At 33.8% G+C, this 288358-nt stretch overlaps 19 protein-coding genes, 4 long non-coding RNA genes and 5 pseudogenes across 34 annotated transcripts; 11 read left to right on the top strand and 17 right to left on the bottom strand.

Moving 5' to 3' along the window:
- The first annotated feature begins 1779 nt into the window (after window positions 1-1779).
- On the top strand, window positions 1780-7116 carry LOC146949727 (proton pump-interactor 1-like). 2 transcript variants are annotated; one of them, XM_085745668.1, is made up of 8 exons: window positions 1780-1986; window positions 2875-3257; window positions 3885-4070; window positions 4189-4368; window positions 4485-4679; window positions 5298-5396; window positions 5550-6038; window positions 6457-7116. In XM_085745668.1, exons 2-8 carry the CDS (start codon window positions 2883-2885, stop codon window positions 6760-6762), a joined length of 1830 nt encoding a protein of 609 aa, XP_085601794.1. In that variant the 5' UTR covers window positions 1780-1986; window positions 2875-2882; the 3' UTR covers window positions 6763-7116. The 2 variants fall into 2 exon arrangements, with proteins under 2 accessions (XP_085601794.1, XP_085601793.1); XM_085745667.1 differs by having other exon boundaries at window positions 2857-3257.
- Window positions 7117-61700: 54584 nt separating this feature from the next.
- Window positions 61701-68411, top strand: LOC146949726 (RNA-binding S4 domain-containing protein). The gene is made up of 10 exons (XM_085745661.1): window positions 61701-61920; window positions 63827-63936; window positions 64149-64280; window positions 64375-64448; window positions 64546-64651; window positions 65441-65509; window positions 66841-66905; window positions 66999-67097; window positions 67791-67890; window positions 67999-68411. Exons 1-10 carry the CDS (start codon window positions 61761-61763, stop codon window positions 68059-68061), a joined length of 978 nt encoding a protein of 325 aa, XP_085601787.1. The 5' UTR covers window positions 61701-61760; the 3' UTR covers window positions 68062-68411.
- A 2662-nt stretch (window positions 68412-71073) lies between these two features.
- Window positions 71074-71710, bottom strand: LOC146949725 (stigma-specific STIG1-like protein 2). Its single transcript, XM_085745660.1, has one exon. The coding sequence runs from the start codon at window positions 71644-71646 to the stop codon at window positions 71215-71217; it is 432 nt and encodes a 143-aa protein (XP_085601786.1). The 5' UTR covers window positions 71647-71710; the 3' UTR covers window positions 71074-71214.
- Window positions 71711-75035: 3325 nt separating this feature from the next.
- GRI (Stigma-specific Stig1 family protein) lies at window positions 75036-76049 on the bottom strand. The gene has a single exon (XM_085745659.1). The coding sequence runs from the start codon at window positions 75973-75975 to the stop codon at window positions 75517-75519; it is 459 nt and encodes a 152-aa protein (XP_085601785.1). The 5' UTR covers window positions 75976-76049; the 3' UTR covers window positions 75036-75516.
- Window positions 76050-81749: 5700 nt separating this feature from the next.
- Window positions 81750-82471, bottom strand: LOC146949723 (uncharacterized). Its single transcript, XR_015027367.1, has 2 exons — window positions 82222-82471; window positions 81750-82118 (listed from the first exon to the last, which is right to left on the bottom strand). It is a non-coding gene; the product is annotated as an uncharacterized LOC146949723 (long non-coding RNA).
- Window positions 82472-86734: 4263 nt separating this feature from the next.
- Window positions 86735-89083, top strand: LOC146949722 (uncharacterized). The gene is made up of 3 exons (XM_085748557.1): window positions 86735-86762; window positions 87852-88210; window positions 88643-89083. Exons 1-3 carry the CDS (start codon window positions 86735-86737, stop codon window positions 89081-89083), a joined length of 828 nt encoding a protein of 275 aa, XP_085604683.1.
- An 8582-nt stretch (window positions 89084-97665) lies between these two features.
- LOC146949721 (uncharacterized) lies at window positions 97666-98782 on the top strand. Its single transcript, XM_085748556.1, has 2 exons — window positions 97666-97675; window positions 98355-98782. Exons 1-2 carry the CDS (start codon window positions 97666-97668, stop codon window positions 98780-98782), a joined length of 438 nt encoding a protein of 145 aa, XP_085604682.1.
- Window positions 98783-116706: 17924 nt separating this feature from the next.
- Window positions 116707-117746, top strand: LOC146949720 (VQ motif-containing protein 4 pseudogene; annotated as a pseudogene). The gene has a single exon (XR_015027366.1). The product of XR_015027366.1 is annotated as a VQ motif-containing protein 4 pseudogene (transcript).
- A 4059-nt stretch (window positions 117747-121805) lies between these two features.
- LOC146949719 (haloacid dehalogenase-like hydrolase family protein) lies at window positions 121806-130774 on the bottom strand. Its single transcript, XM_085745658.1, has 12 exons — window positions 130504-130774; window positions 128531-128667; window positions 127722-127817; window positions 126542-126661; window positions 126326-126415; window positions 125978-126154; window positions 125614-125769; window positions 124188-124337; window positions 124008-124109; window positions 123040-123149; window positions 122848-122966; window positions 121806-122103 (listed from the first exon to the last, which is right to left on the bottom strand). The coding sequence occupies exons 1-12, from the start codon at window positions 130724-130726 to the stop codon at window positions 122012-122014; spliced, it is 1572 nt and encodes a 523-aa protein (XP_085601784.1). The 5' UTR covers window positions 130727-130774; the 3' UTR covers window positions 121806-122011.
- A 3140-nt stretch (window positions 130775-133914) lies between these two features.
- Window positions 133915-136190, bottom strand: LOC146949718 (putative F-box protein PP2-B12). The gene is made up of 3 exons (XM_085741527.1): window positions 135877-136190; window positions 135149-135267; window positions 133915-134484 (listed from the first exon to the last, which is right to left on the bottom strand). The coding sequence occupies exons 1-3, from the start codon at window positions 136156-136158 to the stop codon at window positions 134064-134066; spliced, it is 822 nt and encodes a 273-aa protein (XP_085597653.1). The 5' UTR covers window positions 136159-136190; the 3' UTR covers window positions 133915-134063.
- A 9048-nt stretch (window positions 136191-145238) lies between these two features.
- LOC146949717 (GDSL esterase/lipase At5g45910-like) lies at window positions 145239-152567 on the top strand. Its single transcript, XM_085745657.1, has 5 exons — window positions 145239-151011; window positions 151272-151493; window positions 151597-151742; window positions 151867-152140; window positions 152273-152567. The coding sequence occupies exons 1-5, from the start codon at window positions 150774-150776 to the stop codon at window positions 152473-152475; spliced, it is 1083 nt and encodes a 360-aa protein (XP_085601783.1). The 5' UTR covers window positions 145239-150773; the 3' UTR covers window positions 152476-152567.
- A 3591-nt stretch (window positions 152568-156158) lies between these two features.
- Window positions 156159-157352, bottom strand: LOC146949716 (uncharacterized). Its single transcript, XR_015027365.1, has 3 exons — window positions 157121-157352; window positions 156871-156971; window positions 156159-156494 (listed from the first exon to the last, which is right to left on the bottom strand). It is a non-coding gene; the product is annotated as an uncharacterized LOC146949716 (long non-coding RNA).
- Window positions 157353-159223: 1871 nt separating this feature from the next.
- LOC146949715 (large ribosomal subunit protein bL21m-like) lies at window positions 159224-166149 on the bottom strand. Its single transcript, XM_085745656.1, has 6 exons — window positions 165912-166149; window positions 164019-164514; window positions 163850-163930; window positions 163146-163247; window positions 159755-159829; window positions 159224-159665 (listed from the first exon to the last, which is right to left on the bottom strand). The coding sequence occupies exons 2-6, from the start codon at window positions 164496-164498 to the stop codon at window positions 159546-159548; spliced, it is 858 nt and encodes a 285-aa protein (XP_085601782.1). The 5' UTR covers window positions 164499-164514; window positions 165912-166149; the 3' UTR covers window positions 159224-159545.
- Window positions 166150-169701: 3552 nt separating this feature from the next.
- Window positions 169702-179386, top strand: EMB2737 (embryo defective 2737). The gene is made up of 12 exons (XM_085745654.1): window positions 169702-169984; window positions 170842-170906; window positions 171049-171147; window positions 171608-171743; window positions 171845-171904; window positions 172047-172106; window positions 173783-173905; window positions 174828-174896; window positions 175207-175344; window positions 177571-177726; window positions 178001-178102; window positions 178801-179386. The coding sequence occupies exons 1-12, from the start codon at window positions 169760-169762 to the stop codon at window positions 178831-178833; spliced, it is 1266 nt and encodes a 421-aa protein (XP_085601780.1). The 5' UTR covers window positions 169702-169759; the 3' UTR covers window positions 178834-179386.
- Window positions 179387-180607: 1221 nt separating this feature from the next.
- On the bottom strand, window positions 180608-183624 carry LOC146949713 (uncharacterized). Its single transcript, XM_085745653.1, has 2 exons — window positions 183216-183624; window positions 180608-183129 (listed from the first exon to the last, which is right to left on the bottom strand). The coding sequence occupies exons 1-2, from the start codon at window positions 183382-183384 to the stop codon at window positions 180791-180793; spliced, it is 2508 nt and encodes an 835-aa protein (XP_085601779.1). The 5' UTR covers window positions 183385-183624; the 3' UTR covers window positions 180608-180790.
- A 1080-nt stretch (window positions 183625-184704) lies between these two features.
- LOC146949712 (small nucleolar RNA Z221/R21b) lies at window positions 184705-184785 on the bottom strand (annotated as a pseudogene).
- Window positions 184786-185772: 987 nt separating this feature from the next.
- LOC146949711 (uncharacterized) lies at window positions 185773-187123 on the bottom strand. The gene is made up of 2 exons (XR_015027364.1): window positions 186776-187123; window positions 185773-186613 (listed from the first exon to the last, which is right to left on the bottom strand). It is a non-coding gene; the product is annotated as an uncharacterized LOC146949711 (long non-coding RNA).
- Window positions 187124-196928: 9805 nt separating this feature from the next.
- LOC146949710 (uncharacterized) lies at window positions 196929-199591 on the top strand. Its single transcript, XM_085745652.1, has 2 exons — window positions 196929-197038; window positions 198269-199591. Exon 2 carries the CDS (start codon window positions 198284-198286, stop codon window positions 199280-199282), a length of 999 nt encoding a protein of 332 aa, XP_085601778.1. The 5' UTR covers window positions 196929-197038; window positions 198269-198283; the 3' UTR covers window positions 199283-199591.
- A 234-nt stretch (window positions 199592-199825) lies between these two features.
- Window positions 199826-204088, bottom strand: LOC146949709 (protein DETOXIFICATION 18-like). 2 transcript variants are annotated; one of them, XM_085745651.1, is made up of 8 exons: window positions 203489-204059; window positions 202515-202579; window positions 202035-202340; window positions 201361-201447; window positions 201219-201275; window positions 200534-200772; window positions 200316-200434; window positions 199826-200221 (listed from the first exon to the last, which is right to left on the bottom strand). In XM_085745651.1, exons 1-8 carry the CDS (start codon window positions 203933-203935, stop codon window positions 200042-200044), a joined length of 1500 nt encoding a protein of 499 aa, XP_085601777.1. In that variant the 5' UTR covers window positions 203936-204059; the 3' UTR covers window positions 199826-200041. The 2 variants fall into 2 exon arrangements, with proteins under 2 accessions (XP_085601777.1, XP_085601776.1); XM_085745650.1 differs by having other exon boundaries at window positions 202035-202579; window positions 203489-204088.
- A 19653-nt stretch (window positions 204089-223741) lies between these two features.
- On the top strand, window positions 223742-224549 carry LOC146949708 (uncharacterized; annotated as a pseudogene).
- A 182-nt stretch (window positions 224550-224731) lies between these two features.
- On the bottom strand, window positions 224732-229990 carry LOC146949707 (protein DETOXIFICATION 18-like). Of its 4 annotated transcripts, none has more exons than XM_085745648.1 (8): window positions 229699-229990; window positions 228364-228724; window positions 226601-226784; window positions 226111-226197; window positions 225955-226011; window positions 225440-225678; window positions 225228-225346; window positions 224732-225113 (listed from the first exon to the last, which is right to left on the bottom strand). In XM_085745648.1, exons 1-8 carry the CDS (start codon window positions 229957-229959, stop codon window positions 224949-224951), a joined length of 1473 nt encoding a protein of 490 aa, XP_085601774.1. In that variant the 5' UTR covers window positions 229960-229990; the 3' UTR covers window positions 224732-224948. The 4 variants fall into 4 exon arrangements, with proteins under 4 accessions (XP_085601774.1, XP_085601773.1, XP_085601772.1 ...); XM_085745647.1 differs by having other exon boundaries at window positions 226601-226885; window positions 228465-228724; XM_085745646.1 differs by lacking the exon at window positions 229699-229990 and having other exon boundaries at window positions 226601-227145; window positions 228135-228515.
- A 441-nt stretch (window positions 229991-230431) lies between these two features.
- Window positions 230432-232570, top strand: LOC146949706 (uncharacterized; annotated as a pseudogene). Its single transcript, XR_015027363.1, has 3 exons — window positions 230432-230586; window positions 231111-231217; window positions 231473-232570. The product of XR_015027363.1 is annotated as an uncharacterized LOC146949706 (transcript).
- A 111-nt stretch (window positions 232571-232681) lies between these two features.
- LOC146949705 (protein DETOXIFICATION 18-like) lies at window positions 232682-236633 on the bottom strand. The gene is made up of 7 exons (XM_085745645.1): window positions 236341-236633; window positions 234822-235366; window positions 234047-234133; window positions 233904-233960; window positions 233391-233629; window positions 233179-233297; window positions 232682-233064 (listed from the first exon to the last, which is right to left on the bottom strand). The coding sequence occupies exons 1-7, from the start codon at window positions 236599-236601 to the stop codon at window positions 232900-232902; spliced, it is 1473 nt and encodes a 490-aa protein (XP_085601771.1). The 5' UTR covers window positions 236602-236633; the 3' UTR covers window positions 232682-232899.
- Window positions 236634-245324: 8691 nt separating this feature from the next.
- Window positions 245325-245924, top strand: LOC146949704 (uncharacterized). Its single transcript, XR_015027362.1, has 2 exons — window positions 245325-245539; window positions 245642-245924. It is a non-coding gene; the product is annotated as an uncharacterized LOC146949704 (long non-coding RNA).
- A 371-nt stretch (window positions 245925-246295) lies between these two features.
- On the bottom strand, window positions 246296-250614 carry LOC146949703 (protein DETOXIFICATION 19-like). Its single transcript, XM_085745642.1, has 7 exons — window positions 250280-250614; window positions 248843-249387; window positions 248297-248383; window positions 248154-248210; window positions 247654-247892; window positions 247433-247551; window positions 246296-246792 (listed from the first exon to the last, which is right to left on the bottom strand). Exons 1-7 carry the CDS (start codon window positions 250562-250564, stop codon window positions 246661-246663), a joined length of 1464 nt encoding a protein of 487 aa, XP_085601768.1. The 5' UTR covers window positions 250565-250614; the 3' UTR covers window positions 246296-246660.
- An 8031-nt stretch (window positions 250615-258645) lies between these two features.
- LOC146949702 (protein FORGETTER 1-like) lies at window positions 258646-263735 on the bottom strand. 4 transcript variants are annotated; one of them, XM_085745643.1, is made up of 9 exons: window positions 263217-263699; window positions 262580-262779; window positions 261602-261723; window positions 261330-261425; window positions 261096-261202; window positions 260295-260388; window positions 260111-260198; window positions 259016-259072; window positions 258646-258922 (listed from the first exon to the last, which is right to left on the bottom strand). In XM_085745643.1, exons 4-7 carry the CDS (start codon window positions 261378-261380, stop codon window positions 260172-260174), a joined length of 279 nt encoding a protein of 92 aa, XP_085601769.1. In that variant the 5' UTR covers window positions 261381-261425; window positions 261602-261723; window positions 262580-262779; window positions 263217-263699; the 3' UTR covers window positions 258646-258922; window positions 259016-259072; window positions 260111-260171. The 4 variants fall into 4 exon arrangements, 2 of the variants coding, with proteins under 2 accessions (XP_085601769.1, XP_085601770.1); XM_085745644.1 differs by lacking the exon at window positions 259016-259072 and having other exon boundaries at window positions 258646-258964; window positions 261096-261425; window positions 262025-262779; window positions 263217-263735; XR_015027360.1 differs by lacking the exons at window positions 262580-262779; window positions 263217-263699 and adding an exon at window positions 262025-262567 and having other exon boundaries at window positions 258646-259089; window positions 261096-261425; window positions 261602-261782.
- A 5762-nt stretch (window positions 263736-269497) lies between these two features.
- LOC146949701 (protein DETOXIFICATION 18-like) lies at window positions 269498-274612 on the bottom strand (annotated as a pseudogene). Its single transcript, XR_015027359.1, has 7 exons — window positions 274246-274612; window positions 271517-272061; window positions 270866-270952; window positions 270727-270783; window positions 270349-270587; window positions 270133-270251; window positions 269498-269781 (listed from the first exon to the last, which is right to left on the bottom strand). The product of XR_015027359.1 is annotated as a protein DETOXIFICATION 18-like (transcript).
- A 10841-nt stretch (window positions 274613-285453) lies between these two features.
- On the bottom strand, window positions 285454-285888 carry LOC146949700 (uncharacterized). The gene has a single exon (XM_085745641.1). The coding sequence runs from the start codon at window positions 285753-285755 to the stop codon at window positions 285576-285578; it is 180 nt and encodes a 59-aa protein (XP_085601767.1). The 5' UTR covers window positions 285756-285888; the 3' UTR covers window positions 285454-285575.
- Between the last annotated feature and the right edge of the window lie 2470 nt (window positions 285889-288358).

The following is a 288358-nucleotide window of genomic DNA, read 5'->3' as shown; positions in this document are numbered from 1 at the left end:
AACAACACTATGATATAACGAGTAATCAAGTTGGATATAATATCGGGCAGTTTAAACTATAATGACCAGTTTGTTTTCATTAAATTTATTTCTTTTTTTGTTGCATTTATGATGTCGGTCAAATGATGAAGTGCAAGTCTAAGTATAGTTCAACACGTCTTGTGCAAATAAACCCTACACCCAAGGGTTTTGAGATGGCCAATAAGGCCAACGAATCAAACCACTGATAACCAACATAAAAGGAGCAGTGACAACTACACCAACACATAACAACCTGCATAGATTCACTAAACTTGTCGTGTCCAACCTTTATCAATATCAGATCAAATAATCATATCGGTTAAACCTATGATTACCTAATTGAGCTCATCGTCTCCAACCTTCATAAATAGCAGACATGATAATCAGATCTCTATAGCCTTATAATAACCAACCAAAAACATGTATATGTCTTCTAACCCCTTTTGTAGGAGCACTATGATTTATCGAGTAATCGAGTTGGACAAAATATTGGGCGATTTAGACAATAATGACCAACCTGTTACCATTAAATTTCTTTCTTTTTTGTTGCATTTATTGTGTTGGCCAAACAATGAACTACGAGTCTATGTACAATTTAACACACATCAGTCTTCATCTTATCCACATAAACCCTACAACCAAGGGTGTTCAAATTGGCAACAAGGTCACAAATCAAACCATCGATAACCAACATAAAATTAGCAACGACACCAACACATAGCAACATGCACAGACTCAACAAAGTCATTGTCTTCGATCTTTCTCAATATCATATCAGATAATCGTATATGTCAAATCCATATGATTACCTAATTGAACTCATCGTCTCCGACCATTCTCAATATCATATCAAATAATCATATCTGTCAAACTGTATAATTACCTAATCGAACTCATCATCTTCAACCTTTTTGAGTATCAAATCGGATAATCGAATCTTTGCAACCACATAACTAACTACCTAAAAATCCACATAATACTTCCAAAAGTAACAAAAACTCATTCTTATTTTCAAACAAACCTTGTACAGACCCACTGAACTTATCGTCTCTGACATTTCTCTCTGTCATATCAGATATGATTAGATCTGTCAAACCCTACAATTATCTAATCAAATCCATCGTCTTCAACCCTATAACCACCTACCTAAAAATTCACCTAAAAATGTTTCCAAAAACAACCACAAAATCCTTCTCATTTTCAAACACAACCTTATATAGACTCACTGAACTCGTCGTCTCTGACCTTTCTCTGTATAATACCAGATAATCGGATCTGTCAAACCCTACAATTATCTAATCGAACCCATCGTCTTCAATCCCATAACTACCTACCTAAAAATGTTTCCAAATACAACAACAAAATCATTCTCATTTTCAAACACAACCTTGTACATTTTAGTAAGTGAATATTCTTCCATTGCCAAAAGTCAATACAATACCTAAAATTCCATTAACTGCAAATTTCTACTAAAAGAAACAAACCTTCCATTCAACCTAAAAATGAAGAAAACACAAAGGTAAAGAATATCATCATAGATAGAACCACCCAAAATTGCAAAACCCAAAACCTCATTTATTCATTTCATTTTACCTTTTTACCCAAATGAAGAAAATCCACAAAGACAAGAGAAAACAACCTTAGCCTTACGTTTTTACTGTTTCGAAGAAATCGAGGTAGCGAAATCCACTGTCGAACCTGAAAAAATCATTATCCTTTTTTTGTTCATATATAAATATAGAGACACTGTAAAATGATGTCTCTTTCTCATTCTCTCTCTCTCTATATCTCTCTCTCTCTAAACGGGTTCTTGAGTAAACCTGCACGTGGAGGAAGAAGAAGAAAACAGAGCGAGATCTGACCCATTTTTCAATTTTGGGTTTTTACATAAACTCTTTTTTTGATTTGGAGACCCTTTTTCAAAAGGGGTCTTCTCTTTACAAATCTTCTTAGCTCTATACACTGGTATTGTTCATTTCTCTCTGTTTTTCATTTCTCAAGTTTGTTTTTTTTTTGAATTCAAACTACTTACTTGTTTTTTGTTTTTGTTAATCATTGATGGGTTTGATTCAGTTTTCAATATTCAGATCATACCCTTTATAAAGTTTTTAATTTTGCTTTGTTTGGTTATTTTTTCTGAGATTTGGATTTTGCATGTTGGGTTTGATCACAATTGAATAAGGTGTGTGTATTTTTTATTTATTTATAGTACTTATCTTTTGTTTTTGTGTATGTATCAATGATGTAGTGATTGATTATTCAGATCATGCCCTTATGAAGTTTTTTATTTTGTTGTCTTTGCTTATTTATTTGAGATTTGGATTTTGCATGTTGAGTTTGATCGTAATTGAATAAGGTTTGGTTTTAAGTTTTTTAACCTAAAAATTTGATTTTTATTTATTTGTTAATAAATTATTTATCTGAATTGTGATTTTTTTTTGGTTTGCATGTTTGAGATTAAGATGGTAAAGTTTAGATCTCTTTTTTTGATGTCATGTGATATGGCTGGATTGGTTGTTTGTGATCAATTTGATGCAATTGTTTTATTGATTGAAGTGTTCATTGTTCATGTTGATTTGTTGTATATATGGTGTGTTTTTTTTTTTTTTTTTTTTTTTTTTTTTTTTTTTTTACTTTTTGAATTTTCTGCATGTGTATTTGTTTGTTTGACAATGATAATACACTATTAATGTTACTGAAAATTTAATCTGTGATTCATGATTTAGTATCTGTTTATTGAGCATGTGGATCAAATATTGAATTATACATACTACTGAATTTTTCATACTTTGATATGATTTAAATATTTATTTATTTATTTTTATTTGGATTCAGGTATCTTCGATTTTGTAGTTGGAGCTATGTCGGTTGAGGTTGTGGGATTCGAGATGGTTCAAGGACCAATGGATAACGGTGTTGAAGGAGACAAACCTGTTACTCTTGAAAAGGAGAATGGAAAGCCGGAGAAAGATCTGGGAGCTGGTGAGACCATCAAGTTTGGCTCACATGGAGATGAATCTGCGAAAGCGGAAGTCAACGATGTTGCTGATTCCAATACCCCGAAAGATGTTGCTGAAGAATGGCCTGCACCTAAGCAGATTCATTCTTTTTACTTTGTCCGATGCAGGCCTTATGACGATCCATCCATCAAAGCTAAGATTGATCTGCTTGATAAGGAGATCAGCAAGAAAAATCAAGCTCGGTTTCAGATCACTGAAGCGCTGAAGGCAAAGAGGGTGAGTTGGTGATAATTCACTATTGTTGATTGTCGTGTTTGTTACTGTACAAAACCCTAAATATCAAACTATTTTACTTGTTATTACTGTGGTGCCATCTAGTTAATGTAGATATAAGATAATCAGAATGTTTTAAAACCGTAGCAATTTAATATTTTATTTGAGCTATTAGTGCTATGCTTGAGTTGTCAATTAATATTGAAAATTAATGCAAAGGGTCAAATACTTTATTTTCCGGTCTTGAAGGGATTCGTGTCTTGGTGTCTCTTGACTCAAGGCGTTGAGCCGCAAACTGTAAAAGGCACATTTTGTCGTATTACCTTGAGATGTAACCTGTAAAATTAGTTCAAAGGAGTCAAATCATTTATTTTCTGATGTCAAGACATCCATGTTTTGGTGCCTCGGCATTGAACAATAAAACCCTTAAAGGCACGTTTTTGTCTACTGGCGAAGTTATTTCTCAAAATCATTTGATATGTAATAAAAAATTAATGTGTGTTGCACATGACTTGACAACGGGAAGTTTTTTCTCCTTTTAAAAAAAAGGAACTTTTTTCTATGAAAGTTTTATAATCTCAATATACATCTTATTATAATTGCATATTTGGTCTTTACTCTTCCCTGCAGTCGGAAAAATCTGAGTTGATTTCTCAGATTAAGATTCTAAGAGAGGACAACAGGCAATATCAGAGTCTTTTTGATGAGAAAATGAAGGAGATTGAGCCTCTGCAGCAGGCACTGGGAAAGCTGCGCAATTCAAATAATGCTGGTCGGGGCGGGATCTTCTCATCTGAGGAGGAACTTGACCATTTCGTATGTTATGAATCTCTTAGTTGCTTTTTAATCCAAAGCCCTCACTTTACTTGTGTTTTAGTTAATTCGAACATGTATTCTTCATTCACTCACCACTGATATGCTTTTATGGATACAGATATATGGCTTACAGTACCGCATTCAGCACGAGAGCATTCCATTGACTGAAGAAAAGCAAATCCTCCGTGAAATCAAACAGCTTGAGGGGACAAGGGAGAAAGTCATTGCCAATTCTGCAATGAGGACCAAGTTGCATGATACTATTGGGCCGAAAGATACCATCCAAGACCAGGTTAAGGTAAGATATACTTTTTTGTAAGTTTTGCTATTGGTTTTTTTTCAAGAGTTTTGAATTTTTTTCATTATGTTTTATTATTAGTTAAATAGTCCTTTACATGTTCAATTTTCTTGCAGCTTATAGGTGGGGATTTGGATGGAGTGAAGAAAGAGAGACAGGCGATTCGGTCCAAAATCAAGCAAATTGATGATGTGCTGAAAGCCATTGACATTGATATCCAGTCTCTGCAGGCAGAACTGCAAGCTGTCACTCAGAAGAGGGAACAAGCTTTTGAGAGCATTCAGAAGCTGAGGAAACAGCGTGATGAGGGGGTATGTTTTGCTATAATTATGAGCATTGTCTACTCTATTGTCTAGTCTCAAAGGAATATTGTTAAAATTAAAAACGGTTTTGTTTGAACCCAAGGGTGCATTTGATTGTGAATTTTTTCTGGTAACGTTTTCTATATTCAGTATTAACTACAAAAATGTCTTCTTTTTTTCAAATTTATGTATAGGATGTGGTGAAACCCTTATTTTTACATTTTCATCTCAGTTTACATGAATAAACTTTTGAAAGATGGAATACAAAATGTGGAAGATGTCACTTCTATTCATCTGAAAATGTGGCATTCAATGACTCTCAGTCTGTTTTTAAATCTTCCGATTTTGATCCAGTATCATACCACATTTAATCTGACTAATAGTGAAGTTTGCACCTAAAATTTTCTGTTTGATTTTTAGTTGAAATTGCGATAAGAATCTGATGATTGTTTAGCATATCTATTGTCATGAACCCGTCAATGTGTAATTCTTGATGCTGTTGCTAATGTAACTATCTAGTAATTTTTGTCGTTATTTCATAACTTGTTTTTCTTTCTTTCTTTCCTAGCGTCATGATCTAACTCTCCAAATTAATTTCTGAATATGACTTCGTATTTTCTTTTTCAGAACACCTATTTCTACCAAAGTCGTACACTTCTGACCAAGGCACGTGAGCTGGCTGCTAAGAAAGATGTTGCTGCTATTGATGAACTTTCAGAGACAGAGGTTAGTTAGCCCACATAAATATTCATTCTTCGGAGCTGTCAAATAGGCAACGATGGGATTACACAGCAACCATCTCTTTTTGCTGATTTCTCTGACCGTGATATTGGTTGTGGTTGAATCTTGCTTTTTTCTAATTTTCCCCTCTGATTGTAGGGTGAGAAATTCATGTCACTTTGGAACGGCGGCAAAGCTTTTAGGGCTGATTATGAGAAAAGAATTTTGTCATCGTTGGATATGAGGCAGCTGAGTAGGGACGGGCGCATGAGGAACTGGGATGAAAAGCCACTGCTGGAAGAACCGAAACCTGCTGCTGAACCTGAGGCATTACCAAAAGCTGTCGCAAAACAGCCAAAGGAAGCGCCTAAGCCTTCTCCAGTTGAAACTTTGCCAGCTCAAAAGGAAACCAAATCCAAAGGGAGGGATTTGGCAGCAGTTGATGATGATTATGAATTTGAAAATCCTCACAAGGACACTCCTGCTGCAAAAGAGCCTGAAATTGATCCAGCAAAGTTGAAAGAGATGAAAAGAGAAGAGGAAATTGCAAAAGCAAAGCTTGCTGCTGAAAGGAAGAAGAAGATGGCAGAGAAAGCTGCAGCAAAAGCAGCTCTCAAAGCACAAAAGGAAGCTGAGAAGAAACTTAAGGTAATTTAATTCTTGATTTGGTTCTTTTTTTATTTAGATTCTCTCGTGCTAGTTTATATCATGCTATAGAGATTTTTTTTTTTTTTTTTTTTTTAAAAATAAACTATCTTTCGACTCATCATTATTTGTGTCGGGTCTATTAATTTTACCGTAATATCTTTATGGATTTAGATTCTCTCGTGCTAGTTTTTGTCATGCCATAGGGAAAAAAGGTAACAAATTAGGTCCTTCAACTATTTGAAGATTTTTAAGTAGGTCCCTAAACTAAAAATGTTTGTAATTGGATCTCTGAATTAGTGTAATTTGTAATGAGGCCTTGAATAAATTGTTTATCCAAATAAGGCCTTACTAGTGGGATCTAAATCCATTTTCCTATTCCATTGAGATATAATTTCCAAAATCTGGAATTGTTTTGTAGGTCCTCGAAAAGAAAGCAAAGAAGAAGTCTGGAGCTGCTGCCACTCCCCAGGAGGAACAGGAAGCTGCAGAACTCGAGGCAACTGAACAAGAAAAGGTGGATGATGTTGTTGAGGCCGCTGCCCCAGTGAAGGAAAAGGTCACAAAGGAAAGCAGTGTCAGGTCCAGAAGCCGAGCAAAAGCACCAGAGGCAATTCCAAAAGCTATCCTGAAGCGGAAAAAGTCCAACAATGACTTGCTTTGGACTGGTATTGCTGTCTTGCTAATCCTGATGCTGTTGGGGCTTGCATACATCTATTTTGTCTAAAGAAGTTGTTTAGTCCTAGAAGGAGGCTGTGAAACCAATCTTCCTAATGGATGGCTAGGTTTATGAGGTAGCTTAAGTTATTTCTGTTCTTATACATCCTTAGGGGAATTGAGTTGAGAAACACATATACTCCTGATGTGCTTTTGCTCCTGTCTTTGGAAAAAAAGCTATATACACTAGTTTGGATACTTAATTTTCAAGTTTTGTTCAGATTTCATGTTACTGGAAGGTTTGGTGTTGTTGTGATATAGTTAAATTTTCGGCGGAGGGAATAGTAGCCATGATATACTTTACAGAATTCAATTGTTGGTTAGTTTTGATGGTAGACAATAAAATCTATGAGAAGTTGAATCATATGGCTTGAAAATTTAATCATGTGGTAGGTTTGATGGTATAATTGAGCCCGTCTGTATTTCGCGTTTGTTCAGTTTTGCATTAACAATTGGTGCAAAATTTTAACCTACCAATAGCACTATAATTTGATTGCAGAAGTGTCCGGGCGAAAAAAAAATATTGTGATTTTATCGTGAAGTACACATCTAGACGACACAATTTTTTTCGTCGGATGTTTACTTCTGAGGTGACTTTGGGGGCAGGTAAAGTTTCTACCCTATAATTTATGCATCAAGTTGTTTGAAATGATTTTTTGTTTATTTAGTTTGTTTTAAATAAATCTTTTCATTTGTTATTATTTTTAAAAATAAATGTCTCTTTTGCATTTTAAAAACACATTTTGAATGAAAATTGTAAATTGAAGGATCTACCTCAATTTAGGATCTGCTTTTAGTTTTGATAGTGAATTTTACATAGTTTTGATTGATTATTTGAATGGACAATAATTTGTCTAAATGGAACCACTGCTTTTAAATTATTATTTTTTGGTTAGAACCACTGCATTTAAATTTGTTGGCAGCAAAGTTGTTCCTTTAATCATGTAATGTGATTTTAGACAGGGAGATGAGAATGGAGCACAAACTCTTTTGATCTTTGAATCTAGAAGTAGTTTGTCTTGCTTGGTTTATATTTGGATTCACTTTTGAAAGATTCAAAAGTGATTTTGAATATGTTTTTCTCACATCTCCTTTATGTCACTCTCCCAACAATAAGGGAACATCAATTCTCATAAAAAAAAAAAAATCTCAAACATATACTAAAGTCTGAACAATAAGCAACCTTATGACTTCCAACTTTAGTATGTTTGAGGATTATTTATTAGAATTGATGTTGCCTTTATAATCGATTCTAACTTTTTTTTGCTTTTTTTTTTTTTTTTTTTCTCGAGGGACAATCGATTCTTACTTGAAGCTTAACATTTGTAATCTTTTTATTTCATATGTGATTCTTACATTCAAATTTTTTATTTAACTCACTTTTATGCAATCAAATTTAAATATAAATTATCGTTCATTTTTACAAAATTAATTTAGGGTTAAATATGTTTTTTGGTCCCTATAAAATTGGGACCTTCTAAGTTTAGTAATTACTAAATTTTAATAGTGTTTTTAGTCCCTGTAAAAAATTTCTGTACTCAATTTTAGTCCCTACTAAATCTAAATTTGTTCAATTATGCTTAAACTTTTAAGATTTTGAACAATTTTTTGTAGAAGTATTAAGAACATTACTAAAAGTTCATATGTAAAAAATTATCTCAATTTTATTTCTACATCCAGATTTTTGTTACTTTTATCTTGAACTTTTGTCTTTTAAAAATATTCATATTTAATTCATTTAATGTTAAAAAATTTTAAATTTTAGTTAACAAACCTTATGTAATGTTCTAAACCTGTCTAAAAAACATCGTTAAAAAATTTAAGAGTTTAAGAATAATCAAGAGAAACTTTGTTTTACTAGGGACGAAAACTACATGTAAATTATTTTTATAGGGACTAAAAAAGCTATTAAAATTAAGTAAGGACTAAATTTAGAAGTTCCAAATTTTATAGGGGCCAAAAATATATTTAACCCATTAATTTAAGAGCCTCTGTTTAAAGATAGTCATTTTAGGGTTAAATAAGTTTTTCGTCTATAAATATATCAAATTTTGATTTCAGCCTCTAAAAAATAATATGAGATGTTTTCATCATTGCAAAACATTTTGTTTTACTTTTGGTCCCCAATCGATATAATTTTGACATGTTTTTGACATTTTTTGAACATAAGATGAATATATAAAAGTTGAACATAATAAACGGACATAACATGGATACAATTTGAACATAAAAGAGTTATAATATTGACATTCATAATAATTTATTTTTTTTTTGTGAGGAAGAAAACCTTCAGTTTAATTTTCTAGGGACTAAAATCGAAATTCGTTATATTTATAGGGACGAAAAACTTATTTAACCCGTCATTTTAATATTTTAGTTATGTTTGTGTGTAGGCATTTTTCAAAGCTCATTTTGTCATAAAAAAAAATGATTTTTACGCTAAAAAAAAACTATCGGTTTAGTTTTAGATTTGTTTTTTTAATATAGTAACTAAGTCTTATCTCATTAATTGTGATCGGTTATACAAAGAATACCATTTCTAATATAAGAGAGAAATAAATCAAATGATTGGACCTAAGTTGTTAATAAGTTCCATAAAAAAACAAATAATTTAGAAGAATATGAATTCAAGTTTTAGATGAAATTTGTTTTGACTAAATTTTAGTATTATTAAGACCCATTTCCTAAAAAACCAAGGGTAACAAAAAAAAAGATTTAAAAAAAATTCAGAAAAACATTTTTAATAGAAGAAAACTCATCTAGAACTCCCAATACAAGTAGATCCACGAGTTTGGTACTTTAGTGGAAAACTTTGACAAATGTGGATGAAGTTAGTTATTGGTATTTAATGTACCATACCATTGACATTGTCAATATTAGGACAGTACGGGGCATCAATATCCTTATCACCGCCAACGTCTTTGACTTTGTATTATTCACAAAACTTCAACTTGTACTATATCTTGTCTTATTTGTTAAAGTGAGGTTGAGTTTAAGGTCTTGTGTTAGTTAAAGCTATTCATATGAACTCAGAATGCAAGCTAATTTAACAGTTTCTAATTTACTAACTTAAGTGACTTCATCTATATTTAAATACAATAAATTTAGTTGCTTGTACATTACAAGAAAGTTATGAGTACTAAATAGATGAGTCACCTTTCCACAAAGAACAAGAATGTACTCCATTTCAATGAGATAAAATTAAGAACCCTTATTGCAACAAAAATGTGACGCATGTAGAGGACAGATATTAATATGCATGTATATGTTCTTCTAGGGAAACTTTTCTTAACACATGACACTTCAATTTTAACATATTCAAACATACAAAATTATTATAAAAACACAAACAAATAAATGAGTATTTAGTCTATAAAAATTAGCAGATCAATATCATCGTAGTATCTTTTTAAGAAGTCAAACTAACTCATCAAAATTAACATTAGCACCGAACCTGAGACCTTGAGATTAATTAAAAACTATGGTATTGGAGCTTTTAAGTTTTAAGAACCCGAACAAAAGGATCAAAGGCGATTCCAAAAGCTATGGTATTGGGGTTTTTAAGAAGCGGAAAAAGAGATTTTGACATTGATTATGAGCCCGTTTGTAATTGCTTTTTTAAGAAAAAAAATTAGTTTTAAGAGTTTTGCATCCGTTTGTTACAACTTTTAAAAAAAAATCAGAATCTAAAAAAATCTAGAAACAACTTCAAATGAGAAGCTGTTAAGAGCAACTTCTCAAATTTTTTTTTTTTAGAGGAGTGAGAAAATATGGTTTAAAAGATTGAACTAATTTTGTAACAAAAAGTCTCATTTATATAGTTGTATCCAAACAAACTAAATTATTTGTTTAAAAAAATGATTTTTATTACGGTAAACAAACGCAAAATAGATTCTAATTTTTCATAAAATCTCTAAAATATAATTTCTAAATTATTTTATGTCAAAATTACTTTTATTTTAATCCGTAACAGAGCCCTATATTTACAAAAATGATTTTTATGAGAAGCTGTTTGAAATAACATCCTATTTTAGAGAATTTTTTTAAAAATTTTACCATCTATTTTTTTTTAAACTTAGAATGATCTTTTAAGAGAAGTTATTTAAACGAGTTTTTTTTATTTCAAGCTTACTTTAAAAAATTCTTGGTTGATAAAATTATAGCAAAAAGATGTTACACTATAAAAATATATTTTAAAAAAAGTTATAACTAATTGGCCCTAAACATGACTTTGAAGTAATGCATTTCATTCACAAACTACATGTATATGAACCACCAATATATCTAGTAAATAATACATACATGACACATTTCTTTTACCAAATATGACTTTTGATGTCATTTATTTTAACCACAAACAACCACACCAACTACATGCATGAACCACCAACACATCTTTCAAATAATACATATTTTCCTCATTCTTCATGTAGTCAATAAGTCTCTTTCAGTCATGCATGTCATGTGAGAATAAATTATATATGTTAAAAATTTAAAGATATTCTCAATTTTAACCCGTTTATGTATTATGTTTCTATTTTCTATCCAATAACTAATTTGGTAAAAAAGAACTATTTTTATTTTATTTATAAATAATCACATAAGATTTAGTAAGGTTATAATATTTTATAGAAGAATTATAAATTACATCAATTACCACTTTGAAATTAGATGGAGAATATCAACAAAATTATTTTTTTACGGGAAAGTTAATTATTTATTTGTTATCTCTTTTGTATTCATATATTATTTTATTATTTATTTTTTTCCTTATTTTTCCACAAATGCGTAAAATAAAAAACACTTTTGCAAACACACAACACAAGTATAAAAAATTGTTATCCTCTAATTATTTAAATTTTAACATATAATATTAAAAACAATTAGTGCACATCTAAATATTTATACTATATCCTCTAATTATTTAACAAATGTATTTATCAATTGATATGGACAATGCATAATATATGCAAGGTCTTTTTATTGCGCTAACGAGTGTAGATTATCAATGATATTTTATAGAAATTTTACGTGTAAATTAAAAACAATATTTCATATAGAATTTTTGATATAAATAAAAAATTTCAGTATAAATGTTTGCGATTTTCAAATGTAACAAACCCAACAAACCATAATTTATCTTTTTCAATGACAACAACAATATAATAAATATAACAAAAATTCTTATCCTTTTAATAACACCAACTATATAACATTATTATATCCTTAAAAAAAATTAACATTATTATAGAAAAAAATTGTTTAAGAGTATAAGTGGAATACAGAAAGTCAGCCCAAAATCTTTCCAAAATCCCCTCTATTCTCTTTATATATAGTATAGATGTACTGCCATTTAGATGGACACTCTGTGCTATCTGTCATATTTTTTATTGCGCTAATGCGTATAAATTACGAACAATAGTTTTTATGAAATTTTGATTTTGTTAAAATTATAATAATGATATTTTCTACTTTCATATTGTAACAAACTATAGTTATATTTTTCAATGATACCAACAATATAACAAATATAATATAAATTCTTATCTTTTTGAATGACAAATTTGCTAAAGGGTATAATTGGAAGAGAAAAAATCATTCAAACCATGCATTCACCTTATATATAGTATAGATGTAACAAACTATATTTAAAGCCTAGTTGCTTAGATGAGGGATATATCTTTGAGGATTTTGATTTTTTTGTATGATTAATTAGGAAATTTGGTGGTGAGGATTTTGTTAAGGACTGAGGTTATGGTTTCCGTTCAGCTGCTGAAAATGTATCAATTGTGCTGGTTGGTTGGTCTTCGCAAAGTATTAGAGTAGCGAATCATACGCTTTATATCATATACATTCCTTCGATAGCAAAATGGAACGAATCCACGCCATAAATGGCGTTACAAAAGAAGTCAACATCCTAACGATGAAGCATATCAATTGAATCTTTGTTGTAGCGGTTCCTTCTCATGTTAAAGTCGCGGAAATTGAATTCCTAATGCATCAATTGTTTTAAAAATGAGGGAGGTTAGCGTTGGCATCGGTTAAAATGAGAACAATCTGAATGATGTTAACAATACCGTTGACCTATGCCGGGAAATTTGATTTCCTTAGTTATTTATATCTTTAGCCAACATTGAGTTTATCGATCACAAATAATTCAATAAGATGTTTTGTTTGTTACTTTAATTATTTGATTTGTTTCGATCGATTTCTAACTTTTTGCTCAATCTTTTTCTTCTTTAAATTTATAACAATTCTATTCTCTCACATGAAAACAAATAATAATTTTTTTTAGAAATTCTTAATATTGAGAAATGGTGCATAAGAATAAAATTAGGCTAGCCATGTATGACACATCATCAAAATTATGAGTAAAAATTCTAAGAGACCTTATTAAGTTAATATTAGTTATAATATTTTTGTTACAACATTTTTAAAAGATAAAAAAAAACTTAAACTAATTTGTTGAGATGAACTGCTTGATTGTTGAAATTTGAAAGGACACTTTTTGGTGAACTAAAAAAACCAAATAGACTAACAATATTAAACAAAAGGCTTAAATACATTTGTGAACCTTTAACTTTTAAAAAATTGTAATTTTGGCTACCAAATAAAAAAAATTAACCCTTTTTTAGAAAAATAAAAATTAACCCTTAATTCACAAAACGTTGCAAAACTGTTGAGAAAACATCACGTGTCTCAAAATAGGGGGCCAAAATCACATTTGTAAAGGCAAAGGGCCAAAAGAGCTTATTCCCTAAAGATAGAGGGCCAAAAGAGCATATTTCCCTAAAGTTAGAGGGTCAAAAGAGCATATTTCCCAAAAGATAAAGGGCAAAATTTTTATTTTTTTATTAGGGGGCCAAAATCGCAACATTTTAAAACGTAAGGGGGGAACTACATTTAAATGAACTCGACGGTCAGCTATGACTTAATTCGGATAAGAATGAACGTTGAACTAGAATTTCGACAAATTGAATCCGTTAGATAGGATCTAATTGGACAAAGAATGAAATATAAACTACAATTTCCACCATCAGGATCTTTCGTAAAAGTCAATTCGACAAACTATCCCTTCAAAAATCTTGTCGACAAGAAAAGAAACTTCTTCGTCGTCGACTGAAACAAGCTCAAACAACACCAAATAAAATCAATCCAACGGTTAGATAGGACATAGTAAAATTAAGAATGAAACATGAACTCGAATTTCAACGATCAAAATGTGTTCGGTATAAGTCGATCTCACAAACTATGCTTCAAAAATAAATCTCTTTATTATGATGAATTGAGAACTAATTTATCTTACGTATAAAAATGTTAAGGACTAAATCATTATTTTTATTAGAGACTAAATTGGACATAAAAAAATTGTCAAGGACCAAATTAGATTTTCACTCGTCCAAATAAGACTTAAATATAGCAAAACATGTTAAAAACTAGTATTTATTAAACCTAAGTCTAGCAAACATTTAAAAAAGCAAAGTAAGAGCTCAATTTATATACATGATGTAATTTCTTTTTACATGTCATAAATCTATATATACGTTAGTATAGTATATGATCGTTTCCACAGGGAGTTACGTTAATCATAAGCATTTTCACAATAGTTCACATTAAGGGTTTGGATATAAATTGTTTGTTTGTAACACTATATCCACAGATGACATAAAAGTAAAAACGAGAGGAGATCGAACTATTTCGCTTGCGGTATAAGATAACGAGCAAGCATAACAGCAGCAATCTCTCGATCGATTAACAGACTCTAGCTTTATAACCAATATTATTACAATCATTTCTACAACATCCTTCGTGTCCAAAGCGACATCGTTATTTCTAAGTTAGCGTTTAAACATTCGTGTCCAAATCCCTTAAACCATAACAAAGTCGATCAGATAACTTAATCGACCGTGTCCAGCCTGATTAAGTATCCGAAAGCATTAAAATCTTGATTAAAAGTAATTATCAAAGGTTTGCAAACTTGTCAAGAGTGCTATAACATAAGATAGATCGTTATCCTAGTTCTAGATTCAAGAGTTCGTGTCCAAATCATCTTGAATCTCATTGAAAGCATTAAACTTAAGAATAACAACAATATTGAATCATTAAGCTAGAACCTTATATATTAAAAGATCAAAAGATTACATAATAGCTTGTTTGTTACCTCAATACTACAAAGAAGATGATAGCTACACATAGACATGTATACTATGCAAAGGATGAAGGAAAGATGAAGATTCTATGTCAAGATCCTTCGTGTCCAAAGCGATCTTGAGTTGAATCTACTCCTAAACCACTTGCTTTGTGTTTCTCTCTTGGAAATAGCTCTGACCTCTCTCTTAAAATGTATAAAATTTAACAATGGAATAGTGAATAGTTCAAAAGAGAGTTAAACTTCTATTTAAATGGGCTAAGTTCGTGTAATCTCGCTCAAGCGAGAAGCCTAAATATCCAGCAATGGCCAATGAAGTCTTGCCACGTAGCCCTGATCCTTGATGAAGTTGCATATCGCGTAAGCGAGTTGGAAGCGAGCCAGAAGCGAGTTCTTGAAGATGTTCCCTGGAGAAATCTCGCGTAAGCGAGTTAGAACTCGCGTAAGCGAGGTTGCTTCAAACATAAACCGCCTTTGAATCCTGCTTGAGCGACTTTGAAGCGAGATGGAAGCGAAATTTACATTTGTTCCCTGGAGAAATCTTGCGTAAGCGAGATGATCTCGCGTAAGCGAGATTCTGAATTCCACAAGCGACCCTGGAAGCGAGATGTAATTGAATGTTGAGCTGCTCCCTGGAGAAATCTCGCGTAAGCGAGATGATCTCGCGTAAGCGGGATTTGCTTGGTTCACACACTTGAGTTTTGGTCCTTGCTTGTCATTTCCTGCATAAATTGGGTAGAATTAGGCATATAAAGCATAAATGGTATAATTACAACAATTGATTGCTTTTCCGTAGATAACTTGCATAACAAGTCACTAAAAATGCCTCTTTTAACACATGAAATATATTACTTTTGAGCACTTATCAAACTCTCCCCAACTTAGCTTTTTGTTTGTCCTCAAACAAAAGAATCAAAAGGAAACTCACAAGGCTTTGGACAAGCTTTCTAGCACAGTACCAAACAATTCAAATCAATTAAAAATTTTCAAGTGGTGATTCAAATGTGAATGCACCGGTAAGCATGAAGTTCTCCATTATTCCTGGCACAGCTATAAATGTGAAACAAGTCCTAAGCACAAAATATACATCATAAACTTCAAAACATAAACATAACTATCTATGAACCACACCTAACACACTTCTTTAAAAGTAAATGTAATACTATGATAACAATAAGTGAGGTAATGAACACACATCCAACAATCATGCTAACATCCTATTTAAGTTAGGTGTCCATCCAAATATCGTCTCAAAAAGCATAAAAGCATGGATCAAAAGGTCTTGCAAAAGTTATAACTTGGCCGGGCTACAAAAGAAATGTCATATGTGGGGCAATTGATCAGAAAGCCTATCAAAGAGGAACATTCTTTGTAATACAACTTGAAATCCAATATCTTCCCTACCAATAATTACAACCTTTGGTGATTAACAATCAAACCAATAACCTTGACAACTTATTCTATTTTTGATTTTTTTCTTTCTTTCTCTTCTTTTTCTTTTCTTTTCTTTTCTTATTCAAATGTACAACTTTTTCTTTGATTCAATGTTGTCAGGTTATTTTAACAATTTCACCAGAACTTGACATATAATGCCTCCTTATTCTCCCTAACTTGAATACAACAAAACTCTAATTGAATGTTCCCCTATCCTAAGGCAAGGGACAAAGTACAAAAAGGTTAAGGGTTCAACAAAGTAAAAATATCAAAGTCCTATAAGAATCAACCATGAACTAGATTTTTGAAAAATTTCAGGCAAATTCAATGAGCATTGTGCTTATGAATATTGACAGTTCATGTTTGAGGACTTGATTCATTTGGCTCAGATTGGGGTATCAGATACTCGCTCTTCTCACAGGTAGGCTTTATGTGGTCAAGTAGGTTACTCTCAATTCAAAAAGTGCCTTGATCCTTTCCATGCTTTCAAACAATTCAAAATAATTATCAGATTTAACATAACTAAAACAAGTTAGACGGTGATTATCGGTCTCCAGCATATATACAACACATTGAAGCTACCTCACATTTATGTTAAATACTAAGTGGTTCAAAATTATTTATGTTTATGAAAAGAATTAAATGAGATACATTTTGTGCGAAGTACAAATTTCACATTCATAGTAACACCTAAAACAACAGGAAACCAATACCTTGGCATTGCGCTTTCTCACAATTCATATCATTATCACTCACCTGCTTTTGCTCAATAATTGGCTCCATGGAGCACTTTAAACTTTGATGTTCATGAGCAATTTTTCTTTTGACGAAACACAAGCAAGATTAAACAAAAATTTCCAGAGGATCGTTTTACATGTCATAATGATATGACATAAATCTATATATACGTTAGTATAGTATAGGATCGTTTCCACAGGGAGTTACGTTAATCATAAGCATTTTCACAATAGTTCACATTAAGGGTTTGGATATAAATTGTTTGTTTGTAACACTATATCCACAGATGACATAAAAGTAAAAACGAGAGGAGATCGAACTATTTCACTTGCGGTATAAGATAACGAGCAAGCATAACAGCAGCAATCTCTCGATCGATTAACAGACTCTAGCTTTATAACCAATATTATTACAATCTAAAATTAAAAGTAATTTAACCCAAAGCAATAAGTTAAAGCAATAAGTAAAAGTACAAAAGCAATAAAAGTACAAAAAACCAAACAACAAGCAATAAGTTATTTAACCCAAAATGAAATTAAAATTAAACCAAAATGTTGAACACCCAAAACCGTGCTCAAGAAGTAAAAGTACAACAAGCATAAAAATTGTTCCAAAATAAAAACATGAAATAAAGAGTCAAAGCAGAAGTCAAAAAAAATAAACATCACTAAAAATCCAAAAGATGCGGTCAGTGTGCCGCATCATCATCAACCATGTCATCAGATGGATGGAAACTGGCTGTCCTCTCTGGATCATCATCAGCACCATGATCAGCACCTGCTCCACTGCCCCCTCCTGGGTAAATTGGCCTGTCCCCAGGCCACATGCAAGAGTCAGTGAACTGTGTAGGAGTGAATGCAAAACACCTCGAATCCTGGTGAGCATCGTAGAGATGCGAATAGATCCCCTGGTTGCTGCGGAAAACAGCATCCATCTGGCTCATCATGTGCATATCTCTCTGCTCCTGTGCTTGAGCTAACTGAAAGGCTTGCTGCTGCTGTGCCTGAGCTCTCTCAACTGCTCGCTGCTCATACTGAGCCATATATGCCTGAAAAGATGTAAAATCAAAAGTACCGAACTGCTGAGGTGTATCCTGCTGTGGCATGCTCTGATGAGGATCATCCTGCTCTGGATAGTCCTGGTGAGGATCATCCTCAGGTGGAGGTATAGGTGGAGGAACAGTAGAGGAGGAAGGTAATGGCTTAGTTGCAGCTTTCTTGATGTAGCCCCTAATGTATCGGTCATCAATAGGAGAAACCAGCTCTTCTAAAAAAGGTTCGGTGACTGGCACCTCATGATGCTTAAGCAATCCCATAATAAATCTGGGAAAAGCAAGTCTGGTCTCTGGTCCTGCTACACCACCGAGAGCTACATGCTTCAGCTCTCTTGAAATAATCGAAGCCAGATCCACCGGCCTTCTTTTGCAAATATGCCAGATCAGAGGAGGCATCACTCTCTTTGGAGTTGTGGTGACATGGCTTTTTGGCCAGACATTATGAACCAAGAACTTAAAAATAATCCCAGCTTTTGGTTTCATATCAGTGAAGGCTGCCAAATTACGGTTACCCGCTTTGGACTCAATGTATGTCCTTCTCGGTAGCAAAATCTCCCTCTCAATCTTACCAAGATTCCAATCAGCAGCCTTCTCTCTTTTCCCATAAGGACACAAGGAAGGCGTGTCAGGGTCATCAGACTCAGGTAGGGTGTAAGGCTTGCCTAGGTAATCATTAATCGCATCCCTATCGAAGCGGATGGTCTTTCCTCTCACCATGGTGGTGTAAGAAAACGCAGCGTGCATTTCCTTAGCATCACAATCTGGTAAAGAATTGGCATAGAACTCACACAAGAGGTCCATGTTGATTTTTGGGTAGGGGTTAAGGAGTTTCTCCCACTTTCTCTCAGTAAAAACGGCTGCAATGTCTGCATACTCACCCTCAGGGTCAATCCGGAAAATTTTGTCATGCCAAGTTTTCTCTTTTTTTCAGCTCGAGAAACCTGGCATAGGTTTTGTTTGATGTGTAAATGGTACGGTCCGGGTTTTTGGGTAAGGGTGCAGGACGGTCTACAACACCGGATGAGGAAGCAGTGGTTTTTCGTTTCTTGGTTTGTTGATTTTTGGGTGCCATCTGCAAAACAACCAGGAAAAACCATATACAGTATAGAACAATGATTAGCACAAGTATGGAATCAAATGGGTTAAGGCAAATAGACTTTAAAAACATAGGTACAGACAATCTCGCTTGTGCCTCGCTTGAGCGAGTTGCAAGCGAGATTTTTCCAGAATTTCACTTGAAGACTCGCTTGCGCGAGATTTTTGCTAAAGAAACTCGCTTGCGCGAGATTGGTCTTCACCTGCGAAAATTGACCCATTTCCAGCATAACACAAAAACCACAAAATTTTCAACAGAATTCAACCTCAATCCTCTAATTAATCAAACCAATTCATGAAAAGGAACCAAAATCAAGACTTGTGTTCAACATTCAATCAAAACCCTTATTTTTCAAAGATTCCAAAATGGGTTAAAATGTACAAAATTGAATGTTGAAAGAAATCAGTGATGATTTTGATTCATTTGCATTGTTATGAACCTAAAGAAACAGTCTCTAATCACACCAAAGTCACTAACCCTAAGCCTAACCAATTCTACACATGTTCAAGAACATGAAATTTTTAACATAAAAACAGAGTAATGGCATGGATTCAAACCTGTTAGTGATGATGAATGCTGTAAGATGAATGGAATTGATGCAATGAAATGCTTGAATTGAAGTTTTTGTTTGTGTGTGTGAGAGAAGAGAGAAAAAGAAATTTGATGGGAAGAGAGAAAGAAAACCGTGAGAAAGGAAATGAGTGGGTGGGGGTGTGGTTAAGGGGAGTTATGGCAAATGTTGGGAACCGTTTTTAAACTATCTCGCTTGAGCGAGTTTACCTCGCTTGCGCGAGATTTGTCCCGTAACCAAAATTCAAAAATACACCAATCTCGCTTAAGCGAGATTAACTTCGCTTGAAGCGAGATTTACCCAGATTTAACTGAAAAATTGCTTCTTGCTTTGCTTTGCAATGCTCATGATATTATTCCTAAATGCATTAAAACATAAAAATACTTACAAAACTGGGTGTGACTCCCAGTAAGAGCTTGTTTTACGTCATGAGCTCGACACATTTGTCTTGAAGAAATTATGGTTCGATTAGTGAAATTGTCGACAAACTCCGATCAATTTCACCACCAAAATAGGGCTTAAGTCTTTGCCCATTAACTGTCCAGTTGGCTTTTGTGACTGGATCCTCAAGCTCAACAGCTCCATATGGTTTGACCTCTTTAACCATGAAAGGTCCGAACCACTTAGACTTCAATTTGCCTGGAAACAGTCTTAGTCTTGAATTGAAAAGTAACACCATTTGCCCCGGCATGAATTGTCTCTTGGTGATCTTCTTATCATGATATTTCTTGGTCCTTTCTTTGTAGAGCTTTGAAGATTCATAAGCTTGATTTCTCAATTCTTCAAGCTCATGCATTTGAACTCTTCTTCTTTCACCGGTCTTCTCTTGATCAAAGTTTAGGAACTTCAATGCCCAAAAGGCTTTATGTTCGAGCTCGACCGGTAAGTGACAAGATTTGCCATAGACCATTTGGAAAGGAGTGAGGCCTATAGGAGACTTGTAAGCAGTCCTATATGCCCACAAAGCTTCATCAAGTTTAGCCGACCAATCCTTCCGAGATGTAGAAACCGTCTTCTCAAGTATTCGTTTGACCTCCCGGTTGGAAACTTTGGCTTGTCCATTCGTTTGCGGATGATACGGTGATGCTACCTTGTGCTTGACTCCATAATGATCTAGGGCTTTGGCAAGTTGTGCATTGCAAAAGTGTGACCCTCCATCACTAATAAGAACTCTTGGTGTACCAAACCGGGTGAAAATATTCTTCTTTAGGAACTTCACTACCGTCTTGCTATCGGCTTTAGGCGATGCTACGGCTTCCACCCACTTTGAAACATAATCAACAGCTACCAAGATGTACTCATTGGAATATGATGAAGGAAAAGGGCCAACATAATCTATACCCCAACAATCGAACACTTCCACTTCAAGGATGAGTTGTAGAGGCATCTCATTTCTCTTTGACATTGATCCGGTTCTTTGGCATTCATCACAATGCTGGCAATGTGTATTGGCATCTTTGAAAAGAGTTGGCCAATAGAACCCTGTTTTATCTTGGTTTTCGGGTGTCAAACATTGATTAAGTTTGAACCTTTTAAACCGGTGATATCTTATTTTTTCTTGGGAAGGGAAAAAGTAAGCAAAACCCTTGAGAATCGAGGTCCGGGAGTTGTTTTCGCTACGGGAAGGTGTTAGGCACCCATAACGACTATAGTAACCTATAGGAACCGTCTTTAATTTCTACGCGAGCGCTTTATTTTTAAATGCTATTTTGAAAATGATTATTAAACCTAAGAATGTTCTAAGTGAAGAATTGGAGGGAGAAGAATGTTTTTGGATTTTTATTTTAGTTGAATTGAAGGAATTTTGTTCCTTGCCTACGTACCCGATTAAGGGATCAAATCCACCGTAGTTCTCTTTCAAAAATGTTTTTGTTTTTGTTGGTTGATTTTAAGTTTGAAAATTGAATTTGAAGAATAGAAAGAGGCCTCGAGGGCATGAGATTAGGAAAAAAGTGAGGTTGAATTAGTGAATTGCAAAAGAAGTCAAAGTTTGATTATTTTCATTGAAATTTGATTAAGAAAATGGAAAAGAAAATACAATGGGATATTGGATCCCAAGGTTTGTTTGGAAAAGATTTGTGTGAAGTCGTTCACATTTGTTTGGAAAATTGGTTTTTTCTAAGCATACGTCCTAGGCATTCATCTAAACATACAATCCTAAACATACATCTAAACATGCATATTCTAGCTACTTAGTGATGTGTGTGCATGTGTCGGTGCTTGTGTCGGTGTACATCATTAGAGTCCATTGTCCTTTACATCATACCCTAGATACATTCTATGGCCTCTTTGCCAAGAAATTAAAAGCATGAAAGAATATTACAAAATTTCCTAAGTGTTTACATTCTAACTTTTGGTACAAATTAATTTGCAAGAAAGAAATGGAGATGAATATGGGATGAAATGGAAATGCTTATGGAGAATATGAAACAATGAACAAATGGTTAGTAGCACAAGATGTAAAGCAAGGCAAAGCTATCATGACAAAAGTAAGAAAATTAACATAAAAACAAGCAAAAATAATGCAAAATAGGCCTAAAGATTCACCAATAATGCAAGGCTTGAACAAGACCTATAATCCTCATATTTTAACAAGTTCCCAAAGAGTTTTATTTCAGTCCCAACACAAAGATTAATAGGACCTATCAAGCCATGCCTCCTAGCATATTTTTAGGCATATTTTCCACTTTATTTCCACAAACAATTATTTACATGACTTGTAAAACAAGGAACTAACAAACCAAACTCCAAAACAGTAAAGAACAGCACCAAATCATAGGCATACACATTGTAAATTCTCATATCAAGGGTCAATATACCATAGCAAGATTTTGGGATCAAGAACATGCAAGAATTTCACAAAAAATTAACAAAAAAGCAACATAAAATCACAAGAAAATTCCACACATATTTTTATCAACTTCAACATGCAACAATTATCACAAAAATACCACAAAACTATTAAGAAATATGCATGAATTTTTTAGGAATTTTTTTAAAGGTTTTTTGGACTAAAAATGCAAGAAAATTATTAATTCTAACAAAAATAAGGGAAAAAATGCTATACATATTCTTTTCAAGCTTTAACACGAAAAATGTCACAAAAATGTTAGAAAAAATGTCAAGAACACATAGGAAAAGATTTAGAAATTTTTGTGAAGAAATTTGGACAGGGAAGGGTGCAAATAGCAAAATTACAGCAAGAAACATGCAGGACAGGGGGTGTGTATAGCAAACAGGCATAGCAATTGGTAGCTGGGCCTTAAGAGGCCACTGGAGCGGGTATGGAGCGGGTCAACCGCATCCATGGGTCTTGGACACATATATAATGGTTTTTGCCTCTTTTCTTTCATTTCCATCCACCAATTCTCTCTCTAACTTTCAAACAACTTCACAAAGCTCTCTCCTCTCTCTAAACAAAGCCTCGCCGGAGAAGATGAAGGGAAGGCGGTCCGACGCGGTGGTTGGCCGGCCAAAGTGGCGGCGCCACCGCGTCGGAAGTTTATACTTCTTTTTTTTCAAAAATTTTTAAGCCAAAACGTTCCTCTTCATCTTCTCTTCCTACATCCGTGATTAGTTCCTTCAAGAACGTACCAAAACGGCCTAGATCTACACTTCAAGTTCCGAAAATTTTCAAAGAGAAGTGAACTATGTCAAATACGCGACGGTTAAGAGAACGGAAACGAGTACCTTCGCTCAAATCGGAGAGGGAACGCCTTGGGAGAGTAAACGCCGGCGCACAAACTCGAAACTCGTTCGGATATGTTCCGATCTGGACTGTTCTTGCTTCGCGAAACTGATTTTGACGCTCTTTTTCTTGATTTGAAACCGTTCCGATTCTTTGAGGCCGATCTGTTACGGATCTGCGTTGAACACGAACTGTTTCGGTAGAAACGGTGCGTTTTTGGTGTTTAGCGCGTTGTTGTGGATCGAGACAGTGGTGATTTCGTGTTTGATGTGGATTTGCGTTGAATGTGATGTTTCTGGAAAATTTGATGTGCTATGGTTCAAGGATGAAGATGAATCTTCATCTTTGTTCTTGAAGAATTTTCAGTTTTGATTCTGTTTTGAGGAGAGAGAAATTGTGAAAGTGTTTTTTGAGACTTTTTGGGGAATGTGCAGAAAATGATTGGTGAATTTGACCTTTGACCATTGAGTCAGCTTTTATAGCTGACTGTGTAACTGCCTGGACCAATAACAAACTGCCATGTGGCGCTGGACCTTGTAACAAACTTTTGGACAGATGGACAAATGAGAAACTGACACGTGTACAGACCTGATGACTTGGACAAAAGGACTAAAATACAATTTTTAGGAATTTTAGGACTAAAAATAAAAATAAAAATGAATTAAAATTGGTAATTGGAAAATAACGTAAAGTGAAACGTCTAAAATTTGACAAAACGGACTAAAACGAACCAATGGCCTAAATGAGGTACTTTAAAGTACCTCTCTGCCGAAATTTCGTGTGAAATGACCAAAATGCCCCTGGAGGCTAAAACGACTAAATGACTCAGATGCAAATTTAAAATGGATTTTTAACAGGAAAATGAAACAAGGACTTATACAAGCAAAATTAATAGACTCAGAGGCAATTTTTAGGATTTAAACAGTGACTTGACACTTGAAATGACCAAAATGCCCCTGGGGGCAAAACTGACTCAAAATGACTTCAAGTGCAAATTTTTTGAAATGGATTTTGACATAGAATGAAATGAAGACTTATTCACACTATTTGAAAGGACTCAAACAAATTTTTGAAAGACTGAGAGAAATTTGACATAGGAAATGACTAAAATGCCCTTACATGTGAATTTTGCAAATGAAATTGAAATAAAATGCAGAGAAAGATGCAATTGATCAGAGACAATTCAAATGACTTGAAATGCAAGAAAGGAAAGATTGGTTAGTATTTTTAGGTCCAAAATTAGGGTATAACAGCTGCCCCTATTTAAGTTTCTTTGTCCGGAGAGTCAAGAGACGAAGTCTTAGAGTTGACAGGACGAAGATACTTAAATATTAACATTTGCACTGCTTTTGGACGTAAAAATACGCTTTCAGATTTTCAAAATTATGAATGCTATGCAATATTTGATTATGAATGTAAGACGAACGACTGGAGTCTATGGAACCTATCATGTCACTGGGGATTCAGGTGGACATTGACAGGGTAGACAAACCAGGGAGTGGAAGATAAGGTGCAAGTTGTTCTTTGGGTCGAACTAGTCACTTGACCAAGGAATACAAAACAAAAGATAGGTGCAAGCTGTTCGTGGAATTGAACTTGGCACTTGACCGGAAACATAGACATATAGGCAGATACAAGCGGTTCTTTTGGATCGAACTTGACACTTGATTGGAGATACAAACAGATGGGCAGACACAAACTGTTCTTTTGGATTGAACTGGCTGTTTGGCTGGAGACATAGACAAAAGAGTTGATACAAGCCGTTTCTTTGGATCGAACTTGCTTGTTGGATTATCACCACATCATGTGGGAAAGTGCAGACTGTTCTCTTAGATCGAACTTGTCGTTTGACTGATAACAAAGCGTAAGCTAGGTACAAACTGTTCCTCAGATTGAACTTGCCGTCTGACTGATAACGAAGCATAAGCTGGGTACAAACTGTTCTATCGAACTTGCCGTTTGACCGAAAGCATAGGTTGGGTACAAACTGTTCTTCAAATCGAACTTGCCGTTTGTCCGGAAGCATAGGTACATAAGCAGGTACAAGTGGTTCTTTTTTGGATCGAACCTGGCACTTGACCAGTAACAAGATACAAATTGAAAGTCTGGTTTAACAAGATACCAATTGAGGGTAAATTGTCATTGACTTGATTTGAAAATAGACATGACCATTTTGGTTGGCCCAAGAGTAATTTGAGAGTAAATTGACATTGATTTGAGTTGAAAATTGACATTTGAAAGTTGAGATTGAAAGTTGAGATTGGACAGAGACATAGACATAGACATTGGAAATTGGAATTGGATTGAGACATAGACATTGACATTGGATTGGAGAGTTGCAATTGACATTGAAATTGGATTGGAATTGGATTGAAAATTGACATTGATATTGGATATTGACATTGACATTGAAATTGGAATTGAAATTGGAAATTGACATTGGAATTGGATTGAAATTGGAATTTGACATTGAAATTGACATTGGAGTTGGAAATTGGCATTGGAATTGGAATTGGAAATTGACATTGACATTGTCATTGGATGTCAACATTGGAATTGGAGATTGACATTGGCATTGTCATTGGATGTCAACACTGGAATTGGAGATTGACATTGACATTGTCATTGGATGTCAACATTGGAATTGGAGATTGACATTGACATTGTCATTGGATGTCAATATTGACATTGTCATTGAAGTTGAGATTGCTATTGTTATTGGAGTTGAGATTGCTTCGAATTTGACAATTGGAATTGAGTTGAATTTGACAGTTTGACATTGAAATTGAGATTAGAATTGACATTGGAGATTGGAAATTGCTTCGAATTTGACAGCTGACATGATTGGAATTGAAGTTGGAGAGTGGAAACTTGCATTGAATTTGGCAGTTGAAAGTTGGATATGCAACATGTATGTATGATATAGCAAGATTATTGGATGTATGAGCACACGAAATGCATGATTATGCATGTATGAATGCTTGAAATGCATGATTGATTGGCAGTTTGACAGAGAAGTTTCACAAAGATAGACAAAACATTGGAAGATTGGGCACGTAGTGGCTCGTGCTGCAACATATTCACAGGGGAAAAACCTCTTTGGAGAGACCGTCGTTGAGAGACGTATCAAAAACCATGGCTGAGGGCAATAAAACTTGTAAAGGAGGGAACCTCTGGAAGATCCTTGGATACAGGTCGCCATTGTTAGGCGTGTCAGTGCTGGGTAAAACATTGGATGTTCGCATCTGTGGTCAATGCTTTTCAATATTTCATTCTTTCATTTTTCATTTTCAAGCCCCATTTTTGCTTGAACCGCCCTTTCGGGTTTTCGATTCACCGGGGAATAATATTCTTTTCACTGCCCCATTTTTGCCTGAATTGCCTTCATAGGTTGTCAATCAGCGGGGTGCTCATTTTTGCCTAAGCCGCCCTTCCGGGTTTTCAACTTAGCGAGCTTTTCATTTGCATTTTTCATTTTGTCATTTTGTTTTTTCATTCTTGCCATTGACCACAGATCATCCTGGGGAGTAACCTGCTTGTAACATGTATTGAAATAGACATTGATATTCATTCATTCATGCATGTTTCATTGAAATGTACCCTGTTGCTCAGGCTTGCTTTCAAAATAGACAGAAAAAGGTTTTTCAATTTTCAAATATGTTTGTTTCAGACATTAACATTATCAAAATAGAAAGAAAATGTTTTGTATAAAGCATTGAAAGTAGAAGGGAAAATAGAATTGCAAACAGTAGAAAGGCTCAAATTGATGTAGAAGAGTGAAAGTCAGCCAAAGGCGTGACTTCACGGATTTACAAAGCTTGGAACATGGTAATTTTATTGGTTGGTGGTACATTGAACACGATGACCGCTACATTTCATAGAAATTTTGAATTCACAAGTACAGAAGCCTCTGATGAAGAAGATCATTGACAGTTGCAGATGCCCCAAGGGGTGATGGTAATTTGCCAGATATAGTTACTTGTCTTTTATTGTCAACCTCATTTTTGCATGAACCGCCCTTCCGGGTTTTCGGCTCATCGAGGCGCTCATTCTTGCCTGAGTTGCGTACAATCTCAGCGAGCTCTTTCATATTCATTTTTTGTCCCTAACTTTTGCCTGGATCGCCCTTTCGGGTTTTCGATCCACCGGGAAGCGCATTTTTGCCTAGGCCGCCCTTTCGGGTTTTCGACCTACCACGCTGTTCTTTTCTTTTTAGACAAAGTATTTCTTGACTATATCGGCATTAACAGGATTTGGAAGCTCAACACCATCCATGTGTGTGAGAATCAAAGCACCACCGGAGAAGGCCTTCTTGACAACATAAGGACCTTCATAGTTAGGTGTCCATTTGCCCCTTGGGTCGGGTTGCTGACTTATCCTTCTTTTCAATACAAGTTCGCCTTCCTTAAATTCTCGAGGTCGGACTTTCTTGTCAAAAGCATTCTTCATTCGCACTTGATACAACTGTCCACGAGTCATAGCATCCATACGTTTCTCTTCAATCAGATTCAATTGATCGTACCGACTTTGACACCATTCAGCCTCAGTTAACTTTGCTTCCATGATCACACGAAGAGATGGAATCTCCACTTCCAGGGGGAGAACTGCTTCCATACCATATACCAGAGAGAAAGGGGTTGCCCCGGTTGAGCTGCGCACTGTAGTACGGTAACCATGCAAGGCAAAAGGTAGCATTTCATGCCAGTCTTTGTAAGTAGTGACCATCTTCTGAACAATCTTCTTGATGTTCTTGTTAGCGGCCTCAACTGCACCATTCATCTGAGGTCTGTAAGGAGAAGAGTTGTGATGTTCAATTTTGAATTCTTCACATAAAGCTTGCATCATGCTATTGTTCAGATTGGAACCATTGTCAGTGATGATTTTGTTGGGAACACCATATCGACAGATGATGTTATTCTTGATAAACTTAACAACCACTTGCTTGGTCACATTTGCATAGGAAGCAGCTTCAACCCACTTGGTGAAATAATCAATTGCCACTAGGATGAAACGATGTCCATTGGAAGCCTTTGGTTCAATCCTTCCGATCATGTCAATGCCCCACATAGAGAAAGGCCATGGGGAAGAGATAACATTGAGAGCATGTGGAGGCACATGAATCTTATCAGCATAAACTTGACATTTGTGGCATCTTTTGGCATGTCTGTTGCAGTCACGTTCCATAGTTATCCAGTAATAGCCGGCTCTTAACAATTTTCTTGACATAGTGTGGCCCGAAGCATGGGTCCCAAAGGTACCGTCATGTACATCATGCATCAACTTCTCAGCTTCTTGTTTGTCAACACATCTCAACAAGACCATATCATAGTTCCTCTTGTATAGGATTTCTCCGTCTAGAAGGAATTTGCTAGCCCATCGTCTCAGAGTCTTTTTATCCCTGTTGGAAGCACCAGGTGGATATTCACGGTTCTGCAAGAATCGCTTGATGTTGTAATACCAAGGCTTTTTATCATTCACAACCTCATTAGCTTGATCTGGCATATTTTCAATAGTAAACACATGAGCGGGTCTATCGAGACGTTGTACTTTGATCACAGGCACATCATTCCAGTGATTGACACGAAACATGGAAGACAAAGTTGCGAGAGCATCAGCCATCTGATTTTCATCCCGAGGGATATGGTGCAGCTCAACCTTGGTAAAGTATGTCAACAGACGTCTTGCATAGTCACGGTATGGGATCAGCTTCTCATGATGAGTCTCCCATTCACCCTTTATCTGGTTAATAACAAGTGCAGAATCTCCATAGATGTCAAGGTGTTTGATTCTCAGGTCAAGGGCTTCTTCAATGCCCAAGATACATGCTTCATATTCAGCTATGTTGTTCGTGCATTCAAAAGTTATTCGAGCGGTGAAAGGAATGTGGTGCCCCTGTGGAGTTACAACGATGGCTCCAATTCCTTTACCATAAGCATTTACAGCACCATCAAACACCAACCCCCAATTGCTATTGGGATCCGGCCCTTCATTGATCAGTGGCTCTTCACAATCTTTTGCTTTCAGATACATAATCTCTTCATCAGGGAAATCAAACTTAATTGGCTGGTAATCATCAAGAGGCTGACAAGCAAGATGCTCAGCAAGGACACTTCCTTTGATTGCTTTCTGAGCTTTGTACACAATATCATATTCAGACAACAACATTTGCCAACGTGCGATCTTTCCAGTAACAGCAGGCTTTTCAAAGATGTACTTGATTGGATCCATTCGGGATATCAACCAAGTTGTATGATTCACCATATAATGACGCAGGCGTTTGGCAGCCCAGGCTAAAGCACAACAAGTCTTTTCAAGCATTGTATACCGAGTCTCACAGTCGGTGAACTTCTTGCTCAGATAGTAGATAGCATGCTCTTTCTTGCCAGTCTCATCTTGTTGACCGAGAACACAACCAACCGAATCATCTAACACTGACAGATACATGATCAAAGGCCTTCCTTCCACTGGCGGGACAAGGATAGGTGGTTCCAACAGGTATTCTTTAATGCTATCGAAAGCTTCCTGACATTCATCATTCCATACAACAGGCTGACTCTTTCTGAGCAATTTGAAAATTGATCCACAAGTAGTAGTCATGTGAGATATGAATCTTGAAATATAGTTCAGACGTCCGAGAAAACCTCGGACTTGCTTCTCAGTTTGAGGGGCCGGCATCTCTCTGATGGCTCGGACTTTGTCAGGGTCAACTTCAATGCCTCTCTGGCTGACAATGAAGCCTAGCAACTTTCCAGATCGTACACCGAATGTGCACTTGTTAGGATTCAACCGCAGCTTGTACTTTCTCAGTCTTTCAAACATCTTTTTCAAATACACGACATGCTGCTCTTCATCACTTGACTTCACAATCATATCATCAACATACACTTCAATCTCTTTGTGAATCATATCGTGAAACAGAGTTGTCATACCCCTTTGATAGGTAGCACCAGCATTTATCAGGCCAAATGGCATAACTTTATAACAGAACGTTCCCCACGGAGTGATGAAGGACGTCTTTTCTCTATCTTCAGGAGACATTCGTATCTGATTATAACCAGAGAAACCATCCATGAAAGAGAACACTTTGGATTGAGCAGTACTGTCAACAAGCACATCAATATGAGGCAATGGGAAGTTATCTTTTGGACTAGCTTTATTCAGATCTCTGTAATCAACACACATTCGAACTTTCCCATCTTTCTTTGGCACTGGTACGATGTTGGCAATCCACTCAGGGTATTCAGCTGTCATGAGGAAACCCGCATCAATTTGCTTCTGCACTTCAGCCTTGATTTTAAGAGCCATGTCTGGACGAGACCTTCTCAATTTCTGTTTGACAGGAGGACATTCAGGTCTTGTCGGTATCCGATGTTCCACAATCTTGGGATCTAGCCCCGGCATATCTTCATAGGACCATGCAAAGACATCTGGATAATCATGGAGAAGCTGAATGATCTTCTTTTTCACCTCTGGCTCAAGTGCAGCACCAATCTTGATCTCTCGCTTGTTCTCTTCAGTACCCAGGTTGATAAGCTCAATCTCTTCCTGGTGAGGCTGAATGGCTCTTCTTTCTTGCTCAAGCAGTCGAGTGATCTCATACGGTATCTCTTCATAATCATCCTCATCTTCAGCTTCATATACAGGGAATTCAAAATTTGGAGGAACCATAGGGTCACTGTGTTCAACGGGTTTATTATGGTTCAATCTGCATAATATGATTGGGATGATTTTAGAAAAAGTTTTTCATGCAGATTTTTGAAATTAATAAGAAAAATACAGATGTTTTGGTTTTTTCTGGCATTACCATTATTTCCAAGAAAAAGGCACTAAAAAGTAAAAAACAAAGAGTCGTGGGAAAAACGACAACTTTTATTGATAACGGCAATGCCGAAACAAACACGCCCTTACAATGATATCACTTTCGCCTTGGGCAGAGCGAAAGGATTGTTATTTTGAAAACAAAAAACATGAGCAACAAGACACATTACATGGAAGCATGCATGACTAAAGGAACATCAATGGCTTCCCAATTTCTCACAGTGCCTCCTGGTATAACAAATGCAGGCACGTGGCTTCCTTCAGTGGCATTTTCAGTAATAGCATTGATGAACCCAGCACTGTAGAAAGTTCCCTTTGAAACAGCAGATGTCGGGGAGAATCCAAGGCCTTCTTTACGCTTGTTTTCCAAGATCTGAATCACCTTGCCCCAGCCAGCAGCTTGCCCTGCTTGAACAGCCTTCTGGGCATCTTTCAGTGAGGCCATGCTAGCACCAGCCCTCCGGGGCTCTGCGCCCTCAACAGTCAAGCCTTGGAATGACGTCCCTTCTGCGGACCCTGCTTCAACACAAGAGAATGATGATATTTGGCTAACCAGAAATGCCTCCTCACCATATACGGTGACAAACTTACCGTTCCTCATGAACTTGAGCTTCTGATGCAAAGTGGATGTGACTGCTCCAGCGTCGTGGATCCATGGTCTTCCGAGGAGACAGCTGTAAGAGGCGTTGATATCCATGACTTGGAAAGTAATTTGAAAGGTCTCAGGACCAATGGTAATGGGCAAGTCCACCTCCCCGAGAACATCTTTGCGGGATCCATCAAAAGCTTTAACCAGATAACTGCTACCCCTCAGAGAAATTCCATGATGGCTCAATTGCCTCAGCGTGGATTCGGGCATTACATTCAGAGACGATCCAGTGTCTACCAATACGTTGGATATCAGGTCAGATCCACAATGTACTGAGATATGCAGAGCCAAGTTGTGGCGTTTCCCTACTTCGGGGAGCTCATCATCACCAAAACCCAAGTTGTTGCAGGCAGTAATATTGCTCACTATCCCATCAAACTGATCCACAGAGACTTCGTGGTCGACATAAGCTTGCTCCAGTATCTTCATTAACACCTTCCTGTGAGCTTCTGAGCTCATGAGCAGAGACAAGATGGATATCTTTGATGGGGTTTGTAGCAGCTGGTCAACAATCTTATAGTCACTTTTCTTGATAAGCCTCAGGATTTCGTCCAGATTGGACTCTTCAATAGATTGGCCTGCTGGGCCGGTGTTCTTGTCAACAGGAGGAGCAACTGGTGGAGTTACCGTAGCAATGGGTGTGACCACCTGTCTTTGAAACAAGGGTGGACGGACCTTTCCGCTTCTCAGAGTTGTGATTTCACTAGCAACATTATCAACTGTAGCTGGGGATACGAGAGGCACCTCCACTCCATTCTCAATCATGGTTGCATTGTATTTGTAGGGAATTGCTTTGGTAGAGGTATACGATACCGGACCAGGTAGCCTGATCACCAAAGGCTCAACATTCTTTGCCTGAGATACACTTTCAACAGGAGAGTCATGGAACACTGGCACAATCACACATACATCACTGGCAATCAGGTACTTGTCATCCATCAGGCTCTGGATATCATTTTGCACAACACAACAGCCCATAGAATTCTGCAGACATTCTGAACAAGAATCATGATCATGATTGAACAGAAAAGCCTGGCAAAGTTTGACATGTAACGGCACCAAGGGAGTAACGACATTGCGGACATCCAGCCGGGGATCCTCTTGATGGACAGGAACCCTTTCAAAAGCCTCAATCATATTGACAGCAGCATGGTTCGGAAGCGGATTGTCAAGGACATGAGGAACACTGTTCTCAAAAGTCAACCGTCCCTTTTCTATCAGATCTTTCACAATATATTTCAGAGCAAAGCAACCTTCGACATCATGGCCTTGAGCACCCTGATGGAATTCACATGTTAGGTCCTGACGGAACCTGGGAGGCAATGGATTAGGCGGAGGCTTGCCTGGTCTGGTGACACAGTGCCCCTTAGCAAGTAGAGTTGGGAGCAGCTCACCATAAAGCATTGGTATTGTTGGAAAAGAAGGTTTGGGCCGGGGACCCTGTTGTTGCTGCCGTTGCTGTTGAGCAGGAGGTTGTTGTTGTGCTGGCTGAGGAATAGCATTGACGGGCATTGGTGGTTGACCCGGTGGCAGAGGATATTGTTGGTAGAATGGTGGGAAGAAAGGATGCTGAGAGTATTGCATGTAGTGATAGGGCAAAGGTAGTTGCATGGCTGCTGCAGACGGGTTACCAGACACCATTCCTACGTCAGATTCTTTCCTCTTGTGATGACCGTTACCGTACTTCTTTGGTGCACTGTTTGAAGATTCACCCTTCTCAAGGACAATAATACCATCTCGGACAGCCTCTTCTAGGCGAGTTCCCATTGTAACCATATCAGAGAAGTTGTTTGGGGCAGAGACTATCATTCTCTCCTTGTATTCCTTCTTCAGAGTTTTCAGGAATGTTTGTGTTAACTCTTCCTCATCAAGTCGAGGAGAAACACGAGCAGCTGCCCCTCTCCACCTTTGAGCGTATTCACGGAAGGTCTCATCTGATTTCTGAGATAGGGCTTTAAGAGAGTCCCTGTTTGGCCTCAGACGGGTGTTGAACTCATATTGACCTTCGAAAGCAGCAGCGAGTTCTTCAAAAGTATGAATGTTGTCTTTGCTCAGACTAGTGTACCAATCTGCTGCATCATCTGTCAAGCTACTCTGAAAGCAGTGGATCATCAGTGCATCATTGTCGGCATAGTTAGCCATCTTTCGGACATACCGGATAACATGGTTGTGTGGGCAAGAAGTCCCATTGTACTTGTCAAATTCTGGCTCTTTGAATTTCTTAGGAACCTCAAATCGGGACACCAAGCACAGATCACGAGCTTTAGCAGGAGCACCATTGTTTCCTCGGCTAGCCTTGACCTCACGGAGTTCTCCAGCCAACTCCCTCAACTGTTTCTTCATAGCTTCCATTGCGGGATCTTGTCCACGCGGAGTATCAACATCAATCACCTGTTGCACAGTGTGTACAATAGGGTCGGTAACAACAGTGGTTACTTGAGGCATAGCAGTAGACACAGGGATCTCAGCAATAACTGGAATAGAAGTGGCTGGTTGTTCCTGTGAAGCCATCATAGCGGACATAGCGTCATGAGTCTTAGCCAAGTCTTCTTTCATAGCAGCCAATTCGGCACGGAGCTGAGCATTTTCTTCTTCAAAATTAGCCATCATCCTTCTCTTGTGAAATCTTGTCTGATGAATTCTATCTGGTTGGTAGACTTTGCGAACACGAGCCACTTTTCAGACTGCGGCGGACAAAACCAGGAGGCAATGAGCACGAGAGAAGTTTTTTGTGGTCAATGAATGCATATGATGCATGAAATGTGTAAATGCATGCAAAAAAGACTCTTTTTACGTTATCGAAGGGTTTTAGACAAATTATAAACTCGTAAACATTACTAAACAACAATTAACATAAACGGGAAACACACAATCAACATATGGTTTTACAAGACAACTTCAACGTGAACGAATGGAAATAACAACAGAAAATGGCAATCCTCAAGCATAGGAAGTGGAATCATCGTCCTCAGAGTCGGACTCATAGCTGCAGTATCGTGCATAGAAGTCACGGGCCCCCCTAGCTCTCTTGGGGTCCCTCATAAGCAGTCTATCTTTCTCCTCAATCTCTCTCTTAGCCTTAGCTAACTCTTTCTTCAGTGTCACGACCTCATGAGTCTGCTGCTCACCCTTTCCATCCAAAGTCATGATCAGGTTCTCAGCCTCATAGTATCTAGATCTCCACTGATGCTTCTCCCGACTCTCCATAGCTAGATGCTCCTGATACATCTCCTGGGTAGGTGGGAGTAGAGGCAAAGGCATGGTAGGAACAGTTGCAGACACATATCTCATAGAGGGGTAAGGCATACCAATCTCCTCAGCTCGGCTTATCACCCACTGTGTATAGGCCTCATGAGCAATACCGGACCTTACACCCATATGCTTCACCTCTTTCTTCCGAAGCTTGGTCCAAGCTTGCATGAAATCCTCTCTAATTCCCGTGGGAGCATTGGAGTAGTGAAAGAAGTAAGGAGCTGTAGCAAGATTGATAGGTTTATCTTTCATCGGAAAACCAAATTGTCGCAAAGCAAGCTCCGGGTTGTAGTTGATTCCACCCCGGGTACCAAGAAGAGGTACATTAAGAAACTTTCCACCACCAAAGATAATTTCCTTAACCCTAGAAGCGGGAGTGAGCCAAACCACTTCATTAGGAGTGAGAGCCATAATCCTCTGTGAAATAGACCAATTCCTCGGATTGTCGTGGAAAGACTGCGGAAGGTGCGAAGTAAACCACCTATAGAGGAGAGGCACACAACAAAGAATGTATCCACGACCCTTGCCAGAACGATCATGAATAGCATGGTAAGTGTCAGCTAGCAAAGTAGGAACCGGATTCTTGGAGTGGAAGATCATAATAGCATTCATGTCCACGAAGCCATCAAGATTCGGAAAGAGAATAAGCCCATAGATAAGAAGTGCAAGAATAGCCTCGAGAGTGTCCTGACAAGTGGTATTGAGGTTGGCTTTCCAAAGAAGATACTCTGAAGTGAACCCTCGGATATGTGCCTTAGTGACAAGATTCTTGGAGACGTCGGTGGTCTTGAGATAGAGATCCTTAGCAATAACCAATGGAGGAAGAGGATCTTCAGGTCCTGAGAAAGGTATCCCCTTAGCAATAGACAAACCCATCAAGGAAGAATAAGCCTCTAGAGTAGGCACCAACTGAAAGTCTGGAAAAGTGAAGCACCGATACCCCGGATCATAGAATTGCACTAGAGTGTGCACAAGCTTCTCATCCACATTAGTATGGAGAATAGGAAGTAAAGCCCCGTAACGGCGTCGGAAACCAGTCGGATCCTCAATCTTGAGTGCCAAATCCCTCAAACTTGCCAAATCCACTTCCTTGAACTTGTAGGATTTAGTCATCTTCATCCCTACAATGTTTACAAATTCAACTTGTCTAAGCCCTTCGATAACAATGCATGACAAAAAGTTTATGCATGTATGCATGTATGCATGAATGCATGATTATGTTCAAGTTCGGAGAAAACATGGTGGGTTTGAAGTTCAAAGTCGAGGAGTCATGGGTGGACACGGTGTCCGGTGAAACTAGGGTTTTAGGATAATAGTAACCGGGTTCTAAAAAGGTTCCCAAGTTGCAACCTCTCCGACGTATCTCATGGTGTCACGAGACAACTCTCGCTCCATGATTATACGTGGAAGGTCTAACTTGAGTGTAGTATCGCGTGACGACTAAAACTCGAGACGACACTCGGTTTAGCCTCCGCACTACGTCCTAGAAAATGGCCATGGATGGGTTTGGTTATCTACGGTCCATAGCGTCATAGAACAATTAGAAGCAAAGTGCCTAAACGCGACAACTCGCGCCGACAACATCACCTCCAAAATGCCTCAGCTATGTGGGATTGATCGCATAATCCAAAAACACGAGGCAACCCCCGGAATGAATTGTCGATTATATCCCTCCTAAATCCTAAGTTCACTCAGCCCGGGTGCAGGACTTTTGATATTCTCACCCCACACGTTTGCAAGAAATTAAACATTTATTCATATAGGAAAGCAAGTAAAAGAAGCAAGTAAAAATACAAGCGCAAGCGTGGAAATAAAGACTAGGCGTAACTCTCGAATCTCCCCAGTGAAGTCGCCAGCTGTTTTATCTTGGTTTTCGGGTGTCAAACATTGATTAAGTTTGAACCTTTTAAACCGGTGATATCTTATTTTTTCTTGGGAAGGGAAAAAGTAAGCAAAACCCTTGAGAATCGAGGTCCGGGAGTTGTTTTCGCTACGGGAAGGTGTTAGGCACCCATAACGACTATAGTAACCTATAGGAACCGTCTTTAATTTCTACGCGAGCGCTTTATTTTTAAATGCTATTTTGAAAATGATTATTAAACCTAAGAATGTTCTAAGTGAAGAATTGGAGGGAGAAGAATGTTTTTGGATTTTTATTTTAGTTGAATTGAAGGAATTTTGTTCCTTGCCTACGTACCCGATTAAGGGATCAAATCCACCGTAGTTCTCTTTCAAAAATGTTTTTGTTTTTGTTGGTTGATTTTAAGTTTGAAAATTGAATTTGAAGAATAGAAAGAGGCCTCGAGGGCATGAGATTAGGAAAAAAGTGAGGTTGAATTAGTGAATTGCAAAAGAAGTCAAAGTTTGATTATTTTCATTGAAATTTGATTAAGAAAATGGAAAAGAAAATACAATGGGATATTGGATCCCAAGGTTTGTTTGGAAAAGATTTGTGTGAAGTCGTTCACATTTGTTTGGAAAATTGGTTTTTTCTAAGCATACGTCCTAGGCATTCATCTAAACATACAATCCTAAACATACATCTAAACATGCATATTCTAGCTACTTAGTGATGTGTGTGCATGTGTCGGTGCTTGTGTCGGTGTACATCATTAGAGTCCATTGTCCTTTACATCATACCCTAGATACATTCTATGGCCTCTTTGCCAAGAAATTAAAAGCATGAAAGAATATTACAAAATTTCCTAAGTGTTTACATTCTAACTTTTGGTACAAATTAATTTGCAAGAAAGAAATGGAGATGAATATGGGATGAAATGGAAATGCTTATGGAGAATATGAAACAATGAACAAATGGTTAGTAGCACAAGATGTAAAGCAAGGCAAAGCTATCATGACAAAAGTAAGAAAATTAACATAAAAACAAGCAAAAATAATGCAAAATAGGCCTAAAGATTCACCAATAATGCAAGGCTTGAACAAGACCTATAATCCTCATATTTTAACAAGTTCCCAAAGAGTTTTATTTCAGTCCCAACACAAAGATTAATAGGACCTATCAAGCCATGCCTCCTAGCATATTTTTAGGCATATTTTCCACTTTATTTCCACAAACAATTATTTACATGACTTGTAAAACAAGGAACTAACAAACCAAACTCCAAAACAGTAAAGAACAGCACCAAATCATAGGCATACACATTGTAAATTCTCATATCAAGGGTCAATATACCATAGCAAGATTTTGGGATCAAGAACATGCAAGAATTTCACAAAAAATTAACAAAAAAGCAACATAAAATCACAAGAAAATTCCACACATATTTTTATCAACTTCAACATGCAACAATTATCACAAAAATACCACAAAACTATTAAGAAATATGCATGAATTTTTTAGGAATTTTTTTAAAGGTTTTTTGGACTAAAAATGCAAGAAAATTATTAATTCTAACAAAAATAAGGGAAAAAATGCTATACATATTCTTTTCAAGCTTTAACACGAAAAATGTCACAAAAATGTTAGAAAAAATGTCAAGAACACATAGGAAAAGATTTAGAAATTTTTGTGAAGAAATTTGGACAGGGAAGGGTGCAAATAGCAAAATTACAGCAAGAAACATGCAGGACAGGGGGTGTGTATAGCAAACAGGCATAGCAATTGGTAGCTGGGCCTTAAGAGGCCACTGGAGCGGGTATGGAGCGGGTCAACCGCATCCATGGGTCTTGGACACATATATAATGGTTTTTGCCTCTTTTCTTTCATTTCCATCCACCAATTCTCTCTCTAACTTTCAAACAACTTCACAAAGCTCTCTCCTCTCTCTAAACAAAGCCTCGCCGGAGAAGATGAAGGGAAGGCGGTCCGACGCGGTGGTTGGCCGGCCAAAGTGGCGGCGCCACCGCGTCGGAAGTTTATACTTCTTTTTTTTCAAAAATTTTTAAGCCAAAACGTTCCTCTTCATCTTCTCTTCCTACATCCGTGATTAGTTCCTTCAAGAACGTACCAAAACGGCCTAGATCTACACTTCAAGTTCCGAAAATTTTCAAAGAGAAGTGAACTATGTCAAATACGCGACGGTTAAGAGAACGGAAACGAGTACCTTCGCTCAAATCGGAGAGGGAACGCCTTGGGAGAGTAAACGCCGGCGCACAAACTCGAAACTCGTTCGGATATGTTCCGATCTGGACTGTTCTTGCTTCGCGAAACTGATTTTGACGCTCTTTTTCTTGATTTGAAACCGTTCCGATTCTTTGAGGCCGATCTGTTACGGATCTGCGTTGAACACGAACTGTTTCGGTAGAAACGGTGCGTTTTTGGTGTTTAGCGCGTTGTTGTGGATCGAGACAGTGGTGATTTCGTGTTTGATGTGGATTTGCGTTGAATGTGATGTTTCTGGAAAATTTGATGTGCTATGGTTCAAGGATGAAGATGAATCTTCATCTTTGTTCTTGAAGAATTTTCAGTTTTGATTCTGTTTTGAGGAGAGAGAAATTGTGAAAGTGTTTTTTGAGACTTTTTGGGGAATGTGCAGAAAATGATTGGTGAATTTGACCTTTGACCATTGAGTCAGCTTTTATAGCTGACTGTGTAACTGCCTGGACCAATAACAAACTGCCATGTGGCGCTGGACCTTGTAACAAACTTTTGGACAGATGGACAAATGAGAAACTGACACGTGTACAGACCTGATGACTTGGACAAAAGGACTAAAATACAATTTTTAGGAATTTTAGGACTAAAAATAAAAATAAAAATGAATTAAAATTGGTAATTGGAAAATAACGTAAAGTGAAACGTCTAAAATTTGACAAAACGGACTAAAACGAACCAATGGCCTAAATGAGGTACTTTAAAGTACCTCTCTGCCGAAATTTCGTGTGAAATGACCAAAATGCCCCTGGAGGCTAAAACGACTAAATGACTCAGATGCAAATTTAAAATGGATTTTTAACAGGAAAATGAAACAAGGACTTATACAAGCAAAATTAATAGACTCAGAGGCAATTTTTAGGATTTAAACAGTGACTTGACACTTGAAATGACCAAAATGCCCCTGGGGGCAAAACTGACTCAAAATGACTTCAAGTGCAAATTTTTTGAAATGGATTTTGACATAGAATGAAATGAAGACTTATTCACACTATTTGAAAGGACTCAAACAAATTTTTGAAAGACTGAGAGAAATTTGACATAGGAAATGACTAAAATGCCCTTACATGTGAATTTTGCAAATGAAATTGAAATAAAATGCAGAGAAAGATGCAATTGATCAGAGACAATTCAAATGACTTGAAATGCAAGAAAGGAAAGATTGGTTAGTATTTTTAGGTCCAAAATTAGGGTATAACAAACCCGGATTGAAGTACCTTTGTGGCGGTTCTTTCCCCGTTGAAGTGACCTCCATAAGGTGAATTGTGACAACGCCATTGGATCTTCTTTGCCTCTTCATCATCCACACACCTACGCAAGAGATTGTCCGCTCCAATTTTGAACAAGTAAGGCTCATCCCACACATAGTGGTTAGCATCATGGAGGAACTTCTTGCGTTGTTGCCATTCAAAATCTTCCGGAATGAACCCAGTTGCTTTGTAGTTCACCATGTCGGCAAACCACGGTCTCACATTGATTGCAAGCAACCTTTCATCGGGAAATTCTTCACGAACTTCCGGTTCATTCTTGGTTACCTCATTGTTTGTCAACCTTGAAAGGTGATCAGCTACAAGATTCTCCGTGCCTTTCTTATCTTTGATCTCTAAGTCAAACTCTTGAAGCAACAACATCCATCGGATGAGCCTTGGCTTTGAGTCAGACTTAGTAAGGAGATACTTGATAGCTGCATGGTCAGTATAGACAACAATTTTGAAACCAACAAGGTAAGAACGAAATTTCTCCATTGCATAAACTATTGCAAGTAACTCTTTTTCAGTTGTGGCATAATTAATTTGTGCCTCATTTAAAACCTTACTTGCATAGTGAATAACATGAAAAATTTTGTCCTTACGTTGACCCAAGACCGCACCAACAGCATAATCACTTGCATCGCACATTAATTCAAAATTTAAATTCCAATTAGGAGCAATGATTATTGGTGCAGTGGTCAATCTTTCTTTCAAAGTTTCAAATGCTAAAAGACATTCATTATCAAAAATAAAAGACTTATCTTTGTTGAGCAAGTTGCTCATAGGCTTTGCTATCTTTGAGAAGTCTTTAATGAATCTCCGGTAAAAACCGGCATGACCAAGAAAACTCCGAACACCTTTGACATTCACCGGTGGTGGAAGCTTTCCAATAACATCGACCTTTGCTTGGTTTACCTCGATACCCTTTGAAGAAATCTTATGACCAAGGACAATACCCTCGGTAACCATGAAGTGACATCCCAAGCTAGTTTCAATACACCGCTTCAGCACGGTATCCAAGCTATTCAAACACATATCAAATGACGAACCGAAAACTGAGAAATCATCCATGAACACCTCCATGCATTTACCAATTAAGTTGGAGAAGATTGCTTGAACACACCGTTGAAAAGTTGCGGGTGCATTGCACAAGCCAAATGGCATTCTTCGATAAGCAAAAATACCAAAGGGGCAAGTGAAAGCCGTCTTCTCGTGATCATTTGGGTTCACGGCGATTTGGTTGTAACCGGAGTAACCATCTAGGAAGCAATAAAAGGATTGACCGGAGAGTCTTTCAAGCATTTGATCCATGAAGGGCAAGGGGAAGTGATCCTTCCTTGTTGCTTGATTGAGTCTTCTATAATCTATGCACATCCCTCATCCGGTGACGGTTCTAGTTGGGATCAACTCATCTTTATCATTAGTGATCATCGTCATTCCTCCTTTTCTTGGGGACTACTTGAACCGGGCTTACCCAAGCACTATCCGAGATAGGATAGATCATGCCAGCTTCAAGCAACTTCACTACTTCCTTTCGTACCACCTCTTTCATGTTTGGATTCAAGCGGCGTTGCGGTTGTGCTACCGGCTTATAGTTTTCTTCCATCATAATCTTGTGCATACAATAAGATGGACTTATCCCTTTCAAGTCGGATAACTTCCACCCTATCGCTTCCTTGTTGGCTTTGAGGACCTCTACCAACTTTGTTTCATCATTGATGGACAAGGAGCTACTAATGATCACCGGCTTTGTACCATCTTTCTCAAGAAAATCATATTTCAAATTAGATGGTAAAACATTTGATTCTACCTTGGTGTCATCAACTTTTGCTTCTTCCTCGGATTCTTCTTTCAAATCTTCAAGTATGGCTTGATTAGGAAGAATCTCCTTCAAGGAATCTAGCTCCTTCAAACACTCTTCAATGGCTCTTGCTTCGTCTTCATCAATAGCATTGAGTGCGTCCACCAAAGCACTCTCAAGGGGTGTTCTATTGTGCCATTGCTTCCGAGTAGTCAAGATGACTTCTTCGGTTGCATCCATTTTGAAACATGAACCCTTGTCTTTTGAGTACTTCAAAGCTTCCCGGATGTTGAAAGTAACCTTTTCATCATTTACCTTGACCTTCATGATGTTATCATCAAGATCAATCATCATCCGAGCCGTTTGCATGAAATTCCTGTTGGAACAAAATGTGTTTAACAATAAACCTTAAAGAGTTTTGATGATAACAAGGTATTAAAAATTGTAAATTGGATTAGCTAATATTTGTTCAAGTGTACAGGACCATAATTATAAAGTTACATCATCATTGGTTCTGAATGAGCAAATAAAGAGCTATGGAAACAACAAAAATTTGAAGCTTGGACGCTCCTGAAGGCAACTTGCTCCTGAAGAAAAAGCGCTCCTGAAGTCAAGCTGCTCCTGAAGAAATAGCGCTCCTGAAGTAAGCTGCTCCTGAAGAATAGTGCTCCTGAAGACAAGAGGTCCAGAAGTCACATCATCAGAAGCTGCATCATCAGAAGCTGCAGAAGTCATCTCATCAGAAGCTGCATCATCAGAAGCTGCATCATCAGAAGCTGCCTCATCAGAAGCCATTTCACCAGAAGCTGAATATCAACTGGATTTGCAAAGAATCAAGAATTGAAGAATCATCAATGCAAAAGCTGTCTATTGGATTCGAAAACACAAACAAAGGATTAGTGGAGCTTGCAACGGTCATTTCAAAGGTGTTTGAAGGTGTGTGTTTGCAATTTGGACGAAAGCGTTGACATTGTACTTTGTACGAATTGTACAACCACGTTCTCCACTACTCTGTTTTGTGTCTGCACTTCAAGACAAGAAAACAGCTCCAGAATACGGTCTCGCCTGCATAGATGTTCCTTTGGATAAGGAATGGATTTCAAATTTGTTCTTCATAGGACAACAACCAAATCAGGCAAAAGATCATTGGTGAAAGATCAAGCTTCAACAACGACTCTTTGGTGTGCTGGCAATTTCACAACGTCTCTTTCACACCTCTATATAAAGGAGTGAAGACCTAGAGAATTGGTAATGCAAGAACGCTGAACGAAAGACTCACAAGATTTTCACAAGTACCAAACCTCTGCTGAAATTGTTCTGCATTCACTTAGAATTTCTGTGTCTCAAAGTCATATCTTAGAAATTCTTAAGTCCATTGAGTCTGTATCTGATTTGTATTGTGAGCACCTCTGATTGTATATCAAGTGTTCAACCTTAAACAATTTTCTGTGTAATTTTGTTTAGTTAGGAAGTCTCTTGCAGTTGTGCTTGAGCAGGAAGTCTCTTGATTGTGTTCTTGAGCAAAGGAAGTCTCTTGCTTGTGTGCTTGAGCATTGGAAGTCTCTTGCTTGTGTGCTTGAGCATTTGTAATCAGATATTACTCATAGTGAAATCTCCTTGGAAGTGCAAGGGGGACTGGACTACTTCCGGATTGTGGAAGGAACCAGTATAATTGCTTTGTGTCGTTCTTCTTCTCTCTCTCTGTTTTATTCCGCTGCATTTAGATTCTGATCATCACTTCAGAAGCTGTCTCACTTAGCTTCTGATCAGTGTATTCAGTTATTTAGAGAAACGAAGAATTTTTCAAAACACAATTCAACCCCCCTTCTTGTGTTTTTCTCACCTTCAATTGGTATCTAGAGCCTTGGTCTGTTGTGTATCACTTAACCGTGCAACAGTCAAAGATCTGAGAAAAACATGACTACTCCTCCTCCTGATGGTGATACTAGCTATAAAAATGTCTCACATGATTATAGTGATAGTAAGAAAACCAGTGTTGGAAAAGTTCCAAAGTTCAATGGAGATGCTGAAGAGTTCTCTTGGTGGAAGACCAATTTTTACAGTTACATCATGAGTCTAGATGAAGAATTGTGGGATATTCTGGAAGACGGCGTTGGTGGTTTAGTCCTTGATGAAGAAGGAGCTGCTGTGGATAGAAAGAAACATACTCCAGAACTGAGGAAACTTTACAAGAAGCATCATATTATTAGAGGAGCTCTTGTCACTGCCATACCCAAAGCAGAATACATGAAGATGAGTGACAAATCCACTGCTAAAGCTATGTTTGCTTCTCTCTGTTCAAATTATGAAGGGAGCAAGAAGGTCAAAGAAGCAAAGGCTCTCCTGCTTGTACATCAGTATGAGTTATTCAAAATGAAAGATGATGAAACTATTGAGGAGATGTACTCAAGGTTTCAAACCTTAGTTTCTGGTCTACAGATTCTAAAGAAGAGCTATGTTGCTTCTGATCATGTAAGCAAGATTCTCAGAAGCTTACCTGCCAGATGGAGACCGAAGGTGACTGCCATTGAGGAAGCTAAAGATTTAAACACTTTAAGTGTCGAAGATCTTGTTAGTTCTCTCAAAGTTCATGAGTTAAGTCTTAATGAACATGAGTCTACTAAGAAGAGTAAATCAATAGCTCTTCCATCCAAAGGCAAGTCATCAAAAGCTCTCAAAGTGGTTGAATCTGAAGAGGAAGAACAGTCAAGTTCAGATTCTGAACCAGATGCTGCAGAAATGGCCATGCTCTCAAACAGACTTCAATATCTGGCCAAGAAGAACAGAAAGTTTCTCTCCAGAAGGGGTAACTCCAGAAGCTCAAGGAAAGAAGATCAGAAGGGATGCTTCAACTGTAAGAAGCCAGGTCACTTCATTGCTGAATGCCCTGATCTTCAAAGAGAAAAGTCAAAGGACAAGTCAAAGAGGTCTACATTCAAACCAAGCAAATTCAAGAAGCAGATTAAGCAGAGTTTAATGGCAACCTGGGATGATTTGGGTAGTGAATCTGGATCTGATAAAGAGGAAGCTGATGAAGATGCAAAGGTAGCTGTTGGGTTGGTAGCAACAGCAACTTCAGAAGCTGGATCAGATTCAGACTCAGAAGATGAAAATGAGGTATATTCCAAAATTCCCAGAGATGAACTTGTTGAGTCACTTAAAGAACTTCTTACACATTTTGAAGTAAGAACCAATGAGTTGAAGGATTTAAAAGAAAAATATGCTGATTTGGTACAACAGCAAAAATCAACTCTATTGGATCTGAAAGCTTCTGAACAGGGACTTAGGGGCTTTGACTTCATGTGTAAAACATATGAAGACCAGCTCAGGTTCTTATGTCAGAAGCTACAAGAAAAGTGTAATGAAAAACCTTTAAGTAATCATGAAATTGCTCTTGAAGACTTCATTATATCTGGCATTGACAGAAGCAGAGTGGCTTCTATGATTTATAGCATTTACAAGAACAATGGCAGAGGAATTGGCTTTCCAGAAGTGAAACTGGAGAAAACCAATCTAAAGTCTTGTTGTGAATGCATCAAGGAAGGTCTGAAAACATTCTTTGTACCAGAAGGGGCTGAGTTGGAAACTGTTGTTCAATCAGAACCTGAAGCTTCTAGTTCTAAGGCTAAGATTACTTCAAAGCCAAAGAACTCTAAGTCAAAGGCTATGATCAAATCTGATTCCAAAACTTCAAAGGTTAGGATCCTGAAAAGATCAGAACCTATTCCTCAGAGTCTGGTGAAACCAAAATCTGGGGTTCTGAAGTCTAAGTTTCAGAAGAAGACAGTTACTGCTTCTGAAGTACCAAAACCTAAGGTGATGGTTAATCAGAAGCAACCCAACTCACAGCACAAGGTACAAGAAGTGAAGAGTAAAGCCTTAAGTACTAACCTTCCAGGACCCATAGAACAATGGGTACCTAAATCTAAAAATGTCAATGATGCAGGTATGTCTAAGAGCAGTGCCAAAGCAAAGATCATGGTACCTAGACAGTGGTTGCTCAAGACACATGACAGGAGACAAGTCCATGTTCCTCAGCCTAACAATGAAAGAGGGAGGAAATGTGAAATTTGGAGGCAACCAGTCAGGCAGGATCATAGGTACAGGAACTATTGGTAATTCCTCTACCTCAATTAATAATGTATGGTTGGTAGATGGTCTTGAACATAACCTTTTGAGCATAAGTCAATTTTGTGATAATGGTTATGATGTGCTTTTTGAAAAACCCAACTGTACAGTAATCAACAAGAAAGACAAATCCATTGTGTTCAAGGGAAAGAGAGTTGACAATGTCTATAAAATCAATTTTTCTGAACTGGCTGATCAGAAGGTGATTTGCCTACTATCAGTGAATGATAAGAAATGGATGTGGCACAGAAGGTTGGGACATGCTAACTGGAGGTTAATCTCTAAGCTTAGTAAGTTACAACTTGTGAAAGGGCTACCAGACATTGACTATCATTCAGATGCACTTTGTGGTGCATGTCAGAGAGGGAAAATTGTGAAATCATCTTTTAAAACCAAAGACATTGTCTCAACCTCAAGACCTTTAGAATTACTCCATATTGATTTATTTGGACCAGTGAGTACTGCATCCTTATATGGAAGTAGATATGGATTAGTCATTGTTGATGATTACAGCAGATGGACTTGGGTGAAATTCATAAAGAGTAAAGATGTTGCGTGTGATGTATTCAGTAGCTTCTGCACTCAAATTCAATCTGAAAAAGAATCAAAAATTTTGAAAGTCAGAAGTGATCATGGTGGAGAATTTGAAAATGAGCCATTTGAAGCTTTTTGTGAAAAACATGGAATTTTCCATGAATTCTCTTCTCCTAGAACACCACAACAAAATGGAGTTGTAGAGAGAAAGAATAGAACTTTACAAGAAATGGCCAGAACCATGATTCATGAAAACAATTTACCAAAACATTTTTGGGCAGAAGCAGTGAATACAGCATGCTATGTTCAAAACAGGATCTATATTAGACCTATTTTGGAGAAAACAGCATATGAACTCTTTAAAGGAAGAAAACCCAATATCTCTTACTTTCATCAATTTGGATGTACTTGTTACATTCTGAACAACAAGCTCTACCTAAAGAAATTTGATGCCAAGGCCCAAAGAGGAATCTTTTTAGGTTACTCTGAAAGGTCAAAGGCATACAGAGTGTATAATTCAGAAACACTCTGTGTTGAAGAATCTATGCACGTTAAATTTGATGACAAGGAGCTTGAAGATAAAACTTCAAAGCAGGGTGAAAGTTTTGCAGAGATACAGGTTCCTGAAGCTACTCCAGAACCTGATCAGATAGCTGAGTCTGAAGATAGTCCAGAAGCTGAACCCACATCAGAAGCGCAAGATGAAACTGCTTCTGATGAAGCACAAGATGGCTCACATCAAGAAGATCCTCCCAGAAACACATTCAAACACAAGTCTTCACACCCTGAGGAGCTAATCATTGGAAACAAAGATAGTCCAAGAAGAACAAGATCACATTTCAGACAAGAAGAGTCAATGATTGGACTAATCTCAATGATTGAACCTACAACAGTTGATGAAGCACTTTCAGATGATGGATGGATCCTAGCTATGCAAGAAGAGTTGAATCAATTTCAAAGAAATGATGTGTGGGATCTGGTACCCAAACCTCAGCACAAGAACATTATTGGAACAAAATGGGTATTCAGAAACAAGCTGAATGAGCAAGGTGAAGTAACAAGAAACAAAGCCAGACTTGTTGCACAAGGGTATAGTCAACAAGAAGGCATTGATTACACTGAAACGTTTGCTCCAGTTGCAAGATTGGAAGCAATCAGGTTACTTCTTTCCTATGCAGTTAATCATGGCATAATATTATATCAGATGGATGTCAAGAGTGCATTTCTCAATGGTGTCATAGAAGAAGAAGTGTATGTTAAGCAACCTCCTGGATTTGAGGATATTAAATATCCTGACCATGTTTTTAAACTGAAGAAATCACTATATGGCTTGAAACAAGCTCCCAGAGCTTGGTATGATAGACTAAGTAATTTCTTAATCAAAAATGATTTTAAGAGAGGACAGGTTGACACTACACTCTTCAGAAGGACCCTTGGAAAAGATATTCTTGTTGTGCAAATATATGTTGATGATATAATATTTGGTTCTACTAATGCATCTCTTTGCAAGGAATTTTCTGAGTTAATGCAGGATGAATTTGAAATGAGCATGATGGGAGAGCTGAAGTTCTTCCTTGGCATTCAAATCAATCAATGCAAAGATGGAGTCTATGTTCATCAATCAAAGTACACAAAGGAGCTTCTGAAGAAGTTCAAACTTGAAGATTGTAAAGTGATGAACACTCCAATGCATCCTACGTGCAACCTGAGCAAAGAAGATGAAGGAGCTAAAGTAGATCAGAAGCTGTATAGAGGTATGATTGGTTCTTTGTTATACCTCACTGCATCTAGGCCAGATATTTTATTCAGTGTATGCTTGTGTGCAAGATTCCAATCAGATCCTAGAGAATCTCATATGACTGCTGTCAAGAGAATCTTCAGGTATTTGAAGGGAACAACTAATCTTGGACTCCTTTATAGGAAATCCTTAGATTATAAGCTAATTGGATTCTGTGATGCTGATTATGCTGGTGATAGGATTGAAAGAAAATCAACCAGTGGCAATTGTCAATTTCTGGGTGATAATCTTATATCCTGGGCTAGCAAAAGACAAACAACTATTGCTATGTCTACAGCAGAAGCAGAATACATTTCAGCTGCAAGTTGTTGTACACAACTACTTTGGATGAAACATCAGTTGGAAGATTATCAGATAACTGCTAACAGTATTCCCATTTATTGTGATAATACTGCTGCTATTTGTTTGTCTAAAAATCCAATTTTGCATTCAAGAGCTAAGCACATTGAAATCAAACACCATTTTATCAGAGATTATGTTCAAAAAGGAATTTTAGATATACAATTCATTGATACTGAAAATCAATGGGCTGATATATTTACTAAGCCTTTAACTGTTGAAAGATTTGATTTTATAAAGAAAAATTTGAACATGCACTTCGTGTCTGATTAAATGTTTGCTTGCTCCTGAATAGGATTTTAGGTTCTGAAGTTAGTTCAGAAGCAGTAGTCCATCAGAAGCTCTTCATTGAGGTTCTGAGGAAAACTCGCTTCTGATGATGACATCAGCATCTGAAGTCCAGAAGCTGGATTTGTTGCTTCTGAATAGTTGAATAAGTGGAAACGTTGGGAGTTACTTTTTAAAGTAACTTCTGGCCCACTAACCTGGTAGTTACTCTGTGAACTTCTTACGTGGCCTGTATGTGTTGGTGTATAACTAAAAAGGGCAATGATGATTTAAAAGCTTTGAAAGTACTTTTCACGCGCCCCCAATTTTGTCATTAATGTTATGTTTGTTTGTCTCTTTTGAATTGCAATCGTTTTACTTTTAAAACTTTGTCAATTCACACACTACTCACTCACAACAAACACATTTGCTCTCAAACCATTTGCGAAGTAAGCGCATTCTCTCAACCTTAGAACCCTAAAATCTTCATCTTCTTCAAATCTTCGTCAATCATCAAATGGCATCATCAAGCTCGCAACGAAAAGATTCAGTATCTACTTCAAGAATGGTCCCTGAATATGACTACAGAGGAAGAAGCATGAAATTAGAAGAATGGGATTTGCAAGTTCAGATAGAGAATCCAGTGGACTTTGATTCTCTGAATTTTCATAGGTGTTCTATCAGAAGCTACTATGAAGAGCAAGGACTCATGGATTATTTCAGAATGTTGAATGGACCAACATATGAAGCTCTGGTTAGACACTTCTGGGTAAGAGCAAAATTTTACAACAAAGCGGCATCCTTATCTGAGGAAAGTCAAATGGTGCTAATGTATCCTGAATTAGAAGGGAAAACAAGAGAAGAAATGGGTCTTGCGCCATTTGTTGAAGATGAAATCAGATCCAGCATCTGTGGTATTCCAATAAGAATTGCACAATGGCACATAGAGTATGTTCTCAAGGCTGCAGCCTCTGGATACTACTCTGGAATTGATCTTTCAGATGCTGCTGAAAAACGCATTTGGAAAAAGCAAGCCAACTTGGTGATTTACAATTCTGAGAAGGAGAAGAAATATGCTGAATTGAGCATGGAAACCAAGATGCTTCTGAAGATTCAGAATGAGACCCTGTTTCCAAGTGGTGACTGTGTGAAACCAAATCTAGCTCAGAAGGTCCTTCTCCAGCACTTCATCAAGAAGGAAAAGGTGAATGTGCCCAAATACGTGTTCAAGTACTTGGTAGAGTGTTTGAAGCAGAGTCAGCTACTGGATAAACCCTGGGTTCCTTATGGAAGACTCCTCTCAGAGATATTCTATCAAGGAGGTATCTTGAACAGTCTCAGTCAATCTCAAGGCTTCACAGATCAGCTACTTGACACAAAAACTGGAAAATTCATTAATGCTCATACTCTATTGAATATGAAGCTAATCAGTGAAGTCACCAAACTTCAAACTGATTTAAGTGAATCACTTGTTATGTCTGATCTTATGAAGGACTTTCCACCCATCTGCAAGAAGGATCCCATTGAAGTGCAATTGTACTATATCAAGGAACATTTTGAGGCAACCAATGAGAAAATCAGATTGGAAGATATTCCAGAGGAAATGTATGGTGGTGCTCTGCCACGAGCCAGAGGCAGAAAGTCAAAAAGGAAGATGACTGCAGAGCAATATCTAGAGGTTGAACAAACTACTAAAAAGGCAAAAGTTGCTGCTGACAAGCTCAAGATTGGTAGTTCATCAGCACCTTCTATTGAAGAAGCCATTGAAGACATGGACTCCAGGATGATCATGGGTGTTGACATTCCTCTTGATCAACCTGCTATACCAAAGAGGAAGAGAAAGCCAGCCTTGAGGAGAACCAAGGATTTTCCTCATATCACCTTAAGAGCTCAAGCTGCTTCTGATTTGAAGTTAAAAGAGTTACAAGAGAAGAAAGCAGCCGCTGTAAAGGTTCTGGAAATTGCTGCTGAGCTACGAGAGTCTGTAGTTTCAGAAGCCAAGCAACTGTTGCAGGTGTCCAGTGAATCTGCTAAAGAGGATTCTGATCCTGAACCAGAAAAGGTAATTAATATATCTTCAGATTCCGCATCCGCATCATTATCAGATTCTGATGATTCTGATGATGATGTACCCTTAGCTCAACTTTTTCAAAAACCAGTAAAAAGCCAATCAACATCAACCAAAACCAACGATAAGCCCTCTTCGTCAACTTCTTATGAACCAGTTGGCCACATAGTTAATGAGAAGTTAGCTGAACTGGCTGTGCAGAGAGAAAGAGTCATTGATTCTATCTTTCGCCTTAACCCTCAACCCCTTTGCATTCAACCTCTCAACATGATTCCTCCTGAAAATGTTGAGTCCACCTCAGAAAAAGCCTCTGAAGCAACTCCAGAAGCAGCTGCTTCTGAAAACGTTGTTTCAGAAAACCCCCATCAACAAACACCTGAACCACAAAAACCCACAACACCCCCACAATCACCAACAGCTACCATTGACCCCCAACTCAACACTCAAACATCAACTTCACCACAACAACCACCATCTGAAACTGAATTTCAACCTTTACCTGAACACTCTCCTGAACCAACTCCCATGGATGTTGACATCTCTCTAGTCAATGTTCAAGCCTCAACCTCCACCACACACATTGATTCTGACCAGCCCTCATCTTCTAACACACAAACACACCTTACCATTCCAGTTCCTAACCCTATTCAAGACTTAGAAATCAGTGATTCTGATCTTGAAATCCTTGAACATCCACCCACAAACATCCTGGAATCTGGATATATCAATTCTGAGCTTCAGACAATCCTTAGTCAATTGCTTAATCTTGTGGATCAACGAAGGACAATTGATCTCACAAGTGCATATGAAGACTCCTGGGCATCACTTCAGAACCGGGCAACTGAGCTAATTGAAAGCTTAAGGGCTAAGTGCATCAGAAGCAAGGAAGCTTCTGTCAGGAAGTTAATGGAGCATCTGAATCAGAGTCTCAGAGTAAGAAGTTCTACACTGCTCCTGGCAAACCAGCCTTTCTTCTTAGAAACGGATTACTTGACCAGAGAAGCAAGGTTGTGTAAGCTTCTGAAGAAACAGATGGCACAGCAGCAGCAAGAAGCTAAGGAAAGGGAACAGGCTCTTCTCCAGAGGCAACAACAGCTTGAAGAACTGTTGCAGAAGAATATTGAAGAAATGGAGGAGATGAAGAAACAACATCAAACCAACACTTAGTTGCACACCCTTGTGTTTTTCTTTTTGTTTGTTGTTTGTTTTGAATTCCTAGTCCTTGCTTCTGAAACCATTCTGTTTTAATTCTCTTTGCTTCTGAATGCTTACTGATTCTGACTGTTTAGCTGCTTCTGACAATTGAATATACATGATTTTTGCTCTGATTTATTTAGTTCATTGCTTAGTATACTCTCTCACGTTTGAGTTTTTCTCATATCTTTTTGTCTTTTGTGCTTAGATTTATTTTAATTTTTTTTGATAATGACAAAAGGGGGAGTATATGTGACAAGTATTTAAAGGCTCTGAGCCCCATTAATGGCATTTGAAATTTTTGAAAAACTTCTATCTTTTTACCTTATTGGTATAAGCTATGAATGAACGAAGGAGTATCAAAATTTCAAGTAAAGTTAATTGAACCATTCTTCTTATCTATAAGTAAATTCTTTCAATGATTCAATTTTGCTTTTAAGCTCTGATAATAATTATTGCGCGCAAAATGAATTTAATTAACCTGGATAGAACTTAGGGGGAGCTTACAAACCTCACCTTAAAGACTATCAGACTCAGGGGGAGTTTGAGCTTACAAACCTCAGATTCTGAGCTTACAAACCTCAGAACCCCAAAGTCAACTTGTTAATTAGATTAACAACAATTGATCAATTTTAAATACTTTTGTTTGTCATCATCAAAAAGGGGGAGATTGTTGGAACAAAATGTGTTTAACAATAAACCTTAAAGAGTTTTGATGATAACAAGGTATTAAAAATTGTAAATTGGATTAGCTAATATTTGTTCAAGTGTACAGGACCATAATTATAAAGTTACATCATCATTGGTTCTGAATGAGCAAATAAAGAGCTATGGAAACAACAAAAATTTGAAGCTTGGACGCTCCTGAAGGCAACTTGCTCCTGAAGAAAAAGCGCTCCTGAAGTCAAGCTGCTCCTGAAGAAATAGCGCTCCTGAAGTAAGCTGCTCCTGAAGAATAGTGCTCCTGAAGACAAGAGGTCCAGAAGTCACATCATCAGAAGCTGCATCATCAGAAGCTGCAGAAGTCATCTCATCAGAAGCTGCATCATCAGAAGCTGCATCATCAGAAGCTGCCTCATCAGAAGCCATTTCACCAGAAGCTGAATATCAACTGGATTTGCAAAGAATCAAGAATTGAAGAATCATCAATGCAAAAGCTGTCTATTGGATTCGAAAACACAAACAAAGGATTAGTGGAGCTTGCAACGGTCATTTCAAAGGTGTTTGAAGGTGTGTGTTTGCAATTTGGACGAAAGCGTTGACATTGTACTTTGTACGAATTGTACAACCACGTTCTCCACTACTCTGTTTTGTGTCTGCACTTCAAGACAAGAAAACAGCTCCAGAATACGGTCTCGCCTGCATAGATGTTCCTTTGGATAAGGAATGGATTTCAAATTTGTTCTTCATAGGACAACAACCAAATCAGGCAAAAGATCATTGGTGAAAGATCAAGCTTCAACAACGACTCTTTGGTGTGCTGGCAATTTCACAACGTCTCTTTCACACCTCTATATAAAGGAGTGAAGACCTAGAGAATTGGTAATGCAAGAACGCTGAACGAAAGACTCACAAGATTTTCACAAGTACCAAACCTCTGCTGAAATTGTTCTGCATTCACTTAGAATTTCTGTGTCTCAAAGTCATATCTTAGAAATTCTTAAGTCCATTGAGTCTGTATCTGATTTGTATTGTGAGCACCTCTGATTGTATATCAAGTGTTCAACCTTAAACAATTTTCTGTGTAATTTTGTTTAGTTAGGAAGTCTCTTGCAGTTGTGCTTGAGCAGGAAGTCTCTTGATTGTGTTCTTGAGCAAAGGAAGTCTCTTGCTTGTGTGCTTGAGCATTGGAAGTCTCTTGCTTGTGTGCTTGAGCATTTGTAATCAGATATTACTCATAGTGAAATCTCCTTGGAAGTGCAAGGGGGACTGGACTACTTCCGGATTGTGGAAGGAACCAGTATAATTGCTTTGTGTCGTTCTTCTTCTCTCTCTCTGTTTTATTCCGCTGCATTTAGATTCTGATCATCACTTCAGAAGCTGTCTCACTTAGCTTCTGATCAGTGTATTCAGTTATTTAGAGAAACGAAGAATTTTTCAAAACACAATTCAACCCCCCTTCTTGTGTTTTTCTCACCTTCAATTCCTTCCCATTAAGATAGGCACATCCTCATCTTCCTCGACATCCATAACCACAAAGTCAGCCGGAAAATAAATTTGTCCACTTTTACAAGAACATCTTCGGCCATACCTAGTGGTTTTGCAAAGGATTTATCGGCCAATTGCAACATCATCCTAGTCCGCTTTATACAAAGGTCACCAACTCTTTTGGCAACGGACAAAGGCATGAGTTTTATGCTTGATCCAAGATCAAGTAGTGCTTTACCTACATGTGTTGTGCCAATAGCTACCGGTAGAGTGACTCTTCCCGGATCTTGCTCTTTCTTAGGCATCGTTCTTTGAATAATAGCACTACAATTGGCATCAATTTGGATCGTCTCTTCATCGTTGACTCTTCTCTTCTTGGAAAGGATGTCTTTCATGAATTTTGCATAGACCAGCATTTGCTCCAAGGCTTCTGAGAATGGTATATCAATTTGCAACTTCTTGAAGAGTTCAAAAAACCTTGCGTATTGTCGCTCTTTGTCTTTCTTCGATGGAGCATGTGGGTATGGTAAGCGTTGAGCGACCACTTGCTTCTCAACCTCTTGTTTCTTGCCTTTATCCTTCCCCACATCTTTCTTCTTCCTCTCCATCTCTCTTGTTCCACTAGTTCTTTTTTTTGATTTTTTTCTTTTTCAACTAATTCTTCGTTATTCTTTATATACACTTCCTTCTATATCTCTACAACATCCTCCTCAAACTTCTCTTTATCCTCCTCATTGACAACTTCATCATCCTTTTCTTCAACTACAATATCTTCACCTACCCCTTTACCTACTACTCTACCACTCCTTGTAGCAATAGCTTTTGACTGCTATGCTTTGTGATGCTCCTTAGGATTTGGTTGAGTGTTGGCGGTGAAAGTTCCCACTTGCGGAGGACCTTGAGCCATTTGTTGTGCTAACTGACCAACTTGCGTTTCAAGGCCTTTGATGGACGCGTCAGTATTTTTCTGGTTAGCCATGGACATTTGTATGAATTGCTTCAAAGTTTCTTCGGTGCTTTGGGAATTGTTAGGTTGTTGGGGGTTATTTTGTGGTGGGAATTGGTATTGATTATTGAATGGTTGTTGAAATTGAGGGTACGGTTGTTGGTAAAAGTTTGATTGTGGATATTGGTAGTTGTTATTGTAAGGTGCTCTCCATGGCCTTTGAAAGTTTTGGTTGGCCGGATATCTTCCTTGGAAGTTGGAAGTACCCGGATTTTGGGATTGTTGTGAGGTTCCGGCTTGTTGTGGTTGGTTAGGTCTTTGTTGGTTTCCCACATAGTTTACCTCTTCTTCAAAAGAACCAGGTGTGGGACAATAGCCGGAGGGATGATCTCCCGTGCAAAACTCACAAATGTTAACCTGAGATGTTCCTCCTTCTTGCTTGAGAGATTCGAGAATTTTTTTTGGCATAGCTCTCATCTCCTTTTGCATAGCTTCTATTTGTTGAGTGAGAAGCTTATTTTGAGCCAAAACTGCATCATTTGCTTCTAGTTCAAGAATACCGGCTTTCCTTTGTTGAGGATTCCGGTTGTGAGTAGATTTTCTTGTGTTGAGAGCCATTTGGTTGATGATTTTGACAGCATCAGCTGGATTTTTCAAAGCAATAGATCCACTAGCACTAGCATCTAACATTGTCTTGGACATATCTTGAAGCCCTTGACGAAAAAGATATAGTTGCATTTGGCTATCAAAACCATGCTTTGGACAATTCCTTAGCAATGATTTATAGCGCTCCCAAGCTTCACAAAGAGACTCACTTTGGCCTTGAGCAAAAGTTGTAATTGATGTTTTAGCTTCAAGTTGTCTATCCTCCGGAAAGAATCTTTCTTGAAACGCTTTCTCTAGCTCCGTCCAGTTTTCCATCAAAGAAGTTGGTTGATCAATATACCACTCCTTAGCTTTCCCGATCAAAGAATGAGGAAACAATTTCACGAACATAGGCTTTTCCTCATCTTCCCTCATACCAAGTGTCCCGGCGATACCATAGAAGTTGGTTAAATGTCTATATGGATCCTCATGATCCATACCGGTAAACTGGTTATGAGTAATCAAATTTATCAACCCCGACTTAAGCTCAACTGATTTGGCATTTTGATTTCCAAGATTAGCTAGCCTCCTCGGACTAACCCACATTGGTAGAGCATCATTTTCTCCTTCATTAGCCATGACTACTTCTGGTTCACTCTTCGGAGATGATAGTGCAGAAGAGTGTGAAGAACCACTAAGTGATATAGTATGCACCGAACCGGAAGGAGAAGGAATAAAAAGTGAAGATTCCGGCTAAGCCAGCCCGGCTAATCTTTTTAGCTTCCTTTGCTTGCTTCTTAAATAACCTAGCAATTCTCTCAATCTCTGGATCGAATTGAAGGTCTTCTTTAGAAACGGTACCTCGCATACACAAAGTTTACCAAGACTATACCAGGTGGTTAGCATAAAAAATAATGAATGATATAAGCGTAAAAGTATATGCATGAAAGAATTTTGTGCAAAATTGACTTAACATGACAAAATTGTTTCAATACTTATAATAAATTTTCCGTTACTCCCCGGCAACGGTGCCATTTTGATGTAAGCGAATGTTGAGCTGCTCCCTGGAGAAATCTCGCGTAAGCGAGATTTGCTTGGTTCACACACTTGAGTTTTGGTCCTTGCTTGTCATTTCCTGCATAAATTGGGTAGAATTAGGCATATAAAGCATAAATGGTATAATTACAACAATTGATTGCTTTTCCGTAGATAACTTGCATAACAAGTCACTAAAAATGCCTCTTTTAACACATGCAATATATTACTTTTGAGCACTTATCAATACATTGTCAATGAAAGAAAATTTACACATGTATTCTCCGCAAAAAAAAAAAAAAGTTTACATAAGCATTCAATGATGTGTTACCACATCGATTAGTGAAGTATGGTAAATTATGTGTTTTTAACTTATTAAATAATGTGATAACACGTCAGTGGATGTATGCGTAAAAATTTTCAACATCGATATTAAAAATGTTTAAAAATTGCTCTTCTCCCATCAAGATTTGCTCATTCCTATACAAACTGACTAAAATACCCCCAGCGTGACTTAAGTCACACATGTGTTTAAACCAACGGGACTTAAGTCACGCTGAACTCAGCGTGAGTTAAGTCACGCAGATTACAGGCCAACAAGAGTTAACTCACGTTGGGTACTGATATAACAACATACAACATTGAATGCCACTAACCAAGTCATTAATGACCCGTAATCTTTACACACTCATAATTGAACCGAATTACACCAGTTTAACAACATAATCACATAATCGCACATAAACGATCCAAATTACACAATTCGTCGTTAAGCACACAATCACATAATCCCACATAAACGATCCAAATTACACAAATTCGTCGTTAATGACGCATAATCACTTAATTACGCTTAATGACACCTAAACGATCCAAATCACACAAATTCATCGTTAAATTACACATAACACAAATTCATTAAAATTCAACATTACAAATACAAATTCGAACACATTACACAATTACACGTTAATAAATATTACACTTCAATGTATCTGTTAAGTTGTGCCTTCAACTCGTCCAACTTGCCGGTGGGGGTTAAAAAGACCTTAATCTTCTTTTTCACGGCGGCGTATCGGACATGAGCTTCAACTAGAACCTGTGCATTTTCAAACATATTTCACTTCACAAAATATAATGGAATAACAAGTATGAGAATAAAACCAAATGAAAGATGAAATAAATAGTTGAATAATTAGAGAGCAAAAAATGCAAGAAATAATTGGTGTGACATAACCGGCCACAGATTTTTTTTCACTTCATATATTTATACAATACATATAATATTAGTTACATATTGGCCACAAATATCAGCATTATATAACCGGCTACAATAAAATATGTCGGTGTAATATCGACAAAAAATAGGAAGAACATCAACAAAAAAATGTCATAACCTATCTAACTAGCCTAGTGATGGTGCACCATCTTCGTATTCTTCAATGACTTCGAATTCATGTTTTGATTTTTTCGGAGTGGGAGTGTCACAATCAATTGGATTGAGCTCATTTGTTGGTTTCTTTGGCGGCTTCGGCTCCTTAGACATGAGGTCTTAGAAGGAGGCTTGTCTATCCATAAAAGGAAACTCCCATTGCTCCGCCTAACCAATCTTGTGATTGTTCCACTCCCCTCAAGGCAGTGGTAACAAACAACCTTCTTTCAAACAAACAGGAAGAAAGTGTCTGGGAATTAAGCCAATACACAAGATGTTGGAATGTGGGATAAGTGGTGGAGCACCTCTAATTGGGAAATATATCTCACATATACCTCTTTCGGGCAAAACCAATTGAACAACGGCTCTATTGTAGCAAGTTGCAACAATGTAACCCATATATGGTAATGTCAACCACTTATATTCAAGCACAATTCCACTACTATTTGTTGGAGGGTGTAAACCATCCAAGATATATTTAAAACAGTCCTCGGTACCAAATATCGGCAAATAGTCACTCTTTTGATTTTTCAACTCATGAATAAGTGCACTACGAACCAAAGCATGATTTTCGCATATATCTTTGAATTTCAATAATGCACTTGCATATGAATTCTCCATACGAGATTCGACCAACTCTTTCCAAGACATCATGATTTTGTCAACAACATCACAATGCTTCTCCTCCTTCGCTTCCTTCACTTCTTTCTTAATAACTTTTGCATCCTTAGGCTTCGCTTTGACTCTACAATCCGTGATGCACTTAGCTTTTACATTCTTCCTAATATGAAAATAACAAAGTATAGTGTTTGTTTCAGGGAGAAATTTGGCAACGACATTCATCATAGCATTGTCCCTATCGGTGACAACCACCTTAGGCATGTTGAGTTTTGAGGACAAAAGACCAACCAACATCTCAGGTGCCCAAGTAAAGTTATCCTCCTGTTCAAAGGAAAGAAAGACAAAACCAACAGAATATGTCATTTTGGTAGAGGTGACACCAATAATCTCAAATAACGACATTTAGTAGAAATTGGTTTTGTAAGTGGAGTCCATGACCAAAACGGTTGGAAAAGTATTAAGCATATTAATTGACTTCGGATGAGCAAAAAATATGTCTTCAAGAGTGGTTTCGACACTATTTGCTCTTGTGAAATTGACGTATTTATGCTCCTACAACTTTGAAATCAAGTATTGCATCTCCGTCTTGTCACCTTTTATCCCCTTGCGCCATCTAGTTCGTGTATTGCACACTTGTTTGATGGTCGTCAAACTTTATTTGTTTTTTTTTCTTCAAATCCATGAGAATATTCCTAGACAACGCCAAACTCTTTGTCATGTCGATAACTCTTTTCTTCTCCTCCTCTTTTATTCTACCCGCAAGAAGGTGGCCGGCTAACTTTGACACCAACTCATGGTTGTGAATTTCACTAAGCATTGCAACCCATCAATCATTTGTATCCTTATCAAAGAAACCACGCAACCTAAACAGACATTCACATTTTCTTGAGCCCGTGCCTTGAAGATTCGGTTTCTTTCTCCTCTTTGGTGGTTTGTATTCACCACTCCTTCACATTGCATCGTCAATGTTGGCCTTTTTAAACTAGATTTATATATAGATATAGTAAATCTAGCCCTTGCCGCTTGTCGACGAACCCAACCAAGTAAATCATCTCGCTCTCGCCATCTTTCATTTGTTAAAAAATGAGGTGGTGTCTACTTCATAATTGCGAACCTTGGCAACACCGGTAGGTACTAGTTTAAGTTTTTCTTCAATGTGAGCTTGAAAGAGAATTTTGGCTTTCAACTTCACATTAACAGTCGGTTTGACATCGCCGAAAGCTTCAATTATGGCTGGTTTCAACTCAATGCCATCATCCGCCACATTTTCAACCATCACTATGTCTATTGAATAACAAAATAACAAGGAAAAATAATATAAATAACTTGTTCAACAAGCTAACAAAGAAAAAAAATTGGCGCAAAATTTGAAAACATGACATTACACCTGCGTAAGTTAACTCACGTTGGCCAGCGTAAGTTAACTCACGTTCATTCTGCTTCCAGAAATGACGAACCAAGCTTATAAACCAGCAAAATCAAATGAGTTAAGATGATACATTACATGATTTTTGATGCTTGATGAGCGTAGAAACTTGCTTCATGACAATTTGCAATGATTTGAGATGAAGATTTTGACCCAAAAAATCGCACTATTTGGGTTTTTGGAGGTGGAGAGGGAAAGAAAATGGTGTTTGGAAGTTGAGACTGATAAGTTTTGTACCAAAACAGTACATCCCGCAACATGAGTTAAGTCACGCTGGGTTTACAACTTGCGTGAATTAACTCACGCTGAAGTACCGAACGTGACTTAAGTCATGCAAGGGCACTTTCATCCATTCAGTTGGGAGTGAGTGTTATTCGATGGGAGAAGAACAATTTTCAAAATGTTTTGAAATGCATGTAAAATATCCACCACATCCAATTCAATTTCTAACTAGATTTTGCCGAGGAGGAAAAGCAAAGAAAAACATCTCACGTATTTTCAGAGTTTAATTGGGATGGATTAACAGTTCAAAATAATTTTACACTTACAATTAATCAAAATATTTAGAATCGTCACATCAATGTTTTTAATTTATATAACAATTTAAAATGTTTTGATTAATTATACGTGCAAAATTGTTTTAGATCATCGACCACCACCATTAAAGTCATTTTTATTTTTATATTTATTATTGACCGTCACATGATGAATTGACCATTCAAAATAATTTTACACACAACATATATGTAAAAGAGTTTAATTCTCAAGAAATGTAAAAGAGTATAATTGAAATGAATAGAGTTTTTACACCTGAATTAAACTCATATTTACACACATACCCATATCATATGGAACCTATCACTCATATTCGCCATGGCTGCAACTACCACTAGCTTTGGAACTGCTTGGTGTCTTAGAAGAGTAACTCAAGCTTTTGCACTTTCTCATTCTCATAATCTCCGCAACAATGCTAACAACCTCTCTTTTCAAAGGACCCTTACCTCTCATCTTCTCTCCTTTTCCACTTCTTCAGGTTACTCTCTACTTTCTTCATCCATTTCTATTTTTTTTTTTTTGTAGGTTGATTCTATTTGGCATTACCATTATGTTCAATTGTTCAAAATCATAGTCTTTTTTATAAAATAAATTGTGGGTTTTGAATGAAATTGTTTTTTTTTTGTCCATTATTTAATTTATTTTCAGTTACATGAATTAGTGTATTTCTCCAACCCAACATGGTGATGATGAATATATTGCTGAATTGGACCAAAGGGTTTCATAAATTGTAGTAAAGTTTAAAACTTGGTGTTTGTAATTTTTCAAAAGTCATAAACTTTGCTACATGTGAAGCAATAGTGAAGGGGATTTTGGTACTGAAGGATATATTATGTACTATGTTGTTATGAGCTTGTGTTATTAGTGAAACTTTACCCACACACTAAGGCTCTGTTTGGATAAACAACTAAATTAAACACTTATAACATAAGCGCTTACCATATAAGTGCTTATCTATAAGCTATTTCTACTACAAAAGATAAAATAAAGTCAAGTTGTTTCACTTAGCTATCTGAGAAGGTATATGGAGATAAGCTGAAAGCAGGTCATGAACATATCATAAACGGTTTCTATAACCTGTGTCAAATAGTCTCACAAGTATTAATGTCAGTTGATAAACTCAAATAAGTCAATCCAAACAAACCCTAAAATCAAAATGAAGTGCTTGACTGATCAATTAATCAAATCAACTTGAGCCATGACCTGTGTTTCCATCCAAGTAGAAACTTAAGTTTGAATTCCATCCCACTGACTGTAATATAACACAACTTGAATCATATTTAGCATTGACACTTCAGACTGAAAGTGTATTTGGTGTCCGACTTGAGTTGGTGTCCGACTTGTGATTACATTCATTCACTTTCCTAAAGTATTATGGTGTCTACTTGTCAGTGTCGTGTCTGACATCCGTGTCCGTGTCATTGTTTGATGTCTGTGTTGGTCCATATGAGGGAATACATGACATTGGGGTTGGGGAGACATGTTTTCACGGGCTTATATGGAATGAGAATCAATGGCTTTGATCTGATTCAATAGTATTAAAGAAATCATGATTGTGAGCGGTGGTACTGGTACAAGCAACCGAGCAAGTGGCGTGGGCTGATGATGAGTGGTAACATGTGTGGAGATGTGGCAAACTAAATGGTGAAAAGAGGTAACATGTATGGCCAGTCTCTTGAAAGTATGTCTGATAGTTGGCTTGGTCCAAGTGACGAGTAGTAAGAAAATGGTTAAGATGGGTCTTGATTTGGTGAAGAATGCCAAAGTATGCTTGGTGTTCCCGTTGAGTGGCAGTTGAGCATTGAATACTCGGGAAAGGTTTTTGTACGAGGAGTGTTAAAGACTTACACTCGAGGATGAGATTGTTGGTAACTCGTCTGTTAGTGTTATGTGGGCGTGAATGAAGGAGTTTCACATTGTTTATTATTGGACAAGGTGAACGAAGACCGTATAGAATGGAAAGGACAACGAAACTAATACCTTAAGGTTTTTGATTTAGATAGGGTGCAGAGTGGATTAATGTGGTACCCTTGGTAAGTTCTTCATTACATATCTCCTTGCTCCTGTATCGTCAAGAGTTATTATTGGTGCCAGTGGTTATGTATGTGCAGCAGATATTTCAGTAGTAATGTTTATGACTGGATAACTTTTAAATCACGTGATTTTGCATTCCCCTTCCCAACTACTGAGCAATTTTGATGATTTATCCTTTGATCATTTGGTCGACGTTTTTTGAAGAAGCACCGTGGTTGATGGAGAAGATATATTCATAACTACTTTTGAGTTGTAGTTCATTATAATATGTATTTCTTCTTAGCTAAATCATTATTTTGGCATCTCAATGTCGATCCAGTTTCACATTTTTAATGCTTTCTGACGTGCAGATTCAGGTGCAAGCACGACAGTGCATGCTTCAAAACGAGAAGTTGATGTATTGCTCAAGGGAGTTGGGGAGAAAAGTGTAGAAAATGAAGTGAAGCATGTTCTTGAGATGGTACTTTCTTGTTTTTTATCCCTTGATCCATACAAATTTCATTCTAGACTGTCACAAGCCTGGAACTTTTTTTTCTACATGGAAGTCTAATATTCATTACCAGTGTCAACATTTGATGTATGGTTCGGCCTTTGAGCCATTATATATCATTTTATGCTATAGAACATCATTTGATCCCTAACTTGGTTGTCGTCCATTTGACTTCGTTGTAGGCTAGACGAGCATCATTAAAACGAGAGATTCTCCATACAAATTTTCTAACCCCTCCAGTGCTAAAAGAATCTATGCAAGTATTGGAAAAATTAGCGGACATTAAAGCATTAGCTCAAGGAGGTTATCCACAGGTAACCATCTAGATATAGGTGCTCTCCATTACCTTGATACAGTAAAGTGTTTGCATCGTATCGCTTGTAGACACATAATATATATGCTCTTTAGGCTGAACGGTGCCGGATTTCTGTTGGACATCCAGATGAACTGACAAGTGATCCAGATGTTATTTCGGCATTGAGGTAAACTTTGTTACCAAAATTTCCAAGCCCAATACAGAAATTGTTGATGCTCCTAGATGCCTTTCATAGTATATTTAGATAAAATTACTCTTTTCAGCATTACAGGGAACTTCCAGTTTGAACCTTGCTCTCATGGTGACTTCCTTGGCTCAATTCTTGGTACAGGAATTGTCAGGGAGAAAGTTGGGGATATTATATTGCAGGTATTCTATAGTTTTCGCCATTTACTACTTTTACCTAAAACTGTGCTCTGTGCACAAAATGGTATTAACTTAAGAATTGAATAATATTATTATTATTATTTAAACACGTTCATATGATATTTTATATACAACAAAGGATCAGAAAAGTCTTCACAAGGAATATCTATGGCTGTTTAATCAACAACTATGGCTGTCTTGGCCTGTGTATATAGTAAAAGATCCCTGTCTAAAGTTGTGCATATCTCTCATATTAATTAATGACTTCATTTTGTTGTTTTACGACTCTATATTCTATTATAATGTAAAATTAATCGCAGAGTGCATCTGAACAAAGTTAAATCATTGTGACTGGTGAGAGTTCTACATTAGACGTGACATGACCTCAAAAAATGTTTATAAGTGGGAGACACCCCTCACCTTACAAGCTGGTTTTGTTGGGTTAAGTTAGGGAACTACTTTAGTTTGCAACTATGTTGACGATCCATTGGTTTAGCCTCAACTTAAAGTTTCTGGACATGACCTGGATTAAATTATTTTATTTTCATCCATTATATGTTTTATTTGACCATTTTGGCTGTCTTTCCAAATATATATTTTTTTGTTTATTTTCGCAATGTGCATATGATACCCAATTAAGAAAGATATAGAGATTAATGAGCTGGATAAAGATGTGATAAACGATAGAACATTATGACGTCTTTTGATAGTTGTTGTTTTTGTATTTTCGCAATGTGCATATAAAACCCTTCGTATTTTGTATAACTTTGACTTTGTTACCTTGTTACCCAGGGAGAACAGGGTGCTCAGATAATTGTTGTACCAGAGCTTGTAGAATTTCTTGCGTCAGCACTGGATAAGGTAATGTTCTTGACTTACCTCATTTTACAGACTACCTTCTTAATAAATTTACGTATCAAAACAAAAGGAAATGATTGTGTAATCGTGGTGATGAGTATATCATTAATGTTGATATGAATGTCGTCTCCAAATTTCGAGGGTGCAGGAATTTTTTAAAATCTCGGATGAGTGTAGCAGACTATTCATAAAATATCACAAAAATGTTTTTATTCCTCTGAATAAATATTACTAAATTTCGTAGTTTGAAGGTGAAAATTGGACAACAGACAATAGCACAAGTATCACACTTTAAGTACCTTGGGTCTGTCATAAAAAGTACGGGAAGATAAAAGAACTTTTTACTATAGGATCTTAGTAGGATGGATAAACTGGAGGAATGCTTCTAGTGTGATCTGCGATAAAGAAACGTTATTCAAGTTTAAAGGAAATTATACCGTATGGCCATAAGACTTGCAATGCTGCATGCAGCTGAATGTTGGGTCATGAAGAAACAATAAGAAAGAAAACCCTGTGTCATGAGGATGAGACTGTTAAGATGGATGAGTGGTCAAACATGACAAGATAGAATTAGGAATACAATCTTTTTATTGGATAGACTAATGTTAGTATATTAGGTATGTGTATTTTTCCTTCACCAAGGTTTTGGTCATTTAACTCCTTCAACCCTTAGCTCTAATGTGTTGAGCTAGCCAACCCCCTTTAGGAACACAATTATAAAACGAAATGCGGTAGCTAGAATTCCAGAAAAGATGATAGAACATGTCTTAGATAGTCTGGACATGTGTCAGAGAGGAGGATGTTATGATGTGTCAGTGAAAGTGGAGACACAAGACAAGATATTCTCGAAAATGAATTCATTAGAGAAAGACGTGGTGGCACTTGTTATGAAAAAATTGACAGAATCCTTTAACTTAAGTGATTTGGGAAAATGTGGAGAAGATTTGTAGAAGATCTAGTAAAGAAAGTAGATCATATGGGAGGTAGTTCAATTGTTAAAGCCTTAAAGGTGAATAAGAACTATTGATCAAATCATTGAAAAGGATTCAGATTTAAATGGTTTGTAAATTATGTGTCAACATACATGATTTATGTTTTTTTTTCTTTCTATATAGCAAACTTCACCTGATGGAAAGTTTTTTTTTCTTTTTCTGTGTGCGGCTTTCGAGCAGTTTGTTGTGTTAGTGTTGCTAATTGTTGAGAAGTTCCACATTATATGTGATATGACTTGAAATTGTGTTTATAAATGGGAGACATCCCTCACTTTACAAGCCACACTCAATTCAAATCTTAAGAATAATTATCTTCTGATTGCATTCTTCTTATTCATTCAGGTTCGTAATGTTCCTGTAACTTGCACCAAGATACCATTAATTTCTCTTGATTATGAACCGCCAAGGTAACATCTTGGCCCTGGTTTGAAGTTGACATAAAAATAGCACTTAACTGTGTGATTCAGACTTCACCAATTTTTTTTTTTTTAATTGTGCAGAACAAAATCATTCAAAACTATAGAAGCGTCACTAAGAGTTGATGCAGTAGCCAGTGCAGGATTTAAGATTTCACGTTCGAAGCTAGTTGACATGATCAGGTTCGCAATCCCTAATTTGTGTATATATGATGTCTGTGGAATATTATTGAATTCTTGATTTGCTTATGGTTGTAGTACACTGGTCCTTGAGAACTTGTTTTCTGAATCCTATTCCAAAATCTGTTCCTGCATAGTGAAATGATGCTTGGTCATAAAACGTTGTACATAACATAAGTCAATATATGGATGAGGCTATTTGAATTGGCTTATTTGAGCTTATGAAAACAGTTTATGACATATCCATAAGCTGTTTTCAGCTTATATTCATAAGCTCTCCAGGATAGCTTACGAAACCAGCTCATAAGTTTTATAACTTATATGAAAACAATTTGACTTTATTTTATCTTATGTTACAGAAATAGTTTTTATATAAGCACTTGTGTGATAAGAGTTTATGCTTTAAGCGCTTAATTAAGTTGTGTATCCAAATAGAGCATAAATTTAATGTCTCTGACTATGATTAGCTTTATTTTCAGCAGTTTCTTAGCCTGCTCCTCCTTGATTTTCTTGCACTTATTTCAAAGTTTTCATTATCTAGAAATGTATTCTCGAGCATAGAATTGTTACCCTTTGGTTATTTTGGCATATGACATGCTTGTTTTAGCATGATTTATACTATATAAACTCTTTTGCATGAAATATTTTGGCTTACATTATTATATGATGATTGTGCTAAACATATTGTGCTCATAGCAATGGCAATGTACGTATCAACTGGATCCCAATTACTACAAAAGGAACCACAATCAAGAGTGGAGATCTTGTATCAGTTAGTGGATTGGGAAGATTAAAGGTAACTTGTAAAAGCTTAAAAGAAGGCCAAGTTCATCTGAACGGCTTTGGATATAAACCACTTTCTTTTTGTTTTGAGTAATGTTTAATTTATTTCATTTTGGTCCAGATAGGAGAAGTAAACACCACAAAGAAAGGAAAATTTGCAGTGGAACTCATTCGATATTTGTAGAAGTTTTTCATTGCTGCAGAGATAAAAGTGTATATACAAAACATTTATCCTCTTTTATTATTTAAATGTCCATATATGCTTATTTGATCACATTACATTGCTTATGTGGAATACCAAGTTCAAACCTGGAAGAGAAGAGCAAAGAACAGATTTCAATGTATAATGGAGTGCTATAATTAGTGAAATTATATACTAAATTCATTCATTTATACACTCAAGTACAGTCCTGTGGATATTTTTGCATTTCAGGATCAGCTCTCCTTGTATTGTCAATAATTATTTGAATTCCTGTGGACATTTCCTCCGTTTGTTCCTCAATAATGTTTATGAAGCTGAGTAGTTTTTCTCTATATGCAGCACATAATTCATTTTGGTGCTCCAACTCCGTAGTAAGTTCATCAATTTTCTTTTTTTTATTGTCCTCAATTGAAACCTTTAGCTGTAGCAATTAGAGGATGGTTGTGATCCTTTATAAATCCCGTGAGAACCCATTTTCCAAGTAGACGAGCAAGAGTGTTGCCATCGATCCCAGAATGTCGACGTTACATAACGCGTGCAACAGATCCTATGAGAGGTAGCATATTCAACATAAAATTTTCTGGCCGCTTCTACTTGGAAAATGGCAAATTTTGATTTTTGAATAGTCATGGACTTTGCTATGTAAAAATTCAGTGATTTTGTTAACTCAGTGAAGTTAGAAATTGAAGGATCTCACTGAGCAAGCTACACAAGAGGAAGTCCAGAAACTCATTTTAGCTAACCTCTTTCCCATTTCTTTAGCATATATTTTATTCCCTAATTCCGTTGCAATTGCAGTTATGATGAACCGGCAATTGGTTACTCTAGGCTGTAAGAATCTAGATCTATAAATACCTCTACTTTCTCTTTTTCTATCAGAGTTTAATTCATTCATGGCTTTGTTCATTGTTCCAAATTTCACTCATATGGTGTCATAGAGCTTTGGTTCAGACCACTCTATTGAATCAATTCACTAGTTTTTTTTCTTCCTCTCGTCTCTTTTGATTCAAGATCTGTTTCAATTCTTCTATCTTCTCTTTCGATTCAAGATCTGTGTTTTTCAATGGCGCGTGGAAAAAATTCAGGTATTAACAATGGCAACAATTCAAATCCAGATGCAGCACTGGATCCTTACTACATTCATCTGCCATAAAACCCTACCACTGTGTGCGTTACTCATCCGCTTGCCAGAGACAGCAATTACCATGACTGGGTGAGCTGAATGCATCACATCCTAGCTACGAAGAACAAATTCCGGTTCGTTGATGGTTTGATTCCGGTAGGGGTGGGAATAGGCCAGGCCAGGCCAGGCTTTGATAGGCCTGAGCCTGGCCTACGAAAAAATTTACAGGCCTGAGCCTGGCCTATGGCCTATCATAGGCCGTTTTTCTGGGCCTGGCCTGGCCTATTTAAAAGCCTGGACTGGCCTGAAAGCCTACTTACAGGCCTACTTTATATTAAGGTCATCAAATAGTTCATTTAGCCTACTAAATAAGCTAAACAAGCCTTAAAGCCTACTTAAAAGCCTATTTAACTACAAGTAAATTTTAACTAGATTAAAGCCTACTTAAAAGCCTATAACAACAAAGCCTATTAAGGGACTAATAGATAGAGAAAAAGATATTTATATTTTTAATATATGCAATTATTTTAATATAAAAAAAAACATTTTTTAATAAATAGTATTAATAGGCCAGCCTATTAGGCTTAACAGGCTTTTCTGGAAGCCTAAGCCTGGCCTATTTAACTAAACAGGCTTTTTAAAAAGCCTAAGCCTAGGCCTATCTACGAAACAGGCCAGGCCAGGCCAGGCCAAAACAGGCCAGGCCGTAGGCCCCTGTAGGCCGGCCTGGCCTATTCCCAACCCTATTCCGGTACCGAAAGAAGATGACATGAATTTCATTGCGTGGGAACGATGTAACAAGCGAGGAACCTAGTACACTAGTGAATGCTCTTGATGGATCGGCAGAGGCACGGTATATCAAGGAGGAAGAGACTTTGGTGGATACGGAGGAAGAGGTCATGGAAATAGGCGTCTACATATTGTGGCAAGATTGGCCACACCGTTGAAGTATGCTATAAAAAACATGGTTATCCACCAAATTTTTGAGTTGGAAGGGTAAATTTGAAGATGAAGAAAATGTATCTCTGACAAGGACAGAATACAACAATTTGGTGGTGATCTTGTTTGAGAAAAATGCCGTAGGTAACAAGCATGCCACAAACATGGTGAGAGGAGAAAGCAGTCAATGTTGTTATGCAGGAATAACATTCAGAGATTCATTCATTCATGCCTTTGTTCATTGTTTCCAATTTCACTCATAATAATTGTATTGAATGTCTTGTCTTTTAATAATTTCTTTCTAATCTTTTAATTCTTTAACCAACCATTACAATTCTAAAGCAACCCCCGAGTATTTTTCACCATTATAGGTTAATATTATGTTAAAATATAGGAAGTTTTTGTTAGACCTATCTTTTAATGACAAATGTTACTAATTAGTTAGTATTAGTTTTTCTCCTTTGTTAGAGATTGAACCTCGGACTCCTTATTCCTTAGCTCAAACCAGTTGAGCTATCCAACTCCCCCCATATAACTAAATTTCTAATTTAAAAGGCAAAATATCTAAATTTTTGTTGCGTTAACGAGTTGAGCTGATTTTACAAATTCGAGATCGAGTCGAGTTCAAGCTTCATATATATTAAACTCGGATCAAATTTCATACCAAACCAATTTCTATCGAGGTAACTTGACCTGAGTTAATTTCAACTCGACTTCAATTCTTATCAAGGTCAGCCACACAACATCAACTGGTATCGTGATGTAAGTCTACCATAATATGAATGGTTCAAATCACAATATGACCTAACCGAAAATAACATAATGAAATATTGAAATTAAGAAGTTTTCAGTTTCATTGAGCCAAAAAAATGCATGCACATTTCATGATAAACAAAATTCAACCAAGAAAAATGGACAAATACACAAACACATTCGAAATTAAGAAATTTGAATGTCAAATAATACACTCTTTGCAATTCAAGTAATTATAAAGCAACAATTTATTCAAAGAATCCAACCATAATCCAAAATGTTGAGTAAATTCTAACATTCTAGTAAAGTTTCATAAACTTTCATGCATACCCACAAAACCCAATCCTACAAGGAATCCCACGTTTACATTTTTTGTTACACTTGCCACAATTATTAACATTATACAATATGTTAGTACAAACTCCACCACAACAACGTTCTCCTTGCTTGCATTTCTTCCCACATTGACCACAATGGTTCATATCACCAATAACATCAACACATTTTTTCTTGCAACATTGTAGCAACTCTGTCCCCTTGTTTGCTAAAATTCCATTACATATATTCTTACTAATAGGATTGCATTGTGCACCTTTTTTAATTGTAGTTGCCAAAAATCTACTTCTTGATTTGTATTGAGGAAATGGAGAATCCAATTCAAATGTATTAGTTGAGAAGGCTATTTGGTAGTGAAGAGATAAAGTGATGAGGGAAAAAAGAATAGTTGTGAGCTTGAATAGGGTTTTGGCCATTGTTTTCTAGGTGTGACAAAAATGTGAACTTTTTGATTGCTAATCCTAAGGGAACAAGAATTAATATGAGCTACCACTAAAAGGTGTCATGCATTTGGGATGATTTAAACACTAGATTTTATAATAAATTATTGCATGTTGCATGAATAGTTTTCTCTTTATATTATACCACTTGTTCTTGATTCTCTAATGTATAGCATCTTTTTTACTTGACTAATTCAGCTTAAAGTTTTTTATATATTACAATCTGCAAAGTTTAACCTTTGATGCTACATATGCTGTCTCTTGTTAGTTGACTGTGATTAATTAAAATCTTAGATCATGCCATACATGTTCATGTAAGTATTTTTTTTTTTTTATCCTTGCAAAATCACAAGTAGAATAAACCATAAATTAAAATAGTTTTATGGTTTGTTTAAAAGTGTGTATACTTTTGTTTCAAAAAAAAAGTGGGTATAATTTATATGTTAAAATGTCTATTATAAGCTGACAGTTTGATATTATCAAATAAATCAATTTTTCATGTGATGAGTTGCCAAATTAAATTTTCATGTGGTAAGATTGAACTAGAAAGACAATTTAATTTAATGATGGACAACTTGCCAAAAGATTTGGCAAACTTTCAAGGTCCACACGTTATAGAAAATTGGACAGCATGTAGCATCAGTTATTTGTCAACATTTATTTTAGTGGGGTTAATTAAAAATATTTGTCAATTTATTTTTATTTAAAAAAATCTTTGTCAACTTCAGAATTGAATTAAATTGAAATAAACATAAAATTGAAGTAAGCATGCCCCGTTGAAGTACAATTTTTTAAAAAGATTAGAGTAAAACTGGACGAAGATTCCACTGTCCATAGTAGTGTAATTGGAATATACCATTTCTGCTGTATAAACTTTGAGAAGAAGAAGATCAAGATCAATTTTAGAGAAAAAAACAACAGTGGTGAAGCATTAAATGAAAATTATCTTAGATTCATCATTATAATTCCTAGCTAAAAACAAATTTGGTCATAGTTTGCGGTACCATTTTTCTAACTGAAGTTGTCATCAGAGTTTGTTGAGTGCTTGTTATTATTATTTTTTTTTTTATGGAGAGTTCTTGTTATTTTGTTTAGAATTAAGTAAAAGATTGATCAAAGTTAGGCCATTTAATTGTGATTGACGCACGAATGGTTAGGTTTTCCGCTCAAACCTGCTTTGACTTTAGTGTAAAATAAATTATGTTTACAATTCCCTGTTGTCACATATGGTTAGACCTTCCGCTCACATCCGCTGTGACTTGATAAATTATATACAAATTTTATTGTAAATGCTCAAATGACTCTCCCCGATCTTGCATGAGACATATCTCTCATAATTTTTTTTTGGGTTAATACGTTTTTACCGCCCTGTAATATAGGCGAGTTCCGGTTTTCCCCCCTGTAAAAAAGATTCTTTCGATTCCAACCCTGTAATATAAAGATTCCGTCGAAAACCCCCTGGTCGAATATTGGACCCCCCCAGCTGATGACGTGGCGTGACGTGGCGCGCTGAGTCACCCTTTTCAGCTGACGTGGCGTGCTGACTGTATAATTAATTTTATTTTTTATTTTTTTGATAGGGTACACGTGGCATTTGTCATTTTTTTATGTCTTTATCCCCCTGTAATTTAGGCGAGTTCCAGTTTTCCCCCTGTAAAAATTTTAAAAATAAAAAATAAAATCTGAAAAATTTAAAAAAATAAATATTTTTAAAAAAAATGCTGGAAAATTAATAAAAATTGAAAATAATGAAAAAAAATTAAAAATCTGGAAAAAAAAATTCGCATGACATGTGTGTATATACATACCACATCATTAAATCATTTTAATAATAAAAATTAAAAACTGAAAATATTTAAAATAAGTTCGGATTTTTTTTTGAAATTTAGAAGATATTTAAAAATACTGGAATTTAATTTTCAAAATAAAAAAGTTTAGATTTTTTTGCGGAATAAAAAATACTGGAAAATATTTAAAATTTTAAAAATCTGGATATATATTTTATTAAAATCCAATTACAATATGAAAATTAAATTTTAAAAATCATATAATCTGAAGAAAAAAAATCGATTTTAGTTTAATTAAAAATTTAGGAAAAAAATCTGAGAAGCTTGAATTGCATAGGAATATTTTTGTAAAAAGAATTATTAATGCGTGTAAAATTTTAAAAAGTGTCTTATTTAAGAGACATTAAAATTTAAAAAGTGACTACCTCAAGTTGCTCTTCCAATGTCTTTGAACTTCAATTTGTTGCCTCAACGCGTCTGCTATTGGGATTTCTCTGTGAATTTATAGTTAAACTAGTTAGGAAATATAATAAGTTGCATTTACCTAAAAATTAAAATGCTAATTACATAGGCAAGATGTTTTAGATGAGAATTTGACTCATGAAAAATAGAGTCATACATACATATTGTAATTTTTAAAATTTAATTTTCAAATTGTAATTGGGTTTTAAAAAATATATATCCAGATTTTTAAAATTTTAAATATTTTCCAGTTTTTTTATTTCGAAATAATCTAAACTTTTTTTTTTTGAAAATTAAATTCCAGTATTTTTAAATATCTTCTAAATTTCGAAAAAAATCCGAACTTTTTTCTAATTTTTTAAATTTCAAAAAAAACTATTTTTCCATTTTTATTTATTTTTTCCATTATTTCAATTTTTATTTATGTGTCCAGAATTTTTTTTAAAAGATTATTATTATTTTAAAATTTTCCAGATTTTTGTTTTCATTTTTATTAATTTTTTTAATTTTTTTCCGAATTTTTTCATAATTTTCAATTTTTATTTATTTTTTCAGAATTTAAATTATTATTTTTTAAAATTTCCCAGATTTTATTTTTTATTTTTAAAATTTTCCAGATTTTTTTTTCATTTTTATTAATTTTTCCAATTTTTAAAAAAAATTTCGGAATAAATTTTTTCTGAATTATTTTCGTTTTTTAGATTTTTTTTTTAAAAAAATTATTTTTAAATTAAAAAAATGACAAATGCCACGTGTCCCTAAAAAAAAATAAAAAATAAAATTAATTATACAGTCAGCGTGCCACGTCAGCAGAATAGGTGACTCAGCGCGCCACATCATGCCACGTCATCTACTGGGGGTGTCTCAAATGTGCTCAGGGGGGTTTTCGACGGAATCTTTAAATTACAGGGTTGGAATCGAAAGAATCTTTTTTACAGGGGGAAAACCGGAACTCGCCTATATTACAGGGGGTAAAAACGTATTAACCCTTTTTTTTTATATATTAAAAAAATATTATGTTGGAACAAATAGTTTAATAAAGCTATTATTGCATAAACCATTAACATAAAAGTGCTCATATATATTGTACCAAAAAAAAAAGTGCTCATATATATAACTTAAGAAAATAAGGTTTATTTTTATTTTTATTATAAACATTTCATAAACTGTTTCCATAAACTTTCCCAAATAATACCACAGGAACAGATGGCGAGTTACATACTTGGCTTTCCATATGGTTAGTGATCTTCATGTATAAACCTTTATTTTACCACATATATATAATAATATGGTATTGATAACACAAAAAAACAAATTACATTTTGACAAACCAATAGTGTATGCTATATGTGTCATACGACTTGCTGAAAATATTTTTAGAGAAATGCTAGCAATACATTCTTTTCAACATGTTAATATTTTTTTTTTTTTTCCAATAAGTAACTTATGCTAAAACAATGTATCAATACCATTCTCATACATTTATATCTCAAAATTGAAATATATAATATATAATTTATTGACTCCTATACCTTATAATTTTTTTTTTTGGAGAAGGACTCCTATACCTTGTAATAATTAATTAATTAACTTCATTTTATGCATACCCACAAAACCCATTTCCACAAGGATCACCATTTGAACACTCCTTCTTACACTTTCCACAATGACGAACATTTGACAAAACATTGGTACAAACTCCATTGCAACATCTTTCTCCTTGCTTGCATTTGTTGCCACACACATTACAATTGTTCTTGTCACTCAAAACATTGCGACAATGTTTCTTGCAACAAAAAAGCAAATCGTTTCCCTTGTTTGCTCGAACTCCATTGCATATATTATTCGTCTCACGATTACATTGTCTTCCTTTCTTTATTATGTTTGCCAAGAATCTACTTCTTGATCCATGATGTGTGTCAAGAACATAGTACTCTTGTTCCTCTTCATCTTCAATGTCATGATGATTATTATCATCATCATTGGATGAAACAAACAAGGATAGAGAGATGAGTAAAGAGAGAATTATTGTGAGCTTTAGGATTGTATTGGCCATATTAATTCTATCTCACACTCAAGTTAAGAGATGGTGAATTATATTGCTCTAGCCAGCTAGTTGATAATTGGAGTGTGTGTGATGGATTAAAGAAATTTGTGTGGAATTTAAACTAAAGTTTATCGTGAAATGCTCCATGATCTTAGGGGACGAAAGCTTGTTGCTTGCAATTGCAAGGTTGAATAAGAGAGTGCAATTCAACTAAATTCTCGGTTTGAGCATAGTTGAGTAATGTACAAGCATATAGGCATGATTCTGTGCTCCAATTTCTCTATTAATTATTGCAATAATTAACAAAAGTTAACTTGTTTTGAAGATAGTTTAAGAAAGCTTCCAAGTTCATTTTTTTTTTACTAAGGCTTCCAAGTTCATAGATAATTAAAGTTTTGTTTTAGACAAAATAAATAATTAAAGTTGATGACAAAAATGGTGCATATCATGCAAGGTTAAATCTTTATGTTGTGATACTACATTTTTTTTTTGTTTGCAAAAAATAAATAAATAGCTGCGATACTATATTTTCCTTTATGTGGAAATGTGGGGTTCGTCAAATACTACTATAATATTTTTTTTTCTTGTGTTGTTAAACTTAAAACTGAGTATATTCGTGTGAGACTAATTAATCGAGTAATTGAGATCAATTTAAAAGGTTGACCGTTCTGAACATGAGTTTTTTTTTTTTAATGATAAATGTTAGTATATTATTTATCACCTTGTCAGGACTTAAACCCTAAAACTTTAACTCCCTAATTAACTCCTTTGAGAGATCAAACTAACAACTAAATGGTTAAGAGATTTTAATACCTACCAACTAATTTTTTAGTTGGTATAAATTAGCAAGCTACACCTTAAGATATGGTGTGTATTTAACAAATTTATAGGGTTTTTTTTTTTTTTTTTGACTTACACCAACTAAAAAATTAATGTGTGTAAATTAGCAAATCCCATATAGGTCTGAATATTTCTGACCTAAACAATGTCAATACGTTTGTATCTGGTATATTCGGTGCATATGTTACTTTCTGTGGTTCTTAGTTAAATTTTATTTAGTTTTATGGGAAAATATAATGAAGCATTGTTACGTTGCTTAATTTGCGTTTAATTGTCAAATGAACAATCAAGCACATTTTTAGGAGGACAGAGGGGGCTGCATATAGAATATATGTGTTGGAACAAACAATACTGCCCACTCTTGTATCATTTTATATATAGTCTATAGTGACTTATTTCTCAAACTAGACATGAATACAATCAACGATAAAATTTTACCTCAAGTTTTTTATTTATTTATAGATTTACCTCAAGTATTTTAATATTACTATATACGCAAGATCTGAATCGAACTCGTGTGGTATAAACATATTTAGAAAAAACTGCACCAATGTTCTATCTTTTTTTTTTTTTGAGGTCAATGTTCTATCTTTTTATTGTTTCAAGGAAAACTGCACTTAATTTTTTTAGGAACAAATATGTAAGAAAATTTGCACTTATTCTTTTTATTGTTTCTGGAAATTATACTATGAGCTCTAAAAATAGTCTCAATTCTCAAATTAGTAGCACTGAAACTAGTAGAGAAATATATTAAGAATATGTCCTCAATCTTTTTTCAACATTATGGGTCCATGAACATCATGAAAGATGTAACATTATAAGAGTAACAAAGTAAATTATTTTAAAAATCGATTCGCTCTTGTGAATCAATCATATGTGAAATTAAAAATTACCCTTTTCTATCTTTTAACCTAACATGTATATGCAAATAAAATTCATCCTCTTCTCTCCCTTCCATTGCATTATAATGTCTCACCTCCCATCAATGTGTACAAAACAAACTATTAGAGTCGGAGTTTAGACTTTTTACCACTTGTTTAAAAGTGTTTGAATTATCCTGACCAAAAAAAAAATGTTTGAATTATTGAGACCAACTACATATTTTAAATACTTTTTTTAACTCGATTTCTTTTCGCAATATTTTTTTTCCCAAGCTAAAAGTTATTAACAAAAAAACTGGAGGACATAAACCTAATCTAGGAAGAAATTTTAAAAATTAAATGATATGTTTCTCAAATTAGGGAGACTTTTTACCCCTTGAGCAAATATTATGTACTCACTCCGTCCCTCTTTATAGGAGTAGTTTACAAAAATCATGCGTATTAAGAAAATTTGTTGGAGTAATAAAGTTGTTTTAAATGTGTATGAGTATTACTAGATTACCCTTAATTAAATATATATTTAATGTTAACTTTTCATATACCAAGATAAATTGGTAGTATTAATAAGGGGTATATTTGAAAAAAGAATAATCAATGCATCTAAAATTTTGTATATGATCTTGTATTTAGGGACAACTTTTTTGTAAACTACTTCTATAAATAAGGACGGAAGGAGTAATTGAACTTCATTCACCATATTTAAGCAGCATTCTCTCACCGATATATATTTTATGCTTAATTTCTCTAGCATCTTTATCCTTCAAAACATACTACAATATTTTTAAGTCGTGAGCAACATTTAGATTTAAATTTTCATCACTAACAACGTTCAAATATGTCATACTATAGAAACCATACCCTTGAATGTGATTTTGTTTTCAAATCAAAAGAGGATTGAACAATGTTATCTAACACTACATCACTCCAAAAATCGACAATACGTATATCCGTATAATCTTTTTTCTATGCTAGTTGAGTCAGATGAGCTAGATCTAAATACTTCATGAAGATTGCTCTTCGGCAGATAAACTCAAGGTCTACTTTGAATCATAATTAACTTCTCCTTCCTTTTCAAATTTAAAATTTAAAAAAAAGTTTGAACAAATTCTTTTTCAAATTTCTAGAATATAATTAATTAATTTATACGTACCATAGGCGAGTTGAAGAAAACTACTACTAACTTAGGTATTTGTAGTACTAACATGGTTTGTTAATAAAAATCAAACATAGGTGCACGTGTAGAGGATCCTCTTTACCGGCGGGTCACGGTGGCCATTGCGGCTTCTACACATGTCCAAAATCTACATATACATAAGCATTAGTTCATTGGATCCCTATATTATATTATGGGTGATAAGGGCACAAGTTAAGGAACTTAAAATAGAATTAAGTAATAAATTTTATGTTGAAAAGATAACTTTTGAAACTTTCAAGACATTGAACGCACAATTTTCAAGAAAAAAACTTCTACTTTTGGTTCCTTAATTTATGTCCCAAGGGCACAAGTTAACATTTCCCCTATATTATTTTTTTCATAGACCTCTACATGTAATGCAATTGGGGTTGACTTGACTTTCATTTTATTGGTTATTTTTGCATTGCCACTAATTAGCTGTTGTTCACGCGTGTTGAGTATTGACTTAACAAAACATGGACTTAATTAGAAGAATGGAAATAAATTGCTCCTATGAACTACTTGCTCAAAAAGAAGAAAAAGAACATTTTTATTACTATTTGGAACTACATCATGATGATGTCATTGTTTAGTATTCTTTGGAATGGATGATCGAGAAGGTTGGCTGAATTGAAGTAGAGTTTCGTTGAGTTTGAATGTTTGAGGTGGCACCTACAAGCACTTCGACGCTCAAGTCAATATGATAGCAAAGAGTGAGATTTTCAGGTTGAAAGAAAATATACTTTGCATTTTTGTGAAGAAATGTACTTAATGGCGCTCAAGAGGAGCTGTTGGAGAGTACTATTGGGGCTACGGACGATGCCCTTCAATGTTTCGATCTGGTAGCTGTTGAGACGCATTTCAAGCTGTTGAGACGTTACGAATTGTGGCCTCCTTATGTGAGGTGGACTGGGTTCACTTAGAAATGGGTCGCAAGGTGATGAAGGACTGAGTTTTAGGTCAATATGGAACAGATGCCCCCTAAGTTGACAATCCATGATGATGAAGTGGTGACTTTGCACATAATGATATTGTGGAAAGAGGGTGTATTGGTCTAAATATCCGTCTGAAAAGAACATTATTAAGTAATGTCAGTTTTGAATCCATTCCAATTGAATTGGTGTTTTCTCAATCATTATTATTGTGAAAAAAAAAAATGTTTACAATAAATAGTCTTAGATAATTTATTTGCGAAAATATATGTATAGCTAAAATGAAAAATGGGCCATATCTAAAACTAAGATCGGGTCAAATTTAAATAGTTCAAATAGATTCTGTAATAATAAGATCGACTAAGCCATATTTGACTACTCCTAGAGAAACAATTCATCGGCATTATGGAGAAATCTTTTATCAAGGATATATTTTATTTACATTCATATCTGAAAAAGCAAGATCCGTGATATAACACAAGGTCTTCCAAAAGTGGAGCAAATATTAGAAATACATTTGATTGGGAATAACAAAAACATCTATGAATACTCAAAGTTTCATATCCAAAGCAAATTTTCAAGAAACTTACAGAGTTTTAGCAAACCGTTCTTTATGGTCGTATTGATTGGTTGAAAGGTCTTAAAGAAAATGTTGTTTTTAGGGTGAATGATACCACCTGTTTGTATTGAATTCAAAAGAATAATGTACTGTTTACGGTCATCGGTCAAGGCAACATAACAAAATTACCTTGAAAAACAATTATTCGAAGTAGAAATTGAAATTTTTTTGTTCCATCATAGAGAATTATTATTTGTTTTTTTTATTTAAAATAATTTATGTGATGCATTAGAAATATATGATTTAATACTTCATAAAAGGGCATTCAATTCATCGTTTAAATGGAGACGTTTGATTTGGTAATAAAGTATATATAATAAATTTTATTAATAAATATAAAAAATGAATGACCTGATATATTAATGTTCAGTCGTCTATAAAAAAGAAGGCTCCATCCTAACAATTATTTATTGCTATTTTAGGATATCTAGTCTTATATCTTTTCACTTTTTTTTTTATAAAAAAAAGTGTGGGGATAAACGACAAAAAGATATTGGAACATAACTTTTGAAGAGTTGATGGAAGCTTTGAGTTCATTTTCGTCATGATACTAGGAAATGGAATCCTCGAATGACACCTTTTATATTGCAAAGCCTAAATGTATTCAGATTACAAATCTTACTCAAACTGCTCGTTTTTTATCATAAACTTTGAGTTCATTTTTGATGCAGGAAGCAGAGGAAAACAATTCTTAATTGTTGGTACAAAAAAAATCGCTTATTCAGTAACACAGACTACAATAAGAGCTCGATGTCATTATGTTAATAAAAAATGGCTCGGAGGTATGCTAACGAATTGGTATACTGCAAAAACGAGACTTCGTAAGTTCAGGGACTTGAGAATGGAGCTAAAGACATGGAAACTAATCTACGTTCCAAAAAGAGATGTCATTATGTTGAAGAGACAATTATCTCATTTGGAAACATATATAGGAGACATAAAATATATGACAGGGTTACCCAATATTGTAATAATCGTTGATCAGTAAGAAGAATATACGACTCTTCGAGAATGTATCCCTTTGGGATTTCAACGATTTGTTTAATCGATACAAATTGTGACCAATCTAGCAGAGATATCTCAATTTCAGATAATGATGATGAGATAGCTTCAATCCAATTAATTTTTCACAAATTAGTTTATTTGTGAGAGTCGTTCTAGCTATAGACGATTTTTTTTATTCTAATCAAATTTTTAGAATTTATTAACTTTCCTCACTATTGCACGGTATCCTACAATCGTCTAATGTAATTGTAAGAGTAATATTTGAGTTATGATTAGTAATATCATAATATGAGTTAGTGTGTTTAATTAAATTAAGATAGAAAATGATAATATAAATAGTAATATTTTATGATTTATTTCATTTGATTATCATTGTCTTATGGTACCAAGCTATAACTGCATGGTCTTTGAAATTAGAGAAGAAAAAAAAACAATTCAAGTATTGGGTGCCAACGCAATAATTAAATTACATATCATAGAATATTTTATCATATATCATATTTATTATATCTTTTCCTAGTGCAAGAAGCCATTCCTCTCTGTAGAGCCTTTTTGTATTCTCTCTGGTCTTGTACTCCAACGGTTACCAGGACCATTTGAAATACCACATAGACATTTGTATTTAATACACCGAGGAATCCTAGGAAGCACACACTTAAGTGTTGTTTCACAAGCAGAATCATTATGACATTCAAAGTATGCTGTAATGAGAAAAAAGGAAAAAAGAATGTTACAAATTAAAGGGGATAGAAGATTACATAAGAAGTAAAGAATACAATTTCAACATAATCAAACAATTCTCACCACCCTTTGTAAAAGGAAATAGGGACACAAAGTAGATCATAACATAAACAAACGTCACAAATTTAGCCATATATTTCCCTTTCTTTTGCATGTATCAAATAGAAAAAGATATGACCACTTTATAATGTTTAAAACTCAAACTTACTTTGCATAGATTTAATAGATTTTAGAACACTTGGTAAAATGTCCCTTAACTATATTGAATTATCTTGTTTGTCCCTTTAATATACTTAGTAAGGAGGTTGTATAAAAAAATCCAATTATAAAAAATAATTTTAATTTTTTAACCTTTTGTGATGGAATAAAAATGTTTTTACCCTTAGGAAAAATATCAGATATTACAAAGGTCGGATAATTTTTTAACCATAGTGGGAGGGTAAATTATAATGTTGTTCGAACATGTGACCCTCCCTTCTATCAAGAAGTGGTTTAAAAGAATAATATAAAAAAAATTGTTTTTCTTTTGCAGATACAAGGAGAAACAATGTTACTTAATGACAAATTTGGTAATTGTACCAAACTGTTTCAAGTAATAAATTAGTAAGTGTATCGTCTTCACACAAATTGTTGTTTTCTACTAGAAAATTTACAAAACTTATTATTAAAGACTATAAATTTAAGGATGTTTGCAAGTTTTGATTTATTAGACAAATATGTCTGGTTTGTTTGATTAGATGTTTAACGGTGATTAGGATTCTTCGAAACTCCTTTATGTTTTTTGTTGGATTAACACAAGTTTCCTATTAATTATGACATATGAATACTTTGATTAAGAACATGTATCCTCTCTTCTCTCTCTTCATACTCAGCCGCGCCACCAGCTCAACCTTTCATCCTTTCCTCATTCCAAATAAGAGAGATGTAGTTGATAAAAATGGTGGTGTGCAGGCTTATCAGCGCAGCACCACCTCTAAACACCTCTTGGGGTCGTTCACCAAGGAGTTCCTATCGACTGCTCACTACTGTTTCATCAAAGGAGTTCTGATCGGAGTGTTTTTCCCTTGTTGTGGCCCTTTAGTAAATTTTATTTGTGATTTAGAGCCTTCACGGACCTCGTTCCCTTGAACTTGTTTTTAGGACTCTATTATTCGGCATTGCCATAGGCTCTTCACGGTTTTTCACTTGCAATTTTTGGTTTAAAAATATTGGACTTAGTTGTTTTTGGATTAAAGATATGGGTTTCTTTCATTATGATATACAATTTATGCACCATTGGTTCCATGGTTGACATTTTGCTTGGTCGGATAATTCCCACGATCTGTGTTAAATAGGGCTGGCTATCTTGGACCATAAAGGAGATAATAGTACCATACCCCCCCCCCCCCCCCCCCCCCCCCCCCCCCACCCACCACCCACATGTTAGTCATGTGCTTGGCATGGGCGATGTGACTCAGTAAGTCACGTACAGTAGAAACTCTTTAATTTAATACTCGGTAAATTAATAAACTCTCTAAAATAATAAATTTGTCCGGTCCCGACTTGGGCCAATGTAAAAAATTGAAAAACTCGATAAAATAATAAGATAATAATTTTTCGGGAGATCCCTTTATAATTTTCGGTCCCAAGAAAATCATAAATTAATAATTAATAGAAACTGAAAAAAAAAATTAAGAATACATTGAACACATTTGTTCCTCTTGTTTACATTTACTATACTTTAAAAGTCATTATTGATTTCCAATGCATATGAACACAATAGTTACTAATTTACGTTGAGTCCTAAGGTTCGCTGCAACGTAATTCTAAGAGGCATAGACTAATTTGCCTTTTTGTTTGGTATGTACAGTATCATTACTTAAAAACTCTTTAAATTAATAATTATTAATTTATCGATAAATTAATAACTCTCTAAATTAATAAATTTCTCCGGTCCTGACATTATTAATTTATAGAGTTTTAACTGTACTTGGCATGGGAAAGGTACCACGAGGAATTCAAACACATAATGTATCAAAACTCTATATTGTATCAAAATGTATCAAATGTCTAGTATTAATATAAAGAATGATTGGTATTCCATTTTATGAAGATATAAATTTGAAAGCTTGAAATATACATATAGTGTTGATGTCAAATTCCATGTGCAATGTCCTTAATTCCAACAAATCACTTCTAACAGTTTTGCACACAATCCCATTTGAATTATTCTAAACTGGTAGTATAAGATGAGCAATGTAAGTATAGAGTTTTACAAAATAGATGTGAAAAAAGAAGAAGTGTACAACAACCATAGAAAAAAATATGCGTAAAATCCTTTATGAATACGAAATCGAAACAAAATTTAAAATCAAGAAACCTTTACGGTGGATTAACGCATCAACAACATCTACAAAGTTCTCCAAACTTGACATCTAGATCCTTATGTTAATAGTTTGAAAACAGAATGATTTTTATCTAACTATCAAAATGCATGCATCAAAAGTAATTTGTTGCAAACTTTGTTCTTTTAAATAGCAAGGGAAAAGAAGTGATCAACTTAATGAAGTAGTTGATAGTTGGGCCTTAGTATTGGTTAATGAGCTCTTGAATGGCCACATAGCATCGTTTAAAGTAAGCATTACTCTTTTATTTAAGTAAGCATGAACGTTCATTAATGAATGTGTTAAACATGTACCTATTTTAACATTTGCCTAATTTATAGTTGTGTTTAATGAAGTAGTTGGGAGTATGATGCAAATGGCGCCATAGGGTTTTGTAGCAATTGGCACCATTTGGAAAACATGATATTGAGTGGCTCAAGACCAATGAAAAAGTGTGAGTGGGCTAGGGTTTGAGTGGCTCGAGACTAATGCGCAGGAATGCAACAAATTATAGGGAAATGGTTTGATATTAAAGGATAAATTTATCATTGTGTGTGCTAGGGTTACAAGATGGTTAGGGTTTTGGTAGGTCAGACTACCTTGGATGTATAGTAAGATCATTCTAGTTGTTAGATATATGAAAACTAACGTCCTAATACATATATTTATAAGAGAAATGATATTTGAATATCCATTTAGTGACAACTTTTGCAACAACTTTCTCTCTCATACTCACATTACTTTTTACTTTATCTCTCTATTGCTATGGTTTCCGTGCCAATACCACTTTTTTCTTTGTAAAATATGGTTGTCAAATAAGTTGTCACCAAATTGGTTGTTCAAATAACACTCCTCTATTTATAATGATAGTGTATAACTGAATATGGAAAACATACCCTTTTTTTTCATGAAAGATCATGGTTGAACTAATCATTCTCTCATGAAGAGTCAAAATGATTTCAATCCATAAACACTTATATGAAAATGTTCAATGATTTCACCCACAAGTATTTACAAATTATTAGCTACACTCACCATTTGATGCACAATATTTATTGATGTCAAAAGGAATATTTTGTTTTTAGCGAATATCAAATTATTATTCAATCGATATGTTTTATAAACTATAGAATGTACTTGTAAAAAATAAAACTATAAAAGCATTAAATGTTGATATTTGAATCGTTTAAAATAAGATGACTTGAAATCAAGTAATTGAGCTCAAGTGGTTAATAAGCTTCACCAAGAATGAGTTGTTCAAAAGAATATGAGTTCATTTCATGGGTGGAACAATTAAATGGTGTCATTAACTTGTATTTTCATTTGGGTTAAATGGTGTTTACCCCTCTTTAACAGAGTTTGGATATGGGATTAGGCTTTCCCTGATTTTAAAACACGGGTACGGGTCGGGTACGGTGGATATAGGTACCCACCCCAAACCCTATCTCAAATCCGTCCTGAATGTAGAAAATTATTTTGTTATCCCTTTTATATAAATAGAAACCCGAACCTTAAACAATTTCACTCACATAGTCAGAGTCTCAGCTTGTCAGACGATACTCTCTCATTTACTTCTCTGAGTTCTCTATCTTTTCCTTCGACATCTCACACCCTCGGTTTCTTTCTTCTCCATCACCATAGCCATCAAACGCCATCATATCTTCTCAATCGATCTCATTCTCATAGATTTACAATGTGAATCGCTCTTGGTCTCATCATTATCTTCACTCTCTTTGTCACCATCATCTTCAAGTGTTTTTTTTTTTATGATTTATGTTTGATTTTGTTTTGGTTTACCTAAAATTAGAAACCTTCATTGCCCTTATTATTTTTCTATTCGTTCTATACTAGAATCATACACAATTTGGTTTGATAATTTGAATTATCAGTTAATTTAGTTTTTAATGTGGTTTGTACTTGGGTTATATTGTTTTGATAATTTTGTTTATTAATTTGGATTATCAATTAATATAGAACATTGATATTTTGTTTATTGACCAAATCACTGTCAAGAAAATGTTAAAGTGACCATATTGTTGGACGATGCATTACAACATTGCTCTAGGTGTTAGAAAACTTTTATTTTATTTTATTAAAATAATGATTTACTGCGGGAACGAAAATGGGACGGGAATACTCGAACTCGTTGGAAATAGGGATGAGATTCAATCTATGATCCTCGTTGAGCATGAGTATACGTAACAAGTAAATATATGGAAGTCGGGGATGGGGATGGTGAAGGTAAAACCTGTCCCCACCCCATCCATCCCCATTGACATGCCTACCTGTCATTTGAGAGAGTTTTGTTTACCCCTTGTAAAAAAAACTTGGGATTTCATCCTTGTAATTTGAAGATTCTTTTGGTTTGTACCTTCATGACATCAAATTTCAAAATTTATCGCCCCCTATAATATGAGCGAATTTTGGTTCCCCCCTGTCATATCATCTATTTTGCACATTCAAAAGTCACGAATGTCTAAAACCAAATAATTTTTAAATTACAAGGTTGGAGTCCAAAGTTTTTTTTTTTTTTTACAAAGGGTAAATTAAAACTCGCTTAGATAGAAGGGGTGTAAACACCATTTAACCCTTTATTTTATTTGGGTTCGGCTTTCTTTCTTGACTATTTCTTTTTGAATTCTGCTCTTTACCCAGCAAAAATTGCTCATTCCCAACTGAAAAGACGAATTTGCCCCTGTGTGAGTTAACTCACGCTAGTTGTGTCCTTTGCGTGACTTAAGTCATATATCAGCAAAAAAACAAAAACAAATTTTTCCAACTTCACAAACTTGCGATTTTTCCCCTCCAAGTGTGAATTTCATCATTCTTGCGCCATTCAAAGCCAATTTCTCACACAATATCAAGTAAGTGATGATTATCCTACTTCATTGCATTTTTTTGGTTGAAATTTTAGATTTTTTGAAGAAATTTAACATTTTTATGTTTTTAGAAATTTGGCTTGAATGTTAGTTTTTAGGATTGTTAATGATGAATTAAGTTAGGAATTGTAGTTTAGATGTTGTTTAGAGTGAAATGTGGTAGTTTTAGGTATTTGAAATTGTTTGATTTTAAGTTGATTGAAATTTGAACTCTAGGTGTTTGATAAAATGTCTCAATGAATTTTCTTTTCATTTTTCAATGTTAATGATGAAATTAGTTAGAAATATGTTTGTTAATGTTGATTATAGTTAGTTTGACTGCAACGTGCTAGTTTACGGATTGAAATGACACTGCCGAAATATAAGTTGTTGTTGAATGGTTAGAAATGTTGTTGAATTGTCCGTATGAAAATGTCTCATTGATTGATTTTTTGCTTGTTGAAATGTGCAGATATGTCTCAGATGAATACGTCTCAGATGCCTGACAGGCTTGACAGACTTAGGTTAGGGAGGCAGCATAATTCTACTAGTAGTGCACGGAGGGAGAAGCAAGCAGTACACCCTCCTTTGGCTGGTCGAGGGAGAGGGGGGGGGGGCACGAGACTTGCTAGGGTTGATCCTGCGGGAGCCTCATCGTCACAGACGGGTCCATCCCAGTTGGTGGACCCGACACAGTACCAGCATGAGCAGCATCATCATGAGAAGTATCAGCAGCATTATCATAAGGAGGCGTATCAACCTCAATATCAGGAGGGGGTATCAGCCTCAATATCACGAGGGGTATCAGCCACAATATCAGGAGGCGTACCAGTATGAGCAGCCTCCTCAGCAGCATTATGAGCAGCATCCTCAGCAGCAGGCTGAGCCTGGTATGGAGGATGAGGATGGGGGCTTTCCAGGGGGCTTATGAGTTGTCTCTTTTACCGAACTTCGGTAAACACGTGGCATACAAGCTTTGGAACGATAAAGTAGTAAGTATAATTGCTTTATTTAATTTAATGATACTTTTCTATTTATTTTACTAATTATTTTTACTTAGAATATTTCATGTTTATTTTACGTATTATTTTTTTAACTGTGTTTGTTAGAATGCGTGACATTTATTTTTTACTTAGAATATTTCATGTTTATTTTCCTTATTTAATTTTTTTTAATGGTGTTTGTTAGAATACGTGACATTTATTTTTTACTTACAATATTTCATGTTTATTTTACTTATTTAATTTTTTTTTTGTATTTCAGTTGCAAGCGGAGCGTAAGGTGACCGGCGTCTCGCACGGGAAGAAACTTATGCTTTCTGGCTTGTCACTTCCGTTGTCGGTAGATGATAACCATTGGTTCTGGGGTCTGGTGGATACATCCGATCTAAGGCCCCTCCTTCTGACTGGGTACGAAAGCATCTCTCACGGGCTAGTTTGTGTTATGGCTGAGAGATGGCATGAGGAGAATAGCAGCTTCCATCTGCCTGTTGGGGAGATGACCATCACACTAGATGTTGTGGCTTGTCTTCTAGACATTCCCATCACTGGACGACAAATTGAGGAGGATGATTTAGATCATAACCATGGCGTAGAGCTGATGGTGAATCACCTATTGTTTCCGGTGGAGGAAGTGGTGGAGCAGGTGAGTAATAATTCTAGTGCTCATGTCACTTACACAACCCTCAAAGAGCGTTATGAGTAGATGTTGAATAGATGTAACTAGTTGGTGGGGGAGGATTTATCAGAGGAGGAGGAGGTGGAGCAGAGTCGTGTTAGGCCCGCCTGTGTTAAGGCGTTTTTGTTTCTCTTGCTTGGCTACACCCTTTTTGCAGGCAAGAACAACAAAAGTATTAATCTGTCGTGCCTGCTTGCGATTCGGAATTTGGATCATTCAGAATTTTGCATTGGCGTGAGTTAACTCACGTAGGGGTAAAATTGTCATTTCAGTTGGAAATGAGCAAAAATTGTTGGGTAAAGAGCAGAATTCTTTCTTTTTCCGTCATACTGATTTGTCGTGTGTTCTATGAATTTCGAATTATATAATTCAAAAAGCGTAAAACACCCTTCAAAACACGTTTTAACACCCACCAAAACACATTATTATTATTTTAATTTTATAATTTGAATCACGGGCACAAGAAAGTTGGAGGGTGGGATAAGAAAATCTTCTATTTCTTTGAAATATTGAACACTTTAGATGTTTTTTTCAACTCAGCCCATTTTAGAAGTTGCTTACCTCTTTGACCTAAAAAAGAAGGAGTGTTACTTTTCCCACCCTATGCCTTTCCTCGCGCGCCCTATTTTTTTTTCCAATTTTACCCCTGGTCCGGATTTCGTATTCCGGAACGTATTGTTAGTATTCTTCAGATGTTTCCGGATTTTAAAATCCGAAATAGTATTTTAGCAGAACTTTTGCAATTTTAAGCTCTACAATTCGTAAAATAAAATCCGAATAAAATAAAAAACAGAAATAAAAAGACACAAACATAAAAACAACTCATTTTATTAATATATGAACAATACATTACAATAATTTTCAAGCTTTTTAAGCATATTACATAAGATCCTAAATCTATTTCTAATCTCCTAAGAGCCTAACCACTGCTATGTGATAGGACATAGCAGTAGCTTGTCTATTGGAGGAAAACCGGAGGAGGAGGGAAGAGGAGGGCGGGAAGAAGATTCAAATGCCCCTGAGGGAGGTGGGGGGGGGGGGTGCTCAGACTTACGCCCAGACAGGCGAAGCTAAGAACCACACTGACCCACATGACCCTCAGATGAACCGCCCTTCGTTGCAGCGCGGTTCCATCCTCATTGACCGTTCATACAAACCCTGAAAGTTTTCAACGAGGCCCTTATCTATGAAAGGCCAACGATGAAAAACCATGGTTGTAGAAGGAAGAAGAGGAGGAGAGGGATGGTGTGAGAAATGGTGGGGTTTGGAAGGGTATTTATAGGGAGGGGTGGGTGAAAAATGGTTGGGACGCCATAAATGCAGTCAAAAAACGTGGTAAAACACATTTTTTTTACTTGACCACTGTCTAAAACGTGTGGGGCAGACCACCGGCCATGACACTGATGCGTTCCGGAATATACAATCCGGAATGCACCTTTGGTTTCCGGAATATACTTTCCGGATTAATGCGATAATGGTGAACGAGTGGAAAGTTGGCACTTCCTGTAGGGTTAAGGACATTCCGGAATGTAAAATCCGGAACGCTTCAGCATTGGATTCCTTTGAAAGAGAGCCATTAATTTGGGTTTGGACGGTTACAACCACTAACACGTTTTCATTGACTGTATTAATGACCTAGGACTTGTTTAAGGCTATAAATAGGCTTCCATCTTCAACAAATACCTCCATTCTTCACTTCACCTCTTTTCTTCAATTTTCTTCAAACGTTTTTAGTTTTTTAAGGGTGTCGGTGGTGTCATGGTCATTGTTGACCGTTCCTATGAACCATGCAATAACATTTCAGCTTGTGTGGGGTTCATATAACGGTCAACAGAGACCCTTGACATCAAAGAAAGACACAAAATATTCATATCGTTTTTGTTCGGATTTAATTTTCCGAAAATCTCTTCACCTCTTTTCTTCAATTTTCTTCAAATGTTTTTAGTTTTTTAGGGGTATCGGTGGTGTCATGGTCATTGTTGACCGTTCATATGAACCCTGCAATAGCATTTCAGCTTGTGTGGTGTTCATATAACGGTCAACAGAGGCCCTTTACATCAAAGAAAGACAGAAAAAAGCGCACAACATCTGGTCCGGATTTTATTTTCCGGAAGTAACTAATAATCTGGTTCGGAAGACAAAATCCGGACCAGGGGTATTTTTGGAATTTTTGCAGGGAGCGCGAGAAGGCAGTCGGGTGGGAAAAGTAATACTCAAAAAGAAGTTGTTTATCGTTTTTGAGTTAAGATATATTATTCAATTAATTAGTACATGGTGCATCTATCAATACTTTGAATTTTGTTGCAAGAAATATAAAATAATTCTTGCTATCGAGTGGAATTAGACTTGCATCTCTTATAAACAGTGTAGTTTAAACTTTGACGAGGAGACTTGACGAAATGTGGTTAGTCATGTTCTCTTACAGGAAACAAAATGGATATAAAAAGGAAATCAATTTTTGGCTGGATAGTTGGCATATGATAGCTCCTTTAAAACCCCTCAGAGGTCGGCCTAATAGTGTAGTTTTGAGATTTATGAATATGCTTCTCTTTGGATTTCAAATTCAAATTTTTTAGGTGATAACAATTTTGTGTTTGATCGGTTCATACATGATTCTACTATGATTTCAATTGACTCTGCTGCTAATGAATGGTGAGATTAATTTCATGATTAGTCAAGCCTTTGAGTCAGATATCAACATATATATTTTTTAAAATAGCTCTTATCTAAAACTTCAATATTTGTGTTGATGGTCTTTTAGTGCTTATTCGAAAAGCTAGAGTAAGCGGTGAAATTAATGATGGCAAAATTTGTAATAAAGCAACAATTATATCTCACCTCTTGTTTGATGACAAAATTGTTTCCTCTTTCTAAGCGTCAAGGTGGACCAAGCAAATAAAATGCAAGCCATTTTATCTGTCTATGAGATACTCCCTCCGTTACGTTTTATAAGCAAATTTTGCTTCATTTGCTTGTTACAAAATATAAGCAAAAGTTGACAATTTGCTTGATATTTATTGATAATGTACCAAAAATACCCTTCATTTTTATTTTCAAAGTAGGTACAATTAATGCTAGCATATTGATATTGATACAATCAAGTAGTAATGGGAAGCTGCACAACTTCCTTTGTTATTCTTATTGTGGCACTGGCACGTTAGTCTCCTTGCATGGTATTGGCCCTCGCTTGTTTTGATAATTGTACAAGTATTAATTGCTCAATTTGTTTTTATAATTAAGCTGCTTTAATCCAACGAGCTGCAACTTTCCACGCGTTTTGGTTTTGGTTTTGTATCAATAAATAACTCAATTTATTAAATGCCATTTTTTTCCTTTTAATTTAATTCGAGGGTATTTTGGTACATTTCAGACTGAAATGAAGCATAGTTAATGTGAACAATCATTTGCCTTAATAAGTGTGAAATGACGGCTTTTGCTTATAAAACGTAACGGAGGGAGTAGCTTCTAGTCAGGCACTAAACCCCAAAAAATTAGAGTTTTTTTTTTTTAGCAGAAATGTTTTAACTACAAATCATAATAATGTTGCAAGCATTTTAGGAGCGAAGGCTGTTTTAGGTACTGGAAAATATTTTGGGCTTCCCTTCTATGATAGGCAGAAGCAAAAAATCCACTTTCAACTTTATCAAAGATAGAATTCGGAAGAAGATCAATTCATGGAGTAGTAAAAGCCTTTCAAAAGCCGAACCTTAAGTTCTCATCAAATATATGCTTCAATATATCCCTACCTACTTTATGAGTTTGTTCACTCTCTTTGTCTCTCTTTTTGCTGAAATTGAAAGAATGATGAATTCTTTTCGGTGAGGTCATTCGGGAGTTCAACATAGAGGTATAAAGTGGCTTTCTTGGGATAAATTGTTTACGCACAAGAATGTGGAGGTATGAGTTTCGAAAATCTACCTACTTTTAATCTAGCTATGTTAGACAAACATGGTTGCAAAGTTATGACAAATTCTGATTTGTTGGTAGCTAGACTTTACAAGGCAAGATACTATCCTAGACATAATTTCTTTGAGTCGACTTTGCGACATAAGTCTAACTTTGTATGGCGAAGCATATGAATTCTAAATTTATTCTCAAAGTTAGAAGCAGATGGAGGATAGGTGATGGTGTAAATATCTAGGTTTGGTATAACAAGTGGATTTCAAATGATGTTACATTTATCCCACATGTTGATGGAGATTTTCCTCTAGCTGATCTAAGAGTCTTAGATTGCGTGCTACATGACTGCAAGGAATGGAATTTGCCTTTCTTACAGTCAATTTTTTTATCAGAAGGTAGTTGAACCAATGCTACACGACATATCAACTCATGTGAAAAATAGAAAATCATGGTGAATACTCTATTCGTAGTGCATATCATTTTTGTGTGCAAGAATTACTTGATACATCCTATTTCAAAGTACAAGGATCATGGAATCTAATTTGGAAGCTCAAGATTCCTCCAAAGGTAAAAAAACTTTATATGATGAATCAGTAGGAATTACTTACCAACTCTTGTATGTCTAAAAGATAAAGGAGTCACATGTCTTGTGAATTGTACATTGTGTACGGTGGGCAGTGATGATACACTTCATTTATTTTTTCAATGTCTAGTTAGCTTAAATGTTTGGAGTATGGAGAAATGCTAGCAATACACATTTTAACACACACTTTTCAACACACTCTCTTTGATTGGTTAAATTTCACATGGGTCCCACCAAATTTATACGGGTCCCACATGATTTCGTGGGACCCATGTGAATTTTAATCAATCAAAGAGGGTGTATTGAAAAATGTGTGTTGTTAGCATTTCTCTTGGAGTATATGTTGCCTTTCTATTCTTCTATGTCTATTTTGCTACAACAAGATGTGGATAGAAAGAATAGTATCTTCAAAGTCTTACATGATTTATATCTAAGGAAGATGCAGTTTTGTTTTGTTGTGTGTTGTGGAGTATCTTAAAACAAAGAAACAACAAGTGTGGAATGAGGTAATTGATACTTTATGTTGTTGAGAGTAAAAATTATGTTTCATGATTGACAAGATGCTCATAGGATTTATAATACAACTTGAGCACATCCGCGACAAGAAGGAAATGTGAAATGGATCAAACCGGCTAAAGAAAGATTTAAGTGCAATATAGATGCTTCTTTCTCTCAATTTTCTAGTAGAGTGGGAATAGGAGTTTGTATAAGGGATGATATACACTTTTGTTTTGGCCAAAACTGAATGGTTTACTCCAGTCTCTGAGGTACATGTTGGCAAACCTTTTGGATTGTTATCAGATTTAGAATGAGTTCATGAATTACACTTGAGACCTATCGATTTTGAGCTTGATGCCAAAAAAATGATCATGGATAATTTTTCATCTGCACATCAGGATGTTACAGAGTTTAGTTGATTATTCATAATTGTAAAATTATCTTTGAACAATATTATGTCAACTCTAGTTTTGAGTTCTTGAGGAGACAAACAAATGAGACAGCTCATAGATAACTAAGGCGACCACATTCTCTGCTAATTTTCAAATTTTGATAGAAATGCTAGATTGTATTGAACACATTTTATGTAATGAAATGCTATAAACTCATTTTCTTAAAAAAAAAAAATCTAAAACTTCATCTTAACTGGATAAAATAGCGCAAATTTAGATGATTCAAATTCATACCATACATCTTTGATCTTGTACTAAGTATTTCATAAATTGTTTCAGCTGGAAGATAAGAAAGAAGGAAGTGGAGACGTCCTTTTTTTTGAATGGAAGGGGGATTTGGTGGGTTCTATTTTTTTTATAAAATAAACCTATTTTGACTACACCTTTTTTGTTTTACTGATTTTTTTTTATGCATTAGAGATCACCTTCCCAAAATACTTTTTTATTTGTTTGGATGTAAAAGTTTAATATGAGGCTTTTTGCAAGTATCAAAAGTCGGTGTAATATGCTATAATATGAAATTCCCCCCCCCCCCCCCCCCCCCCCCCCCCCATAGATTCCTACTACTAATTTTTTAAATGGAGGTTAACTTTTCACATTCATCCTAGAGGGAAAGTAAATAAAATTTTACTATTCAAGTGACATGTTCACATGGTATGGTTTGGTATGATCACCTTACATCCAAACCACTATTTTAGGACGGTCTTTTGAAAGCGACAAGCCCTACCCTAGATGGTTCTACTTAACATTACACACTTTGTTGATGCTTGTGAGTTAATGACACATTAATTACTGCTAACAAATTGGATAATCACATTATACCTATGCATTTAGAGAAAGCCTCGTTTGACCTACATTTTGTGGTACCACAAGTGCTCTGGATTAATGGTTACTACTAGTTGCTACTCCCTCTGGTCACTATTATAAGCAAAAGTTCACTTTTTAGATTCATTCAATAAGTGATGTATGTAGTCTATATATAGACCACATACATCATTTATTGAATGAACATAAAAAGTCAACTTTTGCTTATAATAGTGACCGGACGGAGTACTAATTTTGTGTTGCCCCATGTAATAAATTCAATTAAGGGAATGAGTATAGAGATTTTTTTTTTTTTTTTGAGAGGGAGTATAGAGATATTGTTAACCTAATTTAATTAACCTTGAATGATAAACGGGATATGTGTATGCGCGTAGTTATATAGATTAATATCTCTAGTTGAATAAATTAGTAAACCCTTCCTCGAACATTCTTGCATTTCTAAGAACAAAAATCACCTACCTTAGACCAACTCTCAATCATCAGTTCATTAAAAATTAGAACAATAGACACGCATTTAGTGTGTGACGGTTTTTCAAATATGAATATTTTCAATGGAGATGGTCTATATATAATTGAAGAAAAAAAATCTATTTTATTTTGTCGATGATAATATATTTCATTCATTCAAGTAGCTATAACAACCACAAATTTCCATATGTATATCACTACCCACCGTTAAGGATAAAGTACATAATTTATGCAAAATCAAATAGATAAAACTTTAAAGCATCGGACTTCTAACTTATACAATTACTGAATCACAGTTAACTTGGCAAGTTAAGAATGAAGAAAAATCTACCTTAGAAATGACAATAGTGCCACAGTTCAGAATGGTCCTCAACCCATCTTTTTCCTTTGTCCCCACTACCTTGACCTACTCCATATATGGAATATTGTTACTATAATAATTCAATCATAATCATAATTAATAACAACGGTCTCTTTACCATTGACCATGCAATTCATCCTGCCGTTGTCCTTTTTATCATATCCTCTTCAGGTTTATCATACCTACCAATAATTAGTTTTAACCCCAAAATATATTTTGATGGAGAATTTGAAAATAGATCCAATTTTTTCTTCTAATAAAAGATGTTTATAGTTTTCCATTAACAATAAGAGTAATAACACAACGAGGTATATGAAAATAAGTGGTTAGACTAGCTGATAATATGACTATCCCTGCTAAAATATGAGTATATGAGTGGTCTCATTTATTTGTCTTCTATAAAACTCAACCTTAGAGTTTGTAAACTGAGCAGCAAAGAAATTCATGCAAGATATGTGATAACATAACCAAATTCCGTAACATCAATTTGATTCATGTGGAAGGCATCTATTGTGGTTTTGGAATCAAGCACGAAGTCAACATTATCAAATTGCATATCATTGATTCAATGAAGCGCATGAACAGACATAACGCTTCCTCCACATTCACAGTACAAACGGAGTAACACACATTGTTTTAGCCTAAGCAAAAGCACCATCCTCATCTGGCAAGCACATACATTATACTTGTTCTATTCAACTTATGCGAAAAATGGTAGCCATCCGTTGAGAGAGGTATGACGTGAGTTGTTGTAGTAATAAGAAGATGACTTATGATGCTGATTGCTGAAGGAGTGGTAAGAACATCTTTCTGTATATTATTCCACATCCCAAACATTTGCCAAACTTGAGTGGCCAAAGGGCAATCAAACACTACATGTACAAGGTCTTCATGTGCAGAATCACAACTAACACAATTTGTACAACACTGCATGCCTTTCAGGGCCGGCCCATAGCCCGTCGAGGCTGGGCTATGTCACCGGGCCTCAACTTTTTTGGGTCCCAAAATACCTTTTTTTTTAGTGTAAGGAACTAAAATAGTTATTATGTATAATTAAAGCGAAAATAAATCAAGCATTGTGCGTTGCTCTAGTGGTGCAGAAATGTATAGATAAGTGCATGGTCTTTGGTTCAAGTCCCACCTGAACCATTTTTGCAATAATTTTTTTTATAGTGCCTTATTTTAATTTTTTTGGGGCCCAAAAATTAATTTTTTTCTTCAGCCTTTGGAAGACTAAAACCGGGCCTAGAAATTGTTTAAGACGGCCCTGATGCCTTTATCTTAAAGACGAACTCTTGTTGACAGACAACCACGACACATACGTCAAGCTAGATTTTTTACTTGAGGTGACACTTTCAGGCGTCAAATCCCTGACCAAAAACCCGATCGAAAAAAATGGGATGTGTCAACCAATTCCTTCAAACAAAGTCGGTGAACACTTTTAACCGAGTACAAACTATTTTTCTCCACTTTCCAAATCAATCTATCATCAGGAACCTGTTCAAGTAAAGGACTACTCAATATGGCAGAGGGTATGTCGGCACACGGATCCATTTGTTGTGAGTATAGTAAAGTAATATTTTTGGGTTATGCATGAAAGTTTTATGAAATTATAATTTTGGGCAAATGGAACTCAAATTCAAAATCCATTGTTAAGGGACATTTGAAGTAAGTTGTCATGCTCCAAGTTTGAAATTTGAAAATAATTATGACCAATAAGTTTTCAATTTCAACAGGTAAACGCCATCTAGAAATCAGGAATTGTTTTACCGTCGTCTTTTATTGCAATTAACGGTTTGGTCCAAACTAGTTTGTTTGAACAATTACTACTAAAAAGAAGAATATTGTAGTGTTGATGTGGTCATAACTCAGTTGATAGAGGCAATGAATTGTAATACGCACAGATTGAGATTCAAACTTTGGACAACCCACTTACTCACTTTAAAAAGTGAGTTTCAACCACTAAACTATTAGAAAAAAAATAAAATTATTTCAATTAAAATTGTTAGTTGTGATTTTTAGTCATATGATCTATTTCATAAAAATTAGCGGATAGTTGAAAAGTTAAGTTATAACGGATAGTTGAAATGACATAAAAAAATTAATCGATATTTAATCTTTCTAATTAAGATAACATGAGTAAAATTGAGAGAAAAAAATGATAAGATGTAAATTTTGTAAGCTATAGCCTTGGCACGCCTCTTCGAGCAGGTTACGGAGGTTTAATCCGCAATAATGCAGGTCTGTTTCTGAATGGTTTCTCTGGTCACATCCACGACTCTTCTTGCATTCTTCTTGCTGAACTAACAACCATTCATAAGGGGCTTAGTTTAGCTGCGGACATGGGAATTGAGGTGTTAGTTTGTTTCTCGGATTCTCAGCTTTCGGTTAACCTCATCACAGGATCGGTTTCTAAGTTCCACACCTATGCGGTGCTTATCCAAGACATTAAGGATTTATTGGCCTCCCGGAACTTCAGAATATTTCACACTTTAAGAGAAGGGAATCAATGCGCGGATTTTTTGGCGAAGCTCGGGGCATCATCCAATGCTAGTTACTCGGTTCACCAGTCTCCTCCCCTTGATCTCATCAGTTTGCTGCGGTCTGATGCTATGGGAACAGTTTTCTTGAGAACTTAGTTCTCTGTGTTTAGCTTTCTATTTCTTTTCTGTTTGTTTTTCGTTTCCTTTTTGTAACCTTAGCTTTTGTACCAAAATTTTTTTTTGTAAGCTATAAGCTACTTAACATGCATAGCTTATAAAAAACACTATTGGTCAGCAAAAAATGAAGTTATAGCTCGTGAAAAAATGACACTTTATTGATCTTTTTCGGCCATATAAGCATATAAGTTATAAGGCTATATATCAACTAGGGGTTCTCTCTCAACAAAACAAAAACAAAAAAATCAACTAGGGGTGTTTGCGGATTGGCTTGGTTCGGTTTTGGGTTATTTTTTCATCCAATTGGTTTGGTTTTAAAATTAAATCCAATCCGATCCAAATTTTTTCGGTTTGGATTGAATTAGTTTTTGGTTTTCATTGTTGTATATTTTTTTCATTTTCTTTTAAGAAAATATATGATTTTATGACATTTCATAAAAAGGTAAGGTTACGCAAAAGATAAATACGCAAAAGATAAATAAGTAGAAAATAAAAGCAACGTAAACAAATAAACTAGTAGGTTAGAGAAAATAGTTACAGAATCGTAAATTAATAATATTTGTTAAAAGAAGAGAAAAAAAGGCAAACAAGTCTAAAAAATAGTTACAAAATTGTAAATTAAGGAAACATTTATAAAAAATTCATATAATATATATATATATATATATATATATATATATATATATATATATAAGTATAAATATTTCGGTTTTGATTGGATTAGATCAGTTTATACTAAGGGAACAGGAAACCAATCCAATGCATTTAAAATTACGGTTTTTTTTCTTCGATTTTTGGTTTCGCAGTTCGGTTATTGCGGTTTGCATTGGATTTGATTGGACACGAACACCCTAAATATCAACTATAAGCTAACTTGTGCTTGTAAAAAAATATTAATAACTTGTGCTTGTAAAAAAATATTAATTAACTTTTTTTTTGGATAGTAAAAAAACAAAACCGTATTAAAGATAAATTATGATTGGTTGTTTGGTCATACACAAAAAAAATGATACAGCAGTTTTTAAATATGTATAGACATATATAGAGAAATATAATCTATAAATGTTTAGGTGTCTTTTTTTGCTTTTGTATAAAATAGTATAGTTTTTGCAATCTCTAATTTCTTCTTAGCAATAACTATGAAATTAGTTTATCATGAATGCATTGATATGTGTTTTTTTTTATATAAATACTTTACAACATACTAATATTTTCTCCATCAATCAAAATTTATGGATTCATAACTGCGTTACCCAATTCATCAATCAAATAGAGTTTATTAACTACTTGATTTCAATAACTTGATTATTTTTAGTCATAGTTTGATGTAAGGACTTCACATCTAACCAATCAGCTTCATTACAAATGTTCGTAGCATTGATCCTTATAGCTTCTCCATTGAGAGTCTCATATGTTTGTTCCAAAAGTAAAACTATAAAACAAAATTAAAAAAATGATTATTAATTATATCTATATCGTAGATCTGTTTCTCCTCGATTTCGTTTTAAAAAGATTTTACTAAAATGAGGATTGATTTTACAAACTCAATTTACAAAATAAATTCGTTTATTAATTCATATTTATGTGTAGTTTGCATACTTCAGTCCAAATATATGAATAGTACGATGGGCAAAATTATTTTTGGGGTGTCCAAGTATAGGAAGTTTGTTCAAAGACTAGGTCTTTTTGATATATATACTTCCCTGCATGACCTAGTATTATACATATATAAGTCAAGAAGAAGACAAAAAATAGATGACATTTTTCTAATAGAAATGGCTTCCTACTAAAATTGATCTAGTCAAACCGGAATGGTTGTTCTAGAAGACCAAAAATGGAAAATGAATTAATTAACTGTGCTAAGTACGTCCTTCTTTATATTATATATACGTCATATAGCACATGTACATTGCTCATTTTCCCATTATTAGGGTTGACTACCCTCACTATATATGACATTTTTAAATTATTAGTATTTTATGCTATTTATATTTTGCTTATTCAAAAAATAAGAAAAATAAAAGGTGTATTGGGATGCATGTTTTGGATAAGAGAATAGCGGAAAGCAAAGAGTAAAATTGCTTTATTTTTATACTAACAAGAGTAAAATTTCTAGCAAAACACTTTCTAGCATATTTTATTTTATTATTAGGGTTTATCTTCAAAATAGTGAAATTCATTTGAATTTTATCATGTATGTGGAGTAGCATAGTTTGTGGTATAAAATGTTAGTAGCGAGGTATAGGGTTAAAGGAAGGTGAGGGATGGTGGACGGTCAGGGTCAATTTGGTGGAGGCAGTTGGTAAGCGTTCGACAATGGGATAGAATGACAGTGGGTAGGTGGTTTGATGATAATTTGGTGCGGGTATTGGATGATGGACCATAACGTTCTTTTGGTCGGACGTGTAAATGGAGGGGGGAGCTTTGTGTGATAGGTTTAAGAGATTGTTTGATTTGGGTTAAAACAATGAAAATTGGGATTTTAAGTGACGAAGTGTCAAGAAGATTCTTCTTAGGGAGTCTTGTTCTTAGATTTTTTTCGAAACCTTTTTTTTCCCTGCTAGAATGTTTAGTATGGTTCCCTTCGAAAACTGACACAATGCACTTCCAAAACCTGAAACACTGAGTTAGAATGATTATTATGATGCTTAAACTGACGATCCCTGACACAAACAAGTTTAGTCTTTATGTTGATACCATTTGGATTATATAAGTCAAACTTGTTCTTTCGATGATTTTCTGGCACAATGAGGGTGTATAAAATAAAATAAACAAGCACTTCAGATTGTATAATCCGAACGCCCCCAATACATGCTTCGAATTAGGGTGTATATGAGTGTTCTGATTATAAAATCCAAAGTACTTATTTTTTCGGATTTCATAATCCGAGTTGGAGAAGAAAAAAAAAATTCCGCCAAAAATACAGGGAAAACCTCATTTCTGATTATATAATCTAAAAATTCAAGGGCATTTTTGGGATTTCGGAAGGCGCGTGAGAAACTGGTGGGATGAGAACATAAAGTCTCCTACTTTTATTGTGGTTGTGGGTCTTTTGAGAAATGATATTTGTACAACCATTTAGTGACAACCTTTTGACAACTTTCTCTCTCATACTCACATTATCATCTTATTATCTCTCTTCCTTTTTCTCTCTCTATTGTTTTTGACCAATAAGAAGAGAGAAAAAGAAAGTTCTCATGTAAGTTGTCGCAAATGGTTGTACAAATATCACTGCTCGGGTCTTTTAGTTCTTTATTGGACCTCATAGTGTGTTGGGTGGTGTTTATTCATGGGCGTATGTATTAATAATAAGGATATTACTTTTCCCATTCTAAGTGTTTCTCGTGCGTCCTATTTTCTCTTCTTCTAAACATACACTTTGCACGGAATACATAATTCGAACATTATTTGAGATTATAGAATTCGAAATCTCCAGAGTTCAACAACAACATGAAATCATTATGTGTCTTTGTAGATTAAACATAATTTAGTTATATATAATTATATCAAAGACGACGAGCTTATACTAATAGAAACATTTTTAATTATATAAAAAAATCATTCTATATGTGTGTCTATATATATATATATATATATATATATATATATATATATATATATATATCAAGAAATCGTTATTGTATACATTTCAACTAATCCGGCCTAAGGTCTATGCTACAATCATCAAGTACAAGAATTTCATCCTTTTCAAACTCGACTCCATATCCAACCTTCTTATCCGCAACAATCTTGTCTTTAGGGTCAAGGTTTTCAACAAGGAACAAATCATCATCTCATATTTTCTCATTACTCGCTGCCCGACTTAGTACATTATAGACAATCATCATATGTACATATCTTTCATCCCATGTCTTCGCATTTTCTCGACAATGTTGTCCTCAAAGTACAAAAGTGGGAGGTATTAGGAAACCATTCTTCAAATATACCATTATAAAATAGTTGTCATTCACATGTGTTATTCGGTTTCTATGCGAAGGTGCACCGCGTAAAGGGAAAATGGTTCCTGATTACTTTTTTTGATAGGCAATAGAACCACTACATGCTTGTATCTCTATGCAATGAGAAAACTCATATTTGTCACGATTATCCATTTATCTGGTGGAGCCGTGCCTATATCATCATGGATCAGAGCGTGTCTGACCTCGTTGAATCGATTCTTCGACGAAATCAATTGGAAATAACGTTCACTATCTTCACAGGTCAGCTCTTTTAGAAGTTAATAACAAATAATCTGATAATCATCAACAAACCTGAACTGCATGAAATTGACAATGACCATCACCAACTACATCTTTTTAATATATTCATACATGAATGACGAGATTTTGTCTTTGTGTGGGATATTGACTTTAACCGGAGGTGTCTTAGGATTAGGAGACATATTACTTTTACACACATTTTTCTTAGTTGAGAATATTGACTTCGATTGTGAAGCATGATTATCTTGATCATGAGAGTCAACATGCTTCCGTAGTGAAGGTCATCACTTTGTTGACTGTACAATATGTTTATCATTCTTTAGTACGCCTTTTTATTGACCTTTCTTTGAAGTGGACGCGTAGAGGTTGTCTCCGATAAAACAAACTGTCGAAACTGCTCTTTAATATTCATCTTCATGTTATAGTCAACATCTTTGAACCGAGTTTGCATTGTATAACAATAAGTTAGTTGAAATGCATGAAACTACCTCTTGTTCTGTTACTAGCACATTTTGGATTATATAATCTAAAATATTATGACCCAATTCATAATATATAATTTGAAAGGCCCCGTTTACCATATATCCATGCATGCAAGTATGTTGCCATCCCTAAGTTCATATTATAATATGAAATGGTTATGTACATTTTTTATTGGCTTAAATGCAATTTTGATCCCTCCATTTTTGAATTTGTTAACTTTTGATACCCCATTTTCTAAAAACAAGTTTTTTGATCCCCCTATTTAAAAAGTCAACAAATATTTTTGGTCCTCATCCTCTTTAGATGATGTAGCGTGCTCATTAATTACATGGATCCTACATGACATTAGCGACATGGTATCATCCTTAGACACATAATTTCCACGTCATTTTAATTAAAATATAATCATAAAATTAATTAATTAGAATTTTAAAATAAAAATATGAAAATAAAATATCAATATTATTCAAGAACCCTAACACACAAAAAAATCCCCAAATTGATTTTCAATCGGTCCCTTTTTCAATTAGTCTCATTGTCGCCTCCATCCTAGTCCTACATTGTTGCCTTTTTCCCTCAAGCATTGTCGCCCTTCCTTCTTCTTTATTCATTCTTTCTTCCTTATTCCCTTTTAACATAGAGATTTTTCCTCTCTCGTCTACTACTACAATTTTATTATGCACCCAAATTTTTTTATTATGTATCCAACAATTAATGGGGTTGGGGTCTTTTTATGTGCCTTGGCCGGTTTCTCTCGCAATTTCGTCATTCACCGCATAGTTAGGGGTTTTTGTATGTACCTGGTTCACATCTAATAATTTATTGGTTTTCATCATGATTGTTTTTTATGATTTCTAGGTTGTGAATGAATAAAGAAAACGAAGAAGAAGAAGAAGAAGAATGGGAAAAGTACATAGATGATGGGTGTTGGTGATGAGGATGAATGATGATGGATGCTGGGCATAGCTGATGAAGATTTGTTGATGAATTTGGGATGAAGGATGAACCAAAGTTAAATGTTAATTATTAATCAATTAAATTAAAAAATCAATTTAATTGATTCTATATTTTAAAATCAATTATATATGGATTATATAGGGAGGTTTCATTATATAATTCGAAATGTTTCCCGCCTTCAGGAGATTTATGGATTATATAATTTGAACCGTGTGTTTTTCCAAAATCTGGGTTCCTAGTCCATAAAAGGGTTCCAAAATGAAAAAAATCAACATTTTTCGGATTATATAATCCGGGTAAATAGTATTTTCAAAAATAAAAAATAGGACGAGCGAGAAATACATATGGATATGGTGAAGAAAAGTAATAGCCAAATGATAATGTTGTGGTCATTTTTTGAAGGAAGAATGTGAATTACTTTTCTTTTCTAAATTAAGGACATTAATCCATGTTTTTAAAAAAAGTAGTTTTTGCTTTCGTTTTATTATAATCTTTTAGCATTTTCAAAATTTTTTTTTTTAAAATGAATTACGTGTGATTGAAGTATTATTTGATCATCATATTTTTTAAAATTTTAATTTTTTTCGAATAATATTTTTTAAAATTTTAAATATTGCTCTTGAATGTTATAAATATTAATAGTGGATGTCCAAATAACAAATTGGTTAATGGGCCATACCACTAGGTTATTTGGCTTAGTTCATATGCTACTCTATTTCCCTATAAATAGAGCTCAATGTAACATTCATATGTACATCAGTGAATAAGAACACTTCTCCTTATTCTCTCTTCTTCTCCTTCTCTCTACTTCCGTCTCTATTTACTTATATTCATAATACTTTTAGCATTTTCAAATTTTTTTTTTTTAAAATGAATTACGTGTGATTGAAGTATTATATGGTCATCATATGTTTTAAAATTTTAATTTTTTTCGAATAATATTTTTTAAAATTTTAAATATTGCTCTTGCATGCAAAATCTAACTCGTAAAAAAACTCTACGGAACACATCCATTTCCTATGTATATTAATTAAAACGGTTAATTTGCGTTGAACCAAAAAACTGAGTTAAATTGCTCATAAATTTATTTTCATTCTTTTATTGAATATGCCAGCCTCTCTAATTGCTTGAGGAACTTCAAGTAAGTCTGTCTCAATCTATTGGGTCACAGAAATATTGAGGATAAATGTCTAATAATCAAGCAAACTATAATTATTAAATCAACTTGTAGAAGGGTAAAAAAACTAAAAATGTTAATATTTGTCTATAAAAAGTTATAATAATTTTTTTCTTCTCAATTGCATGTTTTCTTATGTTTATATTAGGTTTTAAGTTGGTTCTTTATGTTTTAAAAGTTTTAAGTTGGCTCTCTTACGTTTTAAAGTTTTTAAGTTGGTCCAAAACATTATTCACGTTGGAATAAGTTAGTATCTTCCGAGACATGATATTGAGTTTAATAAAACAAAAAAATAAAAATAAAAAACGTTTTAAAATTGATTTTCTAAATAAGTTAAATTTCATTATCCATATTGTCAACCCGAATATTTAAACGGCAAGTTAGGGAATGGACTACTTATTTCAATGTGAGTAACATTTTGAAACAACTTGAAACTTTTAAAACAAAGGGGACCAACTTGAAACTTTTAACACATAAGGGACCAACTTGAAACTTAAAATAAACATAAGGGATCAACTATTCAATTAAGCCTATTTTTTTTTTATTTCTTTAAATATATCAATTTTTATTATTAGTTTCTCTAAAAGTTTCTTTCATCCTTTGACTCTTCTAAATTTTTTGTTACTATTTTTAGTATACATAATTTTTAACAAAAATCCATTTAACATATTCCAAAAAAACTCTTTTAATGATGTGTCATTGTTAAGACATTAAAATATCATTAATTTAATAATTTAACTAGTATTTAATATTAATCATTTTTATTAATTTATCAACATTAAAATTGCTTTTTTGTGCAACAAGAGTTGTGGGGATTTTCTGTCAAAGAAAAGAGTTATGGGGATTTGGTCATTTATGTCCTTGGATTGTTGAAACTTGAAAGCAATGACCTGTGTAGGGCCATTTAGTTTGACTTAGTTAGCAGCCGTTTTATACTATGTTCATTTTTTGGCTTGCAAGAGAGAAAAGAGGGTTCATACAAGCAACCAACAAGTTTTTTGTGTATTAATCATTTTGATTTTAGAAAGATAAAAAAAAAAAAAAAACTTTAGTAATAATGTGGAGTTCCATAAAAAATAATTACTTTGATATACAGTTAAAACTCTATAAATTAATAATGTCAGGACCGGAGAAATTTATTAATTTAGAGAGTTATTAATTTATCGATAAATTAATAATTATTAATTTAAAGAGTTTTTAAATAATTATACTGTACATACCAAACAAAAAGGCAAATTGGTCTATGCCTCTTAGAATTACGTTGCAGCGAACCTTGGGACTCAACGTAAATTAGTAACTACTATGTTCATATGCATTGGAAATCAATAATGACTTTTGAAGTACAGTAAATGTAAACAAGATGAACAAATGTGTTTAATGTATTCTTAATATATTTTTTTTTCAGTTTCTATGAATTATTAATTTATGATTTTCTTGGGACCGGAAATTATAAAGGGACCTCCCGAAAAATTATTATCTTATTATTTTATCGAGTTTTTCAATTTTTTACATTGGCCCAAGTCGGGACCGGACAAATTTATTATTTTAGAGAGTTTATTAATTTATCGAGTATTAATTTAAAGAGTTTCTACTGTAAATGGTATCGAAAGTTATGGTGCACTATTTTTAACAATGAGTTACTCCCTCTGATCTTTGTTATAACAAAAACCTTAATATTTTTGCCATAAAAAAAAAAAATGCTCAACATGCCAAGAAGACTACTCTTACCAACCAAGAAGTTTCCTACATAATTTGCTCTCTCATTCTCTCTATGCCTGCCAAACTTTTACCTCATACATTTTCATTCGTCCAAGTACAAGTGAATATAATCGTTGATAATCCAACAAAACACTTCTTTAGGATTTGCTTTTGCTACGGCTTAAGTAATAGTGGTACTGACCAATCCAAACTTGTTCTTTAATCCACATGTTTTTTGTTTTTTTATAATTGAAATTTTCTGTAACTATGGGGACCATGTTAATCTCACAGAATAACTAAGACGTATTTAAAAAGTTATACATTCTAACATTTTCTTTTGTTAGAAATGCATTTGTATATATACATGCAAAATATGGATTTAACTTCCTAAATTATACCCAGGACCAGCTCAAAAGTAAGATTACCGAAAAAGCAATTGCCTTAGGCTTCTAACTATGAAAAGAATCACTGAAAGTCGCATATTTCACCTTTTTTTTTATTAGGTCAACATATTTCACCTTTTTAAAAATAAAATTTAGTAAAAATTTCTAAAATCAATTAAATTGACATCAATTGAAAAATAAATATTAAAAAAACTGATTTTATTAATTTAATAAAGTAACTTATATTCAAAATGTTTGAAAAATGTTTTTTTAACAAACCAAAATTTGAAAGAAAAAAAAATTTAAACAAAATTGTATATTTTATTTAATACGCTATTATGGACTATCAAAAGTCTCATCTTAAGTTCTTGTAAGCATAACTCTCAATTAGTTTTTTTTTTTTAGGAAAACTCTCAATTAGTATATGAACAATGCATTGTAATATGCGAGGTTGAAGTTCGAAGCCCATATTTTTCATTTATTCACATTAAGGTTATGTTTGGGAGTTTTGAAGGGATGAGAGGGGAGGGCTTGTAAAAAATTGAAGGAAGAAGTGGAGAGAATGGAGAGCTTTAGGATGGGTGGACTTTGAAGAGTTTAGTTTTTTTCATAATATACAATTCCCTTAATTTGGGGGAAATAAAAAATTGTATAGGGTGAGGAATTTGGAGGGTTTGAGTAAATTTTCCAAATCCAATTTATGTAATTTTTTTTAAAGGAAAATCCAATTTATGTAATTATAATACTTTCAAAATTAAAAATACATTAATCATAAGTGTTAATTTATCATTCTTTATAGACACATTCTCTTAAATATTTTAAAAGATTTTTATATTTTTTTTCTCTAATATCATCCCTTCAACACCCTCTACTCATTTCTCTTCCACACTCCCAAACAAGAACCTACGTTAATTTTTTTATCTACTAAACTATTTGAGCAAACCAAAAAAAGTCTCACCTTAAAATTAGCTTTAAGTCTCCATATGTGTGTTAGGTAGACATTATACCCTAAAAAAGCACAAAAATGGATGGAATTTAAATATATTGCCTTTACCGTTGCCTCGTTTCATGTGGTAAGAGAAATCTGCAAGTACGAGAGACATTTGTTTTTTTAAAAGAAGTTATTTTTATAATTGATTATAAAGGAGGAAAAAGATCACGAGTCTTATGGAATTTGCCTAACAATATGAACTGGCCTACCAAGAAATGAATGTCAAACTTTTCGGCATAACCTTGTCGAGATTGGAAATTGAATCAGTACGTCATTGTTTAATTCCCTTGTTTTATTTATTTGTATTATTACATTAAATTGATAAAAAAAATTACTATTTGTATTATTACATTAAATTGATAAAAAAAATTACATGAGAACTCACATCATACATTTTAACCTATATGTTGTGGAAGATTGTAGTCTTATTCGATTCGAGGAATTAATCTCTACAATTGCATGTAGAGAAAATTCGACTAAAAAAATAATATTTACATGAGAATGATCAATTCACATTATACACTTCACAAACTATATGGTGTGAAAGAGTTGATAGAAAATTTTGTATTTTAAGTATATGTTGTGGCGCTGATGAAAGATGTATAATCAATTAAAAAATATTAAATGTTACTCTCTTCGGTCCTTATTATAAGAAACAATTGACTTTCTAAGTTCATTGTGTAAGTAATGTATCTAGTCTATATATATGACAAAATACATTAATTATTCAATAAACCTAAAAAGTCAATTGTTTGTTATAATAAGGATCAGAGTGAGTATATGCTTTTGGATAGAGAACCACAATGTAACTTACTTGTTGATTTGCGTGATTTGATGATGATTTGGTTGAGTTTGGTGAAATTCGAAAAAATGGAGAGAAAAATCGTATTTTAGATGGTTTGTAAGTGAATGGGTTTTGTTTCTATTGCTCTATGTGTTATGTGACTTAAGTCACGCAGGAACATGAGGAGCGTGAGTTAACTCACGGAGGGGCAATTTTGGTATTTTAGTTGGGAACAAGCAAAATCAATTGGGAGAAGAGCAGAATTCCTAAACTAAGGGGTCATGAGATCGAATTCAGTCCTTAGAATGCAGTAAACGTAAAAACGCATACTGCATACTTTCGTATATTATGGTCCTGCTCGGATTAAAGGATTAATTAGTCTATCCTATGCATGAAGAGTATACTTATTTACAAAAACAAAATATCTAATCCTAATTGTACTTTGTCATGAAGAGATAGTTGTAGTACAAAGAGCTCAACATACACATGCCTAAAATTAAACCGGCCATGACGGTGACATAATTAAAGCCTAAGTTTAGAGGACCCTGCAAAGCCAGCATATCTCAAAATTTCAAAGCAATTAAGGATTCTCACTATAAGTTTGCATATGACCAACAATGTGACACCTAATACTTTACATTGTTAATGTTCCTATAGTCAAGCCGGCCAATTAACTTTTTCTTATTACTTTTCCCTAATTTTCGTGAATCCATATTCTTGGTTAATTTATTGTATTTGATATGATAAAATACTTCATAACTTACCAACAGATGTGTCTGGACCAATTGACATTTGACACATTCTATGAAAGCAGCACATGGAAGTATTTGGAAGATAAATAAATACATGAAGGTTTGATAAAGTTATGGCATCATGAAATATTTTAATTTGTTTTGTGTCTTCAAGGTTATATTACATGGTTCTTGAGATATATAAATTTATTACACTACTGACTCACTCATGTGTAGTTAACTAAAAGCACTAACTATATACAATTAATAATGAGTAAAAACTCAAAATGGTTCCTTATTTTTTACACTTGAATCAATCAAGTCTCTCACTTTAGATATATTACAAATTACAAATTGGATTATGGCATTTCTAAACTTTAATCAAGTTAGTCTCTGAATCAATTTTTAGCATTGTTCAGAATGCTCGAGATTAAGTGATTGTTTGGTTTGGTGTTTACTACGTTTTTTTTTAACGTTTCGATGCAATTTTACCGTAAAAAAGTTGAAGTCGGAAATAATCACTTCTACTAGACGCGCGTTTTTTCATGTTTCAACGCAGAAACAAACATAGCATGAATTTATCAATGTCTAATAATGTGCGAGACCAATTTAAAACCAGGGGACTGATTTGATCCAAGTGTCAAAATTCATTTTGTATACTTACTCAATTAATAATAAACTTATAGCTACTGCATCATTTCAAAAGTTGCTTGTGGGAACTAAATTTGATCCAAGAAATGAAAGAGTTAACTAAGAAATTATATCTATCCATTATTATGAAGACATACTACCTAGAAGGATATCAATTGGTCTATTAACCCTTTTGAAAGGTTATTGTTCTATTTACATGAATTGAAGCTTGAAATTGACTCATGTAAGAATAAGGTGCTTGGTCATGAAGATTTGTTTTTTACTTTTTGGTTTCTTTAGAGATAAACAAACACAAGACATATTTTCCTATTGTAAGCAAATGGGTTGATTCCATTAATAATGTCATTGATTGATGATGAATTTGAAACTAGTAACATGAATTCTCCAATCATATGTCTCCAACACTAGAGTTGAGGAACCAAAAAAATAAATAAAGGGTCATTTTCAGAAATATAGATCATGACTTGACTTTAGTATTGGTCTCTTTTGTTGATCAAGATGTCTCATATAGTTTGGTATTGCGCTTTGTCATCTTATTCATTGCTAGTCATTCATCAATGCTTACTCATTTCCCACTTGAAGGTGGACATGGTATCTCACTTTCTCCCTCAAATCCATTTTATAGCTTCTTGACACTTAAACTTTCACTGATTTTAGTATCTCATCAACCCTTTTTGGAGAATTAATTCTTCATAAAAAAAAGTGTATTTTTCGTTCTTTAATCATCATTAAAGAACTTCTTTGATTTCCTAGTTACCATAAACTCTTTCATTAGTTGTGCTTACTTAAAAAAAATCGTGGTAAACCAATGTCATCCTAGGTTATTTTTTAGATACGTCATTTATTGAATGAACTTAAAAAGTGAATTTTATCTTATAATAGAAACCGAAACATTTGTCAGAATTTAAAAGATAAAGAAAATTGTGATCTCTCACCATTCATCAAAAGAAAGAAACACACAAGATATTTGGATAAAATAAATTTGAATGGTTATATATCACGCTTTACTCTTTCGTATGTAAATTACACGTGAGAGAATCAATTCTCAAAATTGAGAGAGTAAGATTATGTCAATAAGTATACTTTTGGATGGTGTTATTTACTTTCCACGACACTTAATATTTCCCTATGATGAGAATTCAATGAATTTGACTACAATCATAACTAGTACGTTTCTTATATGTCACTCAAGATAGTAATAAATTCATAATTTTGCATAACAGATGAGTTTTAAAAGGAATTCCACAATCCTAATAATAATGATTATTTTACATTTAAAGGGTAATAAAACAAGGGTAGTGTTAACTTGTGCCCTTAGGGCACATGTTAAGAAACCCAAAAGAAGAAATGTTTTCTTAAATTTTGTGCATTCAATGCATTTAAAAGTTAAAGATTAAATAAAATGCACACATTCCAATTATTTATTTCTATGTTTGAATCATTAACTTGTGCCTTAAGGGCACAAGTTAACATTTCCCATAAAACAATTCTTAAAAACAGTGACTTTGTCTTATTGGCATTTGGTCCCCCACCTCACTCTTTTTTTAATGTAAAAAAATACAAATATAATTCAGAATTTGATTCCCCTTTCTTTTTTTGCTTTTACAAGATTTTTTTAAAGTGTGGAAAGAACAATTTAAACCACTTACTCAAATGGAGAGTGGACATGAAATTACACATTACCAATCAGAAGCTTTGGAGAATGAAAGTCATGGAATCCCATAAGTGTAGCCTTCTGCATTTGTTTGAAGAACAAAACTGATTCACATGAGAAATTTATTAAGGTGCAAATACTGATTAAATAAACTTAAATTAATACTAACATTATTATATAATTAATGTCTGGAGGAAGATTTGTGGATTAAATCTAAAGACACATTGAAAATAATGGACCGTTGAAACTACAAAACTTGTCATAAAAGCATCTATTTGGAAGGCAAGACTTAAAAAATCAGATATTAGAATTGTGTCAAACAGAACTAAGTAATTCAACTCAAGTGGTTAACGAGCTTCACAAATGACGAATCGTTCAGGAGAATCCGAGTTCGATTCCTAGGTGAAACAATTCTTTGTCAGACTATCCTTACTTCACAGCCGAACTCCATATTACCATAACCCATTTCCTTAAGAATTTTTGAGGAGCGTCCACATCTAGTTTTCAACGACTCACCCATCGAACATATTGCCTCGAGCATGAGGAAACATATCAATTTCACGTTATTAAAGAGAAAAGCAAGATGATCTTTCATATAAATTAACTAGAAGTCTAATAGTATTGTTTTTTTTAGAAAATGTTAACAAGTGCCCTTAGAACATTGTTTAAGCAATTAAAAATAATAACTTTTACATAAAAAAAAAAGTGTAATTATGAATTTTACATATGTTTAACTTGTATTAATTTTCAAGACAGTTCTTGTTTTTAAGCATAATTTTTACTTATATGATGCTATATCATATTTTAATGAGGAACATGAAAAAATCCTTGTAGAATTTTACCCACTGATTACAGTGCCCGTAAGTGCATGCATCTCCTCCAACATGGACTGCAACTAGCTTTTATTTATCTAACTGAAATATGGTTCTCCAAGAGGAGACAAGACAACAAGCATTAACAAGCCAATAACATATTCTATATTGAAGCTACTTCTGCGGCGGAACACTTTGATCCACCATGGTATTTGAAAGTTAAAAATTGTTTGAAATTGCAATGGTGATCTATGTCACCTTCTAAAAATAGAAGTTTACTATCCTCTCCGTCCTCGCAACTTAGAGAGTGATAGGATTGATGTTAGTTCGACAAAAACAATCAAAACTAAATATGAGTGCTTTAAAACTCAAATAATATTTGTTTTCTTTGTTTTGGTCGAACCAACACCGATCAGGTCATCCTTATGAAGATGATGAACATCGTGATCTTCTACTTTTGACCATGCATGTCGTTGTTGGAGTTTTATACGGTTTTCAAATACTTGTTCATATAATAAAACATCTATTAAGGTGGTCTACGGTAAAATCCACCAATCTTTTGGTATGAAATATGATTGTTCTTTATGAAGAAAAAAATTCAGTTATACCACATGTTTGAAGAGTTAATCTGAGTACAGAATGAATTTTTGTTCCATTCTTGAGAATATCTTGTCTGTTCATTCAATGCAAATGGTTTGAGTAAGTGATTTCTATCAAAAGTCTCATCCATCTAATATGTGAGAATATATATACACAGGTTAGGATTGCATTTCAATTTATGCACACTCTAATATTCTTATGACGTAGTAATGTTGCACTATACTAATACTAGTAGTACTGTATTTACCAAAATTATATGCTTTTTTATTTGCTAATATTCTTAAATTATATACTGAATATATACCCCTCCTTCATTTTGAATTTTATTAAATTTCTTCTGTTATGATGTATTCTCAAAATAAATTAATCTACAAAAATTAAAACTTTATATTAAAAGTTTGTGACCGTACTTAATCTAATTCTCAAAATAAACATAATTATACAGGATCAGCCACTGAAGTAGAATATTTACTGTTTACAAAGAAAATAAGATATTACAGGACTTGCCAATTACATTAAATCGCACTAAAACTGTCTCCAAATATAATCAACTCGTGACTCATAAATTGAGATAAGATTTGTTTAAATTCCTGTCTTGGAAGCTTATACACAACCAAAATCAAGACTTTGACTCTCTTCTTGCTTGAAGAGTTTGCTTACACAATCAATTTTTTTTTGTCCAAATTCCACACCTTAAAAATACTATTTACCAGACTACTTGACCAACAAAAATAATTATTCACTAATGTGATCCCCAATCGATGAATAAAGATTAAAGGGTTGAGATTTATTAAACGATTGAGATTCTTACAAATGCATAAATGTCAAATTTAATCATCGTTTTCTTCTTAGTTGATAAAAATTTGAGTTATATCAAATCGACCGTCCATCTCGCTCTAGTTCAACATGTTGAACTAGAAAACCGAGTCAAGCTAGACCAGCCCATAGTTTTATCATGCCGGACCAAATTCAATCTAAAACACACATGGTTGGGTCTCGGTGTAACCAAGCAAGTTCGACCAAGTTGGGCTTAAACAAGTTTTTTTCTCGTCTGTAATCAAGGAGTCAACCCAAAATATGAGTTGAGATTTTTGTCATTTTTAAAATAAAAAAATTGAGGACTCCATTTAAGTTGAATTAACAAAAGTTGGAGGTTGTTTGAAACTCATTTTTATCTATTTTTTAAATATTTCAAGTAATATATTTTACTATCTTAATATGTCTACAGACCTCCTAAACCATTGGAGTAAGCCAAAATTAACCACACAAATGAATATGTGACTTTTAGCATATCCCAAGTATTATGTAAATTTTTTGAAGCACCAAGTATATACATACAAGATGTATATTAGTCAGCTAGTAATAATCTAGTAAAAGAATTGAAAGAGATAAGAGAACTAGATTATAGTATTGAATTAAATTGACATAAAAATATACAAATAAATAATTTTCATAGTTTGAATTCTCAAACAAAATTCGTCATCCTCTTATAATATCTTCCTCTTGTCATGGTTACATAGTTGTGTGTGTATGGTGGTAGAGTTTGTCCATACTCATTGCATGATTAGTGCGTGAAGTACACGCTCTGTTACAAAGAAAAACAAAAGCCACAATCTAAGACTGAATGAATATTGGTATTGCAATCAAAACTTATTCATCACCAATCCCATCAAAGTATACATTAGTCTTTGTAGTTTGGCTCTGAAGTCAATGCTACATTTATATTAAAACGCCAAAATTATGACTAAATAAAATATCACTATTCTTATTGCTAAAAAAATTCAATTATCTTGCTTTCTGTCTTTATAAATCCTAAAACCGTTTGAGTGCATTTTTTTTCACTCTAACCAACCAAACTCCCAAGGCTTTACCAAATTAAAAAATATGATAAAATTCAATTTTCTACGTAGAGATGAAAAAATTGATTAAGAAAGATTAAAATATACACATTCTTATGGAGTATAAAATTAAACATAATATCTAACTCCATGATTAATTGGTCTCTACAATTTCGCGTAGAGGATGCTTGATTTACACAAAAAATACTAGAATGAAGAGAATTCCATCAACTTGACGCTCATAATTGATGTGAGTTTTTTTTTGCTGAGAGATAAATGAAGCTTGGCCAATAATTAATATAGTTGGAATTCGAATATTGGTTCTCTCGAATCATTCATCGTTAACCACATAGAAGATGAAGAGAATGATTGTACGTGAATCAAGCATCATTAATCAGTATGTTTTTCATGTAAATCAAGCATCTTCTACGTGAATCATTCATCGTTAATCATTCTCCACGTAGAAGATATTTGATTTACACGAAAAACATACTAGAATGAAGAGAATTCAACAAACTCGATGTCATAACTGATGTAAGTGAATTTTTTTGCCGAAAGATAAATGAAGTCTGACCAACAATCAGCATAGTCAAGATTCAAATATTGATTCTCACGAATCATTCATCGTTAACCACGTGAACTCAAACATTTGATAATGTAACCGGTATTCTAAACATCATTTTCAACACTCTTGATTATAAAATGAAAAGTTTGAATAGTAGTCTACAAGAAAAAGAAAATAGTATATAGAAAGAAAGAGGCACAACCAAACAAAACAAGGTCACAATAAGCAACTCTCACCCTCCCAACCCCTCCTCATTCTTTCCTCAAAGCCTTGTTTTTCACTCTTTCACATTTCTTGTCCAATCTCCCCTTTTTCTCCCTCTTTCCTCTCTCCCTTCTCAATTTTGTTTTTGAGAGAGAGAAGTCTCTCCCTCATCAATGGAAATCAGCTCAAGACTTCATCATCATCATCATCATCATCATCATGAAAGAGAGAATCCATCACCAATGAACTCACCAAAAAGCAATGTAAGCAACTGCATGAGTAGTAGCAATTCCAACAGCAATGGAATCCAAATTCCAACACCACCTCTCACTCCAAAAACAATCCCCAGATCTGATTCAAATCCTTATCCAACAACCTTTGTTCAAGCTGACACAACCACTTTCAAACAAGTAGTTCAAATGTTAACTGGTTCCTCAGAAACAACCTCAACAACACCAACAACAACAAAACCAACAACAAAACCAAACCAACAACAAGATCTACCTCAACAAACAAGAAACTTTAACATCCCACCAATCAAAACAGCACCAAAGAAACAAGGTTTCAAATTATATGAAAGAAGAAACAGTCTCAAAAACAGTGTTCTTATGCTGAACACCCTTATGCCAAATTTTTCACAGAATTCCAATTTCTCACCAAGAAAACAACAACAAGAAATTCTCTCTCCAAGCTTGCTTGATTTTCCTTCTCTTGCTCTTAGCCCTGTCACACCATTGAATGATGACCCTTTTGATAAATCTTCACCTTCATTAGGAAACTCATCAGAGGAAGACAAAGCAATTGCTGAAAGAGGTTACTATTTGCACCCCTCTCCTATTACTACACCAAGAGATGCAGAGCCACAACTTCTTCCTTTGTTTCCTCTTTCTTCACCTAGAGTTTCACAATCAAATTCTTGAAGAGGAAATAATTGATTGGTGTGTAAAAGATTGAAACTTGCTATGTGGGTCATTTAGATTGAGGATTGAGAATTTTACTACATGGGTTTTGAAACAAGGTACAATACATAGCTTGGTTTCATTTGTAATAGTGGATTTCTTAGTCTTAACCATGAAATGGTCAAGATCCTTTTTCTCTTCTTTAATTATCTTATGTTTTGTCTTTAATCTATAATTATTTGCTATCATTTTTATTTCCATAAATGAAAGAAGAAGAAAAAAGTCACTTTGTCTAATGAATTTTGTTTTATTTTCCTTATTCATATTTCATGAATAGTTACTTCTTCAATTATTATTTTTGTTATAAAATCACATCTTAGGAATAATTATAAGATGAGATGTCTTTTTAATTAATTCATTATATGATGAATTTAATCAATAAGGTTCTTCAAAGTTTGTGTGTGTGTGATTCATGTTTCACACCAACCACACCACATGTGAAGTTGTGTTGAGAGATGAACAAAATTCAAAGAGAAGGCAAAGAGAAGAAAAGAGAATTTTTTTTGAGAAAAATAAGGAAGCTTTGAGGGGGACACTGACACATTGTACTGGAAATCAGTCTTCAGAAAGACTTAGCAAAACCATGTACTATGTGGTCATCATCATATAAAGCTGAACCAACAAGAAGGTGGGGTGTTTAGCTTGGTGAAGGTTGAGGGGGTCCATCTTCTTTTTATGCCACTATCTAAGTTTAAGGCTAAAGGCCAATCATTCTGAAGAATTCGAGTTCGAATAGTGGTCAGAACAATTATTGATCAAATTTTATTGACTTTCTGGTCGAACTCTGGTTACCATGTCCCGTTTTGGTGGAAACCGGAGGGTTAAGACCTAACTTAGACATATATCTATGATCATATATGTTCTAGTTTTTCTTCTTTTTTTTTTTTTTTGTTGTTTTTGTATTCCATATGACTCCTTTTTGAAAGAAAAAAACCATATATTTCTGTATCAATTTTCAATATCCCTTTCTGATGAAGAAATATTGCAAAGACTTTCCTGTCTTTGCATCCTTTTTAAGTGCAGAACATGTATGCATAATAATGTTACCAACTTGTACTTCTTACAATCTAGACAAGGGACCTATGTATGAGACTATGAGTATTGATCATAAAAATTATATTTTTTAGTAACTAGTATAGGATCTATGTCTGTGTTGATAATTAATTAAAATTGTTCAGAACAGTTATCCTTCAATCATTAGATGAATAAATATTTTTTGTACTCAGTGACTGTTCCCCTAGTACATGAAAATTCTCACAATAGACATAAATTTCAAAGTATACAAAAAGAAAAATCTTGTTGTGTGTGATATGAGAAAGAAAACAAGGACAATAAAAATAAAAGAAAAAAAAAACAAGTAGTAGAATGTTACTTGTTTGAATTTTTGTTATCACATCTAATTCTAGAAAATTACAGTCAAATACAACGAATGCAGCTGAAATTGCGTTTGTGATGCAATCGCGAAGACATCAAAAACCTTGACGTCAGGGTCGCAATCTGTTTTTCAAAATCTTACGTCTATTATTGGAAGTTTCAAATTTGTAGTTTTGATCAAATCACAGTTGAAGGAAACAAAATGTAGTATTGAAAATGTCTTTAATCCTTAAAAATGTTAGTGTTGAAAATGTCTTTGGTCCTAAAAGAACTTAGTGTTGAAAATATTTTGGATCATATACAGATTATGAATTGAGTAAATTTTGTATCCTATAAAATGATTCGGTTAAAACTGAAATTTATCTATTTTAAGAAAAGTCTTTCTCTAATGATGTAGCAGAATTTTATATCTATTATTGAATATATTTTTTTTTCCTATGTGCTCTTGCATGGAATCTTTAATCTACATAGTAATAAATGTTCAATGGGATTAGCAACAATTTATATATTTTATAAACTTGAATCAGCCAAAAATGTTTCTTTTCTCTTGTTTTCATTTTTCACTCTCTATGTTCATTGTTTAATTGATTTGAATTTTCTAAGATTGAATGAGAAGCATAGTAGGGTTGACAAAATGACAAAGAGAGAAAGATAAGATAGAGAGAAAGTGGGACTTTTGTTTACAATGATCTTGCTAAGAGAAAGTGAGGCTAAAAAGAAACAAATGTAAATTACAAAAGCAGAGAAAACGTGAAGACCACTACCCTTTTTCTTTTTCTTCCTCCTTTTTAGACTTTGCTTTGTCATTTAGGTACATCTTGGTTGGTCCCTATTGCTAGTGATGCATTGAACAACAAAACCGCCAATATCTTTTTCTTTTCTAGTTTTATGCAACTTCAATGTTCAAATATCTTCTATATATAGGATCTAGATTAACACTAGTGGAAAAAGCACGTGATTTCATGCGTTAAATGATATTGACCGTTAATATGAAATCGGAGGATTTAGATTACACAATAACAAAATCAGTTTTAAACGATCTCAAACGTTAATTTAAGATCAGGTGGTTGAGATCGAAAAACTATGTGATGCAGTTAATGCACCAAATCTAAATCCATGTAGATATTTATTGGCATCTTAGACCATTTTTTTGACAAAGATGGGAGCTAATTAGGTGGTTTGTGAAAAGACCATGTTACTATGACCACATGCTTAGAAGGAACTTTTCCTTATTCAAGCAAATATAATAAGCACTTTATAATGAATACATATGCATCAAGCTAAATTGTTTACTTGAGATTAGGCATGTTGTTTGCTACTCCATGTTATGTTATATGTGGAAATAGGTAGATATGAAGAAAAAAAATAGATTTTTCTTTTTAAATACTTTATTGATGAAAGTAGAAAAAGGGGAAATGTGAAAAAAAAAAATGGAGAATCAAACAAGTCTTGAGGAAAGTTGGGTTGTGATAACAATGTTTTGGAGGGTTGTTTTGTTCCATGATACAACATGCTACACTAGTCAATGGATGAAATGCTTGTAAGGTACCTATTTTAATTTGACAATGACTTTGTTTTGGTGAGTTGGAAACTTTGAATAATAGTTGATTTTTTTTTTTTATATATATAATAGTTGAACCTTTTGTTGAATGTACATCTGCTACTCTTTATGATTTAATACCCCATAAAATAACTCCTTCAAAGTTCAAGATAAACGGCAGAAGAGAAACAGTCATGCATAAATAACAATATTCTTTTTAAAGCAAAAATAGCAATATTCTTTTTTGAAGCAAAAATAACAAAATTCTTAAAGTGGTGTATATTTCTATGGAAATGGTTTTGATACATTCAGCTATCACTTTGGTCAATAATCTCAGTCATTCATGAATATCAAATAGTTTAGATTTTGAATATTCAATTTGCTAGAGTCACTATATGAGTAATCTTATTTCTGTCCAACGAATTATATCTACTTACCGCAATGTTGTTGATTTCAATGATACACCATACTATGCATGAACAAAAGGTCTATACATATCTCTCATATGGATTGATCATAGGTTACAAGAAGTCTTATTATGGAGTTGCTTTATTCGCAACAATTTTGCGTGTCCTATGCAGCAATCTCAATCTAACAAAGATAATGCAATACTAAGAGAGTAAACAGGGATGTCAAATTTAGGTAAACGGATATTTTGGTCCTTGAATGTGTAAGATTGTGTTATTATAATTTTTGAATGTATAAAAATTGCAAAGCGCACACACACAAGTATCTTTTTTATTAGTCATATCAGTCATCAAATCTATTTTTAGATAATTAATTTAATTTCAAGTGTATTTTTATTGGTCAATTTAATCTATAAAATTACCAACCAAAGAGAAATAATCTTCTTTTTGTTTAAAAAAAAGATCATTAACTTTTTTAAACAATCTCATTCATGCAGTTTTAGGAACGCAAACTAGTCACAATTTTGTTGCAACGTACCAGATGAAAATTCAACGTAAAAATCATTTTCGTCATATCAAGTGTATTTTTCTCATTCAGCATATGTGGAAGTGGAATGATAAGGCGATGATTTTTATGCAGAGAAGATGTTTTGACTTGACTAAAGTTTGACTATTGCATTTTTTTTTTTTTTAAAAGTATGACTAAATCAAACTAATTTTAAATAGACTAAGCTATTATCAAAATAAACTATTCTAATATGTTAACAAAGGAATTTGAAATATTGATTTGAAGAGTATAATAACCTGAAAGTAAAGGAAAAAAAATTTAACAAACATTTTTTTGACAGTTTACAATTCGAGAAAAAGCTCTTACAGTTGGCACATATCCATGACAAGTCTTCAACGATCTAACAAGTCTTTTTGACTCATGATTCACAGGTCAATTTTTGTTTTACAACTAAGAATTCCTCATCTGCACAAGAATGTGCTTTATATATATAACAATGCAAATGAGAATGCATGCAACATGACCATATTTACATTTTGTTTTCGAAAAGAGGTTAGTTAAATCTGAAACTTGTTGAGATTTGAAATACATTATTTCATATTAAGAAGTAAACGTTACAATGTCCTTAATTATCATAACGTTTAATATCATCAAAGATGACTGCAACTACTCTTAGATCTCCGAGAAGGATTTGACTGTCTTGAACCCATGACCTCCAGGGAGAGGTCCATTTCCGGGTCGAATAGAAATTATCACTTCCAAACCTGAAACATAGACAATTGTTGACAAATCGACGTGGAGACGAAAAAAGCAGTTTCTCTTTAGTTCATACAAATTGAATCTCAAGAGAAGGCCGGATAAATTTCTCTAGCATACCAATTGGAGGGTTTCACACACACTAATGGCATTTGTGCAGGGTGGTAAATCTTGATTTTGGCCGGCAGTTAGCCCCAAAAGACGAGCAAACTGTTGTGAAAAACCCCACTCTCACATTGACTACAGATATTGCCTAATAAGAGCTTATAAAGCTTGGGAACATCTCCTTTTACAGGCCAGTTCTGAAAGGTTGAACTAGGCTCAAAATCTAATATGGCTATCCTAGTTTCATTGCCGGGCCACTGACCAAGCTAATAAGTGCTGAGTGTGAGAAGGCGAATTGGAAAAAACCATGTTCTGTATTGACTAGAGAAAGTGCCTAGGTGCAATTGGTATACAAGTGGATGAAGTTCACAAAGACTATTGTATTTACTAAGCCAAATTTGATGTTGATTTTCCATTTCATGTGAAGCATAATGACATTTTCTTGTTTACCAAAAGTTAAAATAATTTAAACTTTTAAGTTTAAAATAACTGACTAAATTCATATTGTCTTCACTGCAGGTAAAAAAATTAATTACTACAATCATGTGAAACTTTAGGCTTATCGAAAATGTAACAAGTTTTACAACTGATGGATAAAATTCAACTCAAAATAAATGATGAGATTCTGAAGAAAAAAATGCTCATACCTGCTCCCTTTGCAGCTGTGGCTTCTTGATATACATCAGTGACAAATAAAATATCTGATGGCTTATCAACACCAAGTGACTGAGAAATTTCAACATAACTTTGTGTCTCTTTTTTGTTCCTACAAAAGAGTTTTGAGTGAATACAAGGCAACTTAAGACAATCATCAAAGGGAAGCATCAATATCGCATTACCCCACTGTGGTGTCAAAAAACCCAGATAGAAATTTTCTTAGGTCCCCATAGTTTGTTTTTCCAAATATTAGCCTTTGAGCCAACCTGCTGCCGCTAGAATATATGTACACCTGTAGCATTTAGATCAGAAAAAGAAATTGAAATACAAGAAAATATGCTCTCAAAACACCTGATAAACACTGCATATAAAATGTAATGTGATTGCTCAAGTTGTTTCATTCTTGCCCAACTAAAAATAACTGCTTTACCCTCAACAAACTCCGACTGAGAGGTATATTAATATTAACTGTAGGCTAAATAGGTATTATAATCATGTGTCATTTTATAGTTTTACCATATTTATAAGTATATACTGTATCGTATTTTTGTCTTGTGTTATAATTGCTGGAATGTCCCTTCAGGCCAATTCTTTATGCGTATTCTTTGATAGTAGATTAGTACTTAGTAGTCATGTGATGCCAATATAGTGGGTCCATGAGTGAGTCAACATGTGACACAAAGGGAAAAAGAATGGTATTATGGTAGGATAAAGGAGATAAGGATGTAATGGGTGGCTCACAGTGTTAAGCATGTGTTACAAAGGAATTTTGGTTGGGTGGGGACATCCAAACACAGGGTCCCACTGTAGACACCTAAGGTAAGACCAAATCAATGGATGAAGAGATTGAACATTGAAAGAGTATACGTAAGACAATATATATGGAAATTCAAATAAAATGGTTAAATTCTAATGGTATGGAAAGGTATCACATACTCACACAGCCACGCAAGTTATTCCCTTTAGCTAATAGAGGGAATATCAACCTATGGTCATCTTATACCATTGTACCAAATATTGGCATCTTACGTATGCAACATAGATGCCTAGGGCCAAAATACATGAAGAATAAAAAATGCAAAAATCTTTTAGGAAGTTAACAAAGGAATCGAAAAGAGGTATAGAGCTAATAATCAGTAAATTAAACAACCTTTATGCCCAAGGCATTCCACTTTTCTAGAGCTTCAGGTACATCATCAAAAACTATTCCCTCCAATTCATTATTCGCATAACCAGTTTGCCATATATGACCCTGCAAAGCCAATTGTCAGTAATATAAAAAATATGAATTCAACAGATAGAAGAAGTGTGCAACATTAGGCTTAACTACCTGCAACTCTTTTAAGGCAGTGATCTTTCTATCCGCTTTGATCATACCATCCACATTAGCCACTATAGCAGCAATAACTTCATCTTTCCCAGCATCATCTGGGGGGATAGGCACAGCACCTGCAATCCCTTGTTCAAGGTCACTTTCAACCTGGTATCAGAACAAAAGAGAAGTCAACCACTAGATTATCTAAATGCAACATATAAATAAGATCTCCACATCTCAATCGGTGAAAGCTTGTTATTCTTTTGTTGGGACACAAACTGCACTAAGGAAAGTGGGCTGGTCCCTGGATTCGCTATTATTACCATATAGTTCACATACGAAACTTTAGGGAATCTCCATAAGTCATAATCATAACTCATACCTAGTTTTCACGAATTTCTTTATAAACATAAATTCAAAATGAAGGAATCAAGAAGAAAACAAGATAAGACTTGTGATTATAAATGAAATTATATTTTATAAGAATGAGAAAAAGAAAATGTTTCCCTTTGCTAATTTCACAAATAATAACAAAAATGTCACATTATTTTATTGTTTTTGCTTCTATATAAAACTTTGAAAACACATAACAAACTAAAAACAAGGAGATTTTTGTAACTACAAATGAAAACAAAAGAATGTTTTGTTAAACTGATAAGGAAAGTTTATCCCAAAATACTAGTTTACTAGGTGGGAGAACGACCGAACTTATTACCGAAAAAAATTCAAGTCCCATATTTAATAGAGATAAGGCTTGAAATGAATTTGTAAAGAGTCACACCCTTCACCTTACAAGCCGGTTTTGTAAGAATGAGTTTGACTCTATAAAAACCTAATATGGCATCAGATCCTATCCATGGGACCACCCATCATTTATATCTGTGCACCAAGCTCAATATTGTTGGGTGTGGGGTATTGAGAAAAACTCAAGTCCCGTATTGAATAGTGATAAGGCCTGAAATGAGCTTATAGAGTGGCACCCCTCACCTTACAAGTCGATTTTGTATGCATGAGTTAGGCTCAATGTAAAAACCTACTGATAAGCCTCGCTTTTTAGGTGAGACACTCCAAACGGGAACTTATAACAATGCACCACCTTTTGAGATGGAACATTTTTATCTCTTCACTCTTATGTTCGAATGGGACATTTTTATTTCACTTTATCCTTTAATGAATCACAAAACAAGTATAAATTATAATAAATTGAAGAAAATTTGAATAATATAAACATGGTAAACAACTTTTGTCATTAGTAATTTTAATATTTATGGATGTTTGTACTTCAAAAGACAAAACTGAAATTTAATTCTCATCTGTAACACATCATTCCAGTGTCAATATGGGATAACATTTCACATAACGAGACTGCTACCATTCAAGACCTACCATATAATTCAACTGAATATAAATGCCGTAACCATACAGCCAGATAAAGTCTTACTTGGGAGCGAAGCAACTTGATATCGGCTTTAGTTTCAGCGGTATCGTATGTTGCAGAAAGATGCCTCCCAACATTATCACGGGCATATGGAAAGAGAACCTCTGAAACAAATGATATGGGAGTAGTAGTTCCTTCAATGTCAAGAACAATGCAACGCTGCAATACAAATAGAGAGGATAATTAACAATCTAATTTGAAATTATTAAATTTAATTTGAAACTATAAGATAAAACTGCAGGATATTTCATCATTATCAGTCTGTTGGGGATAGAGGATCTCAGGTTCAGAAATTTAAGCAAAATTAGAGATACTAATTTATTGATCAAAAGCTTTTTAAAAAAAAGGGAGGGTTATATGAACTCACTGGATGTGGATCAATGTCACCATTATCTTTTCTTGCCTTTACAGAGACATTTGACTCCCCAGCAATAGTTAAACCCCTTCGTGCACTCTGTATAGGACCATGATTTGGAGTTGACCAGTCCAATCCCATTTGGTGGAGTTTAATAGCAGCATCAAAGAGGTAATGGTAGCACTCGGACTGGAAGAAAAATCATCAGTTTACCAAAAAGCCTCATAATTGTTAGAATATATCTCGTAGGATTAATTTATAATCTTGAGTATCTTAGATTTTCTTGTAAAATTATATTTTACGGTAACTCCATGCAGAGCGCACAAACATGCATCTTATATAAATTTGGAGATAAAAAACCTGAGTTTTAGCACTGATCCACGAGTCTCCCCAAACAAATATCCCATGGTTACGAACAAGCACTGCTGTTGCTTTTGGGTAGTCTTCAATCTACAAATTGTGAACAAATAGAAGAATCAAGCTATACTGCACATGATTTGAAAAAATGTTCATGAAAATTATAGACTTTCGAACATATATGTAAGATGTATGCAGAACCATTAGAAAGAAACATACTGCTTTAGTAAAAGATTCTGTGAGTTGATGTTCATGGGCCGTGTTGTCAATAATTGGGACCACTAGTTCATCATAATAACCATGCCCCTTGATCCCTTTTATCATCTCCATGTGAGTAATCTGAAATTGTGAAGACGACCAGAATCCAATCAGAATAGGAAGAGGACACAAAAGCACAGAGCAAGATATACTATGTGAAGGAGGTGCGTTAACTATTTCAAAAGACAAGTATGTTTAGTTTTCTCAGAGCAATATATAATCTGTAACAACAAAAAAAATACCATCTTATGCTTGATCAGGAAAAAATATCAACAAACAACTTGGCAAAGCCACAAGGAAGAAGGTTGGCAGGTGCCATCTCATTTCACCCTCTCCCAAAGAAAATATGAAAATTATTCATTCAAAATTGTTTGTGTTTAAAAGTATATCTATGAACACAACATATAACTGCCTTATCCCACTCCCACCCACCCAACCAAATGTCCATCCTAATTTTTTTCAGCACTAGAAGCGGATCTAAATTTTCCAATTCTGCGTATAAATTCCTCTGTGCACAAGACAGAAGCCAAAAATTCTCAAGAAAGAAAGTTACTGTGATTGAGAAAATAGCCAGTAATCATATTCAAAGAGGACAGAGATGATCTGCAAAATGATCATCACATATCAATATCATATCTCTACTTTAGACTTTCTCCATTTTTTTAATTATTTCACTACTTTTTAATGGCATACAATATTTTTTTCCCTAAAAACTTGAGTTTTGGAGACTGGAGAGAGACTTTCAAAACAAAAGGATAACTCAAATACAGAACTAGTTATACCTCCAAGAAGGATGTCTCATTCTCATGCCATTACAGTCATATTGTTAGGAACTTGAATATTTTCTCCTTTTCAATTCTTTAAGTAACCAAAATAAATAAAAAAATTCCTTAAGTACAATAAAGAGGCTCTTTCTCGTTCATAGATGTTTGCCTGACTGGAAGTTAGCGTTTCACAAATAGTCTATGCTCAAGCAAATATAATATTTTTTGCACTCAGCTTCATGTTCTATTATCAATCTCAAAACGCACTCAAAGATCAAATAGCAATTAATAATTGTGTATCATCAATTTGAATCTCCATCTTTCTCAAGGCATCAAAAGATTGCAAAACAAAATGGCATCCATGTACAAGTACTTACTCGAAATTCCTTTGAAAAAGGATTGATCATTGTTACAAGACAAGATTCCATCCCATGACTATGGATAATAGCCCCAGCATCACGCTTTTCATATGCCTATATGGGAAGCGAAAGAAACGTATATCAATTGCTAATTTATGCAAGAAAAGAAAGAAAACATAAGAATTGTGAGTTTCTAAGGTCAGTCAATAGTACACACATTTTGACCTCAAAAGAACTATCCATATAAATATTTCACAGCCATACCATTCAATAACCAAATAATAGCTATATCTTATAATAAGTGAAGATAAATAGATATTATAGCATTTACGAGATGTGAGTCTAGTAATTGGTGTACAGCAAAGCACTTGTCAACTGAATGTTACAGACTTACCGTTAACTAATACCATCATAAGTCCAAATATCCAACCATTCAAGAAAAACCTAAATTGTACATATAAAACCATCTCTTAAAATGCTAAGGTTGTATACCAGGTAGTGGATCATGCCACATGGCATTACCATTATGTTAGTCTAAGTATGTTTAATGTAGTTACTAATAGTAGCCGTAGTTAGCTAGATTGTTGCCAACTTATCAGTTTTTGAAGAAGCTAACTTATCAGTTAACTTCAGGTACTATATAATCTCTTCTCTGTTGTAATGGTTCATTTAACACAATGAACTCAAGATTTATAATTCATCATCACTCTCAGTTAATAACTTCAATATGTAACATAGTACTGTGAAATCTCAAAAGAATAATGAGCATAGAAACTCTTCATAACCAAGAAAATACAGTAATTATTCTAATGTGATACTAAACTTACCTTCATGAAAAGTTGATCACAATCAGTACACTTGGGAGGCTTATGTGGGTAAGGTTTGGGAGATGGGGCAGTCAAAACTGACCCATTGTTGGATAACACATACATATCCTCTGCTTCCATTCTTTCTTTCTGAACAGCTGCACAGATTTTTCAGCAAAAACACACCCAAAAAGAACAACGATCAATACATAATTGAATTTTATCTTCTCTTGCAGATAAAACCATCTCAAATTCTAAACCAATTAATACTAGTAATCCATATTGCTGCAGCACGAGTTTTGAGAGTGTCACATCTTAATTAAATATAGGAGAGCAAAGCACAGACTTATAAATTAGTAATAGATAATCATCTGGAATTGAAATTCAGCATAACCACATTAAGTTAAAAACAATGAGTTTGATTTTGATAAATTGACGGTGTAAAACTTATAACACTATGAAGCAATCACAATCAATTGTGTGTGTGTGTGTATGACTGGGGGATCCGTTCACTCCAGGAGTAACCCTGACACGAGTTATTCCGCTTAATAACTCATTAATATTATAAGCAATGAATTTCACTTATCCAACTGTCAATCAAAAGTTCTTATTAAAAAGATTGACACCACGAATTGTTATAAAATTTTAAAACTATATGATACTCCATTAAATAATTTCAAATGAATGTATAATATACTTTTAAAAAACATAAAGTAAAAAAATATCAATGGTTAGATTAGATAGCTATGAATTTTGGATTTATATAAAACTTCGTATTTGATCATTAATAACTTATGGCAATAATCAACGACTGGATTAGTGAAAATTATTGTTTATAATGAGTTATTAAGCGGGGTAAGTCATCTCAGAGTTACTCCTGCAGTCGACAGTTCCCTGTTTTTTTTAATCAGCAAATATTATTGAACGGTAAACCTGCGCAAGACACACAAGGCTGCAAAAAAAACGGAAGCAAGATACAAGGGTGCCGTATATAGGCGGAACACCCGCAAACAAAACAGACACCACCAAACTAGCAAAACAGTAAAGAGGCATCCCACAACAAAACTAGCAAAACAACCCATCCTACCATCGGTCATAGGTACCAAAAACAACACAGTGGCTAATAGTAAAGAAGCATCCCACAGTACAGAGCACAACAAAAACCACACACAAGACCGTGCGGACAGCAACAGCACCGGGGCATGGCAAAAACAACCGCAGCCCCTGTCAAACACGACACAAACATGACAAAAACCAGAAGCAGCCGCACAGACTTCATCGCACCAAGCCTCCAACCCAATCCCAACCCCTTACCTACCTCCCTAGACAATCTTTCGGATTCTAACACCATTCATAGAATAAACAAGTAGGAATCTTATTCTCAAGTCTAGTCAAACTCAACGCCAAGATATCACCTTGATTTCCTCCACTATACCCTCAACCTCTCTCACCTCACTTTGAAAATGATTGGATTCCTAGCTTGCCAAATTACCCAAATTGTTGCGTGCCAAATTAGCCCTAAATATTTGGTATTAACTTTCTGGTTCGCAAGGAAAGGCGCTTTGATAATCCAGAATTCCCCTCCGGAAGGTAAGTAAAGTCTAAAGTCTAAACAATGATTATCCCAACCAGAATTCAAACTTGGATTCTCCCAAACAATTCGTCCATAAATGGGTTCACTAACCACTTAGTTACAATCAATTGTATATATGACTCTTAAGATAAATTACAATCAAATTCAAACATTTTTAATTATCCAACAAATTATTTTTATAATAAAAAAGAATATTTTTTGCAAACAAGTACAACCGGTATTCAACCCAAGAGTGCATACCAACAGCATGAAAGAATCTAATATAGCCCTTTTATCAAACACTTCATCGGCACTTAACAATTTTTCACTTCAATTTTCATTTTCATATCAATAAAAACAACAAAAAAACATAATTGAAGTGAATATTAAAAAAAGCAATCCGAAAATGAGAAAGAAGTACCAGAAGGGGACATGAGAATGAGTTGTTGAGGTTTGGGAATGGAATCATCATGAACTTTGATGCTGATACTGCCACCAGTTCCTGAAACCCATCCCAAACTGTAGAAGTGGCGACACAGTTCCGCCATCAGAGCTTTAGTTTCCTTCACTGCCTTCCCTTCTAGATAGGCCTGAGATGATGCTGTTCCCACCTTTGCTCCGTTCAGACCAATCGCAGCAGCCATTTCTAGAGAGAGAGAGAGAGTGAAAGATGTCTGTGTTGGAATCAATCTGACTCGTTACTTTTGTGTGACACTTAAAATAGTGCTATTTGGACACAATTTCTTGACAACTATACACACATGACATATGCACTAACGTTTTTGTCTAATTTTCTATTTTTTAAGTAGTTTCATCCATATTCATTCGTTTAAACTGATAGATTACATTATTCAACGAATAAATTTAATAGCATACAATGATAAAAGACCTATAAATAATATGATAAAATTAAAGCGACTAAAATACTCATGCATCCGAATCAAGTTGACGTTAAAATCATTAATTGAATAACACAGTGTCACACTCAAAAGACAAAATCATTGAGAAAAAATCTTAGATCTGTGTAAAAATCACTTATTTATATTGAAATATAGAGATAAAGATAAAGAGGGACGATTTCGAGTCAAAAATTCACCCAAAACCACCGCTTTCAATGAAGACAATTGAATAGAGAAAATTAAGGTCGGCTTGATGAGGAGAGGTTGACCGAAGTACATCTATTTATCTACATTAAGTGGTTTATGTTTTGCATTTTCGTGTTTGATGAATTAGTCAAAGTGGTAAATGAAATTTCATGTTAAAATAATAGTTAACAATATACATTTTTATGGTTAACGAAGTTGTAATTGTAAAATTCATTATTGAGACAACTTGGAATTTGTGTTACAAAATTCCTCTGTATTTATAAAAAATAAGAAAAAGTAGTGACAAAAAAAAAAATTCTTCATATAAATACGACGAACGACTCAGTTGTCGTGTATTATTGTCAAAATTTCTTGAGAAAATAGAGAACACAACTTCGTGAGTTTGCTATCATAAAGTTCAACTAGAGTAATGATATTTGAATAACTATTTGAGACAATTTTTGTGGCAACTTCATTTTTCTCTCTTTTTATTGGTCAAAAACAATAAAGAGGGTGAGAGAAAGAAAAAAAAAAAAAAAGAGAGAAAATAAGAACAAGTATGAGAGGGAAAATTGTCAAAAAATTGTAACAAATTTATTGTACACATATTATTTCTTGTTCAAATATCATCGACAGCTCTTTAAGTTGTTTTTTTTTAGCAAGTTATATCTGGTGGCGTCTACGGTAGGAGATGTACATAGGTCTCTTACGGTAAGAGACCGTATAAAAGACTTTTTTTTTTTGTTAGAGGTAAATTATATTTAAGTTATTCATTTAATTAAAGGGCAATGTTGGAATTTTCTCTTAAATAAAAAATTATTTTTTCGCCTAGATCTGTCTGGACTACAGTTGGTTCCTCTCTTCCTTGAACACTTACATCTTTGAAGAACTGATAATCTCGGTCATGTCTTCAATGAATTGATATGATAATCTCTATTATTTGCTTCGTTTGTTCTTCCTAGATCCGTTTCTGGATTGTTTGATTTTTATTTCAAGAATTTCACTCTCTAAGAAAAATAAAGAGGCCAGGATTAAACACAAATGCTAACAATTGACTCCAGGCCACTCAACTTCCGGTGTCATCAACTGCAAATTCGGTGTCGGCAAAAAATCCGATGTGGGGAACAGATTCACCGTTATGGGAGTGAACGGTTTCGGCACCCATGTTGAAAGGGGAACGACCACTTTGTGAGCCTTAAATTCCATTATACACTAACATAATCTGCTAAAACCATCAAACAATTTCACAGTATCCCTCTCTCACTCTAGATCAGCCTGGAGAACAAACAAGGCACGTGAGTTTGTATGAGCTTGCTTCCAATTTTACCAACAATGCCCAAAAACACCCTTTTAAAATGAATATAGATGTTTAAATAATACAATCCTAGTTGGACATACAACCAATAAATCTCAACCATTCAAAAAAATTCAACCACATCTAATGGTTGACATCCATTTTACAAACACACAAAAAAAAAAAAAGTTTAAGTCTCCTACGGTAGGAGACCTAAAGAGGTCTCCCACCGTAGCCTTGGCCGTTATATCTTTATACAAGTTAGTCACTTAAGTTTTTTTTTTTTTTTTGCAATAATTTGGTCTTTAAAATCATACACTATTTTTACAATGTCAAAAAAAAAAATTACCATTACCTTATTTCTATTAAACTCAGTTAAATTTTTTTTTATGTGGTTGTTTAATGCTAAGTTAGTGGGTTCAAAATCACTGCTCTCAAAATTAAGGTTCGCTCATGAAACATTTATATGTAAAGTTAGATTTGAATTTGGAAACAAGAAAGACAAAATGAAGGTAAATATGTTTGATGTCATAAACACTCTTTGGACATGTTATCTCATACTCCCTCCGTTTCAAAATGAGTGTCGCTTTAGCCAAAAAAAATTGTTTCAAAATGAGTGTCGCTTTCAGTTTCCAATGCAATAATAACTTTTTCTTTTCAATTGTACCCTCCAATTAATACTCTGCACACTACTTCCAAAGCATTACTTTTTAAACTAACTAATAGTTAATAAGGATAATTTGGTAAAATAACCATTCTCTTTCTTTTAATCATTGCATTTCTTAATATTTGTGTAAACACCTAAAACGACACTCATTTTGAAACGGAGGGAGTAGTTAATTGATAACCGAAACACTTTTTAACGAAGTTGGATGAAAAAATGGTAACAGTATAAATATTTTATGACTTAAAAGATCAATTTGTTAAACATAGAAAAATAAAACAGTTTTTTTGTTAAAAAAACAATTTAAATGAGTAATTTGTTACAACCATCTGATTTAAAGTATTGTGGACGGTACTTGACCATAGAGTAAGGTAAAGATAAGCAAAGTTTTTATTGGATAAATATGGAAAATACCACTTTGGATAAAAAAAACCTCATGGTTTTAACCATATAATTTATTTGAAAATTGGATACAATTTCTTGTGACCAATTTTGTTTGGCAAAATTTAAAATATTTTTTTGTTGTTGTTTGAAGAGGTTAAAATGGAATATAGTATCCAATCAAAACGTCGCAAAATTTAAAATATTAAAATATCAATTAAGACCTTGATTTGTATTTGTATTTGTTTGACATTCAATAACCGAAATTGTGAGAGGAGGGCTATAGCATATTAAAAATGCATCATATTATTATTAAGAAAATAAAAATAAGTTGATTTCATTAAATGTCAAATGTATGACATTTGCTTGATTTAGTTTATAGTGTCAAGCAAGTGTCAATAAAAGGTATTAGAGAGGAAAACATTTCTATTGAGAAAAACCTTAAATGTATAGTATACAAGCATTTCTATTTAGTTTATACAAGCATTATTTTTGCCATTCAAGACACAAGACCTTAGTACAGTTCTATGAATATTGTTTAATTATCTTACTTAGACCTAACTTCTATTCCTAACTTCTATTCCTTCAATAAACAAATCTCCGTTAATCCCATAACCACTCCTCTGGAGAACACTCATACGGACTTCTTCATCTTTGAGGTTTGAATTGAAGAATTTTCCCATCTCGATCTCCAACCACCCATCACTTCTCACAGTAGGACGCTGCAATCCTTCTTTGTTGTAGTGCCGCTGCCGCCAATACTCCAAGTTTGGATCCAAACAAACAGATTTAATGCTTCTACGGTCACCATCGACACCAACATTTAAGCACACGGGTTCGTTCTTGTATCCATAGGCATAGATTATCTTGAACACGAGATAAGCCGCGTACTGAGTATTTGGAGACAAGGAAAGAGTGTTAATAGTCCCACGAATTTCATGCGAGAACGAAAGAGAAAGCTTAGCAACTTCAGGAAACCTGTAAAAAAAATTGTGCAAAAAGTTGCAAAGATAAGAATACAAGAACAGAGAAAAATAGTTGAAAATGTATAACTAAATTATTTCAAGCCTAACTGATTATATGATGAACTTCTCAGTATTATGATTATATTGTTTGCTATCCAATATAAAGAATTATCAGACAGTGGACCACCATCAAGCTGATATTGAGGTATGGATTCAGGAGTATAGTTAATTTTAATTTGGGATTGAATAGTCTAACAAGTATTTGGATTTTGAGACATTTATATATGGCATGGTCTAGATGTAGAACACCACATTTAGCAGCAACTGGGTAAATTTCCTTAATGAGGGGAACAAGACCAATCAAAAGATAGGAAATAAAATCATTCAAGCCCATAAAAAATGTTGAGTGCGATGCATTGATTCACATATTTAGTATTCCTAACAGTTTAGATTAATATTAATTAAGAGTTAATTAAGTTAATTAAGGCATTGGATGGTAATAGGAAATAATGTAATACTTCATTAATTCAGTTGGCCGTGACATTTTAGTGTGTGGGGTCGGGGTTCGAACCTCGGATTCCCTATGTATTCACCATAAACTGGAAATTTTTAACAATTAAACTATTTGACAAAAACAAAACACGAAAAAAATACAAATAGAAAACTAAAGAACTAACCTAGAATCATGCATAGGAATCCACTCTTTCGAACCATACACACACCGACATTCAATGGTGAGAGATCTAGCAGCAAGCATGTAGCACTTTTGTCCACTCTTTCTGTGCAATTGAAAGCTCTGCATTTCAACATATACAATTGCTATTAGCATTTAGCGCTAAGCATTTTATTCTTTTAATGTTTGCACTTCTTGTGTTTTGATTATTTTGTTTAACAAACAATAATATAAATAACATTCGCTTCCAAGTACAAGACATTCCGAGAAAAGGAGGGAAAAGAAATACGAAAGCACTACACTAGCAGATAACCTAGACAAAAACACATCAATACACCAAAGATGTGTGTTTGGATTGAAGGCTTAGGAGCATGAAATTTATTTTTCTTTAAATTACTGATTCTAGAAAAAACTTTAAACCAATTAAGTGTGATCGGACTATTATATGATTATTATTCATGATGTTCTTTTAGTTGTTTTTTTTTTAAAAATATCAAAATATGGACTTCTCTCGTAAACGCTTCAACCCAAACACGCTATAAACAAGTTGCGTCTAATATGAATCTCTCACATAATATTTACCATTTTTTAGTAAAAAATGAATCATACAATAATAAACTGGTATAGCAGACAAAAACGACACAAGACTGCAGGCCGGAGCGGGGGATCACAGGAAACAATGCTAAACAACAAGCCCTAATATTCAAGAAATTGGTAGATAATGAAGAATACCTTTTTACCATTGTCGATGATGATATGGCAATCAGATAGAGCAAGATAGAGAGCTTTTCTCGTAGGAGCATTTGCACGGGAAGGAGAATCTGAGATGATAGAGTTTATACCTTGAGGATGGGAAGTCAGAAAACGATCCCATACGGTGTCTGAATCGGCTGCAGAACGAAAAGTTTTAGAAATGGCAGAGAGCCTGCCAGCGTCGACGGGAGTTGTATGAGAGAGTATTGCGGCGATGCATCCTTCCGGCAATTCCTCAATTGCTCTCAATCGTTTGCTCATTCTTTCTAGCAAAAATCACGGTAAGCTGCGAAATAAAGGTTCACACAGAATAACAAAAACCACGAAATAAAGGAAGTAGTTTGAGTATTTATAGTACTTTTTACTTTTTATTTTAGAGGAGTATTTATCGTAGTTCTTTTAGGGATTTGTTTTTTCTAGGGATTTGTTTGACGGTTTGAGAGGTTCTTTTAGGGTTAACAATTAGTAGTATATCTTTTGGTTCCTCAAGAAAAAGAAATTAATTATATACTTTGGTATTTGAATAAATCATTAATTAAAAAAAACAACAGTGATCTATATTTATACTATGCACCACAAAAAAAAAATTATCTATACTGCTATACTACGCACCACCAAAAAAAATATTATATATACTACTAGCGAAAAGATAGGCACTCATGTGTCCGTCTTTTCGCTCTTTTTATTGCGCTAAGTTAGAAAATTATGAACGATATTGTTTTATGAAATTTTGATTTTGATTAAAAATTGCACTAACATTTGAAAATTATAAACAGTGTTTTTTTATGAAATTTTAATTTTGATTAAAAGTAAAAAATATAAATGTTTTTGCTTTCAAATTATAACAAATCAAACTAACCATGATTATCTATTTCAATGAAACCGACAATATAACAAAAAAAATATAATCTAAATTTTTATTTTTTTTAATGATACCAACAACAATCTTTATTATAGAAAAAGTTGTTGTTTAAGGGTATAATTGGGATAATGAAAAAGTAAATATAGATACATTCATCTAGCTTGTTACAATTTTTAAATGATAAAGGAAAAATTGGACATTTATGTTTGTTACACTTTTGTTTTAATATTTAAATTTATTCTTATCTATTTGTTACATGTGTTATTTGTATTGAAAATTTGAAAATTGAGAGTATTTTTGGAAAGAAAAAGCAAGCCCAAAAGAGTTGAAATGGGTTGTTTTCTTTATACCCCCTCTGTTCCTTTTTAAGTGTCTTTTTAGGATGAATTTTCGTTCCTATTTAACTGTCTTTTTGGTATTTTATGGGTACGATTTGTCAATTATACCCTTTGTCGATTACTCTTATCTTTTTCAATAAAACTAATTAATGCTATCTATTTGGAAAACTAAAGTTTGGAAGATTTTTAAACAAAGTTTGTTTTTTTGTTTTTTTTATAAACATAGTTGTTTCTTGTTATCTTCAAATTTAAACAAAATTTTGTTACAAACAATGGTTCCAAGAAGAGTTAAAATTCTATAAATAAGATGAGTAGCAATTGTTAAAAATTTCAAGTGCAAAGCAAAAGAACAGATTTGAGAGAAGAAAAATAAAAGATTCCATTTTAGCTTCTTCAAAAAAAAAAAAGATTCCATGAATGTTCAAAAGGAAGAAAAGGTGGAAAACTCATTGGAACTGCTGATGGGAGGTGAAGAATGAGCAATAGTTGAAGACCCATTTGATAATATACAAGAACAAGATGACAATGAAGAAGAATTTTCATCAATATAGTTTTTATATTGATTTAAAATAAATATAAAGATGTGCAAAATATTTATAAAATTGACAATTGTTTGTTGAGAGAGAGAGAGAGAGAGAGAGAGAGAGCGCGCAAAAAAATAGAAATTTGTTGGAGCAAAAGATAATAACTGACAATTGTTTGTTACGAAAGAAAGATAACATATTAAATTTATTGGAAAGATAAAGCGTGTGCAAAAAAAAAAAGAATTTATTAGTGGATTAAAATGAGGGTATAATAGGAAGAAAATGTGAAAAAATACACATTGCTGATTTGATGTTAATTTTCTAAAAAGACACTTAAAAATACGGAGGGAGTGTATATAGTATAGATATATAAAGAAAATAAGGGATTTCGAGGGGATTTTGGGTTGACTATTTTGTTATTCCAATTATACCCTTAAATAAATTTTCCTATAATAATGTTTTATTGTTGGTGTTATTGAAAAAATAAGAACTTTTGTTATATTTGTTATATTATTGTTGTCATTGAAAAATATAAATATGATTTTTTGAGTTTGTTACATTTGAAAGTTACAAATATACATACTTATAATTTTAATTTATTTAAAAAAAATTATATAAAATATCGTTTGTTCCACTTCCTTCATTCTTCACTTCACCTCTTTTCTTACATTTTCTTCAAAAAAAATTAGTTTTTTGAGATTGTTTGTGGTGTCATGGTCATTGTTGACCGTTCATATAACCCCTGCAATTCCTTTGCAGCTTATGCGGGGGTTTTATAATAGTCAACATAGACTTTTGACATCAAAGAAAACGCAAAAAATCACAGATCGAAACTGTCCGGATTTTGTAATCCGAAAAACTCTAACAATCTGGTTCGGATTACATAATCCGGACCAGGGGTATTTCTGTCTTTTTTGAAGGGCGCGTGAGAATAGAGGATGATGGGAAAAGTAATAGTTATTAAAATATGAGCATTTTTCTTAAAAAGTTTTATATCTTTGTCATGCCAAAATCTTTGCTTCCAAGAAATTGAAAATTTGCTTTTTAAACCAGTTTTGATATTTTCTCAAGAGCCCGTGTGAATGATGTGTATGCATCTTCAAATGTTTATTTCAAACATTTAGGTTGTGTTTATAACAGATAAACTAACTTAGAGGGTGAATTAGTTGATACTAGATAGACTAGTAAAATGAATTTGAAGTGATTAGTAAAATTAATTTTTTTTAAAGGAAGTGATTAGTAAAATTAATTGTTGAATTAGTTGGTAAAATTAATTGCTTAAGTTTGTACCAAAAAAAAAATTAATTGCTTAAGTTCATGATAACATAGGTTTAATTATCTTAAGATTGAAATTGATGAGTATCGGGAGAATGTGAATAACTTAGGTGAATCAATGCAATTTTTTTTGGGTTTAATATAGGCTTATTAGCAGTTTTCGCCCGTAACTTTCATGAAGTTGCGATTTTGGCCCCCTAAGAAAAAAAACTACAAAACCGCCCCTTAAGTTTTGCAACTATAGCAGTTTTGGCCCCCCAAGGCCAAAAATAAATAATAAAAAATAACACGTGCCACGTCAGCGTAGACCGAGTCAAAATTGGCCTTGGAGGCCAAAACTGCCACAGATGCAAAACTTAGGGGCCGGTTTTGTATTTTTTTTCTTAGGGGGCCAAAATCACAACTTTGAGAAAGTTAGGGGGGGTAAAGCTGCTATTAAGCCTTTAATCTATGATGGTGAGATACTTACCCTTGGGAGTATATTTCTGTTGCAGTGGCCTTCGCATATTGTACCGTGGCATTGTGCATTAATTCAGACATTGTATCTTTTACATTGGTTAGCACATCTTGTGCTTAACGTTTCGTTACGGTAATTATTCTCTTTAGTCACATTTATAAGTAAAATATAATTTTTTAGATTCATTGAATAATTAATGTATCAGACCTGTATAAGTAAATCCCATTTCGAAATTGTCTGGATTTTGTAATCCAAAAACAGCTAACAATTTGGTTCAGATTACATAATCCGGACCAGGGTTATTTCTGTCTTTTTCGCAGGGCGCGCGAGAACAATGGAGGGTGGAAAAAGTAATAGTCTAAACTCAAACATTGCTAACATTGCTTGGGTCATGGGTTCAACACCCACTATTCAAGTTTTTCATTAATTAATTTTTCTTTTCTTTTTCCTTAATTAACCTATGACTCATGTTTTTCTATAACTAAATTTTCTTTTCCTTTTATCCGTTTTAATTATGTTTTTTTAGTAGGAAGTCTTTTTGATTTAGACATAATTTATATCTTCAACAATTATTAATGGCTAAATAGCAGTTTTAGCCCCCTAACTTTCCCAAAGTTACGATTTTAGCCCCCTAAAAAAAACTATAAAACCACCCCCTAAGTTTTGCACATGTAGCAGTTTTGGCCCCCACGGCCAATTTTGACTTGGTCTACGCTGACGTGACACCCTAAGTGAGGTGCCACGTGTTATTTTTTTATTTAAAATTGGCCTTGGGTTCCAAAACTACTACAGTTGCAAAACTTAGGAGGCGGTTTTGTAGTTTTCTTTCTTAGGGGGCCAAAATCGCAACTTTGGGAAAGTTAGGGGGCTAAAACTGCTATTAAGCCATTATTATTTTCCAGTACGAAGGCTTTTTTATTTATAAATAATTTATATCTTCTTTAATTATTATTATTTTTAGTACAAAGGCTTTTTATTTAGACATAATTTATTATGAATTTGAGATTCATCTATCCTCAATCTTATCTCTAATTCAGCCAAATTCTCCTTAACATATTGGATTATATATTTAAAAATACAAACACAATATAATTTTTTTTCTTCTTCTTAATTTTGTTAGAGCACTTCTTGTAATTATTTTCGACCCATACTTTATATCTTCTTTAATTATTATTATTTTTAGTACAAAGGCTTTTTATTTAGACATAATTTATTATGAATTTGAGATTCATCTATCCTCAATCTTATCTCTAATTCAGCCAAATTCTCCTTAACATATTGGATTATATATTTAAAAATACAAACACAATATAATTTTTTTTCTTCTTCTTAATTTTGTTAGAGCACTTCTTGTAATTATTTTCGACCCATACTTTATATCTTCTTTAATTATTATTATTTTTAGTACAAAGGCTTTTTATTTAGACATAATTTATTATGAATTTGAGATTCATCTATCCTCAATCTTATCTCTAATTCAGCCAAATTCTCCTTAATATATTGGATTATATATTTAAAAATACAAACACAATATAATTTTTTTTTCTTCTTAATTTTGTTAGAGCACTTCTTGTAATTATTTTCAACCCATACTTTATATCTTCTTTAATTATTATTATTTTTAGTACAAAGGCCTTTTATTTAGACATAATTTATTATGAATTTTAGATTCATCTATCCTCAATCTTATCTCTAATTCAGCCAAATTCTCCTTAACATATTGGATTATATATTTAAAAATACAAACACAATATAATTTTTTTTTTCTTCTTAATTTTGTTAGAGCACTTCTTGTAATTATTTTCAACCCATACTTATGTATAACATAGTAAAGCACTAACAACAAATATTATAATTTTTTTATTTGAAAGAACAAACATTATAATTATTCTCTAAAAAAACATTATGAACTTTTTATTTTTGCCTTTGTATAAATTAAGGAAAATAACAACCTAGAAGATAAATAAAGATATTCGCTTGAAGTTGTATTTTTATATTATCGATTTTTCTGTGTTAGTTACAATAATGACTTTTTTTTTATCTTTGCGGATCTTATTTCCAAATTTAATAAAAAAAATTATATTTTTATTTTTTTAGGGACCCATTTTTACATCAGATCCGAGCCTTCAATTACATAGGAACGACCCTGCTCTCCAGGATTTTCTTGTGATCCTGCTTTACATTGTTAGGGGAAGCGGCCGTGTTCAGGTTGTTGGTGTTGATGGTAAGAGATTTTTGGAGACAACTTTGAAGGCTGGAGATTTGTTCATTGTGCCAAGGTTTTTCGTCGTCTCGAAGATTGCTAAAAATGATGGAATGGAGTGGTTTTCTGTCATCACTACCCCTATGTGAGTTTTTCTTACCTTTTAACATTGTTGTCAACATATTATGCTTATAAATTCTTAATGTGATTATGGTTATTGTTTTTTGCAGTCGTGTATTTACACACATGGCTGGAAGCTCTTCGGTGTGGAAGGCATTATCACCTACAGTTTCTACGAAATATGTATATACTATGTTTCTTGTATAATTTAATTTCAAAATAACCATGTATATATATGAATTACACGAAATATGATGTTGTTAAACCGAAAACAGAGAAAATCTTTCTTCGTCACAAACACAAGTAAAAAGTGTTTAGACACACACATAGTTGAACAAAATTAAAGAGAAAACAATAGAATGATATGACTTAATTCTTTTTCATTTATTTTTCTCTACTTGTGTGAGTGTATCCAAATCTTTTTTATTTGTATTTGTATTCAAGCAAGTCTTCCTCCCGAAAACAAACTAAACACATTGTTCATTTGGAGTTTGAATTTGTTAAACATTATTTTCTCTCATCTCATATGGAAAACAAACTAAACATTTTGACCTCATATGGAAAACAAACTAAACACTGTGTGTGTCAATATAACAACTTTATCGAGAAATAGAAAATGGGTAAACTATGTACTCAATGACATGCCTGTAATTTAGGGCAGTATTGGAATTTAAGGAATGATAACATAATCAAGATATGAAATTATTTTTAATTTTCAATACAAAACTGGAATAGAATATAAATTTACCATGAAATAGTTACTAAATCTAAAAAAAAAACTCATGTCACTTGATTAAAAATTAATTTATGCATCCCGTGAGCTTAGCTTAGTTGGCAGAGACATGCATTATTATATGTAGGGGGCCGGGGTTCGAACCCCTAACACCCCACTTATTCACCTTGAAAAAGGTGAATTCTAGCCACTAGGCTACTTGACCAAAAAATATATGTAGGGGGCCGGGGTTCGAACCCCTAACACCCCACTTATTCACCTTGAAAAAGGTGAATTCTAGCCACTAGGCTACTTGACCAAAAAATAAAATTGATTTATGCGGAACCCTTACATTCAAAGGAGCCAATAATGCCTAATAAAAAAAATTCCTAAGAATTGACTAAAAAATTGCTTGACAATTAAGTAAAACTGCAAAATAGCAAACATCTATCGGCAATAAATAAATAGAAAGACGATAAAATTGAGATATGAATGAAATAAATTTAAAAAAAAAAAAAAAAAAAAAAAAACATAGCACTAACATAACCTTTGACTATCGTGTAATCCTGGAAGACATCAATGTTTTCCAAGTCTTAAAACACTCTAATCAGCGCCATCATGCCATGAGAAATAAGATTGAGGACACAAACAGATTTTTCTTTTTGACAGGAAAATAGAGATTATTTTAACAATAATGATACTTTGACACACTATTTTTCTAACACTGATTCAATGCTTCATTTTTCTCTTTATCTCTCTTTTAATCAACCTATTACATATATCACAATATTCCTTTATTTTATTATTTGTCAAGGTTATTAATAGATGTATAAGTGTCTCCTTAAAAAAAAAAGATGGATAAGTGTCTACAAAATATTTTCTTATTTTGTGGCAATTGAGGATGACGGGGAACAAGTTGGTTTAATAATTGTGTTGTGAGAAAGGTGGGGAATGGAGAGAATACGAGTTTTTGGAGGGACACGTGGTGGGAAATGTACCCGTATTCACTTCCTTCCCGCGAATTTTTTCTATTTCTCTTCAAAAGGAGGCGAAGGAGGGTTATTTGTGAGGTGTGAATGAAGAGATTGGTGCTTGGTCTTTTTTGTGGCGAAGACCACTTTTCGTGTGAGAATTGAATTTGCTTAACGATTTGAAGGATGTGATCCTAGAGTGGAGTGCTTCGGTTTGGGAGGATAAGTGGTGGTGGAAAGTGGACGAAATCAGGGTTTTCTTGGTTAAGTCAGCAAATATGTTGCTTGAACAATCATTAGATGTGGATGTCACTTTGAGCTGGTTGAAGGAGGGGGTGTTTGAGTCAATTTGGAAGAGCCCTGCACCATCAAAGGTAATGGCTTTCTCTTGGAAGCTACTTCACTATCGTATCCCAATGAAAGATAACCTTTCTATGATATATTGTTTTCCTTTGGAGGCAAATTTATTTTGTGAGTTTTGTGGTAACAGTGCCGAAACTTGTTTTCATCTCTTCTTACATTGCCAAGTGGTGTTTGAGTTATGGTCCAAGGTTTTGGGTTGGCTTGAAATGAATTTCATTACTCCTCAAAACCTATTTCTCCATTTTGAATGTTGGGATGGGGAAGTGAAGCACAAGAAGCTTCGAAAGGGTTGCAGGTTGATTTGGCATGCAACTCTTTGGGTGATTTGGAACTCTAGAAATAATAAATTTTTTAACAATATTACAAAGGAGATTGATGATATGGTGGAAGAGGTTAAGGTGTTATCTTGGCAATGGAGTTTGAGTTTGTTTGACGGTTGAAAATTTCACTCCTGGAAATAACCTTTCCTGGGGAATAATAATGGGCATCTTATTTCTAGGTATTTTTTTAAAATAGTGTTTCGTTAATAATTGTCAGATTCATGGTAATTATTTGTGATAGTGGGTATATGAGTAGTTATTTCAATTTTATTACTATTTACATGGGAACCTTTTATTCCCACCCACTTCCTTCGGAATAAAATCATGGATAAGTGTTATTATTTTCCAAGGAATTTTTTATTCTTAGGTGTAATTTTTTAACTCTGTAACAAACATAGGAATCTATAATAGCAACCTCCACATTCATGAGAATAAGTTTTTAAATTAGAGAATAAATACCCCCTAAAGTTTTTTCTTCTTCTTCCTTTTTTGACAATGTTTCCTTTGATTTGTTATATTTTCCCTCCAATTTTTTTTTTGGCCAGAATTGGTTTGTTCCTCTTGGTTTCGAATTTCGTAGTTTGTCCTGTCAATCTATAAACCTATGTGCTTCAAATCGTTTTAGTTTGCTTCGTTATTGCTCTATTTTTTACATGCTTTAGTCAATTTTTGTTTGTTCTTAACAATGTGTTTCTATCTATATTGAACTTTCATGATGCTTTCTTTTGTCAATTTGCAATAAGTTATGCAGGTTGTCACTTGAGGCTACTTACCTAGACAGTTCTAAAGGAGTCATTGTTTTTACAATTCCAATCTATTTCCATGAGGTTGTTCTGCTAGAGTTGTATTTGGACGAACTGCCAAGGGAAACATGCATGCCATTTTACCTTTCAAAGATTGGAAAGCAATGTAGATGTGGCTATGCTATGTGATGCAAGTGCAAGATTCAGCGAAAATTGACACTATCAATGTAGATGTGGCTATGCTTTGGAGAATAAAACTAATATATTCAATAGTTCTTGAAAAATTAATAGAAAAATATTACATGCAAGTACATAGCAAATTATGTATTGAACGAATACTAATATCAATTTTAAATATCTAATATAATTATATGTTTTCAAAAATAAATTATGACTAAATAAAAAGTACAATCAAAGACTTAAAAATAGTTGATAATGGGGGTTGCAATTGTTGTATATTTTTAATTATTATATTTCAAAAGTTATTAAAAGTTGATTATTATTTGTCGTTGATTTAACCATGTGATATTTACTTGGTCAAAGCCTTATTTGTCACATTTATTTTTATAACCGTTGGGTCAAATGCTAAAAACTCATTCCCTATTGTTATGCCTCAGTTCCCTTAATATAAGGAACACTCACCACAACTCTCATGTATATATTCTTCTTTTATTTCTCCAAACAACATACACTTAACTACTACAATACATAGCAATTGTCAATACAGAAAAATAACTACAGACACATACATACTCCCTTATTTTCCATATGTTCCTCTGTACACACCATTATTTTCCCTCATAATTTACATCTCCTGATATCTTTGAGATAAATTTGAGTTGTTCTGTCACCTCCGCTTATGATTCATAACGGGGAAGAATTGTTGTATCTTGGGAGGATATGCGCTTGTGAGACGGATAAAATCCTCAAGGACAGTGACTATGTCACGCCTCAGGTTACTTAGTAGTGTGTTGTTTTGCAGGTTTCTTCTAATTTGATTTGTGAAGATTTTGATTGAGCTCTGTCGGCAACCAAATTCGATAAGTTCCTTTACTTTATTTCTCTTTAATTTCTATTTGTGATAATTCCAAACCTAATTTTACAACAATCTTGAGGATTTTATTAATGGAATTATTTGTACCCTAATTTCTAGATCAATCGCCACGATTCGTAACAACTTAGAGCTACTTATAATGGAGATGTGCTATAATAACCTTATGTCGTAGACACGTTGTTGGTATCTCGGAGAATGAGAAGTGAATGGCAAAATGTTTATCAAAGCTGGAAATTTTTCAATAGTGGCATGGCGAACTTTTGTGAACAAGGAAATGACAGATGAGTCTTTGCAAATTATATTAGATATACGACGTGCAGGTTCTATTGATTTAATCTTACTTCTCATTATTAAATATGATATTATTTACTTGTGTCAATTATATATTATGCATAACAATGATACTTGATTCAAGTTTAAGCTGCTATGAATTGATGGATACGGTTACATAATTTTAGTGGATTTCTAGTGCCAGGTTTATTTGCACTTCTGAATATGGCACATGCTTCATTTGATGGTTATTATTTTGCCATGATTTTTGTGTGTGTATGACTTCGCATATTCTTAAGCCATCAAGACATATAGCATATGTGGTGTTGTGATATATAGACTTATGTGAACAAAGTTGAAATATTTTTCTGCACGCTACAGTTATTTATGTGGTCTCTTTTACACTTTCATAGTAATTTTTCTATTTTAAAATTTACTTCTTGTGCATATATGTAATTGCCATGAGTGTGCTTATATGTGTATGTTTTTGTGATTTGAGAAAGTTATAAAAGCCGTACATAATTTTTATAAGGAAATGTAATATTGAAAAACTTTTCAAAAGTTTGAGTAGCTTAAAGTTAAACTGTTTGGCATTCCGTACAATTATATGATGATACTCGATTGAAGAAAATTGATAGGCATAATTTTTTGGCCAAAGTTGAACTCATGACTAATAATGCTGAATTTTTGTAGAATTGTATTACTGTGTAGTAATTCTCTCATGTTTATGCATGTTATCATAAATTATTTAAAAGTTTATTTGATAGTGTGGTCATGAGAATGAATTTATTACAAGTATCTTAGTTCTTTACCTCTGCTATTTTCTCTAATCAAAGTTGATTCATTCATGAGAGTAATCTAGCAGTGGTTTTCTTCTGATTTACGATGTACTAACATTGTGAGAAGTTTATTCTATTTTGAACTATATGCATAGTACTCTTTCTTTATCAAGATCGTGATGTCTGTCTCCTAGTAGTTGAAATAGTAGCATAAATTATTGGTTGTCTTGTGCAATAAAATTAAAATGATATTGGTCTTAGTAGTGTTTATCAGTTGCATCTCTAAAGTACAAAGAAATTTGTAATTTTTGGTTTTGATAAATGAATATCACAAGTAGTTCAATTCTGTGTTGGAGAGGAAAAATAGTATGTATATCTGAAATAAGTTTGACCAAGTATACTGCTTTCATTATCCTTCCATGAGAAGAATGAACCAAATTATAGTATAAGTTTAGATTATATTAGTCACTGTATTAGAACAATATAGTGTGATGATGTTTAATGAAACTTGTATATGAGAAAATATATATTTATGGGATTTATTTTTCGTCGTGGAACTGTTGTCACTTGAAAATTATTCAAGTAGACCTGTATAATATAAATCCACACAAAGTTATATTTTTCCAATGTGGGGGTTTGTCGCTTAGAATTTATCTAAGTAGACCCGATGACATATATCAAAAAATCAGTTTGACAATATATGAGATATTGTTTAAAAGTGGATAAACCATTGTATTCAAATAATACAATGACGTTAATTAGATATGAATCCAATGAGAATAAATTTATTAATAGATTTTTCTTATTGATGAATATGTTGTCGCTTAGTAGACAACTAAGCAGACTTCTATGAATTTATTATGAAGAACAAGTTTAGAATTGTTAACTTGGTAAATATGCGATTAATAGACTGAGAGACGTCTTAGTCAATATTCTTTGATGAAAGAAATGTCTTCATCAATGTGTGTAAAGTACGTACTAATAAAGCCCCTGGGATGAAATAAATCTGTGAGCATCGAGGGGATTGAGACTTAAGCCAATCGAAATTGACACGTGATAGGAACCCAACCTTTGTGATTGGAGATCCCATGAAGAAGGTTCAATGTGGTAAGAACAAGTCACGTGTTAGTTCTGCTAGCGCTAAATTTAATCCTAGTCTCTTTCCTATGGTGTATTTGAGTAAGTGCTAGACACTGCAATATTGAGAGGATAGGCTATAATGCTTTCAACGATTATCATATCCCTTATGGGTGGTGTATGACTTGCAGCATACACTTGAAGAAATCGCCTATATGGGTGTCGAGTGGGGCCGCTTGCATGAGACTGTGGCGGGTCTCTAGAGCACTCATGAATACCATGCACGCGCATGGCCTATTCGCGCACAACCGCGTAAAAGCAAGAATTGTCGGGGTGTAGTGTGATTATAAGACCTCTAACATACAACAAGTGTATTGGGTTCCATAGCTTGCTAAACCAATTCACTGTGTGTTAAGTCTTATTAGTCTAGGACGGGTTCCATAGCTTGCTATACCGTTCCGATGTATTACATCTACGATGTTTACCTAGAAAAACTCTTTTTAACCTTTTATTTTAACTTTTGAAATATGTGGGGGATTGTTGTATATTTTTAATTATTATATTTCAAAAGTTATTAAAAGTTGATTATTATTTGTCGTTGATTTAACCATGTGATATTTACTTGGTTAAAGCCTTATTTGTCACATTTATTTTTATAACCGTTGGGTCAAATGCTAAAAACTCATTCCCTATTGTTATGCCTCAGTTCCCTTAATATAAGGAACACTCACCACAACTCTCATGTATATATTCTTCTTTTATTTCTCCAAACAACATACACTTAACTACTACAATACATAGCAATTGTCAATACAGAAAAATAACTACAGACACATACATACTCCCTTATTTTCCATATGTTCCTCTGTACACACCATTATTTTCCCTCATAATTTACATCTCCTGATATCTTTGAGATAAATTTGAGTTGTTCTGTCACCTCCGCTTATGATTCATAACGGGGAAGAACTGTTGTATCCTGGGAGGATATGCGCTTGTGAGGCGGATAAAATCCTCAAGGACAGTGACTATGTCACGCCTCAGGTTACTTAGCAGTGTGTTGTTTTGCAGGTTTCTTCTAATTTGATTTGTGAAGATTTTGATTGAGCTCTGTCGGCAACCAAATTCGATAAGTTCCTTTACTTTATTTCTCTTTAATTTCTATTTGTGATAATTCCAAACCTAATTTTACAACAATAACACTTCGGAATATTTATTTAATTTTTTCATAGAGAATAATTTTATTTTATTTTATTTTATTAATAAGCTTTTAAATTTGAGAGTTTTGTTTTGTTTTATTTTAATTAAGAGCTCTCCAAGAAATTTTCTAGGCGGCTGGCTCCTCGTTCTGTGTGTTGGGCGCATGTGTGTGATGTTCGGTTCTAAAAACGCATGTTTCTGGCATTTTTAGGTGTTTGCTTCTATGTAAGATGTCTTGGAACTTGGGAACATAATTCCTCCCCTTGTCAAGTCTTATGAGGTCTCTTGACTCTTCATTCTACATCTTCCCAAGGTCTTAACAAATCCTCGGATGTCTTTCTTTGCCGATATGCATGATTTCTTCGTGAATTTACAACAAAACACCCTAAAATTTCTCTGTTTCGGGAATAATAGAATTACCGACTCAAATATAGAAAACATTACAAATGTCCCAAAATCATAAGCAATTGATCTAATACTCCTCTGTTATGCTGGTAAACCTACTGAAAATGACTGAAAAACATGCTAAGAATAACGTAAGATGACTTATCATCAGTAATCCTATCCAATATCAACGCACAAAACACATTGAAATGGACATCCATTTTGTGCGTGGAAAGATTTCTAAAGTTCAAGTATGTGTTCTACATGTCTCATCTCGCTATCAAATCGTTGACATTTTCACCAGGGCCTTCCACTGCAATTAAGGACATGATATGCCTTAGTAATATTACTATCGTTCACACCCTGCAGAAAGGCAATCAATGCGCCAATTTTTTGGTTAAAATGGGAGTCTCGTCTGATCTTGAGTTGTCTATCCACTTGTCTGCTCCTGTTGGGTTGAATGACTTGCGAAGGAATGATGCTTGGGGAACCTTCTTTCCTAAGGGCTAATTTTTGTTTGTCTGTTTAGGCTTTTTTCTTTGTTCCTTGCCTCTGTTCTCTTTTTCCTATTTCTGTTATTGCTCCTAGGTCCATATTATGGGCCCTTATATTGCTAATTTAAAATATAAGATAATGGTCTACTGTAAAATTATTTGTGCATGCCCATACACTCATTCAACACCATGAGTTAAAAATAGAAAGAGTGATGTGGTAAATATATTGAAAGAGTGAGATAAAATAAAACAAGGTGTTGAGTGGATGTTTGAGAATCATGGGTGTTACAAATATCCGATACATCGTCTATTTTCTAAAAATATTTATGACAAATCAAAAAGTACATTGAATCATGAAGACACCATTTACACATCTATTAAAGGAAATTATTGTAACACATTTGGTTTAAGTTTACGAATCTTGTTGTATGGAATTGTTGCAAACTAACTAGCCATGTGTAACAACCCAAACAAGGGTATGAAAAATTGTTGAGGTAATGAACTCATATTTAAAGGCGTCTTACGTGTTCTAAAATATATTAATTAATACAAAATATTACAGCTTTAATTGAATCAAAACAACTAACTACTTCCAGGTTAGAATGATAGTTTTATGACAACATTACTCGTTGGCGTGGCGATATATAAAGTTGATCAATCTCATTGTCAATCACCCATCTTCATATTCATCTTAATTAATATTGATAATTTCCTTCCTTACAACTAAACCATGAATATATTCACTCTCTTCTTCATCACCTTCACATGTGGTTTTCTACAAAATGTAGTTTCAAATGCAAATCCTCTCTCATATGAAGCTTTCTTTAACTTTGGTGATTCAATAAGTGACACTGGAAATGCTGCGTTTGTCTACGGTCCTATGCCTAACCCTATTCCTTATGGTTCTACTTACTTTAAACATCCTTCAGGACGTATGTCAAATGGACGACTGATCATAGATTTTATTGGTATGATTAAGTTTTTTCTAGTATCATCAATTAATTTTTCTCCAATGATAAGAATAAGAAACAATAAAAATTCTTTACATACAATCTACAAAATATGGTTTAATGCCTTAACTTGATATTTAGATTTAAAATAAATAATAATGTAATGAGGTTTTATTAAAAAAAAATAAAAATCTATTTTCTTTTGTGGAAATCAACAAGAGTAATCTGCAATGAAATTTTGAACAAAGTTCTTTAACAAGTGATCATTTCAATTGTAGCCGAGGCATATGGGTTGCCTTTTTTGCCTGCCTTTAAGAATGAAAGCAAAGACCATGATATCAAAAAAGGAGTAAATTTTGCATTTGCTGGTGCCACTGTACTCAATGTTGAGTATTATGTCAAAAATGGGCTTCCTCTTCCAGATACAAATAACTCATTGAGCATTCAACTTGGATGGTTCAAGAATAATATCAAACCCCTCCTCTGTAAAAGCAAAGAAGGTTTTACCATAAGCAGTGGAATTTTTTTTTTTTTTTTTTTTTTATGAAATACATGAATTTTTTTTTCAATATGGCTAACAAACTTTGTTTCATTGTATGATAGATTGCAATATCTATTTCAAGAAATCATTGTTTATAGTTGGAGAAATTGGTGGGAACGATATTATGAAGCATATGAAGCATAAAACTGTTACAGAACTTCGAGAAATAGTTCCCTTTATGGTTGAAGCCATTACTAACACCACAAATGTATGTTTTATTGCAATTAAGTTTTGGAATGACTACTTCACTAAATTATAATTCAAAGAGAAATATCATTGATTGGATCATCCGTGTGAAAAAATGTGACATTGATTTTGTTTCTATGTGCTAGGTGCTAATCGAAGAAGGAGCTGTAGAGCTAGTGGTGCCTGGGAATTTTCCGATGGGGTGCAGTGCTGGAACATTGACATCGGTGAATAGTAATAAGAAAGAAGACTATGATGAATTTGGGTGCTTAATAGCTTACAATAATTTAGTCGAGTACTTTAATGGGCAACTAAAAAATTCTATAGAGACACTAAGACAGAAGCACCCTGAAGTTAAGATAATATACTTTGACTATTACAATGATGCCAAACGTTTATATCAAACACCACAACAATATGGTGAGCGGTATTTATATATAATTATATATTTTGGAAATAACAATATACGTATTTGATTGCTATTGCTACCACAATTATTCCTTTTTATTTCATTTATGCATGCTTACTGGATCAATCAAATTAATTATGCAGGTTTTGATAAGGATGCTATTTTCAAAGTATGTTGTGGAGGATGTGGATCACTTGTCACTACAGTTTGCTCTGATCCTTCAAAACGTATAAATTGGGACGGACCTCACTTTACTGAAGCAGCTTATAAGCTAATAGCAAAAGGGCTAGTTGAGGGTCCATTTTCAAATCCTTCTCTTAAATCCCCTCTTTTCAAAATAGCTTAGATAACTTATTAGGATGCATGATACTACTAAAGATAAATTAAAAAAAGAGAATGAATTTGTCCTTAATATTTTGATAAGGATGACATTTGTAACCTCAAGGGGCGAAGTTCAAATCTCATAGGAGACTACTGGGGAAGAATTCAAATAACATTTGAGTTGATTGTAAAATGATCATTAATTTCACTGTAAATTAATAATAATTTTCCGTTCATCGATTATAAAAAATGTGTACTGTGTTTTAATGAATAATCAATTTAGATCATTATGTGAGAATAATGATTTTATTTTTTTGGGTGCGTGTGATAATAAACTTGATCGTTATATGAGAATAATGAGAATAATGATTTTTTTTTTTTTGGGTACAAAAAGGGATGCGATAATAAACTTTAACTACATTAAAATATTAATTTTAATGTCTGATTATACATTAGCTCACTAAAGACATAATTTCACTATCCTTACAAAAAAAGACATTGATCTCACTAGTAGAAAAACTAAAATTCATGATATAATAACTATTAGATTATGTTTATTTGACTTTGTACTAAAAAATATATTGTTTTTTTTACTTGATATTTAAAAATTACTTCCAGTAAGAATCAACCAATAAAGTATGGTTACAATAATACAGGTTCTTCACTAAATCCTTCTCTCCTCCCCTCTTATGTTAAAATATACACTCCCCTCCTCTTTTTTTTGGTACAACACTCTCCTCCCCTTTTATTCAAAACATATTAGAAAATATTTCACTCCCCTCCCCTAAGAGAAGCTTGAATTACATCTCCTTCCCATCTTATGTTAAAATCTACAATTTACTCCCTCAATATTTTTTTAAAAATTTCTAATAGTCTAGCAAAAAAATAATAATCTAACACACTTCGAAAAAATAGTATTGCTGGTTTATTTTAATATATTCAAAATTTGAATACATATTTTTTACTATTTTTGATGCACAATTTCATTAATATATAGTTTTAAACCCTATTATAAAATAGGAAACAACTCAAAATAAAATTAAAATATGCGAAAAATTACTAAAGACAATAAAGTATGGTTGTTTAAAATTTAATTTTATACTCGAAATTGTAAAATTAATAGAAAAATATTTAAATTTAATTATCATTGATATTTAAATTATAAAGAAATGAATTAATTTTTCTTAAATGGTGGCTCAAAATTAATATACATCATAAAAATATTTATTTATGCTAAAATAGATTAGAGTGTAGTGCATATTTAATTATTAAGGGAGGGAGTTGCAATTCAAGCATCTTATAGGGGAGGGGAATATAAATTTTACTTTTCAAGGGATGGAAGTGTATATTTTAACATAAAAGGGGAGGGAAGTGTAATTCAAGTATCTTTGAGGGGAAGAGGGTGTAATTTACTCAAATGAAATCTCCTTACCTTCCAATCCAACCAAAACATATATTACTAGTGCTACAAGAGAAGCTATCCCTTGAATTGAACGATGTTGTTCCTATGTTATCAATAATGGCGATGTAATTGATTTTATAATACACGCCATTGTTCCTATGTTATCAATCGCGGTGTGAAATGGGATTACTCGAGATGATGAGAAGGAAAATTCGAAAGAAAATGAAAAGCAAAATAAAGAAGAAAATGATAAGGAAGAATTAGTGTCACTTGTTTCAACCCTTCTTTAAGTGCTCCTAAACCTTCATGAAACTAGAGCAGCATGGATGAATGATCCTCCTTTCCAAAATGTATCACTCACCGATTCATATGACTCGCATATGCCAAACCCGTAGGGCTAAACCTGCAGTTTTTCCAACATCAGTAACTGAACTTCAAATGTGTTTTCAGAACTCATTACTAATCAAAACCATATCGATTTTGGAACACGACATGCTATCTCTTTCCTCCGTTCATCGTTTTCTGCTTTCTCCCTACTATGTCACCACATCAATAACTCTACCTCAACCACCACCAACCCTCACCTTTACAACTCTCTCTCCGATTAATCGACCCCCACCTCTTCCACCACCTATAAATCTGGCCTCCATGGTATCAACCTCAATTGCAAAAAGGATCTCCAAGCGTCCTCCTAGAAAGCCACCATGGAAAACTTGTGTTTTGGTTACTTTATCACTGTCGGTTTTGAGATCTAATAATTGTATTAGGGTTTTTATGATTTTCATGTTTTGTTTATTTGTTTGCGTTCTTTTGTTAGTTTTCAGTTGCTTTAAGTTTCTGCTTCATGTGTTTGCTGAAAAGCTCGAGAGCAACTCGTTTTATTGGTACCGTGTTTTGAGTAAGAGGCTTATTGTGGTTATCACCAAATTCAATATGCTTGCAGCCTTACAAATGAATTGTCAACATGTGGTTGAATTGATCATTCCAAAGACCACCAATAGTCGAAACGTGCGAACACCTGCAACAATTTTTCTCCGAGGATGGATACAACTAAAGACTGTGGATCTTTCATTAACCTTGATCGTTGGCCATCTGTTTAAGAATTTAGTTTGGCTGCCAGGATTAGGAGTTTGGTTTATGACTGTAATTTTGCCTTCTGAAATTTCTATGTGTATCAGTGACATTTATTTGGCTTTCAAAATGTGGATGGAAAATGTTCCAACTCATAGCCAATTTGATTGTACTCTCGTTATTTTAATATTTGAATGAAGCTCTTATTTTCCTGTCAAAAAAAAATAATGGCGATGTAATTGATTTTATAATACACGCCATTGTTCCTATGTTATCAATCGCGGTGTGAAATGGGGTTACTCGAGATGATGAGAAGGAAAATTCGAAAGAAAATGAAAAGCAAAATAAGGAAAAAAATGACAAGGAAGAATTAGTGTCACTTGTTTCAACCCTTCTTTAATGGTATGTTTGGTTCGCATGAAAGATGATGGAAAGAAAGCCTATGGATGGAAAGCACGCAAATCTAAAAACTTTCCACCCTTTGGTTCTGAAGAACAACAACTAAGGAAAGAAGGATTGGTGGGACCCACCCATAGAAACTTTTCCTCCCAGCTGAGCGCGGAAAGGATAAGAAAGGGCTTGTTTTTCATGTTGTTCCACTTTTACCCCTATGTGTACCTAAAAACATATAAATTATAAAATTGATAAATATATTTTCCTATTCAACGGAGCACTTGTGAGTATCTATATTTTTATAACGTTTATGTAATAATAAATATTTATATTCATGTACATATGTTAAATTATTAATATTTATGCATTTATATATATAATTAATATATTATTTAAAAGTAATATATAAAGATACAACTCATTTTTTTATAAGGATATTTATGTCATTTACTAAATATTCAATCATTTTTTCCTCTCACTTTCCATTCACTTTCACTAATACCAAACAACTAAAAAATCATCTTATTTTCTTCTCACTTTCTCTTAACTTTCATTCATTCAACAATCTTTCATTTTACTATCTTTCCTCACACTTTCTTTTCCATGCCAAACACAGCCTAAGGCATTGTTTGGTTCCAGAGAAGGTGAATGGAAAGAAAGCAGGAAGGAAAGAAAGTTCATCGAAATTCGTGTTTCCATTGTTTGGTTTCACTGTCAGAGAGGAAAGAAAGTTTTTTTTAGGTGGGTCCCACATCAAAAAACTTTCCTCTCTAAACTGCGCAGAAAGCTTGAGCTGCCATCCTTTTTGTGTAATTTACTAAATTGTCCTCACTTTTGAAAACTTTCTTTTATACATGCATATTCATTTTAATATAAGGACATTTATGTCATTTTACAAAATTATAACTTTCTTTCCTTTCACTTTCTTTTCACTTTCATTGATACCAAACAACTAAAACAATCATCTCACTTTCCATTCACTTTCCTCATACAATCTTTCCTCTTACAATCTTTCCGCTTACAATCTTTCCTCTCACTTTCTTTGGTGATCCAAACACACCCTAAGTGCTCCTAAACCTTCGTGAAACTAGAGCAGCATGGATGAATGATCCTCCTTTCCAAAATGTATCACTCACCGATTCATGTGACTCGCATATGCCAAACCCGTAGGGCTAAACCTGCAGTTTTTCCAACTGAACTTCAAATGCGTTTTCAGAACTCATTACTAATCAAAACCATATCAAATTTGTACTCAAATCGAAGGGAATTGAGTCAAGATTCAGAAAATCCAACAACCATTCAAATATGGGTTAAAGAGCAAAACTTATGACTCAAATACCACATGTATACCCATTCGAATTTCTACTCAAATGTCATAAAGTTCAAGTATAATCACTTTTAACAATAATAACCCATTTTAAACAACTCCAGCCCAATAACATCAACAGCAGTTCATTAAGGTTACTAAATCACTTTTCCTTAATAATTTCTTAAATCCCAAATTCTAATTGTCATTCCTTCTTCCAAACTTCAAACTTAAACTAAGAAACTCACCTTGAATGTGATTCCTAAAGCTCCTTAATTGCTTCAAATTCTTCATTCTTCAATATTGCTTCAACTTTCTTTCCCAACAATAAAACCTCCAATCTAAGTTCCTAGCAACTCCACAAACCATTAACATCAATTAAACTAACAATGTAACAATTTATCCATAATCATAAACAAAATTTGAAATCTTTTGGGATAAAAGTAAGAGTTTGGGTTCAGCCCACTAAAGAGGAAGAGAGGGAAAATTATAACTCACCTTTGAATCTTCTTAGCTTAATTGAAGGCTTTGTGGAAAAAAAATGAGGCATGCAAAGCTTGATTTTAACAAAAATGGTGAATTTTCATGAGATAAGGGGAGGGGGAAAGGCCACTCGGCCAAGAGAAAGAGAGAAAGGGAAGAGGAATTACTGATTTTGCTACAATGATTAGCCAAGTGACACAAAATTTTCACGAGGTAGCTTATATATATGTAGAAGGAAATGACCCAAATGCCCTTCTTAAGAATTTTCCCCAATAAATACTAATTACTGATACATTTTTTTTTCTTAACATAAACTATTAATTTAATTATCAAACTACTGTCCTCGTGAGCTTAACTCAGTTGGTAAGAACAATGCATAATATATGCAAGGTCTAGAGTTCAAACCCCGGCCACCACAAAAAAAATTATCAAACTACCATTCTGGTTTAATCTCTATGAAAATACAATAAATATTCCTAAATATACGAAATCCATCAATTAATTAGTCGCTAATATTAAAATTAGCAATTAATCCATCAATTAATTAGTCGCTAATATTAAAATTAGCAATTAAAAATTGATGGATTTCGTATATTTAGGAATATTTAATTAGTCGCTAATATTAAAATTAGCAATTAAATTGATAGATTTTATGTAATCTAAATATCAATTAGCAATTAAATTGATAGATTTTATGTAATCTAAAGATCAATTATTATATTTACATATTTATAAACTAAATTGAAGATAGAGTGATAGTTTTTGAGACTAAATAATAGCCGACCAAAAAAACTAGTTGATTGATGGATTTTCTCTTAGAGAATAAAAACGATATAATAATTTACATATTTCATTTTTTATTTAATAAAATTAGTAAATTTATCCCCTCTCGTAAAGTATTTTTCATAATATGCAACAAATCTAATCCCATTGTTGAACTTATTTTGTTAAGTAAATTATTCCAAGAGTATTTCATATTGGTCAGAGGGACTTATAATAGGAAATCAATTGAGTATTTTATATCCTTTGTGCATCAATCAACAATAAAAGAGATCGGGTTGGGTAGCTCAATAGTTTGATCTTGAGCGATAAGAAGTTGGAGGTCTTGGTTCAAACTCGGGTAAAAGAGAAAAACTAATCTAATAACAAGTATAGGTCAATTGTTAAGAAATAAAAAGTTTGAGGTTTGAGTTCAAACCAGAACAAAGAAATAAATGTCAATCTAACAACTTGAATCACATAATCAAAAAAAGGTTTCATAACACATCCTTACATGGAAATCCGTTGAGGAAACAATGAATGTCGCATCTACAATTGTTTGAGTCACCTTCCACCACCGTATTCGTTCAATCTGATTTTGCGTCCAAGAATTCCCATCAACCACCACTTGACCTCCTTCAATTCCATATTTGCCCCATTAATTTCGTGGCTAATTCTTGAGAAATTCAAGACAAATATGAAGAAGAAGGGGAGAAAGGAAAAAATATTTTAAGATCAAATCACGAATGATAAAATGAAGTTAGGAGGTTGAATTAATCAAATGAAATGATGAAAACAAAGAAAGAGAAGAATATTAACTAATTAAAGCAGAAGGAAATCGAAAACCCTATAAATGTTTGATTACTGTTTGTTGTTGAGGCAAAATACTCTATTGTGATGGCCATGTGAGGGCAGCAGAGTGGTGAACGCGCAACACATAGAAGTTTCTCAAAAATTAGAAGGAACAAAGGAGAGTGCAGATAGGGGTGTCATGGAAATCAAAATGTCGCATATGGACAAAGAAACGTGCCTTGGTAAAAACAATTGGTTGCTTCGTACAAATTTAGTGATACGATGTACACTAGAGGGCAAGAATGCGAGTAGAGATCCTCTCCATACAATTACAGCCAATTTAAGATCAATTTTACAAACTTGTTGTATTTTTTTTCTTGTGCCATTTATTTTTTTAATATCTAGCTACCTTCAAAAACAAAATTACTAATAATTTTTTTGAGATACGAGTCATTATTGAAGGTCAGCTACACTCTCTAATTTGATTCATCATAAGATTTCATCAGTAACACATTCATACAAGCTATCCTGGTCAAAATAATACAAATCAAGACATTGTCTGCAGTGTAGGATTTGAATTAGGATTGTTTTTCTCCTTAATGAAATTTGTGCACTTTCATTTCTGTCAGATATCGGTACAGTGCATGATATAGTTTCATGTTTCAACCAAGAATAAACATTGATCTCTTGAGACCTTGAAACCTTATTTAAGAATAAACGGATTTATGCTTAAATACTAAATCCAGCATTACCAAGAGAGGAGGATTTTTTTTTTAAGACTTCCTACAAAACCTGACTAAGTGGATGGCTGATTACTTTTCCACCCAACTGTCGAAAACTCATTGAGACATAAATATAGCAATTACCGGCAACAGCCAGTACATCCTTTTTAAGCACTAACTGCAACCTTTTCCTGTTCCTTCTTGGCAGATTTTGAAGGCTTTTCAACCAATTCATTAGGAGGTTTCTCAACTCCTTCAATATTAGTTATCCTTAACTTTGTCAACTCCTGAAAATGATAACCATCCATCAAGAAGAATTAATATCAATAATTTGTTATAAAACAACACATGATTAAACAGTTTATTCCAAACACACCTGACGATGCCCTTTGGTTCTTCGGTAATTCTTCCTTCTCTTTTTCTTGAAAATAATCACCTTCGCATCTAGTGCCTGATATAAGGGGAAAATGAGTACACATGCAAGTGCATAGATAGAAAGAATGAAAATTCCACTTCAAATCAATCCTTACACCCCTCCAAGTTAAAATAAACTTGTATTCTCTTTTTACAGGATAAAGATGAAATTCATCAAGACAAAGAAGTTTATTAAAAAGAGGAGGATAATAGATCATCCTTAGGAAATAGTTCATCTAGTTCCGTATATAAGAAGAAACAAAAAACATCACGACCAAGGAGATTCATTAAATGTTTGGATTTTAAAAGTTCATTTCAAATATATCCCTGACATAAAATGTTTTCACACCACTCATGGACAATAAATACATTTTTTTTTTACAACGTGAATATATACATTTCTAGTAAACATAGAAAAAGATATCAAGGTAATTTTAGCAATTCAAAAAATTGAAACTTGTGACTTCTTAAAACTAAGACCCCAAAACTCCATATTTTTCTTAGATAAAAGAGGGCAAAGAGTCTATGAAGCACGGATACGGACACGGACACCGGACACGACACTGACACAGCTAATTTTTTTAGAAAATCACATAATTCAGTGTAATTATATGTGTCGGTGTCGTGTCGGTGTCGGCCATGACATGTGTCAGACACGGGGACACGCCTTATTCGAGGAGTGTCCGTGAGAGATTTAAAAAACATATATGAATCTTCTTGAGCAACTTAGCCTCTCAACATATCTGCAAGGGAAAACAATATTACATTTTAAAATCTCAAGATTATAGGAAGCATTTAAGAGACTACATTTTAATGCCGCGTTGTTTTATGTTTCACTGAGGTTCTTGAAATTTGTAAGTTTTCTTCTACTCCAAATTGAGGTTTTAGCAAGTTGGTATAGATCAGTCCAGTCTGGCCACTCAACGTAGAATTTTTTTTAACTGACCTCTCAGCCAGTCCATTTGGAATTCTGAACACAATTGCACGTCAGTCCAAGAACCAGCATGACTTTCCTGGTTGTTTCTGAAATTGAAGCTGCCCATGATGGACGCATAGTTCCTGCTTACTTCTAACGAGTTTCCATCTGCCTCTGTTCTCTCTTATATTGTAGTTACAGTTAATGGTTATCATCTCCTTAGGCCATTATCATGTCTATAGTGCCTGTGTGCTGCAGGAGTAAGTCAGTTATTGTAGGTTGATGTGTTCTTTTGGATTGGGAGGGTGGTTGGTCCTACATGATTCTGGCACTGAGACAATGGAGTTCCTGTTTGGGAACTGCTTTTTTGGGAACTGCATTTTCCTGTTAGTAGATGTAGACAGACCTCAATCATCTACATCTTTTGATTGGCTTACGATTAAATTAAGGAAAATGCTAACAAGTGCCCTTGAGGCATTGTTTAAAAAACTAAAAGAGGTAATTTAAATTTTTGCATAAAAAGTGATATGATTATTTGACAAATGTTTGACTTGTATTTCAAAGAAAAAATTCCCGTTTATTAATTCCTCAAACAATGCACTTAGGAAACTTGTTAGCATGACCCTTAAATTAAATAGGAAAAATGATGGACTTAATAGTTATTGTCAGTATTACTTACAGCTGGTAAATTGATTATTTGTCTTTTTGTTTTAATTCATCAACATTTTATTAAGGAAAAACACTGGAAAATAGGGACAGACAACCACTAATTCTACCACTTCAATATTACAACTGACTAGTGTCGTATTAAAAATATGAAGTTCGTTTTCATAAAGCATTGTTTTTTCTTCTGTCTAGGTTTTTCAGCTCAGAGGCTAAACTTGCAATAGGACTTAAACCCAGTGACCATGTGATCTAACACAAGGTAGAGTCCCATTCCAGGTTATACAGTTATCGGTTTTAGAATGTTTTTCACTTCCTTTTTTAGCTCCTCTCTTGTACCTACATATTCATGTTTCCCATATTCTGTACACAATTTTTTCCTTCTTGTACTGTTCTACCATGACCAGTCATAGATAATATGTTTTCTTGTATCTCCAAAATGTTCCTTCTTAAATTCCCTAGGCTATGAAGCCCGGATACTCCAAAACGGAGACGTACCCGTACCGGATACGTATCGGATACCGATACTCCACGGATACTCGCGGATACGTATCCACAAAGTATCGGAATTAATTATTTTAATTTTTAATAAATATTTTATCGGATACTTGTGTGATACTCCACAGATACACAAGGATACTTCTAAGATACTTTACATACACGTATCCTAGAAAAAGATGAAGAGTAAAAAAGTGAGACAATGCTGTAAAAATTCATTTTAGATGTATATGACTCAATTTTAGATATGCATCAATAGAATTGTTTCTCGATGAAACACTTGAAATTATACTTCTTGTAGATGAACATAGCGAGAGATGTGATTCAGTTAATCAACATTAGATAAAATTTGCGTTGAGTTCTTTTAATGATGTTTCTCTCAATATCCCAACATATGAAAATGTAATATGGTTTATAAGAAAACTTTCAAAAAAAATATTTTGATCACATGTATTATTTTTAAAAAAACGTAACTTTTATAATAATACATTAATGAAGAGTAATAAATGTTAATTTTCTTCAAGTATTTTACATACATATAAGTTTAATTATAAATTTTTGTTAACGTGTCCTAACCGTATCGTATCCTAAATTTAAAAAAATTTGCGTATTCGCGTACCCGTATCGTATCGTACCCGTATCCGTATCGGGGCTTCACACCACATCATAATTAAGATCATGGAAGATGTGTTGCAATTTAGGGGTTTACATGGTTGTTTATCTCAGTTTTGGTTGTTCTTCCATCTTGGAAGTGTTGGATGCATATTTTATCTACCACTCTTCTTTCTTGAACTTTATTATTTTAGCAATAATTTTTCTTTCTTTGCTAGGAAATGAAAAAGAGACTGAACTGAAGATTAACACATGCCATTTAATTTAAATTCAGCAAAGAAACTTTTTGCATGCAAATATATACTGCAAAATGCAATCAACAGTCTTTGGTTTTCTTTACCTAGTTCGAAGGTCGCAATATTAAGCAGACTTGTGAATAGATGCAATAATTAAATGCAATACACATGCAAGAAAATGCAATATATACTTCTTTTAATTTTCTCAAAAATAGGAACTATGTCATTTAGTAGCACTTCTGGTAACATTCCAATATGATTGCAATGATAGGACAGAAAGACAAGCAAAATGCAAACTAGAGTAGATGAAACGTAAAACTGGAAGAGGGATCACCACTCTATTCTAAAGTAATCCCATTTCTACTCTCAAAATTAGAAAGCTGATTCTGCATATCAAATTTATTTTTAACTGGTAATTCTGCACTTACATGCTCCTCAACAACAGCATGAACAGCTCCATCCGGCACAATGGGTCTGCCAACAATTGTCTGACTAGGGGATCCAAGCAACAAAACTTTGTTCAGAATCAACTGCAGTGAGCCAAAAAATGCAATGGAATGTTTAATTGCTGGTTTGAAAGATACCATAACAAAAAGAAAATATAAAATGAATTTACTAATCACTACACAAAAACAAGTCGCCAATTAAGTATTTAATAAGATTCATAGCATTCTAAACCAATAGAAATATGCTGCAATATTGCAATTACATAGTGTATCTAAAACTAGGTGACAATTTGAAATAAAGCTACACAAAATGGTAAGCAACAGCTGTACAAAAACAACGACAAGGTAGAGTTGGTACATGGATCAAGTAACCCCACAATATCCCATTGTAAATCATGTCAAATTGAAAACCATTTAAATCTAAAGCCGGTCTTAATAGTTTGGCTTATAGATTTTTGTCTACTACCTCTAACTATTTAATTACCCTCCATTTCACCTACTTACTTAGCGGGCGTCTCCAAATTCCTTAAAACAAGATTCTACCATCTTTTGTACCATACGTGCCACCTGATTTTCTCTTTGACGTATCCAATCCTTATTTGTCTTACGTATTCACTAAACCATCCCAGTATTCTCATATATACAAATAACAGCCAAAATACTTCGCAAATAAAAGGATCACTCACCTTATCATTCACTTCGCAAAATTTCAATCTTTCAGTGAAAATGCTGTCCCCATTGCTCACTTTAAATTGATGTGATCCAATCTAAACCAAGAAGGGGGAAAAGTTATCAAAACAAAAACAACATATGAAACACTGATACATGTAATCAATTAAAGTTTGCAAATTGAACCTGAACAACTGCAAAAGCAGGCTCGTATGGCTTAAAAACGTTGTCATTCTTTTGTAGGGGCCCCACCACTTTGTATCCAATAGATTCTGCTTCTGCTTCCTTCTCCTCTGCCGTGTACACCTTTTTCCTACTTGATATTGCAACAGTATCATCATCGTCATCTTCATAATCTCCCTCCTCTTCATCATAATCATCATCGCTGTCGTTGTCGTCATCTTCGTCTTCTATTTCATGTGTACAGCCTTCTTTGATGTGATCGTCTTGTTTGGAAGAAGAGAAATAGCGTCCGTGGTGCCATTGTCCAAAAGCAGATGTGGGTTTGGAATTGGTGAAAATGGGAAGAAGGGGTGATGAAATGTTATGATTGGGAAAAGCAGCCACGGAGAGTGAGCGGAGAGATGATGGGTCTTTGAAGAGAGATAATGTTGGTTGTGATTGCCGGGTTAACGCTTGCAGGCATCTCCGAATAGGGGTGTGCATGGTGAATAAACCAAACCTAATGTAACCAAACAATATGTTAGGTCTAGTTTTTAAAAGCATTTGGCAAAAGTTTGTGTTATTTTGTTGTACACCAGTTTCAAAGCAATTTAGAACCAGAAGTTGCATCATAATACAAGAAAAAGTTCAGCAAACCCGAAGAAAATGTAAATTGATACCAAAATAAAATAAACTACTCTATCCTCCAACGAAGTAATCATGATTTTGGAATTACGGATATAATAAATGTATGCAATGAATCATGGTTTTGGAAATAAATACGGATATACATTTAAACAACATCTTGGTAAGCAAAGTAAGTTCACTAGCGCTTAAACAATAGCAGCAGCAGAGCCAAATTAAAATGAGATTATTCTTTTTCTTGAACAATTCTATGGTAATTAACTATGTCCTATTGGTAATTGGTATGTACCTACAGAATCCCAAACATTGAATAAAAAAATTAAAGTTGAGAAAAGGGGGACAATTACTAGCAACTAGGGGTGGGCATGGTTCGGTTAACCATATTAACCGAACCGAAGTGTTGAAATGGTTCAAAATAACCGAACCGAACCGTATAAGGTTTGGAACTAACCGAACTGAACCAAAGTTATGGTTCGGTTAACCATTTGCATACCTATTAACCGAACCAAACCAAACCGAAACCAAAATTTTGAATTTTAGTCCTTTTACGAATTTAATTGTTAGCACCAAAGAAAACTGGGCAGAAAATAAATATGCATAATATGAACAAATTATGAGTTTCATTATATACTAGCTAGAATACTATGTTTATTTTGTGACGTTGATTAAATAATCTTTTGATTACTTGTTTCAGGCTAGCAGCAGTAAGCACAAGATAACTTGAAAAATAATTGTTTGAACTTGGTATTATAAATTTGAAGAATCCATAAGGTTACTGTTATGGTTCATGTTTCATGAATTTTATCAGTAACACTATCTGTATTATACCACTTGCTTCTGTTCTCTCAAAATATACATATGATGAGATTGTTACAAAATATCAGTATTTTATTAATTGCTGCTAAAGTTCAATTTTAAGGAGACAATGACATCAAGAAAATTCATTCAAATTTAAGGCCTAATTAAACAAGTCCAAACAATATATAAACACTAATCAATCTGAAGTTAAACAAACAAAAAATAAGCAACCTTAGCACAACATATGCTATATAAGTGCTTATGAATAAGTTATTTATTTCTGTAACAATAAACTTAACCCAAAAGGCCAAAATCATACCAGAAACAAAATCATCATACAGAAACAAAAATACCCAGAAACAAAAATCAAACAAAATCATAACAAAAATCAAATAAAATTATACTCAGAAATCAAAATCAATGATACCCAAAAACAAAACTCAAAAAACATCCTACCCATAAACAAATTTATACCTTAGGAATCGTAGAATAGGTGAGAGTGAGAATCGCAGAAAAGTCCAGAAGAAGAAGAAGAGTGAGAATCGCAAAATCAATGAGGTCACATTTCGGTTCCGTTCATGTGAACTAGCTTCGATTGAGTGAGAATAAGAGAAGAAGAGGCGAATTGGATTGAAATTGAAATGAAATTAGGGTTTAGAAAAGGGTTTGGTTCATGGTTTTTGTGTGAAAATTTTTCAGAAAAGTGAGAAGTGAGAACTGATATGATTAAGTGAGGATTAAGTGGGATGTAATGGTTCAGTTCACAACAATTAACCAAGTTTAATAACCGTTCGGTTCAGTCAGTGAATTGTTTTTAAAATAACGGTTCAGTTCAATAACTAATGCAATGGTTCAGTTAATTTTAGTTTGGTTCAGTTCGATTAACCGGTTTAGTTTAGTTATTGGTTATTTTTGCTCACCCCTACCAGCAATGTTATGACAGATCTTCACCTACATTGATAGTTACGAACAAGATATAAAGAATTCCTTACCTGTCTTTGAGCCGGAAGATCATTTTCAAATAAAAATTAAATGAGTAAATTACACTATCCTCACTTCAAAGATGTTTGAATTACATCCCCCTCCCCTCTTATGTTAAAATCTACAATTTACTCCCTCAATATTTTTTTAAAAAATTTCTAATAGTCTAGCAAAAAAAATAATAATCTAACACACTTCGAAAAAATAGTATTGCTGGTTTATTTTAATATATTCAAAATTTGAATACACATTTTTTACTATTTTTGATGCACAATTTCATTAATATATAGTTTTAAACCCTATTATAAAATAGGAAACAACTCAAAATAAAATTAAAATATGCAAAAAATTACTAAAGACAATAAAGTGTGGTTGTTTAAAATTTAATTTTATACTCTAAATTGTAAAATTAATAGAAAAATATTTAAATTTAATTATCATTGACATTTAAACTATAAAGAAATGAATTAATTTTTCTTAAATGGTGGCTCAAAATTAATATACATCATAAAAATATTTATTTATGCTAAAATAGATTAAAGTGCAGTGCATATTTAATTATTAAGGGAGGGAGTTGCAATTCAAGCATCTTATAGGGGAGGGGAATATAAATTTTACTTTTCAAGGGAGGGAAGTGTATATTTTAACATAAGAGGGGAGGGGAGTGTAATTCAAGCATTTTGAGAAGAAGGGAGTGTAATTTACTCAAATTAAATCTCCTTACCCGCCAATCCAACTAAAACATATATTACTAGTGCTACAACTACAAAATTTCCATTATATGAAACAAGAGAAGCTATCCCTTGAATTTAACAAAGTTGTTCCTATGTTATCAATAATGGCGATGTAATTGATTTTATAATACACGCCATTGTTCATATGTTATCAATCGCTGTGTGAAATGGGGTTACTCGAGATGATGAGAAGGAAAATTCAAAAGAAAATGAAAAGCAAAATAAGGAAGAATTTCTCACTATTTCTGACGGCGGCGGGCGAGTAACTCCGGCTGCGTTGAGAATCCAAAGCTGCTTTGATCCGACGGAGCTACACTCAACTTTGTTGTTTTTTAGGGTTTTAGTTGTCTGTGATGAAATGAAATGGGTTTAGTTGTTTTTTGACAAGGAAGATGTTTTTTTGCTTTTTACCAAATATATTTTTATTAAAGCTAAAATATATCAATTATCTCACGGGAGTGGCTTAAAAGACATAATTTTTTGTAAGGATATTTTTTTTGAAGAAATATTTAATTTTTTATATATATATTTTAATCTTTTTTTTAAGGGTTTTGGACCAGAGACATGGAAGGTGTTTTTTTGTTGTTGTGTTTAATTAAATATATTAATTGTACGTTAAATATATTAATAAAAAATAAAATAAGTAGATTAATTTATATGCATGACAATTTAAATGTTTTAACATAAATCAAATCATGTCAAATAGATATTTTATATGATGATTTTACAATTTCGTCTATCTAAAAAAAATGAAATTAAAAAATCTAATATTGTTCCTCACCATTAATGGCACTTTCACAGAAAATTCGTTAAAGATCAAGAGACAATATTTGAATTACAAGTCTAGGAGGCTTACATTCTTAAAAAAAATAAAATTTGTTCTTGTAAATATAGTCAATTTTGTTTTTTGTCCGCAGAATAAAAAGTAACATGTTTTGGTCCCTATAAAAAATTTCAACATATACTTTTAGTCCTTGTTTATTTAATTATGCTTAAACACGCAAGAGTTTGTAAACGGGAAATGAAGAGCTTCTGAACACTATAATGATATGACCAAACTCTAAACACCCTTTTGGAGTAAAAAGCATCATCGATTGTTTTGAAATCCACCACAAAGACAACATTATCCATCTGCATGCCGCTTAACCATTTTAAAGCATAAAACAAAGTCAACAACACTTCGCCTACAAAGACGAGACATAACGGTAAAAAACTCAACCAAAACAAAAGCTCCATCATCACGCACACACATACCAATTCATGTACGGTTCTAAACTTGTGGGGGAAAAAAACATCTATATTGCATTTAAAATTGATATGATCATATACTTCTCAAGTTCATGGAGTTATTACCGAACAAAAGAAAGAATAAGAATGATGTGTTTTTTGTGTCATATATGCCACCTTAACACCGGCTTACGCGTCAAGTTAATGACGTTAAAGAAGCGTCATTTGGGAGGTAACCCATGATTTCAGTGGTTATTTTCAGTCAATTTTTGTTTTGTTTTTTTAGTATTACATGATTTTTGATAACTTGTAGTTTTGCTGATTTTTAATGTTCCTCTTGCAACCATTTAAACTTTGCGGATCCTGTGAAAATTGATCTCAAAACTCATAAAATTGTCCTTTAACACCAAACTTAAAAGTTAGTTTAGTTGCGAAGATTCAGAAGATTGTGATTGAGAAACTTGCAAAGAAAGAAAATTCTCTTGATCACCATCCAAAAATTTTATACATGCCTGTCCTCTTTAAGTTAGACAAAAGTTATAATTTTTTCTCTTAACTTAAAATTATGTTTTTTTTGTTGTACACTTAAAATTATGTTTGAAATTACTCTTCCGAATAAACATAATCTTAAATGTAAAATGTAAGAGTCGGCAATATAGAGAATTAACTAATTAAAAATGAATTTGTCAAAAAAAAAAACTAATTAAAAATGAAAAATAAAATAAAATGAAGATTGAACCATTTAAGATCATCTACACAAAAAAAGAAAGAAAAAAGAAAAAGCGAGCCTAAATTTGTTGAAGGAGTCCACTTTATTAATTTGACGAGAGTCTATCCATAACCGTCAACAATGTTTGACACACTGAAGATATCTCAACTTAAAAGCTGAGTCTAGATTTTGAGTTCACAGTTCATTCATACAAAGATCACTTCATCACATCATAATACAATGTCATTCTCTTTCTCTTCAACATCCCCTACCATTCTCTGAATCTTCATTCTCACTTCCAAGATCAACACATCCATATGCTCAAATTTCAACACTATTACTGTATTTTTTTTATCGGTATTGACGGAGGGGGTAAATTGATTAACGTTGTAAAATTTCAAAGACGTAATTGAAATTTTATTAATTTTAAAGAGGTAATTGACGAAACTTATAATTTCAAGGAGATAATTGCCTATTTACTCGTTAAATAATTCGTCATGATACATATAGTATAAAACAACTTTTCACGCGAAATTAATGAAAACATTTAAAATTGATTTATGAAATGACGAGGTAGTGGAATTTATTAAACTCCTTTCCCTCTTTCAACTCTATCTTCTCTATCCACTCACTTTCATTCACTCTCACTCTCACTCTCCTCCCGCCACGCCATGCCTAAACGACCTCGCGGTTTCGGCAATTTCGTCAAGAAATACTTCAGAGATCGCTACAAGGAATTCAACAATGCTTATGGCGAAACAGTTAGCGATGTCTTTGCTTTCCCTTTCAAAGTTCTCTTCACTCCTTTGACTCTTGCATTTGATATTGCTGGTTCTGCTCCTCGTGGCTTTGGTGTTCCTGAGCTGGTTTCTAAGCTCTCTGCTGCTTCTGTTTTTGTTAGTTTCTCTTACCCTTTTGGATTTTAGCTTTAAAAATCGATTCTTTTTGTGTTTTGCTTATCTGGGTCATCGCCAACTAGTTCTATTTGTCAATTTTGTGTTTTTTTTAGGTGAATTGTCTTGTTTTGTTGAGGTTATGTTTTTGGGTTTGTGGGTTTTTGTGGAAATTATTGATGTTTTTTTGTTTATTGATTATTTCTTAGTTTCTGGGTTTTGAAGGAAATGAGATTAAATGTTAATTGCTTTGTTGAAAATTGAAATGGATGGTATGTTGCTATGAAACTGTGACACCTACACGAGACATGACACTAACACTTCAACGCCGATAATAGTTTGAAAGAAATGAAATAATTGAATTTAACTACGTGACCGACATGTATCAGATACAAACACACTTTCAATTTGAATTTTGAAGTGTCGGTGCTACATAGGTAATTTCATCAAGGGTCTTGCTAACATTTGCCCTTGTCATTAGGGCACATGTTAAGGTACTCGAATGTAGAGATTTTGCATTGAAAAGAGCAACTTTTGGACTTTTGAGAAATTGATTACACAACTTTGGAGACAGAACTACTATATGTAACATGTGCCCCATCACTTTGAGTTCATCAATTTGTTGCATTCTTTGATGAACTTCATTTGAGTTCATCAATTTATCAATGGCTACCACAAAATGTATTGAGTAAATTTTTATCAAATAATAGATAGTGTATTAGAAAAAATGTTAGTGTTGCTAGCGTTCTTCTTTTGATATTTGCAGGAATTGCATTGTATGCAAGCATCACCATGGTTAGTTCTTTGTTTTGATTTTATCTTTATTTGATAATGAATATTGCTGCATGGCTTGATTGTAGGCGGTTGCTACTTTGGGGACTTATGACATTGCATTAAACTTAGGAAGGAAGGTGATATGTCAAAGGTGCTGTTTTGTTTTGTATTATTAATAGATAGATTGTTGTTTCCTCACTTGAGGACACAATGTGTATAATCTCTGGTTAGTGCAGTATTGTTTGTTGCCTTTGGAATTATTGAAATCTAACTAAATGTGTTATCAAGAACAGGGACTGTGCGACATGTAGTGGATGGCAGGCCATGCGGTGTACCATGTGTCGAGGAAGTGGAACAGTCCACTATCAAGTGAAGAATTGCCACTTGAAGAGGTGAGTACTCTCCATGTATTCCAATGTAGTTTATGGTTTATTTAGTGTTATTGTTGAAATTTTTAATAATGATCTCACAAACTTGTAAAACAATTGATTACATTCTCATAAATTGAGATTTTAGTTGTATTAGCATACTCTGCAATCTTTATCTTTTGGGTTCATTTTTGGATACATGTCTAGTTTGTTCAAGGAAACTTATAAAGTAATAAACTTTGCACTATAAACGATTCTAGCGACTCTTAGATTTTTAGAAGGCCTCTTAAGAAAACGTACATCTGATTTATAACAATTTGGGTATGTAAGATAGTGCAGTGAATTGTTTTCCGTAAATAACTACCTCCATTTTGATTCCTTGTAGCATTTTATTTTTTTTTTTTTATCATAATTTCATAGGATACTCATTTCCAACTAATGTATAAATACCTTATATTTGCTTCTTCAATTTATCCACTTTTAGTGGAGAGAAAGCGACGGTCGAATCTGTTGCAGATGCCATTGTCAACAACCGGGCTGAGTTAGTGCATATACCATCATCCTCTTTGGATCCTCAGATACCATTACCATCAAAAGACTGTCCAATTTGCGATGGAACGGTATGAACTCAATACAATGGCTGTTAACATGATTGGTCTAGTAATTTTGCACGCCAATGCTGTTGTGATTTGTGGTTGAAGAATTTTTCGATATTGCACAGGGTGTAATGGGATGTCCTGAATGCAAAAACAAATTACCATTTAAGATTTCAGCAGATGGTGTGAGTTAATTTCTTTAATTCCTTGAACCGATTTTTTTTTTCTTTCTAAATTGTTAATTTTTGCTGATTCATATTTTAAACTTAATATCATTCGAAATTGTGATAATTCTTACCACTTTTACGTGCCCTTTCTTTGTTTAAGATTATGGAGCCCCATTGGCAAGCTCGTAATGTCTTGGAAAAGATGGATTATCCATATGAGGTCAGTCGTCATTTCTAAATTCTCACCTAATTCTATCCGACCAATTGCTATTATCGTCAAAATTGATAAGATAATGTAACTCTCATATACTACCAAAACAAACCTTGATGCCATACATTTATAGTTTCATTTGTTAACTGTTAGATATCTTATTAGAATTGTGTCAGTTTTATTATAATTATAGTAGTTAATTATGCAGTTATGGTGTATTAATATATTATGATTGATAATTAATTAAGTCAGTAGTGGGAGGTTAAGTTTTAAGAATAAATAGGGGAGAGAAGGGAAGATTGAGGGGCATCTGAGGATTTGACTGGGAAGGGGCCATTTTGGCATTAGGGAGGTGCAGACCCTCGAAGTTCTGCAATATTATTCTGTAATCAAAAGGGATTTTCCCTATTTTTATTCTTCTATATCAGTTGATTTCTATCAACTGGTATCAGAGCATAGATCTTGGAACCGTGGTACCGTTATGGCAGAAATGGAGTTTCGAGTGTTTGATGGCAAAGAAGGTGCATACTGGTGGCTGCTATGCATTGAGGAACATTTCAAAAAGAGAGATACACCAGATGAGGAGAAACTGACAGATGCGTTGATGTTACTCAGAGGTCGTGCTCGCCAATGGTCACACTGGTGGAATCGACGCCATCAACAGGTTAGTTGGCATACGTTCTCGCTTGCATTTATTTGGCGTTTTAAACCGGAATATCGGGATATCATGCCTATGTCTGATGAAGAAGAGGAACCTGAAACTGAATTGGAGCGGTTGATGACTCAAGGTTCATTCAATATTCAACCACAAGATAGTGACCAGGGAAATCCAAATCCCGCCGCGATAGGAGAAGAGAAAGGTTTGGAAGATGTAGAAATGGGGAAAATAGAGAGATATGTAGAAAATGCCCATATGCATGTCATGATTGTGGAAATGGAACAGGAGAGCAAAACGGATTTGTGCAAACTTATTTGCAATAAAGAAATGAGTATGGGGTCAGAGATAAGGGGAACTACTATGGGCACCACGACATCAATCATCCTGTATTTTTTTCTCAAAAATATCATTACAAACAGAGTATATGATCAAGGCATAAGTTTGCATGATTCACACATCGCTCTGTCATTATACTTCAAGTTATGGGACCCAGGTGGACACTTATGATATCCTTCACCTTGAGGACAAGGTGAATCTTTAGGGGGGAGTATTGTTAGATATCTTATTAGAATTGTGTCAGTTTTATTATAATTATAGTAGTTAATTATGCAGTTATGGTTTATTAATATATTATGATTGATAATTAATTAAGTCAGTAGTGGGAGGTTAAGTTTTAAGAATAAATAGGGGAGAGAAGGGAAGATTGAGGGGCATCTGAGGATTTGACTGGGAAGGGGCCATTTTGGCATTAGGGAGGTGCAGACCCTCGAAGTTCTGCAATATTATTCTGTAATCAAAAGGGATTTTCCCTATTTTATTCTTCTATATCAGTTGATTTCTATCATTAACCTCTATGTACTATTACCATCAGAGTGAATGCTTCTCTTAGATTTACATTTTATGCAAACTACTATTAGTTAAGCAGGAGTATGACGAGGGGAAATAAATTAGTATTAATTTCATTTGAGATTCTCACTCTTATTTGACATCGTATTCTTAATCTTTTTTATGTTTTTAATATTTTCAGCACATAAGGGATAGCATGAAAGATCCCGATATTGCTGAATTTTGGTTGATTACCTATCCACAGATTATGTATGGATTTACCTACGGCGACAATGCAAAGAAGACAATATTGTCAGATTATGAGGTTGTTTGTTCATATTCCTTCTTATTTTTCAGTTTCAGTTCAACTATTCATGTATTGATTTGTCCCCTTATTGGGTTTGATATGCTTTTATTTTTCCGTTTGAATGTCCTCTTTGCTCATTCAAATTATTCCTTTTGGACTTGTCAATGCTAGTACTGAACTACTTAGAGGATAGTAGTTCACTTGAAAATGTGCTCTGAAATAGAGAAACATCAAAGAACAAAACTAATGGAGCCGGCCTACTGACTTCAAAGGATTTATGCTTAACATAACAATAACACGGTTGTGCTCGGTAGTGATGAAGATGGGCGTGAAAACATCTTAAAAAATGAGGAGTGAAGTATGAAAATGATTTGCCAAAACAATCTTCCTTTGCAATTTGCTGAGGAAATGCATCAAAGTTTATTTTCCACTTCCAGTAATTTATCTAACTGACAAGCATAATCTCTTAGAAGACGTTCTTTGAACAAAATGGTGTAGCTTATATGCCAATAAGGAAATAACTCCATAACTATTCTTTATTGCTAATCACACGCGTTCCATTCATTTTTTGCACAATGGTGTGTTAGGCGTATGGTTTTATTAGTCAATTGTAAGAAGAAATGTTTATACGGGCTTGAGTAACCCTTGAATGGATTTTATATTGGTGGGGAAGGTGATGCAGAAAACAAGATTGAGTATTTAAATTTTTTTTGAAGAAAAGGCAGAAGGTGCATAACACCTCTGATTATGTAACTTATAAAGTTGATTATTCTATCCTCCCATACAGTAGCTTTTTCAAGTTAACCAGGCATCATGCAGCCTAACTACACATTACCTATAACATTTATGCTCTAAAGCTTTTGATCAAATCATCAATTCAAAGCTGTTTTTGTTTTACCTCCATAAATAATCTTCGTATTTCTTTTGCGTGTGGGTTTAGGAATCCAGGTGGGACCAACTTCGAGATGACCTGGCCACGAGAAAACCTGGGTGGGAGTTTCTGCATGATGTAAGTTTCGTATACTGTGCACTGAATATTGTTGCTTGTATTCATGGCTGGCTATGCTCTTGGCTGTGGATGCAAGCACATAAATGTAGCTATGTAGAAATAAATATTTAGCTAGTTGATAAATGGAAAACAGATAATCTTTTACAATTTTGTTGAAAATCAAGGTGATTTTTTAAATAGTTGGATGCTAGATATTTTGTGTTATTCATATATTTGAAATTATAGCATCTCAATTTTCTTCTTTTTCTTCCCTCTTGCACAAATTTATATATTTTTTAATACATAATTTATAATCGTACTGTTATCACAGGTCTTGATATCTATAGATCCTGACCGTGCAAAGGATGATCCTGTCATAGTTAAAAACATCCCTTACTACAAGGCTAAGAAGGCACTGGAGAAAGAGGTTATGAAGCTTGATCCTCCACCAAGACCATCAAATTGGGGTGTATGTATTCACTATCTTCATAATTTTCTGTCACATAATAACGTGCTTTTGTTAAGTGTACTTGTTGAATGTTTCCCTTTTCATTTGTCTAAAATTTTCATATATGACTGTTGAGTTACTTGTTATTCCACCAACATTAGTCCACACTTTAGATGTTTAGTGCTAAGTGTGAGGGAGTGTGTCTAGAGTTCGACATCAACGATTTAGTGCTTATAAAGCATGGACATTCCTCACCTTACAAGTCAGTTTTGTGGGATTGAGATAAATCCTAAATCAAAATTCTAAGAAAAACCATAGTTGTCTGGACTAGACTACTGTGGCCAGTTTGACTTGTAACCTGCGAGTAAGCTGGTCTAAACAAGTTCATGTACGCCCTTTCCAGTGAATTTGTCAAACCCAGATGAAACACCTAGGGTGGTTTAACTTCATTTTATTTGGAGTGCTAGCACTACATTCTTTAACACAATCTCAATGCACTTCTTCCTATTGGTTGAAGTTCAAATGAGTTTCATTGTTTTGAAAAAGATTCCACTAAATTATTCGGATCACATAAATTTGGTGGGACCCACATTAATTTCAACCAATAGGAGGAAGTGTGTTGAAAAAAGTGTCTCAAAGAGTGTGCTGCTAGCATTTCTCATTTTATTTAAGCTTCACAAAAGGAAACTTGTGTGTATGTGAAAAACAGTTGAATGGTAAATCAATCGATGATAAGCTTCTGTAAATCACTTTGGGAGATGATGAAAATAGGGAAACAAATTCCAGATTATGTTGAAAAAATGTGGTTATAAAATATTCAAAAGTAATGTCTGAGTTTCCTGCGAAAGCTCTACGGTTTAAAAGTTTTCAGTTGAGATTTGTGAGCCTTTTTGCATTGTTCTCTTGGGACCCCATTAGGTGTCCAAAAATGCTGGTTATATAAACTTCATAAATTGACTAAATTAATCTCACACCCACTACATACTGTGTTAACTTCATAAACCTGCTACCTATTATGAGGAATTCATTTTTTTATCCTATCTAGTTTCTAACCCAACCATCATCCAATTATAAAAATTTAGCTAGAGAGGTAGGATATGATAAAGTGACAAGATAAACTTATCATATCTTGTTGACTCGTCATTCGTCAAACATTGGATTGAGATGGGATATGATAGTTCATTTTATCACGTCTCTTTTGTCATGGGACAAATAACAAACCCTCAGGCTTTGTTTGAGAGTTAAGAGGGAAATGGAGGGGAGGGCTTTGGAGGGAAGGGGAGGAAGGCATATAAGAGAATTATTCTTCACATTTTTTTGGGAAAGGATTTTAAAGGGAGTGGGATGAAAATACTTGTGAGTAATAATATATCATTTATTTTGAAAGTATTTTAAAGAGAAGTAATGAATTTGAAAATTTATTCAAAATCCTCCAAGCTCTCTCCCAATGCATTTTTTCCGTTCCCCTATTGGAGGGTTTTAGTCCAATGAAGAAAAATAAAATCTCATTCAAGATGGAGAGACTACTCATCCTTCCCTTTATTCTTCCCTTATCGTTAAATCCCTCCCCTTCCTTTCCCTTCAAACTCCCAAACAAAGCCTTAAAAGTTTGCACTATACACTAAACATTGTCATACTCATACCTAATAGATTCGTTAATATAGCTATTGGCTCATGGATGCTTTGTGGTAAAATGCCATCTCTGACATTATATCTTGAGGGGGAAGATTGCATTCATTTGATGCAGATAAATTGAGGATTCGTGTTGATGCCTAATCATTTATTTAAAGACAAACAGTAAGAATTGAAACGATAAAGTATCATGTTGACCTGCTAGCTAAAACACCTGACACTAGAATGGATGAGAACTTAATACCAATACAGTATATACGAAGTATGATAGAGTTAGTTTGGACTTTGGATAAACTTTTAACAATCACTTATAGGAAAAGAAAAGTTGAATTGGTTTTACCAATGACCGGGTTTATAAATAATAACTTTTCACATATGTTGAAATTAGCTTTTACACCTCAATCCTTTCATATTTTCCCACTTTTTTTTTTTTTTCTTTCCGATAAGCACCTTCAAATTTATTAGGATTTTTTATAAGTGGAGAATTAAACACTTTTCTCATTTTATTTGTGTCTGTACATGTATATCCTTTGCATTTTTTTTTTTGAAAAGTAATGTAAATTGTAGTCACTATTGCTCTGAAACAAGACATAACTAACCACAGAGAATTGACAGGAACTGGACCTTCCATTGAGTCCATCATCTTGGGATGAAGAGGATCTCAAAAATCCAGAAAAACTCCATGAAATGAATGTTCTTCTCAATGCTCAAAGAGAAATCTCTGAAAATATATTGAATGTACAGTGGGAAACTAAATGGCGTCAAGAAAAGGTTGGTGATCTTTTCTCTTTCCATCTCCTGTTTGTTTGCTCGTGCCAAAAAGGATCAATTTATCAGAACTGGCACCTGTCCTAGTCACGCTTCATGCAATGAAATTATTATGTCCAACAGCATGTACATTACAACTGTCTTAGCATACCTTGTGCTCTTACCGATAGTTCAGAATCATAGGGTGTTCTTGGTTCTTTCCCCTCAATTAGTGTCTGATTCTTCCATGTTAATTTTGTATCTTTTTGTGCTGACTGATGCTTAATTTGACCTTAAGGTGAATGAGATGCTGGAGGAAAAGTTGCAGCCATACATTCAGAATATAGACAATGAAGTTCTTTCTGAACCTATTTTATTAAAATCACAAAAGCAAGAAAAGGTCCACCTCTCTCTCTCTCTCTCTCTCTCTCTCTCTCTCTCCCCCCCTCTCCCTCTCCCTCCCCCCCCCCTCTCTCTCTCTCTCTCTCTCTCTCTCTCTCTCTCTCCCTCTCCCCCCCTCTCCCTCTCTCTCTCTCTCTCTCTCTCTCTCCCTCTCCCCCCCCTCTCCCTCTCTCTGTGTGTGTGTGTTTTATCTGGGTTTGCGTTCATTGATTATGCATGTTGACTAGGACAGTGACTCACAACTTTCTATTTGGAATGTCACGCTCCTACTCAATGAGTATATGTATGCGGGAAGATTTATTTACTTGTGGCCTCTAACTAATTAACTTATTTGTTTGTTGGTTATTGGTTTGCACATGTTTCTATTTTGAAGTCTAGTGCTGTTTTAAAAAATAAATGAAAAGTAATTAACGTAAACAAAGTCTTGCAATCTTTTTCGTAACACTACTTCCAAGTGTGACATTTTCTGGGGTCACTGTGGATGTTTTACAATGCCAAACTTTGAAGTTTTGCATTCAGTAGAAGTCATGAAGCAGATACTGAAACTTAAGGTTGATTAGACGCACATATTTTGAGAAAAGAAAAAGGAATTTGAAGTGTCTAATATGATGTTTTTATTTTCTCTACAATCTATCCTTCTCCCATTAGTCATAGTGATGATGACGACTTCCATAATCTTGCGTTTTACTCTTGCAGAAACATCGACAACGGAGGTGGTTCTTCTTTTGACACGATGTGATGATTTTGGTTGCCAGAACATGCTTGTATCCCTAATTTTGTATATGCAGCACTCAATCATAATCAAGCTCACATGTTACACCTAGCTGTCATGTTCATCATTTTTGTGGAGGAAACTATTGTTGGCGACACAAGAAATACACTTTATGAAAAGGAAAGGTTTCTGTTAGGTTTAAATGAACATTCAAGAAGCAACTCAAACCTGCATGCACCCAAACCTAAGCTGATGTTACACTTGCCAAACGATGTTCAATTTAGATTATTCATTTTCCAGGGTGTTTTTCCGTTTTATCTAATGATATAAGTATTTATGTTAGTGTTTTGACATACGTGCAAAAATAACTTATGACATTACTAAGTTTTCGGTTTTTTCAATATTTTTTCCAGAATGGTTTGTGTATGTGTGCTTGGAAGTGTTTATTCACAGTTTATGTGAGTTTATCTTAGAACATAACATAACAGTTTATGTGTTTGAGAGAATTTGTAAACTTAGCTAGAGTCTTTTATTATTTGAATAAATATTTATTTATCTGTGTTTCAAACACATTTTACTCTTGTGATACTGAAACTTTCATGCATGTCTTGTGCATTGTTGAGTACCAAGTCTTATTCTGAGTAATTATTTACTACAATTTAGGTTGAAAAGGATAAGTAAAATCTGATTAAGCATTTACATCAATGTTGTGGCGAAGGAGTGTACAAATCTTTGGTTTGCTTTGACAAGATGAGTGTCATATGTGCAATTATGAAACATTATATGTTTAATTTATTAATTGCATGTTTGGATTCACAGCAAGTTAGATGAAATTAAGATGACACCGTGATTTCGTTAAATTTATCGTCAATCCAAACTTTATTAAATTATCGTTAATCCGATTACATATATATATCTGATTGGACACAGTTCAAGTGATCGGGTGACTTTTATTTTCTTTTGACCAAAGTTTGTAGATAGTTCTATAATATTAATTAATACATTTATACAATTTGATATACAAAATAGTATATAGTAATGGCTTGAAGTTTAACGTTTGTGAGGATGTAACATTACAAAGTTTGGTAGTACATCACTATCATTGCTTTAACACTTGGATAGAGGGAATTAGTTGCATGGATTTTTCCACTTTATTATGTTACTATCCTCTACTATTATAGGTCATGGCCCCCATACTAAATTATTAATTAAGCCTCTTACCGACGGTATGCCCCATCCCTCTTTTTCTTTCAATTAATGAACGGAAAAAAATTTGATTTGAATGTATCACTAACTTCTGTTCATTGAAAATGATGGCATATAATGAGTCAAACTTTACATTAAGCCAACATATCTGTTGGCAGGGCATAGGAATATTGAAAAAAAAGTAACACGATATAGACATAGATACGATTTTTGTTCCCATATCTTCAATATTAAGACATGGCTACATTGCTAAAGTTGAAAATAAATAGATAGCATAATTAACTAGAGAATAAGCTATTTTATATCTTCATTGTTTGAATTTAGATTAACATAATGACACGGAAAAAAAATAGACTTGTTGGAATAACATAATGAATCGTATAGAGCATCATTGTTATTTACCTTGTATAGACATACGTGTAAAACTATAAGCATAATCATGTAATAACATTAACATGAAAAGTATTTCAGAGACAATGTAACATACAATTAAAATAAATATAATTTGATAAATGTGTCCCCTGTTCGATTTTTATAGCTTCTGGAAACAGAACAATAATGCTAGTAAACTGAAGCAGCAAAAAGTTGAAACCAGAGAATTCACATTGCAACCAGATTATACACATAAAACTAATTACGAGATGAGATAGATATCTCTTGATTATGTCCAACAACACTTACAAAACAAAAATGTTCACAAATTATATATGAAAAATTCAAAAGTAATATAGTATACTATATAATAATTATAATATATGTTCGATTTTTCTATCCAAGAATAGTACTAGTGAGGGCAGCACCGACCAAAATCGTAATGGTGTAAGCCCATACCCCCGATGGACTTGCAGAAGCCAATCCGCTTGACTTCCCTGGTGAGGTTTCATTCGACGACCGCGTTCCTGGAGGGGTGGACGACGGTGACGGACTTCCTGTTGTTGTAGACGAAGGTGATGGAGTTGTTGCTGCCGGCAAGGAACCCGCAGGAGATGTTGTTGGAGAATTGGTTGACACTGGGGAACTAGCCGGAGTGGGAGCTGGAGGTGAAGTAGTGGTTGGCACCGGAGAACTTGCCGGAGAGGAAGCTGGAGGCGAGGTAGTGGTTGACACCGGTGAACTAGCTGAAGGTGAAGATGAAGGTGGTGTTGGGTTGTTTGATGGATATGGAGATTGTGGAGATGGCGTTATTCCATTTCCAGAGGGTGTTTGTGCTACTCCTGGTGGTAGAGATGATGATGGAGAAGAGGTGCTTGGTGCTTGAATATAAGGAGGCTGAGATGTTGGGGAATGAGCGTTTGGTGGGGTTTGTATATATGGAGGTTGTGAAATTGGAGAAGGAGCTCCCGAGGGTGTTTGAATATAAGGTGTATTTGAAGATGGAGAAGGAGAACTTTTTGGAGGTGATGAAATGTAAGGTGGTTGTGATGTTGGAGAAGAAGGAGTGTTTGGAGGTGTTTGAATGTAAGGAGCTTGGGAAATGGGAGAAGGGGTTTTCGGAGGTGTTGGTACATTTCGAGGGTGATTGCTTGGGGAAGGAGCTTTTGGAGGTGTTTGAATGTAAGGTGCTTGAGAAATTGGAGAAGGGGTTTTGGGAGGTGTTGACACATATGGAGGTTGAGAAAAAGGAGAGGGTGTTGTTGGAGGTATAATTGGACCATGTGGAGGGTGATTGCTTGGGGAAGGGGTTGTTGGAGGTGTGTAAGGAACATTAGGAGGGGCGTGAATTGGAGAAGGAGATTTAGGTGGTGTAATTGGTACATAGGGTGGTTGAGAGACGGGAGAAGGGGTTTTTGGAGGAATTGGTGTATATGGCGGTTTATTGTTTGGGGAAGGAGCTTTTGGAGGAGTGTAAGGAGAAGGAGTTTTTGGAGGTGTAATTGGAACATAAGGTGCATGATTACTAGGGGAAGGAGCTTTTGGAGGTGTAATTGGTACATATGGTGGTTGATTGGTAGGGGAAGGAGTATAAGGAACATTAGGAGGGGTGTGGATGGGAGAAGGAGTTTTTGGTGGTGTAATTGGCACATATGGTGGTTGATTGGTAGGGGAAGGAGTATATGGAGCATTAGGAGGGGTGTGAATAGGTGAAGGAGTTTTTGGTGGTGTAATTGGAACATGAGGTGGTTGATTGGTAGGGGAAGGAGTATATGGAACATTAGGAGGGTTGTGAATAGGTGAAGGTGTTTTTGGTGGTGTAATTGGAACATGAGGTGGTTGATTGGTAGGGGAAGGAGTATATGGAACATTAGGAGGAGTGTGAATAGGAGAAGGAGTTTTTGGTGGTGTAATTGGCACATATGGTGGTTGATTAGTAGGGGAAGGAGTATATGGAACATTAGGAGGGTTGTGAATAGGTGAAGGTGTTTTTGGTGGTGTAATTGGAACATGAGGTGGTTGATTGGTAGGGGAAGGAGTATATGGAACATTAGGAGGAGTATGAATAGGAGAAGGAGTTTTTGGTGGTGTAATTGGTACATAAGGTGGTTGATTGCGAGGAGATGGTGTTTTTGGAGGAGTATAAGGAACATTTGGAGGATTGTAAATAGGAGAAGGAGTTTTTGGAGGTGTAGGAACATATGGAGGTTGATTAGGAGAGGGGGGAGTACTTTTGGGAGGTGTATAAGGAGTATTAGGAGGACTATAGATTGGAGAAGGAGTTTTTGGTGGTATTATTGGCACATATGGTGGTTGATTTCCAGGAGAAGGTGCTTTTGGAGGAGTATAAGGAACATTAGGAGGATTTATAATAGGAGATGGTGTTTTTGGTGGTGTTATTGGCACATATGGTGGTTGATTTCCAGGAGAAGGCGATTTTGGAGGAGTATAAGGAACATTGGGAGGACTATAGATAGGTGAAGGTGTTTTTGGAGGTATAATTGGAACATAGGGAGGAGATGTTTTTCTCACAGCCAGCACCACAACAATTAGTTTTTGACCTTTTTCACAATTATCATCTTTTCCACTAATGAAATAAAAAGGACCAGATCTATCAAATTGGAACTCAGAATCACCATCATCAAATTTCTTGATCGGATACTTCTTGTTGCACTTATCATAATCCTCTTTGTTCACCACTAACACTGAGTTTGATCCCTTCTTGTACTTAAAAACTATAGTACACAAAAAAATCATTATTAAAATCTAGCTCACAAGCAAATCAAAAATAAATTTTTGCATTAATTGAAATCAAACTTACCAAGAATATCATTGACTTGGAACCTATTCCTCCCTGACCATTGACTGTAACTCTCCGAGGGATTCACAACCCATCCATCTTTTCCACCAACATAGAATGTATATGCTTGGGAGCTTGAAATTAAACTAAAGAGAAACAAGAAGATGCAAATATGTTTATGAAGCTTCATGACTAATCAACAAGTTCTATACATATAGTACACTATATAACAATAATAATATTGTACATAAGCTTGATGTGCCACTATGTTCACAAAAAGGTTCAAGACTTTTTTTGAGTGGTGCTAGCTAGAGATGAATGAGAGTGAGAAGTAGAAGAGTTGTAGAAAGTGAGGTTTGGAAAAGTGATGGAGAAGAGAGTGAGATATAAAGAGAAACTTTTTTTTGGTTACCGTTGTATAGTGATGAATGAATTATTGGTATGTACTAGCAACCGTGTATAAGGCAATGGGAATTACGTGTGAATGATGAGGGGATTACAAGTGGCATTGGCTAAATGATGGAGATGTTAATTTGATCAATAATAGTAAAGTGTATTTACTATAAGGTTATGTCGGGTTGAATATTTGATATCATAAAATGAATTAGTACTACTAGATAATGATATGATATTTAATGGAAAGAAATTTCAAAAGTAACGGGTAAAGCATTAATTAGGAGAGTTTATTGGTTTCATGGCCATTATTTTGTGGGTCGTGTCGTGTGGGAGAATTGTGATGGAGTGATGTGAAGTGAGAACTTAATTATGCTAGATGAGACTAGAGATATGGTACTAAGTGTATGGTGAAATATGAAGTTGGAATATAATAAAGTTAATTAGTTATTATTTTGAAAAGGAATATGAGAAAGTTAATTGGTTTTAAATAGTTCAAAACAAAAAAAAAAGTTTTACCTTGCACTTATTTTAAATAAGGTTTTTTCCCCCTAGATTATTTTTAAACAATCATGGATAATTTATTCAACAACCAATAAAAATTAACCATAAGAATAAACTTATCAAAGGTAGAAAATTGCTGTTGACACATATGCAAAGGCTGTAACACACATGTAAATGACTAAAATACCCCCACGGCAGTTAAATGCCGAGGAAAGGAACCGGCTGCAGTTAACTACCGAGGAAAACCTCGGCAGTTAACTGCCGAAGGAATAAAAAAAGGAAGGAAAAAAACGTGTTCTTCTTCTTCTTCCACTTCAATTGCTTTTTTTGTTTTCTTTCTTTCACAACCACAAACTTCACTTTTCTTCTTCTTCCAAATCAAACACTGTGCTACAGGTAACAGAAGAAGAGCAACAAAATCCACCTCCAAACACAAATTAAAGATTGTAAATTCTATTAGATTCATTGAAACAAATAAATTGGAAAATGAATTGAAGAAAGCTGTTCAGAAAATTGACACAAGTTAATTGCTGATGGGAGAACCATCAAAAAATGAAGGAAATAAAAGTGTGTGGCGTTGATTCAAAAGAACTATGATAATTGAAGGAATAAAAAGCTCGGAAAAATAATGGGTAGGAGAAAGTTATCAGCACAGGAAATCAGAGTGGTGCATAGCCTATGAAATTAATAGCTTTATACTATGTTATAATTGAGAAAGAATAGTTAAGATTGCAAAAAGGAAAAGTGTAGAGAAGAAACCATGAGATTGGGATATTTGTGAAGAAGACAATGAAGAAAGAAGGGTGTGGCGTTATTATTTTTTCACGTGAGGCCAGAAACAACTCCTCGGTACTTAAGTGTCGAAGGAGATTTTGTTTTGAAAATTGCTTTTCCTCGGTAGTTAACTGCCGAGGTTTTCCTCGGTAGTTAACTGCAACCGGTTTTATTTTCCTCGGCAGTTAACTACCGAGGGGGTATTTAGGTAAATTACTGGTGTGTCACAGCCTTATGCAATGTGTCAACAGCAATTTTCTCAAAGGTATGTACAAACTAAATTTTACTGCACTTGCAAGTATACTCATGTGACTAACTTTTATTGGTTGTTGAATAAATTATCAACTTTTTTGTAAAGTTAATCTATTTTAAATTAGCATAAAGATAGAGCGGTATAAAGCGTAATAAAGGATACTACCTCCGTCCCGGTATAATTGACCTACTTTGGTTTTTCACACAGATTAAGAAAAGTGTATAAATAAAGGGGAAAGTGAAATATATTGTATTGGGAATGATAAAAGTAATATTATTTAGTGTTATATTGTATTGGGAATGATGAAAGTTGTATTGAAAATTGAAATAGGTCAGTTTTTTTGGGACACTTTTTTTTAGAAAATGGGTCAGTTATTCCGGGACGGAGGGAGTAACTAGAAGTTCTTGTCAAAGGAGAAAAAGGTAACTAAAAGTTGTTGAATATTGATCATAATTTTTTTTGTGTGAATATATTAATCATGACTTTACTTAAGCCTATGATCAGCTAGTATAATTCTTTGAGGACTGCTAGCATCAGTCGCTTCCTCAATTGCTTTTCAACACTTTCCCGTACAAATCGCCACGTCACCTTATTTTTCAATGCCTTTACTTGCTACCGGATGAAACGGTTGAGTTGCTGACTGCTTCAATTGCATTTATTTTTTATTTTATTTCACTTATCTTTTTTGTTTTTTTTTTCCGTTGAAGAATTCAACACCACCTCTCACCTCATATAAAGACAAAAGAATCATTTTAATTCTTTCCCACCTTCTCTCGATGAAAAATATGAAACACTTAGCTACCATTTTATTTCATCTCATCTCATGTAAGACAAAACATTCCTTCTCCACACTCACAATCAGTACCCAAAAAAAATTGAAACCAACCACTTTTTTTTTTATTTTCTCACCTCTTAACATACACATATTACATGCATATAACAGTATACCTCACGAAACAAAAATTGGAGCCACTCTAGTATATTTTGATTGACCATCATCTACTACAGCAGAATTAAAAAATCCAACAAGAGTTCAAAGGAGGATAAACATGCTTTCAATTAATTTTTAAGGAGATAAATATGAACAGCAAAAATACTCATAAATCATAATAGGATAACAAATGTAACTTAGGATCCAATCCTTTAACACAACAAAACTATAAAGTTAAACCAATGAAAACATCTTTTAGTCTTAAATGAAACATAAACAGGCTCATATAAACTTAGGAGAGTACTGCTGAGTAAAACTAAAAATTTAAAAATAAATAAATTCTCTAGAAATTTTTGAACGGCGACTACTTTTAATGGATACACCAAATCCGACACTTTTAGCATATTGAACATAGAAAGAATAAGCATCTTCTTGTGACTCAAATTTCATTCCAAGAGAAGGTTGTTGAACATTGTTAGCCTCTAAATCGCCAACATATGATTCATTATTGACGGTCTCATTTATAACATGTTCTTCATTTTCATCAATGGGTTCCATTAATTCCTAAAATATGTATTCAAATCGTTACAACTAATTATCAATACATGTTGAACAAACATAAAAAACTCAATAAAATATTTTAGAATGATAAAGTGATAGTACCAAATTCATGTTGAACAAACAGGGGAGTCACATGCATGGACAATGAGGAGAACAAAAGCATACCTTAAAAAGTGAAATACTCTTACTCTTTTGTTGGAATTGTGAGAAAAAAAACACCAAGAAGTGACAGAGTGGTGGTGTTTATCCTTTGGGGACTTTCTGCATGAAACAAAGGCTGAATGGCAGAGCTTCTGATAGTTGAAACAGCGATGTGTGAGATAAGGAAAGAGGAATTCTTAGGCGCGGGAAAATGCTTGTCGTTTGGGATATCCATTAAAAAAAATAAAAACAATTAAATGTGTTGATTTTGGTGAACCGGTAACCAAGTCAGAAGTTAAAAGAATAGTATGACGTGGACCACTAAATGAGGGAGTGCATAAAGAGAGTGTCAAAGCGCCTGATGCTAGCATTACTCTAATTCTTTTGCGGAATATTGGATCGAAAGAGTTGTGCAAAATTTTGGATGATCAAGTATTCAAAGCTTCTTCTTTCAAAAAAAAAAAAAAAACATACTCCTTCAAAGCTGCTCTATTTTGCTTTTGCATACACTTTTTTGGTAGCAGAAATTAGTGATCCAAGACGGGTTGGTTGAGTCCACTTTAATTGCATTAATTAACTTTCCTGATCAGAGTAGTTTTGTTTATGGTATTTTGTTTGACAAATCGCTTACCTGTGTAATAGGATTTCATCAAAAAAATAAATTCGCTTACCTATGTAATAGGATTTCATAAATAAAAAAATAAAAATAAATGTAGCTATAAGAATTTTTTTTTTAGGAAAAATGTAATATAGGATGTATTTACGATTTTATTGCGGTAAAAAAATACTGACAAAATTTAGTTAGTTATCTTTAGTTTTTTTTTTAAAGTGGAATCTTTAGTTGGATGCATCGTCTCTCTAAGTCCAACTATATATATATTTTACATAGGAAAGTATTGTGTACACCTCATTGGAGTATGTACACCTTAAGATAAAAGAAAAAAAATCACGATGTAATAGATTTAATAAATTGTTGATGGAGTATATATTTCATTGTTGTTTTACATATATTTATGTAAAATTTAAATTCAAGACTTGCGCACGTCCATACTGTCAGCTGCTAAGAAGTCGGAAGCAGAGAGAATGAGAGTACAAAATCCTAGTGCGGCTAGGGTTTTGTACAAAATCCAATTGTGTAAAGTCAAGTCAAACCAAGATTTTTTTTTTTATAGAACCACTTGTGGGTAGAGTTTTGTACGAAGAATGGCCAGAGTCTTCCCCTCTATTCCTCTCAGTGGTGGAATTCCTCTCCCCCTTTTATCCTTCACTTGTTGTATAGTTCTAGTAAACCCTTTGATAGAATTTTGATGTAATAACTTTTGTCTAAGGGTTCATCCCCCTCCTAGTTTTAGTGCTTTCCTTTGTTTGATAAAAAAAAATTGTCAATGGGTATCCATGGATATAGATAATATAAAACTCGTCTCGATCCCATTGGGTAAATATGATACTCGTATTTACACTGTACCCGCACGGGTACCCACAATAAGGGTTATCCGTGAGTATTGAGGTATCCACGAGTATTCATGAATACCCATGAGTTTTTGAATTTTTTGGTAAAAAAAAACACCAAAAAGCTAACGAACAACAACACCAAATGTAAATCCTATTAAAAAAACTTTTGTGAGTAACGTGTTGAATTTTGAGTTTCCTTTTTTTTTTTTTTTCACCATTATGAGATGATTATTACAACATGCATTAAAGATTGCTTCGGTAACAAAACACGTACTCCGTAAAAGATGAAAACACATGCTATACACGGACTTGTTTAGGTACATTTTCGATTTCGTTCACATACAAGAAATTATTCTCGTTTGATTTCACATATACACAAAACTGTCACCTGTCTAGGAGAACTCCAATAGTCATAATTTCACCATAAAAAATAGGATCCCTGTTGTAAGCCCCTTTAGGTTCTTTATTCTTCATGCCGACTCTTCCGGTGATTAACCATTAGTATTCTTTATCCCTGTTGAAAGCGTATTTTTGAAAACATTTAGAAAATCATCATGACTATTGGATTTATGCAAATGATTCAAAAGATAAGTCTAAATCAATGTGCAATAACAACAATTCAACAATGAATACGAAATTCAACTATGAATTGTATTTGCCAAATCAACAATCAATACACAATTCAAATCACAAAACTAAACTATCTCAAACCAAAAAAATTGATAACAAAACATACTATCTAAGAGTATGAACACATGATATTTGAACGAATCATTGAGAGGTTAGTTTCCATGTTTGATTGTGAACAAGTTGAATGTTTAAAGTCCTCGCCAAAGAGATTTAGACTAGGTTATTGTAAAATTAAGGGAAAAAAAACACAAGGATTTATTGAGGCTCTCCCTTTTCGTCATCGCTAAGGGTGCGTTCTCTCTTCGTAGAAGAATACGTCTCTTCTATGGGCATCCACTTTGATAGAAATGTTTATAAGTGTGTGTTTGGTTATGCGGTGACGAGAATTGATTTTGGTAAAATTGATTTTACAGAATTGATTATGAATAAAAGTGAGTTGGATGAAAAGTGATATTTGTTTGGATACTTTTACCATAGAAGTGATTCATATGAAAAATGTTGTTTGAATATTTTGTGTCAAAATTGCGTTTAGTTATGAAAATGACCAAAATGAGTTTTTTCTATATGTGCATTTAAAACAAATTTCATTTATTTTTTCTACAAATTTCATTTCCAATTTTAGGTTTTTTAGAGCATTTTCATTTTTAGTTAATTGTTTAAGTTTAAAACAATTGTGTAAAGATTATTAAAAAAAAATCTACGAAAAAAGATTATTAAAAAACTACTAGTTATTTTATTATTTTATAAAATGTAAAATTTATTGGGCTCCAAGTGGATGAAGTAGGGCCATTAAAAAAGGATTTTGATAGGTTTCCATATAGCTAGAAAACAAACAGAGTCGCGACAACTTTGTTTCTTCCCTCAACAGTGTCTTCTTCAATCTCTTATTTTTTGGAAAGAGAAAAAAAAAACTTTGCAGTAATAAAAATAGTACACATACAACGATCAGTGAGATGAAGCAACGAATTTCTCATGTAGCTGTAGGGATTTGTCAAATTTAAAAAGATACGTGAAAGAAAGTGATGAGATTCAAGGGTAAAAGAGACAAATGGGGAGATTCGATTCCAAGAAGCTAGGGAGAGCAGCTTCTATAAAAATCGATTCTGGACATGCAAACGTACAATTGCGATTAAGTGTTGGTGGAGAGCCAAACACTTTGAAATTGCTTTTGCCAGTCAGAACGTGCGTTAGATTGGTTTCACCGGGTAACCAAACGTATGCTAAGTGTATGATTACACATATTTCTTCATTTTCTAATCTTCTATGGTAAGCAATCACACAAGATCAAATATTCAAGACCTCTTGATTTTGGACAACCACAAAGTTTTCGAATCTCAAGGTTGCATGCAATCCTTTGATCTTCTACTCAGAGAAATCTTCTTTGCTATGCCTCCGCTTCGATCCCCTTGCACGTTGAATTGTTGAGATCACAACCCCCACATTTACCTTTGGAGGTGAAAAATGCCTTCTTTTCCTTTAAAACCTTTATCCACCACCAAGATCCTTTAAAGAAACCAATCTTACAAGTCCTATAGCACCCTAACAATCTAGACCTCAAAATCTACAAAAGTTCTTAGAAAATATGTTTAATCTAAAGAAGTTGTAGATAGAGAGAGAGAGAGGGTTTGAACACTTTAGTGTGTATTTGCAAATTGATTATATGAATTAGAGAATGAGTGGATGAAAATATATATAGGGGTAAGTGAGATAGGAGTAAGTTTGACCCAAAATCAATTCAATTGTGTAAAATATGAAATCCAGGTTGTCATGAAGATTGAATAGAATCAGAGAATCTTTGAATCGATTCAAAGAAGTTCATATGAAGATTGAATTGATTCAAAGAAACTTTGAATCGAATCAGAACTTCCAGAAAAACTTTGAATCTATTCAAAATAATTTGAATCGATTCAAATTCACTTTTCATGAGTCAAACACCCGAGAGCTTGAATGATTCGATTCAAAATATACATGAATCGAATCAAATCACTAAAAAAATAGACTTTGAACAAATTTCCGTGAGCCAAACACAATACTCGGCTCCAAACTTCACAACCTTTCTAACAACACACTTGCGTGGAATATGTAATCTAAACTGAACGGGTGCTTTACAAAATCTAATGACATTACTCAAAACATAAACCATTACTTAATCAAAAGATAGAAACAACTTTCATCTTTTACATTATATATTCGTGCAAAATGAAAAAAATACAAAACAATAGATGAATAAGAGAGAGTAAAAAATTAGTTAATTTATAATTCGTCCATAGAATAATTAGGATGTTACAAAATTTTATATGATTATCTATAAAAAAAAAAGTATTTGACAGATGAGAGACACATAGGAAATAAATGTAATAGAGGTTAATGTTTACAATCACTATTTATTTCTAACATATATAATATTTATTGTCATGTGACATGCATGACTCAAAAACTCATGTTTAATACATGAAGAATAAAAGAGATTAATTATTTGCAATATATATATATATATATATATATATATATATATATATATATATATATATATTATAGTTGTTTATGCATATAATTGATGTTGTTGTTTGGGATTGAAATACATGACACTAAAAGTTATATTTAATACATGAAAAAGGAGGTAGATATGTATTATTTTCGAGATATATTGATGTTTCGTTAATGTAGTTGATGTTTTCATTAATGATTGAAATGCACGAATCTAAAGACCATGTTTAATTCATGAGAATAAGATAAAATCATTTGTATATGATTTATCTAATATTCAAAATTATGTGTGATTAAAATTAATGATTTATTAATTGTGTTTTTATCTTTTCTTTAATTAATAAAGTATGCATTGACCATAGTTCAAGTTGAGTAAGTTTCTAAAATACTTCTCTTATCAAATGATACAAGCAAGTTGTAAATCAATTCACAACAACATTAAATATTGTAATGACTAATTTCTTAGCATTTCTTAAGTTGTTTACTTTTTAGGTTATTCTATATCATCAAAGGGAATAAATTTAGTTGTTTATTAAGACCAAAACTTGGTTAGTTTTGAGAAAAATAGTTCGTTGGATTATCCTGTGTTGTTTGTTATGATGATTGTTACATTTAATTGTATGTTATGCAATGAAATGTCTTTGTTTATTTTGACGGGTTGTACGTTTAGTCCACGTGCAATTGTATGTTACGCAGTGAAATGTCTTTCTTTATTATTTTATTTTTTTTAATTTACCGCTTACACAATTGTGTAGAACCCCAAGTTTTTTTGTTAAAACTCTGACGCTATGCATAGAAGAAAAATTCTAATTATATGATTAAGAGACACTGTTGATTTAATTCTCCCTATGCAAAATTGGGTCATAACTCAAATTTTGTTTGACGTAGTATCCATACTTCACATGTAGTGGTCAAATTTAGGAGGGCTCAGATTGCGTTTGGGGAATGGGTCAAGAATTAGAGTATGGCGAAATCTTCGCTGCAAGATCAAGAATGTTCCTACGCAGGGGCGTAGCCCTTCATATGGGAGGGGTAGCCTTGGCTACCCCAAAAAAAATATTGTCCTTCAATTTGTCGGTATATATTTATATCCGGCTACCACAAATAATAAATATTGAGCTACCCCAAACAAGTTCAGTTGCAAAAATTAGCATAAATAATAAAGTAAAAAAATTACTACAAGATTGATAGATTTATTTGTATTGGTTTAATACTTCCGGTCTCAATAACAACAATAGAGAAACCTTTTTCAACAATAAAAATTATAAAACAATAGTCATAAACAAACTAAATGGACAATCAGTTTCTTACAAATAACCTATTTATTTACTTTTGAAAAGACGTTATTGATCTAATATTAAACAAGCAATTATTGAAGCAATTATTTAAATAGCGATTTTATGTTAAGTTCCCAAGATTTGTTAATTTTAGTCCTTACTTTTTTGTTAGAGATTATAAATTTATGGGACTAAAAATATATTTTATCTTTAAATTTAATATGTTTGTTTTCAAAAAAAAAAACTTCTTTAAAGTTGGCCCCTGCATAAATTTTCTGTGAGCTTCGCCGCTGTTCCTACGTGACAAGTCCTGTACATCACGGCTTGGAAGACATGAGAGTAGCAGATTTGAATTTGATAGACCACACTACTAGCACGTGGAAGACATGAGAGAAGCTACTAGTACTTGCACTCTATCTATCTATGCCCCTTTTTAAAGATGTAGGTGTAGATAAATGTGCTTGGAAATTTACATCTCATGGTTATTACAGTGTGAAACCGGCGTGTCAATATTTTATGGAACATCTCGTGGATAATAGTGAGCTACATGTAGATGGAAATTGGTTAAAATTATGGATTCTAAAAATTCCGTAGAAAGTAAAACTTTTTCTTTGGTGAACGGCTACAAATTGTTCCCCCACAAGAGTAGAGTCCAAACTCGAGGAGTACAATGCTCAGATCATTGTGAAAGCTCATTTGAGAATGATTGACATTTTTTTTCCTTCCAGGATGCAACAGGGTGGAAGAAGTGTGTGATGAAGCAGTCTTGTGGGATTTTATATGTGATAAATGGAAAGTCGTGGACGGTTTTGAAGGAGTCTTGAACAGGTGATAAGGATGTGTTCGTTGCGGCAAAAATGACATGGTTCCAATGGTTACTACAACCTCATGAAGGGGAAACTTGTTCGTAGGCGATAATTTGGCTTAGTGTTGTTTTTGGATTTCCAAATTATTGTATTTGGATTTCCAAATTCTATTTTCTACCGAAGTTGTTACTAGGTTGAGTCACGACCAGGTCGCTCTCTTTAAGACGTTTCGTGGCACTACCCAAAATTGTGCAAGGTAGACTATCAACCACGCCGCCTCCAGGATAAAACAAGCCCAGCTACAACTGTGCGGTTAACTACTGCACTGTAGAAAACCGTTCGAGAATTACACCTTCAAATATGGTACTAAGACCACTCTTTAATACTGAAACCACTTTAATATGGTATTATTACCATTCTATTATGGTGCTAAGACCACTCAAATATGGTGTTTCCACCATTCTAACCTTTAAGTTCTCCAAACTATCAATATGGTACTATGACCACTCAAATATGGTGTTACCACCATTACTCCTCAAATAGAAAAATATTGTTATAATATTTATATACCGTTAAGATCATTCTTGATTCCGACGGGATATTATTATTCCAAATAGGGACTATGATCTTAAAAATACTCTTTATTCCGAAGGGACATATATTACCGAAGGGACTATGAACTTAAGACCATTCTTAATTCCGAAGGGACATTAAACCGAAAAGGGACTATGGTCTTAAGAACACTCTTAATTCCGAAGGGACAGAAAGGAGTAGAAAAAGGAGAATGACTTGTTAAACAAGTCGAAGGAGGGAGAAGAGAGGAAAGACTCGTCAACACAAGTCAAAAAGGGGAGAAGAGAGAAAGAGTTCCCGACAACTCAATGAAACTCTTTGGTGTGTAGAATGTACTGTGTGAGCTCTCTATTTATAGAAAAAATTCACAACTAATAAGTGAGAAACTTTGGGAACAAGTAATACATTACTTTGTCATTAAGTAATTCACATATTAGATCTAGTACAAAAATATTTTAATTGAGTACTAAAATATATTAAATTTAGTACAAAAATATATTATATTATGTACCAAAATATTTTAGCAAAACTTGGGGACTAAGAAAGCACTTTCTAATAATGATTAAATTAATTATTTAATTTATCATTTCCAAATAATAAAATATATATCAATATATATTTTTTCTCTAGTGCTTATGTACCCCCATTAATTAGAGGTACACCCCCACTATATAAACACTACTAATGTGTGTGTTCCATCCGATGTGGGACTTCCACTTTTTTCAATTCACACAACACTAGTTCTACCCAACATGGGAATTTGTGTTTAGTCTTTTTACTCAATTTCCACACATGTTCCAACACTTAGTCATATGAGTTTTACCTTCAATGTCTATAGAACTTAATTAGAATCAACAAGGGTTCGTAGAACGAAGGGAGTGTACAACTGGGGCGCAGCCCCACTTTTCTCTAACTTGAGATAAATGCCCTTATTTTGCATTGAAAAGAGATGAGATCTGTGCTTCAAAGAGAATGGGAATGAGACAGGACAACGGGATTCTTCTCATCTTGAGTGCTCATGAGTTTAACTTCAATGTCTATAGAACTTAATTACAATCAAATGATTGACAACATCTCCAGTAAACTTAGTACCAATTCCGAATTTAGAGATAAATGTTTATACAACTTCACTTATTTTGTTACAAAACTTTAATATATTTTATGCGAAGACAAATAAATAATGTTGCTCATTTGTTAAAAAGAGCATCATAGTTGTATGCTAGCTCTCAAAAGTTTATGATTATACGTCATCTTATGTTTTTTTTAAGACTTTTTCTAGTAACACCCCAAGAATACATGGTTACACCCAAACTTATTTAAAATTTAATCATAATACCAAAATTGCCCATGGTTACACCCGATTATACCTTCGTTATAATTGCATCTATCGCTAGTTCGTTGAAAGGAATTTAACCCAGTATGATGATCGATTGATTAATTCTTTTCAATAATGACATAGAATGGAAAATTTTATATTATTCGGTTTACTTCTATGATCGAATAATTGATTTATACTTCTTTTGTTGTTTTACGTTTTATCCCGATAGTAACATAGAAAAAGAAGTAGAATCTAGCATTATGATCGATTAATTGATTCCATTTCAGAGCATATCACAAGAGAGAATGGAAAATTTTATATTATTTGTTCTCCTTCTATATGGATCCCAGTAATAGCAACGACGAATTACAAAGTGTTAATAGAAATTCTTCCTAAACCCCAAAGTTAGATGATACATATACAATTTTAATTTTTGTTAAGATATTTCGGCTGTAGTGATAAAATCATAGGAATAAAGAGATGGATGAAGAGGAAAATAGACCATGTACAATGGTTACTCTCATTCAACACCATTCAACACCAACTTTTTCAATTTCCAACACTCCACATCATCTTCTCTCTCTTAATTCAACACCCATTCAATTTTTACTCTCCAATGGTTTTCATTCAACACCCTACCCCACCACTTTTTATTTCTTATTCTTATTTAATTTTTGTTTTTATAATTACATAAAATTATAATTATCGATTATAATTAAATTAAAGTAATACAATTAACAATTTATTTTTTAGTTTAAAATGGAAAAACAAAATTTTGTAAAATAATTTATTTTTATTTTCTTAACTTAAAATGTAATACAACAAACTAAGCACGCGACACACAAATAATAAGATTAAGAGAGTGAAAAACTTGGTTTTTGTTTATGTATCCAAATGAAATGATCCAAGTCTCTATTTGTAGAGAAAAAAAAATTACGAATTTTAGTAAAAAAATAAAAAAATAAAAAAATTATTTGCAACGAAATAATTGAGTCCAAAGCATTAAGAAGATTAAAAATTGAAACAGCCAATCATGTTGCACCACCTGTCCCTCCTTCCCACAGAATTCGTTTTCTCTCTCCGTCCTCTGCACACTCACGCTCCTTGTCGGCGCGTGTGCTACACGCGCCAGGTTTTGGCCAATGAAGCAGCGCCGCGTGGCATCCGGTGCAGGTTTCAATTGTGTTGAATGGGTTCATCATCTCTCTCATCCATGTCTTCATTCAACACACATTAAACACACCATTGCAATGCTTTTGCCTGTTGAATGTCAGATTCAACACAACCATTGCAAATGGTCTTAGGAAATGATGAAGAAAGTATGGGATGAGAGGAGTAAAAAGAGAATTTGAAAAATGGTAGTACTTGAAAATTTGGGAAGGAATTAAGGACATTTTCGTCAATTTAGGGTGTAATTGGAAGTTTATGTGGTGTAACTAGAAAAACTCTTTTTTTAAAGAATAATACGTCATCTTATATTAAGAATTATATTATTAATAAAATGAATTGATTTGTTTGTATGAAAAAATAATGTCATTTTTATTAAAAAAAGAAGTATATTTGTCGTTCTTCCAAAAGAAAAAACGTATATTTGTAAAATATATATATATATATATATATATATATATATATATATATATAACAGGGTATAATAAATCCTTCAAAAAAAAAAAACAGGGTATAATAAACTGAACCTGATATAGGGTATATTTGTCACCGCCGCTTCCATCGGTTCTTCCCCGAGGTAGGGTTTAGGCTTTTTCATCTAATGTATTGATTTGTTCTCTTTTTAGTTTTCTTAATACTTATCGTGTATTTGTTGTTGTGTTTTACTTTTACATGGGCCTTGTTTGGCTGCTTGTTATATAATTGATGGTGTATTTGATCTGCTAACAAAATAAATATATGACAGACAACTCCAATTTCGACAGTATGTTTGATTTATAAAATTGTTGTTTTAGGGATCTGACAAACTGAAGGCAAAAGGGAGGACAAAACTGAAATATTTGTCCTCATTAAAGTTAAAATGAAGTTTGTCATTTGTTGCTTTGCTTTTAGTAGATCAAACTCACCGTATAAGTGTTTATATATAAACTATTTCTTTAATAAAAGATAAAATAAAGTTAAACAATTTTTATATAAATTGTTTTGTAAGCTATCTTGGTCTCACAAATGCTTATGTTAATAGATTTATGTTTGTAGATAGAGATATATTGACAACCTTTTGGTTGTCCAACATCGTATTTCTATACTGTATAGATATCATATCATTTTTTAATTAGTTGTTTCTCTCTCTTATAGTCACATCAATAGTTATAATTGATGTATTTTTATACTAGTTGTCCAAAAGTTGTTGATTTTTAGATGTTCATATAACACTGCTCTTGTAGATATGCTTAAATAAATAAGTTAATCCAAACAGCCCATATTATATTAGTATTGTGATTTGGTGATACATACTGTAACCAATGTTATGATTTCTTATAGCATGTATATAAAGTTAAATATAGGCTGTCTAAATTACAAGAAAGTTTATGAAGTCTATAAAGCTCAGACACAGACACCGGAAACAATACTGACACCGTGACTAAAACATCAAACAACAGTAATAATTTGGGAAACCAATGTTGAATAAGGAAATGCCAGAAGGTTCAAAATATTTTAATGTAATTACATGGGTTGCTGTTGTGTCCATGTTGGACATCGGTGTTGGACATGTCTTTGATGTGAAGTGTTGGTGCTACCTGCAGCAATGCAATTGAATTCCCTAGAATTTTGGAATATTGCATCATACAAACAGAACACACACTTGAACAATCTCTGAAACCAGATATCTATTTTTTGTTAGAAAATATAAGATTAAAAACTCAAATTTAAGATTGTTGATGCACAAGCCTTTTAGTCAAGTAGAGTATATCTTTTTGTTAGTACAAGGTTTTTATTCATTTCTTTTTATTCCCTCATGCTGATACAGTTAGGTTCAGGAGTGATGGAGATTAAGAAGAAGCAAAAGGGTGTTGCAGATCTTGATGCTTGTCAAGACTTGGAGTCTATGATCCACGAGAATGTCCATTTTTTCGACAACTTGGTCGAGGTCATTCCAGCTAAGTTTTATCTGTCAACTGATGATAATGAGAAGCCATGGTTTCAGGGTCTAAGCAAGGATGAAAAAGCTAAGGAAAAGAGAAAAACTATAGACAATATTAGGAAGTCTCGAAGAGACCGTTTAGACCCTAACAAGCCATCTGCAACCACCCTCGACCTTCTCAAACAGAGTTTGGAAAAAGAAAAATTGAATGTTAGCGATGAAGATCAAGGTATGGTTAAGCCTTTCATGTTAGGGTTGGAAGCAGATGAGCAGTCTGTGACCTATGAAGTACTACGCCAGAGGCTTCGTTGCAAACTCGAAGAGTTTCGGTCAGATCCTAACTGTGCAAATCCTGAAATTGCCAAGAGCGATGATAGAAAGAGAGAATTTCAGAAGAAGAAACGCAAGAGGGATAATGAGAGGGATGAAATTAAGTCGGCAACTACTGACTTGACGGAGGAGAAGGTGGTAAAGGATGCCACAGAGGCTTCCAAGGAGCTTATGTTTGGCAATGTTAAACTTGAGGATGGTGAAATGCAAGGGAAGAAGAGAAAAGTTTCGAAGCATAAGGAACTTGAAAGAGCTAAGAAGTTAGAGGAGGTGAAGAAGAATGATCCTGAGAAGGGTGAAGCTATTGCTAAAAAGGAAGCATGGAAAGCAGCAATGAAGAGAGCTTCGGGAATTAAGGTTCATGATGATCCTAAACTGATAAAGAAGAGTATACAGAAACAGAAGAAGAGGCAGCAGAAAAACGCAGTGAAATGGGAAGAGAGGGTTCAAACAAGGCATCAATTGAAGGCAGAGAAACAGCAAAAAAGGTATGCAAACATAGCTGAGAGGATTAATGATAAGAAACTGAGGAAGATTGCAAAGAGAGAGAAGAAGCTATTACGGCCTTGATTTGAAGGTTGTAATGAAGGTTTTCTTAATGGTATTTCTGGCTAACATGGCTGTGAAATTTTTTGATTTTGTGCCTTTACTTTGCATTTTTATCAAAGGCAAAAAACCATATATAAATTTCAATGTTTGGTTTGGTATACTTGCTTACATTTATCAATTTTTGTTTTCTCTATTCAATCCCTTGGTATATTTTGGCATGTATGCATCCCTTTGAAATGCTTGCATTTTGTTAAACTATGATTAGTTACATGTTTGCATTATGTTGGATCCGGATTGACTATGGTCACAATACCACCCATTTGTTGCAGTTAGTACATCATAAATCATAATAGTTATATAAAGATTAGACAGTTCAATATTTAAATTTAGTAAATCAAATTAAAAAACATCTCGCAATATGAGTTATTCAATCTTTATCCAACAATATTGATTAACTGGTAGCGCGATTACATGGTGTTTTAACTGTTTCCGAATTTTGGCGTGAGATATGCCTTGCAAGTTGCAACAATAGAAGTTCATGTTAGACTCTGGAACAGAAACCACTGACAAGAAACTTTGTTAGATCATGTGTGCATGTCAATATTTATGTCTGCAACTCACAAACACCCCTTAAAAAAAAAAAAAAATCATGTTTTCACTTTCTCTAAACGAGTAGAAACAAGAAACGTTTTTAGAAAATCATGTCTATTACAACCTATGACTATTTTAACCTGTGTTTTCTCCACAAGCTGAGTTTAAAGCTCCAAGTTATAGTTTCGCTCACACTGCATCTAAAGGAGCTGTCCCAATTGGCATGCTTTCAGTTGTTAAAACAACAACAGTTTGGTCTTCATCTTTGTCTCCCGAGAGATTCAGTTTAGTCCATTTGGCATATCTTATCAAAAGTAAGAGTGTCACAGTTTGACATGCCAGCCCACAAATCAGACCAATCCATAAACCCTAAATCATAATTAAAAAACATAATGATTAATTACAAAATAAAATGACCATTACAACATATTTAAATTGTGATTTTGTGAAATAACTCTTTTACCTTATATTTCAAATTGGTCTTAAATCCAAGGAGACATGAAATTGGTAAACCAATGAAATAAAAACATGCAAGGTTGACATAAACAACTAAGTGCTGCCAACCACATCCTCTAGCCACCCCTGCATTAAATTTAACACATTGTTCTCCCTAAGTTGTTTTTGTTAATGATAATCATGTTGTAGAGAAAGCTTAAGTTAAAAGATATGAGGAATTCAAACCTGATAAGACACCTTGGATAGAATCAAGTAGTATGGAAATAGCAAGGAAGGGTGATATTGAAGCAAACTTATGTTTGATAGTAGGACTACTGCTAAACAGCCGAATCCATATATCATGACCAAATACAATCATCAAAGCAAAACATAAACCAAGGAGGAGAGAGAGTTTTAAAGTGACTCTCATTGCATGTTTTGCTCTTTCTGGTTGGCCTGCTCCCAATTCATTGGAAACTCTTGTGCTATAAAAGTTCAAATTTCAATTTTTCAATACATGTACAGAACATAGGTTAAAGTGCTTATGTTAGGAGATAAGTCCAATAAAATGTCTTTTATGAAGGACATTGGATTTTCTGCAGTCATACAATCATGTCGTCGCAGATCTCGGTCGTTGGATGAAAATTGGATGTATCATATTTTAAATAGTTTGATTAAACACTTATAAGCATAAGTGCTTATCATATTCAAATACTTATGCTAGTAGATAACCTCAAATGAGTCCATTCAAACAGACCCTAAATTATATTTTGAAGTCAATTTGGTAAACTTAGCATACGAGTCGTCGATCTTCATCTAACGCCCGAGATATCTTGACTGCATGATTTCTTATACTCTAGGAAATCCAGGTCCAGAAGGAAATGTTTGACAATGCTGGGGAAAGAGAGTATGTTAACTTAGACCAACTAACCTTGCAGCTGCACTAAGACCATAAGTGATCATGTAAGCAATGAATTCTGTGTTCGCACTGCATGGTTGTTTTGAAGAATAGCAATAGTGAATATTTCTTCTATCATTTTAGTAACAGAAATATAAAGATATGAGAACCATACCATATTGCAATCAATGAAGTTGTTATTTGTGAATCAGGCATTAATCCAGCTAAGAAAACCAAAACTTCAAAAGCCCAATACTCCAAACTTGCATAATATAAAACAATACAGTAAGTCTGATATTGTTCAAACTAGAAGCTAAATATGTTTTTGGTCAATGCAAATATACAACTGTTTTATTTTAGTCCTTGCAAATATATCAGTTTTTGATTTTGGTCCTTGTTGTTTTGTTTTAGTCCCTAAACCTTGTAATACGCAGAGCTTTTGATTTTAGTCACTCCAATATGGTCTACATGAGGACCAAAATGAATATTATACACATATTACATGGACCAATTTAAACATAAACAAATTTTACACAGAAATCTTGAAGGCTCTAAAAGAAAGAAAAAAATGATATACTTGCAGGGACAAAAAAACGGGTAGCACTTTGGTGCCATTAATGGCACCGTGCCATTAAATCTGGGCCACACAAACACATTGCCATTGTATCTGGGCCACACAACACATCTATCTTAGTGCCATTAATGGCCCAGATTTAATGGTACGGTGCCATTAATGGCACCAAAGTGCTGCCCCAAAAAAACATATTCAAAACTATTTATCAAACTAGGTTTTGTAAGATCAATCATCAAAAGGGTTAAATAAAGTGACAGGCATTTAGAAACTCATACCATACCATCGCTGCAGAAGGCAAAACTAGTTTCATGTTTGTAAACAAGTAATGAAATGATTGCATTGAAAATCCCTTCCATGTATTCTCAAACTTCTTTGCAAACATGACATATGATCCTAACATTATCATTGATATCCATAGTGAAATAGAAGTTGCAACTGGTCCACCTTTGAAATTCAGACTTGTCCAATGAACAAATCCATATGCAATCCCAACATGAACCAATGCTGGTATAGCTGAAAGTATAACCAGTGGCTTTACTACAGATTGTGTTTGTAGAAACCTCAACAAGTTTTGCAAGATGCTATATGCAAATAATCCTGGTATAAGAAACTTCATATAGAGTGCAGCTGTTCTAGCAATGTCTTGTGATTGATGAAGTAGCACTAGAATTTGTTCTGTATAGAACCAAATAATTGATATAATGATGGAAAAAATTAAAGATATAATGCAAGAGCCTTGTAGATAAATTCCCAACATGTGATATTCTTTTGCACCAAATCCTTGTCCGCAGAGTGTTTCTAATGCACCACTTAAACCAACCTGAAACAAATAAGAATAAAACAAAGAGCATATAGTTTAATCTTGCAACAACATTTAGGTATGTTTGGATAAACAACTTAATTAAGCGTTTATAGCATAACATTTATCATGTAAGTGTTATATATAAGCTTTTTCTTCTATAACAAAAGATAAAGCAAAGTTAATCTGTGTTCATAAGCTATCCTGAAGAGCTTATGTAAATAAGCTGAAAACAGTTTATGAACATTTGATAAGCTTTCCATAACAGTCACACATGTGCTTATGCCGGTGGATAAACTTTAATATGGAGATTCAATCAGGTTATGTTAAACTTGCATTCACATTGATCTAAGGATATGGTAAATGAAGCCAAAATTCAGTTTTGAATATAGAAATTAGAAACAATGGTTGACATTTAGCATTATGTTAAGAGTAGATATGTCCCACATAGGTAGCTCGGTTGGTGAACTAAAGGACGTTGAAGGAGGAGGAGGTTTTGGGTTAGATCACCAGAAACTAACATTACTAACCTTTGCCTATAAAAACAAAATTGTCTGAGTAGAGATCTAACCCTCGACCACCTTATCACTACCTTTTTTATATGAGAAATGCTAGCAATACACATTTTAACATACATTTTTCAACACTCTTTTTGATTGGTTAAATTCACATGGGACCCACTAAAATTATATGGGACCCACATGATTTAGTAGGACCATGTGAATTTTAATCAGATGTATTGAAAAATGTGTGTTAAAACGTGCGCCGATAGCATTTCACTTTTAATATTTCTTTTTCTTCATGTAGTTTATGAAATTCTGCACGAAAAAGTACTTAATAAAAGAGACATCACATATCATGTTGAAGTTGTTTAATCCCATTGTACATGAACAAAATATTATAATAATACAAAAATAGTAAATTAATTACCATAACTGCTACGCCAGTGACACTAAACCAAGAATTAGCAAGAGTAGCACCAGCTAACTGAAGCTCACCAAGATGACCAACAAGCATGACAGAAACCAAAGTAATCAAGTAATAAAATAAGTTTGTAAAAATCATGGGTAATGAAAACATGAGTTGATGTTTTGCTTCCTTAATGTCCAAGATTTTGTTCCACCATTTCTTCTCCATTTGAGGTTCTGTGTTCTGTCTCTCGTTATCATTAGGTGTTGTTTGTGCCATCTGAAATGATGATACTTGCTGCCATGTTTCCTTCATGTGTTCTGTTAAGATACGTATCAAGTGAGAACTGAGAGCAGTATTTATAATGAGAGATAAGAGGGTGAAATAATGTGTTAGTGAGTCATTATCTTCCTTGTAACTAACGCCATCTTTCTCTCTCTTTTCCCTTGAAAGCTTTTCTTCTTCCATCTACTGCCTTATTTGCATCTCTATGACATTTTTTCTTGTTCAAGCTGAGATCTCCAATTCATTCAATCCATGTTCTGGTTCATTCCTTTAATTGAAGAACCACACGTTGATTCATAAAAATAGTTCTTTTAAAAACAAACATCACGAGTGCTTGGAGAAAGAGTTAGGTAGCGTTGGGTGAGGTATTGAGATTTTGAATGAGAGAGGTGCAGCAATGTAGAATCAACGGTGGAGATGTAATGGAAGTGAGGTGGCATTGGGTGAAGTACTCTTAAGCATAGTTTTAAAACTCGGCTGGATCATCGACTCGGTAGGGTACTCGGTCACAGGGTTAATAGTCACTTTGTTATTAGTCGAACCACTGAGTCACTGATTGAATCGGATCAAATCGAATAACTCGATTAGATGACTCAGTCGCAAGATTAAATTTTTATTGGTATTTAACCAAATATAATTTTAAATATCAATAAAAATTTGAGTGAACTAATGACTCGACCACTTAAAAACTAAAATGTAATATGTATATTAATATTTGTATAGTTATATATTATTGTTTAAAGAGTGTGGCTATATTTTGTTGAAAGAGACGGGAAATATATTTTGTTTTGCATATTATTTAATATTAATATAATAGGTAGATTTTCTAAAAAAAAATAGATATGTATATTATTATTTTCGGGGAGAGTTTTTTTTTTTGACAAGAAATATTTTTTTTAGAGGAGAGTTGATATTATTATTATTATTATTATTATTATTATTATTATTATTATTATTATTATTATTATTATTATTATTATTATTATTATTATTATTATTATTATTATTATTATTATTATTATTATTGTGTAAATATTATATATAAAAATGATGTGCTCTTTTTGAACAAAAAATTCGATGAGTTCTTTCCAGGGAACAAATGAAGATGTAATATATATACATACTTAATATATTTCGATACAGAAGGTTTGGTTTCCAGTGATTTGGTTTCCTATAGTCATCCATTTTTTCAAATTCTGATTTTTTCAACAAAAATCAAAAGTCAAAGCAATTGAAACCATAGGATTAAACTGAACATTAATTAGTATTAATCCGTGCTTAATGACTAATTATGATAGAAATTGAAAATAATTACTAAACCGGATTGACTCGGAAAACCGGCTGAGTCACCGGTTTCCACCGCTTTCTACCGAGTCACGTCGGTTTTAGCCGGTTTAATTGCACGGTCGATCTGATAAACAGCTCGAATCGGTTACACCATCGGTTCACGGTCTAACTGATTGGATCGGTCGGTCCGAGCCGGGTTTTAAAACTATGCTCTTCATACCTAATTATTTTGAGGCAAATTAATAACTAAATTGAGGGTAACCTGCTATGGGAGGTCATTTGCACTGGTCCACCCGTGGACACTTATTTTTTTGGGTCCATACTAGGTGCTCTATTTTTTATTGTGGTGACATTGTTTATTAAGCAACCAACACTAATTCTACCCATGTTAGAACCCTGGTCACCATAGAAATTCCTGCATTTTTGTGGGCAACATTTTGTTCTTTTGCACTTACTTATGTAATGGCATGTGTGTGAAATATAGGTTTATTCTTGAAGAAAAAAAATCTGACTTAATTGTTGCTATTGTAGCAAATGTTATATTTGTAAATCAACGATATATTAATCCGTGCGAACACATGTGTGTCACACTAGTATATAGACATGCACATATCACACTACTAGAGGGACGATCGAGTTGGATGCTTCGTTGGTCAGATCTATTGAACAAATTCAAAAAAGTTTGATTCGACCTAGGAACTACGAAGAGAACAGGGAACTCCTGGACGCACCACACGAAGACATTAATTTAGCTGATCCATGATTATGTACTATGTTTTATTTAATTACGTGTTTTATGTTGTCAAATTATGTTTTATCTATGGTTAGTTATATGTTGTTTTATTATGTTTTAAATTTTATATATATATATATATATATATATATATATATATATATATATATATATATATATGGGGTTTGCTAGAACACACCCACTACTTTTTATGTGGGAGTGTTTTAGCAAAGCTACACCTTAGGGGTGTAATTAACCACTTTTTAGTTATTTACTTGCTAAAACACTCCCACATAAAAACCAGTGGGTGTGTTCTAGCAAATGCTTATAAGATTTGCTAGAACACACCCACTTGTTATTGTTAGAAGGTGTGTTATAGCAACATACACCTTAGGGTGTATTTAACCACTTTTTAGTTATTTACTTGCTAAAACACTCCCACATAAAAACTAATGGGTGTGTATCTAGCAAACCCCTATATCTATATATATATATATATATATATATATATATGCTGAAGATCTTCGGCTAGCCGAAGATCTACATGATGCTGACGAAAAACTCGTCCCTTAACCTTACGCTACAGATGAGAATTTTCAATAATAGATAGATATATTCTTTAAATTTTCATTATGTTTTACTTGACACCAAAGATGTTCATTTACACACATAGATTGAATTAAAATTTGAAGATCATTCATTAAACAAATTCTTATAGGGTGTAAGTCTAGTTCAGATTATATAATCTGAAAATGTTCATGACATGATTTTTTTGTGTGGTCCACAATGCACCGACAGTTTCTTTGGTCCACGACACAAAAACTTCTATAAATAAGCGTGCTCGGTTCATTTGTTGTAAAACACAAAAAAAACTTTGAACACTAAGAGGTTGCTATGAGCTAAATCTTGCTGCCTTGGCGATATAAATCAGTTGGCAAGGCAGCAAGATCTACCTCAAAACAATCATCTTGAAACACCTTTTCTTTCATCGTTATGTTGCAATTCTGATTCCGAATAGGTTCTTATGAACTTGATCCAGCTGACCTACCGATCGAAATATGTCAGTTGGCAGGTCAACAGGATCAAGTTCAAAATCACCTATTCGAACACCTTCCAAGCTGTTATTTTCTTGTTTTAATTTAAGTTGTTTAATTATTTTTGTACTTTTTTCGAATTATGTTGTTAAATTGATTATATATCTATGGATAGTTAGGTATATGTTGTTGAATTAAGTTGTTTTATTATGTTTTAAATAATTTTATATATATATATATATATATATATATATATATATATATATCTCATCATGCTGGCAAAAAACTCTTCCCTTTATCTTACGCTACATATGAGAATTTTCAATAATAGATAGATATATTCTTTAAATTTTCATCATGTTTTACTTTACGCTTGTTTTACTTTATGCTAAAGATGTTCATTTAAATACATAGATTGAATTAAAATTTGAAGATCATTCTTAAACACATTCTTGGAAAGGTTCGAATTATATAATCTGAATTTTGTTTGGACATTTTCGGATTATATAATTCGAAAACTCTCAATTTTTTGGACGGCGACGTTTCACGAAAGGTTTGGATGGTTAGTGGTGTGTTTAATGAATTTTTGGATGGGTGGAAAACGTTTTATTTGACTCAGTTATGATCTAGGACTTGTTTTAGGCTATAAATAGGCTTGCATCTTCAACAAATTCCTTCATTCTTCACTTCACCTATTTTCTTCAATATTTTTTTAGTTTTTTTAAAAAGTGTTTATGGTGTCATGGTCATTGCTGACCGTTTATATAATCCCTGCAATTGCTTTGCAGCTTATGCAGGGATTATACGATGGTCAGCAGAGACCTTTGCCATTAAATAAAACACACTAAATCACAGTTCGTAAGTTTTCGGATTTTATATTCCGAAAAATGTTAACAATCTGGTTCGGATTAAATCCAACATTAATTAGTATTAATTCGTTCTTAATGACTAATTATGACAGAAATTGAAAAAAAATTACTAAACCGGATTGACTCGGAAAACCGGCCGAGTCACCGGTTTCCACCGCTTTCTACCGAGTCACGTCAGTTTTAGCCGGTTTAATTGCACGGCCGATCTGATAAACAGCTCGAGCCGATTACACCACCGGTTCATGGTCCAACCGATCGGATCGGCCGGTCCCAGTCGGATTTTAAAACTATGCTCTTCATACCTAATTATTTTGAGGCAAATTAATAACTAAATTGAGGGTAACCTGCTATGGGAGGTCATTTGCACTGGTCCACCCGTGGACACTTATTTTTTGGGTCCATACTAGGTGCTCTATTTTTTATTGTGGTGACATTGTTTATTACGCAACCAACACTAATTCTACCCATGTTAGAACCCTGGTCACCATAGAAATTCCTTCATTTTTGTGGGCAACATTTTGTTCTTTTGAACATTACTTATGTAATGGCATGTGTGTGAAGTATAGGTTTATTCTTGAAAAAAAATCTGACTTAATTGTTGCTATTGTCGCAAATGTTATATTTGTAAATCGACGATATATTAATTCGTGCGAACACACATGTGTCACACTAGTATATAGACAAACACACATCACATTACTAGAGGGCCGATCGAGTTAGACGCTTCGTTTGTCAGATCTGTTAAACAAATTCAAACAAGTTTGATCTGACCTAGAAACTACGAAGAGACCAGGGCACTCCTGGACGCACCACGCGAAGACGTTAATTTAGCTGATCCATGATTATGTACTATGTTTTATTTAATTACGTGTTTTATGTTGTTTTTATTACATGTTTTATGTTGTCGAATTATGTTTTATCTATGGTTAGTTATATGTTGTTTTTCATCTATCAAATCTTCACTGTAATTTCTTTCTGCAAGCGGACCATAGAAACATCTCTTTCATCAACCCAAACAACATCTTTTTGTGTTTGAGATGTGAATTGGGGTTTTTATTTGTTTTTTAATCAACTTCAATTAAGTGTGTTTCTGTTTGGAATGAATTTTAAATTTGCGATTTCAATCGGAACTCTGTTAGTGTTGAATTGATTTTGAAAGTTTGATATATTTTTTTTATTTTTCAAGGTTCCATAATTAAAATTGAAATAAAAAAAATCAATTTGACCTTTATTTACGAAGAACAGGTTTGAATCAATTATGAAATTCAAGGTTCATGTTGACTTTGTGTGAACGAAAATGTTCATCTTCTTGATGAAGGTTCATGTACGTTTTCCAGAATTGTGGGGAGGAGAAGAAGAAAAGGGAAATGAGTTTATGAGAATTGATATAATAAGGTGAGGTATATATATGACTTTTTAATCTCAACCATCTATTTTTGATCTAATGGTTGATGATTATTCTCATCATTCTCATATAAGATAGTCATTCTCATAGTATACATCCCATACATACATATATATATATATATATATATATATATATATATATATATATATATATATATATATATATATATATATATATATATATGCTTCAGATCTTCAGCTAGCCGAAGATCAACATAATGATGGCGAAAAACTCGTCCCTTAACCTTACGCTACAGATGAGACTTTTCAATATTAGATAGATATATTCTTTAAATTTTAATTATGTTTTACTTGACGCCAAAGATGTTCATTTAAACACATAGATTGAATTGAAATTTGAAGATCATTCATTACACACATTCTTATAGGGTGTAAGTTCAATTCGGATTATATAATCTGAAAATGTTCATGACATGATTTTTTTTGTGTGGTCCACAATGCACCGACAGTTTCTGTGGTCCACGACACATAAAAAATTCTATAAATAAGCGGGCTTGGTTCATTTGTTGTAAAACACAAAAAAACTTTGAACACCAAGAAGTTGCTATGAGCTAGATCTTGCTGCCTTGGCGATAAAAATCAGTTGGCAAGGTAGCAGGATCTAACTCAAAACAATCATCTTGAATCACCTTGTATTTCATCGTTTTGTTGCAGATCTGATTTCAAATTGGTTCTTATGAACTTGATCCAGTTGACCTGCCGATCGAAATATGTCAGTTGGCAGACCAACATGATCAAGTTCAAAATCACCTCTTCGAACACCTTCCAAGCTGTTATTTTCTTGTTTTAATTTAAGATGTTTAATTATTTTTGTACTTTTTTCGAATTATGTTGTTAAATTGATTATAGATCTATGGATAGTTAGGTATATGTTATTGAATTAAGTTGTTTTATTATGTTTTAAATAATATATATATATATATATATATATATATATATATATATTTCATCATGCTGACAAAAAACTCTTCCCTTTATCTTACACTAGATATGAGAATTTTCAATAATAGATAGATATATTCTTTAAATTTTCATCATGTTTTACATTACGTTAAAGATGTTCATTTAAATACATAGATTGAATAAAATTTGAAGATCGTTCTTAAACACATTATTGGACAGGTTCAGATTATATAATCTGAATTTTGTTTGGACATTTTCGGATTATATAATCCGCTAACTCTCACTTTTTTGGATGGCGGCGTTTCACGAAAGGTTTGGACGGTCAATGGTGTGTTTAATGAATTTTTGGACGGTGGAAAACGTTTTATTTGACTGCAGTTATGATCAAGGACTTGTTTTAGGCTATAAATATGCTTGCATTTTTAATAAATTCCTTCATTCTTCACTTCACCTATTTTCTTCAACATTTTTTTAGTTTTTTTTAAGAGTGTTTATGGTGTCATGATAATTGCTGACCGTTCATATAATCCCTGCAATTGTTTTGCAACTTATGCAGAGACTTTTGACATTAAATAAAACACTCAAAATCACAGTTCGTAAGTTTTCGGATTTTATATTCCGAAAAGTGCTAACAATCCGGTTCGGATTGTATAATCCGAACCAAGGATATTTTGGTCTTTTTAACAGGGTGCGTGAAAATAGTATAGGATAGGAAAAGTAACTGTCTTATTTATTTTCTTTAGTAATGATTCTTTTAGGGTTAATAGTGCTTTTCACCCCTGTAATATAGATCATTTCTGGTTTTCGCCCCTATAAAATTTTCGGTTTGATTTGCATCCTTGTAAAACTTTATTTTTCCGGAAAACACCCACCCCCCTTATGACTGTGCATATTTGCTGACGTGGTACTGTTAAGTGCTCAAAAGTGATCTAATTCATGTGTTAGTTTAGGCATTTTGGTGATTTGTTTTACAAGTTATTGATGGAAAAGCTTCAATTATGTGCATTAATGTCATTTATGCTTTGTATGCCTGACTCAGCCCTTTTTGTGTAGGAAAATACAAGCAAGGATCAAGAAAGAAGCTCATGAACTAAAGTCTGCATGCTTAAGCGTCCTTAGCTCGCTTAAGCGTGCAAGTTCCAGTAGCCAGAGCCCTTCCACGCTTCCAGACGCTTCCAGCACGCTTAAGCGTAGTCCTTCATATGCAGTGGATAAGGCACACCTGGCAGCTTCTCAATGGCCAACATAAGATTTTCCAGCTGTGCGCTTAAGCGTCCTCCGCTCGCTCAAGCGTGCGCTGACAGCTTCAGCCATATAAATAGCTTTTCTCTCATTTTTAGAGGATCTTCTTCATTCTTTTTGCTATTTTTTCGATTTTTAGAGAGAGAGAGATGGCATTTCTAGAGAGAACAACATGAAGCAAGAGTGTTAGAAGTGGATTCTTTCCAAGATTTGTAGAGAAATCATGAATCTTGTCATAAATCTTCATCTTTTCTTCCATTTTTACAAGGCTACTATGAAAGTAAGTAGCTAAATCCATCCTTTGGGGTTAGAGATACTTGATCAAGTTAATATGTACTATTTTTGATGCTTAAATATATGATTCTAGCAATATTTCACTTGATGTTGATTTTATTCTTGTGTTTAATGTTATATCTTGGATTTGAAATGATGTTGAAAGATGCTTTTGAATCTAGGGTTAGAATAATAATCTAGCAAAACTTTAATTCTAGACATGGAATTTAGGTTTTGATAATCACTTTGAATATTGGAACTCAAAGCTTTTTTATCGTTTAATAGTTCGGGAAATCGACAATACAACGATGCAATCGACTATTGGATTGTTTAATAGTTTGGGAAATCGACATTTAAACGATCCATTAGAAATCACGACATCATTTGGACACGAATGATGTTGTTGAGCGATATGTGATAATATCGAGTAAAGCTAGAATTCGTTTAACCGATCATTAGAATGCACTATTTAATGCTTGGTCAACAACTCTAACCCCAAGTGTGAATTGCCCTACCTCGTCTCAATTTTATCGCTATATTCCAATTTAGATTAGTTTTTAATCAATCAACCATTTGAACCATAAGTTTAGAACGATATCGATTGTTGAACGCTGCGAATATCGTGCTAGTCCCTATGGAGACGATACACAATAATACTTACTTTTGATACTACATCAGGTACACTGTGTAGCATGCTGACTGTATAATTAATTTTATTTTTTATTTTTTTAAGGGTACACGTGGCATTTGTGCCTATTTTTTTTTAAAAAATTATAATATAAATTTATTTATATTAATTTAGAAATAAAAATAATTTAAAAAATTTGAAAATTAATTTTTTAAAATAAAAAAATTCAGGAAATTTTTATTTACGAATTTTTTTTATTACGAAAAATATTTTCCAAATTTATATTTTTTGTTTAAATTAGAAAATGATTTTTTTTCCAAAATTATTTTATAAAAATTTGGAATAAATTTTTTGAAAAAAAAATCTGAATTTTTTCTAAATTTGTATCCAGATTTTTAAAAATTAAATATTTTCCATATTTTTTTTTGTAGAAAAAATTTTAAAACTATTTTTTAAAAATTTCATATTTGTTTTTTTATTTTGAAAATTAAACTCCAGAATCTTTAAAAAAAATTAATTTCGAAAAAAAACCGAATATTTTTTCTGATTTTTTTAATATTTGTATTTCGAAAAAAACCGAAAATTTCAAAAAAATCTTATCGTTTTTTCTGATTTTTTAATATTTGAATTTTTTTCGATTTTTAAATTTTTCGGAAAAAAATCTGAATATTTTTCTAATTTTTTGGATACTTGGAAATTAATTTTCAGATATTTTAAAAAATAAAATCTGATGTGGACAATTAAAAATAAAAAAAAACCAAGTTAGTGCCACTTATGCGCATTTGATGAGTTGGATGGAGGAGGGGTGTTTCCGAAAAAAAAAAGTTTTACAAGGATGCAAATCAAACCGAAAATTTAATAGGGGCAAAAACCGGAAATGATCGATATTACAGGGGTGAAAAACACTATTAACCCATTCTTTTATTATTTATAGTATGTTGAGTTGTACAAGTTGAATTCAAAGTCTTATAATTGGAAAGAGACAGAAGTTTCGTTAATAATTCACGGAATCATATTTCGTTTTTCTAAAATAAAAGATAGAACTTTTTTTTTTAAGGAAAATAAAAATACAACTTTTAGTCGTGGCAAAAATAAATTGGACCATCCTAAAAAAAATATAAAATAAATTGGACCATATCATTACCATGACAATAAAACAGAAAAAAAAGGGTGAAAAAGATTTCAATACATCAACCATATATATACATCAACCAAACACTTTGATACCGTAACTGAGGCCATTGCAATCTCATTATACAAGTTTTTCGAAGGAAGAAAGAGTCAATGTTACACAACACTAACACGTCAACAACAATAATAATTTGGAAACAAACTTTGAATAAGGAAGTGCTAAAAGGTTCAAAATTACATGTGTTGTTGTTGTTGTGTTCATGTCAGACTCCACTTTGATCTAAAGTGTAGATGTTACTTGCAGCAATGCAATTGAATTCCCTAGAATTTGGAATACTGCATCATATACACAGAACACACACTTAAACAATCTCCAACAGGGCCGGCCTAATAATTTTTAGGGCAAATTGCACTAACCTCCCTTAAGGTCTCGTAAAATAACACTTCCACCCCCTCTAGTTTTCAAAAAACACTCACCTTCCTTATGCATTAACGGTGATTGTCTCATCAATGAACTTGCATGGTTTAGACATTACTCCCATGACATGCAAGAAATTCAGTACCAAATATTATTTATCTCATGCTTCGTTAATCCAAAAAAGCAAATATTATACAATTAACAACACTGAACATGTTTCGTATCATTATGTGAAACTGATAAATTGGTTAAGAGCTTGGATACCAAAGCAAAAGTTATATTGATATTCGAACAATAAGATAAAAGATTAAAGCAGAACTCACACACAATTCAATACGCTCAACAAATTGAAAGGATAATTTTCCTTAAATCAAGTTTCAACCATTGAAATGAAATTTATGTAAAAATTAGGTATGTCAAACACGTAAAACTAAGAAAAAATTACTGGAAAAGGAAATTAGAGCAAAGTTGTGAAGAAAAGGGAAATGAGTGAGACAAAAATTCAGCAACGATAGAGTAATTGAGAAATCATATAGCTTACTGGCATTTGCTTTCTATAGAGGTCTAATGTTTATTTTAACAGAGAAGTAACAGTGTTAATTATCATTCGAGGGAAGTTTATGTAGGTTTGTTAAATAAATAAGGGAGGTTAGTGTAAGTTTTAGAACTAGAGGGGGTGTAAGTGTTATTTAAGGAAAACTTAAGGTGGTGGGTGTAATTTCGTCTAATTTTTAAAATTAAGTGGGGCCTAAAGCAACATTGAATATGTGAGGCTTTTTTCTATTAGAACATGAGACTTTTTTACTTGTAAAATCTAATAAAAAATATTTTTTTTGTTGGGGGGCTTAAAGCGAAGGTTTTGATGGCCTTACCCTTAAACCGGTCCTGATCTCCAAAAGCACATATCTATTTTTTTTTTTTATAGAAAATATAAGATTAAAAACTCAATTTAAGATCGTTGAGGTACAATCTTTTTACTCAAGTAGAGTTTTTTTTTTTCTTTTTCGTACAAGGTTTTTATTCATCTCTTTTTATTCCCTCATGCTGTTATAGTGAGATTCTGGAGTATTGATGTTAAGATATATTATGATTTTCCTTTTGTTGTAATTATATTGTAATTATGTTAGGAGTAATTAGTATATATGTGTAATTATTTTTTGTGTTTCTTAATCCTATAATATAAATAGGACCACCTACTTGTATTTGAGAGTTGAGATACACGATGAATATACAAACATTTTCTTATATCTTTCCGAGTTTCTGCATGGTAATCAAGAACTGAGTTACTTTTCAGGTATTAGTATTACATATTCTTCCTCCGTCGCCATTGTCATCTTTACACAAAAATTGTATAATTGCCTTTGTGTTATTCCACTTATCCATTGCATTTGTGTTATCCCACTCACCGTATTTACTTGTCTCACCTTTCCAATTTCCTCGCCATCATATTTTCTTGTCCAAACTAACCGTATATATATTGTGGTACTTTCAATCACAAATTGCATGAATTGCAATGCTTTTGAACATCATCGTGCCATAATGGAGAAATATTGTGGTTGTTGTCGTAATTTTGGACATTCCTTATCTAATTTTCCTACTATTGAATGTTATAATTGTATGAAAAAGGGTCATATTGCTTCAAATTGTTGTCAATATTGTACAAGACAGTCAGACACTGGTATTTTGACTTTGCATGTTGTAACCACATGACATTTGCGTCTCACTTATTTTCTTCTCTATCTAAAAATGACATTAGCCGTTCTAACCACACACCTAGTGGATCTCTCATGCATGTAAGCCATACATGTTCTGTCTCCTAGTCTAATTTAAGTCTAACTAACACATATCTCATTCCTAAACTAAATTTTAATCTTATTTATGTTGGCCAATTATGTGACATTGGTTATGAAATTACTTTTTCTTCCTCTGAATGTCGTGTGCAGGATCCACGGATCGGACAACTCATAGGGACTAGGCGTAAGATCATAAGGCTATATGAACTCATTGAACTGCATATTCCTCTTGAGTCCAACATTTGTGCCGCATCCACACATTCTTCCATTCAACTTTGGCATCGTCGTCTTGCCCATAGTTCAATTGGTAAATTGCGTCCTCTAATGTCTCAAGGTTATTTAGGATCTGTCACTAATGAGTCTTTTGATTGTACTGCTTGTCAAACTGCTAAACAACCAACCTTGTCTTTCAACAAAAGTACTTTCATTTCAGTTTCACCATTTAATCTAGTGCATTATGATATTTGGGGTCCTACTCCCACATCTACCATGAGATACCTTGGTCTCTACATGTAATAATATACGTTGTCCTGCCAACAAGTGAGGTACGGTCCCATATACATTCTTTTATTATTTATAGTATGTTGAGTTGTACGTTGGATACAAAGTCTTATTATTGGAAAGAGAAAGAAGTTTTTTAAATAATTCAAGGGGAAAAAAATCACGGAATCATATTTCATTTCTTTTTTAAAACAACTTTTATTCGTGACAAAAATAAATTGGACCATCCTAAAAAAATATATATAAAATAAATTGGACCGTATCATTATCATGACAATAAAATAGAAAAAGAAGGGTGAAAAAGATTTCAATACATCAAACATATATATATACATCAACCAAAAACTTTGATAACGTGAAATTTCAATAAAACTTCAATATAGAATCTGAGATAATGAAAGTGACCATATCATTGCAATCTCATATACGAGTTTTTTTATGGAAGAAAGAAAAGAAAGAAAAAAAATCTCATTGCAATCTCACCTATTTGGCTTAATAAATTTTGCCGATTCAAAAAAGAAAAAAAGAACACGTCAACAACAGTAATAATTTAGAAACAAAGGTTGAATAAGGAAGTGCTGAAAGGTTCAAAATATTTGAATGTGTAGGTAAAATGAGACATAGAATTATTATAAGGTAATAAACAACAAGAAATATTAGCATCAAAATAATAGAATACTAAATACAATAGAATAGAGAATAAGTAAACTTATCGATTATTGACTGAGGCGTGCACGAAGCACTGGGCTTAAGAGTATTTCGCCACCCCGGATAGGTTACCCGATGCGATAGGTCTCATAGCTAATACTCCCCAGGATACAACAGTCACATCTTGCTAGCACCGCACGTGAATTAGCAAGGTCTCAGGAACTACTCTTGGATGCTCAAGGGAACTGATTTCTATTATTTACTATGTAATGTTTATTCACGTATGGCTATGGCTGCTAGTGTAAATTCTCTCTTCCTCCCTCTTTCACAACCCACATAAATATGCTATATGTACACATACCAAGAAGTTCCTCTTAAAATGGAAAATAGAAACCGAAGACAATATAATAACCAAGAGTAAATGCAATTTAGTCGTGCTTGTAACGGTTAAAATAAGAGTAGAAAAAACGTGCATATATGACTTAGTCAAGAAAACTCTTGATTATAATAATTAACAAAAATAATAATACTTTAAAATAAATTAATTAAATAAAATTCCTACAATCCCCCACAATTTATTTTAAAGTTTTAGGTGTTCCCAAGAGCGTGAAAAATCAATGCATAAGCACTAGTGTCTTTTGGACTATGAACTAGCACATAGAGCAAATGAAATTTGACCCACTAGAATGTCGGTGAGATTATAACCTCTATGAACCTCATTCCGTATGTGAATCAGTGACCTCATCACTCACATTGATCTCTCGTCCAAAGTTTGTTCAACGCGGTGTGGTGCATTTTGGCCTTGCACCTATGCCTGGATTTCATGAGTGGCTCTAGAAAGTCTGCCCAAGCTTTCATAGAGGCGGCCCCACCTCCAACACTCATATAGGTAAATCTATCAAGTGTACACCACAGTCAAGCACACCACTCAAATATATGAGCTATAGATCTATTAAGAGTTTATAAACTCAACCTTCAACGCTGTAGTATACACTATCCTACACCATAGGGATGAACTCTCAAAATTAAAATGGATAGTGTCTCATCAAATTGACAAGTGACTTGTTCTTACCCATATGAACATAACCTTGCGAATTTTCACAATTTATGTTGGGTTACCATCACTCTCAATTTTTGTATTGGACATAATTCATCCCCCTTCGATGTAAATATATTTTTCACTATACAGCAGCTGTATCAACAAATCACAAATAATACATTGACTAAGACGTCTCTCAGTCAGTATCGCATATATATTAACGATCATCCATGATATATTATCATAGGTTTGCTTAGTTAGATACTAAGCCACAACACCCCCACATAGGAGAAAATTAAATCTATATTTAGATTTATTGCACAGGTCTACTTGAAATGCTTCCAAGCGACAACGCCCCCACATTGGGTAAATATAAATCCATATGTGAATTTTTATTCAAATCTACTTGAATTATTTTTTTTTTTTCAAGTGACGACTCCCCCCACATCGGGGAAAATAAATCCACACATAGACAAATCAAACATCATTGTATTATTTTAATACAATGGATAATCCACAATATGTCACCAATATTTCACGGTGTATCTCAATATATATCTCATGAGTTTAACAAGTGCCACGAAAAATATATTCATATCTACTTAGATTATTTCTAAGCGACGACATCTCTATTACACTTGTTTCACTAATGCATATCATATATTCATCTCCATAAATTTCTTAATTTGTTAAAAAATAATAATTAATTACAGCCACGAAAAATATATTCATATCTACTTAGATTATTTCTAAGCGACGACATCTCTATTACACTTGTTTCACTAATGCATATCATATATTCATCTCCATAAATTTCTTAATTTGTTAAAAAATAATAATTAATTACATTATATTTCAAACAGAATAGTATTTCTCAAATCATGATATTGATCAATGTACACACAGCAAAATCAATTCGCAAAGATTGTATGCATGCCCCCACATTAAAATATATTTAAATTGAATAAAATCACAGGTGACAGATCCACAATATTATAAAGGCAATGCATAAGTTAATAGTGATTTGGCATCACAATATAATTTCAATATACGCTTATAATATCAAAGCTACCACAAATCCCAAACCAATTGAAAAGCTAGCTTAAAATGATATACTGAGACAAAATCATTTTCAATTAATTTCTCATATTCAACAATAAGCATTTCTCTGAAACAATAATTCATTATCAAGACCGGTAAACTATAACATGATTTATACTAGTTGATAATCACAAAGTTTGAAGATACCGATCATGGATAAAGCATGTAATAATATCATTATGACAAACTAAATACAAAATAACTCCACAAAAAATCATCCACATTTTGTGAATCATACAGATCATTCGTAAAACCATGGAAAAACACCTTCAATGTGATATTCACATAACAAACATAATAAGTTATATACAAGCGTTACCTCAAAAACAAAATTATATACAAGCGTTGATTAAAATAAAGCTAACCCATAAAGTTATCAAATGAATCACATAATTTGAACATGTTTCAATTTCATCGTAAAAGTTATACCATTAGGAAGCTCAAGAATCATCCAAGTCTCATATATTAACTTAAATAATTATCAAATTAATGAAGCACATAGCATATTCATAAGTGTAAATAAACATAGCGCTAGAATTCCACCAAAATTAGGGGTCATTATTCACCAATTCATATCAGTTTAAATTTGAACACAATATAGCTTTTTATCATTTATAATTTACACAAATAAATCATATTTAACTATGAGAAGTAAGATTAAATTGATAAAACCTGCACGACGATATCAAAGACTCATTTGCAATTCCCTTGTACACCAAGATCACCATTCGCTAGTCTTAAAAAAATTCAGCTATAATAATCATCTTTCAATTTTACAAGGTTCCTGTTAACCGAAATGAAACCGGTGGTTAAAATCAACACAACATGCCACGGATAAAAATTCTCATTCATAACTTATAGACAAATCCAAAACTTTTGAGAGAACAGTATAAACAAATCTCAAAATAAAAATTACTTCATATCAATAATTCTATGCCAGGCAAAATACTCTTAAGATTGTAGGTAAAATGAGACATAGAATTATTATAAGGTAATAAACAACAAGAAATATTAGCATCAAAATAATAGAATACTAAATACAATAGAATAGAGAATAAGTAAACTTATCGATTATTGACTGAGGCGTGCACGAAGCACTGGGCTTAAGAGTATTTCGCCACCCCGGATAGGTTACCCGATGCGATAGGTCTCATAGCTAATACTCCCCAGGATACAACAGTCACATCTTGCTAGCACCGCACGTGAATTAGCAAGGTCTCAGGAACTACTCTTGGATGCTCAAGGGAACTGATTTCTATTATTTACTATGTAATGTTTATTCACGTATGGCTATGGCTGCTAGTGTAAATTCTCTCTTCCTCCCTCTTTCACAACCCACATAAATATGCTATATGTACACATACCAAGAAGTTCCTCTTAAAATGGAAAATAGAAACCGAAGACAATATAATAACCAAGAGTAAATGCAATTTAGTCGTGCTTGTAACGGTTAAAATAAGAGTAGAAAAAACGTGCATATATGACTTAGTCAAGAAAACTCTTGATTATAATAATTAACAAAAATAATAATACTTTAAAATAAATTAATTAAATAAAATTCCTACAATCCCCCACAATTTATTTTAAAGTTTTAGGTGTTCCCAAGAGCGTGAAAAATCAATGCATAAGCACTAGTGTCTTTTGGACTATGAACTAGCACATAGAGCAAATGAAATTTGACCCACTAGAATGTCGGTGAGATTATAACCTCTATGAACCTCATTCCGTATGTGAATCAGTGACCTCATCACTCACATTGATCTCTCGTCCAAAGTTTGTTCAACGCGGTGTGGTGCATTTTGGCCTTGCACCTATGCCTGGATTTCATGAGTGGCTCTAGAAAGTCTGCCCAAGCTTTCATAGAGGCGGCCCCACCTCCAACACTCATATAGGTAAATCTATCAAGTGTACACCACAGTCAAGCACACCACTCAAATATATGAGCTATAGATCTATTAAGAGTTTATAAACTCAACCTTCAACGCTGTAGTATACACTATCCTACACCATAGGGATGAACTCTCAAAATTAAAATGGATAGTGTCTCATCAAATTGACAAGTGACTTGTTCTTACCCATATGAACATAACCTTGCGAATTTTCACAATTTATGTTGGGTTACCATCACTCTCAATTTTTGTATTGGACATAATTCATCCCCCTTCGATGTAAATATATTTTTCACTATACAGCAGCTGTATCAACAAATCACAAATAATACATTGACTAAGACGTCTCTCAGTCAGTATCGCATATATATTAACGATCATCCATGATATATTATCATAGGTTTGCTTAGTTAGATACTAAGCCACAACACCCCCACATAGGAGAAAATTAAATCTATATTTAGATTTATTGCACAGGTCTACTTGAAATGCTTCCAAGCGACAACGCCCCCACATTGGGTAAATATAAATCCATATGTGAATTTTTATTCAAATCTACTTGAATTATTTTTTTTTTTTCAAGTGACGACTCCCCCCACATCGGGGAAAATAAATCCACACATAGACAAATCAAACATCATTGTATTATTTTAATACAATGGATAATCCACAATATGTCACCAATATTTCACGGTGTATCTCAATATATATCTCATGAGTTTAACAAGTGCCACGAAAAATATATTCATATCTACTTAGATTATTTCTAAGCGACGACATCTCTATTACACTTGTTTCACTAATGCATATCATATATTCATCTCCATAAATTTCTTAATTTGTTAAAAAATAATAATTAATTACATTATATTTCAAACAGAATAGTATTTCTCAAATCATGATATTGATCAATGTACACACAGCAAAATCAATTCGCAAAGATTGTATGCATGCCCCCACATTAAAATATATTTAAATTGAATAAAATCACAGGTGACAGATCCACAATATTATAAAGGCAATGCATAAGTTAATAGTGATTTGGCATCACAATATAATTTCAATATACGCTTATAATATCAAAGCTACCACAAATCCCAAACCAATTGAAAAGCTAGCTTAAAATGATATACTGAGACAAAATCATTTTCAATTAATTTCTCATATTCAACAATAAGCATTTCTCTGAAACAATAATTCATTATCAAGACCGGTAAACTATAACATGATTTATACTAGTTGATAATCACAAAGTTTGAAGATACCGATCATGGATAAAGCATGTAATAATATCATTATGACAAACTAAATACAAAATAACTCCACAAAAAATCATCCACATTTTGTGAATCATACAGATCATTCGTAAAACCATGGAAAAACACCTTCAATGTGATATTCACATAACAAACATAATAAGTTATATACAAGCGTTACCTCAAAAACAAAATTATATACAAGCGTTGATTAAAATAAAGCTAACCCATAAAGTTATCAAATGAATCACATAATTTGAACATGTTTCAATTTCATCGTAAAAGTTATACCATTAGGAAGCTCAAGAATCATCCAAGTCTCATATATTAACTTAAATAATTATCAAATTAATGAAGCACATAGCATATTCATAAGTGTAAATAAACATAGCGCTAGAATTCCACCAAAATTAGGGGTCATTATTCACCAATTCATATCAGTTTAAATTTGAACACAATATAGCTTTATATCATTTATAATTTACACAAATAAATCATATTTAACTATGAGAAGTAAGATTAAATTGATAAAACCTGCACGACGATATCAAAGACTCATTTGCAATTCCCTTGTACACCAAGATCACCATTCGCTAGTCTTAAAAAAATTCAGCTATAATAATCATCTTTCAATTTTACAAGGTTCCTGTTAACCGAAATGAAACCGGTGGTTAAAATCAACACAACATGCCACGGATAAAAATTCTCATTCATAACTTATAGACAAATCCAAAACTTTTGAGAGAACAGTATAAACAAATCTCAAAATAAAAATTACTTCATATCAATAATTCTATGCCAGGCAAAATACTCTTAAGATTGTAGGTAAAACGAGACATAGAATTATTATAAGGTAATAAACAACAAGAAATATTAGCATCAAAATAATAGAATACTAAATACAATAGAATAGAGAATAAGTAAACTTATCGATTATTGACTGAGGCGTGCACGAAGCACTGGGCTTAAGAGTATTTCGCCACCCCGGATAGGTTACCCGATGCGATAGGTCTCATAGCTAATACTCCCCAGGATACAACAGTCACATCTTGCTAGCACCGCACGTGAATTAGCAAGGTCTCAGGAACTACTCTTGGATGCTCAAGGGAACTGATTTCTATTATTTACTATGTAATGTTTATTCACGTATGGCTATGGCTGCTAGTGTAAATTCTCTCTTCCTCCCTCTTTCACAACCCACATAAATATGCTATATGTACACATACCAAGAAGTTCCTCTTAAAATGGAAAATAGAAACCGAAGACAATATAATAACCAAGAGTAAATGCAATTTAGTCGTGCTTGTAACGGTTAAAATAAGAGTAGAAAAAACGTGCATATATGACTTAGTCAAGAAAACTCTTGATTATAATAATTAACAAAAATAATAATACTTTAAAATAAATTAATTAAATAAAATTCCTACAGAATGTAATTATATGTCTTGTTGTCGTGTCCGTGTCAAACACCGGACATGTCTTTGATGCGAAGTGTAGGTACTAGGTGCTACTTGCAGCAATGCAATTGAATTCCCTAGAATTTTGGAATACTGTATCATACAAGCAGCACACACACTTAAAACGACCTCCAAAACCAGATATCTATTTTTTATTCATCTCTTTTTATTCCCTCGTGCTGTTACAATGAGAGATTCTGGAGTGATGGAGATTAAGAAGAAGCAGAAGGGTGTTGCAGATATTGGTGCCCATTTTTTTGACAAATCGATCGAGCTCATTCGAGCTAAGTTTTATCTACCAACTGATGATAATGAGAAGCCATGGTTTCAGTGTCTAAGAAAGGGTGCAACAGCTAAGGCAAAGAGAAAAACAATAGACAATATTATGAAGTCTTGGAGAGACCGTTTAGACCCTAACAAGCCAACTGCAACCATCTGTGCTTCTCAAAGAATGCTTGGGAAAAGAAAAAATGAATGACAGCGATGGAGAGGAAGGTGCGGTTAAGCCTTTCATGTCAGGGTTGGAAGCAGATGATCGGTTTGCGACCTTTGAAGAACTACACGAAAGGCTTTATAGCAAACTTGAAGAGTTTCGGTCAGGTCCTAACTGTGCAAATCCGGAAAATGCTAAGAAGAGGGATGAAAGAAAGATAGAGTTTCCGAAGGAGAAGGTGGTAAAGGAGGGCACAGAGGCTTTAAAAGAGCTTGTGTTTGGCAATGTTAAACTTCAACATGGTGAAATGCAAGGGAAGAGAAAAGTTTCCAATCGCAAGGTACTTGAAAGAGCTAAGAAGTTAGAGGAAGTGAAGAAGAATGATCCCGAGAAGGGTGATGCTATTGCTAAAAAGGAAGAAGGAAAGCGTCAATGAAGAGAGCTTCGGGAATTAAGGTTCATGATGATCCTAAACTGATAAAGAGAAGTATACAGAAATGGAAGAATAGGCAGCAGAAAATCGCAGTGAAATGGGAAGAGAGGGTTCAAACAAGGGATCAGTTGAAGGCAGAGAAACAACAAAAAAAGGTATAAAAATATAGCTGAGAGGATTAATGATAAGAAACCGAGGAAGGTTGCAAAGAGAGAGAAGAAGCTATTACGGCCTGGATTTGAAGGTCGTAAGGAAGGTTTTCTTAATGGTATTTCTGGCTAACTTGGCTGTGAAATTTATTGATTTTATGCCTTTGCTTTGCATTTTTATCAAAGGCAAAAAAAAACATCTACAAATTTCAATGTCTGGTTTGGTATACTTGCTTACATTTATCAATTTATATGATATATGTCGCGAATTATGCAGCGCTTTTCAAATTCTAGCATTTTGTCAGTATTTATGTAAGTAACTCACCAACACCCATTAGAAAACAGTGTTTTCATTTTCTCTAAATGAATGGGAACAAGAAACGTTTTTAGATAGGAAAATCATGTTATTTACAATCTGTAATCATTTTTTAGCCTGTTTTTGTTTTCACATTCAAAGAGTTTTCTCCGCACGTTGAGTCTAAGGCTCCAAGTTATAGTTTCGCTCATGCCGTGCATCTAAAGGAGCTGTCACTGTGGTTTCAAACACAGGGTTATTCAGTCCTAATTGGCATGCATTCAGTCGTCAAAACAACAACTTGTTGATCTTTATCCTTGTCTCCTGAGAGATTCAGTTTAGTCCATTTGGCATATCTTGTCAAAAGTAAGAGTGTCACAGTTTGACATGCCAGCCCACAAATCAGACCAATCCATAAACCCTAAATCATAATTAAAAAACACAATGATTAATTACAAAATAAATTGACCATTAACATTTTATCTGTAAAATGACAACATATTTAAATTGTGATTTTGTGAAATAACTCTTTTACCTTATATTTCAAATTGGTCTTAAATCCAAGGATACATGAAATTGGTAAACCAATGAGATAAAAAGTTGCAAGGTTGACATAAACAGCTACGTGCTGCCAACCGCATGCTCTAACCACCCCTGCAGTATTTAAGACATCCACCGCCTAAGATTTTTTCGTTAATGATCATGTTGTAGAAAAAGCATAAGTTAAATGAGATGATAAATTCAAACCTGATAAGACACCTTGGACAGAATCAAGTAGTATGGAAATAGCAAGGAAGGGTGATATTGAAGCAAACTTATGTTTGATCGTAGGACTACTGCTAAACAGCCGAATCCATATATCATGACCAAATACAATCATCAATGCAAAACATACACCAAGGAGGAGAGAGAGCTTTAGACTGACTCTCATTGCATGTTTGGCTCTCTCTGGCTGGCCTGCCCCAAGTTCATTGGAAACCCTTGTGCTATAAAAGTTCAAGTTTCAATAAAATGACTCTACGAACGAAATTTGATTGCTTGCAGTCACACAATCAAGTTGTCGTGGATCTCGATCGTTGGATGAAAAGTGGATGTCTCATATTTTAAAGTTGATTTGGTAAAGTTAATATGAGTCATCGATCTTCATTTAACGATCAAGATCTCCTGACAGTGTGCTTTCCTACAATATAGGAAATTTAGGTCTAGAAGGGAATATGCAAAAATGCCGGCAAAGGAGAGTATATTAAAATAGACCAACTAACCTTGCGGCTGCACTAAGACCATAAGTGATCAGGCAAGCGACGAATTCTGTGTTTGCACTGCATAATTTTTAGTTTTGAAGAATTACAATAGTGGATCATATGAATATTTATTCTCTCCATTTCAGTGACATAAATATAAAGATATAAGAATCATACCATATTGCAATCAATGAAGTTGTTATTTGTGAGTCAGACATTAATCCAGCTAAGAAAACCAAAACTTCGAAGGCCAACGACTCCAAACTTGCAAAATATGAAATAGTAAGATTCATAATATAATGATCTTATCTTATCTTAAAATTAAACATATGTATGGTAGTTCTTAAAATTGAGTTGAACTTGATTCAATTCTACGAAACGGACATGTAAGACGAGGATTGTCCAAACTTTATGTGCACTACTGAACTCTTATCTCTAGACAATGTGGAACTAAATCCACCCCTTTACATCCTAACAATGAAGGGGATGGATGCTGCAATGAATGCAGTCCAGACGTCACAATTAACAAGCAAAGGGCGAAACACAATTAAGGCAGAATTGCCAACCATAGTGTTCAACCTAGAAGCTAATATTTTAGCAAACTATGCGTTCTAATATCAATCATCAAAAGGGACAAACAAAGTGAAAGGCTTTTAGAAACTCATACCATAGCATTGCTGCAGAGGGAAGAGCTAGTTTCAAGTCTGTAAACAAGTACTGAAATGATCGCATTGAAAATCCTCTCCATGTATTCTTAAACTTCTTTGCATGCAAGATATAAAAACCTACCAATATCATAGATATCCATAGTGAAATGGAAGTTGCAACTGGTCCACCTTTGAAATTAAGACCTGACCATTGAACAAATCCATATGCAATACCAACATGAGCAATTGCTGGGATAGCTGAAAGGACAACCAGTGGCATTACTACAGATTGTGTTTGTAGAAACCTCAACATGTTTCTCAAGGTGCCAAATGCAAATAATCCTGGTATAAGAAACTTCATATAGATTGCAGCTGTTCTAGCAATTTCATGAGATTGATGAAGTAACAATAGAACGTGTTCTGTATAGAACCAAATAATTGATATAATGATGGAAAAAATAAAAGATATAATGCAAGAGCTTTGTAGATAAATTCCCAACATGTGATATTCTTTTGCACCATATCCTTGTCCGCAGAGTGTGTCCAATGCACCACTTAAACCAACCTAGGCAAACAACATGACCTTAGTCTTGTGACAATATTTACGTCCTATTTGGATAAACATATTAATAAAAAATGAAAATAAAAAAGATTAACTTATACATGTTTCAAAAGATAAATTAGCTAAATCGATAAATGAATAAGTGGGGTGTCCGAGGTTCTAACCCCGGCCCTTGTATCTGTGTGTGTGTCTATATATATATATATGCATTATCCCTTACTAGATGAGCTAAGTTCACGGGACTGCCTTATGGATATTTAAACGCTAAACATGTGTTTGGAAAACACTAAAGTTATTGTGGACTAAAAATTATATATTCAAAAAATTACGATTGAAGAGATGGAATCAATCAGCTAAGTAGATCAAACAACGATATAAAACAATATTAAGTTTTTATAGTTCAAATACTAAACCAAACAAAATAAAACATGTCAAAATTTATATATAGATGTTCATTCGACTATCAATTTTTTTTCTTTTTTTTTTCTTTCTAAATTAAGAGCACCATGATATTAAAGAAAATAGAATGTGTTCCTACTAGACTCTAATCATTTGTGGTCGTATATATTTAAAAAAAAAAAGACTAGTCTTAAATGCAGTTTGACCCCGTTGTATCTGGATTTTACCCCTTAGAACTCGGAATTTACCCCCTCCCCACCCCCACCCCCCCAAAATCCATATTTAATCAAAATAGGCGGGCTAAAATTGCGAATATTAAAATAGGGAGGCAAAATTCAAATTCAATCAAAATAGGGTGGGTAAAATTGCATTTTAGCCAAAAAAAACTAGACGGACATACACGTAACTCGAAAAATCTACATAAAAGTGTACATCTATCCAAACGAGTAATACAAAAAAAATTAAAACAACACAAGTATGTTTATCAATTCTTACATAAGCATGTATGTTTATTGTATAGAATTTACCAATACCAGTTCAAGATTTATCATTTAATAAAGAAAAACAGACATCAATTATCATATAGAAGTTACCATGACCCCCACGGCAGTGACACCAAACCACGAGTTAGCAAGAGTAGCACCGGCTAACTGAAGCTCACCAAGATGACCAACAAGCATGACAGAAACCAAAGTGATTGAGTTATATAATAAAGTTGTAAGAATTATTGGCAGTGAAAACATGAGTTGATGTTTGAGACCAATATCATAGATAACCATTGTGAAATAGAAGTTGCAACTGGTCCACCTTTGAAATTAAGACCTGACCAATGAACAAATCCATATGCAATACCAACATGAACAATTGCTGGGATAGCTGAAAGGATAACCAGTGGCATCACTACAGATTGTGTTAGCAGAAACCTCAACATGTTTCTCAAGGTGCCAAATGCAAATAATCCTGGTATAAGAAACTTCATATAGAGTGCAGCTGTTCTAGCAATGTCTTGTGATTGATGAAGTAGCACTAGAATTTGTTCTGTATAGAACCAAATAATTGATATAATGATTGAAAAAATAAAAGATATAATGCAAGAGCTTTGTAAATAAATTCCCAACATGTGATATTCTTTTGCACCAAATCCTTGTCCGCAGAGTGTATCCAATGCACCACTTAAACCAACCTAAGAATAATAAGGCAAACAATATGACATTAATCTTGTGACAACATTTACATCCTATTTGGATAAACATAATAATAAAAAGGCTTATATGTAGCTTTCCCCCTTATGTTTCAAAATGTTGCGATTTTAGCCCTCTAATAAAAGAAAATTAAAATTTTGCCTTATATTTAGGGAATATGCTCTTTTGACCCTCTAACTTTAGAGAAATATGCTATTTTGGTCCTCTTTCTTTAGGGAAATAAGCTCTTTTCGTCCTTTATCTTTACAAAAAATTGTGATTTTGGCCCTTTATTTTGGGACACCTGACGTCTTCTCAACAAGTTTGCAACATTTTGTAAAATTAAGGGGTAATATTGTTATTTTTTTGTTAGGAGACCGAAATTGCAACGTTTTAAAAGTTAAGGGGTCACAAATGCATTTAAGCCTAATAAAAAATGAAAATAAAAAAGATTACTTATCCATGTTTCAAAAGATAAATGAACTAAACAGGTAAATACCGAACATTTAAATACCCTTACTAGCTTATGGATATTTAAATGCTAAACATGTGTTTGGAAAACACTACTCCCTTCGTCTCACAATAATTGTCTCTTTAGCATTTTTCTTTTTCTCAAAATAATTGTCACTTTAGAATACCAAGGCAACATTTAATTTTTTTTTCTATTATTATACCCTTGTTTATTGAATTTCATTCAACTTAACTATTCCACTAACTATAATTAATAAGAGTATTTTAGTAAATGGTATTAATTTTACCATTGAAATCAACAGAATTAATCATTTCCTTAATAATCGTGCACAAACCTTAAACGACTATAATTCAGAGACGGAGTGAGTAAAATCATAGTCGAGTAAAATCATAATGGACTAAAAATTATATATTAAATATTCTAAAAATAACGACTGAAGAGCTGGAATTCCAGCTACCTAGATCAAATTTATATATAAATGTTCATCTGACTATCAAATCTTACCATAACCCCCACGGCAGTGACACCAAACCAGGAGTTAGCAAGAGTAGCACCAGCTAACTGAAGCTCACCAAGATGACCAACAAGCATGACAGAAACCAAATTGATTGAGTAGTATAATATTGTTGTAAGAATTATTGGCAGTGAAAACATGAGTTGATGTTTGGCTTCCTTAATGTCCAAGATTTTGTTCCACCATTTCTTCTCCATTTGAGGTTCTGTGTTCTGTGTTGCTGTGCCATCTGAAATGCCACTTGCTGCCATGTGAACTATCTTACTCTGAGCTTCTCTACAGCTGATTTGTTCCATGACAGATAATTATATGATGACGTTATTATCCAAATAACAACGTATTAATCACGTAAAGAAAATGACAAGAGATGTGGACCCTTCTTTGAAAGAAAAAAAAAGAAAGAAATGTGAACCCTTAAGCAAAGGGAAGTGATACATAGACAGGGCGAAGCTAGCAGACATTTTACGCAGGGGCCAAATTTAAAAAAAAAATATTTATAAAATCAACATATTAAATTTAAAGATAAAATATAAAATTTAGTCTAATAAATTATAACTTTTTAAGTTCATTCACTACAAAAAAAATTATTAAATTTTTGTCGCAAATTTTTATAATTCAAAAGAGTGCTTTTAGTCATGCATTTAATTTCGATAACAACAAATTAAGCACTAATATTAAACAAAATCTTAACTTTCATCATAAGAATATTTAAGTGGCCAAGACAATTTTTCCTTCATTTCTCTCACTAGAAAGCAAATTCTTCTCCTCCTTCTCTCTAGGAAAAAGGAAATCGGCCTCCACCACTAAAAAAACCCTAACCACTAATTTTTCACCAAATCATCATGGAATCATCATGGAGCTTAGGAATCACATTTAAGGTGAGTTTATTAGTAAGTTGGAATATTTGGAGAATGGATTGCAAATTTGAACTTGGGGCTTAAGAAAAATATAATGGAAAAGTGATTTAATAACTTTGATAAGTTGTTGTTGTTGATGTATTTTGAGCTGTGGTTGTTGTTATAAGTGGTTACATTTGAAATTCATGATTTTGAGATGAAATTCGTATGGTGTTCATTGGCTCATATATGCTGCTGTGTAAACCATGATTGGGTAGTTATTGAATTTTTGGATTCTACACTTAATTCCCTCCAGTTTGGATATAAATTTTGTATGTTTCGGATTAGGGACGGATTCAGAAAACACATTTGAAGTTTGGAAATTTATGCTGAAAAATGGCTTAGACATGGAATTTTTCCGAAATAAGCTAAAACGTGAATTTAAGTTGGTGAATGGTTCCAAAATTTAGTATGTATGTTTCAAGGGTTGACTAAGTGTTGTTTTAAAGTTGAAAGTGCATAAAATTAGAAATTGACGCAATAAGCCGAAATAAACTGTTTTGCAGAAATGTGATTATGGAGCTGACAGGACATTATTTGGGACTTAAATGGTGATGTGGATTCAGGAAAATGCAAAAGTGAGACGAGCCTAGGCCATTTCAAATGGTTAAAGGTGAGTTCCTTTAGTTAGTAAACCCTCCTTTGGGTAGTGAATTGTACCATTAGAATGCCAACATGTGATTTTGGATAATTAGAATATAGATATAGCACTTTGTGACTTAGAATCATTAGGACATAACTAGCATAATTATGTCATAAGTTAGATACTGCATCATACAAGCAGCACACACACTTAAAACGACCTTCAAAACCAGTTATCTGTTTTTTATTCATCTCTTTTTATTCCCTCATGCTGTTACAATGAGAGATTCCGGAGTGATGGAGATTAAGAAGAAGCAGAAGGGTGTTGCAGATATTGGTGCTTGTCAAGACTTGGAATCTATGATTCACGAGAATGCCCATTTTTTCGACAAATTGATCGAGCTCATTCCAGCTAAGTTTTATCTACCAACTGATGATAACGAGAAGCCATGGTTTCAGGGTCTAAGCAAGGGTGCAAAAGCTAAGGCAAAGAGGAAAACTATAGACAATATTATGAAGTCTCGGAGAGACCGTTTAGAGTTCAGACCCTAACAAGCCAACTGCAACCATCCTGTCCTTCTCAAAGAATGCTTGGGAAAAGAAAAAATGAATGACAGCGATGGAGAGGAAGGTGCAGTTAAGCCTTTCATGTCGGGGTTGGAAGCAGATGATCGGTTTGCGACCTTTGAAGAACTACGCGAAAGGCTTCATCGCAAACTTGAAGAGTTTCAGTCAGGTCCTAACTGTGCAAATCTGGAAAATGCTAATAAGAGGGATGAAAGAAAGATAGAGTTTCCGGAGGAGAAGGTGGTAAAGGAGGCCACAGAGTCTTTAAAAGAGCTTGTGTTTGGCAATGTTAAACTTCAGAATGGTGAAATGCAAGGGAAGAGAAAAGTTTCCAAGCACAAGGAACTTGAAAGAGCTAAGAAGTTAGAGGAAGTGAAGAAGAATGATCCTGAGAAGGGTGAAGCTATTGCTAAAAAGGAAGCATGGAAAGCAGCAATGAATAGAGCTTCGGGAATCAAGGTTCATGATGATCCTAAACTGATAAAGAGAAGTATACAGAAATGGAAGAATAGGCAGCAGAAAATCGCAGTGAAATGGGAAGAGAGGGTTCAAAGTTCAAACAAAGGATCAGTTGAAGGCAGAGAAACAACAAAAAAGGTATGCAAATATAGCTGAGAGGATTAATGATAAGAAACTGAGGAAGATTGCAAAAAGAGAGAAGGAGCTATTACGGCCTGGATTTGAAGGTCGTAAGGAAGGTTTTCTTAATGGTATTTCTGGCTAACTTGGCTGTGAAATTTATTGATTTTGTGCCTTTGATTTGCATTTTTATCAAAAGCAAAAAAAAACATCTATAAATTTAATGTCTGGTTTGGTATACTTGATTACCTTTATCAATTTATGTTTCTTTTTTTCAATCAATTTATGTTTCTTTTTTTCAATCCCATGATATATGTCGCGAATTATGCACGCAACTCACCAACACCCCTTAGAAAATAGTGTTTTCATTTTCTCTAAATGAATAGAAAGAAGAAACGTTTTTAGATAGGAAAGTCATGTTATCTACAACCTGTAATAATTTTTTTAGCCTGTTTTTGCTTTCACATTCTAAGAGTTTTCTCTGCACATTGAGTCTAAGGCTCCAAGTTATAGTTTCGCTCATGCCGTGCATCTAAAGGAGCTGTCACTGTGGTTTCAAACATTGGGTTATTCAGTCCTAATTGGCATGCATTCAGTTGTTAAAACAACAACAGGTTGATCTTTATCTTTGTCTCCTGAGAGATCCAGTTTAGTCCATTTGGCATATCTTGTCAAAAGTAAGAGTGTCACAGTTTGACATGCCAGCCCACAAATCAGACCAATCCATAAACCCTAAATCATAATTAAAAAACACAATGATTAATTACAAAATAAATTGACCATTAACATTTTATCTGTAAAATGATAACATAGTTAAATTGTGATTTTGTGAAATAACTCTTTTACCTTATATTGCAAATTGGTCTTAAATCCAAGGATACATGAAATTGGTAAACCAATGAGATAAAAAGTTGCAAGGTTGACATAAACAGCTACGTACTGCCAACCACATGCTCTAACCACCCCTGCAGTATGGAAGACATTTACCGCCTAAGATTTTTTCGTTAATGATCATGTTGTAGAAAAAGCTTAAGTTAAATGAGATGATAAATTCAAACCTGATAAGACACCTTGGACAGAATCAAGTAGTATGGAAATAGCAAGGAAGGGTGATATTGAAGCAAACTTATGTTTGATAGTAGGACTACTGCTAAACAGCCGAATCCATATATCATGACCAAATACAATCATCAAAGCAAAACATAAACCAAGGAGGAGAGAGAGCTTTAGACTGACTCTCATTGCATGTTTGGCTCTTTCTGGTTGGCCTGCCCCAAGTTCATTGGAAACCCTTGTGCTATAAAAGTTAAGTTTCAATAAAATGCCCCTATGAAGGAAATTTGATTGCTTGCAATCACACAATCACGTTGTCGTGGATCTCGATCGTTGAATGAAAAGTGAATGTCTCATATTTTAAAGTTGATTTGGTAAAGTTAATATACGAGTCATCGTTCATTTAACGATCAAGATCTATTGACTTTCTGCTTTCCTAGATTATAGGAAATTTATGTCTAGAAGGGAATATGCAAAAATGCCGGCAAAAGAGAGTATGTTAACGTAGACCAACTAACCTTGCGGCTGCACTAAGACCATAAGTGATCAAGTAAGCAATGAATTCTGTGTTTGCACTGCATGGTTGTTTTGAAGAATAGCAATAGTGAATATTTCTTCTATTCATTTTAGTAACAGAAATATAAAGATATAAGAATCATACCATATTGCAATCAATGAAGTTGTTATTTGTGAGTCAGACATTAATCCAGCTAAGAAAACCAAGACTTCAAAGGCCAAAGACTCCAAACTTGCAAAATATAAAATAGTAAGATTCATAAATATAAGGATCTTATCTTAAATTAAACATATGTATGGTAGTTCTTAAAATTCGAGTTGAACCTAATTCAACTCTACGAAACTAACATGTAAGACGAGGATTGTCCAAACTTTATGCGCACTCCTTAACTCTTATCTCTACTAGACAATGTGGAACTAAATCCACCTCCTCACACCCAACATAATGAAGGTGCTGGAGGATGCAACGGAGACAACCCAAATGCCGCAATTAGACATCTATGGATTAACGTTAATTCCGGTGGAACTTCCAACACACCCCTCATGCTCCGGCATGAAGCATGTGCGATAGAAGAAGCCCAACAAGAAATCTATGATAGATTTTGATACCATCTTAAAACTTGGATTAAACCTTACTTAATCCTACCAAACTGACTTGTAAGATGAGAACTATCCAAACTTTATAAGCTCTACATAGGCCATATATCTTATTCTATGCAATGTGGAACTAAATCCACCCCTTTACATCCTAACAATGAACGCGATGGATGGTGCAATGAATGCAGTCCAGACGTCACAATTAAGGCAAAATTGCCAACCATAGTGTTCAACCAAGAAGCTAATATTTTAGGCGAAATATGCTTTCTAAGATCAATCATCAAAAGGGACAAACAAAGTGAAAGGCTTTTAGAAACTCATACCATAGCATTGCTGCAGAGGGAAGAGCTAGTTTCAAGTTTGTAAACAAGTACTGAAATGATCGCATTGAAAATCCTCTCCATGTATTCTTAAACTTTTTTGCATACAAGATATAAAAACCTACCAATATCATAGATAACCATTGTGAAATAGAAGTTGCAACTGGTCCACCTTTGAAATTAAGACCTGACCAATGAACAAATCCATATGCAATACCAACATGAACAATTGCTGGGATAGCTGAAAGGATAACCAGTGGCATCACTACAGATTGTGTTAGCAGAAACCTCAACATGTTTCTCAAGGTGCCAAATGCAAATAATCCTGGTATAAGAAACTTCATATAGAGTGCAGCTGTTCTAGCAATGTCTTGTGATTGATGAAGTAGCACTAGAATTTGTTCTGTATAGAACCAAATAATTGATATAATGATTGAAAAAATAAAAGATATAATGCAAGAGCTTTGTAAATAAATTCCCAACATGTGATATTCTTTTGCACCAAATCCTTGTCCGCAGAGTGTATCCAATGCACCACTTAAACCAACCTAAGAATAATAAGGCAAACAATATGACATTAATCTTGTGACAACATTTACATCCTATTTGGATAAACATAATAATAAAAAGGCTTAAATGTAGCTTTCCCCCTTATGTTTCAAAATGTTGCGATTTTAGCCCTCTAATAAAAGAAAATTAAAATTTTGCCTTATATTTAGGGAATATGCTCTTTTGACCCTCTAACTTTAGAGAAATATGCTATTTTGGTCCTCTTTCTTTAGGGAAATAAGCTCTTTTCGTCCTTTATCTTTACAAAAAATTGTGATTTTGGCCCTTTATTTTGGGACACCTGACGTCTTCTCAACAAGTTTGCAACATTTTGTAAAATTAAGGGGTAATATTGTTATTTTTTTGTTAGGAGACCGAAATTGCAACGTTTTAAAAGTTAAGGGGTCACAAATGCATTTAAGCCTAATAAAAAATGAAAATAAAAAAGATTACTTATCCATGTTTCAAAAGATAAATGAACTAAACAGGTAAATACCGAACATTTAAATACCCTTACTAGCTTATGGATATTTAAATGCTAAACATGTGTTTGGAAAACACTACTCCCTTCGTCTCACAATAATTGTCTCTTTAGCATTTTTCTTTTTCTCAAAATAATTGTCACTTTAGAATACCAATGCAACATTTATTTTTTTTTTCTATTATTATACCCTTGTTTATTGAATTTCATTCAACTTAACTATTCCACTAACTATAATTAACAAGAGTATTTTAGTAAATGGTATTAATTTTACCATTGAAATCAACAGAATTAATCATTTCCTTAATAATCGTGCACAAACCTTAAACGACTATAATTCAGAGACGGAGTGAGTAAAATCATAGTCGAGTAAAATCATAATGGACTAAAAATTATATATTAAATATTCTAAAAATAACGACTGAAGAGCTGGAATTCCAGCTACCTAGATCAAATTTATATATAAATGTTCATCTGACTATCAAATCTTACCATAACCCCCACGGCAGTGACACCAAACCAGGAGTTAGCAAGAGTAGCACCAGCTAACTGAAGCTCACCAAGATGACCAACAAGCATGACAGAAACCAAATTGATTGAGTAGTATAATAAAGTTGTAAGAATTATTGGCAGTGAAAACATGAGTTGATGTTTGGCTTCCTTAATGTCCAAGATTTTGTTCCACCATTTCTTCTCCATTTGAGGTTCTGTGTTCTGTGTTGCTGTGCCATCTGAAATGCCACTTGTTGCCATGTGAACTATCTTACTCTGAGCTTCTATACTCTGAGCTTCTCCACTTGTTGCAAGATAATTATATGATGAAGCTATTATCCAAATAACAACGTATTGATCACGTAAAAAACATGATATGAGATGTGGACCCTTCTTTGAAAAAAAAGAAAGAGACGTGAACCCTTAAGCAAATGGTTAGGACTTGAATCTATAAATGGAAAAATTTCCATCGAAAGGAAAGGACTCACAACCTTTATGTATAACACGTTTAGGTTTTTCTATGGAGATCAGTACACAAAAACTTGGTATTTATGAAATAATGGAAGAGTCTTGTTAAAAAGTGCTTCCGGAGACTTTTAAAGATACTAAATTTAGTAATTATTCATTTAAAAGTCAATTGTTACAATTTTAATACATTAAATACACAACTTTTAATAAAAAAACTTACCATTTAAAGTGTTTAAAGAGTGTTAGGGCACTCGTTAACCTTTCTCATAATGAAATAATAACCAACAAAATTATATATCATGTTGTTATCTAGTTATCTAGAAATATATAATTGCATATGGATTATGTTGGGCGGTGGTTTAGGTTAGCACACGTTTCATAAGATATTTCATTTGGCTTATTGCAATGATTGTTTTTTTAGTTCTTTTTTTTTTTTTTTGTTTACATGTTTTTTAAGTTCTTTAATAAAACATCTTTTTTTGAACGGCTTTAATAAAATATGCTGACTTCGGGTACAGGCTGATCAAAATCTAATTTATTTTTTTCAATAATTCAAAAGTTTTTTTTTTGAACAAATCAAAATGGAATCATATTACGAAACCAACGATGTTAAACCCCGCACAAGATGTGCGAAAGGAGAAACACCGAAGAATATTTATAAAGTTTTGATGCCAACAACAAAGCACCAATCAAAACAAAAACAATTACAAAATGACACCCACAATCATGGTAAGAATAAGCAAAAGCCACCTGTTTAGACCGCAACCATAAGAAAGAATTACGCTTAACTATTTCTATAAGATTTAGAGGATTGGAAACGGTATTTTGGAAAACCCGATTATTCCTTTCCTTCCAAATCACCCAGACAGTAGCAAACCAAATAATCCTGAAATATAACTGAGTAAAAAGAGGCATTCCCGCCATCTTAGTGAACTGAATAAAGTGATGTCGAAGTTCACCAGCATGCACATAAGAAATACCTAACCAATTGCAGACAAGTGCCCACACATTGCCAACCATGGTGCAATGAAGAAAGAGATGCTCCGCCGACTCACTGTGACCACACCCAAACACACAAGCCGTGTCAGCAGAAGATAAAACTCCCCGATGCTCCAAGTTGTCTTTAGTTGGAATGCGATTATGAAGGAGGTGCCAAACCAACAAAGAGACCTTCGAGGGAATATACTTGTGCCAAACGTCGTCAACAGTAGACCTGTCCACCATGGCGCCAGTACATGTCAGGAAGGTATAAGCTCCCTTCACCGAGTAGCCATGAATGGGATCTAACAGCCACCGCCATTTGTCGTGAACATTATCCTGCAAAATAACGTTATGTAATAATAAAGAGCACTCCCTCAAAGAATCCTCCTCCCATGCAAACAATCGACGTCTCCACTCCCACGCCCCACCATCAACCCCCCAACCACGACCCTCCATCTCCCTCACCGTACTCTCCTTTTCCACCGCCAAATCAAAGAGGCGAGGAAACTTCAACCGCAACGGAATATCCCCTAACCAAGTATCATGCCAAAATAAAGTATTCCGCCCATCACCTACCACCCTCCTCACATTATTTTCGATCCAGTTCCCCACCCCCACACCTACCCCTTCACGGATTTGGCACACCGTTTTCCACCATGTCGACGATAGTCTACCCCCTCCCTAATACGACCACCCTCTTCACCATAACGCGCTTTCAACACACGATACCACAACCCCTCTCTCTCCGTCAACATTCGCCAACACCATTTACCCAACAACGAAACATTAAAAGCCCCCATCCTCCTAACCCCCAACCCCCCATCCTCCTTAGGTGAACAAATCAAATCCCATTTAATCCAGGCTATTTTCCTATTTTCCTCACCCCCCCCCCCCCCCCCAAAAAAAAATCTTTTAAAAATAGATTCAATAGAAGAAATTATACCTGCAGGGGCTTTAAAAAAGGAAAGAAAGTAAACCAGAAGAGAGGACATGACAGCTTTCAGAAGAACCAGACGGCCACCAAAAGAAAGAAATTTGTTGTTCCATGATGACAGGCGACCCATAATACGATCAATAACAGGTTTCCAAAAGCTCAATTTCTGTGGGTCCCCACCAATGGGAACACCTAGATAAACAAAAGGAATATTACCTCTCCGACAATTCATCACAGACGCGGCCTCCGCCAACCAAGAGTCAGAAATATTCACTCCCGTCAACATACTTTTGTGGAAATTCACTTTGAGTCCTGATATATCCTCAAACAGAAGCAAAACCGCCCTCATAGTTCGCACATTGAGCCAACTTTTTTCACCAATAATAAGAGTGTCGTCCGCAAACTGTAGGTGTGTTAGGCGAACATCACTCCCACTTCCAACCCCAAAATCGTGATACTTGTCTGCCTCTACCACCGCATTCATCAAAATATTAAATCCTTCAGCCGCCAATAAAAATAAAAAAGGCGACAAAGGGTCCCCTTAACGAAGACCACGCCTAATTGGAAACTCCTCCGTCGGGCTCCCGTTGACAAGGACCGACGCCATAGCAGTCCCGATACACTCATTAATCCATTTTCTCCAAAGGGTTGGAAAGTTCATATGCACCATGACCGCATCAAGATAATTCAAATCAACCGAATCATATGCCTTTTCGAAATCAACTTTAAACATAAGAAGCTCCTTATTAGTTCGTCTAGCCTCATCAACAACCTCATTGGCTATCAGAATACCATCTAAGATTTGTTTCCCTCTGACAAACGCCGACTGAGAATCTGAGATCACACTTCCAATGACTGAACGAAGACGGTTTGCTAAAACTTTTGCTAGCACCTTATACATGCACCCCACCAATGATATCGGTCGAAAGTCATTAAGACGTTGGGGACTCTGAATCTTAGGGATCAAAGCTATAAACGTTGAGTTAATTCCTTTTGACAGTTTACCGTTACGATGAAATTCCGTCAGAAAAGACATAAAATCCTCCTTTAAAATATCCTAAATTTTTTTGATGAAGTCAAAACTTATACCATCCGGTCCCGGGCTCTTAAAACCATCACAATCCCACACTGCACACTTCACTTCTTCTAGCGAGAAAGGTTTTGTTAGATTGGCTGCTTCACCGTATGATAATTTTCGAAAATTAAGTCCCTCCATGCCTGGCCTAGCCTCACCTACGGCTTTGAAATGAGTTGAGAAGTGTTCAAAGACTGCTGCTCGAATATTTAGAACCCCTTCAACAGTATCCCCACTGACAGACAACAAATTAATAGAATTATGACGTCGTCGAGAAGACATCACACCATGAAAAAATTTGGAGTTTGCATCCCCTTCCTGTAACCAATTCAACCTAGATTTCTGCCAACTGATACTTGTCTGAGCCCGAGCCAATGAATGAAGATTAATAGATAAATCAAGAAGCTCCGCTATCTCATCATCATGAAGCACTGATAACTCTCCTTTCTCATCTAAAACAGACATACGATTTTTTACTGACTCAATCTTGCCAGTCAAATTCTGAGAGTGTTGTTGATGCCACGCCTTTAAACTTAATTTAATCAATTTCAATTTCTTTCGTAACACAAAACCGCTCCAACCAGTAATATTGAAAGAAGCCCAAGTATTGCGGACATAATCTTCATACCCTGGAAAATCAGCCCAACACTTAAGCATGCGCAACGGCCTCGGTCCCCAATTGACTTCATCAAGATGTAACATTAACGGAACATGATCGGAGAGACCCCGTTGATAAGCAACTTGAATGCAATTCGGCCAAACGTCACACCACTTTTCAGACAGTAAAAACCGGTCCAGCCTACTCATGGTCACACCATCCCCGCGGAACCAAGTAAACAAACGACCACAAATAGGCAAGTCAATCAACAAGTTGTCAGCAATGAAAGTATTAAAAAAGTCTGCATCCACCTGTCTGAAGACAGAGCCCCTACCCTTTTTCTCCTCAGAATTACGAATAGAATTGAAGTCTCCACATACACATAGGCAAACATCATGAAAATTAGCAATAATTGGCGTCAATGTGTCCCACAAATTTTTCTTTGCCGTCGAATCACAGGGAGCATACACATTCATAATAACAAAATCCTCCGCCGAACGAATAACGGTGCCTTTAATGAGTAGAACATGCCCAAAATTCATAGAAGACCAAACATTAACACAAGATGAATCCCACACAGTCACCAACCCTCCAGAAGCCCCCACCGACGGTTGGTAGGAATAACCACAAGGGCCATCGCCCCACAAAGATTTTATTACATAATCATCCACTACACTTAACTTGGACTCCTGAATACACAAAACAAAAGGATTTTTTTCCATAACTAGCCTCCTCACCTCCACCCTTTTCTCACCACCTCCTAACCCCCTAACATTATAAGATATCACTTTCATCGATACCACACCCACCCTACCGCCACCAACCCAAACCTACTCAACAACCAGCCCCATTACCGTCACACAACAAAGCACCCTCGTTACCCACCTCAACACCACTAGCAGTCTGCCATCCTTTTCTACCCTCCTTTGTCAATAAATTAAAACTATTAGAAGTATCACACTTGAAACTCACCCCGACAGCCTTACCAATATCCTGCACATCATCTGCCTTTGCATTCGGTTTTCCATTTAAAACAACCCAATTTTCCCAATCTTTATTAACTGAAGAAGATGAATTTTTTGATGAGTCCGAGGTTTCCTTTCCAGTGTCAGAAGAGATATGTTTACCTTTGCGAATCTTTCTTGATTTATCATGCTTTTTCAATATTTTTAAAATCTCTTTCCGATCATTCGCAGGCATCCGTGCTACTCGTTTGATAAAACCAACAGACCGCTTAGTAACTCCTTCCTTTTTTTGCTTCGGTAATAAACTTGCAGACACATCACAAGATTGCTCTTTAAACACATCCTTCACCATAACTTTTTCAGCACTAACAGTAGGAGAAAGAACGATACCCTTTTTGTTAAAAGTAGGTAAAGTAGACAACCATTCTAAATTCCAAGGCACCGTCCCACATGTCTTAGGCTGCTGTTGTGTTTCAAAGCGTGTAGAAGCTTCTTCCAGAGGTACAGCTGCGTGCTTAATAGGCTGCACTATTGTTTTTAATTGCTTTAAAGATTCGGTACCATCAGCCTTCAAGTCACACTTAATTGGTGGAGCAATATCTTTTTGTTGCTTAGACATATTACCCTCCTTTTTGTGAGTATCATGCTGTCCCCATTCATTCTTCAAGTCATCAACCAACTCATCCAACTCCCATTCACCTTGTACCTCTTCAAAACCATCAACATCAATTTGTGGTGATACTATCTCCGTTCCATGGTCACTTACCTCTTCAGACATAAAAGCATCTTCCCCAAGGCAACAACCCCACTCCTCCACTAGCTTTACTACATACTTGCTTCCATCTATAAGGAATTCTGCAGACGTATTCACTATTTCTAAATTAGGTGTCGAAATAAGAATACGGGCAAAAACAAGACGGGCCTTTTCAACCGTGCAATCATCTGCGCGAATAAACCTTCCGGTACCAGATACACATAACCGGAAGAACTCATCATTCCATGCATGAATTGGCACCCCATAAATACGTACCCAAGCACCACGCTCATAACGGACATCCGAATCAAACCACTTTTGAAGATTTCCAAATAACATTCCAAAAAAGTGCAGTGCATCATTAAAAACATTCCAAATATTACCACCATCCGAACAATGAAGAAACACTCTTTCCCCTCCCATGGGAGTAACAACCACATTAGAGAAACCGGCATCCTCCACCCGATGTTGCAAGGCCAATGTCGAGTCCCCCATTAACACCGATGCTACCATGCCATTATTTGCCCATGAACGATCAGCCTCAAGTGTTTTAAAAATTGGAATAAACTGATTATTGTCTGTCTGTTTTGGCTTCCCTTTCCCCTCCACCGGTCTGTCCTTCGTCACCACTGTATGAACAACCTGCTGCCTTCCCCCATCACCCTTATCACCCACCACCTTCACGTCTGCCATCTTCCCTTTGCCCACCATACCGTCGTCCGTAACAGTCACACCCTCACCCTCCCTTCGAAGCTTCTTCTTCTTCCCTCCAACACCCACCACCGGGACCTCAACTCTCCCTACCGTTAAAGTTATTCCTCCCTCACCCTTCTCCTCCAACTTCACAATCCCCCATCTCACTTTTTTGTCTCCCTCATTTGCTTTTAACTCAGCCGGACTCCTCTTCACCTCCAACTCCCTCACAGGAACAATGGATGGAGAAACAGATATATCATTATGCGCGAAACGATCAAACCTGGCTTCACGTGCCCAAACTCGGTCTTGATCAATCCATACATTATTCAAAGCCTTAGATAATTTATCCTTATTCTTTACATTTGCAAACCTATCAAAACCAAATTCTTGTCCTCTTGCATTTCTATGCCTCGCAACAAAAACATCAGTAAGAACACCACATACCTCAAAAGCTTGTCTCAAGCGAAACAATGGCAGATTGTCGGGAAAGTTTGTAACATAGAAAGAAGCCTTGATTCCCTGATCCCCTTCCATCCCGAAAGCGTGCGAACCATGCCATTCTGCTGAAGACACACGACCTCTATGATAATTGGAAACCCTATGATCATCACGCCAATCATCAGAATACCGATCCCTAGAATCTGCCACGTTCGAACCCCTAGTTGAAGCCTGTCGTCCCTGCTGCCCATAAGCCCTAACCGAACCTCCATGCCAATCTGAATCCCTTGACCTGTCCTGTCCTCTAAGCTCCGGTTCCGTCGCTTTCCTCTTCCTCGACCGCACCACAGACCAATTTCCCCTATCCCCCCCAATATCTGCCACCCTAGCTGGACCCCACTCCCCCCCAGCGAACCTCTCTGCTTGCGAAAAGCTCCGGCGCGGTAACCCTAATGGTGACCTATAGCGACCGCCTCTCTGTCTCTCACTAGCTCTCATTTTTGATCGGGTCTAATGTTGATGGACTGAATTGCTACTCAAAAGTCTTATTTTTGAAAATGAGATGCTTCATAATTTTAGAGTTTAACGATGGTGGTTTAATGGTGCAAAACAACTTTGTAGTTGCACGCACAATCAATCAAAATATTTACAATTGCCACATTAATTAATGTTTCTAATGTACGTGATAATTCAGAATGGTTTGATTGATTGTATGTGTAAAATTGTTTTAGACTGTCAACTCATCATCATTAAACTCATATACAAGTTTAGTTATTGTATACCAGTAATGTAAAATTATTTTACACATACATTAAATTATAAAAAATTTGATATTTTGAAAATATTCATTAAGACAAATCAAAAAACATCTTACATGCTAACATTTGTATTTATATATTAGTTATAAAATATAGTCAAAGTAAGTTATGTGAATAGTAAACATTGTAAAATTGTGACATGTATTTTGAAACGGATGGAGTATTAATTAACTAAATAATCAATTAACTACATTTATGATAAACAAACCAATTAATTGAACTAATTAATAAAAAAATTAAAAAAATGGGTAAGTGATGCACCTCACTCCCACTAACTATTGTAAAATACTCCCACTAATGCATAACTTTCACACGCACAAATTGATCTTCTTTCCACTAAAATCATCGCACCCTATATTGGGTGCTTAAGTGGGTCCCTTATGTCCACATCACCAATTTTACGGTAATACTTAATAAACACCAACTTTTTCCAACCTAGCACCTCAAACGAAATTATTAAATAGGCTCCACCAATAACTCTATATCATTACATTTTTAACAAAATTTATTCATTTTACTAAGATTTATTAAATGGGACCCATGAAAAATGAAGAGAGAGGGTGCTTCGATAGCCACCCTCCTCCATAAGCACCCAAATGTTATACTTCATAATGGGAGTGTCTGTTTAATGTGATGCTAAATTGGTGAAGTACCCACCATTGTGGATGGTCTAATTTAGTTTTTTTATTTAATTAACAATTAATTAAAGGAAAATGATAACTTATGTCCTAAGGGCATATGTTAAGAATACCACTAATAGAAATTATGTATCGAAACTTGTGTTAATTTATTGCTCAAAATGTTTAATGTTAATTTTTTTTAATAAATTTTTACCATTAATGGAATGATATTAATGCTTAACATGTGCCCTAAAGGCACATGTTAGCATGACCTTTAATTAAATAATTAAATATGGGAAATCTACCACACTCTCCCTTTATTTTTTTCCTTCTTCCTTTCAACTACATAATGGCCACGTTTGTTATTGGGAAAACTTTATAATAATTATTTAAAGAAGTTATTATCACATAATAACTTCCCACTAAACCCCACCCACTTTCCCTCTTACTATCTCTATATATTTTATGCTTTACCTTTAACTTCAATTATTTCTATATATTAGTAGTAGCTCCATTATAATCTTTTATATATTCCATGCTTTTCCCTCAAAAAAATATATTCCATGCTTTACCTTTAGCTTCAATTATTTCTATATATTAGTAGCTCCATTAGAATCTCTTTTTTTTTTTTTTTTTTGGTGAAATCCATTAGAATCTCTTTAAAACAATGTATTTAACATTTTAAAATCATAACTTGGTATTTGCTCCCGTCCTATCTCCCTCTTTGATTATATTGTTCTTCTTTTCTTTCTTTCTTTCTCTCATCTTATATCCTCCTCCACTTCTATAATATAAATATGATGCCAACATTAAAATATTTAAAGAAAAATAGGAATAAAAAAATAGTGCCAGGTTCTTTACTATCGTGTCTTGCCTCTACTTTTCGATTTTTATTTTATTCTATTCGTAATTTGATTATTGTTTGCTAATTCTTAGCTATATTCTTTTTTGTAGGTACATAATTTTTGAAGCATCACAAAGTGCATTCTTTGGTAAAGATATTGTTGAAGAAGTTTAGGCTTTGGGGGAGGAAAATCAAGATTAATATGTATAATGTATCACCTCACCTTCCTATTTCCCATTTGGATAAAAAAAATTGCTCTCGCTCAACGTATTTGTTGGTTACATATAAGAATTCATATTCTTTGTTGCTTTCATAATTCATACTTTCTTTTAATTTGAATTGCTTTCGGTGAATTTTACTGATTTTATTTGGTATAGAAACACAATTTTTTCATATTTCCTGTTTTAGGATTTAATCTAAGAAGAGTTTAAGTTTAATGTAATATGTTGTAAACATACTTTCATGTTCCTAAAGTAGGGTACGTAGTACATTTTTATCATCCAGTGCTATGTCATTTTGGTTTAGGTTTCAAGCATTAATAGATATTACACAATTATTTTTACAAAGAGAGTGATATTGTTTCAATGATGTCTTTGTTTGTCCTTGAGAGATGAAACTCTAATTTTGGCGAAGAAACTTAACTCTCACGTGATGCTAAATACTAATGAATGCTTTTAAATATTCTTTAACTATTTAAACAGTTTTTTTTTATTTTTTTATTTTTTTATTTTTTTATAAAATTTGATATATTCATAAATGGAATATGCGACAATCATAAATGAAAATTAGTATGACAGGGAGAATCCTTAAAGAGTATGCATGCTACAATAGGAACTTCTGTCAAACTCCAGAATAGAAACCACCTTGTAGAAAACTTTGTTACATAATGAATAAATATTTATGTATGCAACTCACCAAGACGTCTTAAAAAAATCAGTGTTTTCATTTTCATTAAATGTAAAAGAGCAAGAAACATTTTTAGATAGAAACTCCACATTAGAAGAGTCTTTTCCACTCGCTGAGCCTGAAACTCCAAGTTATAGTTTCGCTCACACCGTGCATCTAAATGAGCTGCCACGGCGGTTCCAAACACGAACTTATATGGTCCTAATTGGCAGGCATTAAGTTGTTAAACAACAATAGGTTGGTCTTTATCTTTGTCCCCTGAGAGATTCAGTTTAGTCCATTTGACATGCCTTGTCAAAAGTAAGAGTGCCCCAGTTTGACACACCAATCCACATATCAGACCAATCCATAAACCCTATATCATAAAACATTCAAAAGAAAAACAATGATTAAACAAATGGATGCAAAACCAAGATGATTATTCTTGATATCAACACAAACATAATTACACTGTGATTTTGTGAAATAATAACTACATTAGTCCCTGTCTTATGTTATTTTGTTATTTACGGTTATGCACATTGCTTAAGAAAACCATTGAATGTACTAATTTCTATGATAAAATAAGATTTATTTACTAAAGTACCCTTATTAATATAGTCGTTGGTGGAGTAGTTTGGTATGTTGAGATATAATAAAGAGGAATGCTATATATCTATATGATATTTATCACGATACAGTTGCGAAAAACAGGTTGGCCAATTAAAATTTTGCCCGACTGGAAGTCACGTGGGTGTTTGTGTTGGTCTGGTATTCTTTTTTGATGAAGTGGTAGTCAACTAAATTTGAAATCTAAGGGAAACTAACCTGCCACATATTCGTGAACCCTATCACGATTACACATTCATTTAATCTAGTGTTTCCGTTTAATAAGTAGGGGTATACTAATGGAAAAAAAAAAATTAATACTTTATTGATTTTCTAAAATGATAAATAATGAGACAAACAAATATTACAAATGTGACACTTAACATGAAACGGAAAGAGAATTTTACCTTATACTGCAAATCGGTCTTAAATCCAAGGAGACATGAAATTGGTAAGCCAATGAGATAAAAAGTTGCAAGGTTGACATAAACAGCCAAGTGCTGCCAACCACATCCTCTAGCCACCCCTGCATTATTTAACACATTGTTACTTACCCCCTAAGTTGTTTTTGTTAATGATAATCATGTTGTAGAGAAAACTTAACCTAAAAGAGATGAGGAATTTAAACCTGATAAGACACCTTGGACAGAATCTAGTAGTATGGAAATAGCAAGCAAAGGTGTCACTGAAGCAAACTCCTTTTTGATAATAGGACTATCACTAAAAAGCTGAATCCATATATCATGGCCAAATACAAGTATCAAAACAAAACATAAACCAAGGAGGAGAGAGAGCTTTAGGGTGACTCCCATTGCATGTTTTGCTCTTTCTGGTTGGCCTGCTCCCAATTCATTGGAAACTCTTGTGCTATAAAAGTTCAAGTTTCAATCTTTCAATACATGTACAAGTATGAAGGAACTTGGATTGTCCGCAGTCATATACAATCACATTGTCACTGATCTCGACAGTTGGATAAAAATTTGATGTCTCATCATATGAGTCATTGATCTTTATCTAACGATTGAGATATCTTGACAGCGCGATTTCTTAGACTATAGGAAATCCAGGTCCAAAAGGATTTATGCAACAATGCCGCGAAAGCGAGTGTGTTAAAGTAGACCAACTAACCTTGCAGCTGCACTAAGACCGTAAGTGATCATGTAAGCAATGAATTCTGTGTTGGCACTGCATGATTGTTTTGAAGAAAAACAATAGTGAATCTTTCTTCTCTTCATTTAAGTAATAGAAATATAAAGATATGAGAACCATACCATATTGCAATCAATGAAGTTGTTATTTGTGAATCAGGCATTAATCCAGCTAAGAAAACCAAAACTTCAAAAGCCCAATACTCCAAACTTGCATAATATAAAATAAAAATAGTAAGATTCATAATATATTAAGGATCTTACATTAAACAGCAACAAAAGTCTGATAGTGTTCAAACTAAAAGTAAATATGTTTTTGGTCTATGCAAATATAAAACTTTTTTATTTCAGTCCTTGCAAATATATCATTTTTTTATTTTCATCCTTCTTGTTTTTTTAGTCCCTAAACCTTGTAATATGTAGAACTTTTGATTTTAGTCACTCCAATATGGTCTACATGAGGACCAAAATGAATATTATACACATATTACATGGAATTCAAACATAAACAAATTTTAAACATAAATCTTGAAGGCTCCAAAAGAAAGAAAAAAAATGATATACTTGCAGGGACAAAAGAACATATTCAAAACTATTTATCAAACAAGGTTTTGTAAGATCAATCATCAAAAGGGTTAAATAAAGTGAAAGGCAATTAGAAACTCATACCATACCATTGCAGCAGAAGGCAAAGCTAGTCTTATGTTTGCAAGCAGGTAATCAAATGATTGCATTGAGAATCCTGTCCATGTATTCTTAAATTTCTTTGCATACATTACATATAATCCTAACATTATCATTGATATCCATAGTGAAATAGAAGTTGCAGTCGGTCCACCTATGAAATTTAAACCAGTCCATTGAACAAATCCATATGCAATTCCAACATGAACTAATGCCGGTATAGCTGAAAGTATAACCAGTGGCATTACTACAGATTGTGTTTGTAGAAACCTCAACAAGTTTTGCAAGATGCTATATGCAAATAATCCTGGTATAAGAAACTTCATATAGAGTGCTGCTGTTCTAGCAATGTCATGAGATTGATGAAGGAACACTAGAATGTGTTCTGTGTAGAACCAAACAATTGATATAATGATTGAAAAAATGAAAGATATAATGCAAGAGCCTTGTAGATAAATTCCCAACATGTGATATTCTTTTGCGCCAAATCCTTGTCCGCAGAGTGTTTCTAGTGCACCACTTAAACCAACCTGAGACAGAGAAGAATAAAGCAAAGAGCATAGAGTTTCATTATTTATTTTTTGAGAAACAAGAGCATATAGTTTAATCTTGTGACAACATTTAGGTATGTTTGGATATAAGCTATTTCTATAACAAAAGATAAAGCAAAGTTAAACTGTGTTCATGAGCTATCCTGAAGAGCTTATATTAATAAGGTGAAATAAACTTATGAACATTTGATAAGCTTTCCATAAACTCTCTCAAACAATCACACATGTCCTTATGTTAGTGGATATGCTTTAGTAAGGCAATTCAATCAAACCCTTAATCGTCTTATCAATCGCCAACCTTAATATTTCTTTTCCTTCATGTAATTTATAAAACTATGAACAAAAAAGTACTTTTTAAATTTTTATCTAAATTGGAGCTTTTCCAAATTTACTTTAATTGATTTATTCTGTCACAGTTGGTGCTTTCAGAGGAGAAGTTGTTGCAAGCAATCAAAAGATATAAAGTCAAACCTCTTATTCCAGTATGAGCCACTACTCATAACGTTATAATATTCTAGCATCAATCAGATTTCTAAACAAACCATTGACTTGAATACATATAAATAAACAAAAGAAATTTCTGATTTTCTGTCATATATACAAACATACATATAAATTTACATAAGAATGTATATATAAATTAATCAATAAGGGTTCAAGAATTTTTACTTTGATCAAGAGTTCTACATTTTTTAAAATAATAAAGAAAGAGACATCACATATCATGTTGAAGTTATTATTAAATAACATTGTACTTAATGTTTTTGATTGACCGTGTCGAATCAATGAACACACAAGAATTGTTCATATCAACAATAAACATCTATGGAAATGAACAAACTATAATAATGAAAAATAGTAAATTAATTACCATAACTGCTACGCCAGTGACACTAAACCAAGAATTAGCAAGAGTAGCACCAGCTAACTGAAGCTCACCAAGATGACCAACAAGCATGACAGAAACCAAAGTAATCAAGTAATAAAATAAATTTGTAAGAATCATTGGTAATGAAAACATGAGTTGAATTTTGGCTTCTTCTATGTCCAAGATTTTGTTCCACCATTTCTCTATTTGTGGTCTTGTGTTTTGTTTTCCATGATCATCTGCTAATAGAGGTGCTTCTGTGCCATCTGAAATGATACTTGCCGCCATGTGAACTTTCTTACTCTTGGGTTTTTTTTTTTATTTGTTGACAAAATCTTACTCTTAGCTTCTCTTCCTCTTAATTTGTTCTGCTACACCCACACATATTTACACATACACACGTCACTGTGTGATTCAATATGTCGGGTGGCGGTTACACACAATCACGAGTTTTGTAATGATTCTTTATTATTATTTATAGTATATTGAGTTGTACAAATTGGATACAAAGTCTTCTTTTTGGAAAAACACTCAAGTTTTGTTTTGTTATAGTTCACGACAAAAATCAAGAATTTTTTTTTTTTATTAAAAATACAATTTTAGTCATGACAAAAATAAATTGGACCGAATAATTGCCATGATAATAAATAGAAAAAAATGGGTGAAAAGGATTTGTTAAATGAGCTCCAATCTCACTCCAACTTAAAGGATGGAAGAGTCCAACCACATATATATAAATCAACCAAACATCTTGATAATGAAAGATTTCAATACAATTTCAATAAGAAATATGAGGTAAATTTGCAATCTTATATACTTTACAAGTTTTTTAATGGAAGAAAGAATAAAATGGGGCAAATGGTTGAAGAAGAAATGCTTTAAGGATGTAAATGAGCTCTAGGGACAAATCATCCCTAAAACACATTGCAATAACATGTTTAATAGAATTTAAATTGATAGTGTAAAATGTTTTTACACACGCATCTAACTAAATCACACTAAATAAATATATGTATAAATATTTTGGAAACTAACTTATTAAAATGGCTTAATAAAGTAACTTGATTTAATGTATATGTAAAAAAAATTATACCATTTGTGCATCAAATAAAAAGTACACATGACATTTTCACATTTCTCATTTTATTTAATGCTTTCTTATCAACCAATAAAATTGAATATGACTCATTTAATTTTTCTTTTTTTTTTGAGGAAATCATTTAATTTTTCTTAGCAAATCAAAATGAATCATGACTCATTTAATTTTCATCATCCAATCAAAAGTGGTCATGCTATGATTTTTTTTTGAGAGAATGCTATGATTTTTTTCCTATACATAGATGATCTGTTTTTCATTATTTTCATGTGTTTCTTCCTCCCATAAGAAAAAATCATAATTTTTTTTTCTTTACAACATAAGACATTTGTATTTTTCCGTTGTCAAATCCCAACTAACACTAAAAATGAAAGAATTTGAAATAATAGAGGTGAAATAAATTAAAAAGTATAGCATAAAAGCGAAATGACATCCAATAAATAAATTTAAGATAAAAAATTGAACAAGTGACATAGAAAAACTAATGAAGCAATTTATTATAATGTTGGAACTGCAGAGGCAGCCAACACAGGGTTGAATCGTCATATATGCCAATAGACAACACAAGTGAGATTGACACTACATCTCTACACAAAACCTTAAAGCATTAGGTGTATAGGACTTCTCACTTCCATGTTTTTCAAAATCTACTCTTTTATTCAATGCAGAACGTTATGTCACACTTGACACATTAACATCTATTAATCAAGTGTGTGACTATCCGCGTCCATAATTATGAGACATAGTCAAAGAAGGCCAAAAAGAGGTTGAAATAATAGAGGTTTAATACAAATATTAAGGAATTTAAAATAATAGATGTTGAATAAAGAAAATAGCATGAAAGTAAATGACATAAAAAAAACTAACAACATCAAATACTTAACAAAACAGTTTATCAGTTGGTACTTTCTGGGGCAACCTACACTGGGTTGAATCATCATATTTGGTTAAAATCAACCACACAATTGAGATTGAAACCACGTCTTCACTTAAAATATTTAATAAACATGTATTTTGCCAATTCAGCGTAACAATTGTGCTAATTTTCATTGTCAGATTCCACCAATGACCAAATTGAAGGAATTTTAAATAACATAGGTTGAATAAAAAACATCAAATCCAAAAACTAATAATTAACATAAATCATTTAAAAAATGACTACTAAACCTATAAAAAAAAATCATCAAAATGTTGGGACTTTCCGAAGAGCATAAATTAGGGTTGATAATCACATTAGGCTAAGAACAACAACAATAGTGAGATTGACCCAACGTCTTCATCTGAAACCTTAAGACATTACGTATATGAATCATCTCACTTATATGTTTCTCATCATCTTCGTTTGCATCCAATGTGAAAATTTAACTCACGTATGACTAACATCTATCTCTTAAGCGTTAGGCTCTTTGAATGTGTGATCTGGTAACTTAGTCAAATAAAGTCAAATTGAGGCATAACATGGTAAAAAACGATGGGTTGATGTGGTTTCATGGAGGCAGGTTTCATTTCCTTTAAATAATGAGAAGAGAGATATCAAATTAGAAGAAGAAAGAAGACGAAAATGAAATTTCATCTTAAGAGAAATGATAAGCAAAAAAATAAGGTGTGTTTGCTTTGACCGGGAGAGTAAAGGGGAATGGAGTGAGTTGATGATAATTTTACGGGTTTCTTGGAGGAGTTGGAGTAGTTATTTTACCAAAAAAGTTATATTCAATTAATAAACATCCGCATCATTTTAAAATTTTCAATAAACATGTATTTTGTCACATCAGCAGAAAACAACTACATTTTTCCATCGTGAGATTCCACAAATATCATAAGTCAAAAAATTTAAAATAATGTAGGTTTAATAAAAAATAACATGCAAGAAAATGACATCTATAACTAAAATTTAAGATAAAAAAATTAAATAAATCACATCCAAAAACTAACAAAACATATTACTCCTTATGTCCCAGACTATATGAAGTTTTGAACATTTCACATGTATTGAGAAATGTAATTAATTTTATGAGGGAAAGATATATTATGAGTTGTTTACAGAATTGTTCTTAATAAATGATGTGAGAAAGAGAAATGAAAAAATTGAAAGAAGAGAGAGTAATAAATAATGATGTATATAATAGTGTGGTGATTAAAAATTTACTTTTTAAGTTTAATAAATAAGGTTTGAGGTTTGAACTCTGATTTATACATTATTATTTTTTGAACAATTTGATCCATACATATATCCTGCAAAGTTCATGGCAACTAAGATAAGTTTATTATAGAAACTTTTTTATAACACTCCTTAGCACCTGCTTTTTCTAATATAAAATCAAAATGTATAAGCACGGCAATAGTTTCAGTGCTAGTCAATGGGTCCCCAACAGAGGAGTTTCCTTTGGAGAGGGCGTTGAGGCAAGGCGACCCTTTGTCACCTTTCTTGTTTCTTTTGGCCGCAGAGGGGTTTCATGTTTTGATGGAGTCTTTGTATGTTAATAATCTCTTTACTGGTAATAAGTTTGGGAGAAGTGATCCGGTTGTTGTTTCTCACCTCCAGTTTGTGGATGACACATTAATATTAGGTGAGAAGTCGTGGGTAAATGTTCGGGATATATGTGTTGTGCTTATTCTTTTTGAAGCTTTGTTTGGGTTGAAGGTGAATTTTTCCAAAAGCCAGTTGGTTGGGGTTAATGTTGCAGTGTCTTGGTTAATAGAGGCGACCCTGGTGATGAATTGCAGGGTTGGGTCTCTTCCCTTTGTGTATTTGGGGCTTCCTATTGGGGGTAATGCGAGACGTGTGTCGTTTTGGGAACCGTTGATTAATCGTATCAAATCTAGACTGTCGGGGTGGAAATCAAAACACTTATCTTTGTGTGGCCGTCTGGTCTTGTTGAAGTTTGTCCTGTCATCCCTTCCTGTTTATGCTTTTTCTTTCTTCAAGGCTCCGTCAGGTATTGTCTCCTCTATTGAATCTATTTTTAATTGTTTTGTTTTGGGGTTGACTAGAATTCTGTCTGTATGAGTAAGGAGGTTGGTGGTTTGGGGGTAAGGAGAATTAGGGATTTTAATATTGCATTATTAGGGAAGTGGTTTTGGAGGTTGTTGGTGGATAAGGAGAGTTTGTGGTTTAGGGTGTTGTCGACCCGTTATGGTGTGGAGGGCAGGCGATTGATGGATGGAGGCCGTACTGCTTCTTCTTGGTGGCGGGACATCGTTGCCTTACGTAGGGAGGAGTGGTTTAGTGAGCATATTAGTCGTGTGGTGGGAAATGGGAGGTTAACCAGGTTTTGGTCATATGTGTGGGTAGGTGGAGTGTTGTTTAGGGACATGTTTTATAGATTGTTTGATTTGTCCATGTTTAAGGAGGTGTCTGTGTTTAATATCTGTCAGTTAGGTTAGGGGGAGGATGGCGAGGCGTGGAAGTGGAAGCAAAGGTTGTTTGCGTGGGAGGGGGAGCAGGTGGGGGGAACTCTATTTATTACTTCAAAATGTGAATTTACAGGTTGATAAGGAGGATAGATGGCATTGGAACTTGGAAAGGTCGAATGCATTTTCTGTCCGGAGTGCTTATAAAGTCATGGCTACTCAGCATTATACGGCTGCTATGGTGACTACGAAGTCTCTTTATCACAAAGACATTCCTCTAAAGGTTGTTATGTTTGCTTGGCGTCTCTTCCGTGATCGGCTGCCCACTAAAGATAATTTGATTCGTCGTGGAGTTATAGCTCCTGATGATAAGCCGTGCGTTCGTGGTTGCGGTTCGTTGGAAACTTCCTCCCATTTATTATTACATTGTCGCATCTTTAGGGAAGTTTGGCACTTTATTCATAATTGACTTGATGTCTGTTCAATTCTCCCACATGTTCCAGCACACCACTTTATTCAGTTCAGTTATGTTGGTGGTAATTGTTCTAAGGTGCGGATGTCTATTATGCATCTCATTTGGTATGCTATTGTGTGGGAAATATGGAAAGAAAGAAATAACAGGTTATTCAATGATAAAGAATGCTCGACATCTCATATAGTGGATAAGATTAAGTCGCTTACTTTTATGTGGTTGAAGGCGAAATTTATTACTATTCATTTCAATTACCATACTTGGTGGCTTAGTCCGTTCACAATGTTGGGCATTGGCTAATGTTGTTTCTTTTGCTGCTTTTCTTGTTTCTGTTTTACTGTTTCCCTTTTGTACATATTTTTGTAACTCTTTGTTCTTTCCTGGTACACCTTGTGCTAGGAAGGACGCTTTGATTGGGTAATATATTCAATTTTAGCCTCTTAAAAAAAAACGATTCCCCTCGTAATCATATTATTAGATTTTTTTTTCAACTATGCTTAGTGATAGAGCTTTAACAACAAAAGCTAGGGGTTCTAAAGTGAGGATAAAATATTTAAGTTTCAAATTTAAAAAAAAAAATTAAAAGAAATAAGTAAAAGAAAAGTTCATCAATGTATAATAGAATTATTTTGACCGGTTATACGCATAACCCTACTAATTCTATTATACATTTTTTTCCCTCAAAAATGTATAATAGAATTAGTAGGGTTATGCGTATAACCGGTCAAAATAATGAAAGATGCTTCAATGCGTGGGATACAAATAAATGAAAGAAACATCATAAGAAACAACACAAGATAAACCCACCAACTATTTATCTCAAAACTAATCAAGGCTTGGTCCTAATAAACAACTAAACTTATTCCCTTTGATGATATAAAATGACCTAAAAAGTAAACAACCTAATTTATGCTTAGAAAACTAGCCATTACAATGTTTAATGTTGTTTTGAATTGATTCACAACTTGCATGAATCAATTGACAAGAGAAATATTTTAGAAACTTACTGAACCTTGGTCAATGCATACTTTATTAATTCAAGAAAAGATAAAAAAAAACTAATATATCATTAATTTTAAATCTCATAAAATTTTGAATATTAGATAAATCACACACAATTCATTTTATCTTATTCTCATGAATTAAACATGGCTCTTGGACTCATGAATTTCAATCACAAATGCAAACATCAACTACTTAAGCAAACCACAAATATATCTTGAAAATAATACATATCTCTTTCATTCTTCATGTATATATTAAATATATATTATGGTGTCTTGCATTTCAATGACAAACAACAACAACAACTGCATGCATAAACATCTAATATATCTTACAAATAATACATATCTCTCGTATTAAATATGCCACTTTGAGTCATGCATGTCGTGCATGTCACGTGAGAATAAATATAATATATGGTATAAATACAAAATGATTGTAAATTTTAATCTATATTGCATTTATTAGTGTGTATCTATCATCTATAAAATACTTCTTTTATTTTTATTTGGGTTAAATATATTTTTGGTTCTTGTAAATATTTCAACTTTTCGTTTAAGTCTCTAAAATTTTCATCAACTTTTAGTCCCCAAAAGTTCTCCATCTTCACTTTTGACCCCTCCTTTTAAATAAACTCGTATGTAAAATTCTTATTTTTGAATAAAATTGTGCATAAAAGTTTATGATATTATAAGAATCTTTCCCAAAAAAATTAATTTTTTTTAACAAAACATGAATTAAATATGAATTTCTATATTTTTGGGGGTTAAAAATTCATGTTTTGTTAAAAAAAAATTGAGAGATTTTTACAACATTCTACACATTTCATTAAAAAATACATGAGTTAACTTAAAAATAGGGACCAAAAGTTGTGATTGAAAATTTTATAGAGACTAAATGAAAATTTTAGAGGGACTGAAACAAAAAGTTATATATTTATAGGGACTAAAAACATATTTAACATTTTTTTAGTTTTATGAATAATCATGTAAATTCCGTAAAGTCATATTATTATTGTATGGACAAATTATAAATTAACTCATTTTCAAATCTCTCATTTTTATCTTTTTTTTTTCTTTTTGTATTCTCTTCTTTAAGCACAAGTCTACGAAGTAAATTGTACTCCCTCCGTTCCTTTTTAAGTGTCTTTTTAGAAAATTAACACAAAAATAGTGATGTGTATTTTTGCACATTTTCTTTCTATTATACCCTCATTTTAATCCACCAATAAATTCCTATTTTTTCGCACACACTTTATTAATACAATAAATTTAATATGTTATATTTCTCTCATAACAAACAATTGTAAGGTATTATCTTTTTGTCCAACAAATTCCTTTTATTTGTGCACTCTATCTCTCTCATAACAAACAATTGTCAATTTTTTTAAATATTTTGCACATCTTTTTAGTTATTTTAAGTCAATATAAAAATTATTTCAACTTCACATTAATCAAAAGTTAAGAAAAAAATAACTTTCTTCCAACTCCTTTAATTAAAGTTAAGGCTTCAACTATGGCTTCAACCAATGTTAGAGCCACACTTGAAATCTTTAACAATTGCTACTCATCTTATTTATAGAATTTTAACTCTTCTTGGAACCATTGTTTGGAACAAAATTTTGTTTAAATCTAAATATAACAAGAAACAAACTTTGTTTTAAAACATACAAACAAACTTTGTTTAAAAAAAAAACAAACTTTAGTTTTCCAAATAGATATCGTTAATTAGTTTTATTGAAAAAAATAAAAGTAATTGACAAAGGGTATAATTGACAAATCGTACCCTTAAAATACTATAAAGACGGTTAAATATGAACAAAAAATTCACCCTAAAAAGGAATGGAGGGAGTACCATAAATTGTATTTCTCTAACCAATAATATATATACACACACACACTATTATAAATTTACTACTATGCATCACAATCAATCCAATAGATAGAAAATATCAATGACTTCTATTCTCAAGTCACTACAAGAAAAACTGCATTTTGCGACTTTTAAAAACGCTGATTGCGACTGTTAGAAGGGTCGCAAATGTACATTTGCGACTGTTCCCCAACAGTCACGTTTGTTGGGGTCGCAACTGTCTTTTGCGACCCTTCGTGGAACAGCCGCTCCAACTGCCGCAAAAGGTGTTGCGACAGTTCCCAACAGTCGCAAATGAAGAGTTTTTACTTGGTTTTGAAGGGGCTTGCGACCCTTCACAACAGTCGCAAATGTTAATTTAAAAAAAAAATGATTTTGAAGGGGCTTGCGACCCTTCACCAACAGTCGCAAATGTTGAATTTTTTCAAAAAAAATGGTTTTGAAGGGGCTTGCGACCCTTCACCAACAGTCGCAAATGTTAAGTTTTTTTAAAAAAAAATAAAATTGAATGTGGCAGTTTTTGTTGCCAATTTAAATAAATATATTATTAAATACTTAAAATACATAAATATATAACTAAAAATATCAAAATCTCATTCATATAATTCTTTCAAGAGTAACAATCAAAATAATAGATAAAGTACATAGTTTAAACATTGAAAAACCAATACACTAGTGGGTAATCATTCAAAATAATATTACCAAAAATTAGATTAAGTAATATTCCTAAATATTGTTGGCCGGAAAAGTTGAAGAGCCTCATTACAATAGATATATCTGACTGCACAAACAGGATCCATGCACTTCTATCGGTACCGCGTCTGCTGCTATCCTCAACAACAGCCTAAAACTTTGGTGCAAGCAGAGGCATCAAGAACAGAGAAATAAGACCCTAAGATTCATGAACAATATGAGTTAATATTTACAATAACAGAAAACTCACAAGTTCTTGTCCGTTGAACGACATGGCTAAAACTGATAAAATGTATGCTAAGTACTTCTGCAAGCAAAGCAAAGCTGGAGAATTTTGTAAATAATACCTTACAAGTAATTTGATTCAGGCATAGTATGATAATATGTAATAATAATAATTTGATTCAAAGTTATATCCTCATTTGACTGCATGCATGCATAACAGATTAATCAAATCAAATCAAATCAATAAGCTTAATAATAATAATAATAATAATAATAATAATAATAATAATAATGTATTGTTGCTCTACAGAGACAAAGTTCTGTTTGAAATAGGACTTCACAGCAAAATTATCAGATTTTGGACTTGCAAAAATGGGGCCAGAAGGATCAAAGTCACATGTTACAACCAGAGTTATGGGAACTTATGGATATGCAGCCCCATAGTACATCTCAACAGGTATAATTGCTCAAACAAAATAGGTGCATCTGACCGGCACATTGATAGCTCTAATAGTTTACATGTCTCTAATGCAACAATGAATGTTTACATTACAGGTCACTTAACTACAAAAAGTGATGTCTATAGCTTTGGCGTAGTCCTGCTAGAACTGTTAACAGGAAGAAGAGCAACAGACAAAACAAGACCAAAGACAGAACAAAACATTGTGGATTGGACAAAGCCGTACTTGAGTAGCAGTAGAAGATTGAGGTACATTATGGATCCAAGGCTTGCAGGCCAATATTCTGTCAAAGGAGCAAAAGAGATTGCACATTTGGCATTACAATGCATAAGTTTGCATCCTAAAGACAGACCAAGAATGGCTATGATTGTTGAAACACTTGAAAGCCTAGAACAGTTCAAAGATATGGCTGTTACTAGTGGACACTGGCCAATATCATCAAAATCTACTAAAAATGTTTCATCTAATAATAAGGTGAAAGCTAGAGCAATTAGTGTAAACCAGAAGCAACAGGCTCCAGTTAAGAGCATAAAGACTTGATTACTGTGGATTATTAGAAGAGTGGTTTTTAATTAAGTGTAAAATATCACATGTGGTATGGCTAGAGTGACTCTTAAGCCACCTTATATATGTATCAATATTCAAAGAATAATATGAACCTGCTCCATTATTCCTTTGTACATAATCATCAGTGCCCTCTTTCCATAAGCACTGTCGTAATTATAAGCACTTAATGAAGGCCCAGCCCTGTAAGCCATGAAGGAAGTCAGGAACATCAACAAAGATTTCAAAATTCATTGATGTCAACTCGTTGAAAATACAAAACCGATAAATCCAACATGCCTGCGGTCCCCGAGTCAAAGCACCAAGAGATTCTAATCTCTTCGCAACAATTGATGCAAATCGTCGTTCTCCACCAAGATTAGTAAAGAGTATCCTGATGCATTTATGAGAATAATGATCAGGTAAAACTAGTATAGCCTGGCAAGACATTATCAACCAAATCTATCGCTATCGAGTCTAAGGGGCATACATCATAACTTCTATAGGATTTCATGAGACAGTGAACAATATACACCAGCAATATAGCATTTTGACAAAGCGTGATAACAACTTCTTATGTATTTAGGTTGAAACAATTAAAATTATCTGGTTACTGTAGGACAGTAGGACGGAGAAAAAGATAGATATGAGACTCTTACTATATTCTATTAGATCAATGTCAATGAAACGTGGTAGTATTGGAGTTTTGGACACACCTTTGACACTGATACTTCTTCAACACATGTCGAACACTACTCACAAACTCAATAGGTATCCACTTAAAAAATTAATTTTTTATTGCCAAAGACAGGGACCAAACAAGTTTGTCCAACTGTTGCTTAAACAATTGTGAAGCTTATATGGATGAAACAGAATACTTTGCCTTCAGGCTTCAGTTCTAAGTTAAATACTTTCTCTACACATTTTCTCATTCTCCTAATACCAACCAAAATCTTTTCCTTCAGACTTTGGTTCTATGTTAAAGACTTTGCAGATATGAAACCAGAGAGGCAATAAGTTAACTAATTAACTTGGTGTAACGGAAATAACAATATGAAAAGCAAGCAAAGAGAAAGAGTGCAAGTCATTTTAACTAATAACCTGTATTCTGGTGCCGAAGCTTGATTTGATCTATGAGTTCTTCCAAACTGCTGAATTGCACGGTCAGCACTCCATGGAAGCTCTATTGTTAAATGAACTCGTCTTTTCTGTTGTGTAAAGGTCACGGGGCACATAATGGGGAAAACAAGACTCAAACAGATTATAAGTTAAATCAAGCAGGAGTTCAAAACCACACCAAATCATAAACAAGGAGTTCAATTGCCTCATCTATACCCTTCTTGCTAAGTGGTACATCAACACAACCTGTGAACAAATCCTTCTCATTCCACAACGACTCACCGTGTCGAATAAGGATCAAAGCTGCCTCATCTGAGTTGGAACAGAAAAGAACAGTAGTTAGATAACATCCAATTATATGACAATTTCAACTTTTTGAATGTCTAATAACCTAAAACTTGGAGATCCAAATCAAGAAGCAATCAACAGAATCATACTTAGCACAAAAAGATCGCAATAAATATAATTGACATGAAAGCTTATCCTACTTGATTTCTTGGAGGTGTCACTGGTGTTGCTTCTTGAAGGGGACAACACTGGATCAACAACAGATGTCTGAGAATGGGAAGCTGAAGATCGAATTACAACACAATTCCTCTGGCCAAAGCGGCTATCAGTTTCATTAAGACAAAACAATATATGAGTTAGTGTCATCTTCAGCTGCTTATCCTATGCAAAATGCACAAAACAATATATCAGTTTCATTAAGAAAAAACAACACAAGACTAAAACACAGAGATTTAGTGTCATCTCATCACCTCATTCTTTTAGATTAAAAATCCATTTCAACATTTCACTCAAAATTTCAAAACAGGGTTACAGATTTTAACTAATGAAACAATGGATAACATTACTTTGAAAAATATTCACAACAAACAAAAAGAAAGGATGAATAAGGTTTTGAGGGTTACCAGAGAAAGAGAGAGGACAGTTGTGTTGTTGAAACGGTTATGTTGTTGAAGAGGTTTTGAGGGTTACCAGACAAAGCAGACAAAGCAAAAATCAAAACCTTATGAAAGCAAAATGCACAAATATCAACCAATAAATGAAATATATAAGCCAAAAACAACAAAAAATATAGCTATAATTGATATTAACAAGCAAACACGTAAGGATAACGGTTTCAGCTGATGGTCAGTTCTAGGATCAGTGAGGATGAGAAGACGAGGCTCACTGAAGGAAACTTGCATTTGACAATTTTAACGTTACAGAACAAATAGTTAAAGATTCGGTGAAACAGATATGACAATTTTTCATGTATACAACCATTGCACACAGGTGACATGTCGAAGTTGTGAGATGCTTCATAGTACATCTCTATCATCTAAAAATACTACAAAATTTAATAATGTCAAAACTTACATCTTTACCATAAAAAAGTAGGAAAAAATGCTTCACCATTGACACAAAAACATCAATAAGGCAATGCTTTTAAATTTAGGATGAAACAAACAATTGGAGCTTACCACATAGTAAATTGCAAAGTTATCCTTCTCTTCCATGTAACTGGCCTTCAATTTAAAACGAATCATGTATATAACTCACACCGTGGTCACAAAAGTCGCCAAATCAAGTATGGTGTGAATGTCATATTCCATGACAAAACTACAATACAGCCTAACAGATAAAAATATAGCTGTCAATTCCTGGGATTTGAGTGATAATCCTGTTACATCATTCATAACCATCATCAAAACAAAAACAAACAAAAAAATCATAACTTCATATAATACATGTCTTTCTTGATCCAAAAATAACACATTAAGCCAACCACAAACACAAATCAAATTAACCCATTTAATTTTTCCTGACCCATGTAATTTTTTAAGAGCAATGCCAATCTAAAGGGATAAAAATCTGAAAAAATAAATCCCAAAAAATTGATCTTTTTCATGACCCATGTAACGTTTTATGTTTTTTTGCATGAAAATTCAAACCAATTATTAAAAAAACTAACCTTTGAATGATAAAACATAAAAAGGGCAAATTTTTAACCTACCCAATTAACAAAGACCCAAGAAAACAAAAAGATTCAAACATCAATAATAACCCAAAAAAATTCAATTCTTTTTTGTAAAATCGAAGGGGGAAACAATTACAAACCAGCACAAGTCTTCTCCTTCATGAGTTTATAGATAAGAACAGAGATTCCAAGCGAGTGAACAGCTTCAGCAGCGACGAAAAGATTATCGTGATCATGAACGATAAATCAGAGGAGAACAAGAGCGGCCATACCGGAAACAACAGCGAGAAAAGCCTTGACCTTTGGTGGTTGTCGCCTGACCCATGTGGAGATGGCGTGGATCGATGTTCTCGGAGGCCTCATCGTTGATGATGATGTTAAGGGTTTTCTTTGAGGAAAAACACAACACAGCACAAGAACAAAACCTTTGGTGGTTGTCGCCTGACCCATGAGTGAGTGAGTTGAGCATCGATTGAGAGGCTAGGTTTTGGGGGTGAACGATTGAGAGTGAGAAGATTCAAGGAACAAAGATTTTGGGGATGAAATTGATAAAATTTTTGAGATTTGAGAGTGAGATGAAATTTTTGGGTCTTAGGGTTTAGACAAAATTTTGGGAAAGTGAGATGAATATCGGAGTGAATAAAATATTTTGGCCAAGCGGGAATGGGCAATTAACAAGCCTTCTAATTTAGCAAAAAAACTTGCGACTGTTGACCATAACTGTCGCAACAACTGTTGCATATATGCACATTGAGGCAGTTATGAGGTAAGGGTCGCAATTGAAGTGTCGCAAAATGCAGATTTTCTTGTAGTGAGTTATGAAACACAGACACAAACAGAACATTGACATATCAACATCAGGCCGACACCATACACACCTTGGATCAGAGGAGTTGGTGTCATAGAGTTGTCAAGTACAAAGCAACTCATAATTACATTTCACAGGGATTCAAATCATTCAGTTGAAATAATTAGATCTTAATATGATACAGAACAAATATAACTGAGTTCATTACTATATAGTAAGTTGTTCCAATGTCGCACACCAAATTAATCAAAACCTAGTCGAAATAATTACAACAAAAGAAGATAGGGAGTAATGGAAAATAATGACCGTGTAAATAGGGGAAGAGACAGTTGTTGACGAATCTAGAAGATATAGAGTAATGTAATAATCACCTTCAAAAAATAATTGATGAAAATTGAGGTAAGGACTAATGTGTCCAATTTAATTTTTTGAGGTTTAAATTAAATAGATTAAACCTTTTCGCATGAACTACAGTAGATTTTCACTTTTAATATTCATATATTTTTCAGTATTAATGATATATTGTTTAAATTTGGGACTCTAGCAACCAATGTTACACGTGGTTGAAACTTGAAACTACAAGAGTTTGGCCTAGTAGTAAAAAGACAGATATTAAATTTAGAGGTTTCAGGTTTGAGCTTCTAGGTTGTTATTGGAATGAGGTAAATATAAATTCATTTGTGAGTGTTATTTTTTTAGTTTGATGCCGTTCTTCCTTGCCTTGGAATTTGGCACAATCCACCACCACAACAACATTTTGTTTAACTTTGCAATCGGTGATGATTCTTGATCTAACATTTTTGCCAACATGGAAATAACAAAGTATTGCACTACTACCGGGGAGAACATTTTTTACGGCATTCATCATACTCGTGTCCCTGTCGGTCACTACCACCTTAGGCATATCACTATTTGGTCCAAGAAGTTTAAGCAACATTTGCAAAGCCCAAGTAAAGTTATGCTCCTTCTCGGACGTCATAAATGCAAAACCAACCGAATATGTCAAATAGGTTGAGGTAACTCCAACTATTTCAAACAATGGCATCCTATACAAGTTGGTTTTGTACGTGGAATCCATTATCAAAATAGTAGGAAAATTGTTAAACAACTTTACCGAAGTTGGATGAGTCCAAAATATGTCTTGAACGGTTTGACTTTCCTTTTTTTCTCTTACGTAATAAACATATCCATTCTCTTCCAACTTTGTGATTAGATATTGCATCTCCGTCAAGTCACCCCTTTTTGCCTTTTTGAATTTATGACGTTCATTGTAGACTTGCTTGATATTTGTCATGGACTCTTTCCTTTTCTTCTTCAAATTTGTCAAAATATTTTTTGGTTTCACCGAAGAATCGGTCAAGTCATGTACAATCTTCTTGTCGTCCTCCGTTAATCTTCCGGCAAGAAGGTGCCCTGCTAGATACGGCACCATCTCATGGTTGTGAACGCCATTAAGAATAGCCAATTTCCAAGCATTGTCTTCCCTAACGACATATCCACGCACCTTGAACAAACACCCACATTTTCTTGATCCCATTCCTTCATGCTTCACTTTTGTCTTTGGTACTTTGTGCTCGCCGCTCTGTTCACAAACCAACTCCAACATAGCATTTCTTCCTTCACAAGATCTTCTAATGACAACCGTAAATCCAGCCCTATTTGCTTGTCGACGGACCCAACCGAGCAATTCGTTTTTATCTTTCCATGTGTCTTGGGTTGAAAAGAAATGAGCCGTGTCCACTTCGTTGTCACGAAGTTTCCACACATTGGAATTAACGCTTGAAGCCTCAACTATAACGGAGACTTCGACCTTAGCAGGAGCTTCAACCTTAATGGAATCGACAACTCTAGGTTTTCGATCACCCGGATCATCACCCGCATTCTCAACATTATCTATAAATAAACAACATACAATTACTAAACTAATTAATAAACATGTATCTAATATCATATAATAACATAAACAACCAAAAAAAAACAAAAAAAAATGGGAATTTTTTTTTTTGGCAGTAGCTACTACACTTAGAAAAATTTTTGAAAAATTTTCTAAGTTACCAGCGGCAGTTAACAGCCGCTCACTCCCAGCTGGCAGCGGTAGTTAACTGCCGCTACAACGCGTGTCAGAGCAAAAAAAAAACAGAAAAATCAATCAAATGCAATGGATTTTAACGTTGTAATACCTATTCTTTGATGCATTTTGTGTGTAGAAACGTCTTAGCAATCGATCAGCAATGATTTGGAGGCATGATTTTAACACAACATTTTTGAAATGGGATTTTTTTGAGGTTGATAATGGTGAGAAAGAAGCTGATAAGTGAATAGGAGGTAGGGGTTTACTGGTTTTGGGGGGAAAGAAAGCAGAGACAGTTAACAACCGCTGGGTCTCAGCGGCAGTTAACTGCCGGCGGATCTTCCAGCGGTAGTTAACTACCGCCAGGGGCAAAATGGTCATTTACTTGTGTCAATTGGAAGTATTCTTTGTCAAAAAAGCAATTTTCAAAAAATGTTATGTGGTTGGTGTTTCGATCTCAAGCCCGCTACAACACATTTGAGGTATTGTTCACTTTAGATATTGTGTATAAATCCTCACGGTTTTGTCTTAGTCACAATCACAAATTTGAATGTCTTTTTTTTTTTTTTTCAACACACACATTAAGATAAAATCTTCTACCTTAATTATGGAAATTCTTTGATTCGTTGCAATTAAATTAAGAAAAAACTAGTTTTTTTTTTAAGGGAAGAAATAACTAGTTAAAATGTAAAACTATATAAAAACCTTTTTTTTTTACTATCCACACTTGTCTAGAAATATTTCTGCCTTTGCAACAATATGCGTTCTCAATGTTGTTTTCATTTTCTCTTAATGAAAAGAGAAAGAAACATTTTCAGATACAAAATTCATGTTTATTACTAGTTACTATCATATTTTTATCATGTGTTTGCTTCCACGCATTTATATGAGCTGCTGTTAGGAAACATGATATCCAAGGAAGGAATGAGAGAAAACTCAAAATTATTTCTATTGATGATAAAAGTGAATATTACAAATGATGAAGTTATCCCACTAATGGGGTTATTACAAGTATATATACTAATAGTCCCCCTCAAGTTGGAAGGTGTTCAAAACACTTCCAACTTGAAATGAGAAAATACAAGGAAAGATGCCGGGAACACATCGGCTAAAAGCATAGTCATCAAACAAGTGCTTATCCAACAAGAAGCAACCACTACTCAAGGTTGAACCAATTGAAGGAAGAAGCATCAAAGCAACGCTTAACCACCATCCGGTAGAAGCAAATATCAACAAAGCCTTAAAAGGCACAACGCTTAACCATCAAGAGTTCTCAATCACTCAAGATAGAAGCACAAGACAAGAAGAACAAGGATATCCAAAAATCAATGATGATATCCAAAAGAAAAAGAAGTGCAAGGAAGGGCCAAAGTCTACAATGGAAGGAGGTCATATGTTGAACAAACTTCACACCAAAGGTACCATGAAGCAACAAGACCAAGGTTCCAAAGATAAAAAAGAGATGCCCTCCAATGCCGAGCCGAGACAAGAAAAACCAAATGCAAGCCAAAAGAGATGCATAGCCATGTGATTTGTCTTCAAACCATAGAAAACAAATCCATGTTGATGCATTCAAACCATAGGCCAAAACCAATGCTTCCAATAATGAAGCTAAACCAAAACTCCAAAGAAAATAGTCTCCAAACAGAAAAACAAGCAAAAAATACTTTCAGTAACCACTTAGTGCAAACACAACTTGAGCAACCATTGACATAAGTCAATATGCACATTAGCAAGTACTCATAAACCAGATAATGCAACATGAGAAACCAAATACCAAGGCACCATGAGCTGCAAGACTTCAATCTTCAGAAAACACTTCAGGCATTTTCAAAGCAGCATTAGTGCAGAGAAGAAACTCAAACGTGCAGCCAAATGCACAACTAATTCACATTCTGCCAACGAAAACATCACCAATAACGAGAGAATGGAAAATGAAACTACCAACAAGAGGTCTTGCAAGAAAATATGATATGGCAAGGAACTGGAGTAGAACTTCAACACATTGACACCACAAACAGAATCACATGTTTCTAATATTGATTTGCAAAGCATGTAATTGAATGTACTACATGTTCACACCAATTCTTCAAAACGAAAAACAATGTAGTGGCAGTCAAAACACATGAAGAATCTCTTGTAAAGTATAGCAACTTGTGAGCACCCAAAACAATGTTAACCAATAATTTCTGCCTCCTCAAAATAGAACCAGTATACCAACATACCAAAAAAAATGACCATATCTAAGACACCATAAGTAATCCAATTCTGAATCCATGCTTGAACTAACATAAAAGCAAGATAACAAGCAATTAGGCGCATACCACTCTTCTTCAAAGAAAACCAATGAATGTCAAAGACAATCCTCCAAAATTGATGAGCAGTAGGTATCATATTGCAAGAACAATGAAGGAAAGCCATGGGTGCTACTAATATCCATCTCATTTTTAAAAATTATTCAATGAAAACTTGTCACAAACACCTTGTGTGTGCATATGAATGAAGATGTGTCAAACCAAAAAACTAAACAGAACACATGATCATTCAAGTTCAGAACCTTCAATGATGCAGATGAGGAGTGAGTAGCAATACACACACTGAGATAGACGAAACAATACCAATTCACGAAGCACCACACATCTGAGAATGATTCTCCTTCAAATAAAGCTGATAAACTTCATAGACAAATCTCAAAAAATTGCATCAATATGAAATCCTCAAGAAATGCGAAGAACTTCATGTATTTCAACAGAAACATCCATCGACGATGCAATCTAATCTCAGTATCACCAAAATGCACCACGACAACGAGAAATCAAGACGTTGAAATTAGAATCGCAAACCCTAAGGTTTGGGGAAAATCACACAAACTGAAACACGAAACAGGAATAGAATTTGGAAATCAAATATGACGAGTATAAATCAAAAATGAATTCGATCGAAAACGAATTTGATCCATACGAATCAAGGACAGAAAGCAAGAAAACAAATCGGAATCGAATTTGATCCGCAAAAAGCGTAGAAATTCAGAAAAACTGAGAACAAAAATTCGAGATCAAAAAAGCAATCGCAACTGGAAAACTGAAACAAAATCACAGATGAAATCGATAACGAAAACGAAACCGATCGAGAACGAAGAAAGTGAAAACGAATCTGAATATAGAATCAAGAAGATGAATCGGAATCGAATTGTAATCGTGAAACCCTAGGATTTGGGGGAAAATGGTAACAACAAAATCTAACTGATCTGCGAACAGAGTCGCTAATGAGAAGTCACGAAACATAACCAAATCAATGAAATTTGATGAAATGGTGATCAAGAAGAAAAGGATACGATCCAGAATGACGAAGACGAAAAAAAACAGAGAAAAAATTGATTTTCACGAGAAAGTGAAAGAGAAAAAAAATAGAAGGAAAAGGAAAAAACAAAGTGAAAGAGAAAATTTAATTTTCTCAGGAAAATGCAGCGGAAAATATCCTTCAAGGTGGATACCAGATTAGCTCTGATACCATGTTAGGAAACATGATATCCAAGGAAGGAATGAGAGAAAACTCAAAATTATTTCTATTGATGATAAAAGTGAATATTACAAATGATGAAGTTATCCACTAATGGGGTTATTACAAGCATATATACTAATAGCTGCCACTTGGTTCCCAACACATACATATTCAGTCCTACGTATAGTTCAGTTGTTATACAGCAATAAGTTGGTCTTTATCTCTGTCCCGAGATATTCAGTTTAGTCCATTTGGCATGCCTTGTCAAAAGTAAGAGTGTCCCAATTTGACACACTAGGCCACAAATTAGACCAATCCATAAACCCTACATCATCATAGACAAAATTAAAAAGAAACACAATGATTAAACAAAATAATGTAAAATCAAAATGAGTCTTCTTTACATCAACACAAGCATCCTTAATTGAACTAATTTTTATGATAAAATAGTACCTACATACTCTTATCACTATTATAAACAAAAATTCTCTTTTCAGGTCATTGAACAACTAATGTATCTGATCAATGAAAAATTCTCTTTTATGTATGCTTACTATTACACTTATCGTTTTAGTAAAAATTCTCTTTTCGGTTTTTTATTAAAATGACAGTTATTTTAAAAGAGAAAGTATTACATACAAATGCGACACTTATATGAGAATAATGAGTATGATACCTTATAATGCAAATTGGTCTTAAATCCAAGGAGACATGAAATGGGTAAACCAATGAGATAAAAAGTGGCAAGGTTGACATAAACAACCAAGTGCTGCCAACCACATCCTCTAACCACCCCTGCATTATGCAAGACATTTTTACCCCTAAGATTTTTTTGTCAATAAACATGTTGATGAGAAGAAGCTGAAGTTAAAAAGAGATGAGGAATTCAAACCTGATAAGACACCTTGGACAGAATCTAGTAGTATGGAAATAGCAAGCAAAGGTGTTATTGAAGCAAACTTATGTTTGATAATAGGACTATCACTAAACATTTGAATCCATATATCATGACCAAACAAAAGCATCAAAACAAAACAGAATCCAAGGAGGACAGACAGCTTTAGAGTGACTCTCATTGCATGTTTAGCTCTTTCAGGATGGCCTGCCCCCAATTCATTGGAAATCCTTGTGCTATAAAAAAGTTCAAGTTTCAAAATTTTCAATAAATTTACAAGAACATAGATTAAAGTGCTTAATGCTTATTCATGAGAAAAGTCCAATAAAATGACCCCTATGAAGGAATGGATTCTGTTAATTTAAACCAACTAACCTTGCAGCTGCACTAAGACCATAAGTGATCATGTAAGCAATGAATTCTGTGTTTTCACTGCATTAATTTTTTGAAGATTAGCAATAGTTAATCATATGAATCTTTTTTTTTTAAGCAAAATAATAATTAAGAACCATACCATATTGCAATCAATGAAATTGTTATTTGTGAGTCAGGCATTAATCCAGCTAAGAAAACCAAAATTTCGAAAGCCCAATACTCCAAACTTGCATAATACAAAATAAAAATAGTAAGATTCATAATATAAGGATCTTTAATTAAACAACAAAGTCTAAATTACACCAGGGGTCTTTTAAGTGTGATGTAACATATTGATCCTTTAAGTTATTTTGGTCACACATAAGTCATTTAAGTTTGAGGTTTGTAACAAATTGGTCTTTTAAGTTATTTTAGTCACACATAAGTCATTTAAGTTTGTAAACGTTTTCGATTTAGTCTTTCTACCACATCATCGTTTTTGTAACGTTTGGTTCACATAGGGATTAAATTGAAAACGTTTACAAACTTAAAGGACTTATGTGTGACCAAAATAACTTAAATGATCAATCTGTTACAAACCTTAAACTTAAATGACCCCATATGTAATTTAGCCAACAATCAAAAGTCTAATATATAGTGTTCAAACTAGAAGCTACCGGGGGATTGGGTAACTCAACTGGTTTGAAAATGTTGCTCAAAGTAAACCGGCCTAATAATTTAGCAAACTTTGTTTTCTAAGATCAATCATCAAAATGAACAAATAAAGTGAAAGGCTTTTAGAAACTCATACCATACCATTCCTGCAGAAGGAAGAGCTAGTTTCATGTTTGTATACAAGTACTGAAATGACTCCATTGAAAATCCTCTCCATGTATTCTCAAACTTCTTTGCATACAAGACATAAAAACCTACCAATATCATAGATATCCATAGTGAAATAGAAGTTGCAACTGGTCCACCTATGAAACTCAAACCTGTCCATTGAACAAATCCATATGCAATTCCAACATGAATCAATGTTGGGATAGCTGAAAGGATAACCAGTGGCATTACTACAGATTGTGTTTGTAGAAACCTCAACAAGTTTTGCAAGACGCTATATGCAAATAATCCTGGTATAAGAAACTTCATATAGAGTGAAGCTGTTCTAGCAATGTCTGGTGATTGGTGAAGGAACACTAGAATGTGTTCTGTGTAGAACCAAACAATTGATATAATGATTGAAAAAATAAAAGATATAATGCAAGAGCCTTGTAGATAAATTCCCAGCATGTGATATTCCTTTGCACCAAATCCTTGTCCACAGAGTGTTTCTAGTGCACCACTTAAACCAACCTAAGACAAAGAAGAGCAAGGCAAAGAACATAGTTTAATCTTGGGACAACATTTATGTATTGTAACATGTAGAATATTTAATGTTAATCCTCTAATTTTACATATTCAGACTTCATATCAGTTATAAGTTAATTAAAGTGACACTAATGATAATTTTTCAACCATGTTCGAGGAAATTTAAAGTTCATACCTTGAATTTACAAGGTTAAACTCTTACTATTAAGCTAGCACCTCTTGTGTAGTTGCAGTTTATTTTATGGGAGAAAAAAGTCCTCCAATTTGCGTGAAATAAATGACTTAAATAAAAATTACACATATTACAATGACCAATTCTCATATAAACAAATTTTGCAGAGGCTCAACAAAACAACAAAAACAAAATGGGGTATATCTGCAAGAATTAAAAACAAATAAAAAAATTATAAGGACTAAATATGAAAAATAATATATTTGAAGCGATCAAATGCGTATTTAAATATTAATAAAATCATATCATATCTTATCTTTTTAATTGACTATGTCTAATGAGCACATACAAGAATTTTTCATATCATGATCAACATATGTAAAAATGGTCCTAAAGTTTATGATGAACATACGTGGAAATGGTCTTCAGGTCATTATTCACTACTAATAAAACAAAAATTAGTGAGGAAAATTTAGAGAGGGAAAACGTGAAATCTCTTTCTGATTCCTTAACTAAATTTTGCCACCAAAGAATTTGTGAGGGATTTTATTTTTTTGTCACTAATATCCCTCCCTAATTTTTCTTTTCCTAGTAGTGATTTAAGAAAGTATTTTATATTAAACTTTAGCACTTTTTTAAACAATGTCCTTAGAGCATTCTTTAATATAATCCTTTATTAAATTATGCACGAAAATGTGTTTTATAAAATTTTATCTAAATTGGTACTTTCCCAATTTACTAGTACTTTCCCAAATTTACTTCAATTGATTATTTTTGTTACCATTGATGCTTTTGGAGGACAAGTTGTTGCAAACATTAATGGGCCATTGGCTACATTTCAAAGGAGATTATTTATGGTGAAACTAAGAGCATCCACAACATAGCATCTTATATTTGATTCTTAAATGGATTCTCTATGTTCACATACTTATTTTACGGTAATATTTAATAAGCACCAATTTTCTCCAACCAAAAATTCAAATGAAATTACTGAATAAATCACATAAATAATTCTATATCATTACATTGCAACAAAATTTATTTATTTCATTATAAAAAGTGGAGAGAGTGATATATATATATATATATATATATATATAGATAGAGAGAGAGAGAGAGAGAGAGAGAGAGAGAGAGAGAGAGAGAAACACTCTTCTCTATACACCAAAATATTATACTCTATAATGGGGAGCCTATTTAATATGGTGTTAAATAGGCGAAACACTCGTCATTGTAGATGGTCTAATAGTATAGTAAATACTACAACTACAAGCTACAAAAAGAATAAAGACAATCCCTACAAAAAAATAAGAATCAAGTCAAGCCTTTTATTCTACCAAGTGGAGCCGGACATCATAACGCTATACTTTATTTGGTCTTTATATAAGAAAAAATATCATTATTCAGAGTCATTGAATAACTAATGTATTTGGTCTATGATATAGATTGAATACATAAATTATTCAATGAATCTGAAAGATAAACTTTTTCTTATAATAAGGATTCGAAGTTGTAATATTCTAACATCATTCAAATCTCTAAACAAATCACTGACCTCTTAAGTCTTTTTAAAGCAAATACTTTATCTCGTCTTTATTATGAGAAAAAATTTACTTTTTAAGAGTCATTGATTAACTAATGTATATGTACTATGATATAGATCAAATACATAAGTATTCAATGAATCTAAAAGAAATATCTAATCTTGTATCATATATACATATAAATGTACATTTTACTAGTAATTCATGCATAAACATTTATATTTATTGGATGTAATTAATCAATAAGAGTTCAAGAATTTTATTTTGATCAAGAGTTCAATATTTATTAAAATACTAAAGGAGACATCACATATCATGTTGAAGTTATTTAATAACATTGTACCATATGTTTTTGATTGTCCGTGTCTAATCAATGAACACACAAGAATTGTTCCTATCAACATCTATGGAAATGAACAAAATATAATAATGCAAAAACTGTAAATTAATTACCATAACTGCTACACCAGTGACACTAAACCAAGAATTAGCAAGAGTAGCACCAGCTAACTGAAGCTCACCAAGGTGACCAACAAGCATGACAGAAACCAAAGTAATCAAGTAATAAAATAAGTTTGTAAAAATCATTGGTAGTGAAAACATGAGTTGTTGTTTGGCTTCCTCCATGTCCAAGATTTTGTTCCACCATTTGTCCTCCATTTCTGGTCTTGTGTTTTGTTTTCCATTATCATGAGTTGTTGGCAGTAATAGAGGTGTTTCTGTGCCGTCTGAAATGATACTTGCTGCCATGTGAATTTTGAACTATCTTACTCTTAGCTTCTCTTCCTTCATGTGTTCTGTTATGATTTTGTTATGTACTACTCCCTCCGGTCTTAAATATAAGAAAAGATTCTCTTTTTAGATTCATTAAATAATTAACGTATCTGTTTTACAATGTAGACCAGATACATTAACTATTCAATGAACTTAAAAAAAGAATCTTTTCTTATATTTGAGACCGGAGGGAGTATATGTATATGAGAAATGATATTTTGACAACCATTTTTTGACAACTTTCTCTCTCATACTCACATGATATTGTTATTCTCTCTCTTCCTTTTTCTCTCTCCATTGTTTTTGACCAATAAAAAATGAGAAAAACAAGGTTGTCAACAAAGTTGTCATCAAATGGATGTCAAAATATCATTACTCATATGTATATACTCGTCTGTGTGTATGCACGCAATTCAAAATAAATTATTTGGTGACATTTGTACCCTATCATTCTTGTTGGGTCCCAATACCCAAAAAATTCACTTGCACCAATAAATTTTCATCTGCCCTACTGAAAAAGTAGTTGGATAACCTCACGCAACTTTATTGACAAATTTAGAAGTGTCGTTTTGTAGTAACTACTCCATCCGTCCCTCAATAGATGACCTATTTGACAATATATATTATTGACTTGACATACTTTGATCATATTTTTCTATTAATTCACAAATATAAATAATATCATGTAAGATGTTAATAGAAGAAGAAATAGAGAAGCAAGATAACTAGTTCTTTAGTTTACTTGGAGCCCAAGTTTCCTAGTTGTATTTTACTTGCTTATAAATACTCTACTTGTAACTGATTCTGTTAGATTAATAACAACACTTTTTCATTCCATTTCTCTCTCTTTCTCTTTGATTGAAACTCTGAGATGGTATCAGAGCAGATTCAATTATGCTCTGTTTCCGCTGCGAGATGATGAACAATTCTTGATTCATCTTCTTCGATTCTTCGTTTTGTTCTTGTTGATTCTTTCGATTGATTCATCTTTGAATCAGTTTCTTCTACTTTCTTTGAATTTTCTTTCGGTTATTGTGTTCGATTTGATTCATCATGGTGAGGAACAACAATAACAATCAGGATCAAAGTTTGGATCCGTATTTTGTTCATCCTTCAGAAAATTCTAGTACAGTGAGTGTAACACCGCAATTGAACGGTGACAATTATCACTCTTGGTCTATGAAGATGCGTAGAGCTTTGGCAATGAAGAACAAATTCAAGTTTGTTGATGGATCTATTGAGGTACCAGATGAAGAAGATCTCAATCGTGCCGGTTGGGAAAGATGCAACAATATGGTTCATACTTGGATAATCAATTCGATTTCACCATCAATTGCGCAAAGTGTGGTTTTTATTGAGAATGATGTGGATATGTGGAATGATCTTAAAGATCGTTTCATGAGAGGAGATCGCATTAGAGTGGCGCAATTGCAACAAGAAATCTTTAATCTGAAACAAGGTAGCAAGAAAGTTACTGATTATTTCACTGAGATGAGAGCCTTGTGGGAAGAATTGGAGCAGTACAGGCCCATGCCACATTGCACTTGTCCAGTTCCTTGCAGTTGTTTAGCTATGCGTGATGCAAGAGGATTCAGATTAGAAGATAGGATTATTCAATTCCTGATTGGATTGAATGAAGAGTATCAAGGTGTAACATCACAAGTTTTACTAATGGATCCATTACCTCCAATCAATAGAGTCTTTTCCATGATTATGCAGCAAGAAAGGAAAGCTCAATATGGTATGATTTCTCCACCTGTTCCTGCTGTAGAAGACAATAATACTGGATTGGTTAATGTTGTTGATGTACAGAGACAGTATGGAAGAGGAAGAGGAAATACTGGTTTTCAAGGAAGAGGAAGAGGTAATGGAAGAGTGTGTAGTTTCTGTGGAAGGTCAAATCACACCATAGATTGTTATAAGAAGCATGGTTTTCCTCCTAATTGGGGAAGAGGAGGAGGTAATTCATATGGATCAAATTCAGGTTCTACAAACATGGTAAAATCTGAAGACTATGAGGTTAAAGGTACCAGTAGTGGGACTAAGAATGATGATGGTGGTATGATGTTAACCAGAGATCAGTATCAAAATCTAATGGCATTACTTGAAAATAATTCTATTGAAGCCAAAGGATCTGCTAACATGATGAAGGCAAGCAGTTCAGTTGCAAACATAGGAGGTAACTTCTATGAACACTCCAAGAAATTTGATGATACTAATTGGATAGTAGATACTGGTGCCACACACAACACTTGCTATGACATCAATTGGTTTACCACTTATAGAGAAATTGATCCTATTAGTGTTAAACTACCTAATAACAATATAGTACAAGTTTACTGTAAAGGAAAAGTACAACTTAATGAGCATTTGCAAATTGATGATGTGCTATATCTGCCTGATTTTGCTGTGAATCTTACATCTGTTTCCAAGTTATGTAAGGAACAAGATTGTATTGTGGGATTTGAGTCCGATCAGTGCATTATACAGGAAAAGAAGGATTTGATGAGGATTGGTTTGGCTAAAGAGATGAATGGACTTTATTACTTGAAGGCTGAAAGAAACAAGAATAAAGCAGCCAAAGTTTCAAGTATTTCTGCATTTGATAGTTCACCTGAGAATGCCATTCCACCTGGAATTTTGTGGCATCTCAGGTTAGGGCATCTATCACATGATAGAATGCAATGCATGAATAAAATGTATAGTTACATTCCTGTTAGTTTACACACAGCTTGTGATATTTGTCAAATGGCTAGACAGAAAAAGTTACCTTTTCCTGTCAGTAAAAATAATGCCAAAAATATGTTTGATTTGGTTCATTTGGATATATGGGGACCCTTCTCCACTATCTCTATTCATGGTTTCAAGTATTTTTTGACCATTCTTGATGACTATAGCAGACATGTTTGGGTAGTCATGTTAAAATTTAAGTCAGAAGCTTCTGACAAAGTAAAGAGTTTTGTTCATATGGTGGAAAATCAATTTGAAAAGAAGGTGAAGGCTATTAGGAGTGATAATGGTCCTGAATTCCTTTTGAAAGAGTTTTATGATGCTAAAGGAATTTTGCACCAAAGGAGTTGTGTTTATACACCAGAGCAGAATGGTAGGGTTGAAAGAAGGCACCAACATATTTTGAACATTAGCAGAGCATTAATGTTTCAATCTAAACTGCCAAAGAAATTCTGGTCCTATGCTGTTCTGCATTCAGTTTTTTTGCTCAACAGAATTCCTACTAAAGTTTTACACAACAAATCTTCTTATGAAGTTTTATATGGACATCCACCTGATCTCAGTCAATTGAAAGTGTTTGGTTGTCTGAGTTATGCCTCTACCTTACCTGTCAACAGACATAAATTTGATCCTAGAGCAAGAAAATGTGCTTTCTTAGGATACAAGGCAGGAATGAAAGGTTTTATTTTGGTTGATGTACATTCCACTGAAATATTGATTTCTAGGAATGTCAAGTTCTTTGATCTTGAGTTTCCTTTTCACTCTTCCACAGTCCATGCTATTCCCAATACTCACATTTACTTAGAGACTTCAGTGCCTATTTTCTCTAAGCAAACTGATACGCATGCAGTTCATGATGATTCACTATCCATTCCAGAAGCTGACACTACATCAGAAACTGAGCAACATGATGCAGTGCCTGCTCTAAATGATGTCATAGCCTCTCCTGAGAATGTTAGGAGATCTCACAGAGTTAGTAAGCCACTTGCACATTTGCAGGACTACATATGTTCCACAAAAGTGTATCCCATTACTAACTATGTTGCTTATTCACAATTGTCTCCTCAACATCAAGCTTATGCACTATCTCTTACTTCTGAAGTGGAACCTGTTAACTTTCAAGCTGCCAATAAAGATTCCAGATGGGTGGCAGCTATGGATAAAGAGATAAGTGCCCTGAATGAAAATAACACTTGGGAGTTTATTGATCTACCTCCCAATGCTGTAACTATTAGAAGTAAATGGGTTTACAAGATTAAAAGGCATGCTGATGGATCAATTGAAAGATTCAAAGCTAGACTTGTGGCACAAGGCTTCACTCAAACTGAAGGGTTGGATTACTTTGAGACTTTCTCCCCAGTTGCTAAATTGTCTACCATTAGAGTTCTCTTAGCATTGGCATCTATTCATGGTTGGCATTTACATCAGTTAGATGTTAACAATGCTTTTCTGCATGGAGATCTCAATGAGTCTGTCTATATGAGAGTGCCTCAAGGTGTGATTCCTCCAAAGTCAGGACAAGTTTGTAAACTTAAAAAGTCACTGTATGGACTCAAACAGGCTAGTAGACAATGGTTTGAGAAGCTAACTCAGTTTCTATTCACACAGGGGATTACTCAAGCAGCTTCAGATCATACTCTGTTCATCAAATCCACTTCCACATCTTTCACTGTCATCCTTGTTTATGTGGATGATATCATTTTAGCTGGAACTTCTTTGGATATCTTTGATGATCTCAAAGCTGCCCTTCATACTGCCTTCTACATTAAAAATTTGGGAAATCTCAAATTCTTTCTGGGACTAGAAGTTGCACGTACTTCTAAGGGTATTTCCCTGTGTCAGAGGAAATATTGCCTTGAGCTCTTAGAAAATGCTGGTCTCACTTCTTGCAAACCTGCAAATACTCCTCTTGACCCTTCCATGCGTCTATCTCAGGATGGAGGACCTCCCTATGCTGATGTCACTGCATATAGGAGGTTAGTTGGTAGATTATTGTACCTGACCACTACTAGACCAGATATTGCCTTTGCCACTCAACAATTAAGTCAGTTTATGTCATGTCCTACTGAAACACATCATAAAGCTGCTCTTAGGGTGCTTAGGTATCTTAAAAGATCTCCTGGTCGTGGTTTTTTCTTTCCCCAATCTGCAGATTTACAAATCTTTGGCTTTAGTGATGCTGATTGGGGAGGGTGTGTGGATACCAGAAGATCTATATCTGGCTACTGTTTCTTCATTGGAAGCTCTCTAGTGTCCTGGAAATCCAAGAAACAACCCACAGTTTCTTGTTCTTCAGCAGAGGCTGAGTATAGGGCATTAGCTTCAGCAACAAGAGAGCTTCAATGGATGTGTTTTCTGTTGTCTGACTTGCATCAAGCTCCTTCACGCTTGCCAGTTCTATATTGTGACAACCAGAGTGCGTTGCACATCTCAGCTAATCCTGTGTTTCATGAACGCACGAAACATCTTGACATAGACTGTCATTTGGTACGTGAGAAAGTGCAGGCAGGAGTAATGAGATTGTTACCTATTTCTTCTCGAAACCAAACTGCAGATGTTTTTACAAAAGCAGCACGGCCCAGACAGTTTCATGAATGTATCACCAAGCTTGGGATGGTAGATATTTACCAACCTTCAGCTTGTGGGGGGGTAATAGAAGAAGAAATAGAGAAGCAAGATAACTAGTTCTTTAGTTTACTTGGAGCCCAAGTTTCCTAGTTGTATTTTACTTGCTTATAAATACTCTACTTGTAACTGATTCTGTTAGATTAATAACAACACTTTTTCATTCCATTTCTCTCTCTTTCTCTTTGATTGAAACTCTGAGAGATGTTGTTGGATTCGTCTCGATGAATATTTTTAAAATATTAAATTTTCATAATTTTTTTTAGTAGAGAATTGAAGATATCAAAGATAAAACATATGCATTGATACGTGTGTCGGGATCAACTAGGTCATCTAATGAGGGACGGAGGGAGTAATATTTATTGAAGAATATGCGATGGATATAAGATGTGATCTCTCATCACAAATATGTCTACTTGTGTCATTATTAATAGTAGATGTCACTCTTACATAAACACGGGCGGATCCACAAATTTCAGAAAGTGAATATGAATTGAAAAATGTCCCACATTAGATAGGACATACCTACTAGTAGTGTTTATATAAGTGGAGGGTTACCTCTAAGGGTGTGCCCTTGATTTGCCCAATTTTGCTAGAAGACACCTTCTATGAAGGTGTCTTTTAGCAAAGTTATAAGGTTACGGATATATCCACTCTCGTGAGAACCATTCTGTGTATTACTTAAAGATTAAGTTTGTTTAATCCGCTAGTTAACTTAATCCTTAAGTCACTCCGGATTTGTTACGAACTCTCCCTATAAAAGGAGAGTTTCCCTTACTTATTCTACACACTGAAGAATACAGTTGATGCTTTATGTACTTTTCTTCTCTTCTCCCTCTTTCGATTTGTGTTGAAGAGTTTTTATTCCTTTCCTCTACTCCTTCTGTCCCTTCAGTTTCGAGTGGTCTTCGTACCATATAGAGTGGTTTGATAACATACTGAGGGTGTTATTTCTCGAACGATTACTTACGGTGTAGTACGTAATCGAACAAGTGAATTGGGTTGTTTTATCTTAAAGGTGGCGCGGTTGTTAGTCTACCTTGCACAAACTCGGGTAGTGCCGTGAAATGTCTTAAAGAGAGCGACCTAGTCATGACTCAACCCGGTAATATCTTCGATGGTGATTTCTTCTTTTTAATAAGGTACTTTTCTAAATCTAAAAACAACAAAAACAAAAATTAAAAAAAGAAAAAAAGATCAAAACCGAAATTACAACCTAAATGCAGGGGGAACAATATCACATCAAAGGACCAGCGAGGAGTATGGTTCGAAGCACCTATCTTAAACCCTTTGTTGGTCTCAGTCTATTGCTTTAACTTATGCGAGACCGCCAATTGACATTGTTGATTTGTGTTTCCGTCCAAATCAACATTTTGAGCCGCGTAAGCCCAAGATTCACTCAAAATTTCCATTTTTTGTCGAGCCTCGCTATATATTTTAACATAAAAGGGGAGGGGGAGTGTAATTCAAACATCTTTGAAGGGAGGGGAGTATAATTTACTCTTATTATAATTGTAAATGATCGAAAATATTTTTTCCTTCAAAAAATTACTCATTTAACTATTAATTTAAAAATTGAGTGTACAATTACACTCAGATTTTTTAGTGTACCATAGAAATCGTCTCATTTGTATGGTATCCAAATTTACTTTGTAATGCTGACTTCAACCCTCACAAGGTGCAGCTAACCATTAATCAAACATGGATTCGCCTTCGTGGTATTGCTCGCTAATATTAGCAACCAAAAATATTGTTTGAAATTGGAGAGCTCTCTAGGCACTCATTTGGCTCTTGATGAGGAAACTAGGGAAAAAATCGGTCATTTTGCCAGAGTTCTACTTCCCTCCCTTGAAAAATAAAGTTTATACTCCTCCCTTATAAGATGCTTGAATTACAACTTTATCCCTTAATAATTAAATATGCACTACAGTTTAATCTATTTTAACATAAATAAATATTTTTACGATATATATTAAATTTGAACCATCATTTAAGAAATATTAATTCATTTCTTTATAATTTAAATGTCAATGATAATTAAATTTAAATATTTTGCTATTGATTTGATAATTTAGAGTATAAAATTAACTTTTAAATAACCATGCTTTATGGTCTTTAGTAATTTTTCACATATTTTAATTTTATTTTGGGTTGTTTCATATTTTATAATAGGGTTTAAGACTACATGTTAATGAAATTGTGAATAAAAATTAGCGAAAAATATGTATTCAATTTTTTATTATATTAAAATAGAGCCGCAATACTATTTTTTTCGAAGTGTGTTAGATTATTATTATTTTTCTAGATTATTAGAAATAAAAAGTAAATATTGAGGGAGTAAAGTGTAGATTTTATCATAATATAATTCAAGCTTCTCTTAGGGGAGGGGAGTGAAAAAATTTCTAATGTGTTTTGAATAAGAAGGGATGAGAGTGTATATTTTAACATAAGAGGGAAGTGTAATTCAAGCATCTTTGAGGGGAGGGGAGTGTAATTTACTCTTATAATAATTAAATCTTATTTATCGAAAGTGATGGTGAAATAAAGTTAGTTTTTCTAAATTTTTATTACTCATAATAGTGAATGTTGATTATTTTTTTACGATAAAATGTAAAAAAGTTAGTCTGATTCTTATAAACAATAAAATGGTATTTTTTTTTATGAAATGATATTTTCGAAGATATAAAAGTCGATAAATAACTCTTTATTTCATAAAAATGATAATTAATTTATTGATTTAGAAAACAACACACACACCAATTTGTGAGTGTATTAGGGGCGTACATTGGACTCCTTAGGTTGGGTTGTATGTGGCTCAAACATGATCTTCACCTTAAATTGGGCCAATTTTTAGACCCAAACTCGTCCATGAACTTGATCAAACCCGTTCAGGTTTGGGTCCAACAAGGACGGGAAAATAAGAAGAAAAGATCGGATTTGTCCCAAGACAAGTCGCTAATACATACTTTTTTAAAAATAATTAATCAACAATTTTTTTTGAATCACAGAAAACAACAACATAATCAAAAGTAGTACAGTCTTACAAACTAATCAAAAGTAGTAGCAACATTGTGTTACAAACTAATTAACAGTTTATATTCTATAGGACCAAAATACACGTTGCATAAATTAAAGAGTACAATAGTCACTCAAACTCATAACATTGTGCCCGAGTCAAGACATGTTGTAGACAAGACTGGGCTTTGTTAACCCCTAAAATGTATAGTAGAATCTCCTTACAAATTGTTATATTTTTGAAAAATATGGGAGTTGTGTTACCATTCATAGAAAAAAAAAAATCACGGAAATTAAATTTAGTTTGTTAAAAAAAAGGCTTAAATATGTAAAAGGTTCCTACAAATATGGCCTATTTTGATTTTGGTCCTTGTAAAATAAAATTAAAAATACCCTTGCAAAATATTTTGTTTTTTTTTAAAAAGTCCATGAGCCCATTCTGATGGCCATGTGGCATTGTTGCACTGGCGTGACAATTGTTGATTGTGCAACTGTTGCCACGTGTTTTTTTTTTTCAGAATTAAAAAAAATTGGAAATTGATTTTCAAAACTAAAAACTCTGAAAAAATAAATTTTCAAAATTAAAATAATAATCTGAAAAAGAATTTCAAAAATTATAGTCAGGAAAATTTCGGGAAAAAAATCTGAATATAAATTTTTTAAATTAAAATTAAAATCTGAAAATAAATTTTTGAAAATTATATAATTTCAAAAATTTTGAAAAAAAAATCTGAATTTTTCTTTTTGGAAATTTAAATTTAAATTTAAAAAAAATGAATAAATTTTCGGAAATTAAAATCTGGAATTAAGATTTTCAAAATTAAAATTAAAATAAAATCATTTTTTTTTTGAAAACTTTTAGATTATATAATTTTCAAAAATATATTTTAATATTTAATTTTAATTTTCAAAAATTTATATTCAGAAAATGAGGCTATAAAAATAAGCGCGATGAACGAGATAACCTTAGATAAACCAAGAAATCATACTGTGACAATCATATAAGAATTCAAAGAAAAATAACATTAAATTTCAAGGCATGAATTTTATTTTTTCTAATTAAAAAATACTAAATGGGGAGAGAAGAGTTAAGGATAGTAGAACCAACTCTAGCATAAGTTCATTCGATGGGAGATGCGAAACACTCTCCCTCCCTACAATGCTCTTATAGATTAAGGTTCAAATAAACTACTAAATTAAATTTAAAGTAGTTTATAAAACTAACAATAATGTTTTTTTTTCAAGAGGCTAAATTAGTCCACTCAAATTGACACGAAGAGTATCGAACATGAGACTTTGTAGAGAAGCACATTCTGAGGTCTCAAGTCAATACTATTAGATCAACCTAAGTGGGTTAACTAACAATAATGTTACTATGATATACTCTAAATGTTACAAAAAAAATATTTAATTAGGCAACATTTTTTAAATTTTGCTAATAGCGTAGCTTACTAGCTAGCAGAAAGACATAAGTTTGACCCGACTTTTTTGAAAGGTAATAATAAAATTTACCTTTAAGGTTAAAGGTTACTTTAAATTTTAAACTTTTTTGTGACATGGTTATCTTTGTTTATCTTTATCTAACATTTGTTCCAATGTTACTTGTTTGGAAGGAATTTGTTCCAATGTTATTAAATAAATGGTAATATTTTTCATGACTTAGTAACTTTTTAAATGTTAATAAATCTCCTCAAATATAGTGTCGTGATAATAGTGTTATAATACTAATTCGAAAACTAATAATATTTTCATCACCAAGCTTTAATAATTTCAAAAAAAATTATTAAAATTTTTCTTAATTTTAATTTTATTTTAGAACTTTAGAAGGTACATGAAACTCTAAAAACTCATATTTTGCTAGCTTTAAAACTTTATCTAAAAATTTATCTTAATGATATGTTTTTTTGACAAAATGTCTTAATGATGCTAATAATCATATAAAAAGATTTAGTGTATTAAAATGTGATATAATTTTTCCCCCAAAAGAGAAGATGGTAGATTTTGAGGGGAAAAAAGAGGAACAGAAAAAATATACTCATTTCTTAGAGGAAAATCGTGTGAACAATTTGGTTCCATCTCTCATTTTCTATCATCATCTTAAAAGTTAAAAATAGTACAAATCACTAAGAATCTCACATATATGTCACGTATATGAAATGAACGTGACTAAGTGAGTTTGAGATTATAAACATGATTAAAATGAGCATATATAGCAAACTGAAAAGGATATAGCAGATCACATGGAAGTATGCATGATTGAAATGGTAATTTATTTTCCACTTTAACTTACAAAGGCAATTAATGTGCATTTTCAATCTGATAAATAATACTCCCTCCGGTCCTTATTATAAGAAAACAGTTAATTTTTTTGGTTCATTGTGCAAGTAATGTATCTAGTCTATATTTACAATAAGATACATTCTATGAACCTAAAAAGTCAACTTTTTCTTATAATAAGGACCGGAGGGAGTAATAAACAAGCATGTCAATGCTAAACAACCAAAGAAGCACAAAGCAGACACAAATTATTGTACATATATATGCTTAAATTAGATAATTGATTATTGATATAAGAACCAAAAAGGAAAATATATAATTAACATTAAACAACCAAAGAAAGTTTACAATGGAGTTACATGTCACTGATCTTTCTTTTCTTCAATCTTTTCTTCCTTAGCAGCTTCTTTCACTTCCTTAGGAGCTTCTTTCACTTCCTTAGCTTTTTTCACTTCCTTGACTCCTGTCACCTTTGCCTTCCCAGCTTTTGGCTTCATGAAGCAAAAGCATGAGCAGCAAGGACATTGGAACAAGAACTTCATTTCCAATCCAAAAAATGTTCAGATCCCAATTTTCTGAACAAAATAATGCAAATGTACAACTTTTATGTGTCCTCTTCTTATCTTCTTTCTTTTCTAAATAATTTATGTTATATATTTAATTTATTTCACTTTTCCATTTACTTTTCCATCTAATTTTTCTTTACTAAGCTGGATATTCATTGGATTCCACTTCAATCACTTTCAGTGTAGATGTGCTTGTCTAATAATGCCAACATGAGTGATGATGATATGGGGTAGTGGGGTCATAGGCTAGCTATGCAATGTTGAAAATGTGACACACCAAATGTATCACATAATTATTGATTAGGGTCGTGTTAACTTGTACCCTAAGGGCACAAGATAAGAAACTAAATGCAGAAACTTAATCTTGGAAATTGTGCATTCATAACCTTAAAAACTTCAAAACTTATATTTTCAATGCAATATTTATTTTTAAATTTTATTTTAAGATCCTTATCTTGTGCCCTAAGGGCACAAGTTAACATTTTCCTATTGATTATGATCGTCCGATCTAAAATTAATGGCAAAGATGTTAAATTTATAATTTAGTAAAGGTGTAATGTGATCGGTTTTAAATCAATGACATATCGATTAATGTGTAAATATTTCCTTTTCATCTGTAGTTTGCGATAGATCCATATGGGAGTGGATCCTCTCCGGTGGAGATCCCTCCTGTTTTCTGCAGTGTCCCACTATCCACCTTTAATTATACTCTCTCTCCTTTTTTGATATTACAAACACATTATCTCACTTATTTAATGAAGGGTCTGGATTACACATGAGAGAAAACCACATGAGACAATCTCCTCCCGATCCATATCCTACAAACACATGGAATAGAATTTGATGCATTTACCCTTCAAAAATTTTTTTTGATGCATCTACTATGCCTCGGAGTTTTGCATAACAACCTTCCGATTTCAAATGAACGGTGGACATAGTTTACAATATATTTTGTTATAATCTAAACCGTCCGATCTAAAATTAACAATCGAGATTGACTACAACGTGAAAATACTGAAATCATTGTCGTAGGCTATCCCGGTGCATCCCCAATTTGTGCTTGCTTGTGGGTCATATTGGCCATGCTTAGTGAGAAAAGAGCGCACCTATCATTGTTTTTTGTACACAAAAAGCGTTACTCTATGCATGTGAGGCATTATAACTCTGCCTAAAGAGCCATTTAGATTTGAATATTAGGTGTAATTTCTAGAGTCCTGCTCTTTACCCAAACAGTTTTGCTCACTCCCAAAGTAAATTACACATATGACCCTACGCAATTTAACTTGCGCAAGTACAAATCGTACGTAACTTAAGTTACGTAGCGCAACTTAACTTATGCTAGTACAAAATATCACGTGACTTAAGTCACGCAAAAAAAAAAAAACACACTGACTCCCAGCGTGAGTTAACTCACGCTGGTTTGCTTTCATGCAATCCACAATATTTTGTTTGCTCTTATTAGTCTGTTGTCCACTTATTTGGTTTGCTCTTATAATTGTAATTAAGAATGGAAAAGTTATTAGTCTGCGTGGTTTGCTCTCATCACTTCATCAACCAATTGGCTTTCTTAAGTCGGTGGATTCGGTAATGGGGAGCATAATCTCAATAGCAGGTGCTTTTGTGTTGACTTTCTACAAAGGACCATCCATCATGAATTCCTCATCACTTCATCAACCAATTGGCATTCTCAAGTCGGTGGATTCGGTTTTAAAAATATATGGTCAGATTTGGAGGTTTGCAAAATATATGGTGGGTGGATGTTCATGTAGTGTGTGTATGAAAACCAACGTGAGTTAACTCACGTTGGGATTTTTTGCAGAATTATAACTAGCGTGAGTTAAGTCACGTAGCGTGACTTAACTCACGCAGCGCATGTTAACTTACGCAAGGGCATTTGTGACATTTACTTTGGGAATGAGCAAAACTATTTGGGTAAAGAGGAGAAGGGTTGAAACTAATTTCAAAGTTTAGTATTTTTATACACAAGTAACAAGTAAAGTATTTATTTTTTATTTTTTTTTTAAGTTCTTGTGCCTTTTCTATAAGGTAGAAAGTTAGTTTGGTTTTGTTGCCATTTTTTCTTCTTATAAGTTAATTTTGCAGATGTAATGATAGGCTAATGACTAAGTTCAATGGATTTTATGATCAATCTCTTCCAAAAGGTAATGCGGCATGGAGCATACTGTTGCATTTGGTATACAGCTATATACATGCTATGTTTTGCATTGTATTTTGTCTCATTCTTGCTACCCATGTGTCTTGGTTTAAGAGCTCATAAGTCCATTATATACATGTTTTGTATTAGGGAGATTTTACCAGAATTACAACCGTAACTTTTGTAAAATCACGATGATACAATATGATTCTGACAAATCTACAAGAAGGAAAAAAAACATGCACTAAATTTTTTTTTGAAGAGGCAAACATGCACTTAAATTATTTGAATTTAAGGGCTTGTTTGATGCGTATGATATGATAGAGACATGATACGATTAGAAAATGGATGAAGATAAGATATGATAGTGACAGGACAAAAATTACAAAGAGGAAGTAGGATCAGGGCTGACCTAAGGGCCAAG

Source organism: Medicago sativa, chromosome 2 (genome assembly GCF_051527215.1).
Source record: "Medicago sativa cultivar Bolivia chromosome 2, Bolivia_mono, whole genome shotgun sequence".
NCBI classification, from domain to species: Eukaryota; Viridiplantae; Streptophyta; class Magnoliopsida; order Fabales; family Fabaceae; genus Medicago; species Medicago sativa.
Note: the sequence above shows the minus strand (reverse complement) of the source record. Positions and strands in the feature narration are given on the sequence as shown.

Bases quoted from the DNA above. Each gene is read 5' to 3' on its own strand.
- LOC146949725 (XM_085745660.1), bottom strand. From the start codon at position 71,646: ATGGCCAAAACCCTATTCAAGCTCACAACTATTCTTTTTTCCCTCATC.
- LOC146949726 (XM_085745661.1), top strand. From the start codon at position 61,761: ATGGCTGCAACTACCACTAGCTTTGGAACTGCTTGGTGTCTTAGAAGA. The intron at 64,281-64,374 runs GTAACCATCTAG...TATGCTCTTTAG, and splicing joins CTCAAGGAGGTTATCCACAG to GCTGAACGGTGCCGGATTTC. The intron at 65,510-66,840 runs GTAATGTTCTTG...TTATTCATTCAG, and splicing joins TTGCGTCAGCACTGGATAAG to GTTCGTAATGTTCCTGTAAC.
- LOC146949713 (XM_085745653.1), bottom strand. From the start codon at position 183,384: ATGAAGCTTCATAAACATATTTGCATCTTCTTGTTTCTCTTTAGTTTA. The intron at 183,130-183,215 runs GTAAGTTTGATT...TGTGTACTATAG, and splicing joins CCAAGTCAATGATATTCTTG to TTTTTAAGTACAAGAAGGGA.
- LOC146949717 (XM_085745657.1), top strand. From the start codon at position 150,774: ATGAATATATTCACTCTCTTCTTCATCACCTTCACATGTGGTTTTCTA. The intron at 151,743-151,866 runs GTATGTTTTATT...TCTATGTGCTAG, and splicing joins CCATTACTAACACCACAAAT to GTGCTAATCGAAGAAGGAGC. The intron at 152,141-152,272 runs GTGAGCGGTATT...TTAATTATGCAG, and splicing joins TCAAACACCACAACAATATG to GTTTTGATAAGGATGCTATT.
- LOC146949727 (XM_085745668.1), top strand. From the start codon at position 2,883: ATGTCGGTTGAGGTTGTGGGATTCGAGATGGTTCAAGGACCAATGGAT. The intron at 3,258-3,884 runs GTGAGTTGGTGA...TCTTCCCTGCAG, and splicing joins AAGCGCTGAAGGCAAAGAGG to TCGGAAAAATCTGAGTTGAT. The intron at 4,071-4,188 runs GTATGTTATGAA...TTATGGATACAG, and splicing joins AGGAGGAACTTGACCATTTC to ATATATGGCTTACAGTACCG.
- LOC146949709 (XM_085745650.1), bottom strand. From the start codon at position 203,935: ATGGAAGAAGAAAAGCTTTCAAGGGAAAAGAGAGAGAAAGATGGCGTT. The intron at 201,448-202,034 runs GTATGAGTTTCT...ATATTATGCAAG, and splicing joins CCTTCTGCAGCGATGGTATG to TTTGGAGTATTGGGCTTTTG. The intron at 201,276-201,360 runs GTATGGTTCTCA...ACAACCATGCAG, and splicing joins ACTTCATTGATTGCAATATG to TGCGAACACAGAATTCATTG.
- LOC146949707 (XM_085745648.1), bottom strand. From the start codon at position 229,959: ATGGCAGCAAGTGGCATTTCAGATGGCACAGCAACACAGAACACAGAA. The intron at 226,785-228,363 runs GTCTTAATTTCA...TTCAATGGTCAG, and splicing joins TGGATTTGTTCATTGGTCAG to GTCTTAATTTCAAAGGTGGA. The intron at 226,198-226,600 runs GTATGAGTTTCT...ATATTTTGCAAG, and splicing joins CCCTCTGCAGCAATGCTATG to TTTGGAGTCGTTGGCCTTCG.
- EMB2737 (XM_085745654.1), top strand. From the start codon at position 169,760: ATGCCTAAACGACCTCGCGGTTTCGGCAATTTCGTCAAGAAATACTTC. The intron at 171,148-171,607 runs GTGAGTACTCTC...ATCCACTTTTAG, and splicing joins AAGAATTGCCACTTGAAGAG to TGGAGAGAAAGCGACGGTCG. The intron at 172,107-173,782 runs GTCAGTCGTCAT...TAATATTTTCAG, and splicing joins AGATGGATTATCCATATGAG to CACATAAGGGATAGCATGAA.
- GRI (XM_085745659.1), bottom strand. From the start codon at position 75,975: ATGGCCAATACAATCCTAAAGCTCACAATAATTCTCTCTTTACTCATC.
- LOC146949719 (XM_085745658.1), bottom strand. From the start codon at position 130,726: ATGGCTGCTGCGATTGGTCTGAACGGAGCAAAGGTGGGAACAGCATCA. The intron at 127,818-128,530 runs GTAAGTTTAGTA...CTTCCCATATAG, and splicing joins GTGATCAACTTTTCATGAAG to GCATATGAAAAGCGTGATGC. The intron at 124,110-124,187 runs GTAGTTAAGCCT...TTGGCTTTGCAG, and splicing joins CTGCCTTAAAAGAGTTGCAG to GGTCATATATGGCAAACTGG.
- LOC146949718 (XM_085741527.1), bottom strand. From the start codon at position 136,158: ATGAGCAAACGATTGAGAGCAATTGAGGAATTGCCGGAAGGATGCATC. The intron at 135,268-135,876 runs GTATTCTTCATT...GTTGAAATGCAG, and splicing joins TCATCGACAATGGTAAAAAG to AGCTTTCAATTGCACAGAAA. The intron at 134,485-135,148 runs GTTAGTTCTTTA...TTTTTTTTACAG, and splicing joins ATTCCTATGCATGATTCTAG to GTTTCCTGAAGTTGCTAAGC.
- LOC146949715 (XM_085745656.1), bottom strand. From the start codon at position 164,498: ATGCACACCCCTATTCGGAGATGCCTGCAAGCGTTAACCCGGCAATCA. The intron at 163,931-164,018 runs GTTCAATTTGCA...TTCTTGGTTTAG, and splicing joins CTGCTTTTGCAGTTGTTCAG to ATTGGATCACATCAATTTAA. The intron at 159,830-163,145 runs GTAAGTGCAGAA...CCCTTATATCAG, and splicing joins ATGCTGTTGTTGAGGAGCAT to GCACTAGATGCGAAGGTGAT.
- LOC146949703 (XM_085745642.1), bottom strand. From the start codon at position 250,564: ATGGCGGCAAGTATCATTTCAGATGGCACAGAAGCACCTCTATTAGCA. The intron at 248,384-248,842 runs GTATGAGTTTCT...ATATTATGCAAG, and splicing joins CCTTCTGCTGCAATGGTATG to TTTGGAGTATTGGGCTTTTG. The intron at 247,893-248,153 runs GTTAGTTGGTCT...GAACTTTTATAG, and splicing joins GGTCTTAGTGCAGCTGCAAG to CACAAGAGTTTCCAATGAAT.
- LOC146949700 (XM_085745641.1), bottom strand. From the start codon at position 285,755: ATGAAGTTCTTGTTCCAATGTCCTTGCTGCTCATGCTTTTGCTTCATG.
- LOC146949722 (XM_085748557.1), top strand. From the start codon at position 86,735: ATGGAAGTCGGGGATGGGGATGGTGAAG. The intron at 86,763-87,851 runs GTAAAACCTGTC...TGAAATGTGCAG, and splicing joins CGGGGATGGGGATGGTGAAG to ATATGTCTCAGATGAATACG. The intron at 88,211-88,642 runs GTATGAGCAGCC...TTTGTATTTCAG, and splicing joins CAATATCAGGAGGCGTACCA to TTGCAAGCGGAGCGTAAGGT.
- LOC146949705 (XM_085745645.1), bottom strand. From the start codon at position 236,601: ATGGCAACAAGTGGCATTTCAGATGGCACAGCAACACAGAACACAGAA. The intron at 234,134-234,821 runs GTATGAGTTTCT...ATATTTTGCAAG, and splicing joins CCCTCTGCAGCAATGCTATG to TTTGGAGTCTTTGGCCTTTG. The intron at 233,961-234,046 runs GTATGATTCTTA...ACAACCATGCAG, and splicing joins ACTTCATTGATTGCAATATG to TGCAAACACAGAATTCATTG.
- LOC146949710 (XM_085745652.1), top strand. From the start codon at position 198,284: ATGGAGATTAAGAAGAAGCAAAAGGGTGTTGCAGATCTTGATGCTTGT.
- LOC146949702 (XM_085745643.1), bottom strand. From the start codon at position 261,380: ATGAGAAGGATTTGTTCACAGGTTGTGTTGATGTACCACTTAGCAAGA. The intron at 260,389-261,095 runs GTTATTAGTTAA...TAAATGCATCAG, and splicing joins GCTTCGGCACCAGAATACAG to GATACTCTTTACTAATCTTG. The intron at 260,199-260,294 runs GCATGTTGGATT...CATGGCTTACAG, and splicing joins CTTTGACTCGGGGACCGCAG to GGCTGGGCCTTCATTAAGTG.